This window comes from Marmota monax, unplaced genomic scaffold, assembly GCF_021218885.2.
Source record: "Marmota monax isolate L192 unplaced genomic scaffold, Marmota_monax_Labrador192_F-V1.1 WCK01_AAM20220418_F8-fsc00153, whole genome shotgun sequence".
Lineage (NCBI taxonomy): Eukaryota > Metazoa > Chordata > Mammalia > Rodentia > Sciuridae > Marmota > Marmota monax.
In genome coordinates, this window is record NW_026692146.1 from 1365180 (window position 1) to 1653537 (window position 288358).

The following is a 288358-nucleotide window of genomic DNA, read 5'->3' on the forward strand; positions in this document are numbered from 1 at the left end:
CGTAACTCTGACACTAACCCTAACACTAACTGGAAAACTAACCCTATCTGAAAAAATAATACTGACACTAACCCTAACTCTAACACTTATTTTAACACTAACACTAACCTTAACCCTAAATCTAACGTGAACCTTAACCGTAACTCTAACCCTAACCGTAACACTAACGGTAACCCTAAACCTAACACTAACCCTAACCATAACCCCAAACCAATACCTAATCCTAAACCTAACACTAACACTACCCCTAACACGAACCGTAACATTAACCAAAACACTAACCCTAACCCTAACCCTAATCCCAAACCTATACCTAAACCTAAACCTAACACTAACACTACCCCTAACCCAAACCCTAACACTAATCCTAACTCTAAATGTAACATGAACCCTAACCCTAACGGCAACCCTAACCCTTATCCTAACCTAACCAAAACACTAACACTAAAACTAATCCTTACCATAAACCTAACATTAACCCTAACCATAACTCTAAACATAACTCTAATCCTAACCCTAACCCTAACCCTAACTCTAAACCTCACCCTAAACCTAACCCTATACCTAACACTATCTCTAACCCTACCCTAACACAAACCCTAAACCTAACTCTATCCCTAAGTGAAACACTAATAATAACCCTAACCCTAAACCTAATGAAAAACTTACACCTAAACCTAACCCTAAACCTAGCCCTAACCCTAACACAAAACCTAACACTAAGCCTAATAATAACCCTAACACAAACCCAAAACCTAACCCTAAACCAAACACAAACCCTAACCCTAACCCCAAACTTAACACAAATCATAACCCAAACCACAACCATAACCCTAACCTAATCTTCACTCTAACCCTTACCTAACCCTAAACTTTACCTTTACCCTAAGCCTAACCCTAACCCTAAACCTAAACCAAACACTAACCTTAATCTTAACTTTAACCCTAACCACAACACTAACCCTAAACCTAAACCTAATACAACCCAAAACCCTAACACTAACCCAAATATTTACCCTAAAACTAACCATAACCCTAACCCTAAACCTAACCCTTAAACTAACACTAACACTTACCCTAACCATAATCCCAAACCTTACCCTAACACTAACCTTAACCCTAAATCTAACTCTAAATCTAACCCTAAAGCTAACAGTAAACCTAACTCGTAAACTAACCCTAACCCTTAACATAACCCAAATATTAACCCTTACCATAACACTAACCCTAACTGTACCCCTAACTCTAACCCTAACCTTAACCCTATCCCTATTTGTTACATGAAAACTAAAATTAACCCTAACCTTAACACTTATCGTAAATTTTTCCTGAACCTAACACTAACCCTAATGCTAAAACTAACCATAACACTAATCATAACACTAACCCTAACCCTAAAACTGATCCTAACCCTAACCCTAACCCTAACACTAACAGTAACATTAACACTAACGAAAACCCTAACCCTAAGATGAACTGGAACCCTAACCCGAACCCTAATCTTAAATGTATCCCTAAACCTAACCCATCAATAACACTAATCCTAACACAAACACTAACCCTAATGCTAAAACTAAACCTAACACTAACCCTAACCCTAACATAAATCCTAATACACACTCTAACACTAACCCTAATCCTAACACTAATCGTAATCCTAACCGTAACCCTAACCCTAACACCAACACAACCTTAACCCTAAATCTAAATCTAAACCTAACCCTAACCCTAACCCTAACACTAATCCTAACCCTAACTCTAAACCTTAATGTAACCCTAACCCTTATACTAACCCTAACCCTAACACAAACCCTAACACTAAACCTATCACTAACCCTAACCCTAACTGTATCACTAACCCTAACCCTAACTTTAACTGAAAGCCTAACCCTAACCATAACCATAACCATAAACCTAGTAGTAAACCTAACCCTAAATCTTACCTAACCCTAAACCTTACCCTAATCCGAACAATAAACCTAACCCTAAGCTTAACAATAACCCTAACACTAATATCAAACCTAACCATAATCATAAACCTAACACAAACACTAACCCTAACCATAAAAATAAACCTAAAAGTAAACTAACCCTAAGCCTAATGCTAATCCTAACTCTAACTTAAACCTAAACCTAACGTTAACCCTAACACTAACCCTATCTTTAATCCTAACCTTAAAGATAACACTAACCCTAACCCTAACACTAATTTTAAACCTAACCATAAAGCTAACACTAACCTAACACAAACCCTAACCCTAACTTTAACACTATCACTAACCCAACCATAACCATAAAAGTAAACCTACACTAATCCTAATGCAAACCCTAATACTAACCCTAACCCTAACCCATATCCTACCCTTAAACCTAACCTAACAAACACGCTAATCCTAACCTAACACTAAGACTAAACCTAATCCTAACCCTAACCCTAAATTTAACCCTAATCTTATCTGTAAACCTAACACTAACCCTAACCCAAAACTTAACTTAAATCTTTACTCTAACCCTAAAATATCCCTATCCCTAACCCTAACACTAAACCTAACACTAACCCTAAACCTAAATATAAACCTAACTTTAAAACTAACCCTAATCCTAACCCTAACCCCAACACTAATCCTAACCCTAACCTTAACCTTAACCCTTAGGCAAACACTAACCATAACCCTAACCCTAACACTAACACTAACCCTAAACCTCACCCTAACCCTAACCATAACACTAACCATAACCATAACCCTAACACTAACTCTAAACCTATAACTAACCCTAACACCATCCTTAACCCTAAACTTATCCCTAACCCAAACACTAACAACTAACCTAAACATAAACCTAACCCTAACACTCATGCTAAACATAACCCTAAAATAAAACCTAACCCTAACCCTAACACTAACCCTAACCGTAAACATAACCCTCAGCCTAACTGTAACACTAACAATAAACTTATCCCTAACCCTAACACTAACACTAACCATAACCATAAACTTACCCCTAACACTAACCCTAACAGTAACTCTAACGCAAAGTTTAACACTCACACTAGCCCCAACCCAAACCCTAATCCTAACCATAACACTAGCCTTAACCCTAACCCAAAGCCTAACTCTAACTCAAACCCTAAACCTAACCCTAATACTTACTCTAACCCTAACCTGTACCCTAAAACTAAACCTAGCATTAACACTAACCCTGACCCTAACCATAACCATAACAGTAATCCTAAACCTAACCCTAACCCTAACACATACCCTAAACATATTACTAAACAAAACACTATACCTAATCCTAACCCTAACCCTAACACTAACTCTAAAACTAACTCTAAACTTAACCCTAAAATTAATCCTAACTAAAACTCTAACCCTAACACTATGATGAACCTTATTATAACCCTAACACTAACCGTAACTTTAACCCAATATTTAACACTAACCCTAACACTAAAATTAACCCTAATTCTAATCCGAACACTAACCCTAACCTTACCATGACACTAACCTTTACACTAACCCTAATAAAAAATTAACACTAACCCTAATCCTAACACTAACCCTAATCCTAATGGTAACCCTAAGAGATACACTAACCCTAAACCTAACCCTAACACAAACACAAACACAAACCCTAACACTAAACTTAAACTAAACATAACCCCTACACTCACCTAACACTAACCCTAAATCTAACCCTAATCCTAACTGTAACCCTAACCGTAACAATAACTCTAACCCTAACAAAAACCCTAACACTCACCCTAACCCTATCCCTAACGTTACCCAAACCCTAATGTTAACTCTGACGCTAACCCTGTTCGTAAAACTAAACCTAACAAAGACCTAACACTAACCCTTAAACTAACCCTAAACCTTACCCTAACCCGAACACTACCCCTAACTTTAACGTTAACCACAACACTAACCCAAAGACAAAAACTAAACCTAACCATAACCCTAAACATAACACTCACCCTAACCCTATCACTAACCCTAAAACTAAACCTAATCCTAAACCTAATGCTAAACCTAACTCTAACCCTAAACCTAACCCTAACGCTAACCCTAACAATAACAGTAACAATAACCCTAGCTCTACACATAACACTAACCCTAACCCTTACACTAACACAAACCTCTCCTGAAACCTAACAATGTTTCTAACCCTAACCCTAACCCTAACACTGACACTAAAACTAAACCTAAACCTAACATGAACCTTAAACCTAACACTAACCCTATTCCTAACACTAAAACTAAACCTAAACCAAATCCTATCACTAATCCTCGATGTAATGCTGACCCTAACACAAACCCTAAACCTAACACTAACCCTAAACCTAATCCTAACCCTAACGCAAATCCTAACACTAACACTAACCCTAACCTTAAACTTAATTCTACCATAAACTTACCCTAACACTTACTCTAAACCTAACCCTAACACAAACCCTAACCCTAACACATCCCTAATCCTAACCCTAACACTAATCCTAACCCTAACACTAAACCTAACCCTAACCTAACCCTAATCCTTAACCTAAACCTAAACCTAACCCTAACCCAAACACTAACCTAACTCTAACCTTAACCATAACACCCTAAGTGAAAACCTAAAAATAACCATAACCCTAAACGTAACCCTAACCCTAACCCTATAACTAACCCTAAAACTAAACATAATCCTAACACTAATGCTAACCCTAACTCTAAACCTAAACCTAACACAAACCCTAAGTCTTACCCTAACCTTAAACTTTACACAAAAAATAACCCTAAACCTAACACTAAACCTAACTCTTATGATAACCCTAACTCTAAACCTAACCCTGACCCTATCCCAAACCCTAATACTAACCCTAACACTAAACCTAACCTTAACCATATCCCTAACCACTAACCCTAAACCTAACCCTAATACTAACTCTAATCCTAACTGTAACCCTAACCCTATCCCTAACCCTAACAAAAAACCTAACCCTAACCCTATCTCTAAACAAACCTAACCCTAACCCTAACCCTTTCCCTAACACTAAACCTAACCCTAACTCTAACCCTAACCGTAACACAAACCATAATGCTAACCATAACCATAACCCCAACCTAACCCTTACCCTAACCCTAACCCTAAAACTAACCCTAATACTAAACTTAACCCTAAATCTAACAATAACCTAAGAATAACCCTACCCAAAACCAACCCTAAATCGAACCGTAAAACTAACTTTAACTCTAACCCTAACCCAAACCTAACCCTAACCCTAACTCTAACCTGAATCCTAAATGTAAATGTAACCTTAAATCTAACCTTAACCCTCACCCTAACAGAAAACCTAACACTAACTCTAACACTAAACCTAACCCTAACCCTAAGCATTTCATCCTTATTGATTTCTTTGGAATCTGTTGCTAGAAAACTGCATTATTTTGGAGATATTATATTACCTGATACCTGACTCTCTTCACTTTTTTGATGGTATCATTTATAACAGCAGAGATTTTGATACACTTTATCTACTTTTCTATTTCATCACTTGTGTTTTTGATATAATATATAAGAAACCATGAAAGCTATGAAGATGTACTTCAATGTTTTCTTTAGAGATTTACAGCTTTCTTCAGTTTAGGTCTATGATTCATTTTGAGCAATTGTTTCATATGATCTAAGGAAGGCATCCAACTTCATTCTCTTGCAATGTTCATAACCAGTTGTTCCAGCATCATTTGTTGAAAAGATTGTTCTTTCTCCATTTCATTATAATGGCTTCCTTGTTCTACTGACTTTTATATACTGTTATTGCTTGTGAAATTTCACTACAGAATTGCTTGGGGTGATTTGTCTGAGAGAATTATAAAAATATAAGTTTCATAGTCTTAAAAATACCTGTAGAATATATATTGTGTTCTATCCTTTGTCACATGTGTTGATTTAATCATGTTTTACATAAGATAAATATGCTGGAGATATAACCAAAGGTAAGACGTGTTTTAATACATTAGAATGTAGCACTTCTATATTTGGGGGCTAATTTTTCTTGCATGAATATCAAATTGTGATGTCATAGTATTTTACAAACCTTACTATCAGAATACAATCCTTCCCTGTAGTAGGTAAACATTTGGTAAAGTCTTGAATAGAGGGAATATTGTCATTTGGAGATGAAAAAGCCTAGTTAATGTGTTATTATAATTCATGAGTAACTAGGTACTTTTCTACATTCCTGATTTTTTTTTCTTACAGCAAAGTATCCAGAGATAAAATCCTTGATGAAACCTGATTCCAACTTGATATGGATTATAATTATAATGGTTCTCACCCAGCTGGTTGCATTTTACTTAGTAAAAGACTTGGATTGGAAATGGGTCATATTTTGGGCCTACGTCTTTGGCAGTGACTCTGGCTATTCATGAGATTTCCCACAATTTTGCCTTTGGCCACCACAAGGCACTGTGGAATCGCTGGTTTGGAATGTTTATCAATCTTCCTGTTGGGGTTCCATATTCGATTTCCTTTAAGAGGTATCACATGGATCATCATCGATATCTTGGAGCTGATGGCATCAATGTGGATATTCCTACTGATTTTGAGGGCTGGTTCTTCTGTACCACTTTCAGAAAGTTTCTATGGGTTATTCTTCAGCCTCTCTTTTATGCTTTTCGACCTCTACTCATCAACCCCAAACCAATTTCTCATCTGGAAATTATCAATACTGTGGCCCAGATCACTTTTGACATTATAGTTTACTACGTTTTTGGAATTAAATCTTTAGTCTACATGTTGGCAGCATCCCTGCTTGGTCTGGGTTTGCACCCAATTTCTGGACATTTCATAGCTTAACATTACATGTTCTTAAAGGGGCATGAAACTTACTTCTATTATGGGCCTCTGAATTCACTCACCTTCAATGTGGGTTACCACAATGAACATCATGACTTCCCCAATGTTCCTGGAAAAATCCTCCCACCGGTAAGTAAAAGATTTGATGCATATTTTGATTTCTGATGGGTATGTAAGAAAATTAGTTTTGACTGACTCATTTTAAAGAATATAGTGTATTTTGTCAGTTTAAACTACTGGTCTACAAAAAAGAAAAAAAGGGGAGTTGGGCTGGTATGTAGCTCATTGGCAAAACACTTCCCTAGCATGTGTGAGACCCTAGGTTCAATCCGCAATACTGCAAAGATAAACAAATAAAAAGTAAAAACATAAATCCTGTGTCTGGGGCTGTGGCTGTGGCTCACTGGCAGAGAGCTTGCCTAGCATGTGTGAGGCACTGGATTCGATCCTCAGCACCACATATAAATAAATAAAATAAAGGTCCACTGACAACTAAAAAGGAAAAATATTAAAAAAATAATCCTGTGTCTGAGCTTGGCATAGTGGCACACACCTGTAATCCCAGCAGCTTGGGAGGCTGAGGCAGGAGGATTACAAGTTCAAAGCCAGCCTCAGCAATGGTGAGGTGCTAAGTAACTCAGTGAGACCCTGTCTCTAAATAAAATACAAAATAAGGCTGGAGATGTGGCTCAGTGGTTGAGTGCCCCTGAGTTCAATCCCTGGTACACCCCCTCCCCCGCAAAAAAAATCCTGGGTCTGCCAGCCTAATTTTTTTTTAACATTTTTTAGTTGGTCCCAATATCTTTGTTTTATTTATCTATTTTTTTATGTGGTGCTAAGGGTCGAACCCAGTGCCTCACGCATGCGAGGCAAGCGCCAACCACTGAGCTACAACCCTAGCCCCGCCAGCCTAATTTTACAAAGGCTTCACTCTCATGGATCCTTAAAATTCATGGTACAAAAATGTTGAAGGATATATAAAATCTATTATCTGGTAAAATAATTCAGAAAACCTCTGCAAAGTAGGCACAGTTCATGGAACCTTCATTGCTATTAATCCTATATGCTTTGCTAAGAGTTATATATTGGTTTATGATAAAGTACAGAAACCTGTCTGGCATGGTTGCACATGCCTATAATCCCAGCAGCTCAGGAGGCCGAGGCAAGAGAATCATGAGTTCAAAGCCAGCCTCAACAACTTAGCGAGGTCCTAAGCAACTCAGGGAGACCCTATCTTAAATAAAATAATAAAAAGGGTTGGTGATGTGGCTCAGTGGTTGAGAGCCCCTGGGTTAAAACCCCAGTACCAAAGGGGAAAAAAAGTACAGCTATTCTGCATAATTGATCTGCAAAATTAATCGACAGCAGTTTCCAATACTATAAATTTCCCCAGGCAGGGACTATCTCTTTACCTTGACAACAGACTTAGTATATTGTACTTTTATTGTAATGGTGTTTGTTGTGCTTTTTTGGAGAATGCTATTAGGGATACATGTTGAAATATTTAGGGGTGAAATATTAGAGGTAAGTTGTCACATAATGTCTGCAATTTACCTTCAAAAGATTTAGAAAGGAGGAAAAAGTGTGTGTGTTTTTATAAATGATATAGTATACATAGAGAGAAAGCATGTCACCAGGTTAATCATTAGTAAAATGGGTGAGGGCATATGAGTTCATTATACTATTCTTTAAACTTTTCAGTAGGTTTTATATTTTCAGAATAAAAATGGAAAAAAACAGCACCCTACTGTCTGAAATGATGATGGCAGCTCCCAGCTCCTGGGTATCATTTTGCTCTGAAGTGAGAATGTAGCCTTTGTTTGCCTCCTCTGTGACTGGAGAAGTGAATTTTTTTTATCATTTTTTCAGGGGATCATGGTTTAAAGAGAAGGCCAGTAACCCTTAAAACAAAACAATTTTTTTCCATTATAAACCACATACTCTTACTTGTAATTTCTGGAACATTCCCAAAAGCAAAAACTTAGTTCCATCCACATCACTTGGCTTAAGTTACATGGTACATCAATGAAGACTTCCCTACCTCTTCCATGGTCTCTTATTCCTTTGTTAGTTTATAACAAACAGTGGTAAAGTTGCTAATTCTGCCTTTCCAGATCTTTCTGTGCAGTGTTTCAAGGAACATCTTGTTTTGTTTCCTCAGTTACTGCCCTGTGTTTATTGCATAGTTAAATTATAGTAGTCACATTGTATATAGCTATTACATCATTAATAGATACACATAATAAAGTGGTTTCTTAACAGGTATACTGAATTATAACTGAGTATTATAACAATCTACCCATTAATAGTATATAATTCAGTGGTTTTTAGCATATGCAAACTTAAGCAAATATTACTTATCAATTGTGGAACATTTTTATCACTGTCTTTCATTTAATATTCTCATTTTTAAAGTTAATTTTTTTGCTTATTTTTACTGAGCATTGCTATTCACAAAACATTCTAAGTGTTTATCTTCCCATTTTCTCACAATTTTGTGAAGTACAGAAACATCAGGAATTTATTATCAATGTTTAAATTCTATACATGGCAGATAAATTCCTTAGGGTTTCTAACTCTTAGTACTAGTATTTATTGATTTTTCACTTCATGTCTTTGAAATACAAACTATCAAATTTTAATTTTCATTATGATCATAGTATTGCAGTATGATTTTAGTGTTCAGGAGTATCTCGACTAGTGTTTATTCAGGGTCTAAACTGTCACTGTCATTTTACATTTTTGGAAAAATGGTATCTTTCTGTTCTAGCAGTTAAACTGATCACTTATGGCTTTGACATAAGTTCACTATGGATTATGATCAAAGTGTTCTTATATGTGTATGGACTGTAGATCATCCTTATTTATAAAAGAATTCTAGGAAGTTTGGAAGGAATAGGATCAAAGTTACCTCCCCTTGGAGGGGGGTTTGATATTTCATCCTTTTCTGTTTGTGTCAGACATTCACCAATCATCCTTGATAGGCCCCAGTGTAATACTTGCTATTATCTGGCTGTATTTTGTCCCTTCCAGGTGAGGAAAATAGCAGCTGAATACTACGACAACCCCCCCCCCCAGTACAATTCCTGGGTGAGAGTACTGTACGATTTTGTGATGGATGATACAATAAGTCTCCACTCAAGAATGAAGAAGCATCCAAAAGGGAAGGAGGTACTGGAGTAAATATCAACACAGCCCAAGGAATTCCTCTCTGAAGCTTTAAAATAGCTGACAGAGTGGAATTTTTTGCTGAAAACTGAAGATCAGTGATGCTTAGAAGCTATCATGACACAATTTCAAACTAGGATCTTCTATTGTTCAGAAACTAATCTGGGGCTGGGGATGTATCTCAGTGATGGAGCACTTGCCTGCAGCATGCCTGAGGCCCTGGGTTCAGACCCTGCCATCAAGAGACAAAAGCAGCAGCAGCAGCAGCAGCAGCAGCTACTCAGGCTTCAACAGGCAGCCTTACCCCTTCATGCTCAGCTTTACTCACTCACTGTATTGTCGTACCTGGAGGGTCTTCACCCATTTCTGTCATTTTGTAAACATATCATAAAGAGTATTTCTAGTATGTTATTTTCACTATAAAGTTTTACTTTATTAAAACAGCGAATGAATTATTAATCACAGTATATTAGTATTTGTTGCATTTTTGTATTTCAGTGTCTTTATAAAATGGTTACCTGGGTATTAGGGGAAACTTTCTTTAAAATTTCACTCCAGAGAAATTATACCTCAATTGATTCAAATGTATGAACCGCCAAGATCATTGTAATGTCATGTGTAGCTAATAAAAAAAAATTTCACTCCAAAAAGAAAAAAGCAATAATTTCAGAAAGGCCCAAGTTAATATAGTATAAAAGATTGAGATGGAAATGTCTTAAGCAATAAGATGAGCTACTTATTTTTTATTGATTTTTTAAAAATGACAGCAGAATGCATTACAATGTATGCAGCACAATTTTCATATCTCTCTATATAAAGTATGTTGAAACTAATTCGTTTTTTCATACATGTACTTTGGATAATGATGTCTATCATATTCCACCATCCTTGCTAATCCCCTTCTCCCTCCCTTTCCCTCCCACCCCTCTGCTCTGTCTAGAATTCATCTATTCCTTTCTGCTCCCCCTCCCCACCCCACTATGAGTCAGCTTCCTTATATCAGAGAAAACATTTGGCATTTGTTTTTTGGGGATTGGCTAACTTCACTTAGCTTTATCTTCTCCAATGCCATCCATTTACCTGAAAATGCCATGATTTTATTCTTTTTTATCGCTGAGTAAAATTCCATTGTGTATTATGCCACACTTTTTTTAATCCATTCATCCACTGAAGGACCTGAACAGACACTTCTCAGAAAAGGATATACAATCAATCAACAAATATATGAAAAAGTGTTCATCATCTCTAGCAATTAGAGAAATGCAAACCAAAACTACTCTAAGATATCATCTCATTCCAGTCAGAATGGCAGCTATTATGAAGACAAACAATAATAAGTGTTGGTGAGGATGCAGGGGGCGGGGGGAAAGGTGCACTCATACATTGCTGGTGGGACTGCAAATTGGTGCCGCCAATATGGAAAGCAGTATGGAGATTCCTTGGAAATCTGGGAATGGAACCACCATTTGACCCAGCTATCCCACTCTTCGGTCTATCCCAAAGGACTTAAAAACAGCATACTACAGGGACACAGTCACATCAATGTTTATAGCAGCACAATTCACAATACCTAAACTATGGAGCCAACCTAGATGAGCTACTTATTTTAAATTTTTCACTGTTGTACATGAGACCTAAGTTAGATTCTGCTGAATTCTGCACAGTCTAACTCATGAATAAAGTACTTACTGAACTTAATCATGGCTAGCATCCAACTTCCTTTCAGATGTACCGACACTCTTACACATTAGTAACGGCTTAACTGATAGAATTCCATGATCTTCATTCCAGAGGAAACTGATTGTAGGCTGATGGCAGGTATTTAGTTTAAGGAGCCAGTATCATGGGCTATTAGACCAGCAGTCCTGGTTTTCTCAGATGGGTCAATTGGGTAAATAGTAAATATGGGAAACTATTGTTAAAGTATATCAGCTAGGGCTGAGATTGTGGCTCATGATAGAGCACTTACCTAGCATGTGCAAGGCCCTGGGTTCAATCCTCAACACCACATAAAAGTAAATAAAATAAAGGTATTTTGTCCAACTACAACTAAAAAGTAAATATTAAGAAAAAAAATATATATATATATCAGCTAATTGTGGTTTCCTGTAGTGGCAGACAACTCCCAGGCAGCTGAGTGTGAAGAGTAGAATCCTCCAGGGACTAGCAAACCTGCTTTACATGACCAGTTTCAGCCCAAGTGCTTTGCTTTCCTTTCCTGACTCCCTAGCCTAGGGAAATTCCTAGCAACATTGAGTCTTAAATAATCATTGATCTAAAGTATAGAAGATTAATAGAACCAACTTTGCAATTCAGATTTACTCTGTCACTAAAAAGGTATCTGTGAAACATATCCATGGATTTACTACTACATTTAAACAGATCGTATTCTCCCCTACCCCTCAATTCCCCTCACCTATAAACTCTAGTCAATGGCAACAACTGCCGTATTTCTGTGTGCTGAAAACTCCCAAATCTCTCTGAATTCCACCACCTGCTAGGTACATAGTGTACGTTAGCATACCTGCTCATAATTTCTTTTCCCCTTACATTATCACTCTTGATGGGTGGAAGTTTCAGAGTTCCTCCCAGGTCTAACTAGTTTGGATCCCATGCCAACTCAAGTCTGCCAGTTGGGGCAGTGAGAAGGCTGGGCCCTGACACCTTTAAGGAACAAGGCTTGAGAAATCATGCAGTGGCTGTACACTAGTGCTCCCTTCTGTCTCAGCTTCATTCCCCATTTCTGGTTTGATTATCTTGTCTCAAGCCTCAAGGCCTTCCCTGGTCCATCTCCACCATACAGCAGGTGCCACTTTTTTGGACCCTGAGGACAATGTTTACATCCCTTTTGTCTTGTCTTCAACCCCACTTTCTGTAAATAGACATTGTTTGTTTTCCCCTGAGGTTGTAACTCCTCAAGGGCAGGAAGGATCTTCTGTTTCTCTATTTCGAACCTCACAAGGTCAGTGCTGGATTTGGAGTAATTGCTTGATAAATGATTGAGACCACCAGAGAGAGTCCTTGAACTTGAGAAGCTCTATCTAAAACAGTCCAAACAGAGGGTATATGTATATATTAAAAACAACAGAGATTTCTGGAGAATCCTTACTTTTCACCTATACCAAGTGATTACCTGCATAATCTTATTGAAGTCTCAACAATTCTATGATGAATTAATATTTTCATTTTGTAGATGTGAAAAACCAAGGCTAAGAGAGATTAATAAGTAACTGGTCCAAGGTCACACTGAGTACATCAGATTCTGCAGAAACAGAATCTGAAAATCACACTGAGACCCAGAATTAAAACTGTTGACCAGGCTCCCCATGGCTTGTCTGGTTAGCCCAGGGAATGGAAAAGAGAATCAAAACCTCATGTTCTGTTACTAAATAGGTGCTCACTCCCACTGCCTTGCTGACCACTGTAATCCCAGCAAGTATGAGATAGGAAGATCAAATTTTCGAGGCCAGCCTCAGTGACTTAGCTATGTTCTCAGCAACTTAATGATACCCTGTCTCAAAATAAAAAAGGCTGAGGATATAGCTCAGTGATAGAGAACCCCTGGGTTCAATTCTAAGCCTCAAACAAAAGAGAAAGACGATCAAACACATTCCCCACTATCAAACAGGTACTCAGTCCACTGACTTCCCATAGAAAAACATTTCTGTATAGATGTCTGTTTTTTTCCCCAATGCTTAACAATGTTGTAAGCAAAAATAACCAAAACAGTTTCGATACCATAATGAAAGCACAAATAACCAAGACAGGAGCAGACTTCATGGATCAGCAATGCCTTTTATTCATCAGCAGAGTCAGACATCAGAGGGGCTCACTTTCTGGGTAGAAAATGGCCCCTGGTTACAGAAGGGGTCTGGGTTTTCATGGGTTACACTGAGAGTTAATCTTAGCAGATTTAGTTACACTAAACAGTGTAACTTAATCATTAGAGACTGCAGACATGCAATTAGGCAGTCAGGAATAGTTGTGCAGATTAAAAATTTAACTCAGGAAAACAACTATAAAGCTTGAAATTTATTGTCCCTGGGGTAAAAATTTAGAGCCCAGAGTTCATTTGTTTGCCTTCCCTTCAGGACTCAATGTTACTGGGAAAGAATAAAAGCCCAGAGCATGAAGCTCATTGCTTATCTTCTTCCTTTGGGATCCATTGTTACCCAGAGCTTCACTATTTGGTTTTCTCCTTCCAGGACTCATCAGCAATGGGAAAGGGTGAGAGTTCAGGGCCCAGTGTTCAATATTCACCTCCTTCCTTCAGGACTCATCGTCAATGGGAAGGGATGAATATTTGCGTTCACCTCCCCCTCTCTCCTCCCAGGCCACAATGTCCTCCTTTCTCTCTGGGAGTTGTCTTTGGGGATGTTATTTTAATATCCTTCAAATATAAAATTCAATTATGAAATAGTCATGTTTGAATCCATAGTAAAAGCACATCCATCCATTCATTCATTTTGTATATTCCTCACCAAATATTGCACTAGAGAATGAGAACATAAAGGGGGTGCCAAACAAAGGAGCTGAGGCTTTAGTGCTGGGAAATGCATGTCCTGTTCAGAATTCAGCAATAAGGGACTTCACGAAAAAGGGAGAGATGACATGTGGCTATGATGGGGTGGAGGGTGCATATCTGGACCTAGTTCTCTGCCAGCCAGTACACATAGATTAACATTCTAACTCCTGTCAGACTAATAAGCTAACTCCACACTTTCCATTTAAAGAAACTGAAGCTCTATGGACAGGTGATTAGCCTGAGGACACAGGATGACAGCCAGGGCCAGAACCCATGTCCGGCAAACCTTACACTCCTCTTCTATGCTACCTGCCCTGCTGACTTGGAAGGACTTTCATTGTACAAGGAAATGTGCTGTTTCTTGTTAGGCAAATCTTCCTGGAGCTTCAATAATTTGTAATGAAGCAAGAACAGTCTGATGACCTAAGGCTGGGAAGAAACCCATAAGTGCTACGATCACCTTAGATCCTTTCTGTATTCAGTTCTGAGACTAAGGACCAGCCTGCAGAAGCCTGTAGAGGGAAGAGAGGGCACTGAACCACCTGGAGGTGAGGCCTGAGGCTGATTAGCTAAGAGCCCTGCAGTGGCTATAGTGTCAGCAGTGAGTGGGGAGCATTAGCAATGGAAAATTAGGACAGCTGGGGATTCCTGACTAGGGAAGAGGTGTAGGACTGGACAATATGTGGATATACAGGTCAGATCAGGGAGGTACTGTTTGCTTGGAAAGCTACTAATAACACAGGAACAAGAATTGGGAGTATCATCCAAAAAGGGACAGCTTTAATTCTGCCAAGTTTCAACTGTTTTGACAGATGGCTCAGGAAGCCAGTAACTGGACTCCACCAACGGGAGGTTTCAGGTGGCAATGAGTGGACACCTCACTGTAGTTTTGAAGGCAGTGGCTCTCACAAACGTGAATTGGCGACAAGACCCAATGCGAAGGCTAAGTACAATTAGGAGATCCTCGGGAACTGTGGCTGGGTGGGGCTGCTAGTATAAACAGCACCTTCTGGGAAGGAAGGTGGAACTCAAGGAAACACAAGGTGCCCTTATATCACAAGCAGACCACTGGTTAGTAGGCACACATCTCTATCCTTGCAGTTCTTGGGGGAAAGGACTGAATGGATGCTGTGTGAAAGATGGAGGAATCCAACTGCCAACAGTGAGATGATAAATCCTTGTGGAGCTGCAATCTCCAATCCAAGCACGGCCTCTGTAATCCCCTCCCCTGTGAGCTTATTCTCAAAGGCTGCCCCAACAGACCTTTGGGGAGAGTTTCATAAGACCCAGAATGACCCTTCATTTGTCCAGGTAGTGGTGTGAGCCTCACATGAGCAGCCGAGAATTCTTTTGGCATAAGAGGGTGTCACCCTCTCCACCCCACCCCCTTTTCCCTTCCCATGATGAACAGTAATCCCCCTCTTGGCCATAACCACACACTGAGAAACCTATTTCCCCTCCAGGCTGGGCATTCCATATGCCAGAAAGTGGGTTCCTTTCTATCTTCTTCAGAAGAAACACACTCATGTGATCTCTCCTATTTTTAAGCTCATGTCTGCTTCAGCACCAACAAGGAGAAGGCCCTGCCTACTCACACAGCTCTATTAGAGGCCTCCCTGTCCACACTCACTGAACTCTGAATCCCCACCTCTCAGGGCTGAGTTCTTCCCTCTGTACCCACCTCTGCTTCCCAGAGTGGAGTCCCTGGGGAATCTTCCTTACACTTCACTATCCAAGGATTCTCCTCAACCCAAGGGGTCAGAGGCCTCAGGGAAGTACCCCAGATCATGAGGGGATTACTTTACAGAGACATGATCATACATCAGTCTGGCATCTCCTCACAATCCCTGCCACAAACACTTTGAGAACTCTTTTCCAGTGAAAAGAACAACTTCAGATTCTAATTCAATTCTAACACCCTTCAATTTTATAATAGCAATTCTTTATTTCCTGTTACCTTCTCAAAAGTACATATGTGAAAACAAGTCAGGTCATCAAAAATCAAGACCAAATGACAAACTCAACCCACATGAACATTGCCCCTCAGGCCTCATATCCCTGCTGCATGATGTTTTCTGTGTGCCCAGGTATGCTTTCCCTCAGAGCACCTGCTTCTGTTCTTCCTCAGCTCCAGCCCAGCCCTGGGACCATCAGGGGAGATTTTGACTGCTTAAAGCAGTCTGCAGCCCTTTGTTTCCATTAGGAGTTGGGGCTGGGCAGAGGAGAGGGTTATAGGAAAATCTCAGAAACCTCAGTCCTTTGGGAAGTGAGTTGGCTCTTAGCAAATCAGCTTGGAGTTACCTGACTATGTGTTTCTGGACACACTCAAGCCATAACCCCCTGGACACTTTGGAAAAGCTCCCTGAGTTGACCATAGGAGAACCATATGGATACATCCCTTTGATTCCTCTGTTGTCTCCTTTTTCACAGATTCAGACAGGTGTAATCATATATAGGAAAATGACCATCCTATTTCAATCCAATTTAGCACCATTATGTCCTTTTAATTTACATAATAGAAAATAAATTATCTTATCCCCTTTTAAAGAAAGAATCCAAGAATTTGTTACTTGCCAAAAGGTGACTAGTTTGATCTGACGCTGGAGGCAGAATCCTAACATGAAGTGAACCACCCTGTTCTAAGCCCAAGCCCTTGCCAATACTCTCTTATATCCCCCTTCAACTGCATCTACAAAGAACCTCTGTCTGTTCATGTATGCAATGAGGAGTTGGGCAATAATGTATCCATGTGGGAATCCATAAGTTTCAGTCAGAAATGGTACAATTGGGAGAATATTCTGTAGTGAGGGCTGGGCCCCTTCACTCCTGTTTGTCTTCCCACAGTCCAGGAGATACAGTGAGCTATTCCCTGTAACCAGCTCAAGCTCATGGCTGCAATGGAGGAAAAACAGTGACATTGCTCCAGGCCTGTTTGGACTTGGCTGCCCTGAAGGTTACCTTGGCTCTGGGAAAGTTTGCTGAGTAAATTCATACATAAACAAGGGTGTAGAGAGAACTTTAGCCTACCTCACAGAATTATATATTAAGGATCCAAACTATTTTAACTAAAGCACTAGGTACAGAAATGTGCAGCTTATCTTCAAAGAACTGGGAACTCAAGTACCTCACTTCTACCCTGTGCCAACCACTGTGTCAGTCTACCTATGGTCTGTTTAACCCTCACACAGGTATTATCCTCATTATGCAGCCGAAGAAAATAATAGGAAAGAATAAGCAACCTGTCTAAAGCAAAACAGCTAAAATTCAAATCCAGGGTCGAAATTTTAACTCCGTTAATTTGCAGAAAGGATCCGACAATGAACATTTTCCTCAAATTCAGAGTATTCTTCCTAAAAACTCCAGCACATGTGAATTTTGTAGTCATAGTATCAGTTCCATCATTCCCAGGAATAAGGGCAGCAGGCCAGCCATGGCTCTCAGCAAGGGTGAGAGTGTATCACGGGTTGTGCAGTCAACTCCCCAAGCTCTTTCCACACTCAACTGCAAGAAAATACAGAATCAGAAGTCAGATCAGGAGCTTGTGGCCTGGAGCTCACATTTAACTAAACATTTTCAGATCTAGCCTAGACACATGGGTTTTCCAAACTCCACAGGTCTGTAAAGCCAAGTTTCCATCATCCAATTGCCATGCTAGGAAAAGAGGCCAAACCAGGGAGGCCCAGGTTGTCAACAAGAAAGAAAGGTGGACATCTGTACATTGTGAGATCCTAAATCAGATGACTCCTTATGACCAGGAGGATGACTAGCTGCTGTTTAACAAGCCTCAGCAGTCAAACCCAGTCACAGGGCACAGGAAGAGCTCTGGTCTGTGAGTGCAGTCGGAGGCAGAGCAGCCATGGGGATGAAAGACAGGATCTGCATGGCCTGTGTGACTGGAGCAGGTAGGTTCTCTGAGTTTATCTGCCAGCCTACTCCCAGGCTGTGTCCTGGCTTGGAGATCACAGGAGAAAGACACAGCTCTTTCTCCCCTGGGTGGGCTTTAATTGTGCTGGTTCTCATTGCCAGGGGATATTGGAGCTGTCATTTGGGACAGTCCAGCAGCAAGTGGTTAGCTCACAATGGTTCCAAACTATAGCAGTTAATGCTTGATGTCCAAACTTTGATCTGAATAATTTTGGAGGTTTTTTTTCTTTTTTTATAATATTGTGGTAGAATACACGAAACATAAATTATACCATTGCTACACTTTACTTATTTTCATTTTTTTAAAGATATAGATGACAGTAGAGTGCATTTTGATACATTATTGATACATGGACTATAACTTGTTCTAATTAGAATCCCATTCTTGTGATTGTACATGATGTGGAGTTTCACTGGTCATGTATTCATATATAAACATATATATGTCCAATCATTCTATTGTCATTCCTATTCTCATTCCCCCTCCTTCCCTTTGACTAATTCAATTAACTTCTATTCTTCCCTCCCCTTTCCCCCATTGTGTGTTAGCATCCACATATCAGAAAGAACATTTGGCATTCAGGTTTTTGGGACTGGCTTATTTCACTTAGCATGATAGTCCCCAGTTCCATCCATTTACAGGCAAATGGCATAATTTCATTCTTCTTTATGGATGAGTAATATTCCATTTGTATATATACCACATTTTCTATACCCATTCATCTGTTGATAGGCATCTAGGTTGGTTTCATAGTTTACCTAATGTGAATTGAGCTATTATAAACATTGATGTGGAAGCAATATTGTAGTATGCTACTTTTAAGTCCCTTGGGTGGGGCTAGGGCTATAGGTCAGCGATAGAGTGCTTACCTAGCACATGTAAGGCCCTGGGTTTGATCCTCAGTACCACATACAAATGAGTAAATAGAATAAAGTTATTTTTTTAAAAAGTCTCTTGGGTATATACCAAAGAGTGCAATAAATGGGTAAAATAGTGGTTCCATTCCAAGTTTTCTGAGGAATTTCCATATTGCTTTCCAGAGTGATTGTACCAATTTGCAGACCCAGCAGCAATATATGAGTGTGCCTTTTCTCTGACATCCTCTCCAACATTTATTGTTACTTGTATTCTTTTTTAAATATGTATATTTTTTAGTTGTGGAAGAACCTTATTTTTAATTTCTTATTTGTATGTGATGCTGAGAATCAAACCCAGTGCCTCACACATGACAGGCAAGCGCTCTACCACTGAGCCACAACCACAGGCCTGTTACTTGTATTCTTGATAACTTCCATTCTGACTGGAGTGTGATGAAATCTCAGTGTAGTTTCCATTTGCATTTCTCTAATTGCTAGAGATATTGAAATTTTTTTCACATATTTCTTGACCATTTGTATCTCTTCTGTGAAGTGTCTGTTCAGTTTCTTTTGCCTATATATTGATTGGGCTATTTGGATTTTTTTGGTATTAAATTTTTTGAGTTTTTTATATATCTTGGAGATTAATGCTCTATGTGAGGTGAAGGCAGCAAAGATTTTCTCCCATTCTGTAGACTTTCTCTTTACGTTCATGATTGTTTCCTTTGCTGTGAAGAAGCTTTTTAGTTTGATACCATCCTATTTATTGAGTCTTGATTTTACTTCTTGCACTTTAGGAGTCTTATTGAAAAAGTCAGTTCCTAAGCCAATATGATGAAGAGTAGGGCCTATATTTTCTTCTAGTAGGCACAGGGTCTCTGGTTTAATGCCTAGATCCTAGACCCACTTTGAGTTTTGTGCAAAGTGAGATATATGGGTTCAATTTCATTCATATGGATTTCCAGTTTTCCCAGCACCATTTGTTAAAGAGGGATCTTTTCTCCAATGTATTTTCACGGCACCTTTGTCTAGTATGATACCTGCGTTTATGTGTTTGTCTCGGTGTCTTCTATTTTGTTCCATTAGTCTTCATGTCTTTTTATACCAATAGCATGCCATTTCTGTTACAATAGCTCTGTAGTATAATTTAAGTGGATGCCTCCTGCTCCACTTTTCTCACTGAGGATTTCTTTAGCTATTCTGGGCCTCTTATTTTTCCAAATGAATTTCATGACTGCTTTTTTATTTCCATGAAGAATGACATCAGAATTCCACTAGAAATTGCATCATATCTGCATAGTGCTTTTGGCAGGATGGCCATTTGGCAATATTAATGCTGCCCACCCAAGAATGGGAGGTCTTTCCATTTTCTAAGATCTTCTTCAATTTCTTTCTTTAGTGTTCTGTAGCTTTTATTATAGAGGTCTTTCACCTCTTTAGTTAGATTGATTCCCAAGTATTTTATTTTTTGAGGCTACCATGAATGGGATAGTTTTCCTAATTTGTTTTTCAGTTGCTTCATCATTGGCATATGGGAACAAAACTGATTTACTGGTGTTAATTTTATATCCTGCTACTCTGCCATTGCTACAGTTTATAGTGTACAGCTTAGTAGTATTAAATGTATTCACACTATTGTACAACCAATCACTGAGTTTTTCATGCTGTAAATCTGAAACTTTGTACCCATTAAATACTTCTCCGTCCCCTCCCCCAGCACCTAGAAACCATTTCACTTTTTTTTTTTTTTTTTACATTTACAGAAATGTATTTCCCATAAATTCGACTAGAGGATTTTTAATACAGTAAAACTCTCTAATTTTTCCTATTAATATACACAACAAACAGTCCATAGAAGGCCTATTTCACACACACACAGTAGCAAAGACAAATATTACTCATGGGTGCAGTCACAGCCTCCCCTGCCTTAGACGGGCTCACGTTCAACACCCTGATTCACTGTCTGCTGGAAGTTGGAGAGACCTGTGGGCTGGCTACAGGTGCTGCTGAGGGGGCTGGCAGGAGGCGCTCAGCTCACAGGGCCCTACTCTGCAGCTACACCCACCCTCCCCATGCCTCCCCTTAGTGGAGCTTCAGGCCATGAGCTTTGGCAATGGGAGCTGGGCTTCCATGATCAGCCAACATGACAGACATTAGAGCTGGATCCAGGCAATTCAACCTGCGCATTTACTGAAGCCCATGTGGACAGGATTTGGTCTTTTCACTGCTTGATCTGCACAGACACTTGTCCAGGACTGGAATGGCCACATGAAATGAGTTTCCAAAACTGAACCTTCTGGGTGGTGAGAAGGAAAGAGGAAGAGAGGCCTTTCCTGCCACCGGATGCACACATCCCACAGGATGGGAAGCCCCAAGGACCTGGCTCCTGCCTGCCTCTCCCATGTGCCTGCCCCTCCCCACACAGTGTTCCAGCAAGGAAGGCTTCTTTTTCTGTTGTGTACACACTCAAGACCACTGAGAGTCAGGAACTCCACAGCTCCCTCCCCACACTCAGCTCTCAACATCTATCTTTGAAAGACGGTTTGAACTTCAGCTTTACCAGAAAGTGTTCACTGAGACAACCACTGGGTACAGTGACTTCTTTGGAAGATATCCCAAGACAAAGGTTAGGGAGTGGGAAGAAGTCAGAAGAGGTGGGTCAGTAAAGGAGCAGGTAACCATGGGGCAACCAGTCATCTAGACACCACGTCCTAGAACAAGACACCCTGTTGGCAAGGGGGGATACTGAGGGGAATGCACCTCACAACAGTCCCACCAATGGTTATGCAAGTGTCACCTTAGAGTACTTCATGGGGCTGCACATTTGCTTTGTGTATTATCGTGTATCAGCACTTTACAAGATTCTTAAAAAAGTCCTGAGGAGTGAGGAAGGCTAGGTGCACACTCACCAACTCCTGTCCATCTTTGTTGAGAGCCACTGTGGGGACACTTCTGGCAGGGAAAGTCCTTAGGCAACAAGACCCAGGAAGGCCTCTGCACAAGGGTCACTATCCTACATGGACAGAAGGCCCTGTAGATCTGCTCTGCCACTCCCTGATGTCACACCCACCTCTCTTGTGCCTTTCTGAGAGTCCTAGGGGCCTAAACTTCAGGGTCCCTCACTGTCCCAGGGACGGAGGTGTCACTAACCTCCTGTTTGCCCACTGACAAAGTGACATGTAAGCAATGAAAGGAACCTGCCCAGAGCTAGAGAGACAGAGTAGGGCTAGTCCTACCACTGAAGCCCTTTCTTTAAGGAAACAGAGCACAATGATGAAAAGGTTAGAGGTTTAAGTCTTACACAATACCCCCTGTGTGGCCCAAGGCAGAAGTGGGTGACCCTTGAAAGGAGAGAGGACTTAAATGCATATATATATATTTTATTTATCTATGTGGTGCTCAGTATTAAACTCAGGGCCTCTCACATTCGAGTCGAGCACTCTACCGCTGAGCCACAACCCCAGCCCCCAGACTTAAATGCGCTTAATGACAGGTTTTGGTTAGTACAGAAAGAAGTGCAAGGAGCCAGGGACAGGTTGCCAATTTAGGTTCCAGAGAACAGTCTGTTAGTCTCCTCAGGAGCAAGGGTTCACTTCATTTTTAAGTTACTAAAGTAACTCATCATATTCACAGAAAGGTAGCAAACAGGTGTACAAGTCATTGAGAATCCCACGGCCACCACTCTGAATGCTTTTGTAACATTTGCCTTGAAGCTTTTCACAGGTCAGATGCTTTGAGTGTTTTTTAAAAATAAAAAACAAAACAAAAAAAAACAACACAGGGCTTCACTCTGCTGCCCAGTCTGGCCCTCTATATCTGGACTCAAGCCATCTTCCGGCCTCAGCCTGCCAGTTAGCTGTGCCCCACTGCACTCTGCTCAGCTGGGGTGACTTTTGTCTGTCATCAAAGTTGGCGGTGAAGGAGGTCTTTCTGGAACCCCTCTCTTGGCCCCCGCTCCCAGGTGCTCACTCTGATTGTAAAATCACCACCTCATGAGGAGAAAGGGCACCAAGGTGGAAAGCTCTGGACAGATGCCAACGGCTGGATCCCCTCCCAGCTGTGCCACTTTCCCTTAGCCTTCCCACCAGCTGCTTCATCAGAACCACATAAAAAATACTGGTACCTGGCCTGCCCCCACCTTGTGCAAGGGTGACGTGCAGCTCCCTGACCTTCCTTTCAAGCCTGTCACAGGCCAGCATGGTGGTCTATAACTGCAGCTCTGTCCTCCTCACTGTACTGGAGACATCTCCCTGGTGGGACCTTGCCACTCACTGCCCAGCATTCAAGTTCTTGGCTCCTGTGGGTCACAGTGAAGGGCAGATGAGGAATGGTGGCTGAATGATACTGCATATGTCAGTCACCTAGGTGATACTGTAAATGAAGGGAAAAAATCAGAAATTCTTAAGCTTCATTTGCTTTTAGTTATTTGCTTTGTTGTCAAGTTTAGAGGTCAGACAGTTATGCAACGTAGTCCCACTGCTTTACTACAGACAATATCTTTCATGGGTCAAGATGGTAACAGTTGTCCAACTTTTTATCAGGAACTTAGAAGTATCTCAAACTGACTGAAACCACCCACCTCTCACACAGGTGTCCAAAGGGTCACTTTTGAAGTTAGAAACTGAATATTCCACCCTGAAAGCACATAAACACACCATTTTCTGTGGATGTGTCCTAGGAAGATGCCCACACTTGATTACTCATATGCAGAACACTGATTACATCACTTTCCCCTATTGCCAATCATTTCTCTCCACAACTCAGACCACCCTGCTGCTTTATATCACAAATACCTGAAACTGTATCCTTGGGAGGTGTTTTGGAAACCTGGGACTACCATCTTCTAACATTTGACCACCTTGTGAATAAATATTCTATTCTTACTGTATCAGGGTAGAGCATACAACATACAAAAGGGATTCCATTCCTTAATAGTATAACAAATACCTAAGATATAGCAATTTGAAAAGAGGAAAGGTAGTTTTTTTGCTTGTTTTGCCCTGTTGCTTTCAGTCTGTGGAGGCTCAGTACATCATAGGTTGAGTTGACATACATCCATTCACTCCATGGCTGATATGAAAGTAAAGAGGAAAGGGTAGGATCCCACAATCCCTTTTAAGGACCTCCCCTATATCTGACTTTTTCCAGGTAGGCCCACATCTTACAAGTTTTACCATTTCCTAATAGCCACACATATGTACATGTGTGTATATATTACATACATATATATAGACTGTACATGCTGAGGCAATTTATGTGACTAACACAGAAGAAATTCTTAGTGTGCTGACTCATCAAACAGCCAGCTAATTGGACTTGATTACAGGGGAAGAAGGAAACATGCAAAGCATGGGGACAAAAGGTATCAGTTTTTAGTTTTTCTTTTGTACTTCTTACATTTACCAAATGTATTTCATATTGAAATTGAGGTGAGCACAAATGCTTGTCTGAACTGCACTTGGGGGTGGGGGCTGGAGTACTGAGGATTGAATCCAGGGGATACATTACCACTGAGCTACATCTTCAGACCTCTTTTTCTTTCTTTCTCTCTCTCTCTTTTTCTTTTAATTAAGACAGGGTCTTGCTAAATTACTGAGGCTGGCCTCAAACTTGTGATCCTCTTGCCTCGGCCTCCAAGGTGTGTGCCATGCCTGACTAAACTGCACATATTCCTGAAGGCAAATTCATTTGCTCAGTGAGTCAACAGTGGCAGAAATCCAAGGCTTACAGGACTGATGATTGCTTTCTGCTAGTTGAGCTGAGCTAAAGCTGTCAGAGGCTCACATGAAACCATCTACAGATCAATTGAATCACTTCTGCCTCAGCCAATTATTTCAGTAGAAATAATTATTTGTATTTATTCTTCCAAAAGCAATATTCAACTTTTAAAAATTGCTTTTATTGTGAGACATAAATACAAAAAAAGAGTACAAAATACAAATGTACAGCTTAGAGAAGTAAACCCCATTTGCCTACCACAGGTTCAGAAAAAGAACATTTCTTTAAATGTTATTGTATTTTTTATACCTTTATTTATCTTTATGTGGTGCTGAGGATCGAACCAGTGCCTCACACATGCTAGGTAAGCACTCTACCACTAGGCTACAACCTCAGCCTCAAGAACAATCATTTTTAAAAAAAAAATCACATGCCTCTTCCTACTCACCACAAGTGACCACTATCCAGATGTTACTTTCTTGCATTTCTTCTTAATTATCTTCCTTATAAGCAAATCTTCAAAAACACTGTTGAGTTTTGAGAAGCTGAGCAGCAATCACAGACCTGGCTTGGTCAAGGAAGGGCAATTATGCTCCCACTAGGTACAAGCTCCCAGAAGACGAGCTGAGCACAGGTGCGGGCTTCAGCTCTTCTCATGTCTCTGGAGACCTTCTGGGAGTGCCAACAGCGAGGGTGTGATGAGGTATTGCTTATCCAGCAAAAATGTGGTCAAAGGGCAGTGGCCACTGTGGATTTTTTGCCTGGAAGGAATATCAATGTCCCCAGGTACTCTTGAGAAGCAGGGTATGTAGTGGACTTGGTACACCTGGGCATTTTGTCTTCAAATACCAAAGCAGTTGGATCCTCCGTGGTCATAATCTTAAATGAGTCTGTCTCCTGAGACAGCACAGACTGGAATGGCGGTCCTCTGGGGAAAATACTGCTATCCTCTGTCAAGCTTCCTTATCATCTCATCTCTCTGGAGATGTCTTTCTTTTCCCTTCACTGACTTTCTCATTTTAGTGGAGGCACTTCCTCCCATAGTTTCCTGGGGATGGTGGAAGGAGGTAGATAGATGAGGCTACCTGTATGCCCTGGATGGAGGGCTTCAACTACTTCAGACCACTTTTCTAAGGGCCTGTTGACTCCACAGAACCCATCAAAATGAATGAATTCTCAGAAAAGAAGGAAGGGCCGAAAATTAGGTGAGTCAAGAGTTAACTTTAGGTTAGCACTTCCCTACTCTTGGGTAAGAGTAGAAAGATAGAAATGGAAAACCTGGGCTTTGCAGTGCAGATGCAAAAAAGGGGAATTTGGTGCAGCAAAAGTTTCTAGGCTAAGGATCTGGACATTAGGCCTGAGTTCCATGAAAATAGAAGGAAAAATTTAATAAGTCCTTCAGTCTCACTTGATTCCAGGTTCTTGCTTCTATTGTCAATTTTACAGATCATACAGCTAAACAACATACTCCCACTAACTTTAGGCATGCTATAGGTTAATACCTCTGATATATGGGTCTCAGTAATAATAGGTGCCTAAGTTCCTTTTCAGGAACTTCAAGGCTGCTTTTGTCTATTTTAAAGTACCTAAAATAACCAAATCCTCACTTAGGCCTGTGTGGGTATCTGGTAGGTTACTCTTAGAATTCAGAGGACCAGAACACCCCATTATCAGAGTACACTAATACTGTCCCCCACCCCTTTTGTTACTGGGGATTGAACCCAGAGGTGCTCTACTATTGAGCTACATCCACACCTTTTTTAATTTTGAAACAGAGTCTCATTAAGTTGCTTAAGGCCTTGCTAAGTTACTGAAGCTGGCCTCCTGGCAATCCTCCTACCTCACCTCCTGAGAGCCACAGCAGGAATCTTGAAAGGTAATGACAGCCTATGTTAGGGTGGTGCTGTGAGAACCAATGGGATGGATTTCAGGAACATTTCTAAATAATCAGTGTCTGAAGACAATAAGAGAAGCACTGAAGCTCTCCACTGGATGGATGTGGGAGGAGGATGTGGGAGAAGAGCCGCTGTGCAGATGAAAGTGGAGAGAAGCTCCTGAAAGTCCACTTACTTTTCCCATCCTGACATTTACCTTGGTCTTGAAAGTCTGTCTGTAACATAACATGGGCATCCACTTCTAGGTCAGTGATGGAGCATGTGCTTAAAATGTATGAAGTCCAAATAAAGAAAATAGGTATGTGGGGGGTGTGTGTGTATGCAAATGTCAAGGTAGAGGAATGCTTCCACATTATAAGACCAGAGAGACTCAACAACTCACTCAGATAGCTAGAGAAACTTGAGTAGGGCCTGAAGATTAGATGGCAGCAAACTGCTAATGCTAATATCCTGATTTTGATGGTTGGTTATGTAAAATATCCTAGTGGTTAGGAAGTCTACATGAATGTACTTGACGAGGAGGGGCATGGGCTGGACACGTACTTTCAGGGATTTCGGGGGAAAAAATGTGTAGCTTTTGGGTATACTGATTCAAAATAAAAATTTCATTTGAATAAAGTTTTATTTTGGCAGTTTTAAAAAAATTTCTTTGTCTTAAAGAGAAAATAGAGAATATTCCCACAAGATTGGAACAGATGAGAAGAATCTTCAGCTCTAGCTTCAGTTCATTAATTTGAAAAATGCTTACATGAGACCACATCTGGGTCAAACTGAAAGTGGGTACTTCAGAGCAGGTATTTTTCTCTGCTAGCTTGATGTCTGGACTCCTCCAAGCAACTGCTTAATATGTCACCGGCTGAGGGAGCGATGAAGAGCTTCATACATCATTTGATCCTGAGAGGAGGAGAGAAACAGAATATAGAGCTGACCACAAATGGTTATATGCTGAATGGTGTACCCCTCAAATTCACAGGTTCAAGCCCTAACACTCAGGACCTCAGAATGTATCTGTATTTAACATGACTCTCATCACTGTCTACTAAGCTTTGCCTTGAAAAATCAATCAAGATTTTGAACAACCCACAATAAAAAATTAAAAAAAAAAAAAAAAATCAATCAAGAGGGGCCGGGGTTGTGGCTGGGTGGTAGAGTGCTTGCCTAGTACTTGTAAGGCACTGGGTTTGATCCTCAGCACCATATAAAAACAAATTAAAAATAAAGCTAAAATAAACAAACAAAGAGATTCTTATGCCCATATCTAATTAGTAAAACAGGTATAATTCTAAAGTATCACAAATCCAGACGGAAACACAAGGCAAAAGTAGAAAATTCTTAAAGTGTAATTTACATTTCCAAGAAAGTACGAATGTTTTTCAATGTGGTTGAACCATTTTATGTTTATAAGTAACAATCTAGTTGCCTAACATCTTGGTACTGTTTGGTGCTGCCAATCTGTAAAATTTTATTTCACTCTGAAAGGTGTGTGATGGAATCTCTTAATCTCTTAAGCTGGGTGGTAATTCTACTCCTATATATTTATCTGAAAGAAACACTTGCTGCATGTTTTTGTTTGTATCCTGGCCCTTTAAAATCTATTTTAAAAGGCAACTGTGTTAAAGTTTTCATCTGGATAAGTATATAATATTTATAAGATTTAAAAATATATAAAAATATGAATGGAAAAAGACTCTCCTATACTTCCCTCCCCTACAACCAATGTAATTTATCTTTTCAGATTCTCCTTCTACATATATAAGCAAATGTTATAATTTATTATTTTACCTTTTTTTTGGTACAAAAAATACTACAGTACTTTCTAAATACAATTCCTAAATTTTTTATTTAATGATATATTTGGGAGATATTCTTTAGGTTTTAGAAAAGTTATATCATAATTCATAACACAAATACTTAAAGTTTTAATCTTTACTATATTTTCTTGAGGATAAATTAACAGAAAGCTGGGTCATGTATTGTTATAATTGTGATTTTGGCAGGCAAGCCAAACTGCTATCCATAAGGGCTGGAATGATGGATAACCCACCAACTGAGTAAGAGTATGTCTATTTCCTTACACCATAGCCAAATGCTTGTTGTTTATAAGCCAACAAGTTTATGGTATTTTTGAGACAGCAGCACTGACAGTCTGAGACAGAGACAGAGTAAATATTTCATTCAAAATAGAAAACCATTTCCTGGAAGAAGTAAATTTTTCAAGTAACTTCCAAATTGTTCCAGAGGGAACTAAGAAAATACTGATTTAACTCTTAAATAGGACTAAAGGGCCTTTGTTTCTCAACATCACCACTAAATAACATAGTAAAGTTATCTTAAGTGTCTTTTGTTTAATCAGACTAAAAAAATTCTTTTTTTACAAGTAACTGTATTACAAAACTATGTCTATACTGGGTGCAGTGGTGCACGTCTATAAATCCCAGCAGCTCGGGAGGCTGAGACAGGAGAATTGTCAGTTCAAAGTCAGCCACAGCAACAGCGAGGTGCTAAGCAACTCAGTGAGACCTGTCTCTAAATAAAATACAAACTAGGGCTGGGGATGTGGCTTAATGGTCAAGTGCCCATGAGTTCAGTTCCTGATTCACCCCAACCCCCCAAATCTATTACAAACATATTAGAAAACACAGAACAACAGAAATAAAAATAATCCTTCCCAGAAATCACTCTCATTACCTTGGTCTCCTTCAACTTACAACTGTGATTTTAAAATATGAAATGTCATCCTCCACTCACTCAGTCTCCCTCCCCATGAGCAACCATTATGACTACTCTGAGAAGGATCTTTAAGATTAGTTAAGTAAGCCAAACAAGGAAAGAAGACTCTTGACCTTGATGATACTTCTTATTTTTAAAGGTTCAAACAATAATAATCCATTTAAGTTATCTTCTTTACATTATTCACTCAAAATTAATACTATGCCTTTTTCAAAATAAATAAATAAATAGTAGATCCTTACTCACTTGATGCTTTCCAAAACAATATGTAAAGTGTAAGACATATTCCCCAAAGATAGCGAAAAAACAACAGAAGCAAGTCACGTTTTACTAGAACATATATATACCCTTCCAGGGGATGTTCCTAAGTTCTTGCAACTGATCTACAGATTCGATAAAATGTCATTCAATATCCCATCAGGTTTTTTTCTATAAAGATTGATAGGCCAATTGTCAACATTATATGGAAATACAAAGGACCTAAAATAGATAAGGAAAAAAGGTGGGAGTACAAACTTGGGGCATGTACTCAACCTACTTTCAAGACTTATTATGAATCTGTAATGACATAGACAATGGCAAAAAGACCTAGTGGTATAGAGATGAAGATCAATGAACAGAAGAAATAGTGCCAAAATAAATTCATACATATACATATGTGATCAATAAATAGAGAGCATGATAGTTCACTGAAGGACAGAATCATCTTTTTACTAGAGCCAGAGTAGATAGCTATGTGGGAAAAAGTAACTACCATCCCTACCTGATATCAAATACAAATACTATATCTCACCCCGCAAAAAAAGGAGTCTGTACGACATATGAACATATAAGTTCCTTAACTATACACTGCAACATCTATTTATATAGCATTTTGTAATATAAATGTTCTAGATTTGATTTACAATATATGGAAGGGTGGTACACAGTTTACAAACAGTCATTTTATATAACAAACTTGATTTTGGTACCTATGGGGGTCTTTCCCCACACATACTGATGGATGAATGTAATTTGAAATGGAAATACATACAAATGTAAAGCTAAAACTATACTATTTCTTTTTTTTTTTTCACAATACCTTTATTTATTTATTTTTATGTGGTGCTGAGGATCAAACCCAGGGCCTCACACCTGTTAGGAGAGCACTCTACCGCTGAGGCACAACCCCAGCCCCTAAAACTATAGTATTTCTAAAGGAAAAAAAAATACAGGATTAAAAATTTTAACCATTTGGGATAGCAGAGATTTCTTATGACATAAGAGATTTCTTAATACATAAGCCATGCAAAACAAATAAAAATTGGACAGCATTCAAACAATAAAAATCCTGTTTTTTCAAAGGTTATCTTTAAAGTATAAAGATAAACCACATGTTAGGAAAAAATGTCCTCAATGTGTATTTGATAAAAGACTTCAACCTGGGAAAAATTAAGAATCTATCTACACTTCAGATAGAGCCCTAATATCCAGAGTATACAAAGAACTCAAAAAATTAAACAATAAGAAAACAAACAACCCAATCAACAAATGGGCCAAGGACCTGAACAGACACTTCTCAAAGGAGGACATACAATCAATCAACAAGTACATGAAAAAATGCTCACCATCTCTAGCAGTCAGAGAAATGCAAATCAAAACCACCCTAAGATACCATCTCACTCCAGTAAGATTGGCAGCCATTATGAAGTCAAACAACAACAAGTGCTGGCGAGGATGTGGGGAAAAGGGTACACTTGTACATTGCTGGTGGGACTGCAAATTGGTGCAGCCAATTTGGAAAGCAGTATGGAGATTCCTGGGAAAGCTGGGAATGGAACCACCATTTGACCCAGCTATTCCCCTTCTCGGTCTATTCCCTAAAGACTTAAAAGAACCTACTATAGGGATACTGCTACATCGATGTTCATAGCAGCGCAATTCACAATAGCTAGACTGTGGAACCAACCTAGATGCCCTTCAATAGATGAACGGATTAAAAAAATGTGGCATTTATACACAATGGATTATTACTCTGCACTTAAAAATGACAAAATCATGGAATTTGCAGGGAAATGGATGGCATTAGAGCAGATTATGCTAAGTGAAGCTAGCCAATCCCTAAAAAACAAATGCCAAATGTCTTCTTTGATATAAGGAGAACAACTAAGAACAGAGCAGGGAGGAAGAGCATGAGAAGAAGATTAACATTAAACAGGGACGAGAGGTGGGAGGGAAAGGGAGAGAGAAGGGAAACTGCATGGAAATGGAAGGAGACCCTCACTGTTATACAAAATTACATATAAGAGGAAGTGAGGGGAAAGGGAAAAAAAACAAGGGGGAGAAATGAATTACAGTAGATGGGGTAGAGAGAGAAGATGGTGGGGGAGGGGAGGGGGGATAGAAGAGGATAGGAAAGGCAACAGAACACAACAGACACTAGTATGGCAGTATGTAAAAACGTGGATGTGTAACCGATGTGATTCTGCAATCTGTATATGGGGTAAAAATGGGAGTTCATAACCCACTTGAATCAAATGTATGAAATATGATATGTCAAGAACTATGTAATGTTTTGAACAACTAATAATAAAAATTTTAAAAAATTTAAAAATAAATAAAACATGTCTGAAACTGGAAAAAAAAGAATCTATTTACAATTCATTAAGAAAAAAAATCTAATTTTTTAAAAAGAGCAAAAGATGAGAATACAAAATAAGATATACAAATGATCAATAAGCATGAAAATATGCTCCACAATTTAAATGAAAATTTAAATCACAATTTGATACTAGATATTTCCATTCAGTAGAATGGCTAATCAGTTAAAATTAAAGATTCACTGTATCTAACTCTTAGTGAGAAAGAAAAGCAAATTGAAAGCTCCAAAAATATAAAATGGAACAGCCACTGTGAAAAACAGGCTGATGTTTACTTTAAAGTGTATGTATAAAAACACACACTTACTACTTGCCCCAGCGATTCCGTCTAGTTTTTTTACTTTAAGGAAATAAAAACACATATTCGTGTAAATAGGTATGTGTGTATGTGTAGGTATGTGTGTGCGCAGAATATCCACAGCTGCTTTATTCATAAAGGCCACATCTGGAAACAACCCAAGCGTCCACTAATAGGTGAAAGGATAGGAAAACTTGTGACATATTTATACAAAGGCATATTGCTCAGCAGCAGAATGGACTCAACTACTGAAAAACAGAACAACAGAGAAGAATCTCAGAACATCACACTGAGTGAAAGAAGCCAGACAGGACTATTGTTTTTACCATTCCATCTAAAAAATGTTCTAAGACAGGCAAAGTGAGAGTATGGTGGCAGAATCAGATCAGTGGTTGGTTATGGAGTTGGTTTTGACAATAAAAGAACACAGAAGTTTCTGAACGGATGAAAATGTTCTGTACTTTGACAGTAGTGCCGGTGACAAAGTCCAAGACTCAAGGAATGGTACAATTAAGCTTGTACAATTTCAATGTAGAAAGTAAGGCTAGAGCTGAAGAGTGACAAATGTGGAGCTAAGTCATATGTTCTAACAATGTGACAACTAAAATGCAGGATCAAAGTAAAAAATAATTTCCATTAAAAGAAAAAAAGTACACCATCAAATCTTTACAAGAAAAATTGTGATCTACTCTCTTGTAGATCAGAATGAAAAGGGCCAACAATATCCCCTATAAAACTGATTCTAATTAGTAAGACTATATTTTACTGAAGGATTTTCAGTAAAAGAAAAACATTTTCTCTAGTACCCAAGATGCTGAGAATTCAAAGCAGACTGTTGTTTTCTAGCCATGGTGAAAGTCTCAGTCCAGGTGAGGTCAGTTCTTACTCCAGCTGAAAAAGTCATATGCCCATAAGATACCACACCAGCGCAAACCCTTAACAGGTTACTCGCTTCAGTTAAAGCTATAAGATGGTCAACTAAGATAACACGTAGAACATGGGGCATGAAACATAGCACCTCAATTCATACAATTGCTTTGAACCCTGATGTAAAAAGAGTTTCAATCAACAATCATAATGAGAATTGCTGAATCTGGGGTGATAAATGGCCAATGATTTAAGGGGAGTTTTAATACAGTCAAAAAACAGGTCCTCATGACTAAAGCAGATTCTGGAAACTTATGAATCCCAAGTGAACAAATAAAACATCACAACTGTGTCCAATTCAGACATTTCTTAGGGTTAGACATTTTCATTCCAACCTTCTATAATCACCACAATAACCTAATTTCACTTATAGCAACCATTTTAGTTTACTGCAGATAGAAAACCTGAATATAGGACGAAACATGTAAAACCTGGCACTTTATGGAAGAAGTCAGAGTGATTTTTTTTTAACACTTTTTCTCCTTGTGGTGAATGTATTTCCACCTCCCTGAAATATAAGGGTAATCTCTATGGGTTACTTTGGGTACCGTCCATCTCCAAGAAGATAAAAAACTATTTGTCGAAAATGGTGGGGTAACTGGGCATGGTGGCATATGCCTGTAATCCCAGTGACTCCCGAGGCTGAGGAAGGAGGCTCTTGAGTCCAAAGCCACCCTCAGCAATTTAGTGAGGTCCTAAGCAACTCAGGGAGACCCTAATAAAACATTTTTTAAAAAAAGGACTGAGGATGTGGATCAGTGGTTAAGTGCCCCTGGGTTTTTTTTTTAAAAAGGGGGAAGGTGGGTAGATCAAATAATATTTGAATATCAATGAGTAAGAATTATGAAACTGTGGGAGCATACATGAGTACTCATTATCTCTGAAATAAACAGGGGCTGGACATCTAATGTGCAGAACTATGATTCAGTAAAAATTAAAATTTCCCCAAACATAAAGGTCATTATTTAGCTTGTTTCCAGGTCAAAATTTAATATGCAATTTCTTTCAGAAGAAATGATCTATAAAATACTTTATGAATCACGAGTTCAGGTCTACTGCTTTGACCTCAAATCTTTTTTTAAGATACAGAAGAATGTTTCTTACCTTTACTGATATAGATGGTTTCACTTTCTTGAAAGCTTCTTCAAAGTGTGTATGATTAATCTTGAGCTCACCTGTGAAGCAAATGCACAAATATATACTTCTCAGTAGAGAATACTAACTGTGAGTTAAAACTTAGTTTCTCTTGGAAAATGTCAGCTTTCAAAGAAAACTGACGACACTGAATGAGGAGATGGGTTCTATTCTTTACCCAAAGAGTATTCAAGCAAAAAATATTCTACTCATCAGTTTATAATGCAGTGCCAACCAAAGAGACTAATTACTCATAAATAATCCTTTGTTGGCCATCCTTGCTCTGCTTAACTCAACTCAATGTTGACATTTATAAAGAAGGAGCAAAACTATTCTCGATTCAGGATGATTCAAATATATTTGACTAGAAAAGGAAAGTAGAATGTCATAATATTTAAGAGTGCAGGGCTGGGGATGTGGCTCAAGCGGTAACACGCTCGCCTGGCATGTGCGGAGCACTAGGTTCGATCCTCAGCACCACATAAAATAAAATAAAGATGCTGTGTCCACCAAAAACTGAAAAATAAATATTTAAAAATCTCTCTCCTCTCTCTCTCTCTTTAAAAAAAAAAAAGAGTGCACAACATAGTATGATGTGACTTGGAAAATCATTTATATTTAAATACATATACCAAAGTATCAAAATACTGAATTACACACATTAAATAAGGAAATGAAATAAAATACATAATGTTAAAATACAGTTTTGTTTCTAATGTTAATATGATAACTCGTGTGACAATTTATAATTAAAAATAACAAGTTTTCTCCATAGAATTAGAATAGAATTATTACCTAAACAAAAAGTAAAATGTGTTGCTGAGGGGCTGGGGTTGTGGCTCAGTGGTAGAGCTCTTGCCTAGCGCATGCGAGGTCCTGGGTTCGATTCTCAGCACCATATAAAAATAAATAAATAAAATAAAGGTATTGTGTCTGACTACAACTAAAAAAATTTAAAAAAATTTTCATAAACATACATAAAATAAGATACAAACAAAATTAATACTAGCAGCACCAATATATGTGCTAGGGTCTGTTAGTCTTTAGTGACCAAATACACACCAAGAAAATGATGAGATTCATTTTTCAGATAGAATACTGATTTTTCATGCTAGAAAATATTCTAATTATCTGGGTGTGGTGGTTCATAGCTGTAATCCTACCAGCTCAGGAGGCTAAGGCTGGAGAATCACAAATTCTGCTAAGCAATTCAGTGAGACCCTGTCTCTAAATAAAATAACAAACAGGGCTGGGATGTGGCTCAGTTCAATCCCTGGAAACTCCCCCATCCCCTCCCAAAATTCTAATTTTGCTCATTGATATATTACCTATTTCCAAAATGAAATTTTAAAAATTCAGGGGCTGGGATTGTGGCTCAGCGGTAGAGCGCTCGCCTCACATGTGCGAGGCCCCGGGTCCGATCATCAGCACCACATAAAAATAAATAAATAAATAAAAGTATTGTGTCCAACTAAACTAAAAAATAAACACTTTAAAAAAAGAAATTCAGATAAATCGTTTCCTTTTCTTTTTTGGGGGGGGCGGGGAGGTGGTACACTGGGTAATGAACACCGAGATGCTCTACCACAAAGCTGCACCCTCAGTCCTTATTTATTTTTAATTTTGAGACAGGGTGTTGGTATGTTGTTAAGGCTGGTCTTGAACTTGTGGTCCTCCTGCCTCAGCCCTCTGAGTACCTGGGTATACAGGTGTGTGCCACTACACATGACTAGATAATTTCATCTTAATGAAGATATGTGTGTTGTCAAATCTAATCTAAGTATGTGCTGCTTTAGCCATAAAAAGAACTCAGCTTTGAGATTCTTGCAATGCAAGAAAAAAAGAAAAATCAATATAAATGCATAAAGACATTTTTTAAAAATCTACAGGCAGGCATGCAATACACACTGGACATTCCCATGAAAGTACAAGTACAGAGGACAAAATACCTCTTGTGAACAAAGGTATTCTGCAAAATTGCAGAAACACTCATAAACTGCAACTGGCCAAACTACTGTTCACAGCAGACAAGCAAAGTAAAGAGTACATGGCATGGTTGGAATGAAGGTCACAAAACTTTTCATCCATAACACACTTTTGTCAAAAGTGAAGGATGCTGCAAAGCTGTTGAAATGTTCCCAAATGAATGCATAGTGGACTACATGGATTGATTAGTAACAGTAGGTTTTCATTTTGTTTGTTTGTTTGATGCTGGGATATAGTGCTGGATGAAATGTAGGGTCTATGTGCAAGCTAGACAAGGGCTCTGCCCTGAGCTATACGCCCAGCCCATCTTGTATTTTGAAAGGAAAGTCCCAATATGGAAAGGTCTCTAATTTCCACAACTCACATATATTTCTAACCTTTGCAATTTAGGCTGCATTTTTTTTCTTTCCTACATTGTATTTTAACAGGAAAGGAGATGATACTTCAGCAAAAGGATGAGGGCTTCCAGAATTGATATGTGGAACATTCATAATGGAGACAGTGAATAGACTTGCTTCTACTTAATCACTTGTGTATGATGATAAAATATAATTCTACTGATTTTAGAGAGACAATGATTAATTTGTTATTATTACATTATCAAAAACAGAGGTTATATAATATTACAGAATAGCTTCTAAAGGTTCATTAGAGAATATAAGCATTATTGTAACAGAAAATAGATACTAAAAGCTGGTCATTTTCCAGGGCAACAGTGGTTTTAACTATTCAGTGATAAATTGAAATATTGTGGTGAGAATCATACATTTTCCATTTCCACTCTTCTGTCTTGCCATTTCCTGTCTCAGGGCACACAGAGAAGCTTCTCGTACCAAAGCAGAGAGATCTGCACCCCTGTAATAAAAGAAGTGTTCTTATTTATTTATTCTTAGATACTCCAAAAACCCCTAAAGGAGAAGGTGACAATTTTCTAAGGCCACATATTAAGCAATTAGGAAAGACACTGTTTTTATAACTGTATGGAGTAAGCAATCCAATGAGAAATAAACATTCCTAAGAGCCACAAGCAAATATTAATATAAAAGACCTTGTCAGAAGAAATTCACATATATTTACCATAGTACTTTTACTTATAAGGGCTATGTAACTAGCCCTTATAAACTCATATATTATATAATATCTAAAGTAAGCTTATATAAAAAGTCAATTATGAGCCAGGAATAGTAGTGCAACCCTATAATCCCAACTACTTGGAAAGCAAAGACAGAAGGATCCCAAATTGAAGGCCAGCTTGAATAACTTAACCAAACCCTATCTCAACAATAAAAAATAAAGGGGCTGGGGATGTGGCTCAAGAGGTAGCGCGCTTGCTTGGCATGCGTGCGGCCCGGGTTCGATCCTCAGCACCACATACAAACAAAGATGTCGTGTCCGCCGAAAACTAAAAATAAATATTTAAAAATTCTCTTTCTCTTTAAAAAATAAAATAAAAAGGACTCTAGATACAGCTCAATGGTAGAGCAACCTCAGAGTTCAGTCCCTAGTAGTGCAAAAAAATAAAGAAAGAAAAAAGAAAAAAAAATCCATGATTCCAAGTTGAAAAGGGGGAAACACAAAGCCTAGTCTTTCACGTGATTCAATGTCAAGCTGAGTGAAAACATCATAACAATACCTCATTTATGTGATTATTCCGTGGAATAATATGCTTACTTAGCACATTTACAGGATAAAAAGCATTGGTGTTAGGATTTTACCACATTCAAAGCTTCCTTTCTTTGTGTTTTGTTTTGGTACTGAACATTGAACTCAGAGGCACTTTATCACAGAGCTACATCCTCAGTCCTTTTTGAGACAGAATTTCACTAAATTGCCAAGGTTGGTCTGAAACTTACAATTGTCCTGCATCAGATTCCTGAGTCACTGGGATGACAGGCATATACCATGGTCCATGGCCCATTATAGCATTAAAATAATTTATTAAGAATCTTTGAGAAAAAGCATAAATTTCATAATTTAAAACCTCATTTCCAGACACAATCTTTATTTATTATATGATACACAGAACACATGAACCTAAAGACCACCAGAGGTTAAATTACTAACCATATACAATGTGTTTCTTGGCTAAGTGTGAGGTTTTAACATTATTTGAGAATAATATATATCCTGGGGTATACATTCTTGTCCTCTAATGTTAAATCTACATTGGTCAACTGATGCAAACAGATAACTGGAGGCAACAGTAGTAAAGTCTCTTTCAAAAAGTGATAAATATTATAATACCAGATGTGGTGGCACATGCCTGTAATCAAAGAAGCTCAAGAGGCTGAAGCAGGAGGATTGTAAATTAAAAAAAAACAAAAAACTCAGTAGTTATGCAGCCCTACGTTTAATCTCCAGTATCAAAAAACAAAACTAAACTAACTAAATAAATTAATAGATAAGTAAGCAAATAAATAAGTAACAAAGAAAAAGTGATGCTAGGGGGCTGGGGTTGTGACTCAGCGGTACAGCGCTTGCCTACCACTTGCGAGGTCCTGGGTTCAATCCTCAGCACCACATAAAAACAAACAAACAAAATAAAGGTATTGTGTACAACTAAAAAATAAATTTAAAAAATATTTTAAAAAATAGAAAAAAGAAAAAGTGATGATAGTACCACTAAAATCCAAAATGTTAACTCATGAAAACCAGCCTCTTTATAACCCGATATCCTATTTGATGTAATCCACAAGAACTTTCTGGGGTAAATTCTGCCATGAAAACTGTGTTTATCATTCACTACTTGTTTAAATCTTTTCTCCTCTCAAAGAAGCAACATCATGTACTAAAACAACATTATAGGTATGATTGTAATTAGACGGTGAGATGCATCCTACCTCAGTGGAGGGAGACCATTTATAACCCCACACAACCCCTGCCTGAGACTCTTACCATTTCCCTTCACTGTGAATCATTGTCTTTCACTCTATGAGACATGATTGCTGGCCACCATGTATTATGTCTCTTAGGATCACTGGGTTGGCAGAATCACTGAGATTCCCTGTCCTAGATGACCATACATGAAAAGACTGGAGATTAAACTGTGTATCCTGACCACACTCCCCAAAATCATCAGCATAATCTCAAGTAGAAATATCTGAATAAGAGAAGATTACATGAAATTCCACAATTAGAACTAGAACAACTGGGCACAATAATCACTACCAGTGGATATGCTATTAGACATAAATTTACACTGCTGAATAACAGATCCCAGAAATCTTCGAAGATGAAGACACAGCTTGCCTTACATGGCTGGGAAAACCCCACATTTTGGCCATGCCTTAGAGATATGTCCTAAAACCAAGCATATCAGGGACAATCAACGGGCTAACAGGTGGAGGCAATGTCTCTGTTAAAACATGTGTGCCATTTCCTTCCCTGTGTCCCCAATTGGGAAAGTTAACAAATTTACTTTAAACATATGAAGATCAGGCTGGGCACAGTGGTGCACACTAGCAACATCAGCAGCTCAGGAGGCTGAGGCAGATGGATCAGAAGTTCAAAGCCAGACTTAGCAACTTAGTGAGGCCCCAGGCAACTTAGCAAGATCCTGTCTCAAAATAAAACAAAAAAGAGATAGGGATGTGACTCACTGCTAGACCCTCTGGGTTCAATCACTGGTACCAAAAGAAAATGAAAAGAAAAACCTCAAAATTACCAAAACCATAAGCATATGAAAGCTGAGGCAGAAATGTCATGATTTTCTGATGGTATGGCAGGCTATGTAGCTATGAAGAGGTAAGCTGACAAAATGCTTTCTGTGGTTCTGCAGCATGAAGAATGTGGCACTTGTATATTAGTAACTTCCAAAGGCACCTGGATAATTTGGCAGCCAGTCATGAGTATAATATCTGCTCAAACAGTCTTAAAGCACAATGTGTGACGGACAGCAATATGGTTGGCACTGAAACTTGCCAAAAGGCAACATATGACCTGATTCCCCATTCCCAGAAATTCTATGAAGAAGAAGCAAGGACCAGCCAGACCCTACATTAGAAGCTTCATAGGACATCTCATTAACCTTCCCAATAACTGGGAGATGGGCATCATTCCCCTCCTTCTGCAGGTGAAGAAACTGAGCCCCACAGAGTCTACTGACTTGTGATTTAAATACTTACGTATAGCAATCACAGCGAAGATCACCAGCAATTGCTTCCAAATTTACATCTGCATCCAGGGGAGGTTTGGTGCCATTCTGAAGAAGACAGAAACATGAGCTTTCATTGGGGCTTTAAAGACCCTTATGCATCCACATCACAGGCTCTTATGGAAGAGGAGTAGCTGCTGAACTCAATGAAGAGAATCAACTCCCAAACCAATTTTACTCCCAAACCAGTGTGCCACAAGTTTCAATTCTGAGAAATGAAGGTAAGGAGCAGACTCCAAATGTGGGAAAGCTAGAGGAAAGCCATTTATGCTTATGAAGTTTCAAGAGTTCATATGCACTCCTAGGAAAACCACCTCCCAAACAAGAACAACAAAACCCAGCAACTCAACCTCTCCACAGGTAAAGCAACACTTCCATCCCCTGATTAAACACCCATTTCACAGGTGAAGCAGTACGTCCACTTCCAGTCACTGGAGAAGTGCTGACTTCCGGTCTGAGGCTGGCTGTAATGGGAGAATAATACTGAACCCAGGCAGGTGGGAATGATCACTAACCCACCTGCTCTCCACTGAAAGCCCCAAGGCCTCTGTGCACAATATGTTCTCTCTTGATCCTGTATGGAAAACAACCCTGACTTTGGAACCAATTCCCATTCAGCTCATATCAAGAGATGCTAGAAATGACAAGGATTAGAATACCTCAGCATTAACACTTAGCAAAGTACCATGTACACAATAGTACATATTCAAAAATATTTTTGTAGGTTACATGACAAAGTAAACAAAACACAATTTTAAATGATTTATAATGTATGGCAGCTAGATAGTATGCTCCTCAGTGTTGGCTCATTGTTCTGATTCATAACTAACATCTATATTGTACACATTCTTTCCTTTGTAGCATATATCAACTTGTGAAATAATTATTGTGAGAAGAATCAAGAATACATTTAAGTGCATAAAACATGCCATTAAGGTTATTTTAGTGTGAAGTATGAAATATCAGCCCTGCAGATGCTCCCAACGTGGCTCAGATTCTATCAGAGCCAGGAGTCCAGGTGTGGAGGCATCACCTTGTGCATTCACCAGTCACTCTGCCCACTCACACACAGGCCTCTCGGGGTTTCTGAGCAGGGCCTGTTCATGACTTGCAAAATCCATAGCTCTGGTAGTTGCTGTGATCTGATAAAACATGAAGCTTCTTGTATATCTACAATGGTGGGCAATCAACATTCTCCATTTCCAGAACTTTTTCATGTCTTCCCAAAACGAAACTTTGCCTCCATTAGACATTAGTTCACCATCCCTCCTGCTCTGGCCCCTGTCAACTACCATTCTAATGTCTCCCTCCATGAACACGAAGGGCAATATTCTTTCTTGATATGAAGGCTTTCTTTGTAACAATTCGTGGAGCTATACACTTAATGATATATCCACTTTTCCATATTTCCATTGTGCCTCAATAGAGAAGATCAAAACCACAGAGATAGCATTGGACCAGGCATCAGAAACCTGAGTTACAAGGTTCAAATTTGCAACTGAATGCATCCTTGGGAAGTTCCTTAATCTCTATTATTTTTCAAATGTTTTGATCATCTTATTTCATGCTACACATGGGAAGGGAGGGGGGAAATGGTTTAAATAGTGATGGTGAACATATCACAGGGGAACTGCAATGGAGAAGAACTGGGACTTTCCCAACAGTTACTGCACTAGAAAGGTCTTGCTAGAACACACCTCATTGAGCATCTCTAGCCACCACTGGAGGAGGTATGGGGTGAAGGGTGGGTGCTATCAAGGAAGACATGAGCTATTATGAAGGATTTAATGTTCAAAGAACCTCTCAGCCTTTCCTAGACTATCACATAGCACATGGTTCATGGTTCTTCTAATGTATATGCCATGTGCTGTTGGAGATATTTCCCTCAAACTATCTACTGCCTTGTTTAATCAAAAGGCCAATCAAAAGAAATAAATTCACCAAGGATTACCTGAGCACAATTCACTTATTCTTCTCAGCATCTAAATGAACTGTCACATCCTCATAGCTTACATAAGAGAATGATCTGGTTCATTCTGGCTCAATCTGAAAGGATTCTGTGTTTACTTCAGGGATTCTGTTGAAGACATAGTCATCATATGTTTGTGAGCTCTCCATGAGAACTCAGAGAAGGAATTTTCTACCATCTGTATATTGAGAACAGCTATAAGCTTTCAATAATTAGGGTCTCTTTTAAGTAAACTCTTTTTATGAAAGAAAGCTCAATAGACAATGAGTCATAATAACTAAATGAGATGGTTTATGAAATTTTTAGAAAACCAACTATTATCTATTTAAACAAACACAAGCTTTCTAATTCTTAGCAAATTAACCTTTAAAAAAGTATCCTCACAAAGTAATCAACTGCCTTTTTCTAGGACCATGAGATGTGGTCTACACAGTATACCTCCAAAAGTTTCCGAACTAACATTATTTTCCCATTATTAGAAAAAAGGGCTGATGAATCATGTTTTCTAATGACTTATATGAGCTATTTAGAGTAGGCAAATTCAGAAAAACAAAGTAGAATGGTGGTTGCCATGAATTGCCATGGGGAGTCCAGTTTCAGTTTGGGAGGATGAGATGGTCCATGGATGGTAGTGATGGTTGCACAACAACGTGGATGTGTTCAATGCCACAGAACCACATATTAGAAAACAGTAAATTTTATGTATATTGTACCACAATTTAGAGAAAAAGAATTAGTTACTTTCCACTAATACTTTCTATAATTCTGAATAAAGCAATGTGTTATGGAATCACATGTACAAAAAGTAATTAAAGATATAATACTACTTTTATTATTTTTAATTTGGTTACACAAATCTACTCTTAGTTACAGAGAATCTAGAATCAGTGATTAATTTTATTTACATAGCAGACTAAAAAACTGAAGAAGAAAAAATTAACAGGTCACATCTTCATAACATAATAATAGTAATTTTGCATTTTCTTCAGCCTTTGAACATACACATAAAACACAATTTTGTATCCTATTTTTTTGGCTATAGTTTGCCTATCAGTAAAATATTTAAGTATTCAAACACTTCAAAGGGTACAAAGTGTAAGCATATTCATAGATTAAAGTAAAAACAATACCAAAAGAAGAATAAATACTTAATAAATGCTAGTTAATATTACATCAGGTTTTTAATAAGAAACTATTACACCAGTCATAAGAATTTAATAGATAACATTTAGGTGAAATGTTAATACATGTTTTAGTTTTGAGATGATGGAGTTTTTTCTGTTCATTGAGACAGGGTGTCCCCAAAGGCTGGCCTTCAACTCCTTAGCTCAAGGAATTTTCCTCCCTCAACTTTCAGAGTAGTTGTAACTATAAAAGAATGCCACTACCTAGCAGAAGTATGTTTAAAAAAATACATCATTTTGTGAATACAGCTTTTTAGTGATATTTTTATCATGACTTTAAAGCCTATATGCTTTCTCTCAAAGTATTTGTAGACATTAAATAACCTTTGTGGTTTTCTGAAATAAGAGTAAGTTTTAGGGGCTGGGGTTGTAGCTCAGTGGTATGAGCGCTTGCCTCATATGCATGAGACCCTAGGTTCAATCCCTAGCACCACATAAAAATAAACAAATAAAAATAAAGGTATTGTGTCCATCTACAACTAAAAAAATGTTTTTAAAAAAAGAATAAGTTTTAATGACACTTAAAATGAAAAAATAAAAGTTGTGGAAAAATCTACTTGTCTAGAGTTGGGGTTGTGACCCAGAGGTAGAGTGCTTGCCTAGCATGTGTAAGGCACTGGGTTCAATCCTTACCACCACATAAATATAAAATAAAGATACTGTTTCCACCTATAGCTAATATATATGTGTGTGTGTGTGTGTGTGTGTGTGTATAAAATCTACTTGTCCAAGGTGGTTTTGAGCAACATGCCTCTTATTAAACATATCATCATTGGGGCTGGGGATGTGGCTCAAACGGTGGTGCGCTCGCCTGGCATGCATGCAGCCCGGGTTCGATCCTCAGCACCACATACAAACAAAGATGTTGTGTCTGCCGAAAATTTAAAAATAAATATTAAAAATTCTCTCTCTCTCTCTTTTTTTAATTTAATTTTATTTTTTTACTTTTTATTTTATTTTATTTTTTTACTGGTTCTTATTGGTTGTTCAAAACATTACAAAGCTCTTGACATATCATATTTCATACAATAGATTCAAGTTGGTTATGAACTCCCATTTTTACCCCAAATACAGATTGCAGAATCACATCGCTTACACATCTACATTTTTACATAATGCCCTATTAGTAACTGTTGTATTCTACTACCTTTCCTATCCTCTACTATCCCCCCTCCCCTCCCCTCCCATCTTCTCTCTCTACCCCATCTACTGTAATTCATTTCTCTCCTTGTTTTTTTTTTTTTCCCATTCCCCTCATAACCTCTTCTATGTAATTTTGTATAACAATGAGGGTCTCCTTCCATTTCCATGCAATTTCCCTTTTCTCTACCTTTCCCTCCCACCTCATGTCTCTGTTTAATGTTAATCTTTTCCTCCTGCTCTTCCTCCCTGCTGTTCTTAGTTGCTCTCATTATATCAAATAAGACATTTGGCATTTGTTTTTTAGGGATTGGCTAGCTTCACTTAGCATAATCTGCTCTAGTACCATCCATTTCCCTGCAAATTCCATGATTTTGTCATTTTTTAGTGCTGCGTAATACTCCATTGTGTATAAATGCCACTTTTTTTTTTTATCCATTCATCTATTGAAGGGCATCTGGGTTGGTTCCACAGTCTAGCTATTGTGAATTGCGCTGCTATGAACATCGATGTGGCAGTATCCCTGTAGTACGCTCTTTTAAGGTCTTCAGGGAATAGTCAGAGAAGGGCAATAACTGGGTCAAATGGTGTTTCCATTCCCAGCTTTCCCAGGAATCTCCATACTGCTTTCCAAATTGGCCGCACCAATTTGCAGTCCCACCAGCAATGTACAAGAGTACCCTTTTCCCCACATCCTCGCCAGCACTTGTTGTTTGACTTCATAATGGCTGCCAATCTTACTGGAGTGAGATGGTGCTTTTGATTTGCATTTCTCTGACTGCTAGAGATGGTGAGCATTTTTTCATGTACTTGTTGAATGATTGTATGTCCTCCTCTGAGAAGTGTCTGTTCAGGTCCTTGGCCCATTTGTTGATTGGGTTATTTGTTATCTTACTGTTTAATTTTTTGAGTTCTTTGTATACTCTGGATATTAGGGCTCTATCTGAGTGTGAGGAGCAAAAATTTGTTCCCATGATGTAGGCTCCCTATTTACCTCTCTTATTGTTTCTTTTGCTGAGAAAAAACTTTTTAGTTTAAGTAAGTCCCATTTGTTGATTCTTGTTATTAACTCTTGTGCTATGGGTGTCCTATTAAGGAATGTGGAGCCCGACCCCACAATATGTAGATCGGAGCCAACTTTTTCTTCTATCAGACAGCGCGTCTCTGATTTGATATCAAGCTCCTTGATCCATTTTGAGTTAACTTTTGTGCATGGCGAGAGGAGGGGATTCAGTTTCATTTTGTTGTATATAGATTTCCAGTTTTCCCAGCACCATTTGTTGAAGATGCTATCCTTCCTCCATTTCATGCTTTTAGCCCCTTTATCAAATATAAGATAGTTTTAACTTTGTGGATTAGTCTCTGTGTCCTCTATTCTGTACCATTGGTCCACCCGCCTGTTTTGGTACCAGTACCATGCTGTTTTTGTTACTATTGCTCTGTAATATAGTTTGAAATCTGGTATCGCTATACCGCCTGATTCACACTTCCTGCTTAGAGTTGCTTTTGCTATTCTGGGTCTTTTATTTTTCCATATGAATTTCGTGATTGCTTTATCTATTTCTACAAGAAATGCCGTTGGGATTTTGATTGGCATTGCATTAAACCTATAGAGAACTTTTGGTAATATCGCCATTTTGATGATGTTAGTTCTGCCTATCCATGAACAGGGTACATTTTTCCATCTTCTAAGATCTTCTATTTCTCTCTTTAGGGTTCTTAGTTTTCATTGTATAAATCTTACACCTGTTTCGTTAGGTTGATTCCCAAGTATTTTATTTTTTTTTTGAGAATATTGTGAATGGGGTGTTTTTCCTCATTTCCGTTTCAGAAGTTTTGTCGCTGATATACAGAAATGCCTTTGATTTATGCGTGTTGATTTTATATCCTGCCACTTTGCTGAATTCATTTATTAGTTCTAGTAGTTTTTTTGTAGACCCTTTTGGGTCTTCTAGGTATAGAATCATGTCTTCTGCAAATAGTGATAATTCTTTTCCTATTTTTATGCCTTTAATTTCTTTCGTCTAATTGCTCTGGCCAGTGTTTCGAGAACAATATTGAATAGAAGTGGTGATAGAGGGCATCCCTGTCTTGTTCCAGATTTTAGAGGGAATGCCTTCAATTTTTCTCCATTCAGAATGATGCAAGCCTGAGGCTTAGCATAGATAGCTTTTACAATGTTGAGGTAAGTTCCTGTTATCCCTAGTTTTTCTAATGTTTTGAACATAAAGGGATGCTGTACTTTGTCGAATGCTTTTTCCGCATCTATCGAGATGATCATATGGTTCTTATCTTTAAGTCTATTGATGTGGTGAATAACATTTATTGATTTCCGTATATTGAACCAGCCTTGCATCCCAGGGATGAATCCTACTTGATCATGGTGCACAATTTTTTTGATGTGTTTTTGTATCCGATTCGCCAGAATTTTACTGAGGATTTTTGCATCTAGGTTCATTAGAGATATTGGTCTGTAGTTTTCTTTCTTTGAGGTGTCTTTGTCTGGTTTCGGAATCAGGGTGATGTTGGCCTCATAGAATGAATTTGGAAGAGCTCCCTCTTTTTCTATTTCCTGAAATAACTTGAAAAGTATTGGTATTAATTCTTCTTTAAAGGTTTTGTAAAACTCTGCTGTATACCCATCCAGTCCTGGGCTTTTCTTGGTTGGTAGTCTTTTGATTGCTTCTTCGATCCTCAGCACCACATACAAACAAAGATGTTGTGTCCACCGAAAATTTAAAAATAAATATTAAAAATTCTCTCTCTCTTTCTCTTTAAAAAAAAAAATCATCATGGCCAAAAAAATGACTGTGAATTAGGGAGAAATGAAAATTGAACTACCTTGAACATATATTATTTTACACTTGAGGTAAAATTGCATATGTATATGGTCTTCTTTAAGAATTAAAATAACCCACATAATTCACTTCTCTAGTGGAATCTATGAAGCTATGGTGAAATACATAAAAATTTTATAATTCTTTAATTTCAATATGGAGGAAACAAGTGATTCTTATTTTTATGAATAGTCTTTACTTTTTAACACTTTCCATTTAAAAATATGTTCAAACTTCCCTTTACTGTATGTCCAATACAAATCTTATGTGGAAAAAAACCGAAAATCATCACCAGAAAATATCTACAAAGACTAGAATGTCATCCTTGTCCTTCCTAAAGAAACTCAAGATTCTAAAAGATACCAAGAAGTTGATCCAATCCACAAATCATTTCATATTTTTAAGACTACACAATTTTAGTCCACTCTCTCAGATATTAATAGAGAAAAAACTATATAAGACAATCTAGAGAATTAAAGTCAAAAGTCAGCAACTTTAAAACAGATTAAGCACTGAAAGAGGTTTTTAAAAATGATATTGCTTTTTCTCTCACTCTCACACACAAACATGCACATACACACATTTATTTATTTTGTGATGCTGGTGATCAAACCTGCAGCCTTGCACATACAAGGCTAGTGTGTTAACTAAGCTATATGTTCAGTCCATGAAAAACCAATCTGTATCACTATCTGTTGATATACCGAGAATATATGTGGACCTCTGTCCACATATGAATTATCCCTCTGGATGAGATATCTTCCTTCCTCTACTTGTGCCCTGCTTTTAGATATCATCACATTCTTTTTTAGGTGGAGTGGGGAGTACTGGGAATTGAACTGAGGGGCACTCAACCACTAAGGCACATCCCCAGCCTTTTTTTGTATTTTATTTAGAGACAAGGACTCACTGAGTTGCTTAGCACCTCACCATTGCTGAGTCTGGCTTGAACTCGCGATTCTCCTGCCTCAGCCTCAGCCTCCTGAGCTGCTAAGTCAACATATTCTTTAAATAAACTCAATCATGAATTCTGGAGGAAGGAAGGAAGATGGGAATGTGGAGCCATTCTCCTTAGAGGCACCAGGAAGATGGGGGCCAGCAGGGCAAAAAGGATGGCTGGATGAGGCTTCTGCTCCTCCTGAGCAGGTCTGTTCAGCAAGGTTCCAAGGCTGAGAACAGGGCACACCCAGGAAGTAAGTAAAAATACACTCTAAAGTAAAAGAGAATAAACTCCAAGAACCCAGCCTATGTTTAGCACACATATATGCTGAGACTGAGAAGGGCCTAAGCCACAATGCTATAAAAGTTGCTTTCAAATTCAAATTGTTTTTCTATAAAAATGTCTCTTTTGGATTTTTCCTTCCTTCCATATTCATAACTCTGTGCTCAGAGGCTATAGGCCTTTTCCATCTAATTCTCAGCTCCTCTCTAACCTCCACATTTATACCAGATGATTCTTCTTGCAAACAGACAGAATATACAATACAGGGTCAAGATAGAAAAATCTACAAATGTAAAGCAGGTGAGAAAAAGAAAAGGAGACCCTAACATGTAGCATGTGGCCTGAGATAATTAAGTGGACCCTGATGGTGCTCTAGGCTGGCTGGGCCCTCACAGGAAAGCTGTGGCATTCCTTACAGGGAAGCTGCTGCTAAACAAAAATAATCTCTTAGAATGCGGACTTCAGACAAGGACACTATGTGACCGTGATGGATCAAGACAAAAAGGCTACTCTGTAATGTCCGAGCACGGATAGAGCATGAACACTGTCCAAGAGAGGAATGACCAAACAATCCCCCAACCTAAGCAACAGAAAAAACTGCTGTTTCTTTAACAATCACAGGTCTTTCTCCCTTCTAGGTAATTTAAGAGGATACCAACCCACAGAATGACAGCTGCTTTCTAACAACAATTGAGAGCAAGGCTCCATAATAAACCTTTCCCAAATCTAACATAAACCCCAAACATTTAGTCCTTTCTTACACCCTCTTACTTAAATGCCCCCTTCCCCAGTTATCTTGGAGTGCATTCTCCCTAACAACAGGCCTCACCTGCTTAACTGTATTCCTGGGGCTCATTGGCTGGACTACACTAACATAGCCAAAAAATTCTATAATCCCACCTCCACAGCAAGCACAATTAATATTTTAGTGTATTTTCTTCATTTTTTTGAGAGCGGGAATTTTAATATTTATTTTTTTAGTTTTCGGCAGACACAACATCTTTTTTGTATGTGGTGCTGAGGATTGAACCCGGGCCGCACGCATGCCAGGAGAGCACGCTACCGCTTGAGCCACATCCCCAGCCCTTCTTTTTTCTTTATACTTCTATGATAGAATTGGAATTGCTAAGGTACTCACTTTCCTTTTTTTCCCCTCCTCAGGAGTGGATTAATATGTCTGTTGTTTCATAAACATTCATATATCTGAAGGCAAGCTCCTTACTGCTAAAGACTGGGTCTTACGTTTCTTGGTCTGCTCAATAGTACCCACAGAATCCCAAGGATAGAATTAATTTTTAGTGAGTACTTGTTGACTAAGTAAAAGAGTGCTGGGGGCTGAGGCTGTAGCTCAGTGGAAGAGCACATGTGAGTCACTCAGTTCGATTCTCAGCACATGAGTTCGATTCTCAGCACCACATAAAAATAAACAAATAAAATAAAGGCATGCTGTCCATCTACAACCAAAGACACAAATTTTAAAAAAAGAGTACTAATTTTAGGTAAATATTGAATTACATTATTTCCTTTATCATTTTATTCTTGAAGCAGATATGTAGAAACATTCAAACCTTAGTATGAGGGTTCATAATTTTTGGAATGGTGATGAAATTCTAGAAAAAGAAAGTGTAAAGTTGCTCCAAGTTGTGGGTATCATTGTGGGAATGAACCAGTATCTGAAATGATGAGGTGATCATTCTTTTGGATCCAAATTTGTAAGGCTCCAAACAAATTTGTAAGTCTCTCATCTAGAAATGGACAGCACTCTATTCATTTCCTTTTGTTGGTGATATCCCACATGCAAGTGTGTTATTTTCATTTGTCACCATGACTATAGGAAATTCATATGAAGAAACTAGGAGAGTGTGTGTATAGACCTACTTATATACACATGTATCTAAATACATACTAACCAAAATGAACAAAATCTCATTACTGAAGTTCTTAATGATGGAGCCAAGGAAATGGAAGGAAAATGCTTGGTACAGATAACAAGTATATACGAATAAAGCAAGCTTTGTTAGCCTTGGGATATTGGCATTTTGTGTTAGATAAATCTTTGGGTAGTGTGTTTGGTTTTCCTGTTTGCTGTAGGATATTTGACAGCAGCAACACTCCCTTTCCTAGAGACAAACATCTCACAGACAATTAAAAAATGTGGAGTGGGGTGGCGGTAAAACTGTCTTGACAAACAGTGAGCTAAGCAATACGTTTTCACAGCTTTCACCAGTAATATGACGATGACAGACAAAGCTATAACTCAACCAGAGGACTCTTCTGAACTCCCAGCCATGAATCCAACTTCCTGTTAGACATCATCACTTGGGTAATGCTCATGCAGAGAATTTACCTGCCTTCATGTTCTCCCTCAACTCTACAGTAATCCAATGTCCCATTAATTAAAAACTTTAAACAATTTCCATCTGAGTCCCTTTTGTTATTCTCTGATATTGCCTTAGTTCTGGTATGCTGAATTTCAGTTTTTGGTTGAACCATCTTGTCTTCCACCACGTCCTTCATTAGTGGGAGCTTTTTAACCCACAAAGCCCCATCAGCCTTCTTTTCTCATCTGTTCCTCCCACCTTTTGGAGTCAGTTATGAATATTACCCAATGCAGTTTTAAGTTATGATGGCCTGTGAAAGTTGGATCATGATCTTCCTTTGTTATCATCCAAAGAATCTATTTTAAAAAGTTAAAAGTTTAAAAATCTACTCAAAGCAACCAAATAAAGAAAGGAGAAAACCTATACTACAGAGCAATAGTAACAAAAACAGCATGGTACTGGTACCAAAACAGGCGGGTGGACCAATGGTACAGAAAATAGGACACAGAAACCAATCCACAAAACTACAACTATCTTATATTTGATAAAGGGGCTAAAAGCATGCAATGGAGGAAGGATAGCATCTTCAACAAATGGTGCTGGGAAAACTGGAAATCCATATGCAACAAATTGAAACTGAATCCCTTTCTCTCGCCATGCACAAAAGTTAACTCAAAATGGATCAAGGAGCTTGATATCAAATCAGAGACACGGCATCTGATACAAGAAAAAGTTGGCTATGATCTACATACTGTGGGGTCAGGCTCCAAATTCCTCAATAGGACACCCATAGAACAAGAGTTAATAACTAGAATCAACAAATGGGACTTACTCAAACTAAAAAGTTTTTTCTCAGCAAAAGAAACAATAAGAGAGGTAAATAGGGAGCCTACATCCTGGGAACAAATCTTTACTCCTCACACTTCAGATAGAGCCCTAATATCCAGAGTATACAAAGAACTCAAAAAATTAGACAATAAGAGAACAAACAACCCAATCAACAAATGGGCCAAGGACCTGAACAGACACTTCTCAGAGGAGGACATACAATCAATCAACAAGTACATGAAAAAATGCTCACCATCTCTAGCAGTCAGAGAAATGCAAATCAAAACCACCCTAAGATACCATCTCACTCCAGTTAGATTGGCAGCCATTAGGAAGTCAAACAACAACAAGTGCTGGCGAGGATGTGGGGAAAAGGGTACACTTGTACATTGCTGGTGGGACTGCAAATTGGTGCAGCCAATTTGGAAAGCAGTATGGAGATTTCTTGGAAAGCTGGGAATGGAGCCACCATTTGACCCAGCTATTCCCCTTCTCGGTCTATTCCCTAAAGACCTAAAAAGAGCATGCTACAGGGACACTGCTACATCGATGTTCATAGCAGCACAATTCACAATAGCTAGACTGTGGAACCAACCTAGATGCCCTTCAATGGATGAATGGATAAAAAAAAATGTGGCATTTATACACAATGGAGTATTACTCTGCATTAAAAAATGACAAAATCATAGAATTTACAGGGAAATGGATGGCATTAGAGCAGATTATGCTAAGTGAAGCTAGCCAATCCCTAAAAAACAAATGCCAAATGTCTTCTTTGATATAAGGAGAGTAACTAAGAACAGAGTAGGGTCGAAGAGCATGAGAAGAAGATTAACATTAAACAGGGATGAGAGGTGGGAGGGAAAGGGAGAGAGAAGGGAAATTGCATGGAAATGGAAGGAGACCCTCAGAGTTATACAAAAGTACATACAAGAGGAAGTGAGGGGAAGGGGAAAAATAATACAAGGGGGACAAACGAATGTCAGTAGAGGGGGCAGAGAGAGAAGAGGGGAGGGGAGGGGAGGGGAGGGGGGATAGTAGAGGATAGGAAAGGCAGCAGAACACAACAGACACGAGTATGGCAATATGTAAATCAATGGATGTGTAACTGATGTGATTCTGCAATCTGTATATGGGGTAAAAATGGGAGCTCATAACCCACTTGAATCAAATTGTGAAATGTGATATATCAAGAACTATGTAATGTTTTGAACAGCCAACAATAAAAAATTTAAAAAAAATAATAATAAAATAAAATAAAATAAAAAAAAGAAAGGAGAAAACCTGCATGTTGCAAATGTTGAAAGTGGAGGGGAATGGAAAGAGAAACTTTTGGGGTGGCTCATAATCAAGCCTACATTGCCAGGAAGGAGCACTGAGGAAAGGTAAGGTGACAAAATCTTATGATGTCCACTGATACTCAAATATTAAGAGAAGTAGCCTGTGGAGAGGATATCCTTAGAGAATGTTAAAGAAAGTCCTCAGACACACTAATCAAGGGATTTCAGCAGAATCAGGAGGGATTACAAAGTTACACCATTTCTCATGGTGCTTTGTATTCCTGGAACATGGCACCAGGTGAATGAGATCAACGGACAGGCCTCAAACATCTTTATAGACACATTCAGAATTAAAAAAAAAAAAAAAATTACACTGCAATATTTACAAAGGCAATAGGGAAAACTGTGACCAATCAAAAATTATTTCCAGCTAACCTGTTATCCAGATATAAAGACAACAGACAGATATATTTAATCATGGAAAGAATTCAAGGAATAAAGTAGAATATACTTAATAAACAGAATAAAAGAATAAAGTTAATAAGGAAATACAGATAAAAAGATGAATCAAATTAAATAGAAAAAACTTGTGAAATTGCTGTTGTGAGTACTAGATTTATTTAAATATTAAGCTAAGATTATGACTCCTGGACATAATGTAAGTGTTATAAAACTGGCCACAGACATATACACACGCAACAAAAACTGTGCAGTGGTGGAAGGGAAGATAAGAATGTTGTTAATTACCTTGTTAACTGATTTTTCTAAAATGAAATCTGTACTTAAAAAATAATAACTTGGGCTGGGGTTGTGGCTCAGTGGCAGAGCGCTTGCCTCACACATGTGTGGTGCTGGGTTCGATCTTCAGCACCACATAAAAAAAATAAATAAACAAAATAAAGATATTGTGTCCATCTGTAACAATAATAATAATAATAATAATAATAATAATAATAATGACTTCCTCTGCTTTCTAATCTTTTTTTCCTTTTAACTCTCAGAGCAATGTTAGGAAAGAAAACCTTTTATAACAAAGAAACATTATAAGAAGTTAATCTCTTTCAATTTGTTCTTTTAATTCTCAAATAAAATTAACTTTCTTTAAATAATGTATTACGTTTATTCCCCCTTTTTCATTCACTCTATCACTTATCAACCCTACTGCATAGAGAGGTTTGCAATGTCTGCACTAAATGTCAATATACATCATTTGGCCATAGTACAATCTGGGATGACTTGCCTAGTCCTTTTTATTTTGTGTCCAATTCTTATTAGTTTTTTTTTTTTTTTTTTAAACAGAAAAATCAATTCTGTATAGGCATCTTTTTTCTTTTTTGGGATCCTGAGGATGGAACTCAGGGGCACTCAATCACTGAGCCACGACCCTAGCCCTACTTTGTATTTTATTTAGAGACAGGGTCTCACTAGTTGCTTAGCGCCTCGTTTCTGTTGAGGCATTCTGAACTTGCAATCCTCCTGCCTCAGTCTCCCCAGGCACTGGTGTGTGCCACCTTGCCTACCTCTGTACAGGCATCTTAAAAGCTGGAAAACATATATAGCAACAGTTTTTTACTGGATGTGTTTATACTTACATTTGGGTCAAAAGTCAAGCCACTGTAATTTATGATTAAAATAATTCTTAAATATTGTACAGAGAAAATATTGTACAGAGAAAAACTTCGGAGGATATTGCTCCCCACTTACTGAAAAATATTATATTCTGCTAAAAATATTGAGTAAAAATGCATGTTATTTAATTTGAAAATCACTGAGGAAATAGGATATGGTAGGTCCAAATAAGTCATTCATACCTATTATTCTTGGGGAGGATGTGGGAAAATTGTACTCTCATTCATTGTTGGTGAGTCTGCAAATTAGTAAAACCGCTTTGGGAATCAGTATGGAGTCTTCTTAAAATACTAGGAATGGAACTACCATGTGACCCAGCTATCGCATTTATTGGTATTTATCCAAAAGAACTATAATCAGCATTCTATAGGGATACATGCAGGGCTGGGGATGTGGCTCAAGCGGTATCGAGCTCGCCTGGCATGCGTGTGGCCGGGGTTCGATCCTCAACACCACATACAAATAAAGATGCTGTGTTTGCCGAAAACTAAAAAATAAATATTAAAATTCTCTCTCTCTCTCTCTCTCTCTCTCTCTCTCTCTCTCTCTCTCTTTAAAAAAAAAAAAAAAATTCCTCATAATAGGGATACATGCAGACCAATGTTTATAACAGCACATTTCACAATAGCCAAGTTATGGAACAAGTCTAGGAGCCTGTCAACAGATGAATAGATGAAGAAATTATGGTATTTACTCAGCAATAAAGAAGAATGAAATATATAATTTGCAGGTGAATGGGTAGAACTGGTACAGCACATCTTGCTAAGGAAAATAAGCCAGACTCAAAAGGCAAAGACCCAAAAGTTTTCTCCCCTATGCAGAAAGTGGAGAGAAGTAAGGATTTTAAAAATCAAAAAAACTCATGAAACTGGGAGAACAGTGGAACAGAGGAAGGGGACTGAGGAAGGGGGTAAAGATGGGAAAGGAAAGAAACTGTAGAATAAAATTATAGTATGTGCAGGTATGAATAACAGTTACAATGAATTTAACTTTTACATAACTATAATACACAAATTAATAAAATGATAAATACATAGAAGACAGAGCAGAGGAAGGGGATCTAGGGGAGGGGAAAGGGGAAGAACAAGGGATTGAATTGGAACAAACTAAGTTATATGTGGTTATAAATATGTCAAAATGAACCTGCTATTTTGTATAACTATAATACATTAATACAATTTTTTTAAGTTGAAATACATAAACGTGGAGGACAAAATTCAATATGGTGTTATCAAAACTGAATTTTTCTCTGGATGTTTACGTTGGACCTACATCTATTTACTTTTCATCTCCAAATGTTTCTATTCCATTTCAAACATGAACTAATGTTAATTCTTCTAAAAGTAACAATCACACATCTAAAAGAATGGAAAATGTGATGTCAGTGATATGTCTAATATATTAATTGAACAACATCTCCAAATATCCCTCTGCTTTTTCAGTTTTCTAATCTATTTAAGTTGCCTTCACTTTAAGCAACTAAAAATAAAAATGGAGAGGATTTTCAATGATAAAATAAAAGTTCATCTTCCTTTTTGGGAGATCTAGACTGGACAAATATTTAGAGTAAAGAAAGTATTCAGTCATCCTGAATTAATACCCGTTGTAACTATAGTTATTGAGAGAAACACATCCAAAAATATTCCATTTCCTTTACTCACTTTTGTGATAGTTTTTAAGATGGCAAGACGGTCTGCTGGGGGTGGCATACCCACAAAGAGTGTTTTGTCCAGCCGACCTGGGCGCAGAATGGCAGGGTCGATGATATCTGGAGAAGGGAGAACAAGTCTTAAATAAATGAAACAGAATAGATTTTTTTTAAAATTGAAAAATCCATCCCACCTTCTAGCCCCAAACCTGCTCTTTCTCCAGGATTCCCAATCACACATAATGAACCCCCACCCCAAAACACCAGACAGGTTTCTCCCCTTCCCTCTAAACAGGTACAAGTTCCATCAAGTCTGTCTCTGATTACCTTAACCATCAGTTCAAGAAAACATAAGTCCTTAACTGGTCTAGCTTGTAAACCTCCCCTTATAATGCTGCCAAGGTTATCTGCCTAAAACACAAGTCCATTGTTTCAACTCCTGCTCCTTCCTGCACAATGGACGCTACATTTCTAACCAGGGCAGGAAAGCCCTTAGGACCTCACCATCTTCCTTTCTAGTTTGATTTCTCCCCAAAACACTAGTTATCAGATGTCTTGCTGTTCCCTAAAAGATCCAGAAGCTTCAAGCTTCCTTCTCTGTGCTCTCAGTGCTGTCTTCCTCTGAAATGCCCTCCCCCCTTCATATCTATTGCAGTTCTCAAAGGACACTGCCTTCTTTCCTGAGGCTCCTCAAAGAAAGTCTCCTGCCTTCTTTTGTGCTTGGTCTCTGGGTGCCAGCAGCACTGCAAGCCTCACACCATGCCTGACAGGAGGCTCCTTATGAACATTCCTGACTTCTCTACAGAGACTCCATTTTTTAGCTAAATCATTTCCAACAGTTAATTTAAGCGTGAAATTGAGAGCTCTTATAAGACACAAAGGTAAGACCACTGCATATACAAACCTAACTAGAAATAATGAAATTCATGTTTCTAATAAATATATTGCAACTTAAACAATATTTTCCTCCTCCACAAAGACGCACAATTAGTCCTCTTTGCAGCTGACATTCCATCTGTTAGTATTACTGCTGAACCACCAAATGGAAACTATATCTTTATTCAATGCTTTTATGAATATTCAACTACTGTTGGAATTTCTCTTGGGATGGCAAAATGCACCATTTGAAAACGAGTTAAAATATGTATGTGTGTGTGTGTGTGTGTGTGTGTGTACACAAACCTGCCTAGTGGTCATCTTGTCTATAGTATAGAAGTTCTTAAACATTTTGCTCTCAGCATCCCTTTGCATTCTTAAAAATTACTGAGTTTCTCCTTCCTAAGTTTTCTTAGCTACCCTTCCCACTCCTAAGTATATATCTCCAAGAGAAATTAAACCAAATTAAAGCAAAAACTTGCACGTGAATATTCATAGCAGCATTATTCATAATGTCCATCAATTGGTAAATAAAAAAACTTGTATAACTATAAAATGAATTATTATCTGGAAATAAAAAGGGATGACGTACTGAGACATTGTATAGCATGGATGAACCTTGAGAATCTTATATTAAGTAAAAGAACAGACAAAAAAGCCCTCATTATATGACTTCTTTTATGTAAAATATATAGAATAGGCAAATTTATAGATACAGTAAGTTAGTGGTTACCTAGAACTGAACATGAGGTAAGGAGAATGAATGCTGAAAAGTATAAGATTTCTTTTTAAGAATGGAAATATTCTAAAATTAAATTGTGATGGCTGCATAACTCTGCAAATATACTAAAAATCACTAGAATGCAGGCCTAAAATGGATAAAATTTTTAAAAACCTAAACAAAGATGGAAAACAGAATGAGGTATCTTCTTATGATTGATTAAACAATTATGAGTCTACTACATACCAGCTTATCTACAAATCAGGGCCCGAGTTAATTTTTTAAAAAAGTAGTGCTCTGTCAAAGGGCAAGGTATACAGGCCTGACCACAGCATGTGTTCGACTGCCTCCAAGAAGCATTCAACCTTGATACAAGACCAGTCAGACTAGAAGTGAGGGAACAGGTCTGTTTAACTTAGACCTTTAGTGTCTAAATATCTTACTGTAAGAAAATAAACAGCTTCTTTTTAGTCCTCTATTCTTTTATCTGCTAAATAATTATTTAGGGCTTAGAATGAACAAAAGACTTTGAACCAGAAAGTCTCAAATATAAAAGTGCAGACCTAATTCTTGTCCAGATGGAAGCTTATTTGCTTATTTTTTCAGCTGTGCCATATCTAGAGGGCAGAAACTTTTTTCTGCTACAGGTAGGAAACAGACACCATCAAGTAGAAGAGAATGTTAAGAAGCTGGTTTGGCTATATGGGTTTCAAAGTCTACATACTCTACGCACGAGTATCTTTTTTATTTTTTTAAACAAGTTACACAGTGCACTGAGTGCGAACAGGTAATTCTCCTACTGAGAATTAGGAGGGCTGGCATTTGAAGAAAGAAATGCAAGTGTGCAGAACAGACTCAAACTAGGGTATCAGTGGCCTAGCAGTACAAGGAGCTGCATCTTCTCTAGCTAAGTACAGGCAGCTGGTTTAACTGCAGCTATACCACACATGCGAAGAGGGTTCAGAATAATCTGAGATGGAATAGTGGATAGTACTTTCAAAAAAGTAATAGCTGAGGAGTTGGGATTGTGGATCAGTGGTAGAGTACTTGCCTAGCATGTGTGAGGCTCTGGGTTCAATTCTCAGCACGATATAACAATAAATAAATATAGATCCAAGATGGTGGGCCAAGAGAGGCAGCATTCCGTGTCACTCCATGACCTAGGACTCAAGTAGTGAGAATACTGCTTCTCTGTAGTGATATTCCTGCTCCTAGGCAGGAATCACGATTACTGTGCCCGTCCAGGGCTCCAGGCCTCAGTGTCAGGATGCCGCTCCCACGCATGACACCTGGCAGCTTCCCACATGCAGGAACTCTAGCTGCCACTCCCATGTGGACCCCCATCTACCCCCATGGGGCTCCCCTGGTTGCTGCCATCTTGGGACGCTGCAGCAGCAGATAGTCCCCTACACATAGTAGCTGCCTACACCAGGGAACTTCACACAGGCTCTGAATAAGCTGACAGCCACATACTGCAAGCCAGAGCTGTCTCTGAACTCCTTGTCCAATGCCATCACTCGGCTCCCCCCACTGACCCGACACCCAAACAATGAAAGCAGGCGCCTCCATCTTGGGTCACCTTCATCACTTTCAGTGGGAGCAAATCCCAATTTGGAACTCTGGCTGGCCAGGTACTCAGTTTCTAACTACCCCCTCTCCCCAGCATCTGCCACCCTGGCACAGTGACACCCTGGTTACCTTCACCATCCTGAGGGCAGAGATACTATCTAACAACAGATGACCCCACCTATTAGATAAAAAGGAAAGCAGGAAAGATACTGATCTCCAACTAAAACAATCCCTGTTTCTTCTTTCAAGTTCTTTTTTTCCTCTCCCTCTCTATTCTCCCGCACTCACATCCATATGTGAAACCAAGTATTTTGCATGAATTAGGATTTTGAAGACTGGGACTTTTTAAAAAATTTTTTTCCCACCAATTTCTACTATTTTAACATTTTTTATTTTTCTAAATATATATTTATATTTGTTTTATGTACTCTACTGTCTTCCCACTTACTTGTCTACTCAAAATTACTTTCTCTCCCTTCTCCTGCTACTAACCTTCCTTGTTAGATTTCTCTTTCACACTTCCTAAGAAGTGTGAAATACAGATCCAAGATGGTGGGCCTCCTACCTCCTCCTTAGCATATCATCCTACTCCTCACCTCTGGTTCTTTATCCACCATTAGAAACTGTAAACACTTTTATAAACCTACTGAGTATATTGTAGCTAATAAATGAATTCACCATTTCTGTACATTTTGACCAAACTATAAACATCTTAACAGCAAACATTTGTTTTTAGGGTGTATATTGGTTATATTGGAATCTGTTACCATTGTCCTTCACCTCAAAGGAGAGGTATTAGATCCCTACAGGGGCACTATAAGCCTCGGATCCACAGTGCTAGAAGGGAAGACACATAAGCAATATGAAAAGACAAGGGAAGAAAGTGCCCCAAACATATCAAGATATCACATTATTAGAATCCATGGCCAGCACAGCAGAAGAAATGACAGAGACGGAGTTCAGGATGTACATGATAAAAATGTTCTGTGAATTAAAGAATGATATAAGAGAGCAAATACAGGCAGCAAAAGATCATTTTGACAGAGTTACATAAACAAATAAAGGAAGCAAAAGATTACTTCAACAGAGAGACAGAGGTTCTAAAAAAAAAAACAGAAATCCTTGAAATGAAAGAAACAATAAACCAAATTAAAAGTTCAATTGAAAGCATTACAAACAGATTAAACCACTTGGAAGAAAGGACCTCAGACAATGAAGACAAAATATATAATCTTGAAAAGAATGTAGCCCACACAGTGAAGATGGTAAGAAACCATGAGCAAAACATTCAAGAAATATGGGATAGCATAAAAACACTAAATTTAAGAGTTATTGGGATAAAGGAAAGCATAGAATTCCAAACTAAAGGAATGAGCAATCTACTCAATGAAATAATATCAGAAAAGTTTCCAAACATGAAGAATGAATTGGAAAACCAAATTCTGGAGGGTGACAGGGTGCCAAATGTACAAAATCACAACAGATCCACACCAAGACACATAATAAAAATGGCTAACATACAGAATAAGGAGAGAATATTAAAAGCCATGAGAGAAAGGAATAAGATTACATGTAGAGGAAAATCAATTAGATGTGCAGATTTTTCAACGCAGACCCTGAAAGCTGGAAGATACTGGAACAATATATATCAAGCTCTGAAAGAAAACAGATGCCAACCAAGTGTCTTATGTCCAGCAAAATTAAACTTTAGATTTGATGATGAAATAAAAAACCTTCCACAAATTTGATCATGAAGTAAAAAAACCTTCCATGATAAGCAAAAGTTAAAAGAATTTATAACTCGAAAGCTTGCACTACCCAACAGCCTTAGCAAAATATTCCATAAAGAGGAATTGAAAAACAACAATGAAAATTAGCAAAGGGAGGTATTACAGTAAAGGAAAAACTACTAATGAAAGGAGAAACCAAGTTAGTTTAATACTAAAAATAAACAAAAATGCTGGGAATAAAAATCATTTTTCAATAATAACCCTGAATGTTAATGGCCTAAACTCACCAATCAAAAGATACACACAGGCAGATTGGATAAAAACAAAAACAAACAAAAAAACCAGACCCAACAATATGCTGCCTCCAAGAGACTCATCTCATAGAAAAAGACATCCACAGACTGAAGGTGAAAGGTTGGAAAAAATCAAAACACTCATATGGACTGCGGAAGCAAGCCAGGGTTTCTATCCTCACATCAAATAAAGTAGACTTCAAGCCAAAGTTAATCAAAAGGGATAAAGAAGGCTATTTCATACTGCTTAAGGGAACCATTCATCAATAAGACATATCAATGAAAAATTTATATGCCCCAAACAATGGAGCATCTACGTTCATCAAACTCTTCTCAAGTTCAAGAGTCAAATAGACTACAACACAATAATTCTGGGTGACTTTAACACACTTCTATCACCACTGGATAGATCATCCAAACAAAAGCTGAACAAAGAAATTACAGAACTCAATAATACAATCAACAGGGCTGGGGTTGTGGCTCAGTGGTAGAGCACTTACCTTGCATGTGTGAAGGTCTGGGTTCGATGCCCAGCAACACATAAAAGTAAATAAATTAAATAAAGGTATCGTGTCCATCTACAACTAAAAAAAATTTAAGAAAAAAAACCTAATACGATCGATAACATAGACTTAACTGACATATATAGAATATTTCATCCTTCAATTAATGAATCCACTTTCTTCTCACAGCACGTGGATCCTTCTCTAAAATAGACCATATATTATGCCACAAAGCAACTCTTAGCAAATATAAAAAAGTAGAGATACTACCCTGCATTCTATCAGATCACAATGGAATAAAATTAGAAATCAATGATAAAATAAAAAATAAAAGCTACTCCAAAACCTGGAGACTAAACAATATGGTACTGAATGAACAATGGGTTGCAAAAGACATCAAGGAGGAGATTAAAAATTCTTAGAGGTGAATGAGAACACAGATAGTATGTATTGAAATCTCTGGGGCACTACGAAGGCCATACTACCAGGAAACTTCACTGCATGGAGTTCATTCCTTAAAAGAAGAAAAAGTTAACAAATAAATGACTTAACATTATATCTAAAAGCCCTAGAAAAAAAAAAGAACAAATTAACACCAAAAGCAGAAGACAAGAAATAATTGAAATCAATGAAATTGAAACAAAAGAAATAACTGAAAAAATTGACAGAACAAAAAGTTGGTTCTTTGAAAAAATAAATAAAATTGACAAACCCTTTGTCATGCTAACGTAGAGGAGAAGAAAACCCAAACTACTAACATATGTGATGAAAAAGGAAATATCACAACAGACCCTATAGAAATACAGAAGATAATTAGAAATTATTTTGAAAACTGTACTCCAATAAAATGGAAAATATCGAAGGCATTGACAAATTTCTAGAGTCATAAGACTTGCCCAAATTGAATCCAGATGATATACACAATTTAAACAGATCAATTTCAAGCAATGAAATAGAAGACGCCATCAGAAGCCTACCAACCAAGAAAATCCCAGGACCAGATGGATACATAGCCAAGTTCGACAAGACCTTTAAAGAACTAATACTAATACTCTACAATTTATTTCAGGAAATGGAAAAAGAGGAAGCACTTCCAAACTCATTCTATGAGGCCAATATCACCCTGATTCCAAAACCAGGAAGAAGAGACCACATCAAAGAAAGAAAACTTCAGACCAATATCTCTAATGAACACAGATGCAAAACTTCTCAATAAAATTCTGGCAAATCAAATACAATCAGATTAGGCCCCTACTTCCTTAATAAGACTCCTAAAGCACAGAATTAATAAATGCGATGGGTTCAAACTAAAAGCTTCTTCTCAGTGAGGTGAATAGAGAGCCTACAGCTTGGGAGCAAATTTTTACAACTTGCACTTCAGATAAAGCACTAATCTCTAGGGTATATAAAGAACTCAAAAAGCTGTAACACCAAAAAATCAAATAATCCAATCAATAAATGGTTTAAGAAACTGAACACTTCTCAAAAGAGGGTATACAATCAATCAACAAATATATTAAAAAAAAATGTTCAACATCTCTAGCAATTAGAGAAATGCAAATCAAAACTACTCTAAGATATCATCTCACTCCAGTCAGAATGGCAGCTATTAACAATACAAACAACAATAAGTGATGGCGAGAATGTTGGGAAAAAGGCAGTCCTACACTGCAATTTGGCACAGCCAATAAGGAAAGGAGTATGGAGATTCCTTGGAAAACTGAGAATGGAACCACCTTTACCCACTTATCCTATCCCACTCCTCAGTCTATACCCAAAGGACTTAAAAACAGCATACTACAGGAACACAGCCACATCAATTCACAATTGCTGAACTGTAGAACCAATCCAAATGTCCTTCAGTAGATGAATTGATAAAGACAATGTAGTATATATACACAATAAAATACTACTCAGCAATAAAAGAGAGTAAACTCATGGCATTTGCCAGTAAATGGATGGAGTTAGAGAAGATAATGCTAGGGGCCAGGGTTATTGCTCAGTGGTAGACCACTTGCCTAGCATGCGTGAGGCACTGGGTTCGATCCCTAGCACCACATGAAAATAAACAAATAAAATGAAGGTTTTGTGTCCATCTACAACTAAAAAAAAAAAGAGAAGATAATGCTAAATGAAGTTAGCCAATCCCAAAAATCCAAATGCCAAATGTTTTCTCTGATATAAGGAGGCTGATTCATAGTGGGGTTGGGAGTATGAGAGGATTAGATGAACTCTAGATACGGCAAAGGGGTGGGAAGGGAAGGGGCATGGGGGTAGAAAAGATGGTGCAATGAGATGGCTATCATTACCCTAAGTATATGTATGAAGACATAAATGGTGTGAATATACTTGGTATACAACCAGAGATATGAATAATTATGTTCTATATGTGTAATATAAATTGTAATGCAGTCTGGTGTCTACAAATTAGAATTAAAAAATTAAAATAAATAAATAAAAATAATAATTCATCCACAACCAAAAAAGTAATAGCTGAAAAATTAGGGGGGAAAATGAAGAGAAAAGGTGAGAAATGGGAGAAAAAATTCTGAGGTAAGCACATCAATAAACCAAAAATCCACATAAAAAAGATCAGATGTGACTCAGTGGATTGCCTGAGTGCACTCTCTGGTAAAAAAAAAAAAAAAAAAAAAAAAGCTTTAAAAATAAGTGAGTAAATGTGGGATGGTGGGGGGCATAAGATTAGTAACAAGAGGGTAAACAGTAAAAGAAAGCCCTGAAATAAGAACTGTTTATAACACAGGCCTAGACCAAGAAATCCAGTTTGGAGTAGGCTGGAAAGCCCCAGAAGGAATGTCCCAAGATACAATCAATAGCTGGGTGAGATGTAACCCCGCCTACTTGGCAGGCTGAGACAGGAGGCTCAAAAGTAAAGATTCAAATCTCTGAGATTATTCTGGGCAACTTGGTGAGACCCTGTCTCAAAAATAATTTAAAAAAAAATTATATTGTGTATTTTGAGCATGTAATAAAAAATCCAATCAATAATGTAAAACTATAATGCATCAATTTAAAAAAGTGGGAAAAAATAAAAAGGGTTGGGGATGTAACTCATTGGTAGAATGCACTTGGGCTCAAATAGAAGGATAAAGAAAGGACAGAAAGAAAGAGAAAAGGACAGAAGGAGAAAGAAAGAGAGTGAGAATAAGAGAGAAAGAGATAAAGAAAAATACAACCAAACAAATAACCAAAAGGAATGAATACATCATCTGGATAAATAATATTGACAGTTCTACAGCATATGTGAGAACATGAGCATGGAAAACAAAGAAACAAAGAAAAAGTTACTGAATTCAAGTCTAAAAAGTTATATGAAAAAGGAAACCTAATCAGTGTCATGCTTAGGTATCCAGAGAGAAATACTTATAGTCATAGTAATGTGGACACTTGACTAGTGGCTTTATCAAAAGTTCTGATAAAACTACAATATTGGAAGGATGGAGAAGAGGACAGACAGTGTGGGTGAGACAGTGGGGGTGAATGTGGAGTCAGGGTGCATGTGAGACACCAAATCTTCATCTTCCTTCAAAGGAAGTCAGCTAAAACTGATAAGAAATATCAGTATGAATATATATTACTTGAAAATGTAGAGGAGACAAAGGGCAAAATAGTTCAGGAATTGATCGTGGTTGTCTCTGGGGCAGAAGATGAAAAACTACAGTTTTTGTTATAAGCTTTTCATGCTCTCTCATTTTTAAAATGATGTCTCCCTCTATGGGTTTCCCTTTTTCATACCATTTACTAATCAGATCTACAAACATGGAGACTTGATTCTGACCACTCTCTTTTGCAGTTTGTCAATTTATAGAACCCAAGCAATAAAAAACAGATTCTGCTCACAAGTGAACACATAACAAATTCCATTATGTGAAGGAGACTATGGTACAGAATATAAAGGAAATGAACACATGCCTTTAAGCAAGTTCAATTCAGTAGATTCCTGGGGCCACCTGATAATGACAAATTACTTAACTCCTCTGGGGGGAAAAGCAATTAGAACCTATTTCAGAATTTTTCTGTGAGGATTAAATAACATAACATGGGAAGTACTTATTGTAGTAGTTAGAACACTGGAGTCAGACAGACTGAGATTCAAATCTCTGCTCCACCACTTATCAGTTATGTACCTTTCCTTGGCAAATTATTTAATCTAACTGATCTTTAATTTCTGCAACACTAATGTTTACATGAACCTTTCTCACAGAATTACTGTGAGGTTAACATGGTAAAGTACTTAACAAAACATAACATTTGGTAGGTGCTCTAGGAACCTTGTTCTCACTATTGATGAGTTTTTAATATGAGTTTTCAAAAAAAACTGAATAGCATCTCCTTGAAGTTATTTTTATAGCTAAAAATAAACTTATCCCTCGTCCAGCCTTTCCTATCTCAGTGACAAAACTTTTTACCCAGTTTTGTTGGCCAAAAATCTAACTGTAAGTACTACTTATTTACTTCCTTTTCATATCCCACATCTAATTCCAGCAACTGTTATTAATTTAGCCTTCAAAATATATGCAAATTTTACCACTTCTGACCTTTTTTTTTTTTTTAGTATTGGGGATCGAACCCACGGACATTTTACCACTGAACTACATCTCCAGTCCTTTTGTTTTCTATTTTGAGACCAGGTCTCACTAAGTTGCTCAGGGCCTCGCTAAGTTGCTGAGGCTGGCCTCGAACTTGTGATCCTCTTGACTCAGCCTCCCAAGGTGCTGGGATTATAAGTGAGGGCCAGCACCACCTCTTACTTCTTCCACCAAGCCCCCACCAATTCTTCTCTGGACCATTTTTCTTCTAATTCAGGATCTTTTTAAAAGGACTTCTTTTAAAATAGTAAAGTTTATGAAATATTTTTCAAATATTTTTAAACACATAAAAGGAAAATATGTACAAATGGTATAATATCTACTGTATCCAAAGAAAAGCTACAAAGACATATACTTAAACATACAGATACATCAAAATAGTATTCTAAAAAATGTTCCAATAATCCACATTAAAACAGATAAAAGAAAAATGAGGATGAAAAACTGAACAGGAAACAAAATGACAATCTAAAGCCCTAATATATCATATGTACAATAAATGTACTGGTATAAACAAACCAGTTAAAAGAGAGAAATTGGTACAGTGGATTAAAATAAATGACCAAAAAAAAAAAAAAAAAATTCTTATTTACAAAGAAAATCAATTCTATATAATTTTGTAAGTGTAGGTTGAAAGTAAAAGAATGAAAAAAGATATACCATATAAACATTTATCAAAAGAAAGCAGGTGTGGCTATATTAAAAGCAGATAAAATGTACTTCAGAGGAATGAAGACATTCAGGAACAAAAAGAGATATGAATAATCAATCCACAAGGAAGGCAACAATTCTAAACAGGTATGTACAACAGAACAGAAAATGTGTGAAGCAAAACTGACCTAAATGAAAAAAGGAACTGAAAAATTCACAATTATAGTTGGAAACTATATGATAAAAATTTGTTTAGTTTTGTTTAAAAAATCTGACACACTGTCTTCCAAAGTAGCTGAAACATTTTGCATGTCTACCAGCAACAAAAGGGAAGTTCCTGTTGCTCCATATTCTTGCATTCTGAGTCATTTGTATTTTAGAAATTGAGCCATTCTAATAGTTATGTAATGCTATCTCTTGTTTTAATTTGCAATTTCCTAATGACATATAATATTGATCATTAGCATAAGCTTATTTACTATCCATCTTCTTGGGTGAGGTTAGAATTTTGGCCCATTTTTAAAATGGTTTTAGAGATCTTTGTATATTTTGACTTTTTAAAAAAATATTTTTAGATGGACACAGTATCTTTATTTTTTTATGTGGTGTGAGAATGGAAACCCAGAGCCTCACACATGCTAGGCAAGAGCTCTACCACTGAACCACAACTGCAGTCCTATTTTGACGTTTACAGATGCTTTGCAAATATTTCCTCCTAGTTGGTGGCTTTTTTTGTTTTTTTAATTCTCCTAATCATGCCTTTTGTAGAGCATAAGTTAACCAACTGTAATGAAGTACAATGTATCAATATTTTCATTCACAAACTTCATTTCTGGTGTTGCATCTAAAAGTTATTAACAAAGCCAATGTCACTTAGCCCACGTTACCTTCTAAGAGTATTGTTTTTCATTGCACACTTAGGTCTGTGATCCATTTGGAGTTAGTTTTTGTGAAAGGTGTAAGGTCTGTGTGTAGATTATTACTTTTCTTTTGCATGTGGGTGTGCAGTTGCTCCAGCACCATAAAACTATCTTTTCTCCACTGAATTGCTTTTGTTCCTTCGCCAAAGATCAGTTGACTATATTTGTGTGGGTCTATATCTGGCCTCTATTCTTTTCTTGATCTATTTTTCCAAACTATCTTGATTACAGTACCTTATGTACTAAGTCTTAAAGTTGGGTAACATCAATCTTCCAACTTTGTATTACTTAAACAATGTGTTGGCTATCCTAGGTCTCTTACCTTTCCACATAAACTTTAGAATGTTTGTCAATACCACAAAATAACTTGTTGGAACTTTGGTTAGGATTGTTTTCAATCTATAGATTAAGTTGGGAAGTATTGATATCTTGACATTACTGAGTCTTCCCACCCAAGAACACTGAATATCTTATCATTTATTTGTCTCCTCTGATCTCTTTCATCAGTTTTATAGATTTTCATCAGTTTTATAGATTTATAGAAAATCTATAAAACTGATGGGTATATATTTTGCTAGATACAGGCCTAAATTTTTCTCTTTCCCTCCTTCTCTAGCCTTCACTCCCACTACTGCTACTGCAAATGGTATTGTACCTTGAACTTCAATTATTCATTCTGGTATATACCAAGTGCTTTTTGACAAAGGTATAAAAATAGTATGTTGAAGGACGAATAGTCTTTTTAACAAATGATGATGGAATAGTTGAATAAAAATTGGCCCCAAAATAAACTTTAATCTAAACCTCACATAAGTCAACTAAAGTACAACCACAGATTTAAAAATATTAAGATGTAAAAACCAGGGGCTGGGCTTGTGGCTCAGTGGTAGAACGCTTGCCTAGCACATGTGAGGCACTGAGTCTGAACCTCAGCACCACATAAATAAATAAATGAATAAATAAAATAAAGGTGTTGTGTTCATCTATAACTAAAAATATATTTTTTTAAAAATGCAAACCATGAAATTTGTAGAAGAAAACACTGGAGAAAAACCACTGAGACATAAGGTTTGGTGAATCATTCCTCAACATGAAACTAAAAGCATAATATATAAAAGAAAAACCTCAAAAATTGGATCTCTTCGGTCAAGAGGATGAAAAGATGAACTATATACTGGGATAAAATACTGCAAATCACATATATGACATAGGAGTTATATCTAAAATATATATAAAAAACTCTCAAGGGGCTGGGGTGGTAGCTCAGTGGTAGAGAGCTCACCTAGCAGTGTGAGGCATGGGGTTTGATCCTCAGTACCACATAAAAATAAAGGTACTGCGTCCACCTACAACTAGAAAATATTAAAATTAAAGAACTCTCAAAACTCAGTGACTCCAGCATACAGCCACAGCAACAACTTTCTCAACAGGACCCTTTAAAGTTCCGGAAATAATGCCAGGAATTAATAAATGGAATGACACCAAATTAAATAGCTTTTGCACAGTGAATGAAACAATGAAGAATGTAAGGAGAGAACATACAGAATGGGAGGAAATTTTGCTAGCTACTCTTCTGACAGAATTGATATCTAAAATATATAAAGAACTCAAAAACCTTACAAAAAAATTTAAAATCCCACTTAATAAATGGGCAAATGGACAAAACAGATATTTTCTCAAAAGAAATAATACAAATGGCCAGCAAATAAATGAAAAATGTTCAACATCACTAGCAATTAGGGAGATGCAAATCAAAACTACACTGAGGGCTGGGGTTGTGGCTCAGTGGTAGAGCGCTCACCTAGCGCTTATGAGGCCCCGGGTTTGATCCTCAGCACCACATAAATATACAGGTATTGTGTCCAACTACAAAACTAAAAAATAAATATTAAAAAAAAAAAAAAAACTACACTGAAATTTCATCTCATAACTAGTCAGAATGGCATTCATCAAGAATACAATAATAATAAATGCTGGAGAGGACATGGAGAAAAAGGAACATTTTTACACTGTTCATAGGATTATAAATGAGTACAAAATAGGGCTGAGGATGTGACTCAGTGGTCAACTGTCCCTGAGTTTAATCCCTAGTACCAAAAAAACCAAACAAACAAACAAAAAAAAAATGTGGGGTAAAAAACCAAAACAACAGTAAAGGGTTGGTGGCACCCACCTATGATCCCAGCAACTCAGGAGACTAAGGCAGGAGGATTCCAAGTTCATGAAGTTCAAGGCCAGAATCAGCAACTTAGCAAAGCCTTGTCTCAAAAAATAAAAAGAGGTGGGAATGTAGATCAGTTATAAAGCATTCCTGGGTTCAATACCCAGTACCAAAACAAAAACACAACAACAAAAAACCTCAACAGTGAAAAATATATGCAGCTTAATTTTAGAAAGCAAGTAAAGGACATTAAGTGACATTTCACCAAAGAGAACATAAGGATGGCAAATAAATACATGAAAGAAGTTCAATCTCATTAGCCACTAGAGAGATATAAATTAAAACCAGGATGTTTTTATTCACTATACAGCTTTTAAAACAGCTAAGGTAAAATACAGTGATGACATAAAACACTGGTGAAGATGCAAAGAAATTGGAGCTCTTCTACCATTACTAATAGGAAATATAAAATGGCACAGCCACTTTGCTAACCTCTTTTTAAAATTAAACATAATTACCATACAATCTAGTAATTATGCTCTTGAGTATTTACCTCAGAGAAATGAATTGCAGGTCTACATAAGAAACTATCCACGGATGTTCCTAGTAGCTTTATTTGTAAGTCAAAAACTGAAGTTTTGTTGCCAATGAGTTAATCAAATCCACATCCAGAAGCAAATCCACATTCCTTACTGTGGCCTATACATCCCTTGCATCTGTCTCTTCATAACTTTTCCCCTCACCTACTTCACTTTGGGCACACTGGTTTACTTCCTGGTAAGAAACCCACAAGCAAAGATAAAATATATATGTATTTTGAAGGAGAGGTTTTAGGGAAAATCTAGTGACAACCAAAAATCTATTCTCTAATCTACTGAGATTAAATTAAAAGACAAAATTCTTTACAATAAACAAACATACATAACAAACCCCCCCAAAAACACTCGGGTCACCAAATCTTGATTACACTTCCCAGTAGGTGAATATACTGATTTACGGGAAGGGTGACACACATTCTGATGCCATAGGGTAGAACATGGAAATTCAATGCTCCTTTCAGACAACACCCTATGTATATGCTTTATAATAAAACTATAACTGTAAATATAGCTCTTTCGTGAGATCTATAAATTGTCCTAGTGAATTATTGAAACTGCGAGAGTCATGGGAATCTCCAAACTTGGAGCAGGCTGATAAGAATTGCAGGTATCCCGAGAAGACCACTGGCACGTAAAGTCTTCCAAAGGATTCTCATTAACTGATGAAACTGACACAACTCCACTAGTGACAGAATTCAACTGTAGCCTTCCTAGTTGGTGTTAGACCAGTTGGGGTTGAAACACAACAGTTAATAAGATATAAAATGGGGGACTGGGGTTGTGGTTCAGGGGTAGAGTGCTTGCCTTGCATGTATGAGGCACTGGGTTCCATCCTCAGCACCAAATACATACATACATACATACATACATACATACATACATACATACATAAAGGTACTGTGTTATGTACAATTTAAAAAAAAGATATAAAATGCTACAGCCAGGACGAAAACCCTGTTCTGTCAGATCCAAAGACAGCTTTTCATTATTACCAAGGTCAAACTATTCCAACTCTCAATTTTTCATCATAAAATGGTAGCAAATTCATGAGTTTCTATAGTAACTTACAGGAGAGGAAAATATTACACCAGCTTAACAACTGGTATTGTTTAAATCCATTTAAACAACTAATGTACCTTATCATTACTAACAGACACGGTTACTACAAACATCATAGTAGGAACAGCTATGAAAGAGTGGCTTATACCAAGGGCAAAGCATTAAGAAACTTGAAGAGTATTTAGGATAAAAATAAAAGATATATTTGGAACTTTTGAAGTCTTGAGCATTGTTCTATTTCCCTCATAGAATGCTAAAGATTGGAAACAATTTTAAATCATAATGCAGGATAAGTATAGAAACATGACTTCAGTTTAAAATCTTTTTTTTTTTCAATTTTTTTCAGTTTAAAATCTTAAAAACCTATTTTCAACTTTATAGTGAGTGTGTAGTTCTGATTTTCTATAAGCTTGAGAGAAACCACAGGACAAACTTTTAGAATGCTTTTGGGGTCAAAAATGTGTTTCAAGAAACAATAATAAATGCTGGAGAGGATATGAGAAAAAAGTACACTCATAAATTGTTGGGAGGTCTGCAAATTAGTATAACCACTATGGCAAGCAGTGTGGAGATCCCTCAAAAAACTAGGACTGGAACCCAGCTATCCCACTCCTCGGTATTTATCCAAAAGAACTAAAATCGTCATATAATACATATGAAGCCACTTCAATATTTATAGCAGCACAATTCACAATAACCAAATTATGAGATAAACCCAGATGCCCATCAATAGATGAATGGCTCAAGAAAACGTGCTGTGTGCATACACAAACACACACACACACACACACACACACATAACAGAGTTTTACTCAGCCCTAAAGAAGAATGAAATAATGGTATTTGCTAGTAAATGGATGGAGATGGAGAAAATCATTCTAAGTGAATTAAGCCAGACTGAGAAAATCAAAAGCCAAATGTTTTCTCTCATGTGTGGAAGCTATAGCAAAATGAGGAAAGATGAATACATGAAATGAAGAAGACTGAATACATAAAGATATAAGGCAGATCAGTAGAGTAGAAGAACAACAAGAGGTAGGGAGGAAGAAGGGAAAGGGATTGAAATATGGAATGAATTTAACAACAGCATGTCATATACATATATAAATGTACCAAAAAGAATTTCACCTGTTTATATATACATAGAAAATATCAATAAAAAATAAATAAATAGTTGGGCATGGTGGCACACACCTATAACCCCAGTGACTCAAGAGGCTGAGGCAGAAGGACTGCAAGTTCAAAGCCAGCATGAGCAATTTATTGAGGCCCTTAGCAACATAGTGAGACCCCATCTCAAAACTGAAAAATAAGACTGGGGAGATATAGCTCAGTGGTTAAGCACCCCTGGATTCAATCTCTGGCACCAAAAATGAATGAATGAATGAATGAATGAATGAATGAATAAATAAATAAATAAATAAATAAATAAATAAATAAAATATTAATAGAGGAGAGAGAATACGGGGAGGGAGGAGGGATGCAAAGGGGAAGATGGGAATTAAAATCAAATTCCTGGCGGTGGAATGTGATGGACATCATTATCCAAAGTACATGTATAAAGAACTGAACTGTGTGTCAACATACTTTATATATAAACAGAGATATGAAAAATTGTGGTGTATTTGTGTAATAAGAATTGTAATGCAAAAAAAAGTACATGTATAAAGGCATGAATTGGCATGAACATATTCTATACAAAGATATGAAAAACTGAACTCTATGTGTAGTAAGAATTGTAATGCATTCCGCTGTCGTGTATTTAAAAAAAATAAAATCAATAAAACTAAAAAAAAAAAAATCAAATTCCTTCCTTGCATGTATTTTGTCAAATGAACTCAAATACTATGTATAACTATAAAGCTCTAATTTTAAAAAACAATGTGTATTTCAAGTGTTCTGCCAGCAAAACAACTTTCTGAGCACTAACAGAGAAAAACAATCTCATAGAATCTAGGCAATAATACTGTGGTTTACTGTAGCTTATAAAAAAGCTTTCTAAGGTTTTATTTCAACCTATGAACCAAAAGGGAATTGCTAAAATTTAAATATTCCTTTACTAAGATGTACATAAAGTAAACTGTAAACAAATGCTGTGAGTTTTGAGACTCATCTGTGTGATGTTCTTCTTTCTTACCTGGCCTATTAGTGGCTGCCATAATAAAAACCTGCTGACGTGCTTCCAGACCATCCATCTCTGTAAGCAGCTGATTCACCACCCGAACACTTGCACCTGTCTAAAAAATAAATAAATAAATCAAGTCGCTCTGCTTCCTGATTATCATATCATGAGCTGCTTTCCTCCAATACACCTCTTGTGTCATGATGTTCTGCCTCACCTGGGGCCCAGAGCAATGGAATTGGCCTTCTACAGACTGAGATCTCTGAAACCCTGCCCTAGGGCACACCTCTCATACACTGATGAATAATGTCAGAGATTGTGAACATTTGGCTGTGTTCCTGATCTTATTGAAAATGCCTCTATTGTTTCCTCATGGAATAAAACACTGGCTTTAGAACTAAGATGAATAGTGTGATTTACTTACTACTGACACTCTCATACTGAGTCCCATCAGAGAGGCCAAGGCTTTATGACCTTGGAAATAACACGAGCCATCACTGTAGCACTTCTAGCCTCAAACCAAGGAATGTACATTTTGGAGTATATCAGCAGCACAAGACAGAATTGTTCTTAGATGTATTTCTAAGCATATCTCTTTTCATAACCCTCAAAATTCTCACTGCAAAGAGCACAGAAATATACAAATAGAAGGAAAAAAATTTAAATAGCCAACCAACCAATTAAACATTGTGAAATATGAATTCTCATAATATAAAAGAATAACTTTGTTGGGAAGCTTATAGAAGAAGATTCATAAGACTTCATCATAAAATTATTTCTATTTTCCTGTGCCTTTGCTCTGTCTCTAGGGAGGATAGACCATTTTCTGCATGGAGGTAAGATGGTGGGAGAACAATGGATGGTGGGAAATCCTAGAACATCCTAACTTCTGAGATGTACATCATACAGCTGATACAATTCCAGAGATCATTCCTACCATACAGATATTGTTTGCAAAATCTCTACTAATTACAAAAGCCATGCTTTCTATCCAAAAACTATACCAATAAAAGTGTAGCTGTGGGGCTGGGGATGTGGCTCAAGCGGTAGCGCGCTCGCCTGGCATTCGTGCGGCCCGGGTTCGATCCTCAGCACCACATACAAACAAAGATGTTGTGTCCGCCAAATACTAAAAAATAAATATTAAAAAAAAAAAAAACTCTTTGTTAAAAAAAAAAAAAGTGTAGCTGTAAGTAAAGTTAGTTTTCAACTTTAAGAAAGAAAGAATAGTTCCATTGGCCCTCAATACAAAGAAAGGACAATTTTTCTGTACAAAATAATACATTTGCTAATCTGAATGAAGGCTTTTGATGACATATAATAATGGCTGGGCACAGTGGCATGTGCCTATAGTCCCAGCTACGCTGGGGGCAGGGCTGAGGCAGGAAGACCACTTGAGACCAAGAGTTGAGGCCAGCCTGGGCAATATATTGAGACTTTTTCTCCTTAACTGGAGGCAGTAGTTTATGCTCATCTGGAATACCAGCTGTAATCCCAGACACTAGGGAAGCTAAAGCAGGAAGATGGCAACTTCAGAGCCAGCTTGGGCAATTTAGTGAGACCCTGTCTCACAATGAAAAATAAAAAGGGCTGGGATGTAGCTCAACCCTCAGTTTCAAGAGAGAAAAAGAGAAAGAGAACAATGACCACTTCAATATATGGCAACATGGTATAAAACGGGTTGTAATCAGTGGACTCCCTAGCAATCCTGTTATTATTCACAAGCTAGATGAGGAAACAGAAGCTTAGAGAATTTGTCCAAAGTCTCATCACTAGAAAAGGGGAGACATAAAACTTATTCAAAGATCTAACAGGCACAATAAATGTGTTTGGGCAAAAGTAAACTCAGCTTCTAAACTCCAGATTCCCCAGTACATCACATGTTCTAAATCTTTCAACACAATACAGAGAAGAGCATATAGGGCACTAAAGTTTTTTCCTCTTTTTCTTGAAGCAAACAGCAGTAAGGCTATTCAGGGCAATAATCCAAGAGAAAGGTTAAGGGAAAAATCACCTAAACATAGAAACAAATAAACAACAACAACAAAAAAAAAAACCATGTATGATGGTGGAAATGAGAAAAAATGGTGCTGTTTCATTTTGTCAGTACTGCTTTTTTTCAATATAACTTATGCACACAGGTGGTAGCTGGTTTAACCACTGATTATTCTAGAAGGAAATATTTGGTAAGCCTGCTTTTCATTCATTCCTTGGTGACATAATAATTAAAATATGAATAGAGTCATAGTCCAGACTCAAAAATATTAAGTGGTACTAGGTAAGAATAAAACCTAACATTGTCCTTTTTAAAAAATTTTCTCTATTTTTTTATTGGTGCATTATGACTATAAATAATGGTGAGATTTGTTGTTACATATTCATAGGTACACACAATATAACTTGGCTAGTATCATTCCCTAGTATTTCCCTTTTCCCTCTCTTCTTCCCTCCCAACATTGTTCTTCTTAAGCAAGAGAAAAATATCAGAATCAATATACAATGGGGCTGGGGTTGTAACTCGGTGGTAGAGCACTTGTCTAGCACACGTGAAGCACTGAGTTCTATCCTCAGCACCACATAAATTTTTAAAAAATAAAGGTATTGTGTCCATCTACAAGTAAAAAAAAAAAAAATCCTTAAAAAAAAGAATCAATATAAGAATGGTTGATAGTTTATTAAAATTATTATATTCTATAGAAAAAAATTAAGATAAATGAAAAGACTGGGGTAAATGGTATCAGTACACATAACTGGACAAAGGACTAACACCATTATACATAAAAAGCTCTAATAAATTGCCAGGTACCAGTGGCAAATATCTATAATCCTAGCGACACAAGAGGTTACGGCAAGAGGATCACAAGTTTGAGGCCAGCCCAGCTTCAGCAATTTAATGAGACCCTAAGCAAATTACCAAGACCATCTCAAAATAAAAAGTAGAAAGGGCTGAGGATGTAACTCAGTGGTAAAGTGCCCTTGGGTTCAATCTTTAATACCAAAACAAAAAGCTCTAATAAATCAATTTTAAAAATTCCAGGGCTGGGGTAGTAGCTCAGTGGTAGAGCGCTTGCCTACCACTAGGTATGTGAGGTACTGGGTTCAATTCTCAGCACCACATATAAATAAGTAAAAATAAATAAATAAAATTCCATCAACAACTAAAAAATAATTTCAACAGCGAAAGGGTCAAAAGATATATAATAAGATTAATGTATAAAAGATGAAATGCAAATTTATTGAAAATTATTAACCTCCCTGGTAATCAGGGACATGCATACTAAAGTTTAGTGTTTTGCCAGTAAAACTGACAAAAAATAAAGATCCTTTGTTGAAAAAAGTATGGGAAATGGTTATTTTCATGCAACAGTTGGTTGGCATATGTGACTGTAGTTTTGTGAAAGATGACAAAATATTTGTTATATTTTAAAATTTAACTCATATACATCTTCAACCATGATTTACACTTCTCAAACTCCATCACACATATTCATACATGTATACACAAATATATAATACAAACATTTAATAGTTCTGTCTGTAAAAGAAACAACCAGACACCCATGTAAATGTCTAAAATAATTAAGTAAATTCTATAATAAAGTTATTAAGTACATAGGAAAATAATCAAGATAGAATAACTACATTTACACAAAAAGTGAATTTATGGAAAAGGTTCTAGTTAAGGATATGTTTACCCTTAACACTGAATAATTAGCAGTAGCAACCTCCAAGAAAAGCAATAAGGAGAACAGAAAGGAAGGACTTCTTCCCTGTGTGTTCTTAGATTGTGAAACATTAAATACCTCATTAAATACCTCATGTCCAGTACCCCACTTCTGTTTTTGGTACTGGGGATCAAACCATGGGGCACTTTACCATGGAGCTACCTCTCCAGCCCTTTTTATTTTATTTTGAGACAGGGTCTTGCTAAGTTGTTTAGGGTCTTGCTAAATTGTTAAGCTGGCCTCAAACTTGCCCTCCTCATGCCTTAGCCCCCTGAGTTGCTGACATGACAGGCATGCACCACTGGCATCTATCTGACTTTTACTCTTCAGACAAAGTTGTTACAAGTATGTATTCATGTATAATTAATAAAATTTAAAAGGAATACATTCAAACTTGAAATGTTTTTAGAATCCCTTCAGGGGAAAATGGTGAAAAAGCAACCATTTACACATCAGAGTACAGAAATGTATGACAGCAGATATACAAGAGATAACCTAGAAATTAGAAATCCTAATTTACACTTTATGTGGCTACAGAATTCTTTTGAGAATAGTAATTGCCAATAAACCTTTCCAAATTTAGATTTACCAGCTGGTAATAGCTGCAAACCATTGAAAGGCAATGGACAAATGAAATATTTATTTACACGAAAAGAGCAAAGAATAAACAGGAGCAAAATCCAGAGCAAATCAAGCCCTAACGAGCTGGACATATAACAGGGAACCATGAAAAAACTATAAGATGACCTGTTATGGTACTGATGATTATTGAATGAGGAGAAAAAATTGTTACATGAGTCAAAATCATATTAGTCAACTTTTGTTTTTCCAACTTTTGAATGCTTTTGAAGATTTTTAGTGATTTTTAGTGAAATGAGGTATTTAATGTTTCACAATCTAAGAACACACAGAATAACTATTTGAAATTAAATCACAAAGATGTCCCAGGTTTTAGAAGGGCAGTCACTTCCTCAGTGATCATGAAATAAATGTATTTATTAATAATTGTTTGCTTGTTTCAAAAGGTTATATATTCTTATTCTATGTTTTACTAAGCTTCAAATTCTTAAATTATAGTACTCCTGATAACAAGTGCTTCCTCTACTCTCTGTAGCGAAGTGTGAAAGAACTGTGATTCAGTGTGGTTTACACAAGTAGTATTCAATGCAGGTCACTTAACTTCCCCAGATGGTAATGGTGTTCAGTCTTAAAAATTAATAATGAGACACTATTTTAAGTGTATGACGTCTTAAATTATATGTTGTCTCAAGAACCAATATAACTGAAGAGTACCATAATTACAAGATTCAAGGAAAAGTATCCAAGGCTACTATCACTTCCATTCCCAACTACTCATTTGTGTGAATTGGGATTACTATACACTGTGCAACCAAAAGAATATACATCATAGGGAAAAAAATTATTATGGAATATAACTGTTATCTCTAAACTCTGATTTCAAATTATTAAGTTTCTTCATTTAAAGAATTGCAATGTTCCCAAGCAATGACTTCATAAAAAGTACCTGACTTGGAAACTAAAAAATATTTATGGTATGTAAAAGAAAAAATCTGCAAACCAACAATCTATGATACTTACCTCTTGGTCTGATCTTCGAGGACATAAAGCATCTACTTCATCAAAGAATATCACACAGGGTGCTGAGTTCTTAGCACGCTGAAAAACCTGTCGTACAGCACGTTCACTCTCACCAACATACTAAACATACACAAAAAGAAAATAAAATGCAGCACTGTTCAACTTGGGGTTTGGGCCAAATGATAGTAAAAGTAGTTACAAATGACACTGCTCCAAAAAAATTGTCCAAAAAAATTATTAGACTAAACATATGCAAATGTTGATATTAAACCACTGTTGACCTATAAAAATAACCAAATTCATAAAGTTCAACTTCTTACTAAAATTAACTGTTATTTAAGTTTATTAGGAATTTCCTCATTCATAAAATGAAGACTAAGTAGGATGCAAGGTTTTCTCTAGCTCAAAAAATCCTTTGTATTCTACTGTATTTTAGAACTGATCTCCTATGCTTTGCGCATATAAAATACCTAGCAATAATTTTCATTAATTCAACAGTATTTTAAATACCCAAGTCAATTACTGTTCTATTCTTTAATATATTTTAGTTGGACACAATATCTTTATTTATTTATTTTTATGTGGTGCTGAGGATCGAACCCAGGGACTCGCATGTGCAAGGCGAGCGCTCTACCGCTGAGCCACGACCCCAGCCCTCTATTCTTATTTCTATACATCTTGCTAAAAAAAGGGAAAAGATGTCCTATAGCAACAGAGAAGTCAAAGTGAATCAGTTAGGCTTCTCACAGGTTTCACAATGTCTTAGTGTATGTTAAAACTAAATCAAAATATAAAGGTCAAGAAATAAGGCTGGGGATGTGGCTCAAGCAGTAGCGCACTCGCCTGGCATGCGTGTGGCCCGGGTTCGATCCTCAGCACCACATACAAACAAAGATGTTGTGTCCGCTGAAAAAACTAAAAAATAAATATTAAAATTCTCTCTCTAAAAAAAAAGAAATAGAGCAATTCACAAGTAGCAATAATATTTGGACTAATTAATATACAAGTTATACATAAGTATATGGTTTCAGTTTTTAGTTAGACATAAGAACTTGTTCTTGTACAACCACAAGAATGGGAAGTTATACTCCAATCTATGTATGATATGTCAAAATACACTCTATGTTATGTATAACTAAAAAGACAAATAAAAAAAGTAAGAGGAAAAAAAAGAACTTGTTCTCATAGGGCTATGAGTGTAGCTCAGTGGTAGAGTAATTGGGTTCAGTCCCCAGGATCATTATTAAAAAAAAGCAGCAGCAGCAGCCTATAAGTCAAATACCATTAATTTCTTCTTTGTCTGTATATATTACAAACATTGAATGAGAGTTTTATACTTACATAGGAATGGACTAGAAATAACAAATTCAAAATCTCTTAAATTTGAGGCATAAACTGCTTAAATGTAGAAAGAAGATGTCACTTTAGTGACTTCTTTCCCCTGAAGTACTTTTATTTACTAATACTTAACTTATTTGAGTCACACAAGAATAGGATAGGGAAGCATATCAGGAACCAGACAACCTGGGTTCAAATCTCACTTCTACTATCGTCCTTCCTAGCTGCCACCCTTTGGCAAGATACATCAGCATTCCGAGGTTTCCTTATTCAGAACAAAGAATACGTCATCTCACAGGATTTTTCAAGAATGATAAATGTGAAGCATATGACAAATACTTGGTGCTAGGTAAACACATGAAAATGTCAATAACTGTAATAAATTATTTCTCTCTGTAGGTATGAGGATTCAGGGTCAGAGAGGTTATCAGATTCAATCAAGGAAGCATTTATGGGTTGGGGTTGTGGCTCAGTGGTAGGGTGCTCACCTAGCACATGCAAGGCATTGAGTTCGAGTTTTAGTACCACATAAAGAATAAATAAGTAAAATAAAGATATTTTTTTAAAAATCATTTTAAAAAAAAGCATTTATACACTCCTAGTAGTGAGCAAAGCTAAATCACCTCATTCCTATAGCAGTGATTAAGATCTGAGGGGGTTTCATACTGTAATTTTCCCAATTAAAATAATGGCTAATGCCAATGACTTACCATATTTAGTAATTCAGGGCCTTTGACTGATATAAAATTCAGTCCAGACTCATTTGCCACAGCCTAGAAGAAGAAACAAAAAGACATCACCAAAAAGACAAATACTCAAAAGAGTAATAATAATTTGGCTTTAACTGTATTTCTTCCTTTTTATAGTTGCTTATTTCTCATCAGAAGGAAAAGAGAAAAATGGGAAAAGGAAAAATACAAAAGGAAAACCAAAGAAAGTAAATGTTAGCCTACAACTTTCTAAGAATTGCTAAGACAACTACAAATCAAATGGGAATAACAAAAATATTTATGTATATATTGTTTGTATAAACATGCTTTACGACACTGTAAATAAAAGTATTTAGAGTCCTAGCTTAGAATGTCAGTGAGATATCAAGCTTTGCACTTAAGAAATGCCTTGTGCAATGAAAGCAATCACCCATGAATCTACAAACCAAAATATAGAAAAACCTCAGTATGATCAAGGGACTGAGAAAGTAACATCACAAAGCTCTGTCAGATTGGGCAACTTGGCAAGACCCTATCTCAAAATAAAAATAAAAGAGTTGGGGGGCATAGCAGAGTGGTACATCCCTGAGTTCAATCCCCTGTATCATGATTAAAAACAAAAACAAAAACAAACAAACAAAAAAACCCTTAGAATCAGTCTTTACTGAGAAACACATATGTGTAGAAGAATCTAAGAATAAATAAGATAAAACTAGAATAAATCACTCACTGCAACTTCAAAATGACCACGAAACAGTTCTTTTTTATTCCTAGATCCTGGAATCTAAAATCTGAGCTCCAGATCTATATTCAGCATCTCTACTCCAATTACACAAGTATTCAAACCTATCATTTACACAACAGAAATCCTGTTTTTTTCTCTCCCAATTTCCTCCAAAACTCACCTGTAAACTCTTATACCTCATCTCAGTAAATATAATTTTGGGGCCAAACCCTTGGTATTCCCCTGGTCTCATGTCTTGCTTGTCATGTTACCCCAACCATCTGTTAGTTCTATTAGCTATAATGCTAAAATATACGTGGGTCTGATACATTTTCTACATCTCTACATCACCACCCTCATCTAGACCACCCACCATCCTTTCTTGCTGGAACAGATTAGAAAACCCTTAACTGGTTTTCTTTCATTCTTGCTTTCCTCCAATCTATTTACTACACAGCAGTTAAGAGTACTCCGCTAAAGAGCTGGGCTTGATGGTGCATGCCTGTAATCCCAGTAGCTCACGAGACTGGGGCAGGAAGATCCTGAGTTCAAAGCCAGCCTCAGCAACTCAGCAAGGCCCTAAGCAACTCAGTGAGACTCTGTCTCTAAATAAAATATAAAAAAGGGCTGGAGATGTGGCTCAGTGCCCCTGGGTTCAATTTCTGGTACCAAAAAAAAAAAAAAAGAAAGAAAGAAAAGAAAAAAAGAGTACTCTAGTAAAAATGCACATGAGATCATATTATTTTACTACATGTCCCATTCATCTTCAATTACAATTTGAAATATTTACCATGGCTCCTGAGCTTGCATCTTGGGACATGACATCTCCTTAGTCTAACTACTTATTCCTTCCCTGTTTCCAAACTCATCAAGTCCTTAACCACCTTACGGCTTCTATAACTGTTCTTCCTTCTATCTGAAAAACTATTCCCCTACTTTGCCTGCCTCTTCATGCTGGTTCTTTCACACTGTTAAATGTTACCATTTATTGAACACCATTATCTAAAGTAGCTACCAATCATTAATCACAACACTATTTCCATAATAACTTAGTGAACCTGAAATTTTATTGTTCTACTTGTTTACTGTTATTCTCTTCCAAGTAGACAGCAAATTTCATTAGAAAAGTCATCTTAACTAGTTTATCCCTAGTACCTCAAACAATTTCTGACAAAGAACAGGATTAACAGATTCCTGGTGAACCAATGACATGCATGAATGCTCTGCTATAACAAAGGCTGTTCAATACATGGATTATCTACATCTCTCAATCCTTCTCTTGTCTTCTGCCAGTTTCATAACTTTCCTATCTCTTGCTCAAAACTATAAGTAAAACAGGATACACATCTAGCAACTCATGCATAGTAGGTTTTCAACACCTATATGCCAGCTAACTTGGGTTAAAACCATTGAAACCCCAAATAATTCCTGATATTGGTGGAAATCTGTTCTAAATGAAATATAGTGAACAAAAATGTTATTCACTATGATGAATTCTGCACATAATGAATCCTGCACTATGGTGTCAGCAGGTCTCTGCTTCCATGTTATATATCTCCAGACAACTAAATGGTTCCTACTATTTATTCTCTTTTCTATTTCCCTTTCATCACTCATTAATTTCCAGGGTGCTGGCTCCAGCAATTGCATGCCTTTACTTTATGCTATTTACTTACTTATACATGCTGATGCTTTGGAAAATTATATCATTTTATTGTTAAGACTATACAAAACAACCAAGATCAGCCAACAACGTAATTTCATATTCAACACTTAAGTTACCAAGTAATGACTCATAGATGGTTCCATAATTTTACTATAGGTAACATTTTGTCTCTCCCATTCAAGAAAATTTTCTATTATTCGTTGACTTTCTGGCATATGGTTATTCACTCCTTGGAGAATCTAATGAATGTTGTAACCATTCTTTCCCAGAAATAACACACATACATACTGACTGGGCTTATGGACAAACTGAAGCTTTGAGTCTATCCATGGAATCCTAGGTAAAATTCACTGCTCTGTAAAGTCAGGTATTAAGAATATGACTAAACAAAGTGGTATCAAATTGTTGGTCATTTGGTATAGGGAAAAGAGAGGAAAATTTGGATCTCTGATATTTTCTGTGACTTTCAAATTATACACACCTCTCCAGTCTTGCTGTGAACAAGACTAATTAAAGAGATGTAACCATGACATGAATGACTTCCTTTCTAGCTGTTATTCTGAAATTGTGAAAAATGTAAATACTGAATTGCTTTCTTTTTTTCTCCTCTGCCCCTACCTCCTGACAGGAATACTGTAAGAGTAATGAGAATATTAGGCAAGGAAATTTAGTAATATAAGTAAAAACAAGTTTTGTACATGGGACAATGGGTATTTGATATATAATAAAGAATCAAAAAAATTATTGAGCTGCTGTGGTACTTGCTTAAAATGTTATTAATCCCTAAGATGCTTAGGGCCTTGCTAAATTGCTGAGGCTAGCTTTGAATTTGCAATTCTCCTACCTCAGCCTACTGAGCCACTGGGATTACAGGCATGCACTACTGCACCCAGCAAAACTGTTATTATTTTTTATGTCGTTTGTGATCCTGAAAGAAAAAAAAAATCACATAAATTTGCTCACACAGGGGCTGGAGTTGTGGCTCAGTGGTAGAGCACTCTCCTAGCACATGTGAGGCACTGGGTTCGATCTTCAGCACCATGTAACAATAAATAAGTAAAGATATTGTGTCCAACTACAACTAAAAAATAAATCTTTTTTTAAAAATCTGGCCAAATAAAAATGAAATAGGGGATGCAGATCAGTTGTGGAGTACTTGGCTAGTATGCACAAGACCCTAGGTTTGATCTTTAGTGCTGGAAAGGAAGGAAGGAAGGAAAAAAAGAAGGAAGGAAAGAAGAAAGGGAGAGAGGGAGGAGGAGAGGGAGGGGGAGAGGAGGAGGGGGGAGAGAGAGAGAAAGAAAGAAAAGTGAAATAAACAAGAAAAACCAATGTGTCAAAACATGACTAATAAAGTTAAAAAAGTAAAAATGAACTGAAAAACATATTTACAAATACAACAGATCTTAAAATATAGTGCTTCTAGAAGAATCATAGCCATCATAAGAATTATACCAGTAGAAGAATAGGTAAATGGTATTAATAGACCATTCAGGAAAAAAAATAAACCAATAAATATAATTTTTGAAATGCAATTTAAAAACTCTACGATATCACTTTTATACATCAGATTGTCAAATACTAAAAGCAATTTTCATGACTGTTGCATATTTAGAATATGGGGAAAAGAGTACTCATACCTTATTGACATATGGATCTGGTACAAACTTTTAGGAAGACTACACTATTTGTCTGTACCTTGATAATAGAGTTCAGCTAGGCAAGCAGCACATGGTTATAATCCCAGCTATTCTGAAGGCTGTAGGAGGGCTGCAAGTTGAGAGCAACCCTAGGTAATTTATCAAGATCCTGTCTCAAAACTTTTAAGAAAAGGGCCTGGGGACACTGTTCAGTAGTAAAGCACTTGTGTAGCTTGACCAAGGAACTGGATTCAAACCCTGTAAACACACATACACACGAAGCTTTTAAAACGTGCATTCTAAGCTGGGCATGGTGGCACACACCTGTAATCCCAGCAGTTTGGGAGGCTGAGGCAGGAAGATCATGAGTTCAAAGCCAGTCTCAGCTACTTAGCAAGGCACTTAGCAACTCTGCAAGACCCTGTCTCGTGGCTCAGTGGCTAAGTGGTTAAGCACTCCTGGTTCAAACCCCATACCAAAAAAAGAAAAAAAAGTGCATTTTAGCCAGGTGCAGTGGTGCATACCTGTAGTCCCAGCGCTTGGGAGCTGAGCTAGGAGGATCACGGGTTCAAAGTCAGCTTCAGCAATTTAGTGAGGCTGAGACTCTGAGACAGAGTGAGACTCAAAATTTTAAAAAAATATAAAAAGGGGGCTGGGGATGTGGCTCAGTGATTAAGTGTCCCTGGGTTAAATCCTTGGTACCAAAAAAAAAAAAAAATTGTGCATTTTGCTGGGTGTGGGAGCACATGCCTGTAGTCCTAGCTACTCAGGAGGCTGAGGCAAGAGGATCAAAACTTGAGGACCAACCTGGACAACACAGTAAGACCCTGTATCAAAATAAAAACTAAAAGAAGGACTGTAGAATGCTTCTGGGTTCCATTCCCAGTCCTGGAAAAAGAAAAAAAATTCATTTTTCTTAACTGAAAAATATTTAGAAATGCATTATTTTTTCTTAAATATTTATTTTTTAGTTATAGGTAGACACAATATCTTTATTTTATTTTTATGTGGTGCTGAGGATCGAACCCAGTGCCTCAAACATGCTGGGTGAACACTCTGCCTCTGAGCCACAACTCCAACCTAGGAATGCATTCTAATAAAATTATTAGCCTGGGGTACAAAAATGTAGGCAAAGATTATATAAGGTAGTGTTCTAATGCAGAATCATTATCATAAATTATAAAACATCTTTTATGGTAGAATATTATCCAAGCACTAAAAATGTAGAACAGGCTTGGTGGCACATACCTATACTCCCAGTGGCTTGGGTGGGTGAGGCAGGAGGATTGCGAATTCAAAGCCAGCCTCAGCAAATTAGTGAGGCCCTAGGCAACTCAGCAAGACCCTATCTCTAAATAAAATTTTAAAAAGGGCTGGGGACGTGGCTCAGTGATTAAGCACCCCTGGATTCAATCCCTGGTACCAAAAAAAAAAAATTGATGTGTAACTATATTGACATGGGAAGATGTTCAGAAAATATTGCTAAATGAGAAAAGCATATCTAAAAACCTTCTATTTGTAAAAACCAATATATATTATCTTTTATACACTATTTAGATATGTATGTATAAAAAAATATGTGGAAGGACTGACACCAAAAGGAAACAGTAGTTGGTAGTAGGTATTAGTGGAAGAACTATAAACAATGCTTTTCCCGTTTGTTTATTTATATTTCCTTCTATGAATAAAAATTTTAAAAATAACTTGTAAGATACATACAGGATTATAGTAAAATACTTACCTACACCATAGTAGAAAACAAAGTTGGCTATAAAGTACAGTTATGTAAAAATACTTACTAAAAAGCTAGAATAGATGAGGTACAATGGCACACACCTATAATTCTGCCATTGGGGAGGCTGAACAGGAGGATTGCAAGTTAGAGGCTAGCCTAGACAACGTGGTGAGACTGTCTCAAAACACACGATAAGGATATAGTACACTCAATATCCCCCTGCAAAATACTAGAATATTATACACAGAAATATGATAAATGATGTGTGAAAACTGGTGAGGTTATAATTGATTTAAACATTTTTCTTTCTTTTTTTTTTAAAATATTTATATTTTAGTTTTAGGTGGACACAATATCTTTATTTTATTTTTATGTGGTGCTGAATTCAAACCTGAGTTACAAGTAACTTTTTTAAAATTATTTATTTTTTAGTTTTAGGTGGACACAATATATTTTTATGTGGTGCTGAGAATCGAACCTAGTGCCTCATGCATGCTAGGCAAGCGCACTACCACTTGAGCCACATCCCCAGCCCCCAACATTTTTCATTGATTTAACTTTTGTAAAACTTCCCTGAGAAAAGTTACCGTCTTTGCTAAAATGAATTTCTAACAGAAATTATGCAAAAGGTTTATCTCATGGTAACATTTAAAGTTAAATTCATACCATACCTTTGCCAGCAGAGTTTTCCCACAGCCAGGAGGACCAGCAAGAAGGACTCCTGCTGGAGTCACCAATCCAAGAGCTTTGAACTGGTCTGGGTTACGTACTGGTGCCTGGAAAGAGTAATGCAGAGACCCATGATGGCTTTCTCTTTTATACTATATGTTCAAATTCACCTCCAGACATGTATTTTCAACACTATGAGGCCTGAAGATAAGAGCAGTATCTGGCTTAACTGTTTCAAACATGAGTTTCATGATGATAAACAGAAGTTATTACTCTTGAGAAATTTTCACTTAAGTGTTACATTCTAAGAACATTTTATAAATAAAGATACAATATTTCAACTGGCTCACGCCTATAATCATAGCTACTCAGAAGGCCAACACAGAAGGATCTTAAGCTCAAAGCCAGCCTGGGCAACTTAGTGAGATCCTATCTCAAATTAAAAAGAAAAAGTGCTGGGGATATAGATTAGTGGTAGAGTGCCCGTCTAGAGTGTGCCAAGGGCAGAGCACCGTGGCAGAAGACATCAAGAATGTGCCTTTTTACGCATAAAGTTGAACATCTTTTTATGTTACCAGTCACTGTTTTTTCCTCTTCTATGAAATGTATATTCATTTTGCTATTGGTTCATGTGTCTTTTTATTATTGTTTTAAAATTATACAAAATACTAACTTTTTTTTGTTTTAACCAATGTGTTAGAAATCTATATTCTTCTAGTTTGTAAATGCTCCTTCTGACCTAGGCACAGTGGTACACACCTGTAATCCCAGGTACTCGGAGGAGGCTAAGGCCGGAAGATCATAAGTTTGAGGTCAGTCTCAACAGCTTAGCAAGATTTCTCTCATAAAAAGTGTTGAGGATGTAGCTCACAAATAGAATACTATTGGGTTCAATCCCAATACTCAGAAAACACAGAAAATGAATACCCCTTGTGACAGCCACTTCCCCGCACAGAACCTCACCAGGAACTGCTGGCAGAACTACCTGAATTTCTACTGCCGTGATAAGGGAGTGATAGCATGATCTCTGTATGAGTGGTACCAAAACTTGTGCAAGTCCCTCTGCCCTCCTGGGGTCTCAACCTGAGATAACTGCCAGACACAAAGTTGGTTCCTGGGAAAATATGAACTGGCTCCATCCCACTGCCCCCATCCTCTTACCTTTACAGGTGGTAAAGGTGTTCATGGTGATCCCTATGCTGGGACTATGAATCAGAATTTAACTAATAATAAAACTCATTGGAAAAGTAGGAAAAAAGAAAGAGAACATATAATCCAAGTCACTTTAGACATACAACCTGGTCAACATGCATGTAGCTTTATGTCCCTCAACTTATCAAACATACCAATAGCATTTAGCAGCTGATATACCTACCAATATTGCCATCGTGAGCTCTTCTCTAATATCTTCTAGGGCACCAATATCTGCCCATGTCACATTTGGGACAGTGACAAAGCCTTCTCTTTTGGCAGAGGGTTGGACTGAAGCTAGAGCCACAATGAAATCATTCAATTCAATGCACAGTCCTTGCATCTGCTCCTTTGAAAGGGGATCTTGGTCTCTTAATAACCCCAGAAGCCTTTGCAAGTCATCCTTAAAAAGAACAACAGGGGTTGAGGGTGGAGGGGATATGTTATAAGGTTTTGTCACAGTTTGTTAAAAAGTTACAAATTATACTTTTAAAAATTATTACTCCAATATTCTGTAAGTTACAGTGAACTTCATAAATAACTTTCTCGCTTTGACAGAAGACATGTTCATTTATCCTAAACAGATCAAGTAAAGGTAAATCAACTATAATCAAATATAAGAATAATTTCCATGTACTATACTAGGGTTAGATATAGCAATCACAAGCAGTTGGCAAATATCCATTTCACCAATCATGATATTTCCCATTTCATTTATAAATATTCATGAAGCAACTAAATTTTGATGAAATTAAAGCAAAGTTATTTACTCTGGTGACAGTATAATTTCATTATATATTTCCCTGATGTTTTATCAACTAAATATAGAGCAGACTATTTTCCTAGTATTATGAATCTTGAACTTCAATGGCAGGATTCTTGATTTGGAAAAGTACATGAAAGGATAAATGTAAAAAAATGAGTAAATCTAGGGAATTCAATTTTTAAAATTCTAACTTTGAGTGGGGTGCAGTGGTGCACACCTGTAATCCCAGTGGCTTAGGAAGCTGAGGCAAGAGGATCATGAATTTGAAGCCAGCCTCAGCAACTTAATGATGCCTTAAGCAACTTAGAGAGACCCTGTCTCAAAACAAACAAACAAATAAACAAAAAAGAGCTGGAGATGTGGTTCACTCGTGAGTTCAATCCAGGGTACAAAAAAAAAAAAAATTCTAACTTTGAGATAAAAAATCCTAACATGCAATATTATAAAAAAAATGAACTTGTTGTGATTTTTAACAAAAACAATGTTAATTTAAAATATGCAAGGGAAAAAACAAATGATTTAAATAGGAAAGGCCTGGATTTAAGTCTCTGCTTTATAAAGCAGAGGCTATGTAGCCTGGGGCAAGTCATAACATATTAAGCTTAGTGTCTTGGATGATAAAATGAGGAAAATAATATTTTCTTCACAAGATTATACAGATCAAATTATATCTAGAAGTCATCTGTGCAAAGTATAAAAATGATATATATATTACACTAAGATTTTACTCAAAAGTGTAACACTGATCTTGGACTCATAAATATTCCTCTCATATTCACAAAATTGGTCTCCAGAGCTGAGAGCAGCTAGAAACAAGGATTTGGTTATGTCAGAAAATTATCATTAGTTCACCTACCGAAAAGTTAACTAGGAAATATATGTCAATGTCCTAACATAAGCTGGCAAACTTTTTCTGCAAAGAACTAAATCTCATCTATACTAACACGTACTTGAATTTAATATAACACAAACATTTATAAGTACCTGAGTTTCAGATATGGGTTCAGTTCCCAATCTTTCTTCTTGGCCTCCTTCAGATGACAAACATTCAATCTCAGGATCTTTCTTCTGCTGTTCATGTAGCTTCATCAAGACCCTGTTGACTGCACACATAGCTGCCTCTCGGCAGAGTGCCATCAGATCAGCACCAACAAAGCCTGGCGTTAAGTGTGCTAAGTGACAAAAGTTAAAAGTCTCAGGAAGTCTTAGTTTTCGGCACAAAGTTTGAAGTATCCTATAGAAAGGACAAAGAACAAATTTCAGATTCATAACCTAACAGAAAAAAAAGTAATCAAATGTATTTATTTGAAGTCCTTTATCATGTTAAATTCGGTAAACAGTATCATAACAAGTAGTAATATCAAGTAATTCCTTCATTTAACAAATGCTAAATCACTACTACATGTCTGATATTATTCCAGAAAGAATTATGGTAATATCTACTTGCTAAGAACTATCCTAAGTGTTTTGAGGAATACAAAGACTTTTAGAATATTTTTCTTTTAGAATTTTACAGTATAACAGAGGGAATAAGATAAATAACTTCTGGGGATACTTATAGAGTAGACTAAATGGGCATCTACCAGATATCAGATATAAAAGCCTCCACACACTCCAATAAAACATTACTTCTATTTATCAATAAAAGTTATCTCTTTTTTTAAATTATTTTTTTTAGTTGTAGATGAAAACAATACCTTTCTTTATTTTATTTATTTATATGTGGTGCTGAGGATCTAACCCAGGGCCTCACATGTACTAGGCAAGCTCTCTACCACTAAGCCACAACCCCAAACTATAAAATGATATATATATTACAACTAAAAGTTATCTTTTTTTTTTAAGTTATAGGTGGAAATAATGTCTTCATTTTACTTTATGTGGTGCTGAGGATCGAACCAGAGCCTCACGCGTGCCAGGCAAGCACTCTACCTCTGAAACACAACCCCAGCCCCTAAAAGTTATCTTTTTTTTTTTTTTAATATTTATTTTTTTAGGTGTAGATGGACATAACACAATGCCTTTATTTTTATGTGGTGCTGAGGATTGAACCCAGGTCCCACCCATGCTAGGCGAGCGCTCTACCGCTGAGCCACAATCCCAGCCCCTTTAAAAGTTATCTTAACATATACTTTAACATCCAATTTTACATTAAAACAGTTACTTTTCCAATTTTACCTTCATCAACTGTTCATTTCTTGTATTCATGTGTTAAAATTTTTGTTCAACCCAAGTGGCAAGATGGTATGTGTCAAATAATATCTGGACTCCTAGATAATTATTATTAAAGGAATATCTTAAAACTTCTGATAAGACATACTAGATAAGAATTTAAAACCAGTAAAGACACTCAGGATGACAGATCTAAAGCCAACTGCATGAACTTGATACCAGTTCTGTCACTCTTTATAACCTGGGTCACTTTTTGCCTCTGTGCCTTGATTTTCTCATTTGTTAAATATGCACTAATCATAGCACTTTCTCATAAGATTATTGTTATAAATGCATACATGCAAAATACTTAGAAGAATGGTTGATTAACATTGTCCAATGTTAATTATTAATTATACACTGTGATGTTATATATTAAGTGGGATAAGTAAATGTAATGAAAAATTTTGAAACTTGTATGGGAGACTATTATTTTCAAATGTTAAGCTAATACAGAAGAAATTATGAAACATTATTTGGGATCATGCAAATAAACAGAATAGAAGCAGAAAAACATTACTGACAAATGAAAAATAATTTACTTAGATACTCTAAGAGACGGGAACCAAAAAGATTCCATTATATACCTATTTCCAAAAGACATAAACCCAATTTGCTATTGGATAGGAGTACAAAGAAAATTTTACATGATATAAAAAAATGGCTAACAATATAAATAGCATCCTTTCTTAGTTATAATCTAAAGAGACAAGAACAAGGAAAGAAGCATAAACTCCACAGATAATCTATAGCCTTTACTTCCCCTAGTCTATTCTGGAAATACTACAGAAAATGTACGTCAAGAAGAGTGAAGCAGGTAACATCACTATACCAGACCTTAAACTATACTACAGAATAATAGTAACAAAAACAGCATGGTATTGGCACCAAAACAGACTGGTAGACCAATGGTACAGAATAGAGGACACAGTACAAAATTACATTATATTAGACAAAGGTGCCAAAAACATGCACTGGAGAAAAGATAGCATTTTCAACAAGTGGTGCTGGGAAAACTGGAAATCCATATGCAACAAAATGAAATTAAACCCGTATCTCTCGTCATACACAAAACTTAACTCAAAATGGATCAAGGACCTAGGAATTAAACCAGAGACTCTGCATCTAATAGAAGAAAAAGTAGGCCCTAATCTTCATCATGTGGGATTAGGCCCCAACTTCCTTAATAAGACTCCTATAGCACAAGAATTAAAACCAACAATCAATAAATGGGATGACATCAAACTGAAAAGTTTCTTCTCAGCAAAAGAAACAATCTGTGAGGTGAACAGAGAGCCTACATCCTGGGAACAAATCTTTACCCTTCACACATCATATAGAGCATTAATCTCTGGGGTATATAAAGAACTCAAAAAGCTAAGCACTGAAAAAAAATAAATAACCCAATCAACAAATGGGCCAAGGACCTGAAACAGACACTTCTCAGAAGAGGATATACAATCAATCAACAAATATATGAAAAAATGTTCATCATCTCTAGCAATTAGAGAAATGCAAATCAAAACCACTCTAAGATATCATCTCACTCCAGTCAGAATGGCAGCTATCAGGAAGACAAACAACAATAAGTGTTGGCGAGGATGTGGGGGAAAAGGTACACTCATACATTGCTGGTGGCACTGCAAATTGGTGCAGTCAATATGGAAAGCAGTATGGAGATTCCTTGGAAAGCTGGGAATGGAACCACCATTTGACACAGCTATCCCTCTCCTCAGTCTATACCCAAAAGACTTAAAAAGAGCATACTACAGGGACACAGCCACATTAATGTTTATAGCAGCATAATTCACAATAGCTAAACTGTGGAGCCAACTTAGATGCCCCTCAGTGGATGAATGGATTAAAAAATGTGGCATATATACACAATGGAATTTTACTCAGCAATAAAAGAGAATAAAATCATGTCATTTGTAGGTAAATAGATGGCGTTGGAGAAGATAATGCTAAGTGAAATTATTCAATCCCAAAAAACCAAATGCCAAATGTTTTCTCTGATATAATGAGGCTGACTCATAGTGGGGGTGGCGTGGGGGGGAAATGGGAGGAATAGATGTATTCTAGATAGGGCAGAGGGGTAGGAGGTAAAGGGAGGGGGCAGGGGATTAGCAAGGATGGTGGAATGTGATGGACATCATTATCCAAAATACATGTATGAAGACACGAATTGTGTGTCAACCTACTGTATATACAGAGATATGAAAAATTGTGGTATATATGTGTAATAAGAATTGTAATGCAAAAAAAACCCCAAGTACATGTATAAAGACATGAATTGGCGTGAACATACTTTATATAAAGATATGAAAAACTACTCTATATGTGTATAAGAATTGTAATACATTCCGTTGTCGTGTATTTTTAAAAAAATTAATTAAAAAAAGGATATGTATATATGCATTATTTGTAAAGATATAGATATATATGTCTTGCTAAGTCACCCAGGTTGTTCCCTAATTCCTGGACTCAAGCAATCCTCTAGCCTTAACCTCCTGAGTAGTTGAGACAACAAGTTGGCACCACTGTGCCAAGCTTCTAATCTTTAGTTTTTGAGACAGGCTCTTGCTATTTTGTCCCAGGCTGGCTAGTCCATAATATTAAGAGGTCTTTAAGCTACTAACATTATCTCAGATGGCACTAAATAGAAAGGTGTTTTATACTGATATCAGATACTCCAGGAAACACATATTATGAGGGTCCTCACATATGCACATTTTACTTTGACCTTCAGTCTTTTCATGTCATCTCTAGCTGATGTGCTAAATACTAGAAACACCAAGAAAAGTTCAAAATACACGGATTTCTAAGCCTAGATGTCTATTAACAATAAATGAGGAAGTTAAAGGTTAGAGTCTGAGGCGCGCGCTGGGAAACGAGGAGATAGCGACGCAGGGATACAGCGCTGCAGTTTCTGCCAGCCGTGCAAGCACCGTACTCAGTGCTGAATTCTGGGCTCGAGATGGGGGAAGGAAGCGGTCCAATTCGGTTCTCCACGCCGGTCAGACCATAGAGGAGGCCAGCGGCCACCATGTTGGAGAGCTGACGTCACCATCCCTGTTTTTGACTGATCGCAGCTCATTCAGCCATAGAACAGGTAATTTCAGGCTGCCATTCGCCTGCGGCTTGCTGACAAATTACTCAGGCTCAGTGCTAAATAACCCGCGGAAACTGCTTCTTGGAGCCTGCTCTTATCAGAGCATACACCGAGCACGGAGCGGCCGAGTTCCGGCTCCCAGAACTGCTCTGGCCCAGGGCTAAGGAGCCCGCGGAAACTGCTTCTCGGTCCGGGTCCTGAGTACTGTGGAGGTAAATACCAACCCAGCCTTCGTGGGCAGTGGCAACAGGACTGAGATGGAGTCTGTGAGGGCCAGTCAGGACTCACCAGTTGCTTTTGGTCACCCAGCAAAGGGAACGAAATGCTGCCATTCGCATAGGATACCAACATGGCAGAGATCTGATGTCATCAGAAAGCGGTGGAGGAGAGAACTTCATCAATACCAGCGGCGACAGAAACAGTTGGTCTCCTGGTAGGGAGGGTGAGTCACAGACACCCGAGTCTCTCTCGCTTTGTCGTCGAGCCAGAGGGGAGGAGCCAGGCCGCCACCCGCGCCCGGAGCAGGCCCAGTGGCTCGCCGGCGTGGTGGTCATGTGACCCCAATTGGAGAGGGGGCGGAGCGGAGCCACCACCCGCGCCCGCAAGGTGGGCAGACCTGCGACCTACCGGCAGAAAAGGCCCAGTGGTCTGCGGGCATGGTAGGAGGAGGAGGGCAAAGACGCCGCCTGCGCCTGCAAGGTAGGCAGACCTGCGACAGACTGGCGGATCAGGCCCAGCGGCCTGCCAGCGTGGTACACACAACACCCCAACTGGAGTAGGGGCAGAGCAGAGCCTTTGCCCGCGCCCGGATCAGGCCCAGCAGCCCGCCGGTGTGGTGGTCACGTAACCGCAATTGGAGTGGGGGCGGAGCGGAACCGCCACCCATGACCGCAGGGTGGGCAGACCTGCGACCAACCTGCAGATCAGGCCCAGCGGTCCACGGGCGTGGTAGGAGGGGCAGGGCAGAGCCACCGCCCGCGCCTGCAAGATAGGCAGAACTGCGACAGACCGGCGGATCAGACCCAGCGGCCTGACGGCGTGGTACACACGTCACCCCAATTGGTGTAGGGGCAGAGCAGAGCCGCCGCCCACGCCAGGAACAGGCCCAGCGACCTGCCGGCGTGGTAGTCATGACACCCCAATTGGAGTAGGGGCGGAGCAGAGCTGCCACCCCTGCCCGACAGGTGGGCAGACCTGCGACCAACCAGCGAGACAGGCCCACTGGCCTGCCGGAGCGACAGACACGTCACCCCATTTGGATTAGGGGCAGAGCAGAGCCGCCGCCCGTGCCCGCAAGGTAGGCAGACCTGCGACCGACCGGTGGAACAGGCCCAGCGACCGGCCGGGGTGGTAGGCACGTCGCCCCAATTGGAGTGGAAGCAGAGCAGAGCCTTAGCCCGCGCCCGGAACAGGCCCAGCGGTCCGCGGGTGTGGTAGACAAGTCACACCAATTGGAGGGGGGGCAGAGCAGAGCCGCCGCCTGCGCCTGCAGGGTAGGCAGACCTGCAACCGACCGGCAGACCAGGCCCGGTGGCCTGCCGGCGTGGTACACACGTCACCCCAATTGGAGTAGGGGCAGAGCAGAGCCGCCGCCCGCGCCCAGAACAGGCCCAGTGACCTGCCGGCGTGGTAGTCACATCACCCCAATTGGAGTAAGAGCAGAGAAGAGCCGCCGCCTGCGCCTGCAAGGTAGGCAGACCTGAGACTGATCAGCAGAACAGGCCCAGGGGTCCGCGGGCGTGGTAAACAACTCACACCAATTGGAGGAGGGGCAGAGCAGAGCCGCCGCCCACGCCTCCAAGGTAGGCAGACCGCCACCCGACCCTGCAAGAGAGACTTTTCAACTATACAAGAGTAATATAAATATATAGGGGGAAAAAATTTCAAAAACACAACAGTTTCACCAAGCAGAAAGAAACGCAAGCAGTATGAAAAGACAAGGAAAGAAAGGACCACAAGCAATGCAGGTCAACTCAACTTTAGAAGAGGTAACAGCTGCAGCAGATGGAATGTCAGATAAAGAATTCAGGATATACATGCTTCAGATGATCTGGAGTATCAAGGAAGACATTAGACAGCAAAATCAGACAATGAAAGATCACTTCGACAATGAATTACACAAACAAATCCAGGAAGCAAAAGATCAACTATACAGGGAGATAGAGGTTATAAAAAACAAACAAACAGAAATCCTAGAAATGCAGGAAGCAATAAACCAACTTAAAAACTCAATGGAGAATACTACCAGCAGAGTAGAACACTTAGAAGATAGAACATCAGACAATGAAGACAAAGTATTTCAACTTGAAAAGAACATAGACAGCTCAGCAAGACTGTTAAGAAACCATGAGCAGAACATCCAAGAAATATGGGATAACATAAAGAGACCAAACTTAAGAGTCATTGGGATACAGGAAGGTATAGAGCTCCAAACCAAAGGAATGACCAATCTATTCAATGAAATAATACGAGAAAACACCCCAGACTTGAAGAATGATACAGAATCCCAAATCCTAGAAGCCTACAGGATGCCGAATGTGCAAAAACATAAGAGATCCACACCTAGACACATTATAATGAAGATGCCCAACATACAGAATAAGGAGAGAATTTTAAAAGCTACAAGAGAAAGGAAGCAGATTACATTTAGGGGTAAGCCAATCAGGATAACAGCTGATCTTTCAACACAGACTCTGAAAGCTAGAAGATCCTGGAATAACATATTTCAAACACTGAAAGAAAATGGGTTCCAACCAAGAATTGTGTATCCAGCGAAATTAAGCTTCAGGATGGAAGATGCAATTAAAACCTTCCATGATAAACAAAAGTTAAAAGAATTTGCAGCTAGAAAACCATCTCTTCAAAACATCCTCGCCAAAACATTACAGGAAGAGGAAATGGAAAATAACAATGAAAACCAACAGTGGGAGGTAGGACAGTAAAGGGGGGGAAAATAATCAAAGAGGAAAACAAACCATGTTTAGTAACAGAAATAAACAAATATGGCTGGAAGAACAACCCATATCTCAATAATAACCCTAAATGTTAATGGCTTAAACTCACCAATTAAGAGACACAGGCTAGTAGAATGGATCACAAAACAAGACCCAACAATATGCTGCCTACAGGAGACGCATTTGATAGGAAAAGACATACACAGGCTGAAGGTGAAAGGTTGGGAAAAATCATATCACTCATATGGACTTCGGAAACAAGCAGGAGTGTCCATACTCATATCAAATAAAATAGATTTCAAGCCAAAGATAATCAAAAGGGATAAAGAGGGTCACTACATACTGCTTAAGGGAACCATACACCAACAAGACATAACAATCATAAATATATATGCCCCAATCAATGATGCAGGTATGTTCATCAAACAAACTCTTCTCAAGTTCAAGAGTCTAATAGACCACCATACAATAATCATGGGAGACTTCAACACACCTCTCTCGCCACTGGACAGATCTTCCAAACAAAAGTTGAATAAGGAAACTATAGAACTCAATAACACAATTAATAACCTAGACTTAATTGACATATATAGAATATACCACCCAACATCAAGCAGTTACACTTTTTTCTCAGCAGCACATGGATCCTTCTCAAAAATAGATCATATATTATGTCACAGGGAAACTCTTAGACAATATAAAGAAGTAGAGATAATACCATGCATCTTATCTGATCATAGTGGAATGAAACTGAAAATCAACGATAAAAGAAGGAAGGAAAAAGCATACATCACTTGGAGAATGAAAAATAGGTTACTGAATGATCAATGGGTTATAGAAGACATCAAGGAGGAAATTAAAAAATTATTAGAGATAAATGAAAACACAGACACAACATATCGGAATCTATGGGACACAGTGAAAGCAGTTCTAAGAGGAAAATTCATTGCTTGGAGTTCATTCCTTAAAAAAAGAAAAAACCAACAAATAAATGATCTCATACTTCATCTCAAAATCCTAGAAAAAGAAGAGCAAAACAACAGCAAAAGAAGTAGAAGGCAAGAAATAATGAAAATCAGACCCGAAATTAATGAAATCGAAACAAAAGAAACAATTGAAAAAATTGACAAAACTAAAAGTTGGTTCTTTGAAAAAATAAACAAAATCGACAGACCCTTAGCCATGCTAGCGAAGAGAAGAAGAGAGAGAACTCAAATTACTAGCATACGGGATAAAAAAGGCAATATCACAACAGACACTTCAGAAATACAGAAGATAATCAAAAATTATTTTGAATCCTTATACTCCAATAAATTAGAAGATAGTGAAGGCATAGATAAATTTCTTAAGTCATATGATCTGCCCAGATTGAGTCAGGAGGATATAGACAACCTAACAGACCAATATCAACTGAGGAAATAGAAGAAACCATCAAAAGACTACCAACTAAGAAAAGCCCAGGACCGGATGGGTATACAGCAGAGTTTTACAAAACCTTTAAAGAGGAACTAATACCAATACTTTTCAAGCTACTTCAGGAAATAGAAAAAGAGGGAGAACTTCCAAATTCATTCTACGAGGCCAATATCACCCTGATACCTAAACCAGACAAAGACACTTCAAAGAAAGAAAACTACAGACCAATATCTCTAATGAACCTAGATGCAAAAATCCTCAATAAAATTCTGGCGAATCGGATACAAAAACATATCAAAAAAATTGTACACCATGATCAAGTAGGATTCATCCCTGGGATGCAAGCTGGTTCAATATACGGAAATCAATAAATGTTATTCACCACATCAATAGACTTAAAAATAAGAACCATATGATCATCTCGATAGATGCGGAAAAAGCATTCGACAAAGTACAGCATCCCTTTATGTTCAAAACTCTAGAAAAACTAGGGATAACAGGAACATACCTCAATATTGTAAAAGCAATCTATGCTAAGCCTCAGGCTAGCATCATTCTGAATGGAGAAAAACTGAAGGCATTCCCTCTAAAATCTGGAACAAGACAGGGATGCCCTCTCTCACCACTTCTGTTCAACATAGTTCTCGAAACACTGGCCAGAGCAATTAGACAGACGAAAGAAATTAAAGGCATAAAAATAGGAAAAGAAGAACTTAAATTATCACTATTTGCAGAAGACATGATTATATACCTAGCAGACCCAAAAGGGTCTACAAAGAAACTATTAGAGCTAATAAATGAATTCAGCAAAGTGGCAGGATATAAAATCAACACGCATAAATCAAAGGCATTCCTGCATATCAGCGACAAATCTTCTGAAATGGAAATGAGGACAACCACTCCATTCACAATATCTTCAAAAAAAAATAAAATACTTGGGAATCAACCTAACAAAAGAGGTGAAAGACTTATACAATGAAAACTACAGAACCCTAAAGAGAGAAATAGAAGAAGATCTTAGAAGATGGAAAAATATACCCTGCTCATGGATAGGCAGAACTAACATCATCAAAATGGCGATATTACCAAAAGTTCTCTATAGGTTTAATGCAATGCCAATCAAAATCCCAACGGCATTTCTTGCAAAAATAGAGAAAGCAATCATGAAATTCATATGGAAAAATAAAAGACCCAGAATAGCAAAAACAATGCTAAGCAGGAAGTGTGAATCAGGTGGTATAGCAATACCAGACTTCAAACTATACTACAGAGCAATAGTAACAAAAACAGCATGGTACTGGTACCAAAACAGGCAGGTAGACCAATGGTACAGAATAGAGGACACAGAAACCAATCCACAATATTAAAGCTATCTTATATTTGATAAAGGGGCTAAAAGCATGCAATGGAGGAAGGATAGCATCTTCAACATATGGTGCTGGGAAAACTGGAAATCCATATGCTACAAAATGAAACTGAATCCCTTTCTCTCGCCATGCACAAAAGTGAATTCAAAATGGATCAAGGAGCTTGATATCAAATCAGAGACACGCCGTCTGATAGAAGAAAAAGTTGGCTACGATCTACATACTGTGGGGTTGGGCTACAAATTCCTCAATAGGACACCCATAGAACAAGAGTTAATAATTAGAATCAACAAATGGGACTTACTCAAACTAAAAAGTTTTTTCTCAGCAAAAGAAACAATAAGAGAGGTAAATAGGGAGCCTACATCCTGGGAACAAATCTTTACTCCTCACACTTCAGATAGAGCCCTAATATCCAGAGTATACAAAGAACTCAAAAAATTAAACAATAAGAAAACGAATAACCCAGTCAACAAATGGGCCAAGGACCTGAACAGACACTTCTCAGAGGAGGACATACAATCAATCAACAAGTACATGAAAAAATGCTCACCATCTCTAGCAGTCAGAGAAATGCAAATCAAAACCACCCTAAGATACCATCTCACTCCAGTAAGATTGGCAGCCATTATGAAGTCAAACAACAACAAGTGCTGGCGAGGATGTGGGGAAAAGGGTACACTTGTACATTGCTGGTGGGACTGCAAATTGGTGCAGCCAATTTGGAAAGCAGTATGGAGATTTCTTGGAAAGCTGGGAATGGAACCACCATTTGACCCAGCTATTCCCCTTCTCGGTCTATTCCCTAAAGACCTAAAAAGAGCATGCTACAGGGACACTGCTACATCGATGTTCATAGCAGCACAATTTACAATAGCAAGACTGTGGAACCAACCTAGATGCCCTTCAATAGACGAATGGATAAAAAAAAATGTGGCATTTATACACAATGGAGTATTACTCTGCATTAAAAAATGACAAAATCATAGAATTTGCAGGGAAATGGATGGCATTAGAGCAGATTATGCTAAGTGAAGCTAACCAATCCCTAAAAAACAAATGCCAAATGTGTTCTTTGATATAAGGAGAGTAACTAAGAACAGAGTAGGGACGAAGAGCATGAGAAGAAGATTAACATTAAACAGGAATGAGAGGTGGGAGGGAAAGGGAGAGAGAAGGGAAATTGCATGGAAATGGAAGGAGACCCTCAGGGTTATACAAAAGTACATACAAGAGGAAGTGAGGGGAAAGGGAAAAATAATACAATGGGGAGAAATGAATGACAGTAGAGGGGGTAGAGAGAGAAGAGGGGAGGGGAGGGGAGGAGAGGGGGGATAGCAGAGGGTAAGAAAGGCAGCAGAACACAACAGACACTAGTATGGCAATATGTAAATCAATGGATGTGTAACTGATGTGATTCTGCAATCTGTATATGGGGTAAAAATGGGAGTTCACAACCCACTTGAATCAAAGTGTGAAATACGATATATCAAGAACTATGTAATGTTTTGAACAACCAACAATAAAAAATTAAAAAAAAAAAAAGAAAGAAGTTAAACCATTTGAGGTTTAAACCATTTGAGCATATTTCTTTTATTTGAAGATGATGATATTTAAACTTGCCTCATTTGTGATGTTCTGCTAAAGCTGGGAAAGATTTCAGTACAATGGCTGATTATTTTATTTTAGAGTTATATTTTTTCAAACACAGTACTGATGTCTGATACTAAGAGTCATTTTATATATAATACTTTGTACTCTTATGCTGACTGACATGTTTTATGTTTTCAGGTTTTATTTTGTTAATTCTTAAAGATAATTTTTCATGAATAAATGTAAATATTCTCGTTGAAAATTAACAAAATTGAAATTCTTCAGGAAATATATATCCATATATAATATACATGTGAAATGACATATATTTTATTGGTAAACATAAGAAAATATTCCTTTTGATGACAAAACAAAAATGTAAACCAAAAATGGGATTTGAATTATTATTTATTAGCAGACATAAAAAAAATAGAATACTGGAGATATTGTATTACTAGTGGGAGAAATTTTATAGCTTCTTTGGAAAATAATCTGACAATATAGAGAAAGGATCTTTTAAATTTCCAAGTTTGAGACAGGTAATTCTAAATCTGGGAATCTATCCAAGGAAAATCATCTTAAAGACAGAGAAATTTTGCATACAAATGTACTTATTGTAGTAGTTTTTAGAATAGAAAGGAAAAGGGAAAACAAATTGTTGAACAATAAAAGAAATTCAAGTAAATAATTGCATATCCACGGTAGGACTATGAATGTAGATATTAAATATGCTAATGATTAATTGTAGTAATAGGGTATAATACTTAGTAAAAGAAGCACTGCATAAAATTTATATATATATATATATATATATATATGCGCATCATGTATGCATATATACATATGTGGCATAAAACTATGTAAAAGCAATGCTTAGGAAAAACACTAAAATACAGTAAAATATTAATTTAAAAAACCAATAAATGAATAAAGAAAATGTTCTATATGGAATAATGGAGTTGTATTCAGCCTTTAAGTATGAAATTATGTCATTTATAGAAAAATAGAACTAGAGAATATCATATTAAGTAAAATAAGCAAGACTCAGAAAGTCAAAGGTCTTGTGTTTTCTCTCAGATGTGGAAGCTAAAGAGAAAAAGGGGAAAAGAACACCTCAAAAAAAAAAAAAAAAAAAAACAGAAGATCAGTACAGTACAGAAGAGAAAAAGAAGAAAAATGGGGACATATTGTAGAATGAAATTGACCACATTATGCTATGTACATTTATGAATATATCACAATAAAACCCACTATTATGTATATTTATAATAAATCAAAAATTTTTAATTAGGTTTCCCAAATTAAATAATTGTTTTTTAATTTATTTAACAAGATGAATTTTAACTACATTTTTTAATAAACTTTTAGTTTACAAACTTATTGTAAAGACAGTACAGAAAATTCTGTATACCCCAAACTCCTCTTTTATTATTAAGGATAGTTTTTAGGATTATTGGTCCAATATTTTATAGAATGTCCTTCAACTGGGATTTGTCTGATATTTTTCTCATGACTGGACTAGGCTAAGGTATTTTGGGAAGAAGACCACAGAGGTAAAGTGGCATTCTTATATCACATTAAGAACACATACTGATTTATCATTGTGGATGTAACTGCCTGGTTTGAGATAATGTTTGAAAGGTTTTCTGACTGCTGGGCCTGGCAGCACATGCCAATAACCCCAGCAACTCCAGAGGTTGAGGCAGGAGGATCACAAGTTTAAGGGCAACCTCAGCCACTTAGTAAGACCTTGTCTCAAAATAAAAAGGGCTGTGATATAGCTCAGTAGTAGAGTGCTCCTAGGTTCAATCCTCAGTTGGAGGAGTGGGGAGGATGAGAAGAGAAGAGGTAAGGAGAGGCAAAGAAAGTCAAGGCAAAACAAGGCGAAAGGAAGCAAAGCAAAGGCAGGCCACTATAAAGTTACTCTTCCCTCCCAACCTTCCCAAACTATATACTCTTTAAAAAGAAGTCACTATGAATAGCTTATAGTTAATAAGTAAGGAGTTATAAACCACATACTCCAAAGAGATGAATCTACAAAATTTATTTTAAATTCTTCTTCTTTTTTTTTTTTTTGAGAGAGAGAGAGAGAGAGAGAGAGAGAGAGAGAATTTTAATATTCATTTTTTAGTTTTCGGTAGTCACAACATCTTTCTTTGTATGTGGTGCTGAGGATCAAACTCAAGCACGCTTGAGCCACGTCCCCAGCCCCTATTTTAAATTCTTCTGAACCAGATATTCTCAATCACTTATTTATTTACTTATATCACTATAAACTAACAGACATTTGATTAACTGTAATCCTGAACCACAGATTATAAAGAGTATGGAGAATGGTAAATGACCTAGCAGAGGGAACCAAGTGAAAATTAACCTTCCACAAACAGATGCACTAATAAGACACAGATATTTGCTTGATGTAACTCCAAAGACTCAGAACTAGAGAAATCAATGTTAAACTACAGAAAGAAAAACCAAGGAAAGGAAACAAAAACACAAAAATTATCTGAAAATTGCAAAAGAAGTACCAAGGTGGCTGGGGATATAGCACAGTTGGAAAAGTGCTTGCCTTGCATGCGCAAGGCTATGGGTTCAATCCCCAGCACCACAAATAGATATCTTTCAAATAGAGTAGACAGACGGATAGATAAATTGTAGAAAAATTCATTAAGAAAAAAAATTAAGATCCCACATGCTCTGCACACTTTCAACCAACAGAACACCAGAAATTTGCTCTTGTATATAACTTAACCAGTTAAGGGATGCTCCAGGTTTGTGGACCATAAAATCAACTCCATCAGGAAAATAGGTCTAAGTCTAATGTATCATGTATATAACTCTTTAGCCTCCTTCCCTTGCACATATCAGAAGACCAGTAGTTAGATTTATAGTCCCATAGTATTGTCTGAAGATACTTTTCTGAAAATTCTGAACTGACCTAACACAAAATGTCTACAGAAACTGATATTTTAAGTTTTCCATCTAAAAGTTAGCTGGTTATCAGACTGCTTTATAATAACATTCACCCTACAACAAAGCAGCTTGTATTACAGATGTCTAATCAGCCTTTTACAATATGGAGAGCAAGGACTGCCAACACGAGAAAAGCCACCAAAAAGATGTAACAATAATCATAACAGTGGTTAATTATCAAGACTTATTACACACCAAGTAATGCAGTTTGACTTTACATTTTGTCTCTCACTGCTTCTCAATAGAATGAAATATACAAGACAGACCAAAACAAACATACACACATGCAGTGGGGAAAAAAGAAACTCAGGAAATTAAGAGAATGCAGAAAACAAAAAGCAACAGAAATACAAATTTATAAACATGGAAAAGACAAAAAAACTAGAGAATACAAAGTCCAGAACTGGAATAAGAGGAATTTCCAAAAGAGCAAATAGAAAAAAGAGTATGGAGAAAATTATTAAGACACTGTGTTTGATCCCCAGGACTGTAAAAAACAAACCAAAATAATAGTAATTAAAAGAAAAAATTAGGATTAAAAACAATCTGAAAAACTCCCAGAAAGGAAATCACATTATTACACAGTAGGACACTGGACTTTTCAATATTGACAATGAAGCAATGAAACTTTGCTGTCAAAATGATTAAAGAAAATTATTTTTGACAGTTTTTCTAGGCAGGGAATTCTACATTAAGCAAGTGAAAATAAAGGGAGAAAGAAAGGAGAGAAGGAAAGAAGGGGGAAAAAAAGAAAGAACAGAACTTTTTGCACACAAAAGGTCCCACAATTTGGGCTGGGGCTGTAGCTCAGTGGTAGAGCACTTGCCTAGCTTGTGAGAGGCACTGGGTTTGATCCTCAGCACCACAAATAAATAAGTAAAGGTATTATGGAAAAAAATTATTAAGAAAAGTCCCACATTTTATCTTCACACATCATATCGCATTAATAAAGATGTACTCTGGCAAAAAAAAAAATGGAATAAACTAGAAAAAGAAAAAAAGACTAATATGGGTTGTAGGAAATAAGTAAACCAAGATAGAAAACAGACCAGTGGAATTCCTTGAATGACAGTCAGATATCAGGACAATTACTGAGGTCCAGTGAGCTATCACTCCAGACTAAACACAAAAACAAAAGCATTCTCCTAGGGATGTCTCCAAGAGGGAAAAATGGAACCTGTAGTGGGTTAGTCAGCTTTCTGTCACTAAAACAAACACTTGAGATAATTAGCTGATAAAAGAGAAAAGGTTATTTTAGTTCACAGTTTCAGTCTATGATGAGGTGGACAAAGTGCTTTCAGGCCTTTGATGTGTGGCAGAGCACATCATGGCAAGAGCATGTAGTACAGGAAAACTGCTTCCCTAGGGCCATGAAACAAAAACTAGGAAGGAGGACGGGAAAAGACCAGGATCCCACATTCCCATGTGAGGGCACTCCCTAAATGACCTGAAGACCTCAAACTAGCCCCCACCTCTTAAAGTTTCTACAACCTCCCAAAAGCACCAAGCTAGGGATCAAGCATTTAACAAATGGGCCTCTTGGGAACATTCCATATCCAAATTGTACCACTGAAAATTATGATAAGTTTGACCAGGCAAAAAATAAAATGAATTGATATTTAATAGCAGAACAAGAACATCAGAGAATAAAATAAACAAAGGACAATCATGAATTCTAGAAAAAAGGTGAAGAGAGGGAATGCAGTCAGAATATTTTACTTGAATCTTTAGTAAACAATTACATAGATGAGAAATGAAAATGCAAAATGTGGGTATAGTCAAAATTCATAAAATATTTGAAAAAGGGGGGAAAAAAGGCTATATTTTGAAAAGGTAAGCTGTTCACGTAACTTAACGGAAAACCAATGGAAAACAGCTAATGTTACTGGACAACAAGAAAAATGACCAGAAGGTATAACTTTGAAGTGATTAATTCTGTGGTACAATATTAGAAGAAGGAAGCAGGTAGGGAACTACTGTGTTTTGTTAAAAGTTTATTTTCACTGTTTGGCTTTTGACTAAGTAAAATAAGTACCTTCATTTTCCAAACAGTAAGTGTTGGCGAGGATGTGGGGGAAAAGGCACACTCATACATTGCTGGTGGGACTACAAATTGGTACAGCTTATCTTGAACCACTGTTGGTCTAGGGTCTCAAAATATCCAGATCCAGAAATGAGAATTTCTCAGATTTCCAAAATGTGGCTTGAAATAAGATTCACCAAAAAGGAATTCCAAGACTTCTTTACATTTTACTTTACATTTACTATACAAAAGACTGGTTAACGAAAAAGAAACCAAAGGACTCAAATATTTAAAACCATAATCCGAACTAAGGTCACTAAATGCATGAGAACAGACTACTTCTGACATGATTCACAGGAAATACCAGTAGCACCTAAGGAAGATTGTTGCTAAAAGAACAAAGCTTCATCTAACCAAACCCTTGTATTTAACGTCCAGTTTGTAGGAAAAACAAGAATAGAAGAACAGGTTAAATGGCATATTAACGATACAATGAAGGGCTGGCTGGCATTGTGGCTCCACGGTAAAGCACTGGCCTAGCACATTCAAGGCCCTGTGTTTGATCCTCAGAACCACATAAAAATAAATAAGTAAAATAAAGGTATAAAAAAATATTTAAAAAAAAAAGGATACAATAAGCCAAATCCAGAAAGTAGGAAATTCTATAGAATAAGGACCTGTTTCTTCTATAAATAAAATGGTAAGTAAAATAGAAAGGGAGAAAGTACTAATTCTATTGTAAAAACAAAACCAGGCATAGTGGCACACACCAGCAGCTCTGGAGGCTGAGATAGAAGGATTCTAAGTTCAAGGCCAGGTCAGCAATTTAGTGAGGTCCTAGATAATTAAATGAGACCCTTTCTCAAAATTTTTAAAAAATAGCTGAGGATGCAGCTCAGTGAAAAATTGCCCTGTGTTAAATATCCAGTCCAAAAATAAAAGAAAGAAAGAAAACAATTAAAGATCAAACAGTATACTATAAGACTGGAAAAACAGACAATCCTGTTCAGTAATAGTCAATAATAGTGGAAATGTAAAGATGGCCAGGTTCATAGTGCACACCTATAATCCCAACAACTAGGGAGGCTGAAACCAGAGGTTGACAAGTCCAAGACCAACCTCAGCAACTTGGTGATTCTTTCACAAAATTAAAAATTAAAAGAGCTGGAGATGTTGTTCTGTGGTAAAGCGCCCCGGCTTCAATACCCAGTACCACTTAAAAAAATAAATAAATAAAAATGGCACAAACCTATTGGGAAATAAAGTGCTATCTACCAAAATTACATATACATCTGTCTTTGACTCATTAATTTTGCTTTAAGAATCTATTCCAAAAATATACTCACAAAACTACAAAAAGATGCATCAGAAGATCAATGAATTAAATAAAAATCTGGAAGTCCTGAACAAGAATTGAAAGAATCAGTATAAACTCCTCTTGTATTTTATTAAATATATACACATTTCACACATATTTTTTAACACTTCTATGAATGTGTGTTTCCTACCTCATTCACTGAATGGTGTACAAAAAATGACTAAGTTCAAAGTAACAAGCATCCCTAGTGCCCAGATTATGATTACAAAGTACCACTTCAAACACAAAACAAAACATACACCCCCCCCCTCCAAAGTACCACTTCCTATTAAAAGGAACCAATACCCTTAAGAACTATGTCTAATACCAAGTCTGGCACAGAAAATACTTAAGTCTGGATCTTCTTGTTCATTTTGATTCTTCTTATAGTTCATAAAGACTGTAAAAATGTTAATTGTTGAAATTGGATAGTAAATACATGGGGGTTTCATTATTGTAATGGTTTTTTAAAGCATGTCCACTAATAAAAAAAATGTTGATCCACATTTTATTATGACAGAGGGTCTGTGTATCTTCCCCTTGAATTTGGGCTGACTTTAGTGACTAATCAACCATCTAATATGGTGGAAGTGATGGTATATGATTTCTAAGGCTAGGTTTAAAAAAGCAATGCCACTTTGGCCTAGTCAATGAAACCCTCAAACTATAGCCCCAAGCTGTCATGTAATCACCCTACCACACTGAGAATACCTGGCTGTTAGGAAGCCCAAATTAGGCATGAGAAGCCCTAAATTGACAAGAAAAAAAAAGGAGAGAATCACAGTCTCTGGGACAGGAGTTCCCTATTTTTCTCCTTTACTAGAAGAGCAATAAGCCTTCTTTTTCTAAAAAAGAAGAAGAAGGGGGTAGGGGGAGCAATTAGATAGGTACACAGATAAAAAATGGGTTGAATAAATAGGTAGATAGATCAATGAATATAAAACCATGGCTCTGATACCCCAATATTCTATCTCTAACTACCAGAACCATATAATACCAAAGACAGAATAAGCCTCTGACTGAGGCTTTTTAAAATTCTTGACATACAGAAATTATGAAATACAATGAAATGACTATTATTTTAAGCCATTAAGTTTTGGAATAGTTTATTTTGGAACAATAACAACTAGGCTGGGTATGTGGCACACACCTATAATCCCAGAGGCACAAGAAACTGAGGCAGGAGAATAATGAATTCAAAGCCAGCCTCAGCAACTTAGTAAGGCATTAAGCAACTCAGTGTCTCTAAGTAAAATACAAAAAAAGGACTGGGGATGTGGCTCAGTGGTTAAGCAGCCCTGGGTTCAATCCTGGGTACCAAAAAAAAAAGAAACTAGAACAATTATATGAATCTCCTTTTATGTGCACTGAAAATTTTCCATAATAAAAATGCTTTTAAAGTTCAGAAGAAAAAGCCAGATGTGGTGGCACAGGCCTATAATCCAAGCAACTCTGAAGGCTGAGGCAGGAAGATCACAAGTTTGAGGCCAGGCTCAGCAAAACCCTAAGCAACACAGTGAGAACCTGTTTTAAAATAAAATTAAGGGGGGGAAAAAGTGGGGGGAGGGGGGCTGGGGATGCAGCATAGTGGTAAAGTGCCTCTTTCGTACCCGTTCCCCACACTAAAGAAAGTTCAGAAAAATATTAACAGCGCCCTTAAACATTTTTTCTAGGCCTGAAGGTGAAGTTCAGTGGTAAAGTGCTTGCTTACTATATGTGAGGGCCTGAGTTCAATTCCCAGGATCTGCCAAAAAAAAAAAGATGTGCGAGGTTACATTAATTCTATACTCATAAGAAACCTTTAAGCTAAGGTATTATTACCATCTTACAGATAAATTATTATTACTGTAATACAAATAAATAAACTAAAGCTTAGAAATGTTTAATAGCTAGACCAAAGATACCATGAGGCAGAGCTGGGATAACTTCCAGCACTGACTCAAAGTCCTGGCACCTACTCACCGACACTCCACTCAGTTATGCCCAGACCACTATTTCCCACTTCATTTACTCTCAGTTACACCTCAACCTTATCATCACCTGGATCTGGCTAACCCCTACAATCACTATTTAAAATACCTTAGTCTGTCCAGAGTAGTCCCTACCCTCTAGCTTATGTGCTCCATTACTCCCACTCACCTGTTCTTGGACCTCACAAGGTTCTTTGGTTTACAGCCTCATCAAATACTATTTTTACAGTTTGGAGTCCACAATCTTTTCTTTTCTTCTTCTTCTTCTTCTTTTTTTTAATCTAAACCCTAAATCTCTATTTCTCCTTGCCTGGACCTAGATTGTTCAGCATCACAGGTAAAGAAAAATCATAAATCTGCCTACTGGTACCATTCTATACTTCAATCCTGAACAAGGCCAGGCAATCTTATCATTATTCTAGTCAACTAATCTCAATTTTCCAAAAATAATTTCAGATCTTTTTTTTTGGTACCAGGGATTGAATTCAGGGGCGCTTAATCATTGAGCTACACGCAATTATTTTTATTTTTATTTTGAGACAGGGTCTCACTAAGTTGCTTGGGGCCTCTCTAAATTACCGAGATTGGCTTTGAATTTACAATCCTCCTGCCTCAGACTACCGAGATGCTAGGATTATAGGCATGCGCCACCATGCCTGGCTACTCAGATCTTTATACTCTGCAAACTTCTAACTCATCCACTATGTATCTTTCCTTCATCAGACAATATCACTCTTTTAACTCAGAGGAAACACCCTCAGTTTTCCAGTACAATATTGATAAACCTACGTATTTCATATCCTTCCTTCTTCCCTTTTGTAAGGCCAATAGAATGTACAAGCACTGAATCCCCAAGCCTCCCATCTGCTCCTTCCAATCAACATTTCAATATACTCAAGTTTTTACTACTCTAAAAAGAAATTCCTCTTTATACATCCCATTGTCTACAAGGAATTGTTTTTCCTAGGAACTGGAATTGAATGTTGATAGAGCAAATATCAAACAGACATCCACCGATAAACAAAAGGCTTCTTACAAGCTCCTTATTTCTCTCACTGTGTTGTAAGCACCTTGAAAGCAAGGACTTAAAACTCTTTATATACGCACAATACTTGCCAAGGTAGTATATAGACTTACTATACCTTTATACATGTTTACTGAATAAATATGAGCAACTTAAATATTAAATATTATTTTGCCTCAGATATAATAAACATGTTAGTAAACAAAGCCAAGTGGCTGATTAACTGTTTAAACAGTGTATGTGTGTACAAGAGGGTGGCCGAATGCAATTAGCATATGTAGATATAACAGCTTAAGAAGAAAGTGCCAAAAAAATCCTTGGCGAACAAGTACTGGGAAGAAGTGGAGGATGGCAGGGCCCCCTCCAAGCCTTTCTCCTACCCACAGTGCTTTCTGATCACTTCTTCCATCCTTCCCCTTCTTCACTGTTCCTATGACCATTTTCTTTCACTATTTACCACTTTTTCCTAAAAGAGCCTAGTAACACGTACACCAATTTTTAGTGTCATTAACTTAAGGCAAAGCGATTATAAATGTGACACTTCAGAACATTTCTTCACTAGACTCCAAATGTACTTCTTGAGATATTTTTGTTTATTGATGGACATTTATCTATTTGCTCTGTGGACATTCCACCCCAACTAGTGGGAAAGGCTGACCCTGCAGCAAACACAGACAACATTCAACTCTCTGGCTGCCATTTCATTTTTTTGTCATGGGACCATGGTCTAAGTCAGGTTACTATTAAGGGTTAAAGCACTATACTCAATGTGAACTAGATGGCACTGCTCTATTCCATAGCTCAAGACACTGTCCCTAAGCTGGTCAGCAAAAGACACAAGCCATCGTTAACAAGACTAGACAAATGAATATGAATATGTAAATTCATCATTACTACTGAAAAACAACCTGAAACAATATCCTACTGATTAATCAGTACGTTGTATTCTTAACCATAATTTGATGTGGGTTTTTTTTTTCTTTTTTCTTTTCTTTTGTGGTGCTGGGGATTGAACCCAGGGCCTTGTGCATGTAAGGCAAGCACTTTACCAACTTAGCTATAACCTCAACCCGAGATTTTTTTCTTAACAAATCAATTTCACTGACAGAGAGAGAGAGAGAGAGATAAGGCTACATAGTATTTCTCACCCCTTACTTTCAAAGAATTTAATATGTAGATGACATAGTGGCATACAAACATCATTCTATAAGAATATACCTTTCTCTGGATGCTTCATCAGGGATACCTAAGCATATTTCTCGGTCGAACCTTCCTGCACGTCTCAAAGCAGGGTCTAACGAATCTGGTCGATTAGTAGCTCCAATAACCAGGACTTGAGCTGTAGCAGCCACGTTATTCAAATCTAATAAGAACCAGACACAAAATAGTGGTGACAAAGACATCTATCACATTACACAAATCATTTAATGGTTAGAGATGAAGTATTACACACTTAAATGTGTAATGTCTCATAGAGACAGACATTATTACCCTATATACATGTATGATTACATTACTGGAATGACTCTGCATCATGTACAGCCAGAGGAATGAGAAGTTGTGCTCTATTTGTGTACAATATGTCAAAATGCATTCTACTGTCATGTATAATAATTAAAAAACTTTTTTAAATTAAAAAAAAGTTTAGAGATAAAAAATGTCTTATATCTAAAAAGTATCTTAGCAATTCATAATGTATTCAGAAATATTAAGTGTATAATTAAGAATACAGGCTGTAAGCCAAGTTTTATGAAATATAATTATTGGTAGTATAAATGAAACACCACAGTAAAACAAAAAAGATATTGTGAATTCCAACTGAGGAATAAGGGAGGGTTTGTGAAAGAGGTAATATTTCAGGAAACACCAAAGGTGAATATGATGTTAAATTTAAAAGCAGAGATAGATGCTAATTAAATTCTATGGAGAAGAAAAAGCTTGAGTGACAACACAGAGTTGGAAATTGCATGGTACATTTAGGCAAGGTCATCAATCTAACCACAGGGAGTCTGGGGAGGACAGTAACATGGATTTCCGGGGATGAACAGAATGTAGGCCTTAAAGTTTATCATTCCTAAGTTTATTTCTCTTAATTGAACCAGGATTGAACAGCAAGGAGTCAGGTTATTCTCCCTCACAAGAAATAAGAAGGTAGTAAGATACTAATTAAATCATGAGTTTATGCAGTATATTCTTTAGCTAGCAGAAAAGTAATGAAGGACTTTTCTCAGAACACAAACCTCAAAAACACAGCAGAAAAATTTTAGATATATATAAAATAGAATAATAAGCAACTTGCAACCTAGAATGGCAAGGAACACAAAACGTACTACTTCAAATTTTCTTGTGTACACAAAACATGTGCTGTTTCAAAGTAGGCAGACTCTACTTTCAAAAGCTCTAGTTGATTCTTATGTAATGCTAGTGGAAATAAAAATTGCAAAGTCTTATGGAATGTAATGTGCATGAAAAACTAAAAATATATAATTTTCAATTACCAATTCTACTTCTAGTATTTATCATGGAAATCTACATGTGCACCAAAAAGACTCTTTTAATGATATTCTCCCTAACTTACTGCAAAAAATTGAAAACAAACATTCATTAATGTGGGAATGTTTAAGTACAATATAGTAAATCTATCTTAAGAATATCATGGCATCAGTTAAAAAAAGATTAAAATGGGAACATTTCTTAAGATGAACTGTTAAGGAACAAATGGTAAGTTGAAGAATGTCTATGGTGCAATCTCAGAATTATAAAAAGCAAAATATGCTAGCATATATATGTAAACACATTAAAAATAACGATAATATATACTTTAAGTTAAATTAACGCTATAATCTTTTGTGATAAAGATTTATTAATTTACACTATGAGATTTATGGTTTAAATATTTTATCTTTGTGTATGACTTAAACTATTTTAAGAAATTTATTATCTTAAAATGAATTCATTATTTCAAACTGACCATCCATGCAGGTTAGGAGCTGGGCTACAATTCTTCGTTCCATATCTTTTGAAGCAACTTCTCTTTTGGGAGTAATAGCATCAATTTCATCGATGAAAACAATACAGGGTGCATTTGACTAGAAATAAAAATATCACAAAAAGATGACTATGAATACATTTCCCATATTGATGCATAGTTAAATACATACATCTTTTCTTTCTTTTTTGAAGTACTGGGGATTGAATTCAGAGGCATTCTACCACTAAGCTATATTCCCAAGGCTTATTTGTTTTGTAGTACTAGGGATTAAACTCAGGGGTGCTCTACCACTGAGTTACATTCCAGTTCTTTTTTGTTTGTTTTTTAATTTAGAGACAGGGTTTCACTAGACTAGGCTAGCCTAAAACTTGTGATCCTTCTACTTTAGCCCCCAAATAGGCAGGATTATAGGCATGAATCTATATATAATTTTTAAAATCTTAGAGTTCAAGGACCATTCACCAAATGAATAATCACCCCTCAAGAAGGCAGTTCACAGTGTTATTTCTGACTTATCTATCTGAAGATAACCACAATATTTAAAAGAGGACAATAAATGACTACAGATCTGGAAGCACATTTATAGTCTTCATCAATTCATGTTTTGTGCTAAATTTACTGAAATTCTTTTATAAATCAGACATGTGTGCTATGCTATGAAACATAAACAGTAAGTCTAAAAGGTTTAAATTAGAAAACCCAACTTTATTAAGTGTTTTATGTTTCTACCAACATAAAAATGTCCAAGCTTTTCTTTCAAATCTGCTATAAGAGGAAGTTGAGAAGCAGCAGAGCCAGGTGGCACATGCCTGAAATCCCAGCTATTTGGGAGGCTAAAGTAGTAGAAGAATCAAATTCAAGGCCAACTTAGGTAACTTAGTGAGACCCTGTCTCTAAATTAAGGAGTTAAAAAAAAAAAAAAAAAGGCTGGGGATGCAGCTCAGTGGTAAAGTGCCCCCAGGTTGAATCCCCAGTACCACCAAAATCTAAAATCAAACAAACATACAAAACACCCAGATAGGGTTCGGACTGAATAAGTTAGGAAATAAGCTAGTTACCGAATGTCAAATTCATTAAGGCCTAAGTTAGAATGTTTGTAGAATTGCAGGTAACAGGGGAATAGGGAATTATTGTTTATCAGATACAGCGTTTCAGTTTGGAAAGAAGAAAAAGTTCTGGAGGTAGATACTAGTGACGATTTACACAAAAATGTAAATGTACTTCATGCTACTGAATTGTACACTTAAGAACGGCTAAAATGATAAATTTTATTATGTATATCTTAACACAAAAAAGGAGACATAAACATTAGTTAAAATGAAAAATTTAAATAAAAATATCTAGATGTTCAATCTAAATCATTCTCAATTATTTAATCCTGAAGGGTAACATTGACTATGCTCAATCAGACTGTCAGTCTGGCTAAAACATCTCAAAACCACATGATAGAGTCATTCCTAGCTGGCTCTCTTCCCCAATCCTTGTCATGACAATGTCTGCAAAACATCATCTAAGACAACTGGAAACGTTACTCAGTTACAAAAGAGTAAAGTTACAGAGAGCAAACTTCTCAGAAAATAAACACATACGTATTTGCCAGTGACCTAGAAAATTGGGAGAAAAGGAAGAATATGAGAAGGTCATCAGAATTAGCCTTTAAAGCAGCATATAGTTTTCTGCAAAGAACCACCTGATGTGATTTGAATCTGTTCTATAAACCACATACTTTATTGTACTCACTTTCACTACGAAAGAGGAGACCAGGGAAAGGTGGTATGTATAGTGTTACACCATACATTCTCTGAACACATACTGTCAGACATCATACTGGTTCAATACTGGTTTACAAAGAAACTTTTAACACAACAATCTACATGCAATTTACTACTGTCCTTTGGCTCTACATGCCAAATCAAAAACTGAATCAGGCAGGTTTTGGAAAGCAGGTGACATCTGAAAGAATTAGCTGTGCAGACTGCCTTTCTATCCTTTCTTTGCATCTTCCTTGTGCTGCCCATACCTTTTTCATTGTCAGTTAACAAACCAAGCAAACAGCCTCTGCATTCTTGCCATTTTAAAATACTTTTCTCAATGACTATTGAAATACAATTTTTCTTCTAATTTCACATCAGCATCTAGTAGTTGTATTGGTCATGTTCAGCCATCATATACTTTGAATATAAATAAAGACATAAAATTAAACCTTTCATCACTTTTTAGTTTTAGCTACAGTGACTTATGTTTGCTCCAGTGTACATAATAGATGTCTAATATTTACAGGGCTCTTGTGTATGTGCACAAAGCATTACATTAAAGGTTTTAAAAGAATTTTCAAGTGGACAGTGGTGGCTTATATCTATAATCCCTGTGACTCAGGAGGCTGGAGCAGGAGGATCACAAGTTCAAAGCCAGCCTCAGCAATTTAGCAAAGTTATGAGCAATTTAGAAAGACCCTGTCTCAAAATAAAAAGGGCTGGGGATGTGGTAAAACACTCCTGGGCTCAATCTTTAGTACCAAAAAAAAGAGGGAGTGGCAAAGAAGAATTCTCTCATTTAATACTCTCAACAACTCCATGAAATTAAGGTATTATTATTACCCTATTTTACTAGTAAATAAATAGATGGTAGAGTGGTTAAATCTCTAGTTCAATATCACATATAATAGCTAATAGCACAGGACTTGAAGTCATCTTCCTCACTGAAAGAACAGACATATAACTACTATCCCATCTGAAAATAAAGCTTTAATAGGATGTAAATATCATCATCCAAATTTTAACAACACAAATTACACTTCGGAAAAATCAAATCTGAAATTTCTCTCTCTGGTAAAAGAATTTTCTTTTCAGAGCTTTCATATACAAATAGAGAGGAGTTTATCCTGCCATGTTTATGGCTGCTTTTATAATATAGTAATTCTAAATATAACAATTTTCATATTTCTTAGTAATTGTTTGGTATAACCAAAGTTGGGAAAAGTATGTTAATGAAAATATCATAAGGATAATATATTTTCAATATATGACTACTGGGTATGAAAGCCCAAAACTTCCCATCAATTATCTTTATTTAATTTCAGATGAAATAGATTTTTTATCCAATAGTCTATATCATTAAATCCATTTCAAATATTTAGCCAACACGCATAACAAATTTCTAAGCTTATAAAATAAGAGTCAGTGAATGAGTAACAAGTACCAGCATCAGAAAAGCAGGATCTTTAAATATAAGTTTATAAGATCTGACAATGATGTTAGTCATTAGCTGACTCACCACAGCTTGCTCAAATAAATCTCTGAGCTTCTGCTCGGACTCCCCAGAAACTCCCGACACAATCTCTGGAGCAGCTACTTTCAAAATTGGCAGGTCAAGTTCCTGTGCACAAACACATAAAAGAATAACCAAAGGCAAAGGGCTGGAGATGTGGTTCAGTGGTCAAGTGCCCCTGAGTTCAATCCCTGATACCAAAAAAACAGAATAACCAAATATTCACATTGTAACCTCCCAACTTTTTCCTCATGTTCTCTACTTCATCAAAATCACATTTTCAAAAAGGCCATTTTCCTGAGGAACTTCATCTTTGTGTGTGAGCCTTATAAAAACACTATTGAAAAATCTATGGATTTATGCAAGCACATTAAGCAGATATTTTCTACTTGTTTTCACTTTACAGATGTCAGTATAAAACTCTTTTCTCTCTTGAATCTCAAGCCCTCCACCTTAGGGCTGAATCAAAACAATTGTATCTATCATTTACCTACTGGACAGGAAATAGCAAGAGCTGTAACACAGTTGCTTTCCATATATTCAGCTAGCATTCCTCTACTTGCTAACCCAGAGAACCACTTACTACTAGTCAGAAGAGGCAGACTTTTTAAGAAACAGAAGAAAAACTATTGTTGTTCCATCAGTATGATTGACAACAAATCTGGCTAACTTGTACTCTTTCTTCTGGCTATGAAAATTTCACTTCTTCAACAATATATTCTTTGACTCCAGTTATAACTTAGGTATCCCAATGGTCTACACAACATTCTGCACTTCTTTCTACCACTTTATAGAATTGTAACTATGTACAACATTTATTCATCTGAATAACTTTAATGTCTCTCTCATATTAAAACTAGATTTGTGATACTTATCACTATATAACAAAGTCTGCCATGCAGGAATTATACAAAAGAAATATTCAACAAAAATGAGGCAAACAATCAAGTTCCCCTTTAAAAATGATTTTGTTTCACAAAGTATAAATTTGTTAATGATTAACAAATTTATGTAATAGAATAGTATGCTATTCTATTAACTGAAGTTACCTGGATATTTTGCATTTTACTACCCAATATAGTTTCTGAAATGTCTGACAGGACTAAAATAAGATTGCTAACTTTTATTTTGCAAAGCAAGTGTCTTTCATGACCATCAGAAAGAATATTTTAATACTACAAATCATATAAGAACATGACTCAATGGAAATTTTGAATTAAATGTACCTCTATTAAAAAAAATCAATACTATGCTTAGCTGGTTTGTTTTGTTTTGTTTTGTTTTTGTTATTGGAGATTGAACTCAGAGGCACGCAAACACTGAACCACATCCTCAGCCCTATTTTTTTTTAATATTGATTTTTTTAGTTGTTGATAGACCTTTATTTATTTATATGTGGTGCTGAGAATCAAACCCAGTGCCTCACACATGTCAGGCAAGTACACTATGGCTAAGCCACAGATCCAGACTGGGCCCTATTTTTGTACATTCTATTTAGAAACAGGGTCTCACTGAGGTGCTTAGTGCCTCATCATTGCTGGGGCTGGCTTTGAACTCTGGATCCTCCTGCCTCAGCCTCCTGAGCCACTGGGATTACAGGCATGTATCACCGTACCTGGCTATTTTACTGTTCTTAAGAACTATCAAGTTAAAGTGAAGGAGAAATAACTAAAGCCTAAATTACATATTTAAAAAAGGGGTTTATTTGCTTCCGACCCAACTTTTATCACATATACAATAAATGTATTCACCTGTCTTACATTTTAGTTTTAGTTGTAGATGGACACAATACCTTTATTTGTGTTATTATTTGGGTTCAATACGCAGTACCACCAAAAAAAAAGTGGGGGGTATCATTTTTCATTGATCATATTCTCTTTCAAAGAGATACCAGGCCTGGCTGAAGTTTATCAAAGAGGAAAAAACAAATAATAACAAAAACAGCAAAAGCAAACGAGTGTCAGAAACCTCACCCCAGCAATTGCATGTGCAAGCAATGTCTTCCCACAGCCTGGTGGTCCATGAAGAAGAACTCCACGTGGGGGCACAACACCCAAGTGCTGGTACACTTCTGGATGACGCATGTGAATGAGCATCTTGCAGACCTCCTAGCAGGGAAAAAGAACAAAAGATGTCTTCTTTTGCCCAAGACAGAAAGAATCAAAGTGCAATGAAATGTCATAGTCTTAAGACCAGCAAAATACAGTAGATAAGAGAACAAGTTTTAGGTCTTTACATTTGAATCCTGGCTCTGATACATACTGCATGACTTTAGCAATGGCCTCTTGGGCCACTATTTCCTAAGCTTTAAAAATACCTACCTCTAAGATATAACAAAAAGAAATTAGCATAGTAACTGGAAAAGAGAAGACACTAAAACAGTAAACCTAATTATTAGTACTATTAAAGAATATTATTTATAAAACATGACTCTTATGTACAATCTAATTTTAAAAGGTGAGAAGATAAAGGATAGTATGCTTCTTTTCTCTCTCAATACCCTAAAAGGTGTAAGCCATGTCTGCCATTCTTACCTTCCCAATCTCCTTTTCTATTCCCAGTTCATATCAGAAACAAAGAGGCAGGCTTTGTTTGTACAAGTGATTAGTAATATACCCACTTGAGGTAAAATTCTGAATTTGACCTAACTTTTAATGTAGTATCATTGCCTCCAACATCTTCAAACTTCACACTGGATATCTGCAGTTCTAGTGCCCTGGCTTTGGCTGGTAAACAAAAAGAGAGGAGATGAAAAGATTAATGATTGTATATAAACTAATAATTAAAGGTCAATTAGACAAATATTTTCCCATAAGTGTTTCTGCACACAGAAGGTCTCCTAAGCAAAACAGCTTGGGGAGAAGAGTGATGACTCTCTCAAAGCAAACATAACTTCTGCTACCCACAGGATACGCATTTCACCTTTCTTTTGCAGGACAGCTTCTATTTCTCCATCCGCTTCCTGAAGATCTTCCTTCTTTCTTTTGTTTCCTTTGCCTTTTAGCCTACCCTTCCTTTTATTATCACTCTCCAGAAAAGAAGACTCTTTTGAATCCTAGAGAGAAAATAAATTTAAATATGCCATACTTTCAATCACAATGCATATTGAGAAGGGATTTAAGGCTAGTGGTAGCTTGGTGGTACAACACTTGCCTAGCATGAGCAGGGCTCTGTGTTTGATTCCCAGGACCACAAAAAAGTCCATTCCTGCCTTCATGATGTAGTATTTTTCTGTTAATGATTCCCAATCTCACTGCTTAAGGATGCTATCTGCTGGTGATGGCCTTCTTTCCCATAACCTTACAGATAGGTTTAAATCCTAACATTGGAAAACCTTCTTTCCATATTCTTTTAATTACATTTAATCTCTTCCTTACACTCCCAGAATATGGTGTTTGTAACTATATTACAGGCTACCATAATCAGTTTTGTATTTGAGTGATTAATTTGTCTATGACTTGTTCCTGAATTGTGAGCTCCTTGTTTTGACACTAAAATCATCTTTTATTCTCACTGAGTCTCCTTATACTTGTAAGCCATGTTTGCCATTCTTACCTTCCCCAAAAATTCCATTCCTGCCTTCATGATGTAGCACTGATTCATCCATGAATGAATAAAGTGAAGACATTTGGAAAAGGCACATTAATAAGTCAAAGTGAAATGTTTTCCCCAAATCAGTGGCTGTGTGTTTGGAAACCAATTAATGCAACACAGTCCAAGAGAAATATAAAGCAAGCCACATACATAATTTTGTATAATTTAGTAGCCACATTGAAAATGGAGCTAGGTGGGGCAGTGCATGCCTGTAATCCCAGTGACTCACAAGGCTGAGGCAAGACAACTGATTGCAAGTTTGAAGCCATCCCCGGCAACTTAGTGAGACCCTGTCTCAAAATTATATAAAGGAAAATAGAACTATGTCAAATTCACTTAATAATCTTTTTTTTCTTTTTTTTTTTTTTTTTTTTTTTGGTGCTAAGGATGGAACCCAAGGCCTTGTACATAAAGCACTGGCTCTATCACTGAGCTATACCCCCAGACAATAATCTATTTTATTTAACTCAGTATATACCAAACAATCTCATTTCAACACAGACTTAACATAAAAAATTATTAATGAGATGTTTTACATTCTGTTTTATAGTAAGCAACAAAATATAATGTGTACTTTTATGGCACATCTCAACTTTTTTGACACTAAATTTTCAAAGGAAACACTTGATTTGTACTTTATAAAATTTACCCCTAAAATAGATTGAAATACCTACATTGTTTCAAAAATATTTAGAGACTTCCCAAAAACCAAATTAACTATAATTTTAACTTTAAATTTACATTTAAATTAAAAATTCACTTCCTCATTTGCACTAGTCATGCCTCAAGGGCTCAATAGCCACATGTGGCTACTAGTACTACTTATACACCCAGTCACTATATCATGGGATAGTTACTTTAAACCCTCTCTCATTCTACTATGCATTAAAATAATCATTAAGAAAGGAAGAAAGGGAGCTGGGGTTGTAGCTCAGTGGTAGAGCACCTGCATCACATAAGTGAGACACTGGATTCAATCCTCAGAACCACATAAAAAATAAATAAAAAAGAAAGGAAGAAAGGTACCCAATGTGTTCATTTTGTGATAATTATGCATTTTTTAAGTTTCATTTCAAAACTTTTTTTAAAAAGATATCTGCCTACCAGATGCAGTGGCACATGCTTCTAATCCCAGCCACTGAAAAGGTTAAGGCAGCAGGATCTCAAGTTCAAGACCAGCCTGGGCAACTTAGCATGACCCTGCCTCAAAATAAAAAATAAAAAGGGCTAGACATGTAGTTCAGTGGTAGAGTGCCTATGGATTAAGACAGAAATAAAAATGAACAAACAAAAAAACCAAAAACAAAATAAAGGCACTTGCCTAGTCTACATATTTTCACATACATCTATTTATTAGGATTTAAGGTGTTATCCTGAACTGAACTGAACATAAACCACATTGCTCTTTCAGCAGTAATCATCCCTTCTTCCTAAATTTATCACCTGTGCAACATATAACCAAAGCACTTATTTTTAAACTCTCACTAGTAAATGTATGTTGGGAAGTTCATTTGGCACTATTAATTCAATAAACTGAATGGCTATCATATGATAGACATAATTTAGCCAGGGACACAGTACTAAATAAAACAAAGTCCTTGCTCTCCAGGAACTTACATTCTAGTGAAGGAAAACAAAAGGGTGAGTTTAAAAAAATAAAAATCACACAAGCTAAAATGACTTTGACTTTAGGTAGTTAGTAAGTAAGTAAGTAAATAAAATAAGGAAACAGTACCTAACAATGAGCTATCTCCTGTGTGAAAAAAGACCTCTCTACAAAGATTACATGAGAGGGGCTGGGGATGTGGCTCAAGCGGTAATGCGCTCGCCTGGCATGCGTGCGGCCCGGGTTCGATCCTCAGCACCACATACAAACAAATGTTGTGTCCGCCGAAAAACTAAAAAATAAATATTAAAATTCTCTCTTTAAAAAAAAAAAAAAAAGATTACATGAGAAAAGAGATGTGAAGAAGTGATGAAGTGAACCATAGAAACCTGAAAGTTTTTGATAGAAAGTGCAAATGCTAATGCCCAAACAGAAGATGACTTAGTGTGCTCTAGAAACAACAAGAGGCCACTGTTGCCAAAGTAAAGCAGGGAAGTGAGGGAAGACAATGGTAGAAGATGAGATTAAGAGACAGCAGGACACCCCAATAATACAGAGCTTTATTTTTGGGTTTGAAAGAAGCAACTGAAGGGTTGTAAAAGAAGAGTGGCAATGACCTGACTTAACTCAAAGAAGGTATCTCTGCGTGAAGAATAAACCAAGGGGAACAAGAATGGATGGATTTCAGTTGCCTGTGCAATATATAACCAAAGAATTTATTTCAATAATTAAGGCTAGAAAGATGCTCAGGCTAAGAGGGCAATGACAGCAGGAGTGCAAAGTATACTCCGTGCATTACAAAGTTCCTAAGACCCATAAAACACAAGTGTCTCCTTAATAATTCAATGAAAAGACTGAAACATATTCCAACTACATAGGGCTAAAAAGTTCACTGTGAAAATACCTGGATATCAGATACTGGCTTCTTATGGTTACTTTTATTATCTGATAGGTCCAAGAAAAAACTGTCTCTTTTTCCATATGGGGTTGTATCAATAAACCATCCTCCCTCAGATTCTCTTGCAGGAGTCTTCAAAGGAATGGAACTTGTTTTAGTTAGTCGTGGTGCTGAAGCAGTAGTTTCTCTTTGCTCCACCTCCAGAGTATTTGAGACAGAATCAGGATTTCCTTTCCGATATAAAGAGAGCAGCGAACTGTTCATGTGATTTGCTGACTGGCAGAAACATGATTTTACCATTATTTACTCAGGTATTCATGAAAAGTTCCATTAACCATACTAATAAGGTTTCTACATTTTGCTTTCACCAACTTCTGACATTTATAGTCAGAACAAATGGGTGTTCACAATAAGATGATTCACAAACAAGCATTTAATATTCAAAAATATGCACACCCACCACCACTCCAAGTTAATGGAGGGCCAGTTCATAATTGATGATTAAATAAAATAAGCATGGTTACTTTTCAAAATATAACAGAACCAAGTATGGAAATGAACAGGTGGTCACTGGGAGTCACTACTATTCCATCAATTCAAAGAAGGATCAAATATAATTGTGTGTCATCATTTCTTGGTTAATATATCCAAAAACTGATTTATCAAGGGAAAAAACAGAAGGCAAATTATGACTAATTTGATGTATTACCTTCATATCTCCTTAGTCAAGCCCATTCACTGGTAAATCCTAGACAGAAAATATATTCTTTGCTCCAATTTTATGATTAATTCTCTTTCTATTTGTTTGCCCTTATTTCTGGCTACTCCCTTCTTTTTCTCTTTATAACTAACTATAAACACAAACACTGGTAGGATGGGTTAATCCATCATCAACAGAATATGTAACACGTATTTTATTATTTATTGATAAAGATGTCCAAAATCTCTTTTTCCACTTTTTTAATCATTTTTTTTCCCTTAAAAAGTCTCATAATTTTAAGGAAAAAGAATCACAGTGAACCTGTTAAATGTCTGGCTTACCTGTGGATCTGGGTAATCTTCCACAATTGAATCATCTTCAGAATAGCTTTCAGTATACCTCAGCAAAAAGAGGGAAAATGTTTTAAATGCTTTTCTCCTAAAAAATTACTACCCAAAGCAAGTTAAATATACTATGATAACATATTATGGTGGTAAAGAGTTCAAGTTTTTGGGCTGGGTTGCGGCTCAGTGGTAGAGCACTTGCCTAGCATGCATGAGACACTGGGTTCAATCCTCAGCATCACATTAAAAAAAAAAAAAAGGGGGGCTGGGATGTGGCTCAAGCGGTAACGCATTCGCCTGGCATGCGCGGGGCGCTGGGTTCGATCCTCAGCACCACATAAAAATAAAATAAAGTTGTTGTGTCTGCCAAAAACTGAAAAATAAATATTAAAGAAAAAAACAACCTAAAAAAACAAAATAAAGGTATTGTGTCCATCTACAATTTAAAAAAAAATTTAAAAAAAGAGTTCAAGTTTTAAAATCAGAGAAACTGGGATACAAAAATCTAGAATAACCAGTTAGTAGACTATATGTACTAATGTCTCTAAGGATCAGATTATCTATAAAATAATAAATAACATCCATCTCAAAGTTCTTAGTACATAGTAAAGGCTAAATAAATTGCAGTTATCTTTATTCCAGCAACAAATAAAAGTGAAATACAAATTCCCATCAGACCCAAGGGCCTCTTTTTAAGAATCTCAAACTCAGCAAGCTAATTAAGCACTTCGAATAACAAATTCACAATTCAAGCCATGTAACCAATTGCAACTTTGTGTTTGTTCAGAAGGGAAGTCATGAAGAAATTTTTCATACAATATATCAAACTAGTTTAGCTCCTAATAACTACAAACTGAGAATATAGTCTCAGTTCATTATAACTGAAAATTGATATCTAATAGTTTCTGCTTCTATTTAATGGTTTCTCTTTTTAAAAATATTTTTAGTTGTAGATGGACATAATACCTTTATTTTATTCATTTATTTTAATGTGGTGCTGAGGATCGAACCCAGTGCCTCACATATGCTAGGCAAGCGCTCTACCATTGAGCTACAACCCCAGAATGGTTGGTTTCTTTCTTTCTTCTTTCTTTCTTTCTTTCCTTTCTTTCTTTCTTTCTCTCTCTCTCTCTTTCTTTCTTTCTTTTAATTTTTTTTTTAGTTGTAGTTGGACACAATACCTCTATTTTGTTTATTTTTATGTGGTGCTGAGGATGGAATCCAGGCCCTGCACGTGGGAGGCAAGTGCTCTATTGCTGAGCCACAACCCCAGCCTCCTCAGCATGGTTTCTCTAGATGCTATTTAAATTAACAAAAAGACTATTCCTACTTGGCATGGTGGCCACATCTGTAATTCCAGTGACTATGAAGGCTGAAATGTGAGGATCTCAAGTTTAAAGCCAAGCTCAGTAACTCAGGAAGACCCTCAGCAACTTAGAGAGACCCTAATAAAAACAAAAAGGACTGGGGATGTACTCCAGTGGTAAAGCGCCCCTGGATTCAGTCCCTAGTACCAAAGGAGTTCAGAGCCAGCCTCAGCAACTTGGCAAGGCCCTAATCAACTCAATGAAATCCTGTCCTTAAATAAATACAAAAAAGGGCTGGGAATGTGGCTCAGTGGTTGAGTGCATCTGGGTTCAATTCCTGGTACCAAAAAAATAAGGCTGAGTGGTAAAGTGTTTGCCTAGCATGCACAAGGTTGTAGGTAGTATTTCCAGCACCAAGAAAAGAGAGAGAATAAGAATAAACTGCAAAGCATTATACCAATAAATTCTACACTTCAGATGAAAGGACAAATTTATTTAAAAACACAACTTACAGGGTATGGTAGTGCCTGCCATTATCCCAGCTACTTGGGAGGTTGAGATGAGAGGACTGCAAGTGTTAGGTTAGCCTCAGCAATTTAGTGAGACCCCGTCTCACAATAAAAAATAAAAAGGCCTGGGGATATAGCTCAGTGGTAGAACATTTCTGGGTTCAATTCCCAATACCACTCAAAAAAAAAAAAAAAAAAAAATCACCAAAATTGACATTTAAGAAGAAAAAGGGGGCTGGGGTTGTGGCTCAGCAGTAGAGCACTCAGAAAGCACATGCGAGGCACTGGGTTTGATCCTTAGCACCACATAAAAATAAATAAATAAAATAAAGGTATTGTGTCCAACCACAACTAAGAAAAAAATTTTTTTTAATTTTTTTAATGTAAATTTTTTAAAATTTATATGACAGCAGAATGCATTACAATTCTTATCACATATATAGAGCACAATTTTTCATATCTCTGGTTGTATACATAGTATACTCACACCAATTCGTGTCTTCATACCTGTACTTTGGGTAATAATGTCCATCACATTCCACCATCATTTCTAATCCCCCACCACCTCCCTTTCCCTCCAACCTCTCTGCCCCATCTAGAGTTGTCTCCCATGCTCCCCCTCCCCATCCCACTATGAATCAGCCTCCTTATATCAGAAAAAACATTCAGCATTTGGTTTTTGGGGATTGGCTAACTTCACTTAGCATTATCTTCTCTAACTCCATCCATTTACCTGCAAATGCCATGATTTTATTCTCTTTTATTGCTGAGTAATATTCCATTGTGTGTGTGTGTATGTATGTGTGTGTGTGTGTATATATATATATATATATATATATATATACCACATTTTAATCTATCATCTGTTGAAGGACATTTAGGTTGGTCCCACAGTTTAGCTATTGTGAATTGTGCTGCTATAAACACTGATGTGGCTGTGTCCCTGTAGTATGTTGTTTTTAAGTCCTTTGGGAATAGACCGAGGAGGGGGATAGTTGGGTCAAATGGTGGTTCCATTCCCAATTTTCCAAGAAAACTCCATAATGCTTTCCATATTGGCTGTACCAATTTGCAGTCCCACCATCAGTGTATGAGTGTACCTTTTTCCGCACATCCTCACCAACACTTATTGTTGTTTGTATGCATAATAGCTGCCATTCTGACTAGAGTGAGTGATTAGAGTGGTTTTGATCTGCATTTCTCTAATTATTAGTGGTGATGAAAAAAAGTCACCAAAATTGACATTTAAGAGGAAAAGGGGTCTGGGGTTGTGGCTCAGCAATAGGGCATTCACCTAGCACGTGCGAGGCACTGGGTTTGATCCTTAACACCACATAAAAATAAATAAGTAAAATAAAGGTATTGTGTCCAAACACAACTAAGAAAAAAAAAATTTAATAAAAAAAAGAAGAAAAAGATTTGAGAAACCATATCTATTAAAATTTATAAAAATTCTTCATAAAAGGAAAACTCTAAGCCTAGATGAATTCTAACATTCAAGAAAATAATTTTCATAGTTCTTTTTCATAAAACCGAGACCAACAGAACAGTTTCCAATTAATATCATGACAGACAGGAAACAAATCAGTGGCTGCTTGGAAACAGGAATGGAAGGAAAAGTGAATTATAAATGAGGAGCCAGAAAACTTTTGAAGTTGATGGGCAATTTTGGCATCTTGCTTATGGTGATGGTTTAGTGAGACAAACATATGTCAAAACAAAACAAACACTTTTAAAATATACAACTTATTCTATCTCAATGATAACTTAAATTACTTTAAAGCGCTCAACATTATTTCTTCCTTCTTTTTATTTATTTATTGATTGATTGCATTAAAGGGGTTTGAACTCAGGGACCACACTAAAACTGAGCAACAAGCTGAGCATGATGGTGCACATCTATAATCCCAACAGCATGGGAAGCTGAGGCAGGAGGATTGTAAAAGCCAGGATCTAAGCAACTCAGTGAGACCCTGTCTCTAAATAAAATACAAAATAAGGCTGGGGATGTGGCTCAGTGATCAAGTGCCCCTAAGTTCAATCCCAGGTACCCAAAAAAATACAAAACAAACAAACAAACAACAACAACAAAAAAAAATTGGGCAACATCCCCAGACCTTTTCTTACTTTATTTTGAGACAGGGTCTGGCTAAACTGCCCAGGTTGACCTTGAACTAGGCAATCCTCCTACTTCTGCCTTCTAAGTCACTGGAATCATAAGCATGCCCACATGCATGGCCTTGACATTATTTCTTAAGCGATAAAATTAACTGACAACTTTTAATATATCTGGCATTATATTTGGGCAGAGAAAAGCAAAAGTAACAAAAGACAGCTCTGTTGATAATGCTAAAAGGTACTCAAATAATTTGAATGCAATACGATATACTAATGATTATAATAAGTATCTATAACCAGGAGATAAGGAAACATTAAAGAGTGTTTAAGAATGCCAGGCATGGTGGCACACAACTGTAATCCCAGAAACTTGGGAGGCCAAGACAGAAAAATCACAAGGATAGCCTGGGCAACTTAATAAGACCCTATCACAGAATTTAAAAAATAAATAAAAAGGGCTATGGGTGTAGATCAGTGATAAAGTACCCCTGTGTTCAATCTCTAGAACCCTCCCAAAAAAGATTGTTTTAAGAACATCTTGCTGGGTATGGTGGCACACACCTATAATCCCAGCAGCCTGGGAGGCTGAGCAGGAGAATCATGAGTTCCAAGCCAGCAAAAGCGAGGCGCTAAGCAACTCTCTGTCTCTAAATAAAAATACAAAATAGGGCTGGGAATGTGGCTCAGTGGTCAAGTGCCCCTGAGTTCAATCCCTGTGCCACCCCCCCCCCAAAAAAAGAAACAAAAAATCGTTTCAACCGCTCCCCTCCCCCCTCCTTTTTTACAATACTGGGGATCAAAGCCAGGATTTCACATATATTAGGCAAGTGCTCTACCACAAAGCTACATCCCCAGTCTCCCTTATAAAGATTATAAAACAGACTTGACAAATTGCCATGGCTAGCCTCAAACTTGTGATCCTCCTTCTCAACCTTCAGAATAGCTGGGATTACAGTTGTGTACCATTGCACCTAGCTTCAACTGACTCTTCAAGCTGAGTAGGAACTTATAAAAGGAAAATGAATACCACACAGAAAATCACCCTAAAAAAGCACAAAAAAGATATGTGAAGTCTTTGGGGAGCTGTAAGCATCCAATAAAACTAGAAGATAAGGTATGGAGAGATAAGTTAAGTATTATGCAGGGCCAGACTGGCAATGAAGTGCCAATAAAAGTTTTACAAGTATGGATATGACAATTCAAGGGGAAAAAAATCCTCCATTTTATAATACATACTCATTATCCTCTTCACCTTGCCTTGCTCTTTTTGCCAGATGTTCATCTTCTAATTCTGCCAGATTCTTCACTTCTTTCTCATTACTGATTATGCTGAATACTGAAAGAAAAAACAAAATGCCATGAGCCAAAACAGTTCTAATAACTATTGATTTAGCTCTAACAAGAAAAGACTCACCTTTTTCTACCTGAATCCTAAAAGCATTTCTTTTTCTTCGACCATAGTCTATACTAAAAAAAAAAAAAAAAAAAAAAGTTTAGTACAGTGGTCTCCATCAATATTTTTTTCATTGAGCTCAATCTAAATGGTCACATGATTTTGCATATTTAATCATGCCACTCTTCACATTGCCATGAACCAATTTTTAAAGAATTTTTAAGTTCATATTTTTACACTGCATTCTCTCAGTATTATTCTGTACTTACTAGTTGATTTTCTTTGAATATTTTTAGTTTGCGATTTCAAACATCCCAAAATTTTGAAAGAATGTAATGAATATCCATATAATCTTTACCTAAAGTAAATCTTCACTTTGCTACATTTACTTTATTTCTCTCTGCACTGACAGAATTTTTTTGGCAGAATCATTTGAAAATTAGTTACCGGCATTACACCTCAAAAATCAGTATGCCTCTTTGTAAAAAAGGACATTTAACTACATAACCATAGTAAAATTAGCACACACAAGAAATTTAATATTGGGACTGGTTGTAGCTCAGTGGTATATCGCTTGCCTTGCATGCGTGAGGCACTGGGTTCAAATCTCAGCACTACAAAAAATAAATAAATAAAAATACTGTGTCCATCTACAACTAAAAAAATATTTTAAAATGAAATTTAATACTAATAAAATATTATTTAATAAAGTCTATATTAAAATTTTTCAAACTGCTCCCCCAAGATGTTCTTAGATGGCTGGGCGCAGTGGTGCACGCCTGTAATCCCAGAGGCTCAGGAGGTTGAGGCAGGAGGACTGCAAGTTCAAAGCCAGCCTCAGCAAAGATGAGGCACTAAGCAACTCAGTAAGACCCTGTCTCTAAATAAAAGTAGGGCTGGAGATGTGCCCTGAGTTCAATCCCTGGTACCAAAACCAAAAACAAGCGGTTCTTGGATTTTTATTTTCTTTTAATTAGGGTCTAATCAAGGTTCATACATTCACTTTGTTCTCTTTAGACTCATTTAAATTATAATCATCTTTTCTTTGACAGATGTTTTTATTTTTTTTTTTCTCTTTCACCTTTTTTATTGGTACATTATACTTGTATATACAATGAAATTGTTACATGTCCATACATGCACACAATATAACAATGTTATTTGGAATCACTCACTCCTCAGCACTTCCCCCACTTCTTCCCTACCTCCCACCCCCTATCTTTTTTCCCTACTGATGCCCCTTTTTATCTTCATGAGATCACCTTTCTTTTTCTTTTTCCTCTCTAGCTTCCACATACGAAAGAAAACATATGTCCCCTGATCTTCTGAGTTTGACTTATTATGCTTAACATAATGGTCTCCAGTTCCATTCATTTTCCTGCAAATGACATAATTTCATTTTTCTTTATGGCTAAATAAAACTCTATTATCTATATATATACACCACATTTTCTTTATCCATTATCCACTGATGAATACCCAGGCTGGTTACATAGTTTGGCTATCATGAATTGTGCTGCTATAAACATGGGTAAGCATGTATCACTGTAGTATGACCGCTTTAATTCTTCAGGATAAATATTGAGGAGTAGGAAAACTAGGTCATGTGGTGGTTCCACGCGTAGTCTTTTGAGGAATCTCTGAACTAATTTCCAATAGTGGTTATACTCAATTTCAATCCAACCTATAGTGTAAAGTTGGATTTTTTTTTCAACATTTTTTTCTCCAACATTTATTATTATTTGAATTCTTAATGACTGCCATTCTGATAGGTGTGAGATGAAATCTCTAAAGTTTTGATTTGCAATTCCCTAATTGCTAATGATGTTCAACATTTTCTCATATATTTGTTGGACATTTGTATTTTTTCTTTTGAAAAGTGTGTGTTTAATTCATTTGCCCATTCATTAATTGGGTTATTTAATTTTTTGGTGAAAAAAAATTGAGTTCTTCATATGTTCTAGATATTAATCCTCTGCCAGAAGAGTAGCTAGATTTTCTTCCATTCTGTAGGCTTTCTCTTCACATTCTTAATTGTTTCCTTTGCTGTGCCGAAGCTATTTAATTGGATGCCATCCCATTTATTAACTCTTGGCATTATTTCCTGAGCTTTAGGGATTCTTGAGAAAGTTGTTGACTGTGCATATATGCTGCAGTGTTGACCCTACACTTTCTTTGATCCATTTTGAGTTGACTTTTGTGCAGGATGAGAGATAGGGGTCACGTTTCATTCTTCTACATATGGATAACCAGTTTTCCCAGCACCATTTGTTAAAAGGGTTAAAAGGGTTGTCTTTTCTCCAAAGTGTTTTTAGCACCTTTCTCAACAGATCAGATGACTTTAGATGTGTAGGGTTTTTATCTCTGTGTCTTCTATTCTTTACCACTGGTCTATATGTCTGTTTTTATGCCAGTTCATGCAGTTTTTATTACCATAGCCCTGAAATATAATTTGAAGTCTGGTATTACGATGCCTCTAGTATTGCTATTTTGGCTTAGAATTGCTTTATCTATTCTGGGTATTCTTCCAAATTAATTTCAGGATTGTTTTCTAGTTCTGTGAAGAATGTCATTGATATTTTGATGGGGACTACATTGAATCTGTATGTTGCTTTTGGTAGTATGGTCATTTTAATAATATTAATTCTGTCTATCCATGAACATGGGAGGTCTTTCTATCTTCTGAGGTCTTCAATTTCTTTCTTCAGGATTTTATAGTTTTCACTATAGAAGTCTTTCACCTCCTTGGTTAGATTCATTCCTAGGGTTTTTTTGTTTGTTTGTTTGTCTGTTTTGTTTTTGTTTTGAGGCTATTATCAATGAAATGGTTTCTTGATTTATTTTTTAGCAGATTCATTGTTGCTATATAGGAAATATGTTGCCTACTACCTTGCCAAATTTGTTTATTAGCTCTAGCAGTTTTTTGGTGGAGTTTTTTTGATCTTCTGCAAACAGACGCTGACATTTTTGAAAGGCTCAGACCAGTTAATTCATAAAATTTCCTGTAATCTAGATTTATTTTGTATTTCTTCACTATTAAATTCAAGCTAAGCATTTCTAGCAAGATCATATAGTAAAGATGACCGATGAAAGCTTGATAAGGAAAAGAATATTTATATAACTTCAGAGTAAATTCTTAAAAATTATATATATATGCATGCGCTGGGGGAAAGGGAAATGCAGAAAAATCCAAATGTAGGGATTTAAAATATAAAAACTATGTTGTAATCTTCAAGTGTCAAAATCATGAAAAACAAGGAAAAGCTGAGCAACCAGTACAGATTAAAGGAGACTAAAAAGACAAAACAACCAAGTATGATCTTGGATTGTATTTTGGTGTAGGGAAAAAACCCACAAAACAATAAAAGACATTAATGGGACAATAGGCAAAATATAAATACAAATTAGATAATATTATCATATAACCATTATTTTTTCTAGTTTTAATTAATGAACTACAGTTATGTAATAGAAAGTCTTTATACTGTGGTAGTAGAAGCAAATGTGACTCCATTTTGTTTTATGACTTCATCCTGTAAAACAACCATGCGAAGCAAAAGAGTCATGACTAGGGCAAGATGTTCTTTTCCTTTTGCTATAGAAACCTTTAAGAACCCAGAACTACCTAATGGGGTATTGTTTCTGTAACTAGAGTAATGGGGCTCTGTTTCTGTAACTGGGGTGACTGTGATAACTGTGATTGGTTAGGCTTCCCTACGCTTGACTGCACTGTCCCGCTTCTGTAACCTGGCTTGCTTGCATTGACTAGACCCCCAGCCCCCAAACATCCCTTTTGCGGTTTTCAGGCTTATAAGGAGTGCCCTTGCAAATGTTCGGGGCTGATCAGGGGAACAGCTTTATGTTCTGGTCAGCCGCCACCGGTGTGCTTCAATAAAGGCTTGATTCGATTATACATGAGTGGTCTGGAAGTCAGTTTATGAAACCCTGGGATGAAGCTTTGATTATAACAGTTCTACTAGAGGCACAGACCAGCTACTTTGCTGGTTGAAGCAGGAGGATCCACATTTGAGGCTAGCAACTTAGCGAGACTACGTCTCAAAAAATTTTAAAAAGGCTACAAAGTGTAGGTCATTAACGTGTTTGCCTAGCAAACTGGAGGTCCTGGATTCAATTCCATATTACCCCCCCACACACACATACACAAATCTTTGTTCTTTTGAAAACAGACAATAGGTAAGGAATACATGGGTTTTCTTTGTATAAGCTATTCTTTCAACTTTTCTTTAAGTTTACTATTCTTTCAATTTTTTTTTAAGTTTGAAAATATATCAAAATAAAAAGCTTTAAATAAAGCAAATATTGTACTAAATCATGGCCATTTAAAAAAGCAATTTTTGGCAGGGAGCAGTGGTGTACACCTTTATTCCCAGAAGCTGGGAAGGCTGAGGCAGGAGGTTTGCAAGTTCAAGACCAGCCTCAGCAACTTACAGGGCCCTAAGCAACTTGGACCGTCAAAAAAATATATAAATAAAAAGGATTGGGGATGTGATTCAATGGTTAAGGGATCCTGAGTTCAATACCTGATGTAAAAAAAAAAAAAAAAAAGGCAATTTATCGGTTGGATTGTAACTCAGCAGTACAGCACCTGCCTACCATGTATGAGCATGTATGAAGCCCTAGGCTCAATCTGGAGTAATGCAAAAATAAATAAATTAATTTAAAAAGCAACTTAATTGGGAGGCTGAAGCAGAAAAATCACAAATCTGAAAGCCTGGATAACTCAGTGAGACCATATCTCAGAAAATAAAAAACTCAATGGAAAAGGAACTTGAGCAAAATATGTTAAAGTAATACGAATATATCAATACAAAGCTTTTCCTTCCAAACAGGTTTATACTTTTAAAAATCAATTAACTAATTTAAATGGGGAATGGGCTATAAACCATTAAGTTGAAATACTTCTATTAGCAGCAAATCATATGAAAATTTGAGAAAACTGAAAACACAAACCTTAAGACAATAAAAAAGACTAATAATAGTCACCTACTAAACCTTATATTAAGGAAAAAACACCTACCAAGTGACAGTCAATATTCAGAACACTAATCCTTACCTCTTTCAACAGAATTACTCTTCTGAACTGAACTTAATAAAACTCAATCAAAAGCATCTAGCAATCAACATATACCTAACACTAAAAAGAGAACTGGAAAATGATTGTAACTAAAAACACAAGGTACAACCATGAATCTAAAACAAAAGATCTAAAACAAAACCATTTTACTAACCTAATTTAAAAAAACAACTAAGAATATATATAGATAGCATAATTTATAGTACTGCTTATGTGATATTCAAATATCAAAAACTAAGGATTACATATTGATACACAAAGTTTTCTTTCCCTTCAATCCCCAAGACCAAAAAAAAAAAAAAAAAGTCTCCTCCATGCTGTCATAGAACTTAATCCATGGGCCTAACCTTTGTTTTATAGTTACTGGTGACTGTTTATCTTCCTCCACTTCTGGACTGTGAATTTCTGATTTACATTTATTTTCATATCTACTATAGCATATGAAACTGCCCTTATATAAAATAGGCACTTAATAAGTATCTGTTATAATATGAAAAATCAAAAGCTCCTGATATCTGATAGGAATGCTACAGTATAAAATGGAAAAATCTGCATGACTCACAATCTGGTATAAATCATATATTATTCTGCTATATCTCACTAAATATAATCACTAACATGAGACAAAGCAATTTCAATGTCTCTGAAAATGAGCTAGATTATTCTGCTTCTAAATGAAGATCCAAGAATCTACTTCTATTTTTGGCACACATTTTTCAACCTATCAGAATAAAATCTTGGTATGATTTGAATGACAAAGACGAAAGAAAAAGCACTTTCCATACTGAAATTAGCAATAATGGCTCTAATTTCTTTGAGATCCCATTTTTGAAAAGCCATAAATCAAGCATGTAATTCTACACCCTACTGGCTCAGCAAATTTTTACTTATAAATTATTCATAGTAGGTGGGCATAATTTGAGAACTATGTAAATATATTATCTGGTAATAAAAAAAGGAAAGAAATGAAAGTACTAAAGAAAAACTTAAATGACTAAGTAAGGGCACAAGAATTCCTTACAAATGAGCACTTCAAATGCTCTCTCCAAAGCCACTGTGCTATCTTACAATATTAACATGAAGTTCCTCAATAAACCCCTCCATCAGACCCCTTACCGTTCCCTGAAAAGAACTAATCTTGTCCCCTCTTTTGATAATTTCACTTTGATAATTAAGCTGTCTAGGAACTGACAGTTATTTATTCACTCAGTCACTTATTCATTCAACTCCTCTGATTTTATTAACAAACAGAGTGCTGACCTCCCTTGGAGAACTAGCCAAGAGCCTGGAACCCAAAGAAGATACTATTCAGGCACTATAAAAACTCTGCCTTTATGCAGGGCACTGTGGTGTGCAACCTGTCAACATATCCTAGCAACTCCACAGGCTGAGGCAAGAAGATCTCAATCTGGCAACTTTGTAAGACCTTATCGCAAAACACAAAATTTAAAAAAGAAAGGACTAGGGATGTAGCTAAGTGGTAAAGCACCAAAAATAAAAATAACTCTTCCTAGTTGGACAAACATATTACACACACATATTATGGTGACATGCAATAACAGAAAGCAATCATGACAATTATGGGGTATGTATATATAAGAAAGAGAGGAGAGACAGAGAGAATGTGTATGTGTGTGTGAGAGAGAAAAAGAGAGAGATTACAAATTGTTATTAGATATTACTGGCACATGTAATACAAGGCAGGCAAACAGGAAGAACTAGATCATGAGACCTTTTGTTTTTTTCTTTCTCTTTTTTGGTACCGGGGATTGAACTCAGGGGCACTCGACAACTGAGCACATCCCCACCCCTATTTTGTATTTTATTTAGAGACAGGGTCTCATTGAGTTACTTAGTGCCTCAGTGTTGCTCAGACTAGCTCTGAACCCCCGATTCTCCTGTCTCAGCCTCCCCAGCTGCTGGGATTACAGCCAGGCCAGATCATGAGACCTTTAAGCAGTTGGAAAAAAAAAAAAAAAATCACTGGTACATACAAAAGACAAGTGAAGGCTCTGAAGGCTTATAAAATAGGGGCATAACAAGGTTGAATAAGCACTCTAAAGAGATTACTTTGAGACCAATGTGATTCTGCAACCTGTACACTCAGAAAAATGAGAAATTATATCCCATCTGATTTAAATGTATGATATGTCAAGGTCATTGTACTGTCATGTGTAACTAATTAAAACACATAAAATTTTTTTTAAAAAATTAAAAAATTTTTAAAAAGAGATTACTTTGATAGCTGTGGTGTGGCTGGTTTAGAAGAGTAGTTTTCAGTGGAGGTGGTAACACATCTAGAAGACATTTTGAAAATTAGAGGGGTGACTTAAGGTGTCACATGTTGGGGAATAGTATGGCAATTTAGTGAGTGTGGTCATTAATTGCTGGATACTCTATGTGCTAAACAATCCCACCCTTCTTCATGACTTTCAGTTGTTCTACCAAATATTTGTGATGGTGCAAAACTTGTTTATATAGTGCACTGAGACCACCAAGAACATTGTGGTCAAGGTATCTGAGATGCCCACGGAACACATTTATATCAGTCTGCACTTGTTGTTATCATAGTCATACTTATTCTATCAATAAACTCAATCTTCTGACTGCCATTATATTTTCTATTGTCGCAATAGGCCTGAGCACCTATGGATTTGAGAACCAGTGTATTAAAGCAGGGGCCAGCAAACTCTGTAAAAGGGCCAGATGGCAAATATTTAGGCTTTAACGGCCATATTGTCACTGATGAAACTACTGAATTCTACCTTTATAGCACAAAAGCAAAAACATAAAAAATAAACAAAACCACTTAATTAATGGACACAATTTTCATGTATCCTAAAATATTCTGAAACATTTTTTCAACCATTTAAAAATGTAAAACCGGGCTGGGGATGTGGCTCAAGCGGTAACGCGCTCACCTGGCATGCGTGTGGCCTGGATTTGATCCTCAGCACCACATACAAACAAAGATGTTGTGTCTGCTGAATACTAAAAAATAAATATTAAAAAAAATATATTCTCTCTCTCTCTCTCTAATAAATAAATAAATAAAAACGTAAAACCAAATCCAAATGCAGTTACACATGCCTATAATACCAATTACTCAGAAGCTGAGGCAGGAGGGTCACAGTTACAAGGCCAAACTCAGCAACTTAGCAGGACCCTATCTCAAAATACGAAATGAAAAGGGGTAAGGATGTGGTTCAGTTGTAAAGAGCCCCTGAGTTCAATCTCTAGTACAATAAAAAAAATTTTAAAATAAATACAGTAAAACCATTCTTAGTGCATTAAAAACATGGCAGGCTGGTCTGGCATAAAGGGCCATAGTTTGGTAACAATGAATTAGAGAGGAAGGCAAGCTAAATGTATAAGAAGTTGAAGCCAGGCACATGCTGGTAATCCCAGCAACTCGGGAGGCTAAGGCAGGTGGATCACAAATTCAAAGTCAGCTTCAGCAACTTAGCAAGGCCCTAAGCAACTTAGAGACACACTGTCTCAAAATGAAACACAAAAAGGGCTGGGGATGTGGATCAGTGGTTAAGTGCCCCTGGGTTCAATCCCTGGCATTAAAAAAAAAAAAAAAAAAGCATGAGAGGTTGAAACGAAGTCTAAACAAGAAATATAGAGGCTCTGAATTAAACCAATAATGGGTGGAGAAGAGGGAGAAAAGCCACCATCAAATATTTAAAAGATAATAGCAAGGCTTGGTGACTTACTGTAGATGTGCATGTAAGAGAGGATGGCTAGATAGAAACAGGAAGACAAAACAAGGTATTTAACCTGAGTGATTAAGTGAGTGACTGTACTATCAACTAAGGAAAAAGAAAAAAAAAAAAAAAAAGAGTTACCTGGGAGCGAAGGTAACATTCATGATCTGCTCTCTTTTGCTGATACCCCAAACTCTGCCCCTTTATGCCCTCTCCCAGTGACACCACCTGCTTTTTTAGATCCACTCCCTCACTCCCATCTCTAGTTAAAAAAAAAAGTCTTTATTAAAAAAAAAAAAAACAAGTGGCAAGGCAATTCATACATTTCATTGAATGAATGGTGGAAACAGCAGCAAGCTTAAACCACTCATGAAATAAATTTTGATGAAAAAAAGAAGAGATATTGAGCAAAATCAAAAGTGGAGTATATAAATTTTTTAAAAAGTCTTTTTAGTTATCTTCTTTTCATACTTCTTAAAACAAGAGTTGGTACTGGGAAGCCTGCCTTCCTCTCTAATTCACAGTTACCAAACTATGGCCCTTATGCCAAACCAGCCTATCACATTTGTAATGCACTAAGAATGGTTTTACTGTATTTATTTTTTAATTTTTTTTATTATACTAGGGATTGAATTCAGGGGCACTTTACTACTGAGCCACATCCTCACCTCTTTTCATTTTGGACTTTGAGATAGGGTCCTGCTAAGTTGCTACTGTTAACAAATATCTAAAAACGTAGAAATGGCTTTGGGACTGGGCAAAGGGTAGACGCTACAAGAATTTTGAGGCATATGTTAGGAAAAAAACCTAGAATGCTGACCAGGCACAGTGGCACATGCCTGTAATCCCAGCTACTCAGGAGGCTGAGGCAGAAGGATCACAAATTCAAGGCCAGCATGGGCAACTTAGTGAGACCCCATATCAAAATAAAATTGCAAAAGAGCTGGGGATGTAGCTCAGTGATAAAGCAGCCCTGGGGTCAATCCATAGTATCAAAAGAAAGCCCAGAAGAACAGAATTTGAGGAATAACATGAAGAACTTGTGCAATGAGTTGAACGGGTATCTCCCACAAACTCATACGTTGAAGTTCTAATCCCCAGTACTTGAGAACATAAATGTACTGGAGACAGAGCATTTAGAAGTGATTAAGATAACATGAGGTCACATGGATGGGCTACAATTCATTGTGATTGGTGTGCTTATAAGAAAAGATTAGGACACAGATAGGTATTCACAGAGGAAAGTCCATGTGAAGACAAAGAAACAAACCCTACTGATGTCTTCATCTTGGACTTCTAGCCTCCAGAACTGTGAGCAATTAAACTTATTATTTAAGTCATCCAGTCAATATACTTTGTTACAGCAGCCTATAGCAAACAAATTCATAGACTAAGGAGGAAAAGAAAATAAAGACACTGAAAACAAAGCAGAGTCAATGAAAAATAAGACAGAGAAGATGTGGGATTAAAAACAAAAAAGAATTTAATCTTCAGTGGAAAGTCTAAGTGAGTGATATATTTCTAGATTAAAACACTGAAGGAGGGCTGGGGTTGTGGCTCAGAGGTACAGTGCTTTCCTAGAACACTTGAGGCACTGGCTTCGATCCCCAGCACCACTTAAAAAAACTAACTAAATAAAGATATTGTGAACATTTGCAACTAAAAATATTTTTAAAAACCACCACCACCAACAACAACAACAACAACAACAAAAAAAAAAACTGAAGGAGATAATTACTGATAGTTTTGCTTTTCTAATGAAGCCGGAAAGAAAGTAATATCTCTGTCTCCTGACCAGACAGTGTCAGAGGCTGAAAGGTAAAAAGTAGCCATCACCCCTAGTGAAAAGGACAGCTCACTGCATATAATAGATGCTTACAGACTTCATATAACATGAATTGAATTCCAGAGCATATGGATTGAAGAGGTAATGCTAGCAGTCATTGATGTCAACTGGAAATTTAAGCGGGATGGAAACTTTTACAATGGTAGAAGTGGGGAAGAAAGGATCTAGAAACTACATTTTTTTACCTGTATATTCTTTGCAAATCAGATGCTAAGATTCCAGTGTCCACATATTTGCCACATCTATTACTGGTGAGGTACTAAAACAGAAAATATGAAAAACATAAAACACTCAATATTTCAAGAAACAAGAGACCAAGCTATTAAAACATTATACTTTAAATTCTTCATTAATAAAGTATACCAAAATAATTTTTTAAAAATCACCAAATAATTGTCAATTTGAAATCAGAATTTAATCAACAATATTAATCACCATTACAACACAAGAATATTAATAACTAGATAGCTTTATAGTAGTGAGTGTGGGCTTACTATAACCAATGTTCCCAAATACAACAGAATACAGCAGTAAACTGTTGAGAATGAGAAAGACAGTAGAATGAATCAGACATAACTTTCCTATGTTCATATATGAATACACAACCATTGTAACTCCATATTATGAACAAACAACAAGAATGGGAAGTTATACTCCATGTATATATGATATGCCAAATACATTCTACTGTAAAGTATAACTTAAAAGAACAAATTTTAAAAAAAATTTTTTTTAAAGCCAGCCTCAGCAACATAGCAAGGCTCTAGGCAACTCAGCAAGACCTTGTTTCTAAATAAAATATCAAAAAGGGCTGGGAATATGGCTTAGTGGTTAAGTGCTCCTGGGTTCAATCCCAAGGCTACTCTCTCCCCCCCAAAAATAACTGATTATTTAAGAATGAAATATAAATATATTAATTTTCATTTGATTTTTGTATATTGTTTTTCAAAAAGTTAATAAAGTTATTTGGACTAACTTCTTACTAAGTTACTTGAACATCACTACTTAACAGACAGATTTCCTATTATTGGTGTCCGAGGGGTACTATGAAAAAACTTTTGAGACCCTAAAGTCCATGTGAACCAAAAGAGTTTGGGAACCTCTAACTTAGGCACTGTTCTCAGGCCTTTTAGTTTCTCTTAAAACACTCTTATGAGGTAGATATTAGCCTCCACATTTTATAGGTAAAAAAGTTTAAATGAGGCTTAAAAAGTTTAATTACTTGTCAAGCAGCATATAATATATTGAAGGGGCAGAATTTAAGTTAGACTGTCTATCAGCCTATGTATTTCAATATTTGCTAATATCCAGTCTGACTTTCTCACTTCATACAACTTTTTTTCCAAGCACATGGCAACAGATTCAGTACCCCAAACTGGATCATTCTAGCTCATCTTCCCCTTTTCTGGCCTCCTACAGCATGTTGCCATTTGCTACAGTTATTTTAAATTATACTTAATTATGTGTATCTCATAGCTGCTGTAAAAAAAAAAAAAAAAAAAAAAAGTAGCTGGGATGTAGCTCAGTGTATAGCATTTACCTACAATGTGAGAGGACCTGGATTTGATCCCCAGCACCACAAAATATAAGTCTAATTTCCATTAAAAAAAAAAAAAAAGAGAGAGAAAGAAAGAAACAGAGGGGCTGGGGTTGTGGCTCAGCGGTAGAGTGCTCGCTCACCTAGCACGAGCAGGGCACTGGGTTTGATCCTCATCAGCACATAAAAATAAATAAATAAATAAAATAAAGGTATTGTGTCCAACTAAAACTAAAACTTAAAAACATTTTTTTAAAAAAGGAAAGAAACAGAATAGAAAGATGTCTAAAATACACCACTAAGTGGAAAAAAAAATCAAGCAGAAGAAAATGTCTTATTAAAAAAAAGAATAAATATATAAGTATGTATAGGCATACAAAATCTTTAGAAAATACAATAGAAACTCTCCATGGTCACCACTAGAAAGAACACAGATGATAGGACTTCTTTTCATTTTAAGTCCATCTGTCCCTTTTTTGTTTTGTTTGAAAGATGGAATCTCACTACATTGCCCAGTCTGGCCCAAAACTCCTAGGTTCAAATGATCTTCCTGCCTCAATATGGTGAGTAGCTGCTACAACAGGCCTGGACCACTACACCCAGCTTTGCACCTTTCATTTTAAGCCATAAGACCTATTATTTTTACAGTGAATCAAAGTGAAAACTATAAAGTTGATAATGTCAAGAGTTGAAAAGCAGTCAACTGTGGGCAGGACTGAGAAAAGACCACTTGATTCAACAGTGTTCAGTGACCTGAATACAGTGAAGTAGTCTAAGTAGTGGGACTATCTATAGGAAGAGTAATTCAAGAGTGAGTAAACAGCAAGAACAAAGGTCTTGTGCTTGGCATCTATAAGAAAGTCAATGTGGTTACGACTGAGTAAATAAGGTAGAGAGCAAATGGAAACTATTGGGACAGAAAAATAGAGGCACTTTTTTAGATTGGATTTTACTCCAGGTGTCCCAAACCCCATTAAAGCATTTTGTTTTGTTTTGTTTTTGGTACCAGGGATTGAACCCAGGGGCACTTAACCACTGAGCTATATCCCCAGTCCTTTTTTATATTTTATTTAGAGACAGGGTCTCTCTAAGTTGCTTAGGCCCTTGCTAAATTGCTGAGGCTGGCTTTGAACTCACAATCCTCATGCCTCAGCCTCCTGAGCTGCTGGGATTACAGACATACACCATTGCACATGGCTTATTGAATGGTTTTCAGCAGAGCTCTGACAAGCTCCAATTTAGCCTTTAAAACAATCTCTGGCTGCTCTGTGGGGAATAGATTTTAGGTAAAAGAAGAATCAAAGACATCAGTTAGATGGCTATTGCAATTATATAACAAGGAGATTGGTGGTTTGGAATTGCATGGTTGGAAGAAGAGATTGTAAGTGCTTGGATTTGGAATATACACTAATTTAAAGGTAAAGCCAACCAAATTGTTGATGAATTGGATATGGGAGTGAAAGAAAGGAGTTAGAATGATCCTTAAGGTTTTTGTTAACAAATGGGATGGAGGGTGCAGTCATTTCCTGAAATCCAGAACACTTACATACATTTGGAGGAAAAATCAAAAGATTGGTTCAGACATGTTAAGTTGGAGATAGCTATTGGACAGACATTCAAGAAAAGAATCAACTAGGCAACTGGATATATCAATCTGGAATCCAAGATTAAAACCTGGACTGTAGATACAAATTTAAGAATCATGAATATGTAGATAATATTTGAAGGTATAAAACTGGATGAGATAACCACGAAGTAGAGAAGTAGAGAAAGATAAGTGAGGAGAATGTGGAAAGAGGAGGAAAGAGAGGTAAGAAACCAGAGTGCAATGAGAAGCTGAGGAAGGAGGCCGGAGGTTCAAGGAACCAGAGGCTGGGGCCACTTCCAACATTTCGAGGCGGGTAGAAAAGGATCCAAAAAGGAGATTGCAGAATGACTGACAAGGTAAAGGCAAAACAAATTAAGTATATAGATCACAAACTCTGATGTGAAAGAATATATCTCCCTTCTTTTAACTCAGATTGTTTGCTGACCATACCATTTGCCACATATTGCTTTCTACTAATGGTAATAAAAATGAAAAAAAAAGTGGGAAGGGAAGAGAGGCGGCATGGGGTTTGAAATGATAGTGGAATGTGATGGACATTATTATCCAAAGTACACGTATGAAGACACGAATTGGTGTGAATATACTTTGTAACAACCAGAGATGTGAAAAATTGTGCTCTATATGTGTAATAAGAATTGCAATGCATTCCGCTGTCACATATGAAAAAAAATATTTTTAAAAGTAAATAAAAATAAAAAAGCCAAGTAAGGAACCTATTATAATCGTCTAACCCGTGCTTCCTTTTTTACTGTTTCACAATTTGACAGCTACCTCTCTGAGAACCGCTCATTAACGTTTTCTTTATGACCCTCTGAGGGCGTCAGAAGAAAAGTTTGTGTACAAGACGTGGTGGTATCACTGTCAGGCGAATTCCACTCTTCCCCCCACCGTAGTGAGAGAAAGCCATGTCTCACCCTCAAAGGAGTAGAGCTGTCGACAGACTCCATGCCCGAACCCAAACTAGGAGGGAATAAGGCAGGAAGCTAGTCGAGTTCGCCCTTAAAAAGAAAAGCAACGCCCTGGGGTGGAGACTAGAGACCGCTGCCAGGCACAAACAAGCAAAATACACACCTGGATGATTCGCTGCTTCAGTTTATTATCCACGAACGCTGCGGGTCTGGGCTTCATTACGTCTATCTGGAGGCCTCGGTTCCGGCCGCCAGTACCACATGAACCGGGGGCCTTCTCAAGGCTGTCCGCAGCAATCGCCGTCCTCGCCGCACCCGAAATGTTCCCCGCCTGGCCTAAACTGCGTCGTTTTCCTCAAGACAAGAGTACTACGAGTGAGGTGGGTGAGGACTACTATGGAAAAGAAAACGAAAACCTCAGGGAGTTCGTAATATTATTTTTTTCAGGCTTATCCAACACGCCTTGGATGATTAGGCCCCCTTTGAATATGCTCAACTTTATTGGTTCCCACCTAGGTGGACAAAGACCCGCGGCTGCGGAGGAGTGATTCCATCCTAGGCCCACCGAGATTCTCGCAGCTGGTGGTTAATTTGGTTTCTTTTGTCATGTCCAGCCTTCCCAGCCACACCCTTTTCGAATACAGAATTAGTCTTAGGGGAGAACTTGAACAAAACCAAAGATACCATGGATGGTTAAGTTAGGATAAAAGAGTCTGGGTGTAAAAAGGAAAGGAGCTGGGGCGCGGTGGTGTACGCCTGTAATCCCAAATGTTTCAGGTCTTATTTGATTTAAGCAATATTAAGTGCTGCCTATTATGTTTGTCACTAGGAAAGCTGAGACAGGAGTATCGAAAGTTTGCGGGACCTCTCCGAGTTCGAGACTAGCCTCAGCAATTAACGAGATCCTGCCTCAAAATCTAAAAAATAAAAAGAGATTGGGATGTATCTCCATTGGTAAAGCTCCTCTGAGATAAATCTCCACTACCAAAAAAGGAAAGGACTAGTTTACCAAGATAATTAGGGATTTGGCTTTGGTGGTTTTTAAATTAGGTAGATTTATAGATAGATATAGAGATATATTTTGTAGTTGAACACAATACCTTTATTTTACTTATGTTTATGTGGTGCTGAGGATCGAACCCAGGGCATGCACGTGCTAGGCGAGCATTCTACCGCTGAGCCATAAGAGTGCATAAGAATTCCAATTACTCAATATCCTTGCCAACACTGATTATTTTCTGTTTTTTTTTTTTAAATACTAGTCAACCTAAGTGGTATAAAATGTTATCTCATAGATTTTATTTTCATTTCCCTAATGATTATCAATTTTGAACAACTTTTCATGTGCTTATGGGCCATTTGTATATCTTTGGAGAAAAGTCTATTGAAGTTTTTGTCTATGTTTGAATTAGCTGTTTTCATTATTGTTGAGTTTGGGAGTTCACTGTATGTTGAAAGGACTGTCTTTCCCCCACTGAATGGTCTTGGCATTCTTGTCAAAAATCATTTGACTAACTAGACATAGTGGTGCACACCTGTAATCCCAGCTACTCAGGAGACTGAGGCAGGGAGTCCAATTAAGTTCAAGGGCAGCCTCAGCAACTTAGCTTTGTCACAAGAGCATATCTCCAAAGAAGTGTCCAAGGAGTTTCCAGAGAGGGGTGGGGAACTTGACTCAGGATGGACCAGCTTATGTGACTGAAAGAACTTCAGCAAGTGTCCGTCAAAGACATTATTAGAAGTTTATTTAGGAAGTAAATACCTGTTTAAAGAAGAAAGGGGACAATCTCAAGAGAGAGGCCTTTGGGGTTAAAAGAAGAATGTGAGGCTGAGGCTGTAGCTCAGTGGTAGAGCACTCGCTTTGCATGTGTGAGGTGCTGGGTTTGATCCTCAGTACCACATAAAAATAAAGTAAAGGTATTATTTCCATCTACAACTAAAAAAAATTGAAGAAGGAGAAGGAGAAAGAGAAGAAGGAGAATAATAATAATAATAACAATAATAATAATAATGGTTATCTCCAGAGGAAGAGACAGCAACCCCTCTGGTGTGGGGTGTTAATGCTTACTGGGCTAGAGGTGGAGGCAGTGTGAAGCTACACACTTCATGCCAGTTTCCTTGTGCTTGCACTTTGCCCACAAGGGCATGGGTCAAGGGAACTGGCCTAGGTCCTGTAACTCAGGAGTTATAATTATTTGTGGATGCTTTCTACATTTCAGTCACTTATGGGCACTTCCTTTGAGACTTAGTATCTTTCCCTTTATTCTCAAATTCCTATCTCAACCCTGTCTCAAAAAATAAAATATCACTGTGTGTAGCTTGGGTAGAACCAAGTTCAATCCCCGTTATCACAAAAACAAACAATCATTTGACTATATAGGTAAGGGAACTTTTCTAGGCTCTTTATTCTTTTCCATTGGTCTATATATTTTTATTTATATAGACCAATATAAATAAATGTTTTAATTATTGTAGCTTTGTAGTAAGCTAAAAATCAACAACTGAATCCTCCAGGTTTTTTTCTATTTCAAGATTGGTTTGACTATTTTATAAAAAAAAAAAAAAAAAAAAAAAAACTTTGCGATTTTTGATAAGTTATGCATTGAATCTATAGAACACTTTAGGTAATATTGATATCCTATAACAACATAAAGGCTTCCAATCCAAGAACATAGGATTTGTTTCCATTTAGTTATATCTTTCAACGATATTTTGTAGTTTTCATAGTATAGATTTTGGCCTCCTTGGCTAATTCCTGAGTATTTTTATGCTATTCTAAATAGAATTCTTTTGTTAATTTCTTTTTTAGACTGTTCATTGTTGGTGTATAGAAATGCAATTAATTTTCATGTGTTGGCTTTAAATCCTGCAATTTTGATGAATTCTTTTATGAGGTCTAATGTTTGTTATGGAATCTTTAGAGTTTTCTTTATATAGTCAGGCACAGTGGTACATGTATGTGATTCCAGCAACTCTGGATGCTAAGGCAGGCATATTGCAAGTTTGAGGCCAGCCTCAACCACATAGTGAGACCCTGTCTAAAATTTAAAAAAGAAAAGGGATGGGGATATAGTTCAGAGGCAGAGTGCCTCTGGATTCAATCCCCAGTAACTGAAAAAAAAAAATCATACATGAACAGAGATAGTTTTATTTCTTCTTTTCTAATTTTAATGCCTTTTACTTATTTTTCCTTGCCAACCACTGCAGCTAAAACTTCCACTCTTATATTGAATAAAAGTGGTGAAAGTGGGAATAGTTGGCTTGTTCCTGATTTTAGAGAAGTTAACTTTTCCTCATTGAATTTGATAGTTGCTGTGATTTTTTTCATATCTAACTTTTTGTTATTGTTGTTTCGCAGATTGAACCCAGGAGCACTTAACCACTGAGCCACATCCCCATGCTTTTTATTTTGTTTTGTTTTTGTTTTTGGTACTGGAGATTGAACTCGGGCACTCAACCACTGAACCACATCCCCAGCCCTATTTTGTATTTTATTTAGAGACAGGGTCTCACTGAGTTGCTTAGCACCTCACCGTTGCTGAGGCTGGCTTTGAACTTGCAATCTTCCTACCTTAACTTCCTGAGCTGCTGGGATTATAGGCCTGAGCCACTGCACCTGGCTTTATTTTGTATTTTGAGACCTTGTCTTGATAAGTTACTTAGGGCCTTGCTAAATTGCTGAGGCTGGCTTTAAACTTGCGATCCTCCTTTCTTAACCTCCCCAGTTGCAGGGATTACAGTCATGCACTACCACACTTGGCTCATATCTGACTTTTATTATGTTGATGCAATTTCTTTCTGGTCCTAATTTGTTGAATATCTTTATTGTGAAAGGATGTTGAATTTGTCAAATGCTTTTCTCCATTAATTGAGATGATAATGAAATTTTCCTCCATTCATCCTATCATATGGTATATTACATTGGTCAAGTTTTATATCTCAAACCATCCTTGCATTCCAGGAATAAGTTCCATTGCTGTGTAATTTTTTTCCAATATCCCTTTTAGTTGTAGTTGGACAAATATCTTTATTTATTTGTTTATTTTTTACGTGGTGCTGAGGATCAAACCCAGCACCCTGCATGTGCTAGGCGAGCTATATATGCTGAGCCACAACACCAGTCCCTTTTGTTTGTTTTTTTTTTTTTTAGTTGTAGTTGTACACAATACATTTATTTTTATTTATTTATTTATTGTGATGCTAAGGATCCAACCTAGTCCCTCACACGTGCTAAGTGAGTGCTCTACCACTGAGCCACAACCCAAGCCCTGTATAATCTTTTTAATATGCTGCTAAATTCATTTTGCTAATTTTTTAAAGAATTTTTTTTACCAGAGAGATTGAACTCAAGGGTGTTACTGAGCCACATCACCAGCCCTTTTTATACACACACACACACACACACACACACACACAAAGAATATATATATTCCTTTTTTTTAAGTTGTCAATGGACTTTATTTATTTGTACGTGGTGCTGAGAATCAAACCCAGTGCCTCACACATACTAAGGCAAGCACTCTACCACTGAGCCAGCCCTTTATTTTTTATTTTGAGACAGGGTCTTGTTAAGTTGCTAAAGGCCTCACTAAGTTGCTGAGCCTGGCTTTGAACTTGTGATCCTCCTTCCTTAGCCTACTGAGCCACTAGATTACAGGCATGCTCCACTGCTCCAGGCTAAATATAGTATTCTAGATTGAAAGGTTTTTTAAAAAAATTTTTTTTAGTTGTTGATGTTTATTTATTTTATTTTTTTGTTTGTGGTGCTGAGAATTGAACCCAATGCCTCATACATGCCAGGCAAATGTGCTACCACTGAGCCCCAGCCCCCGCCCTAGATAGAAAGTTTTTGTTTGTATACGTTTGTGGTTCTAGAGATTGAACCCAGGGATGTGCTACCACTGAGCTATATCCTCAACCCTTTTTATTTTCTTTTTTTAAATATTAAGATAAGAGCTTGCCACATTACTAAGACTGCTCTTGAACTTGCAGTCCTCCTGCCTCAACCCCCTGAGTTGCTGATGTTTACTTCTACCCTTAACTAGGCTATTTTTCCCCCAACACTTTGAATATATAAACCTAGTATCTTCTGACTTCCATAGTTTCTGATAAGAAATTTGTTAAATATTTTTAAAAATATTTTTGTTGGAGATTGACACAATACCTTTATTTTATTTATTTATATGTGGTGCTGAGGATTGAACCCAATACTAGGCAAGCTCTCTACCACTGAGCCAAAACCTCAGCCAGAAATCTGCTAAATATCTTATTGAGGATCCCTTGTGTGTGATGAGTCTCTTCTCTATTGCCACTCTTTTTCTTTAGAAAGTTTGACTACGATGTTTTTTGGTGTGGGTCTCATTGGAATTCCTTGAGCTTCTTGGTTGTGTGTATTCATGTGTTTAATCATATATGGAAAAATTTCAGCCATTATTTTTTAAAATATTTCCTCTGCACCTTTCTCCTCTGCCCCTCTTTTTCCTCAAGGATTCCCACAAAGAATATGGTGATTTGTTCAGTGCTGTTACATGGATGGGTCCCTTAGGCTTTTTCACTTGTTTCAATCTTTTTTTCTTTCTATTCCTCACACTCAGCAACTTCCATTGTCTTAGTTTCAACTTCTCTGATTCTTTTTTCTGCTTGCATGAATCCACCTTTGTATTCCTTAAGTGAATTTTCATTCGGTGGTTGTACTTTTTAGCTCCTTTTTGGAGTCTTTTGAGTATTTATATCTGTTGATATTTTCATTTTGCTCATACATAATTTTGACTTTCTCTAATCCTTTGAACATGTTTAACACAGTTGTAGGTCTATTCCTGATAGATAAGCTATGAGGTCTTATTCAGGGACAGTTTCTGTTCATTTACTTTGTTTCCTTTGAATGGGTCATACTTTCCTATTTCTTTGTGACTTTGATAAAAACTGGATGTTTTAACCTAATAATGTGGTAACTGTGGAAATCAAAATTTTTTGCTCCCCAGTTTGCTGGTATTTGTTTTTTGTTTGCTTTTTTATTTTGTTTATAATTGTTGTAGGCTGTCTACATGCCCAGAATCATTTGAGATGTACAATTAAGGTCTTCTCAAGTCTATTCTGAGGTTACAGCATGTGTAATCACTTTCTACTTTTCTCCATATATATAATTGCTTTTAGATGTCCTACTTTAATTTCTGGCTCCCAAAAGGGGAGAAAAAGAAATAGGGGGAACAAAAAGGGACACTGGACCTTTAAATTTCCTGGAAGTCACTTGATAATGAGTAGTGGTTATTGTACTAAGAACTGAAATTGACATAAATTTCAAAATTTATTGCTCAAGTCTTCCCCTGGAAGTGCAATCCTTCAATAGACTTCAGTATTCCAAAATACTGGTAGTGTGAGTGTGGTCTAGGTGGGGAGACAGTCCTGGTACTTCCTATTCTTTCATCTTCCCCGAATCCTCCTCCATATGTCCTCTGCTTTTAGCTTAGAAGCATTACCTGCATTTAGTCAACAGGTATTTATTAAAGGCCTACTGTGCCATAGGCACTAGGAAGAGCTATGAAGAAAGAGAACAGACTCCTGTACTCATTGGGCTTATGGTTTTATTGGAAGATAATAATAGTAAATAATTTTTTAAAGAATACACAACACTTTAATTTACTGATATTTCTTTTTGACTATAGTGCCCTTCCTGATCATCCTATGACATTCAGAATCTTAGCTAGCCATATCCCTTTCAACATTTCCTGATGTTTTCCTTTGATAAAAATCTCCATCTATTGAACACTTCTTATACTCATTTGAAGAGTATCTATTGAGTACTTACCAATTCCATTTCCTGCCTTGCCCTTTAGTCTTGTGAGGAAAAGCAGAATAATTGAGAATAACTATAATTGTGCCTTGTGTGTGTGTGTGTGTATGTGGCACCGGAAATTGATCCCAAGGCCTTGCACATGCTAGGCATATGCTCTACCACTGAGAAATATCTCTAGCTTCTCTAATTGTAACTTAGTAAAACATCATTTTTATTAGCTTATATATTATGTTCTTAACTATATTATACATTAGAAAAGATTCCCTTCAGCAAAAAGCACAAATATAACAAATACCTAGTAATTTTTTAAAATGTAATTTAATTTTGTGCATTTCAAGGTACCATATAGATAAAAACACAAGTAAGAGGCTGATACCATCACAGTATATGCCAAGCAATAGTTTCTACAATTTTTAATTGGCTACTATCCTACACTTAGAATTGACTTCATGGATATGTGACCTAGGCATTCACACTGGGTCATATGCCCAGAAAGGCATACACTTGGTTTAAGACTATCAACATCTTAAAATACTTAATACTTTTTGAACAAGAGGCCGCCTCTTAATTTCATTTTTCACTTGTAAATTTTGTAATGACTCCTTCCCGCATGGACTTGAAATTCTCTGGAGTGCCTGCTTCTCAAAGGCAGGAGAGTGGGATTTTTGTTTGTTTTTATCTTGTAACTCCATTAAGAGCAGTAGGAAACAATTGAGAGTGATTTAAAAATAGATACCAAAAAGCTGGGTGCAGTGGTGTAGTATGCCTATAATCCCAGTGACATGAAAGGCTGTCAGACTGAGGGTAAGGCTTAAGCCTGGGAAGCAAGGATCAGGGATCCAGAATTTGAAAGACTATGCAAGGCACAGGTTAGAATATTGGTCATCCTTTATTCAGAGGCAGCAATAGCCCATAGCCAATCCCCAGCCATTTCCACAGGTCTTTTTTATATGCAGGCCAAACAAAGGAGGCACAGTGCCAACAGGTTACGTAAGTGGGCATATGCTCGAAAGCAAACATTTATAACCTTGAGTACATATGTGGAATCCTGGTGTTCATTACATTACTACACACTGACCATAACATGGCGAATTCATGGCTTCAATCACACGTTAAAAACATAACACAATCTCAGCAAAGGAACTTAGCTGTGGACATTTGGGACCTGCCCCAACAGAGGCTGAAGCAGGAGGCGCACAAGTTCAAAGCCAGCCTCAGCAACTTAGTGAGACTCTATCTCAAAAAATAGAAAGGATTAGCTGGGTGCAGTGGCTCATGCCTATAATCCCAGCAGCTCAGGAGGCTGAGGCAGGAAAATCGCAAGTTCAAAGCCAGCTTCAGCAAAGGCTTAGCAACTGAGTGAGACCCTGTCTCTAAGTAAGATACAAAATAAGGCTCTTGTCAAGCGTCCCTGAGTTCAATCCCCAGTACCTACCCCACCAAAAAAATACAAAGGACTGGGATGTGGCTGTATAGTTTAAGTGCTCCTGGGTTCAATCCCTGGTATCAATAAATAATAAGAGATACCAACAATAAAATGCTTTAACATTTAATATTGAAATTATTTCTAGCAATTATTGCCCTGAAGATAATTTCACATTATTTTCAATGTTCAGATTTACAGTACCATACATCTAAACCAGAAAGGTGATTGAATTGTAACCTATACACCTCACTTACTACAATTATTGAAATGGTGTTGGTTCTTTAATAGTGCAACCCCACCTAGTGGTAGTGGCACATTTCACCTTCTATTCATACTTCTAAACTTTGTAATTACTAGCAAACTGACTTTTGTTTACTTGTATTTTATAATTAGGATGATCTATGTCCCAATTTTCTCAGTAAAGTCCTGATTTTTGCCTTATTTTACTCCCAGCATAATTATTAGTAGTATACTCTGTAGAAATAAATGAAAAACAACCTGATGGGAACAGGCACAGATAGAAAAGTTAAAATTATAATTGTTCTGCTTTCCCCCATAAGACTATTTTCTATAGTAATAAAGTCAGTTATCATCACTTGGATTTTGGCAGTGACTCAAAAGCAGGCAGAGAAGTGGGAATGCTTTATAGGGAGAAAATGAACGTTTTCAGGTGTCTGTAGTTGAAGAATATTGGCTAGATATGGTTAACTAGAAGCAAGACACCCTAGATTTTTGGTTAGAGATAAATACTTGCTCATATGTTTGGAACAGGGACAAAAATTAAGGAAACTATCAGTTATTAATGGAGTCTAGGCCCTTTTGGGCCAATGGATATAAGGGATACCGTTTGGCCTGTTACCAGTGATAGTGGTCTGACTTCAACATGTCTGATAGTAGTTTGGCTTTGCGGGCTGGTTACTATAGATAACAGGTTGGTTTGCTGGGATGGCTACTGCAGATTGTGAGTCTGAATTCTGTTTTTACATATGGTCTGGCTTTTATTCACTTATATATTCAGTATCTTGCCTTTCTTTCTCAAGAGTTTCCAGTTTGGGCAAATAAATTATATGGCCACCCTATGTATAAAATGAATCTGAGAAAAAAAAAAAAAAGAGGAGAGTGTACATGCCAGAGGTTCCTTACTGAAGTTTAAAAACAAGGTTGCCTCCTTGCTGGAAGGTAGATACAGAGTCATTGTCATCTTCTCCTTCTTCCTGTTAATTCTATTCAGGGATCCTCTCTCACTTAGGTATATTCCCAATCCTTTCAATTTTTTGTTTGAGATAGGATCTTGCTAATTGCCCAAGTGATATTCCTGTCTCAGCCTCTTGAATAGCTGGGATTATAGGCATGTGCCATCTCACCCAGCTAGAGATATGAGTTTTCTTTTTTAAAAAAAAACAAAACATTTTTTTAGTTGTAGATGGACACACAATATCTTTGTTTATTAATTTATTTTTTATATGGTGCTGAGGCTTGAACCCAGTGCCTCATACCTGCAAAGAAAGAGCTCTACCACCAATCCATATTCCCATATATGAGTTTTCTAAGGTTAAAAAAAGAATCTTTGAGGGCTGGAGTTGTGGCTCAGTGGTAGAGAGCTTGCCTTGAATACGTGAGTCACTGGGTTCAATTCTCAACACCACATATAAATAAAAAATAAAGGTCCATCAACAACTAAAAATAAATAATTTTTTTAAAAAATCTTTGATTTATTTAACTTGTTAAAGGGCACCAATTTCTTTTTTTATCAAATTTGTTGTTATTTGTGAGGGTTGCCTTATTCACATCCCTTTCCTAAATAGAATTAAAATTATACTTCTATCTTAGCATGTTATACATTCATTCTACAAATATTTATTGTCTGTCATGTGCCAGTTACTATGCTGAAGTCAGGAAACAGAAAGTGATCAAAACATATGGTCTTTGAATTTATATTCTAGTGACAGGAATAGGACTGATGAGGCAATAAACATTTATTATAATTATGAGAATACATGGGCTGGGGGTGTAGCCCAGTGGTAGAACCCAGTGGGGTTCTGAATTCTGTCCCAAGCACCACAGTAACCAGAAGAAGGAATTAAGATTTCATTGCCCATAGAATAGAATCTTTCACATAGAAGATTTTCAGTAGGTAATTATTGTGAAAATTATGAAGTGAATTATCTGGGTACTCTGTTTGAAAATAACAAAGGGAACCTACCTCAGCCCAAATGGACAGGGGAGGTCTGTCTGAGAATGTGATGGTAAGGACCATTAGGACAGCAGAAGCCAGTTGTAAGAGAGAAAGGAAGAGGGTTTCAGGTATAGAAAGAAGCACATGTGCAAAGATCATAATGCAAGGGGAAAAACTGACCTATTCTAGGAACAGAAAAAGATAAAAAGGAATTCTTTGTTTTTATTTTGTTTTTGCTGTGCTGGGGATTAAACCCAGGACTTTACACGTTCTAGGCAAGCACTCTATCATGAGCTACATCCCAAATGTTTTTATTTTATTTCGAGACCTGATCTCACCAAGTTACCTAGACTACCTTGAATTTGAATCCTCCTTCCTTAGCCTTCTGAGTAGCTGGCCATACAGACATGAGCCACCATGCCAGCTTATTTGTTGTTTAAAACATTATTTGAGGCCAGGTGCGGTGTTGCATACCTGTAATTCAAACAGCTCGGGAGGCTGAGAGAGGAGGATGGCAAGTTCAAAGCCAGCCTCAGCAAGGCAAGGTGCTAAGCAACCCAGTGAGACCCTGTCTCTAAATAAAATACAAAATAGGGCTGGGGTTGTGGTCAAGTGCCCTAACTTCAATCCCCCATACCCCCAAAATAAAACAAAAACATTATTTGAGATCTCTGTCACTAAAACAATATAAATTTTAACAAATTTAGGTTATTTGGAAGAATTTCAATATGTGAGCCTGAGAAAGGAAAGGGACAAGAAGAGCCCAAGTATTTGTAAATAAGAACCTTATGTTTTCACTATTTTTTTAAACTATGGAGGTGTAATTTATCTCTATTAAAAGGCATCCTTTTTAAGCGTATAATTAAAATTATAATTTTATTTATTTATTTATATATTCATTTTTGGTACCGGACATTGAACCCAGGGGTGCTTAATCACTGAGCCACATCCACAGTGCTTTTTATTTACTTTTAAAATTTTGAGACAGGGTCTCACTAAATTGCTTAAGCCTTGCTAAATTGCTGAGGCTAGCTTTGAGCTTGTAGTCCTTTTGCCACAGCCTCCCAAGCCACTGGGATTATAGGTGTGCACCACCCTGCCTGGCAATTATTATTTTAAATTGATGAAAAGTTTATATATAAAATTCTCCATTTTAATCATTTTAAAATATAAAGTTCAGTGACTTTCAGTACACTTACAGTGTTGTATAAGCATTACCACTATATAGCTCCAGGACATTTCACTTGTATCTGTGGTCTTAAGATCGGGAGTGCCATGGGGCTGGGATTGTGGCTCAGTGGCAGAACGCTTGCCTCAAATGTGTGAGGCACTGGGTTCGATCCTCAGCACCACATAAAAATAAGTAAATAAATAATAAAGGTAAAAAAAAAAAGAGCGGGAGTGCCACTACAAATTCCCAAATACCAGATCTACCACCTCACTAGCTTCAGTGCTGAACAGGTCCTCACACATTTCATGGGTGGCTTCCAGAGTGGCTTCCTGCCGCCTTGCTAAGGTTATTAAATTGCTGAAGCTGGCCTCAAACTTGAGATCCTCTAATTTTTCTAAAAGTCTATATTTTTTGTCTTGTTTGGCCACTGCCTCCATCTCTGTCTTGCTGGAATTACAGGCATGTGCCACCACATCTGGCCTTTCTAACCCTTTCTTTCTTCTCCTTTTTTTCTTAGATTCCTATTGTACACATGTGGCTACTTTGTGTCCCAAAAGCCTCATATACTCTTGATTTTTTTTTTTTTTTTTGGTACTGGAAATTACCCAGATATTTACCACTGTACCATATCCCAATCCTTTTTTTTTTTTTTTTTTTTTTTTGAGACAGATTTTGCTAAATTGCTTAGGGCATTACCAAATTCTTGAGGTTGAAATTAACTTGCAATTCTCCATCTTAGCCTCTTAAGTCACTGGAATTACAGGCCTGTAATTCTGCAATTCCAGGACCTGTCTCTCGACATTTTTATTCATTCTTTTTTCTTTCTGCTTGTTAGACTAGAAAATTGATCTATTTTCAGGTTTGCAGATTCTTTTGCCAGATCTCATCTACGGTTGAAATCCTCTAGTGAATTTTTCATCTTAGTCATGCTTTTTACATCCTGCATTTCTATCGGATTCCTTCTTATAATTTCTCTTTATTAATTTATCTGTTTGGTGGGCATTATTCTCACAATGTCCTTTATTTCTTTGCACATGGTCTTCTTTAGCTCTTTGAGCATATTTAAAATAATTTATTTAGATTTTTTTGTCCAACAAATCCATTATCTGGGATTCCTTAGGGACAATTTATATTACTTTCTTTTCATCCTGTGAATGAGCCATGCTTTCTTATTTCTTTGCAGTTTTTTTATTGTTGTGGAAAACTGGACATTTTGAATATTGTAATATGATAACTCCCTCCACAGTTTCTAATGTCAATGCTGGTTATAGTTATCAATTCTTTTTGGTTACTTTTCTGAACTAATTTTCAAGAAGTCTACAGTTTTTGTCTTGTTTGGCCACTGAAGTCTCTGTTCCTTTAACTGGGCAGCTAGTGTTTCTAGATTCCCTTGAATGTTGAGATTCAGCTGTTTTTCTCCATTAAACAAATTTGCCTTGGTGCTGTAATCTTTTGATTCATTTCCAAAGCTCTGATAAAGTTGATTCTGATGGTTGTTCCTAGCTTGTTGTAAAGAAAAGACTCTTGGAATTCTTTACTCCACCATCTTCAATGATATCAGTTCAATCTCATTAGTTTTTATAATACATATAATCCTGCAAAAGCAACAACAAGATGTAGAACATTTCCATTAACTCTGAAATATTGTCTTGTGCCATTTCCCGGTCTATCTACCATCCTCTATGCTTAGGCAACAATTGACAAACTTTCACTTACTATATATATGATTTTAAATTGTCAGCTTTCGTGTAATAGAATCAGATAATATGTTCTCTTTTATTTCTAGTTTCCTTTGTTCAATATAATATCTTTCGGATATATCCTTGTTTTGCACATATCAGAAGTTTATTTTTCTATTGCCAGGTAGTATTTCATTGCATGGTTATATCATAATGTGTTTACTCTATTTGCCTGTTCGTAATTGTTGGGTAAATTCCAGTTGAGATTTTCTCCACTGTTTATATTTTATTATTTATGGTGCTGGGAAATGAAACCAGGTATATAGAATGCTAGGCAAGTGCTCTACCACTGAACTACATCACTAACCCTTTTTATTTTACTTTGAGACAGGTCTCACTAAGTTGCCTAGTATAACCTCAAATTTGTAGTCCTGACTATACTGGGATTATAGTCGTGCACTACCATACCCTGCCTGATTATTGTAGCTTTTAGTACATCGTGAAATCAGGGAATGTGAGTCTTTCAACTTTTGTTTTTTATTTTTAAAATTGTCTTGTTTTAATTCCTTTGCATTTTCTATAAATTTTATCTTACTTTATTTATTTTTTTGTGTGTGTTTGGGATTGAATTCTTAGCCTTGCCTATTCTAAGTACATGCTTTATCATTGTAATATACTCTCAGCGATGGGGGGGTCCATGCCAGCGTCTCATGGGGGGGTTCTTCTTCCTGCCCAGGGGAATCTAAGCCATCCTAAAACTTAAGATCTTAAATCATTAGTGAATAACAAAACATAAATACTTGGAAACATATTTACAAAAAGCAAAGCCCCTGATCTAGTCTACTTGGGTTCTGGAACTAGACAGAGATGACTCCAGTTGTTTATTTAAAAGAGTACATCAAAGGCAGGGGATAAAGTTTCAAGGGTAGAGTGTTGCTTTGTGTTGATTTGCAGTCAGCAGATTGATTGACATCTGGTCAGGTCACACCCACATCAGGTGCTGTGTGGGATCTTTGGCAGAGCTTGAGAGGGATGTTCACCTGCATCAGGCAGTTAATCCCTGTGGGGGGTGCCATGGGAAGTTCCCAATGCCAGACTTATTCCCTCATGAGGTTACTATGTACAACAGTCCACACACAGCCCATGGACAGCTTGTGACACTCAGACTCCATATAAAATTTAGAATAAACTTCAGAGTTCTTAAAAAAAAAAAGATGCTACTATGGTAGCATAGTAAGATGCTACTATGGATTTGGATTGCATGAAACCTAAAGATCAGTTTGGGAAGAATTGATATTTTAACAATATCGAGGAGCGCGCTACCGCTTGAGCCACATCCCCAGCCCTGAAAGATCATATCTAATTAACTAGGGGCTGGGGATGTGGCTCAAGTGGTAGCGCGCTCGCCTGGCATGCGTGCAGCCCGTGTTCGATCCTCAGCACCACTTACAAAGAAAGATGTTGTGTCCACGAAAAATAAATAAATAAATATTAAAAAAAAAAAAAAACTAATTAACCAATTCATTCATTTCCCTTTTTTCTTTTCTTTTTTCCCCCTGATATGGGCCTGAACCCAGGGAAACTCTACCACTAAGCTACATCCCCAGTCCCTTTTATTCTTTAAGACAGGATCTCTCTAAATTGCCAAGGCTGGCCATGAACTTGTGATAGCCTTGCTGACAAACTTGCTCCTAATTTAATCCACCAAACCATCAAAATGATATTTTCAAGATGTAAATCAACTACGTATAATGGCACATGTCTGTAATCCAAGTGACTCTCAAGGCTAAGGCAGGAGGGTTGCAAGTTCAAGGGCAGCCTCAGCAATTTAGTCTCAGCAAAGTACTTTAAAAAGTAAATCAGATCAAGGTCTTTTCTTGCTTAAAATTCTCCAGTAGTTCCTCATCATATTAGAAGAAAATTTAAACTCTTTGCTAAGGGTCTATATGCCCCCACCTTATTTCTCAAAATTCTCTTATCACTGATTCATTGTGTAATAGCCACAATAACTTTTTTTTTTTAAGGATATCAAACTTCTACTGTAATTGGGCCTTTGCAATCAGTGTCACTGCATGCAAATCTTCAAATTGCTGTTATTCAGATTTCTTTTTCCCTCCTCCTCCTCCTCCTCCTCCTCCTCCTCCCTCTCTCGGTACCAGGTCTGAACCCTGGCACTTAACCACTGAGTCATATCCCTAGTCTTTTTTATTTTTTTGAGACGGGGTCTCCCTAAATTGTTTAGGGCCTTGCTAAGTTGCTGAGACTGGTCTTGAACTTGCAGTCCCTGCTTCAGCTGAAATTACAGGCTGTGCCACTGTGGATGGCCTTATAACTGCTTTTTTATTAAATATATTTTTAATTGTAAATGGATCTTTTATTTTTTTTTATTTATATGTGGTGCTGAGGATCGAACCCAGGGCCTCACACATAACAGGCAAGTGCTTTACTACTGAGCTACAACTCTAGCCCCAGAACTGCTTTTTTTTTTTTTAAAGAGAGAGTGTGAGAGAGAGAGGGAGAAGAGAGAGAATTTTTCAATATTTATTTTCTAGTTTTCGGCGGACACAACATCTTTGTATGTGGTGCTGAGGATCGAACCTGGGCCGCACGCATGCCAGGTGAGCGCGCTACCGCTTGAGCCACATCCCCAGCCCCATAACTGCTTTTAATTAATAGATTTGTTTTGTCTTCTGCCTCCCCCACTGTTATGCAAGATATAGACTTGTAGAGATTTTTCTTCTGTTGTTCATTTGTATTCCTAAGGTTTAAAACATATAAGAGCTGTTCAGAAAATATGGTTGAGACTCAGGAGTCTGAGGCAGGATCACAAGTTCAAAGTCAGCCTCAGCAATTTAGGGAGACCCTGTCTGAAAATAAAAAATCAAAAGAGCTGTAGGTGTAGCTCAGTGGTAAAGCATCCCTGGATTCTGATACCAAAAAGAAAGAAAAAAAAAGGAAAGAAAGAAAAAGAAAATACTGGTTGAATGAATGAGTGGAGGAGTGAATTTATTTATTTATTTATTTGATTCTGTGAATTGAACCCAGGTGCTATACCACTGAGCTACACCCCTATGTCTCTCCCTTTTCATACCTGGGGATTAAATATAGGGATGCTTAACCACTAAGCTACATCCCCAGTCCTTTTGATTTTTTATTTTCAGACAGGGTCTCGCTAATTTGTTTAGGGCCTTGCTAAATTGCTGAGGCTGGCTTTGAATTTTCTATCCTCCTTGCCTCATCCTGCCGAGTGGCTGGGATTACAGGTGTGTACCACTGTGCCCAGCCTGATTCCTTTTTAAAATTTCATTTTGAGACAGGGTCTCACTTAGTTGCCCAGGCTGGCCTCAAACTTGTGATCTTGAGCACATGCCTGTAAACTCAGGGACTCTGGAAACCGAGTCGGGAGCTTCGCAAATTCCAGGCTAACCTCAGGAAATTAGCGAGGCCCTAAGCAATTTAGGGTGACCCTGTCACAAAATAAAATAAAAAGGGGCTGGGGATGGAACTCAGTGGTAAAGCACTTTTGGGTTCAATCTCCAATACAAAGAAAAAAAAAAACACACACACAGAACAAAACAAACTTTGTGATCCTTTTGCCTCATCCTCATAAGTAGCTGGGATTACAGGTTGGGCTAGCACTATCTCTCTATAAAGAATGACTGACTTTTCTGTAATTAGCTCATGGAGTTTATCACTGGCGATCTACCCCCGCCCCCATTTAGTTGCTATTGTATATCCAACTCAATTCTACTACAGAGGCATCTTGTTTGCCCTACTAATTTCTATATCTCTGGAGCCTAGATCTATTCTTGGCCTATAGTTAAGGTGCTGTCAGTAACTATTTGTTAAATAAATGAAAGGCTGAGACAACGAATTCAGTTTTTAAAGATCTTAACATCTAGAGAGGAGAGAAACACTACTATAAAGAGAATAAGCAAGCAACTGTGAAAGTTCCGGAGAAATTGAGATCAGGAACTGACTGATGGGTCTCAATTTTTAAGCCAGGCACTTTAAGGTTGGAACTGTGCTTTGAGGCATGCAAGTGGGTTGAGAGCAGACACTAAAGAAAATTTCACACATGGCACATAACTTCTACTGAGTATCCAGCAGTTTACAGGCATTCGGTAAATTCTCAAAGACTAATTGCTTGGCATTATTTCTGGAAATAATCAGATTGATGCTAGAGTTTACGCTCACCTCTTCGGTTGTATACGTACCACTGGACTACATTTCCCAGCATGCATTAACACCACCGCGATTGCTTTGAAAAATGGACTACAACTCCCGGCATGCCGTGCAGGCGAGGACTACACGCCCCAGCATGCCGGGAAAAGGGCCTATCAGGGGCGGGAGGGGCTCGGGAGCCGGTTTGACGGAAGGAGCGGCGGCGACCGAGGAGGAGGAGGAGGAGGAGGAGGATGGAGGCAGTAGTGTTCGTCTTCTCGCTCCTCGATTGTTGCGCGCTCATTTTCCTCTCAGTCTACTTCGTATCCTTGCCTGAGGCGGGCAGAGGGGGACCTGGGGCCCGCTGCCTGAGGGACGGGGCTGAGGGTGGGCCCGGTGGGCACCAGGGCAGGTTTGTGAGGGAGGTGCCCGGCGGCGGTCTGGGGTTCTCGGGGCACTGGCCTGGCCAGACCGAGGCGTGGGCTCCCAGGACCGGGAAGGGAGCCCCGCTGCCGTTCGGTGCCCTGACCCCACCGCCTGCCCTCCCTGGGGGGTCCGAGCGGACCTTGCTCCTGGCGCACCCCGGCCTGGCCATCGCGCCCTCCCACTGCAATACCCGCGACGCCCGTACCGGCCCTGCCCTGAGCGACGGCTGGCTCTTGGCCTCCCTTTCGGCTCTCGGGAGGAAAAGGTTACCTCTTTCTTGGGGACCCCCGGCGCCATTCCCTTTTTTAGTATGTTGGAGGCCCAGGGCGGTCTCTCGCGGACAGTCGGGCTCTGGGACTATCCGCGGCGATTTGCCGCCTCTTGTTCCCCACGGCAACAGCCGCGCTGCCCGCCCCTTTGTTCTTGCTGTCTTGAGTGCTTGTGGGGACCTTGTACTTCCAGGAGTTAACTCATTCTGAAACTGGCGACGTGTGTCCTTCACTATGCCGTTTTTTATTGAGTGTTGGGAAGGAGTATTTAAAAAACCATCTGTAGGGTGCCCCTGTGACTCTGGTAGAGCGCTCGCCTAGCCTAGCATGAGTGAGGCATTGGGTTCCATTCTCAGCACCACATAAAAATAAAATGAAGATATCGTGTTGACTCACAACTTAAAAAAAAAAAGAAAGAAAGAAATCTCCAGTGCATATTTTGGTTGACCCTGACAGTTGAAGATTGTAAATTCAGTGACTACATGTGTTGTAGTTTCCAGTCGTTTCTCAACTTTACATTTTTTCTGTCAGTCCATGTTAAACTCCAGTATGTTACACTACTTAAACTGTGCATTCCAACCAGTAAATGGTTGTTCAGCAGCATAGCACTGTACTATTTGTGTAGGGTACAGTGCTTCCCTGTTCTTAAAGAAAACTTTTTATTTTCACTTTTTAAATAATAATAATTATTATTATTATGGTGATTGAACCCAGGGGTGCCTTACCACGGAGCTACATCCCCAGTCCTTTTTATTTTTTTTAAGAAGGGCTCACCAAGTTGCTGAGAGTTAATTTTCAATTCTTCTGCCTCAGCCTGGGATTACAGGTGTGTGCCACCATGCCAGACATAATGCTTCCATTATTTTTGGGGGGGATGGGGTGGGGGGAGGATTGAACCCAGGGACTTGTGCATGTAAGGCAAGCATGCTACCAACTGAGCTATATCCCCAGTCATTTTTTGAGACAGGTCTTGCTATATTGCCAAGGGCTAGCCTTGAATTTGTGATCCTTCTGCCTCAGCCTCCTGAGTAACTGAGATTAAAATGTGGGTCACTGCTCCTGGCTGTAATACAAAATTTTTTTGTTTTTAATACTTAAAAAAATTAAAAAAAATTTTTAGTTGTAGTTGAACACAATACCTTTATTTATTTTTGTGTGGTGCTAAGGATCAAACCCAGGGCCTCGCATGTGCTAGGTGAGCGTTCTACTTCTGGGCCACAACCCCAGCCCCTAAAAAAAATTTTTTTTAAGATATATTTATTTTTTAGTTGTAGATGGACACAATACTTGTATTTTTATTTACCTTTATATGGTGCTGAGGATCAAAACCAGTGCCTCGTATGTGTTAGGCAAGCTGTCTACCACTGAGCTACAACCCCAGCCCTGTAATCCAATTTTTGGTACATATTCATTGCCAGCATGTGACCATGGGGTGTTTATAGTTTTTGTATCTTGTTTTCTTTATTTACATTTTAAGTCATCAAAGACATTTTCTTGATATATCATAAATAAACACTACTTTTCTAGTGGAAATTAGTATTTTAACTTTTTTTTTTAAGCTTAGACTCAAACTCAGGGCCATGTGCAGCTGTACCACTGAGATACATCCTCTTCCTTGCAACTGGGATGCTTTCTGAAACTAAATGCATAATTTTTATAAAAAAGTATAATTCCTTATCTTGATCATCAGATAATTACATTGTCTGATTTAGAATGTGATTACATTAATGCTAGATCATGTTGCTCAAAATTAAACAAGGTAAGACATTTCCTTGCTCACTTTTTGCTATTGAAGTCAGTTCTTCATTTTCCATTTTAAAGATTATTATAATCAACATGCATTTTTTATTTTAGAATGCATGTTGGTTTTAGAGTTCATTTTAGAGTGTATATTCATTAGACTGTTGGTAGAACTGCTGCTTTGCAATATTTTAGATCATAAAATTATGCTATAAGATTTGACTTGAAATTTCATTTCTTTATTCTGTGTATTCCTGTCTACAGTAGGCAGCTTCATTATTCAGTCTGGGCTCAGGTTCATTATGAAGATAATTATTTTTTTTTTCTGTGTCTAAACCTCTTCCTCCCACTTATGGGTAAAATTCTCAGTTTGTCTTTTTTGGGATGAAAGGAGACCTTCCTTGTGTGGCTTGCACAGAAGTAAATTGATTAGATTTGTTTTAAGGCCATTTACTTTTAGTATAGTCAGAACTTTATATTGGCACAATACTCTGAACTGCAGAACTCATCTAGATATAGGGAAACCAGTTGTCCCTAATTCATTTCACAATAAGCAGACAAACACTTTCTGGATGAGAGTTCAAATAAAAATAGGATACTTGAGAGGTGTTTTTGGCTTGACCTAAAAACAATTTTCATGGGTCTTCACATTTTCAGTATACTTTAGTTTCTCTGACCCATGAAGAAAATAAAGTTATATGTATTTTTTGAAAAGTGTATCTCTGAAAAGTTAAAATTAACATGTATTAATTTTACAGATTAATGGGTTTCACTGTGACATTTCCAAACATGGATGTGTTGTATGTTGATCATATCTACCTTTCCATCTGCCCTCTCCTGCCCTCCCCTTCCTCCAACCCTCTTCCCAGCCCTCTTTCTAATGGTTCCTCTTCTACTTTTAAGATTACTATATTCTTCTACTGACAAAGTTGCTCCTTGGATTTGAAGTTTAAGTAGTTTTTTAGTGTTAATTTTTATGAAAGTTATACATATACACGACTAAGTCGGTGGTATTGCAAAGTTTATAGTGAAAAATAGTGGTCTCTTCCTGACCCATTTAAGTCCTGTCTTGCTAAAGGGGTAACTGATTTTAATACTTGGACAGTTTATTTTTTTCTGGTATTTATATCTCTGTTTCTTTTTCATTTGTTTGCACTATTTCTGGATTTGTCAGTTTTAAATATTTGACTTCACAATATGGAAGAAAAAATTTAATTGTTCTGTACTCCTTTACTTAAACATCTATTTTCCCATTATTTCATTTTCCTTTTTGGAAATATTCCATGTTTACATCATAATGCACTATTATAAAAAATATAGGTTTTTTTTTTATTGCTGAACCTCAGTTGATAGTGATAGTATTTTTCTTTCTTTTTTTTCTGGGTATCTTTTCCAGAAAAATTACTTTTCTTTTATTTACCTGTTACTTAGTGTTCAGATACATCTCCAAAGCCCTTCAGTACTATTTTCAATATGGTAAAATGTATTAAAATAACCTATGAGTTAAATTTTTCCCATGGGACCTGTCTGTTCGAGGCTTCCAGACTCTTACTGTCCCCTGGACTGATTGCTCTCTAGGTGTGTTTCGCAGTTTCATTCTGAGACTCCTGTTTTGTATTCCCTGATTCTTGTTATCTTATGTATTCCTTTTTCTTGGCCCTTCTACCACATTTTGCTAGAATAGCTTCTTGACACACAATACGTGGGATATTTTTGAAATATCCATGTTTGAAAATATCTTACCCGTACCCTTGATAGTTTATCTGAGTATAGGGTTCTAGGTTAGAGAAGACTTTAATTTCAGAATTTTAAAGACATTGCTGGTGGTTTTCTAGTGTTGTTCAAGTTGGAAAATCTAAAGCCATTGAAGCCATTTGCTTTCTTTCCTTTTTTTTTTTTTTGATTCCCTAGGATTGAACCCAGAGCTCTTAACTACTGAGCCACACCCCAGCCCTTTTTATGTTTTATTATTTAAAAAAAAAAAAATTTTTTTTGTAGTTGTATATAGACAGCATGCCTTTATTTGTTTCATTTTTATGTGGCGCTCAGGATTTAACCCAGGGCCTCACACACGCTTGGCAAATGCTCTGCAACTGAGCTTAGTCTCAACCCCTTATGTTTTATTTTGAGACAGTATCTCACTAAGTTGCTTAGGGCCTCAATAAATTGCTGAGGCTGGCTTTGATCTTGCTATCCTCCTACCTTAACCTTCTGAACTGCTGGGATTACACCATTTGATTTCTTATTTATTTATTTTTTTCTTTTCATTTTTTTTGCTATGCTATGGACTGAACTCAGGGCCTCATACATGGTAGGCAAGTGTTTCACCATTGAAATGCATTCTCAGCCCTTTTAGTCTTTTAATATGATCACTTTTTTTACCCACTGTCCTCTCCACAGAAGTTTTAGAATCTTTATCCTTAGTGTTTTCAAAGTTTGCAGTGGTATGTCTTTAGATATCTTTGTTTAGTCCCTTTTCATAGTTTTGGACATGTAATAGACTTTTTCAACAGGGAAATTTTTCTGTAGTCTTTTCTTTTTCCTTTGGTGCTGGGTATTGAATACAGGGCTTTGTGCACACTGAGTTTGTGTTCTACTACTGAGTTAGCCTCTCTTGTATTTTTTCTTTGATGCTATCGCTTTTTATTTATTTATTTATTTATTTATATTAGGGATTGAACCCAGGGGTACTCTACCCCTGAGCTACATTTTTATTTTTTATTATGATGCAAGGCCTCACTAAGTGACTGACTTTGAACTTGTCACTGGGATTAGAGGCATGTACTGCTGCTCTAAGGTGTTTTTTTCCTTGATCTATTAAATTACTCCAGAGAAGAATCTTCCAAGCTCCTACCTGGAGAATATAATCCTGGTATTGGTCTTTTCTTATTCTTAGAACAAGTCAGGTGTAAGGCATACTCTTTTTTTTTTCTTTTTAGAGAGAGAGAATTTTAAATATTTATTTTTTAGTTTTCGGTGGACACAACATTTTTATTTTATTTGTATGTGGTGCTGAGGATCAAACCCAGAGCTGCGTGCATGCCAGGCGAGTGCACTACCGCTTGAGCCACATCTCCAGCCCCAGTAAGGCATACTCTTGAGGGAAGAGACAAAACAGAGGACTTAGTTAAAAGTCAGTAAATCAAACATAATAAGGTTAAATCTTAGTGCCTAAATCTTGTTTCAGGTAAGTGTTTATGTGTAAAACAAAGATGAGTACAGCCCACTGCAAGAAATTTAGAGTTTAAGCTTGAAGCAGGGGCACATACCTGTAATCCCAGTGACTTGGGAGGCTGAGACAGGCAGATTGCAAGTGTGAGTCCAGCCTGGACAAGTTAGCAAAACCCTATCATTAAAAAATTAAAAAGGGATGGGGATATGGCTCCGTGATAAAGTGCCCCTGGGTTGAATCAAAAATACCACAAAAGTATCCCCAAAATAAATGAATGAATGAAAGAAAGGAAGAAGAGAAAAAGAAATCCAGAGTTTGAAAACTACTTCTGTAGGGGTCTGATATTGTAAGCTTTTAAAGGATTCTGGAGATAGGAAATTGTTTCAAGATTGATATTCTGACTTAGAAGCAACCTGAAAATGCATATTAACCATCCCAAATTAGAATAAGAGGCTTTAACATAGATATTGGAATAGAAAATAAATAATACTCTCTATTTTTGTTCTAGTTAGCATTTAAACCTGTTTAGTGATTGACTTTAAGCCTTTGCTTAGGACAAAACACAATTGAAATTTAAGTGCTTTATATTTAAGCTGCTCCCTGATGCATTTACATGGGGTCAACACTATGCAAATCTGGGACATCTGAGTCTAAAAATAATCTTGAAGCAATAGCTTGTAAACTTTCTTTGAACATTCATTGATTTAGTTTCAAATAACATGTATAGTCAGGAAAGACATGGTGGTGGGCATAATATTGTATTCTTTCCTTGCAGTGGGTAATTCCAGAATTGATTGGCCATACTATTGTCACTGTATTAATGCTTGTTTCATTGCACTGGTTCATATTCCTTCTCAACTTACCTGTTGCTACTTGGAATATATATCGGTAAGTATAATTTGTTTACTATTTTGTCAGGGCAGTTAAACTTTTTCTTTTTTTTCTTTTTTTTTTAAGTAAACAGCCTTCTTTTTTCCATGAAAATGCTTTATTAAGTCAGTATAAATTTTGTTGTTTCACTTTGGAATATTGGGCAAATGGAAATTGCATGTCTCGGTCTTGTGGTTAAAGCACAAATTTACATGTCATGTTTATTTGTAATGTCTAAAGACTTGTGAAATGTTTTTTCATTGCTTTGAGTATAATTTTCTTTTAAGTGTGGCCAAAAGTCTGAAAATGTAAGCCCTTTTTGTTTGTAGATACAGTTTTTTTAAAAATTTTTTTAGTTGTAATACTAAAATACAATACCTTTATCTTATTTATTTATTTTTATGTGGTGCTAAGAATTGAACACAGAACCTCACACGTGCCAGGCAAGCGCTCTACCACTGAGCCATAATCCTAGCCTCTGTAGATACAGTTTTTAATTAGAGTGTACTATTCTTAGAATACTCCAAAGAAAATTACATTTTTAAAACCTTCAAATTAGGTAACTTATCAGAATTTTTGACTTAATAAATTTAGGAAGTTTGTTAAAAAATAATAGAAACAGTGATTGGATATAATTTTATAGTTGTACTATTATGAAGCATATTGTGTTGTGAATAATTGTGGAAAAATCTTGACAAGCTTAGAGTATCACTAAGTTGCTGAAGTTGGCTTTGAACTTGCCATCCTCCTGTCTTACTCTCCCAAATTACTGAGATTACAGGCTTGCACTCTTGTGCCTAGCCTCTATATTTTTAGGTTTTATTTTATTTGTATCTATTTTTTTTTAGTGTAAAACCATTCATTGCCAATTCTTAAGCATGATATAAAGTACAATTATAATAAAAAGGACATAGAAAAGAACAAAGTGTTGGAGAAACATAAGAAGAATGTGAAAAGGTAGTGGAAGGTAGTAGAGGTAAGTAAGGGGTAGATTTGCAGGAATGATCTTAAAAAGATAATGAAACTAGAACCTGAGCTAGGGAAATGTTTCTCAGTCTGTATGGCTTTTCTATTTAGCAACAACATGCCCAACTACATGAAGTTTTAAGGACAAACAAAAAAAGAAAGAAAAAAGAGTGACACTCTTGGGGCTGGAGATGTGGCTCAAGTGGTAGCGCGCTCACCTGGCATGGGCGGGGCATTGGGTTCGATCCTCAGCACCACATAAAAATAAAATAAAGATATTTTGTCCACTTGTACATTGCTGGTGGGACTGCAAATTGGTGCAGCCAATTTGGAAAGCAGTATGGAGATTTCTTGGAAAGCTGGGAATGGAACCACCATTTGACCCAGCTATTCCCCTTCTCGGTCCATTCCCTAAAGACCTAAAAAGAGCATGCTACAGGGACACTGCTACATCGATGTTCATAGCAGCACAATTCACAATAGCAAGACTGTGGAATCAACCTAGATGCCCTTCAATAGACGAATGGATAAAAAAAAATGTGGCATTTATACACAATGGAGTATTACTCTGCATTAAAAAATGACAAAATCATAGAATTTGCAGGGAAATGGATGGCATTAGAGCAGATTATGCTAAGTGAAGCTAGCCAATCCCTAAAAAACAAATGCCAAATGTGTTCTTTGATATAAGGAGAGTAACTAAGAACAGAGTAGGGACGAAGAGCAGGAGAAGAAGATTAACATTAAACAGGGATGAGAGGTGGGAGGGAAAGGGAGAGAGAAGGGAAATTGCATGGAAATGGAAGGAGACCCTCAGGGTTATACAAAAGTACATACAAGAGGAAGTGAGGGGAAAGGGAAAAATAATACAAGGGGGAGAAATGAATGACAGTAGAGAGGGTAGAGAGAGAAGAGGGGAGGGGAGGGAGGGGAGGGGGGATAGTAGAGGATAGGAAAGGCAGCAGAATACAACAGACACTAGTATGGCAATGTGTAAATCAGTGGATGTGTAACTGATGTGATTCTGCAATCTGTATACGGGGTAAAAATGGGAGTTCATAACCCACTTGAATCAGAGTGTGAAATATGATATATCAAGAACTATGTAATGTTTTGAACAACCAACAATAAAAATTAAAAAAAAAAGATATTGTGTCCACCTAAAACTAAAAAATAAATATTAAAAAAAAAAGAGTGACACTCTTCTTAGATAACTTGGAAGTTAGAGAACAATAAGACTCTTTGAGACTTCTCTGGATATATAAGTATAGGTGTGCTGCTAGGATTTGGGAGAGAATTTAAGATTTGCGGAGCTCAGAAGGGCCTTTGCATTTCACAGAGGTGGTGATTCATTGTAGCAAGAATGAGGAAACCAGATTGTCCTAGAAACTTGGACATGAAAGCCAGAAGAGATCATAAACAGTGCTGAGTTAAAACGTGTGTGTTACACAAATAGCACAGTCTGGATGTTGAAACCCAGACATATACAAAGTAATCCAGTTTTCTTAATTTTCCATATCCTATAAAGAAGTTTCTAAGAACTTGATGAGAAATTAGTTTGGTTTTAGAGCCTCCATTAACCTTTGTATACTGGAAAAGAGCTGTAGGAATGGATGACTGGTTTGGTAGTTTTCTACAGGAGATGGATAAAAGGTTCTCAGTGCATAAAACATCCCTTTTTAGAATGTTACTGTATTTGTTTCAGAGGATAAAAAAATTACACTAAAAATTAACAGTATTATAATTTCCAGAGGAAGACTAAGTGGTAGCCCACAACACCATTTCTGTCTATATTTGATTTGAATTAAAAGCTGCACTGATGGGTTCACATTTAAAGGTTGATTATTATTTGTTATTTTTTTTCAATATTTACGCTAACAGTTTGATTTTCTTTTTAATGTGTATATCCTTTAATTTATCAGTTTTATTATGGTGCCAAGTGGCAACATGGGAGTGTTTGATCCAACGGAAATACACAATCGAGGGCAACTGAAGTCACACATGAAAGAAGCCATGATCAAGCTTGGTTTCCACTTGCTCTGTTTCTTCATGTATCTTTATAGGTGAGTTTAAAGTTCTCTTTAAACTCTAAAAAGATGCCATGTCATCTAAAAAGATGCCATGTCTGCTTTTGATGGATAAGTTATTACTATAGTAGATTTTGCATTGATATTGCATAACTTTGGGGGTTTTATGTGAATTTCTTAGTCATTGAGGCTATCAACATGCTTAAAACTATCTTGGCTATTTTTTTTTAGATATTAATGGACCTTTATTTTATTTATTTATTTATTTATATGTGGTGCTGAGAATCGAACCCAGTGCCTCACACATGCTAGGCAAGTGCTCTACCACCGAGCCACAACTCTAGCCCCTGTCTTGGCTATTCTTTTCCTGCCCTAGTGTTTAGCTGTGAGGAATTACTTGTAGCAGGTTTCACCTATCACAAGCATTAATATATGTACCCCCAGAGACCATCCCTCTTATGGGTTTCTGGGGAGTTAAACTACTGGCAGCGGATCTCAACAACTTACATCAAATTGGGCTGATCTTTCTTGGCAGTAAGGAATTTAGATGTGATGCTGATTTTCCTTGGTTCTAAATGGTCTAATTGTATGTCTTCTAGTTATAATATATGCAATTAAGAATTAATATGAAGAATTGACTGTCACACACTGGAAGCTTTGTGTAGTCTTGTTTAAAACGTAAATTTATTCCCTTATGTTTTAGAGATGAACATACCACATTTTCCTTTATCTATCATAGATTTATAGAACAGAACAAAGGGGAGGAAAAAAAATGCCACTGTATGATTTGATTAAGCCTGTAGGGAGTTAGAAATCAGGCTTAACTTTAGTATCAAATCTTTAATTAGATCATTTCTACTTTTCTCCTTTTTAAAAAATTTTCATTTTTTTGTGGTGCTGGGCCTTGAACACATGGTCTTATGTGTGCTAAGCAAGTGTTCTACCACTGAGCTACACCTCTAGCCCTTGAAATTTTAATGTTTTGCACAAGCATAAGAACTATTTAGGAAAAATTTATACTAAACTAAGCTTTTACCCTTGTAAGAATCTTAATAGCAATTATATGGAGATAATGCTTTTTTTATCTGAAATAGTTTAAAGTCATAAACTTTGTCAGGCATCTGCCTGACAAAGCTGCCTTATGGACCTCCTTTACTGGGTTAAATCTACCCACTAGCAAAGAATAAATTAAAATTAGAGTTTAGGGCTGCGCATGGTGGTACATGCCTGTAATCCCAGTGATTTGGGAGGTTGAGACAGGAGGATTGAAAGTTTGAGGCCAACCCTGTCTCAGTCTAAAAAAAATCAAAAAGACTGGGGTATACCTCAGAGGGATGGTGCCCTGGGTTCAACTCCTAGCCCCTCTTTCCCCAATTCAAAAAAAGTTTAGGACCGGGATATAGTTCAGTGTTAATGTTTGCATAGCATGCATGAAGCCCTGGGTTTGATCCCCAGTACTGAAGAAAAAGAAAAAAGTTAGAGTTCAGTTCCTTTTCACCATTCATTTTATTTGCTTTTTTCGGAGTTTTATTTTGAAAACTAGGGCAAAAGAAATCACTGCTATCAGTTTCTGGTTCTTGTGCCCTACCTTAGTGCTAGTGGGCTTAATTTTTAATCTAGGTATTAAAGATGAAATTAAAGGTCAAACAATTTTAATATTAAGAACACAAGCTGGGTGTGGTGGTGTGTGCCTGTAGTTCAAACTACTCTAGAAGCTAAGGCAGGAGTTTGAGGCCAGCCTGGGCAACATGTGAGACCCCCATCTCAAAAAAGAAAATAAACAAAAGAATACAATGATGCATATATTTTCATTTTTTAGGTCAAACTATGGGAAGGTATCTTTGTATGTATTTTTGTATGTATCTTTGTATTTGTTTCTGAAGTAACAGAAACAAAAAAACTAGGTGGAATTGGTATAGCTAAGGTTATCCTTTTTCATTCTCCCCTGAAGGGTTCACACTGTTGGAGAGTAAACTTGAGCAGACATTCCCTGCATCTTGGTAGTGTGAGCTTTCTTGGGGTCATGTTATAGACAGGCTTTTTGAGAATAAACATAGAATTGAGGAGCAGTCATATGGCTTAGTAGACCTGAGGTCTTGAGATTTAAAAATGCACAAGAGTTTCTTTGTCTTGGTCACTGAATTTAAAGCAATGGGAAAACAGGCTGGAGGAATTGGGAAGCCATTAGGGGGACTGTAGCTCGGTGATACAACACTCAGTAGAATTGTAGCATGTGAAAGGTCTGGGTTGAATCCCCAGCACCAGGAAAGTAGTAGTAGTTTTAAGATATGGCTTTTTACAACTAAATGAAGGATAAGCAAACTGTATAACTGGTGTACCTCGCAGCTGCTCCTTTCGTTGTTTCTCTCTCTCTCTTTTCTTTCTTTCTTCTTCCCTCTCAGCTTGTCATTTTCAGTCACTTTGCTATTACCCATCCCTTGGTGTCACTCATAGTTACAGGGATCAGGATGAAAGAGAATAGTTTTAGAATATGACCTTGTAGCACTTTTTTTCTTGGTTTTGGTTGCTATTTTTTTTAAGTGATTTTATTATCAAATTACCAGCTTTTATTGCAGAGTTTTTATGCTGCTCCTATTCTGATTCTGTTGTCTGCCACATCTGGCATGTTGTTCAATAGAACTAAAGTTTTGGAAAAAAGAAAAAAAATGTTCATCTTTCTTAGAGAATGGTGAAATTAATGCCTTTGAGTTTCAGTTAGGTGCTAACCAAGTAGAAGCTGGGCTTTACCACTTCCTGTGTGACTTGGGGCAGGTATATTTACTTCTCTGTGCCTCAGTTTCTCATTGGAAAATGGGATCTTATACCTTCCTCATTGAATTGTAGTGTTGACTAAGTGAGATGGTGCTTGTAGAGCGCTTAGATTTATATTGAAGTGTATAGTAAATGCTCAAAAGTCTTTCAAAAATACCAGCTACTACCATTAATCTGTGCTGTTCATTGTGTATATTTAATATGGTTAAATTTAGAGAACTAGTCATTTATACCATTAGTATCATAAGGGTATTTTTGTGCATGTTAGTCATTTGATCTCAGCAGAGCAAGTCTGATCCCTAATAAATAAAAGGAAAGGATTGTTTTTTATCATTGTTCAACTGAGGTGATTTCATAAGATTATTTATTGGATGATTGCTATGTGTCAGACACTGTAAAGCACTGCGAGTGACACAAAGGAGCAATGCAGAATCCCTGCAGTGGAGAGCTCTGAGCTTCACAATTGCTGTCCTAGGGTGTCACATGGGACGTGAAAGTGCAAGTGTTGGGATCGTGCTCTCATTTTGGAGGAGCTCATAGATCAGAGCATGCAAGATGATGAGCTATGGAAGGAGCCATGCAACTGCTCTGGTCTGAGGCTGGCCTCCTCAGGAGGTGCTTCAGAGCACCTTCCTGGTCATGGAAGCCCAAGTGTGTGTGTGGAGGAATGGTGGAGGAGTAGGGCAGAGGGATTCCAGGCATAGCAATAGCTTGTGCAAAGACCTGGTGAGATAATTAAAGGTTGTTCCCCACCCTGCATATAGGCTCCTTTTTTTTTTTTTTTAAACATATACTCCCATATTGTTTTTAGGTTGTACTCCCACCTTCACCCCTAATTACTTATTATTTAGTGAAGAATTAGGCCATCAGAATCCCTAGTATAAATATTCTTCCTTTTGGGTAAAACATGATTGTCTTCTACTCAAATGAATATTCTTTGATGACCCTCAGGGATGGAAGTCTGGACAGACCAGACTGTAGGAACATTTCTAAAAAGGAAACATTAGTAACATTAATTTCTTCTTTTCACAGTATGATTTTAGCTTTGATAAATGACTGAAGCCGAAGAAGCTGTGGTTGGAGTTAACCTACAGTACAGTGCACAGTTGAGGAGCCAGAGACTACTTACATCATCCTTAGAACCGTGACCATAGCAGTATATATTTTCGTCTTTGAATAAGATACTATTTTTGCTGTATTTTTACCATATAAAGTATTTAAAAAACATGAATTGAGTTTTTGTAGATTTCTGGTTCTCAACATTAGCCTGAACCCCAACACATGAAGGTGTTTTTTATCATCTGAGTGTTGAAGAAGGTTATTTGTATGTAGAAGTAGGACTGTCTTGTCAGCCTTGCATGCCAAAGAAATAAAGGACACACCTTAAAAGGGAATACTTGATAAGCCAGATTGTCTTCAAGTCTACTGAAGAGTCAGAATATAAAACAACACTGTTAATCTGGACAAAAGAAAAAAAGAAAGTTACCTACCCTTTTTGCCTATATTGTGGCAACTTCATAATAGTATGTCTTAAAGATTTATGGGGTTGTCAGCTAAAAGTCTTTCTATAAGAATATTAATAGAAAATGACATTTCAAAAATTTATATTTCTTTGCAGAATTTGTGAAATATTATAAGCCATTTGCCCAGATACAATGTAATTCTTGCTTATAGAAAGGGAAAATAAATTTAAAAAACCAAGATTTTTATCAGGAGCTTTCATTTAAAAGCTACTGTCTCCACAATCACCCCCAAACTCATACAATCTCCTTGGTGCTTGCAGGGTCTTATTTTTGTATTGCAATTGATTCAACTGTTTTTGATCTCTTTTTATTTAATGGGGTTGGAGAAGTGATTTGGTAGAAGAATCTTCTATAAGATTATAAGCAGGAAGAATTGTTCTTTGTCAGTGAAATTGAGCCTACTAGTGCTCTGCTTGGTGCCGGGATTAACTGCATTTCTTCTGTTCTTATTGCACTGACTACTTTGTGAACTGAGAACCAATACAAGCCATTTTGTGCTCATAGCAATATCTAACAGAACTCAGTTTCTTGGCGCTGTTTGTAAACCCTGCCACATTGAGATCAGTTGCCCCCAGCTGTCTCTCAGCTCTCATGATGTCAGATGAGCCTGGTGGGTCATTCAGGCCTAGCTTATGCTTTAATATTGCTATCTTAAGCTTTGGCATTTAGGCAAACCATGATTATTCTATGACCAAGTCCAAAGGGATTATTTATTCTGGCATGATACACCTTGTGGTCCCCAAAAGATTTAATGTTGCATAGACTTTTGGCTTTAGCTTTGGTTGAAATAGAAGCAAGGGAGCCACTAAGCTAAATTCCCATGCAAACAGACCATGTTTCAGAGATAGAAGTGGTGCTCTGGCAACAAACACATTTAAGGAAGAGAGAGGTGGAGGCAAAGTAAATTTGATCCTGCTGGCCTCTGAAGAGTCACAGAAATTCTCCTTATGGTAATCTTATTTCTGCAGGGCAAAGGGCCAAGAAGCTGTAACAGAAATTACTTTGCTTGCATCTTTTTCTTAACTTTTTCCCTTGGAAGCACATTCTGTTTAAAACATAATCCTCCCTAACTGCCAGTGCCTCTCAGTGTTCTGCCCAAGTTTTTAAAACAATGAAGCTGTTGGAAAATTTAAATCCTGGAAACTGAGAGAAAATGGTTTACTAAAAGTAGCTCAAAGGAGTGGAGAACTTTTGACCAAAGTCTTTCACCTTTTCATTCAAGTATTCTTAATAGCCCAAACTGAAACCCACATGGCTGAGAACTTTGGGCTGCAATTCCACATGTGGCACAAGGTGCCTGGGCTGAGCAAATAGGTGCCTATTCAAAGAACCAGGAATGATTTACTTCTGAAGCATTAACTAGTTAAAAAAATAAAAACTCTCCCTTTCTTGTATTGCTTGTCTGTATCAAAGTCAAGAAAGGGGTGGAGGAGATCTAGCTTTTATTTTTTCAGGGGCTTTTCTATGAAAGATGAAAAAGAGGGGACAATAGCACTGACTTTAAAATAGCTATGGCTAAGATGCTAAAGGTTAATTTATATTTTTTGATTTGAGAGTTGCAGAGAACCTTGGAGATTATTTGTTTTAATGTCTTAAAACTTGAGGCCTAAAGATTGCCCAATATCTCATTAAGTATGAGCATCTGAAATCCTGATGTTTAGTCCAGTGCTCTCCCTTACCCACTCTACCATGTCCCTCTATAAAGGCAGTACTGAGGACCCAGCCAGTGCATACTACCATGAGGAGTTCCTGTGCGTATTTTAATTCGTGTATTGTCATTTTTCTCTTGGCATTCTTTCAGTGATAGCAGGCACCATTGCTAAATCACTGGAACCTCAGCTGAGAGAACTGGGGAACCAAAATCCAAGATGCAGCTCAGTTCATCAGAACCTAGTACGTACTTTCAGCTGCCTTTTCATGCCTGCCACACAGATGACGGTGGAATTAAGAATCCAAATCAGTTTCCCGTGACCTGGTCTTAACTTTGAAGTTGAGAACTAAGAAAGCTTCCTGCTGTACTTTATCTCCTGTGGTACTTTCTGTCTCTGTCTGGTATTAGTTATTCACCTGCAAATAATCTCACCTACTAGATTGTACGCTCCTGGAGGGCAGAGTCCACTTTTATCTGTAGTTTCATCCTTTCTCTCCTGGCACCTAACACAGTGCCTTGAACACAGAAACAATAAATGATTGTTGAGTAACAAGTAACTGATTGTGTTGTTCTATTGCTTTTCAAGCAAGAAGTCTAACTGATGTCTTTTAAGTCAGGGAAAGTAAGAAGCAATGGAGCAACATAATCAAAGTCCACTGCCCTCTTTGTTTTCAAGGCAATCATTTGCAAACTAGAAAATTCTAAGGCTTGCTGGGCTAGGAAAGAAAACTGCTCTATCTGGTCCACTTGAGACTGTTGAAATCAGTTTTTTCTGACTGTAATACTTTGTCAGAAGTGGTTGTGAAAAGTACATTCACTTGATGCAATTAGTTGTCCCCCAAAATCTAAACTAATTTCAAATGTATAGAACTAGATAGGAAGATAGAGAAGCTTAATTTTAAATTCTGTACTTATCATCTTGATCTCTGCCACCTGAGTTTTTCTACTTTAAACCAAATATACTGTTTTTGCTATGCAGTGTAATAGATTGAAATATTTTGGTATAATGAAGCTTCAGAAGGCCATTCAAAGAATGTCTATTCAGGTTTTCTAAGGGTTTGTAAGTGAAGTCTTGGGTTTAAGCCACACTTTCAATGAATATTTTGAAAGGCAGAACTAGTTTTCTGCTAATGACTGAGGGTCATTCAGAACCTTAGCATTATCATTCTGAACTTCGACTATTGCAATAATGATCACAAAGGTAACTTGGTACTGCACTCAAGTTGCTCTTTAGAAAACACTTTGGTAAAAGCTTATATTTTTAATTGCTTTCCTCTTGAGGATGGGTGGGAAAGTCCGTAGCTAGCTGAGATCTCCAAGGTTTGATTGGCTTCCTTTATATTTGCTTTGCTACATCTGCTGTGGAACAATCTTGGTTTCATATATATCAATTCCCATTAAACATTACAATCAGGGTTGGGGTTGTGGCTAAGCAGTAGAATGCTCGCCTAGCACGTGTGAGGCCCTGGGTTCTATCCTCAGTACCACATAAAAATAAATTAATAAAAAATAGGTACTGTGTCCAACTACAAAAAAAAATTACAATCTAGTCAAAATGTTGAATTCCTATTTTCTGATGGAACACCTTGTGTGTCAAATACAGAAAGTAAGTAAGATGTACTCCACCACTGTGCTATACTCCCCCAGGCCTGGCACGGTTAAGATTCTGAGTTACACACTAGTAAACCATCACTCTCCAGTCATCTTTTATTTCAGGTTTATGTTTCAGGACCCTATGCTTGATCAGAATCTCCATTTTGTTGCTGACTCCGGATTTAATCTCACCTAACATCCATTATTGTGAGAACCATGCACTCTTGATGTAAGAAACTGGCATGAAAACAGGAGCTTGAATCCTTGGTTCATTCCCACAGCTCAGTTCACTCAAATTGATAATCTTGGAAGGAGAGGAGGATATAACATGGAATTAAATTAGATGAAGTTTCTCTTTAGAGCCAAATGTCTTATCTTGATTTGATCAGCAACTTGTTTCAGAGACTAGACGCATAATGAGTAGGAGCTGAACTTAATATACAACTGAAGGCTGCACGTTTGGCTACACTATTATCTCCAACAAAGAGACCAGTGGGGCAAGGCTAGTAATCCTTTGGTTTTACAGTAGCACTAAATAAATTTACTAACTTTTGGGAAGAGAGAAACGGGTCTAAACCATGTTAATTGGTAATTTTGTATTTACCAGTTGCAATAATAAACTCATTTTATGCATAACTTATTACGTTCTCTGCCCCATCCTGCTTTGAAGTAAATTCCAGACATTACACCTGTAATATTTTCATATGTATCTAAGATATAGGTTCTTAAAACACATAACCAAGACAGTAGAATAAATTGGATGTAACTTTCCTATGTTTATATGAATACATGACCAGTGTAACTCCACATCATGTATAAACCCCAAAACAGGAAGTTGTACTCCATTTTATGTATGTCAAAATACATTCTACTGTCATGTATAACTAAAAACAAAATACATTCTACTGTCATGTATAACTAAAAACAACAATGAAAAAACATAACCATAGTACCAATGTCATACATAACCAATTTCTTTTTTTTAATATTTATTTTTTAGTTGGATACCATAAATTTATTTATTTTTATGTGATGCTGAGGATCGAACCCAGGGCCTCGCACGTGCTAGGTGAGCGCTGTACCGCTGAGCCACACCCCAGTGCCCCCATAAACAATTTCTTAGTATCAAATATCCAATCGGTGCTCAGGTTTCCCCAGTGGCTCAAAAATTCTACAGTTGTTGTTTACACTTAAATCCCAACAAAGTCTGTTCATTTGGTTAATGTTGCAAGTCTTAACCTTTTTAGATTCCTTTTTAGATTTGCAATTTGTTTAAGGAACTGGGTTACCCAACATAAGTAATCAAATTATTTGTTGTGTAGAACCTGTAACATTCCAGATTTTGCTAACTGCATCCCCACTGGTACTTTTAAGCCACTCTTACAAAAACCATAGTTTGACTAGGTGCATTCTCACACAATACAATGCTGTTTGGTAGATACTGTTAGGCTTTTTTATAGATGAGGGAACTAACCTTTGACATGTTAACTTGTCTAAAGATACACATTAAGTGATAGGATTTATATTCAGGTCTGATGACTACAAAACCTATGATTTCAATATGTAAAGATATTCAATGTAAAGATATTCAAGTTTCTTTTGGAGGTTTTCCTCTATAAAAATCTATTGTTTTAATAATGTGGAGAAAAGTCCCTTGAATTTCAAGTGCCATTGAAATGAGCAGTTAACTAGAATCAGTAAAGGGGGGCCTTAAATTTTCCAACTATCATTGACAAGTTTTAAGTCAAAATTTCCAGGCATCTCGTTTCTGCTCTCACAACTATTGTGGTACACTGAGCTCCATAGAGACAGTGCCAGGGCAAATGAGACCCTGATGGTCACTGGGTGACTCTGTGCCTTGCTGAGGAAAATCGACTTAACATGGGCAAAGGAGATGCTAAGAAACCAAGAGGCAAAAGGTCATCATATGCATTCCTTGTGCAAACTTGCTGGGAGGAGCACAGAAGCACCCAGATGCTTCACTCAACTTCTCAGAGTTTTCTAAGAAGTACTCAGAGAGGTAGAAGAACATATCTGCTAAAAAGAAAGGAAATTTGAAGACATGACAAAGACCGACAAAGCCCATTATGAAAGAGAAATGAAAACCTATCTATCTCCCTCCTAAAGGGGAAACAAAAAAGTTCAAGGATGCCAATGCACCCAAAAGGCCTCCACAGCCTTCTTGTTCTCTTCCTTGTATTGCCCCCAAATCAAAGGAGAACATCCTGGCCTAACCATTGGTAATGTTGCAAAGAAACTGGGAGAGATGTGGACTAACATTGCTGCAGATGACAAGAAGCCTTATGAAAAATAAGCTGCTAAGCTGAAGGAAAAATATGAAAAGAATATTGCTGCCTACTGAGTTAAAGGAAAACCTGATGCAGCAAAAAAGGGAGTTGTCAAGGCTGAAAAAAGCAAGAAAAAGAGGGAAGAAGAGGAAGATGAAGAGGATGATAATGAATAAGTTGGTTCTAGTGCAGTTTATTTGTATTGTCTATAAAGCACTTAAACCCCACCACTCACTCCTTTTAAAGAAAAAAAATTGCAATGTAAGATTTGCTTTTAAACTATACAGTGTCTTTTTTTTTTTTTTTTTGTATAATTAACACACTACCAAATTGTGTCTTTAGAGAGCCCTCTCCTGGTGGTATTTTCAATAGCTCCAACCTTGCCTGATACAGTATGGGGTTGTGAATTGGCATGGAAATTTAAAGCAGGTTCTTGGTGCACAGCCAAATAAGTTATATATGGGGACAGTAGTTTTTCATCTTCAGTTGCTTCTGATGAAAGTTATACAAAATAATTGTTGTTCTGTTAACTGAATACCACTCTGTAATTGCAAAAAAAAAAAAAGAAAGAAAGAAAAAAGTTGCAGCTGTTGACATTATGAATGCTTCTAAGTAAATACAAATTTTTTTTTTGTTAAAAAAAATGCCAAGTGGCGATCTCTAGACCAAGGAAACAATGGATGGTGTAGTATTAAAAACATGAGCTCAGAGGCAATTCATTTTGAATCCCAGCTTCTTCATACCAGTTAGTTTTTTTAATCCAATTTCCCTCATTTGTTAAAATGGGAATTAGAGTATCTGCCCCCAAAGCTTCTCTGTTATTCATATGACGGAACATATAAAGTGGCTTGTTCATTGTGACTGAACTACAGGTAAGTACCCAGCATATCAGCTCAAATGAATACCTGTCACGTATTCACATTGTACAATATGTGTATGTATGAAATTAATGTGGGTGAGTCCCTTTCAATATATTTTTTGCTACTGCTATTAATTTGTGGCCTCATCACCAAAGTAATATAGCATAGTGTTATGGTGTTTAAACAACAATAAGTGGACTGGTGCCAGGATGATAGCATAAAATTACCTGAGGTATTAAAACAATTCCTTATCTCCCTTTAGACTCAAGATCTGAAAGGTGGCCAGGTGTGGTGATGCATGCTTGTAGTCCCAGTGACTTGGGAAGCTGAGGCAGGAGGACTGCAGGTTGGAGGCCAAAGAACTCAGCAAGACCCTGTTTCAAAAAAAAAAAAAAAAAGATGGAAATGTGGTTCAGTGGTTAAATGCTCCAGGGTTCATTCCCTGGCACTCCTCCCCACCCCACCCCACCCCAAAAAATCTGAAATGTGGCTTAGAAATCTGAAACTTAAAAGCCCTCAGTTGAGTTAGATGTACTTGGATTTAGGGGTTAAAAGCACAGGTTTTGGCATCAAATAGGGGTTATTTCTTTAAGCTTGAGTTTATCATCTGAAAAAAAGTAGGTAATAAGCTTACAGAGGCACTCTACCACTGAGTTATATCCCCAATCCTTTTTGAGTCAGGGTCTGACTAAGTTGCCCAGGCTGGGACTCCTGCCACAGCCTCCCAAGTAGCTGGGATTATAGGTGTGTACCACAGTGACTGGCCTAAGGTAACAGTTTACATTAAATACTGTATATAAAATGCTTAGCACTGTGCCTGGCACTAGTAAGTCCCCTAACTGAATACTTTTACTAAAATATTAGTAAGTAGCAGGGCATGAAGCTCAGGGGAGAGAACTTGCCTAGCTTGTATGAGGCCCTGGGTTCGATCCCCAGCACTTCAAAAATAAATAAATTAAAACCAAGTTAGTTGCTCTCTATCTTCTTTGTGGATAAGTTAACAGACACTTATTGAAAAGGTCTTTTTATGTAAGTCCATTACTGGGGCAAGAGTCCAATTAAACATACTTATCACGGAAATTTTCAGGCATATTAAGTCCCCTCCCTACTTTTCAAGCCATAGCATTAAGAACCAATATATTTTGTTTTCTATTAGAAGTGCATCTGTTTCTGATATGCAGATGCTAATTTACAATAAAGTGGGGGCAGTAGGGAAGAATAGTGTTACCTTAAATTAGGTAGAGGGGAGTGAAGGTAGGGGAGGGGAGAGGATTTGTTGATAGGAAGGATAGTAGAATGAAACAGACATTACTACCTTATGTACATATATGACTGTGTGACTGATGTGATTCTACAACGTGTACAATCAGAAAAATGAGATATCATACCTCATCTACGTATGACATCAAAGTGCATAAATGCATTCTACTGTCATGTATAACTAATTAAACACATTAAAAAATAGAAGTGCATCTGTTCTGTTCTCGTAAAAGGGCTTTCAGAGTTTTAAAAGCTGTTGATGACTAGGGATCATTGGTATTTTTCAGCTATAAGGGAAATTATTCAATATTTGGAAATCGTGTAGAATACAACTTTCAATTCAATGTATAGTTCCATTTTATTTTTTATTACCATCGTGCTGGGGATCAAACCCAAGGCCTTCTTGCACATTCTAGGCAAGTGTTCTATCCGAGTCACATACCTGCTCAATTCATTTCTTAACTATATTCAAAACAGGCAGGAAAGGACTTAAATGAAGAACATTTTGCTTATTTGTTAATTTGAATTCGGAACACAGTCTATCACCACACACCATAGCCAACTATGTTTTTTTTTAATATTTTTTAATTGTAGTTGGACACAAGGCCCTTATTTATTTTTATGTGGTTCTGAGAATGGAACCCAGGGCGTCGCATGTGCTAGGTAAGCGCTCTACCACTGAGCCACAATCCCAGCCCACCAACTATGTTTTGAGGAAGATTTTTCTTAAGGCTGCAGAAAGTCTTATGTTGTATGTGAGGAACTCATGTACAGAGTTGTATCTTTTGTGTGTGTGTGTGTGTGTGTGTGTGTGTGTGTGTGGTGGGGATCAAAGCCAGGGCCTTATGCATGCAAGGCAGGCACTCTACCAACTGAGCTATATCCCCAGGTCCAATAAATTTTTCATAGTGATGAAAGAAGCTACTAATCCTCTCATAGGAAATTAAAACTTGTCCTTTTCTGTTTCCCACATCAAGCTCTCATTACATACTGATTTAATAATTTAAACTACAGGATTAGAATACAGTTTCATATATTGCAAGTTCACTTTAGGTTAATTCAAGTTTGAGGGAAAAGAAACAGATAAGATAAAATCAACAGACAAGACTACTGGAAGTAGTGATTAGATGATGGAATCATTTGGTTTCACTGAATCTTCCTCAACATTTTTTTCTGATGAAAAAAAATTCTTCCTGGAACCCCAACCCCCGCCCCCACCGGGGATGGATCTTGTTCATATTTTGATGTTTTAAACTTGCTTGGAATTCCTACTGGTGCCTTGAACTCACCCACACCTGGCTTACCCTGACCAGATAACAACCCTTTCTAAAAATTTAGTGGCACCTCATAAATTCTGATGTTGGGAGCTTATTTTCTATCTTGAAATGTTAAGCCAGGTAGATCATTAATCTGTTATCTGCCATTGTATTATGCTTGTCAAAATCTTGTTAGCTGTAAGTCCCCAAGATACCCCCCTTTTGTAACTTTTTGTGCTATAAAAATTTTTTCCTGGAGAGCAGGGGATCTGATCTCTAGCCCGAGGTTTTTGGGAGAGACAGTCCTGGGCAGCTCCAGTGTACACAAATACAAGCTTGTTTTAATTTAATTTAAAATTGGAGTCCGTGGCCTTTTCTTTGTGTCATGGTTCAACACTTACTAGGAAAGGATCAGTGTTTGCCCTCTTCCCAGGGACTGCCACTTTAGGATTGATGTTTGCCTCCTTCCTAGGAATTGTCTTGTCATTTGCTTTAACTGGGCCACAAACGAGAAATGTTAACACTACCTATTTCTACAAGAGTTGTTAGTGATTTAATTGTGAACATAATAAAAAATGGGAAAGGATTTAAAAAAAATTCTTCAAGTATAAATCATTACATGTGACTGTACATTTTTAATTACATACTTAGAAGGGAATCAGTTTGTTGTTGTTGGTGTTTGTACCTGGGATTGAACCCAGGGGTGCTTAATAACTGAACCACATCCCCCATCCTTTTAAATATTTTTTGAGACAATTTTTCACCAAGTTGCTTAGGGGCTTGCTAAATTGCTGAGGCTAGCTTTGAACTTGCAATTCTCCTACCACAGTGTGTCACTGCACCCTGCTAGATTGTTTTTTTTTTTTTTTTTTTTTAAATTGTAGATAGACCTTTTATTTTGATGTGGTGCTGAGGATCGAACCCAGTGCCTCACACATGCCAGGCAAGCATGCTACAACTCTAGCCCCTAGATTATGCTTTTAGTAGAAGTCTGCTCAGGTTTGTTAAGGCAGGGACAATTTCTATACCTGGTGCAGGGACCTGACATTAAACTTTAAATGTTGGTGAATAATTCGACTAAACTAGCTAAATCTGTCATTGAAGTAGATATATTTGAAGAAAAAAGCAGAAAACTTCCTTCTCTTGCCTGTTCAGGAGAAGCTGCAAACTATGATTTCCCCAGCAGTGAGCAGGACTAAAGAGGCACTACTGCTCACTGCTCCATCAGTGGATCTGCTATCCTTAGCAAACTCACCATTACTTGACTGCCAAATACTGTTTTTTAAAAATTTGTTCTAATTAGTTATACATGACAGTATAATACAATTTGACACATTGTGCACAAATGGAGCATAACTTCTCATTCCTCTGTACATGGTGCTGAGCCACACCAGTAGTGTAACATACATGTATAAAGGGTAATAATGTCTGTCTCATTCTACCGTCCTCCCCATCCCCACAGTCCCACCCCCTCCCCTCTGCAAATTTCCTTCATTCTTCCCTAACCCCTGGGCCCCATATGGATCAGCATCTGCTTATCAGAGAAAACATTTGGCCTTTGTTTTTTGGGGATTGGATTATTTCACTTAGCATGATATTCTCAAGTTCTATCCATTTACCTGCAAATGACATAATTTCATTCTTTTAAGGCTGAGTAATATTCCACTGTATATATATGTACCACATTTTCTTTATCATCTGTTGAAGGGCATCTAGGTTGGTTCCATAGCTTAGCTATTGTGAATCGAGCTGTATAAATATTGATGTGGCTGCATCACTACAGTATGCTTTTAAGTCCTTTGGGTATAAACTGAGTTGGGATGGCTGGGTCAAATGGTGGTTCCATTCCAAGTTTTCTGAAGAATCTCCATCCTGCTTTCCAGAGTGGTTGCACCAATTTGTAGTCCCACCAGCAATGTATGAGTGCCTTTTCCCCCACATCCTTGCCAACACTTATTGCTTGTATTCTTGACAATTGCCATTCTGACTGGAGTGAAATGAAATCTTAGTTGAATTTCTAATTGCTAGACATGAACATTTTTTAATTTGTTGATCGATTGTATTTCTTCTGTTAAGCATCTGTTCAGTACCTTAGCCCATTTATTTATTTATTTGGTGTTTTTCTTTTGAGTTCTTTGTATATCTTGGAGGTTAGTGCTCTGAAGTGCATGCAGTAAAGATATTTTTTCCCATTCAGTAGCCTCTCTTCACATTGTTTCCTTTGCTGAGAATCAGCTTTTTAGTTTGAATCCATCCTATTTATTAATTCTTAATTTTTCTTCTTGCGCCTTAGGAGTCTTATTAAGGAAGTCGGGTCCTAAGCTGACATGATGAAGATTTGGGCCTACTTTTTCTTTTGTTAGGCACAGGGTATCTGTTCTAGTGCCTAAGTCTTTGATCCACTTTGAGTTGATTTTTGTGCAGGGTGATAGAGGTTTAATTTCAGTTTGCTACACGTGGATTTCCAGTTTCCCCAGCACCATTTGTTGACTAGGCTATCTTTTCTCCAATGTATGTTTTTGGCACCTTTGTCTAGTATGTGATAACTGTATGTGAGTTTGTCTCTGCCTTCTATTTTGTATCATTGGTCTACATTTCTATTTTGGTGCCAATACCATGCTGTTTTTGTTACTATAGCTCTATAGTATAGTTTAAGTTCTGTATTGTGATGTCTCCTGCACTCTTCTTGCTAAAGATTGCTTTGGCTACTCTGGGTCTCTTATTTTTCCAAATGAATTTCATGTTTGCTTTTGCTAGTTCTGCAAATAATGTAATTGGGATTTTAATAGGCCAAAGTACTAATTCTTACATTTGAACTTCCTTTTATTATATAGAACTCTCTGCCCTTAGCTATAAAAAACCTGAAATCTCTTCTGTAATAATTCACCCTGATGGTGGAACTGGTTTTTCCTTTTTTCATATATACAAATCTACCATGTTTCTACACATTGAATGCTTTCTCCAAGAAAGTCTTTGGGAGAACATTTCCAAGGAAATCTTTAGAAAACTATATAATTCTATTAATTAGGAAATTAGTTTTCAAATAGAACTAATCAACATATTCACTGCTTAAATGCAGAAATTCAGATGTAGGTTTTTTTTTTTAATAAGGCATATAATTCCTTTAAGATGCAATGCTTCTAAAATTCTTCTATATTTATCCATAATTGCACAATGGCCTTAAAAAGATACCCCAGCGCAGCTGTGTATGTGATGGTGGACACCTATAATCCCAGTGATTTAGGAAGCTGAAGGAAAGTTTGAGGCAGCCTCAGGAACTTAGCAAAACCTTGTCAATAAATAGATAGATAGATAGGGTTGGAGATGTGGCTCAGTGGTAAAGTCTGGGTTTAATCCCCAGTTCCAAAAATAACAACAACAAACCATCCCTGCAGACCCATTCATAAACCCTAGTTAAACACATGGAAGTCAAGTTCTGCAAACCAGTTATTTCAATTAGGAGATTACACCAAGAATTAGTTACTCATTCTGTTTATTAGATTGAAAGAAAGGAATACAAATGACTGGTTAAGTGCTGTGCACTGACATGAAAAAAGTGTATTAAAAAAAAAAAAAAAAAGAAGAAGTCCCAGTAAGGCAAATCAAAGTTAATGTAGTTTCAATGGAACAGAAATTCTGAAGACGTTTAATATACCACACATTTATAAAATGAAAGTCAACAAAAGGGTGTTTTGTAAATAATTAGTAGAACAAGTGAAAATAAATATCAGAGGCCTGAAGTTTTTATACTTTAATGAAATAATAAAGCAAAGAAATTGAAACTACTAAATATAATCTGAGGCAGTTAAAAAAAAAAAAAAACACCCCTCCCCCTAAATTTAAGAACACAATCCTTTGAAACATTTTATCAGTCCATAGCAAATAGTTATTACATACCAAAATCTCTAAGTGTTAACTAATTCCACCACAATGCCATGTAAATCTTGACAATTTAGAAATCTTGAGATCAACACTAAAGTTCTTCTCTTGATCTCTACAGCTTGGTTTGTAAGTACATACATGCTTTTGTGGATCTATTCCCCTCGCCACACACACACATTTTCAAGGAGCCAAAAACATTTCTTTCCATCTGTGCCTAAAAATGTTAGGATTCACTTCTAATACATTGACCCTGATAATGAAAATGGGGGCACAATTTCAATCTTATAAAAATATACCAGTATTAACCAAACATTAAACTTATTGAGAGAGCACTTCACATGTGCATGTGACTTCTAGTAAAATTGACAAGAACCTAGAATGGCAGTTTTCCGGACTTTTTATGAATTAAGTACTCTCTCTCCCACACATACATACCACACACACATACACACACATTTTTATACTATTAGCTTTATTAAATCCAGGTTATCTGGATTAAGTAAATATAAGGATGGGTTTTTATAGTTTTTGCTTTTGCAACTATAGGGCAGCTACTATAACAATAGCTTAACAACACTGAAATTTTCAATTAAGTTCACCCTGTTTTTAGAAAGTGTCTAAGTGTAAATGCAAATTTACCTCTTCTTAAAGTTAGCAGTTTGTATTAAATTAGATATGGTTTCCGAAATGGAAGTAATGTTTTGGGCAGCAACTCAAGAGGAGAGTTGTTAAAGTTGAGAAATTAAAACTAAATTAAAATATTTTTACATTTTAGAGATGGGACAAAAAGGATATTAAGACAAATGTCTTCTTTCCTCCCCATTCAAAAGCAGCCATTCTTCTGCTGTGAAAGAAAACTGACATGGATATTTTCCCTTTCAAGAGATGTACGATACAGTTACCCACTGTGAGGCAGAGGTGATAGGGTCAGTTCTTGTTTGCAGGAACCAACATCCTAAAAAAGAAAATTTCAAGATGGGGAGGGTGGGAAACAAGGATTTTCTATTAATTTCATGGAATGCCACTCTAGAGGCAGAACACTCCTAATAAAACTCACCATATTACTACTTGTGTCTTTGCAGATTAAGAAAATATTGACAAAATTGATTTCTTTTTCCCTCTCAACTAGCAGGTTATTTTAATTACTTAAAGTTAGGGAATCCCTTTTTGTTTTCCCACCCAGTAAAATTGGCCAATTTGTGGGGATATTTGCAAATAAAATTTCCTCTGCTTCAACTACTTACCTGGATTAATATAACATATTTATCTGGCCAATTGAGCAACAGAAATGTAGCTGTCATGAATACTAATACAGAAACCAAAACTGAAGCTGTCATCCCTCCCAACTAACTCCCAATCTCTTTATCACCACCCACACCAATCTCAGTAACTCCCAAATCCAACATTTTACCATTAATAACCACTTATTTGGAGGAAAAAGACATTTAATTTCATTCTTGCTCTAGCCCTTAATCAATGCATAACAAAAACATTTTTAAGCACGTGGAAATGAGCCTACTAACCTGATTTTAGGAGTCAAAATTCTCCACTCTATTTTGATCTATGTGCAAAAAGTATTGGTACTTTTCAATTTGTTTTTACCTTGTGGCTGGCTTGATAGTATTCTCATTCTTAAGTGTATTAGAGTCTATAGTATTATCAGAAATTTTCAGTTAACAGCTATAGATTAGAAAATCCTGTCATCAGTTATTTAAACCATAAAATCCTAGGTTTCTTTACCTTTCTAGCAGTCACTGCATGGCATATGTATGAAACAGATGTTTACAGCAAATTGGCACAGCAAAGTACCAGTATGTATAGGAAGCCGCCAGTTACGACACATCTGGAAAACAAACTCACCTAGGTGCTAGAGAAACCTTTGCATAGTTGTTACTCCGTTTTAATAGGAGTTATGTTCTTGTAAAATGTGCCTCACTTTACTCCACTTTTTAAAAGTGTTTTGAAACTGCACTTCAGAAGTACTCTGAAGACTCAGATCTGGGGTGGCTGGGTGCAGTAGTAGAATCTGAGTGCTAAATTGCTCCTGAATGGGGACAAATCTCAGCAAGTGTTACAGACATACCACAGTACACTGTAACCAAATTTGTAAACAGCTGTGGAGTTTCCATGCCCACATTTTGTTAGTAATGTTTCTGTGGAGACTGGGGTGTATTAATGGCTTCAGGGTATACATGAATCACTTAAAATATGATTTTAACTGTTCTGAGGTAAAGAGAAGTTGCCACTTAATTATATACAGTTACCAATGAAGATTTTTATTCAAGCTTGAAGTAAAAATTAATTTTAGTCAAGAAAAATGAAGTACCAGATAAACTGTAACATAGTTATTTTAACTTAGAAGTATCAAAACAGGAATTCTTTGATTTCCTAAGTGGTGATCTCTGCAAAACGGAGCTTAAAGAAATCTTTTACATACCAATTTGATAAAATAATCTGCTGACCACAATCTGTCATTTTCTCTTACTATGGGCTTTTGGGAGAATGCATGCTATTTTTAAGGCCAAATGTGTTTTTTCTTCTTCTCCCCTTTCCTTTCTCCTTTCTGTCTGCTGCCATCTCTTCCTTGCCACCCCAATTAAAGAATTCCTGAATCCAAGCCTTTCTCTTTTTTTGTGGGTCCTGAAGGAATAGTCATGGTAATAATATATTATAGACTTGACTAGGCCTTAAAGGGAAACTTGAGTACAAGTTGTTTCTTTCTTCACCAGAATCTTTTTTTGGGGGTTTCCCCACTCCTCTTCGCAACATAACAGCTGTGGTCACCCTATTTATCCTCTAATGAAAAACAGGGAATTTTAAGGGATACTAAGCATGTTGTATTCAGCTGTTATGAGGTGTAAAAACACAATGTGAACATCAGGCTTTTGGCTTATTTTAAATGAGAAAGTCTCAAAAATTAGAAGTCCTTTTCCATGAAGGAAACCTTTCCTTAAACTAAAAGGGGAGGGAAGAGGGAAAGACTATCCACAGCACCAATTTAGAATGAGGTTCAGTATGGCAATATCTGAAAAACTGTGAAGGAATATTCTTTTAAATTTATGTCTCCCTATATGTCAAAATATCAAGGGCAATTGAGAGAAGTAACTATGAGGTTTTAATCCCATTTATGTTTGTAATGGGTTGAATTCTTCTTATGGTCTCAATTATACTTAACACTTCCAAAGTGGTTATATCTGCCGATTTTTACTCTTTTGCTAGATGACACCAAAGTGACTTCTGAAGTTGAAAACAACTTGGAACAAGCTTTGTTGAAAACCTAGACTGACCTAACTGATCTCTCATGTTGGTATATTTAAAGTTCTTTTGAATCTTGAATTTCTTCAACATCAGGTACAGATATTCCTTCAGGAATAAAGCAAATGTGTGTGTGGGGGGGACACTTCAAAGTATTACTCTGAATTTCCTGTGTAAAATGTCCTTCCAAGCACTGTTTCTGACCATGTCTCATGTGGTATTCCAGAAGAGCATCAGTTATACTGCGAATCTAAGTCACAGAGGAAACTGTTTTTAAGCTGGTTTAGATTCCAAATGTATACAAATGAAGTCACTTTAATCCTATAAATACTTCTTAATTTATTTTTAAAAAATTGTGCTGTTAACCCTTTTACGGGGCAACAAGCTATGTGAAAAGTACAAAACTTTTTGTCAAATGTAATATTGAGAGTGCTTTTGACATAGTTCACTGGTTTATCATCTGGATCAGTATATACTGCGCAACGGGCAAGGCTAGAATCCATGAACCAAGCTGCAAAGATCTCAAGCTAAATAAGGCGGAAAGATTTGGAGAAACAAAAGAAGGAAATTCTTTCCTATCCAATGTATACTCTTCAGACTAATGCACTCTTTCTATCAAGCCTTCTAAACTGTTAAATAAAGTTTTCCAAACAAGCATTTAAACTTCATTACACAGAAGAGCAACAAGAATGGTATCCTGCCAAACAAAAGGCAGGAGGGAAAAAAATATATATACTGAGTTCAATGGGTAAGCCTGAATGTAGCACAGTTCTTCACAACCGATGGGGGAATAATTCAACATGGTGTCCAACAACGTTCTAACGACGTGCTTCATCTCAACTGGTTACTATGAAGCAAGGTGTAAATGTTTGGCCCCAATCGGGCTTCAGAAATGGTTCGTTTTTTCATGACGAGCATGTCTGTCCAGCTATCAATCATGTTTGTTTGCACCAAATCCCAAGCCATTAAAATACGACTAATTTTAAGTTAAACAGAAGTCGTCTGCTCCAAATTCGCCATCAACTATCCATGCTACTGCATTCCTCTGAATGAAGAAAAGATGAAATGTATAAGGAAGAAAGAGAAAGAAGAAGGGAGGGAGAGAAAAAAGTGACTGGTTAGAAAGTTTAAAAATTAGCATCATGACAGAACATAATATAGTAACAATATAAAATTCTTGATACTTTAATTACCATAATCATTAAAACAATATGTCTAACTCATTTCTTAGGCTATACATTTCTAATATAAAGTCATAATTACTTTGAATACTGGAGAAACTCAAGTGAATTAATTTTGTTGGAATTTCGTACTTTAATTTAGACCATTGTGTCTGGCATCTTTCACTTTAATGTTTTCAACATTTTGTTCATACTGGACAGCATATTAGTACTTCATATCCCATTTCATTTAAACATTCCTCAAAACACAGAACAAAACCAAAATAAAACAAATCAGTCTTATAACTGTTATAAAATGTCAACAAATTATCTTTTGAAATAGAGTTGTCAAGTGACATATTTTAATTCTTATAATACCTTACTCTGGTTTCTGAATATTATCTTCTTTAACTTCATCTATTTTTCAAAATTTTTATTACAAACAGGTATTACTTTAATAGGAAAAAAGTGTTTTCAAGGTGAGAGGAAAAGACCCCCGGACATCAGCAAAAAAGGCATATAACCAATTATCTGGTTAAAGAACTGGGGGAGTAGCTTAATGGTAGAGCATTTGCCTAGTATACTCAAAGGCCCCAGGTTCAATCCCCAGCACAATTAGAACAAACAGCAAACAAAAATCACCCCCCCAGATATCTGGTTATATAGAGGTTGTTTTTTCACTTCAGGTGACAACAAAAATATTTTTTAGAGCCATGCTGGAAAGTGCTGAATTGGCTCACCCATCACATTAATCAGATTTCCCAAACAGAAATGAAATTTTTATTTTACTGGAGTGAAGACACACATGTCCTTGTCTGGGGTAAATCTGCTACTACTACACAGTTAAATATTTCCTACTTCTTCAAATCAAATCTGTTTATTTGAAGAAATAGCTTCTGAATGACTAATAAAATTAGAAAAGCCAGATAATCACAAATGTAAATCTATCCAGACTATATCTTAGAAAGCAGGTCTTGAAATCTAAATAGGACAACAAAAGAAGATAAGGCCTTTTGGTCCTAGCTGACTTTTCCAGAGGATTGTTATTCTATTACATAGTGACCTCCAAATATAAAAAGGCCCTTCAAGGTTCCGAGCAACTCAACAGTAGTTCTCCATCCCCACTGCTGCCTGCCCTTTTGGTGGTACTGCAGATTGAATCCACTGCACTTTACCAATAAGCTACTTCCCAAACCCCTTTTCTTTTTATACTGAGACAGGGTCTCACTAAGTGTCCAGGATGGCCTTGAACTTGTGATCTTACTACCTCACTTCCCAAGTCACTGAGCTTGCAAGTGTATGCCACTGCATCCAGCTCTCAAACTGTATGATCCAAGGACTTTTAATACTTTTTACTATGACTGCATATCCTCATACCCCCATCTGGCAGTAAATGTGGCCAAGCCTTCTGCAGTTTGTACAACAAGATCAAAAGAAGAGATCATACTTTTTCAAACCATCAGCGCTACCTTGATAATCCTCCTCTAAGAATCACTTAATTGAGAGCAGTCAGTTACCTTTCTTAGTATAACATTTGAACATATTGACCAAAAAAGCTCTGTTCATCTGTTTTTAGGTAAATTACTTCTAAGTAAATTAAACACTTGTTCCATTTGGACAAAAAAGATCAGTCATTTACATAAAGTTTCTCATTACCTCTCTTTTCTAGTACTGATATTATGTTCATTTAAGCTTTTGTCGCTTTATACTGTGGGCTTTCTTTATCTCCAAGCATCTCCAAGTGGTGAGTAAAAACTTTTCAGACCTAAATCTGAAGACCCAGAAGCACTCAACAAGTCAATTAGCCTGCTGTGCTTCAGTTTCCTTACCTATACAAATTAGGATAAAAATTCTTTTCTGATAGGACTATGAAAGTGTTATGCAAGATAGTGTATATAATAAAGGGCTTATTAGCATGCCATTGTTACATAGGTGCATGCTGAATTTTAGTTCCTTTCTCTTTTCCCATGCTTCTTATGTAGTATTAAATTACTATATTTATTTTTGTATTTTTTAAATATTTATTTTTTAGTTATAGGTGGGCACAATATCTTTATTTTATTATTTTTATGTGGTGCCGAGGATGGAACCCAGTGCCTCACGCATGCTAGGCGAGCGCTCTACCACTAAGCCCTAGTCCCAGCCCACTACATTTATTTTTACTAGTAAAATGCACAATCAAGATCACTTAAGGGGCGGGATTGTGGCTCAGTGGTAGAGTGCTCGCCTAGCATGGGTGGGATCCGGGTTCGATCCTCAGCACCACATAAAAATAAAGGCATTGTATTGTGTCCATATACACCTAAAAAATAAAAAATAAAAATTAAAAAAAAAAAGATAATTTAAACCAGGGCTGGGATTGTGGCTCAGTGGTAGAGCGCTTATCTAGCATGTGTGATGCACTGGATTTTATCCTCAGCACCACATAAAAATAAATAAAGAAACTGTATCCATCTAAAAAAAAAAAAAATGTAAAAATATGTTTTAAAGAAAGATCATTTAAACCATCTGAAGTTTTTCAAATTTTGTATACTGGCTAGTTCTCAAGTTCATAAAATACTTCCTGCAGTCAAACAACAAAAAGTGCTGGCGAGGATGTGGGGAAAAGGGTACACTTGTACATTGCTGGTGGGACTGCAAATTGTTGCAGCCAATTTGGAAAGCAGTATGGAGATTCCTGGGAAAGCTGGGAATGGAACCATTTGACCCAGCTATTGCCCTTCTCGGACTATTCCCTGAAGACCTTAAAAGAGCATACTATAGGGATACTGCTACATTGCTGTTCATAGCAGCACAATTCACAATAGCTAGACTGTGGAACCAACTTAGATGCCCTTCAATAGATGAATGGATTAAAAAATGTGGCATTTATACACAATGGAGTATTACTCAGCACTAAAAAATGACAAAACCATGGAATTTGCAGGGAAATGGATGGCATTAGAGCAGATTATGCTAAGTGAAGCTAGCCAATCCCTAAAAAACAAATGCCAAATGTCTTCTTTGATATAAGGAGAGCAACTAAAAACAGAGCAGGGAGGAAGAGCATGAGAAAAAGATTAACATTAAACAGGGACAAGAGGTGGGAGGGAAAGGGAAAGAGAAGGGAAATTGCATGGAAATGGAAGGAGACCCTCATTGTTATACAAAATTACATAAGAGGATGTGAGGGGAAAGGGGAAAAAAAATCAAGGGAGAGAAATGAATTACAGTAGATGGGGTAGAGAGAGAAGATGGGAGGGGGGGAGGGGGGATAGTAGACGATAGGAAAGACAGCAAAATACAACAGTCACTAGTATGGCAATATGTAAAAACGTGGATGTGTAACCGATGTGATTCTGCAATCTGTATACGGGGTAAAAATGGGAGTTCATAACCCACTTGAATCAAATGTATGAAATATGATATGTCAAGAGCTTTGTAATGTTTTGAACAACCAATTAAAAAAAATAAAATACTTCCTGCAATATTATATTTAGGCAGCATAATAAAGCCAGATTTTCAATAAGGTTTTTACAGTGACAATACTGATTAGATAACTGAATATGAGGTCACATATTCCACCTTATTCTCTTCCCAGTGTCCCCCTCTCTGAGACAAAAATCACCACCGAATCTTAGATTTCTTATGAGACAGGGTATAATAAAAGAAAAATCAGGTTTTCCTTTTTTTTTTTTTTTAACTTTTCAGTACTGGGAAATAAACCTAGGGTCTTGTGCATGGAGAGAGAAATTAAAGCATATTCCACATTTTAAATTACTGCTTCAAAGTGCTGCATTTTTACAGTAATCAGGAAAATGTTTCATTTGGAGAAAACACAGGAACACTGTACAATGATATTACCTTCAATATTCTGGTGGTCTATAAAAGGTGCTGGTCCCCATATTCTAACAGTGCCATCATCTGAGGCGCTGGCCATCATGGATGGAATCTGTGGGTTCCAGCTCACACAGTTTACTGTACGCGTGTGCCCTGTCAGCTCCGCAATTGGCAGTTCACTACGTTTGTGCCAGATGTAAACCTTGTGATCTGAATGTACAGTAATTCGGAGGAAGAGTTAGGGAGTTGCTTAACATCAACAACATCACTGTTAAATTTATTAATTCACTACACATAGAACATGACTCTTCATTGCTAGAATTTAAAAGGGAGAACAAATACAACATGAACAGTTTAACAAGTTACCTTACGAAAAGCCACGTTAATAAAAAATACACATTTTCCCTATTAAAGGTGATCAGTTCTCATTAAGCTACAAAAACAAAATTATCTGCAATATTCTGTGAATATATGATTAATAAATAATTATAATCAATGTCTTTGAACATAAACAAGTCCTGGAGAGAGAATTTCTGTGGAAATGTGAGATGACAAAAAAAATCAATGTATTCATATACAAAAATAGTAACAATGAAGATGACAGCTATACCTTTACTGAGTGCTTACAAAATACTTAGGGACCAAATACTTTATATATATAAAATTTAATATTCACTACCATCTTATGACATGGGTACTATGCTTATCCTATATGCTTTTATGAATAATGATTGAAGTATTGAGAGGATAAGTGACCTGATCATGGTTAACAGCTAGTAAATGGTGAAGTTGGGATTCAAATTCAGGCAGTCAAGAGCTTCCTAACAAGTTCAGACAATATCTCCTCTCTGTACCATCTGCACGGCTATGTAAAAAACTATAATCTTGTGAACTGACCACAAAAAACAAAACCCCCTATAGCTTTGTTTCGTTGTGATAAACTATTCTTGACACAAAAACAACCAAACTGTATAGAGTGGAAGTTTAAAGTATGGACTCTGGAATCAAGACTACCCAAGATCAGATCCTTCCTCCATCACCGACTAGCTGTGTAACTCTGGGCAAGTTACTCACTCTTTGCAACTCTTCATCTGTAAATGGGGATACTTACCTCCTCTTGTTGTTATGAGGACTGAATACATTTGTATATGAAAAAGTTTTCTGAACAGAATTGAACACCTTATATTACTGTGAAGAGATTAAGTTTAGGTGATGGTTCTAAATAGAAACAGAATCCCAGGGTAAATGAGAAAGGTGTTTAATCTGATAATCAATATGTGGTCAATGTGGAAACTCTCATAAATGTGCTGAGAGCAGAGGAAACTTTAGGGAATGTGTCCTGGTTTCAAAACTTTAGACATAAAGGCAAGAAGTCATCATGGTATTTGATCTTTTTTTCTCTAAGTCACTCAGGCTAGTCTTAAACTGTGATCTTCCTGTCTCAGTCTCCCAAGTCGCTGGTATTACAGGTGTGCGTCACCACACAAGGCATAAATGATTGATATCCCTAGTGATATCAAGCATTTTTAAGACCAACTGAAACCTAAGCCTAAAGAATAATAAAATTAAGTCATTATATTCTGGTTAGGACTAAAAAGGAGAACTGTAAAGTAAAGAAATTGGTTTTCTTTCTCATTACTCAAGTGATTCACAAGATTCTAAAAATGTTTTGAACACGAATTGAATATAGTGAATATATTGTCTCACAAGATGACCACAGTAATCCATTAGCCATTTATTTGCCAGGAACATATTTTAAAGACCCACCAAAACTCCAAATATATATAAATCAGGAAAAAAGAGCAATGAGTAGACCTTTCCTCCCAAAATTGCATCAATACTCAAGCTTTTTCACTGTACTGGCAATATATAGAAAAACTACAATTATTTTTTACTGTTGTATAAGTAGTGGATTTCTAAGACTGATAGAGCAAGCAGAACTTAATCATAAAGCTTGTCATTCTGACCTTACCCACTTGAAATCCCATTTTCCCTATGTCTTCAGTAAATATTTTCTTGCACGTACGTTTACAAAAAGATTTTTTTCTTCCAAATACAGGAATATTTCAGATAAGTTCATATTTTTCAAGCCTATTCTCATTCTATTTTGTGGGTTTTTTAAGTTCAGGAGGAACATAGCTAAACTTTTTTTTTTTTCCTTTTCCTAATTTCCTTTTATACAAGGGGAAAAAAAAAATAATGTTTTCAAGGCCAGGCATGGTGGTGCATGACTGACTGACTTGGGAGATTAAGGTGGAAAGATCATAAGTTCAAGGCCAGTCTCAGCAATTTAGCAAGATGCTGTTTCAACAAAACAAAACAAAAAAAGGATTGGGGATGTACCTCAGTGGTTTGAAGCCCCCGAGTTCAATTCCTAGTACCGACCACCCCCAAATAAATTGTTTTATAAAATTATTGAACAACAAAATCATCTTAAGATAAATTTAGTGGTTCAATTAGTATCTTTTAGCTTTTGCTTCATAAATAATTGCTCAAAACAAAAATAAAAAGGACTGGAGATGTAGTTCAGTGGTAAAGCATCCCGGGGTTCAATCTGTACTACAAAAACGTAGCCATTCTTATCTTTAAGCACCTCTAGGTTACATGTTTTCAGAAAAGGCATGGAAAATTCTGAGGCATAATTATTAGGGGAAAAACAAAACAAAAACCCAAAACACAAAAACCATCATAAACAGGATTGAATGGACCATGGTGGGGGGAGGGGGTATGGGAAGAGATCTTAGAAAAGGAGGAACTAAAAGGTAAGTAAAGGGGCTGGGGCTCAGTGGTAATACACTTGCCTGTCATGTGTGAGACACTGCGTTCAATTCTCAGAACCACATACAAATAAAAAGAATAATAAAAAAAGTCTATCAACAACTAAAAATATTAAAAAAAAAAAAGTAAGTAAAGACTTCATGTATTAGACCATAGAAAAAGTCAATTGAAACCAATGAAGAATCCGGAAGACTATAACATAATTAAACACAGTAAGAAAGAATATGTATTACTGAAGAAAAAAACCTCATGTGTCACTTTATGATTTTTTTAATCTACTGAGATCATGTTTTTATGTTGTCAAAATAGGGAAACATAAAATTATAATAAATGAAATATAATCAAATATTCATAGGGCTATCTCATATAGCTTGAATATTTAAGAAAGTGATTTGAATAAGTTACTGCTGCAGTACTTAGAATAGTATGGTGGGCATTAAAGAAAAACATGTTGAATTAAAATTTGCAATAATATGCCACTAGTTATAATGTTATCTATCACCTTTAAAAGTACATTCAATTTTAATTGTGCTTACATATTTTAAACAATTCTATTTTATATTAGTCTGCGTTTAGGCACAAGCTTGCCTAGAATACAGATACTTATATGGGAGAACAAGTTCATTCAAAAGAACAGTAGGGACAATTCTGTTAATTTCAGCTTTTTGGAAGTCACAAGAATTAAAAATCATTATTATTTAAAAAAATTTTTTTAGTTGTAGAAGAACAACAAAAACATTTATTTATTTTTATGTGGTGCTAAGGATTGAACACAGTGCCTTACATGTGCTAAGCAAGCACTCTACCACTGAGCCACAACCCCAGGCCTAAAAATTATTTTTGATGGCCATGTAAGATACACAGATCTAATAACAATTAATTCTGTTCAAGTAGTAGGTAAGACATCATAATTAACCTTGACTTTTTAGATACTATCAACCTTTGAAAACTATCAGTCTCATGAAAAAAACAAGTCAACATTTGAAAGTATAACGATCTAACTAAGTCTTGATTTGATTCATGCATGGGCCAAAAATGTTTCTGCAAGGTCAGAATAGGTACTACTGACTTGTGACAATAAGGAGGGCTTGGAACCAGGAGTGTGGTGCACATCTATAATCCCAGAAACTCGGGAGGCAGGAGAATCACAAGTTCAAGGTCAGCCATGGTGGGCTGGGGTTGTAGCTCAGTGGTAAAGCACTTGCCTTGCATGAGTGAGGTACTGGGTTCAATCCTCAGCACCACAAAAAAATAAAGTTATTAAAAAAAAAAAAAAAAAGTCAGCCTTGGCAACTTAGTGGGACTGTGTCTCAAAATAAAAAATAAAATAAAAATAAAAATAAAAATAAAAAGAGAATTGGGGATACAGCTCAGCTGGTTGAGTGCTGGCCTTGCACGCAATACCTGGGTTCAATCCCCAGCACCACAAAAAACAAACAAATAAAAATAGGAGATTTAAAAAAAATTAATAAAAAGGGCTGGCAATGTAGCAGCAGAAGAACATTTGCTTAGCATGTGAAGGCCCTAGGTTTCATGCCCAGAACTGGGGCAGGGGAGGGAAGGAATTAACAGTGTATTAAATAAATAGCTCCAGATATATGACTACTTTCATAAATTGAGACAGAATTACAGAACTTTAAACTCATCAATATATGCAAATTGACAATAACACAAACAATTTACCTTCACTGCCACTAGCGATGAAGTCTTCATTATGGCCTCCAAAACATGAATGAATTGTATAAAACCCTTGTGTAACACCTTGATACTTTCTTACTAAAACTCTGTCTTGCAAGTCCCATAAATGAACTCCCTGTAGGCAGAAGAGAATATAGGTGTGTTCATTCCATCTCAATTCAAAGCAATTTTTAAAAGTAAACTTTGCCTGGTGGAATATTTTCATTTTCTATTTATGCAGAATGCTACCATTCTTAGAAGTTTATGATTGATTTTGCACATTTTAAGGATCAAACATATGCACTCCAATTTAAGAATAAGTAAAAAATGTTAACATTCATACAAAAAAAATCAATTAAAATTTTTACTGAGCTAAATTTTTCTGAAAGTTTTAGTAACATACCTGAGTTGCTACATTTAACAAAGCTAATCGGCCATTTTTTGAAATAGTAAAAGACATAATAGGATGATCTTCTTGTACTCTGTAATCAGAAAATGTTGGAAACAACAAATTAAGTCAAGACATTCAAATTATCAGAATATAAAATGTTCTAGCTTAAATACAACAACTTTGTCTACAATCACTTTTTTGGTGGTGCTGGGAATTGAACACAGGGCCTTGTGCAGCCAGACAAGCACTCTACCGACTGAGCTATACCCCCAGCCCTACAATCACTCTTATACACTAATTTCAGTTAAGAATTTGAGTTAAGATTAAGTACCACCAAACCATCAATCCAAATTACCAATGAAATGAAAAGCAAAAAAAGTAATAAAAACAAAAAAATAAAAATTGTTCTTTTGAAAAAGCCTTATCACATACACATTTTAATATCAACTAATTATTACTTAATGGAAAAAAAAAATAGTTACATGTTCCTATCCGTAAGGTCCTCGAAGTTATATCCCCGAATTCGCTGGTGTGTATCTGATGCCAGAACAGTCTTCCCGTCACTCAAGCACCAAAGGCATTGCACTCTCACTCCTTCCCAAGAGTCAAGGAGATTACCATCTAAATCCTGGGCAGGAGAAAACCATTATTAACTCCATGACTGAACAGCACTCAGAAAGCAAAGAGCTGAAAGAATCTCTTGGTAGTATTTCTCTTAGAAATATATGTCCCTCCCCCCACCCCCAGACTGACTTCAATCTAGTTATTCTGTGTTTTAACCATAAGAACTGGAATATAAATCAAATTTCAAAACAATATTTAAAAGAGGGTGGGAAGCCTATCTTCTTTTCAATAACCCACCATGCATAAATACTATTAAAATAAGCAAAGTAACAATCTCTAAGCTCTATGTAAGAATTTTAGTTTTAGTAAAAAAGAATTCAAACATGCCTTTAAAAAACTCACTTTACAGTCAGCCCTCCTAATCCTGCACTCAAAGGATTAAAAATATTTGAAGAAAAGAAAAACCCAACAAACCCCAAACTGCGCCTGTACTAAAGATGTATAGACTTTTCTTCCTGTCATTAGTCCTAAACAATATAGTACAAGTATTTAGGTAGCATTTATATTGTATTAGGTATTACAAGTAAACTAAAGAAGATTTATAACGTATGGGAATGGGAGTATGTGTGTAGGTTATAATGCAAATATCAGGCCATTTTATGTAAGGGGCCTGAGCAACCAAAGAGTCTGGTATCTGTAGGGATTGCTTGAACCAAAAACCCCTACAGATACCGAGGGATGACTATATTGGGATTTGTTTTATAATATTCAGAAATTGTGATTGGAAAAAGATTACTAAAACATCTTATAGCTTTATATAGAACTCAGGAATCTTTTATGACATTTTTCTTCTTCTTTCCCACATTTTTTAATAGGTGCATAAAATGTTACTTATAATAATGGGACTTGTTGTTACATATTTGTACATACACATGATGTAATGATATAATTTGGCCACTTTCACTACCTTGTTTTCATGACATTTTCCAAAATGTTACCAAATTTGTAATGAGCTTTACAGATCAAAGCTCTTACAGACATTATCTCACTGACTAGTCACAGCTCTAAGAATTATCATTTCCATTTTTCAGATTAGAGAACCAGGAAGTTTATATCCTGAAGATTTAAACATCATATGGGGTAGCAAAATCAGTGAAACTTACATGGTCATCCTGTGCCTAGAGAACTAAGAACTAATGATTAACAGCCATATGTAGATAATACTATATCCTATTAGTTTCAAGCCATCTCTGTGTTTGTGTGCTTACACATACATGTTGCTGGGGATTAAATCCAGGGCCTCCCACATACAGGGCAAGTGTTCTATCACTGAGCTATCAAGCAACTTTAATAACTTGTCATGGTACATAAAAATCTTTGTAATAATTTATCTTGAGGTACATTAAGTACATTTACTATCTTGTTTGGCAATTCTATCACAGGTTACTGTGTCATAGAACTTTTAACCTGTTACTTATTTTCATCATCCTAATAATTCAAGAAATCATCAGAATATACCTCAAATACTGACAAATTCTCCAGTAGTACTTATCACCCCTTTTACTCTTCAAATGTTTACGATTGTTATAATTTGGATTTGGAATGTCCAAAGGCTATGTTTTGAAGGCTTGATCCTCAAAGCAACAATATTTAGAGGTAGGGATTTTTGGAAGTGATTGATCATGAGGGCTATGACTTTTCAATGAGTTAACCCAATTAACAGGGATTCATAGCTAGTTTATCAGGAGATGGTGGAAAATGTAGTGGGTGGAATCTAGTTGAAGAAAGAACGGTCTTAAAAGGCATGCCCAAGGGGACTGACTACATCATGTTCCTGGCTCCTTTTACTGCCCTCCTCTCTCTGCTTCCTGGCTGCCATGATATGAGAAGCTTTCCCCTGCCATGCCCTTCCACCATGATCTTCTGTCTTCCCTTAGACCCAAAGCAAGAGAGCCAGCTGATTATGGAATAACATCTCTGAAAATATGAGCCAAATAAGTCTTTCCTCCTCTAAGGTTTTTCTTCTCAGGTATTTTACCCTGGCAATGGAAAAGTGACTAACAAGTGACTAACACACATGAAATTCAGCAAATTTTTATTACAAAATTTCAAAAGACTGAAAAGCTCAAAAGAAATTAAATCCTAAATCTTTCATTCCAAAAAATTAGAAACTTTGTTCTTAAAACTAAAATGTTTAGCAACTTTTTTTTTTTTTTAAATATATTTTGCTAAACTCAAGGTCTACACTTTTACAAAACTGGCATGGTAATGCATGCCTATAATCTCAGATACTGGGGAGGCCAAAGCAGGAGGATCGCAAGATTGAGGCCACTCATACCAACTCAGTGAAACCCTGTCTCAAAAACCAAAAAGGGTTGGGGATTAATGAGTGGTAAAGCACCCTTGGGGGTTCAATCCCCAGTACTGAATAAACAAACAAAACTCAACAACAACAAAAGAATGAAAGAGCAATAATATACATATATTTTTAATTGTTGATGGACCTTTATTTTATTTTATATGCAGTGCTGTAAATCAAATCCAGTGTCTCACATATGCTAGGCAAGTGCTCTACCACTGAGCCAGAACCTCAGCCCAATAAATTCTATTGGATAGTGCATTTAAACAGAACTAAATTAGCTTTTAAACAAGTAGACACTGGAAAGGGGGCACTGAATACTCACACACTGATAGAACTGCCCGCGCTGACCTCCAGTCACAAAGCGTTTTCCATCTGGATTCCAAGCCACACTTGTTAAACTGTCCTCATGAGACTGGCTCATTTTTGTCCTTAGTTCTCCTGTCTACAAGGAAATAAAACTGTGGATAAGACCTTCAAGATACCTCTCTAAACAGAAATGTAAAGAAAAGAAAAAGAATGTTTAAAAAAAAGGAAGAAAAATAATAACTGGGATAGCTGGTTACTTTGGGATTCCTAATCAGAGAAATGAATTAACTGGCCTTACCACAAAAAGACCATAGCACTCAGAAGACCAATCAAGGACTTGAGTAGATATGATGAAATACATTAATTTCTCATTTTAAACCAACTGTATTAATAACTAAAACATATTTTTCCCCAAGTGAGATAATGAAAAGTTCAAAGCTACACACCTAATCCTTCTGAACTTCCATTCTTCTCCATCCAAAATTCTTTAAAAATTTTATTCTAAAAACTGCAGTTAATGTAATTAGTAATTCCTTAAGAACATGATTAATGGGTAGTAAAACTATGCCCTTAAACTATATATCATAGTCAAATGCTTACAATACAGTAAGGAAACAGAAATGAAAATTATTTTTCTGATATGTAACATTATTCCAATTAAAAGTTGCAGAAATAAAGAGGAATCTCTGTTCTTTTAGGCATAGTCATGCTACATTTGTTTCCAACTAAGTAAACATATTTAGTGATTGTAACCTTCAGATATTCTCCTGCTATAATTTTATAAATTATTCAACTTAGAAGGTATTCACATACCATTTAATCTAGTCCTGGTTCCGTTTTGTTCAGGGATTAGAAACAGGATCTGAGAGATAATAGCTGCCCTTGGTATAATAAAAGTACATGGGCATAAATTTCCTGTGAGAAATGGGCAATCAAAAGTAAAAATAAAAGGGTGAAAACAAAGGGTAAGATTAGGAACTGGGGCCAACTAATAAAGGCAGAGGGCACAGAAACAAGAAAACCAGATGTTTTCCTTACACTAAGGGGAAAAAAAAGTTCAGCAATCTTAAATCCTTTCCCCCAAATTGTTCAGCTGTTCTCTTTATTTGATTATGCTCAAAACAGTTAAGTATTATGAGGTTATCAGATAATTAGAAACCCACCTAAAAACACAAAAGAATAATCGAGAAAGAGATTAAAAGACTACTCTTTTAGAACAAAAGTAAAAAGTATAAAGTAGTGCACACAGTAAAACAGGCTAGAACACAGTTTGTCCAGAATTCAAAATTGACTCCAAGGAATACTATATAGTTGCTATAAATGATGTTCCTATTATAGAATTAAAGTTACATATTTCCTATCTTTGAAGAGGAAAAAAAAGAAATTTTAATGGGAAAAAATTTCTTTCTTTTGTCTAATCAGATTTACTTACAGCTCTGTTTTACGGGGAGAAAATCATCTATTTTCTTCTATGTTTTGCCAACTTCCCTGAACTCAATCACAAATATATCACTGATTAATTGCTACCTTGCTAAAAATGACACGAAACACATTTAGGGAACAACTGGAGATTTTGATGAAATGAATATTAGATATAGTTAATGTTAGCTATCACAGTGTTTAATTATGTAGGATAATGCTAGTTTTTAGGAGATACATACTTCCATATTTAGGAGTAAAATATATCTGCATTTTCAAATGCTTTCTACATGGACATATTTGAAGGTATTTATTTATATATATATATATATACACACACACACACATACATACATACATATAAAACAAAAAACTGAGAACTATCAAACCTATGATGGTGGGCATACGGGTCATCATTATATTATTCTTTCAACTTTTATTAACATTTTCGAATTCTCTGAATGAGCATAAGGAAACCTTACTATTAAAACAACAGAATTAGAATTATGTCATTTCATCTAAGATGCAGGTGCATCTTAGTATTCATTCTGTTCTCTATACCATCTTCATTATTTGAATTATCTGTGTGGTTTTATTTTCACACTCCTTATTAAAAGTTCCTGCATTCAAAATCCTGTCCCACCAAGTTATACTTTTTTTTTTTTTGATACTGGGGATTGAACCCATGAACCCATTGAACTCATGGTTGCTTTACCACAGAGCTACACCTCCATACATTTTGGTTTTTATTTGACAGAATCTTGCTAAGTTGGCTGAGGCTGGCCTGAAAATCCAGCCTCCCAAGTTGCTGGGATTACAGGCATGTGCCATCAGGCCCGGCCAGGTTATTCTTTTATACTCAAACCATATTCTGGACCATTCATTTCCTGAGATGTTGAACAAACAAAAATCACCTTATCAGTCAGCTTATATAAAAAAAAGTTTTAAAAAATTTTAAACTATTACCACAGGTATTCTAAAACACATAAATAATGGAGCAAATCTTATGCTGAGTTTTTCTAAAATGGGACCCTGGATAAAGTTCAAGTTTTTAATTTAGAAATAATAAAGCCTTAATAAAAATAAGTACTGAAAATATTATTCAGTTTTGCTAAACCAGCTCAGAATATTAAGTGTAGGTATGGAGATGAGGTAAATGCCATTAAAATGGGAAATTTTATTTAATGCTGATATTTTACACTTAGAAGTTAAGTTTTGTGTACAACTGTGAAAATATGCAACAAATGTAAAATCTTTTCTGAGGCACCACAGTAAGTAGTGGTCCATGGAACAAAAAGAAAAATGTACTGAAAGTGCTTACTGATCCATTCTTCCCAAAACTCTATTATTCAGCATATTTAAATTTATAAATCGGACACTTAAGTTTCACTTTCAGAACTACCCTTTGTAAGATACATTATAGTAATTTAGGTTGAATGGCTCTGTTCTATAAATCAAGAATGAAGTTTTTTCAAGAATATGTTTATAAGGAGTATTCTGTACTTAAGCTAAATAAAGAAAGAATGGAGCTTGCTCACTTGTACATTCCAAAGCCAAAGCTCAGAGCAGTCATCAGGGCCACAGGCAACAAGATAGTTGTCATCTGGACTCCATGCGATATAAGAAACACCATAAGCATGTCCTTCTAATGTTTTAAGCAGTTTTAGCAGGTGTGTATCCTAGAATGGAAGACATACAACTCAGTTAAATCCCACCCCTATAAGAACTTAAACAGCTATAAAGATGTGCTTTGAAAATATTAATTAATCTAAAGAACTTTTTATATCAATACCTCCTCATCAAATAGCTTGCTTCCTAAAAAACTGTTCAAATTTCCACATCCCACTATATATAGTGGGTATATAAGACACTGTGTACTAGATGAGAAATATGAAGATGACACAGAATTTGTCCAAGGAAACTAAAAACATATGGGCAGAACAAGAACTCACTCTTAATTTAATAGCTTGAGATATAATTTAGCACAAATTAATCTTTAGAAAGTGAGCAATTTATGGGCTTAATATATTCACAGAGTTGTGCAATCATTACTATAATTCATAATACTTTTACCACCCAAAAAGAAGTCCCTTAACCATTAGCAGTTACTCATTTCCCTTCTTAAAGGTTTCTGAAAACTACTATATCCCTATTTCTATGGATTTGCCTATTCCGGACATTTCATATAAATGAAATAATATGTAATCCAGTCTCTTGCAATTGGCTTCTTTCATTTTCAGGGTTTATCCATGGTATAGAATGTATTATCATTTTTACTGCTGAATAACATTCCATTTTACAGATACAGTACACTTTGTTTAACCATTCATCAGTTGATGAACATTTAATTTATATTTTTTGACTACTATGAATAATATGACCAAGAAGATATATGAGTTTTCATATGCATCTGTTTTTCTTTCTCTTTGTTATATACAGAGCAGTGAAATACCTGGGTTATATGATAACTCTATGCTTATCATTTTGAGAAACTGCCCAGCTATTTTCCAAGTGACTATACCATATTTTATTTCCATCAGCAAGTTACCACTTATTTAGCATTAATAAATATTAACATTTAATACTAACCCATAAACAATATTTCATTTAATCCTCACAAGTATAGGAGATGGGTCTTGCCCCTCCCTCATAACATTAAAATAAGAAATTTTATTTAATGCCATTAAAATGGGAAATTTTATTTTTGGGAAGGAAATGAGGCTTTATAAAGGTTAGAAACTTGCCTGTTTATAGCATACAGGAAGAATTTGAATCTGGGCTGCCCAACTTTAAGACCCATACTCTAAAGCTCTGTAGGCTGCATGGACATGAAAGTGGCAAATAACAAGGCTGGAAGAGTTGATATGTTCATTTTAGAAAAAGGTTCAATTTTATCCAGTGGGTGAAGAATCACTTAAAAATGTCAAGGTAGAGAATATATAATAAGATATTAGGTTTTAAGGAAAGGACTGGGACAACAATATGGAAGGTAAATTGGAATGAAGAGACAGGATAAAGAAACCTATAAAGAGCCAACACAACAGTAACAGTTCCCTAAAAATGAGGCTCTCATAAGGTAATCAGGGCTATATGTCAGATGAAAAGATACTTTCGAGATAAAAATGACATGACAGAATGTAACAAGAAAGTTCAAAGACAACCTCCAGATGTCTGGTTTAGGGAATGTGGATGAATATTGGCAGGGGGAGGGAAGGAAGGAAGGAAGGAAGGAAGGAAGGAAGGAAGGAAGGATGGATTTGGCTAAAGGTGAAAAGAAATGAGTTAAGTTTTAGACTTTGATGTAAAGACTGATTGAGCTTATTTTTGAGCCTGGTAGCCAGAATGGGTGGGGGTGGAAGTGGTATTGCAATACCAATGACATCCAAGCAGTTACAAATGGGTCTGGAACAGTCTGATAAAGTTAGGTGGTTCCCTTGTTTAAATGTCACTGAGAAGTGGTTATGTTTACTACGTTCTGTTTCTTCACCGGTGGGACTCTAATTTTATCATTCATATAATTGTCTAGTCCAAATATCCATTATTTTGACAGAATTAAATAATTAATAATGCAACTACTTCTGATTCTTTGGGAAGGAGGCAATGGGCACGAGGTATTTCTATTAGATGGACAGTATTAGGTCAAAGTGATATGCAACATTTACTATTTCTGACTAGCTTAACATCTTCCAGGAATAAACTCTGAGTTATAGTAATGGTTTGGAGCAATAAAAAAATTTGCTTCTAAATTGACTTAACTACTTTAGAAATATTTAACTCAAAGCCTTTTTTTCAGGGCTGGGGCTGTAGCTCAGTGGCAGAACGCCTGCCTAGCATACGTGAGGCTCTGGGTTCAATCCTTAGAACCACATAAAAATAAACAAATAAAAAATAAAGGTATTCTGTCCATCTATGACTACGAAAAACAAAAAACAAACCCCCAAAAGCCCACCTTATTTATTTCATGTACCTTAATGAAAAAAAAAAATCATCCTATTAAAGATGAAGTGGAAAACAAGAATATACCTTCACAAGTACGATGTCTTTATACAAATTTATTCACATGGAGTTTATATGATTTTGCTTGAATTTTGTGGGGAATGGGGAAATTCATTTTTTTTTTTTGGTACCAGGGATTGAACTCAGGAGCAATCAACCACTGAGCCACATCCCCAATCCTATTTTGTATTTTATATAGAGACAGGGTCTCACTGAGTTGCTTAGCCCTTCACCATTGCTGAGGCTGGTTTTGAACTCACAATTCTCCTATCTCAGCCTCCCAACCTGCTGGGATTACAGGTGTGCACCAACATAACCAGCTGGGAAATTCATTTTTTGGACAAAATTAAGAAAAACCGTTAGAAGAAACTAGGCACTGGAATCACATAAGATTAAATCTCACGGTTCTCTTTTTTTTCTATCCATTAAAAAAATAAAACACCAGCCAGGCATACTGGCATATATCTGTAAACCTAGCTATTAAGGAGACAAAGGCAAGAGTATTATAAGTTTGAGGCCAGTCTAGGCAACTGAGAGAGACCCTCAGCAACTTAGCAAGATTCTATCTCAAAACAAAAAACAAAAAGGACTGGGGATGTAGCTTAGCAGTAGAGTGCCTCTGGGTTCAATCCCCAGTAACACAACAAAGCAAAAACAATAACAAAAAAACTCCTTAGGAATGATACATGAGAGATCTTTCTTGATCTGCTGCTACTTGCTTCATTAATCTCAGTCTACACAAAACTCCTCCACCAAGCTGCCCAAATGCTAAGCCATATTTTCTTTCACCCAAGGGCCACTCCTAACTACCTTTGCTTAAACAGTTCTTTATCCCGTACTTCATTTAAGATTTAGTTTTCTTACTTTCCTCAGCTGTCCAGTTTCTAGAGAATTAATTCTATGAGCACTCACTATTAAACAATTATGGTTTATCACATATACTTAGTCTGTCTAAAGCAAAAGTACAATAGGCACTTATTTTATGATGCTAAATGAAGGGGGACTTTCATATATAGCCACCAGGAAAAAAGTTAATAAAGCACCCTTTTGATATTGTTGCCTTCCTTTTCAGATACCTTGTAAACAACTAAGTGAAAACAGAACTCCTTAGAACAGAATTCCAAGGCCATGATTTGATCCCACTTCTCAGTTTTATTTCCCACTTTTTGACATTATTGATTCTACTCTTTTTTGGAGTGGGAGAAAATAAGAGATGTTCCTTCTCTTCCTAGAACGTTTTCTTTTTTTCTCTACCTATGTGATATACTGTCAGGCTTTAATGAGGTACTACCACCTATGAAGCTCCTTTTGTTTTTCATAATACTTCATATGTATTTAGTATGATGCTTACTTCATTGCATTTTATTTTCCTTTCTAAACTTATATCCCCTTTACTGGGGTTCTTATGCTAGGATGTATGAGGAAGAGTCTAGGGATATACTCAGGGGTCTTTGAACACTTAAATGGGAAAAAGACAAATCTCTATTTTCATTTAACACCCTGAAATTCACCATTTTCTTCAATCTTAATGAGGGCAATTAACAAAATAGTGTTAGTATATTATATTAGGTAGCAGAGGGAGTACTAGGTAGCATATTAGGTAATATGGTAAATTAGTAATATTATGTGGTTCTTTTTTTATAATACTTATTTTTTTAGAAGTAGTTGGACACAATACCTTTATTTTGTTTATTTATTTTTATGTGGTGGTGAGGATCGAACCCAGGGCCTTGCATGTGGCTAGATGATTGCTCTACTGCTGAGCCACAATCCCAGCCCCTATGTGGTTCTTATCATTAAAGAAAACTCAAATACTTTCATATAATAGTTACAAATATTTACAATATTATTTTCATATAATATTATAGTTATATATATTTATGATATTATTTATGCCCATCACTAATTTAAAATTCTGGCAGTTTTTAGATTTGCTGCTCTTATTGTGTTATTATATTGCTTCTTTCTCTACATGATAACTATCTTTCAGCATAATTGGGTTTCCTAAGAAATCAGAGTCTGTAGGCTTGCTGGACTGCCAAAGGGGTATATGGTAACAACAAAAAAACCCTACCAAACCAACAAACAAAAAAATCCCCCCCCTCCCAATTCCTGCTTCATATTAAAGAATGTACCTTACCTCCCATCATTCATTGCATATCACAGGTATAAGAATTGCCGTATGCTCTCGAATTTGATTCTTTTAAAAATTATTTCCCTTATGGCTTTTATCCAGTTTTTCAACATAGGAGTGATCCCAAAACTTAATCCTGAGCTAATATCATATTTTAATTCTAAACTTTAAAATGAGTTTATTTACTTCATGATTTTAGAAGAACAGTTCCTAAATCAAGTATAGCTCCTCAATCATGTACTTCTCTGATTACTCAGTAAATGTTCAGGTTGAAAGAAAAGAAAATCTGTATGTCACCTGGTTATAAACAAAGATAAATCTGATATTTATTTATTTATTTATTTTTAAGTACCGGGGGATTGACTCCAGTGGTGCTTTACTACAAAGCTACATTCCCAGCCCATTTTATTTTGAGACAGGGTCCTGGCTAACTCACCAAGGCTAGCTTTAAACCTATTATCCTCCTTCTACCTTAGCCTCTCCATTTTGTACAGGAGTACAGGTGTGCACACTGTGCTTGGCTGTAGATCTAATGTTAGCGAGAACTCAGAATTTTAAATTCAGTGTCCAATATTTTCATATATACCACTGGGAAAAGGGGGAAAAGGTTTTACACAACAAGATCCATGAATTCTGCAAGATAACGAAGGATTTTAAAAGGCAAAGCAGTAATTAAGTCTTTTCTAACTTATAACAGAACGGACACTGTATTAATCTATAAAAAGTACTGCTAACACACAAATTAGCAGATATTCTCAGTTTCCTGAAAACAGGAGATATTAGCACCTCAGAGTTATTCAGGGAATTAAATTAAATAATGCATACAGATTTACCTATCACTAGTACCTAACACTCAACAATTTAAAGAATATTAATTTACACATTATCTAAACAACACAGGAAGAGGTAAGAAGTAATAAATATGATAAAAAATGCACTTGGAAAAGAATATTACTTATACCTGCACACTTTAAAATAGGTAACCAATGAGTTATATTCAAAATTATCTCCTTTTATAATCTAACCATTCATACTGGAATACATACCGGATCAACTTGCCATATGATAACTGTTGTATCTTTTGATCCTGTTGCTAGTTTAGTGCCATCATTAGAGAATTTACAGAACCATACTTCATTACAATGCTCCGTAAGTATCTGCTGAGTATAACAGGGGAACTGTCTCCTAAAACAAAGAAGTCCACACACAATCATTATTTCAAAACATTTCTGGAGATCACATCATAAACTTTAGAAATATAATATGAATGCACTTGCACATCTTAAGAATCAAGTTTACACTGGCACGTTAAAATACAGAAACCTTTTAGTCAAGGAAACCTTAGTGGGAGTCAGTAATCTAAATCTGCTTCAACTTAAAATTTAGTTCTTCCCACCTCTTTTGATATTATTTGATCTGATTTAAGTCAGTTCATAAAAGCAACAATAAGGGATCATGTAACTTGAATGGCATTAGCTGTTGTTCCAGAAAAGGAATAACATAACATCTTCAACTATAAAATCCCAGTTAAACTTAATTAGAAAAGCAACTTGGTATCATGAAAAGAGAACAGGCATGACAAAGAGTTTGGGTCCCTTCTTAGTCACAAGCTTTAATATCTTTAGCAAGTCATGTAACTCCTTCCTCTGAGCCTCAGTTCTCTCATTTATGAAAGGAGATTAATATCCATCTGACAAGGTTCTTAGGATTCTTTTAAGAATTAGAAAAAACACCTAAAATTCCTGGAATACATTGGATACTAAAGTAAGATAAATGGTATTATTTTTGGAGGAGCACAGAAGTACAATATATGCAGGGGCTGCCATAGTTTAAATAAAACATTAAGAATGGGGAAGGAATCTGACATATGCTCAAAACTAGCTCAGCCACTTACTGGCTATGATTCTTTAATTTTTATTTAATTTCTCAACCCAATTTTCCAACAATAAAGATAATGGTGCCTGCCTTTCAGAATTCCTTATATAAAGAGGATATAAGAGGATGAGATAATGAATATAAAGCATGGAGATGGAGTCTGATACTTAGCTAGTACTTCATAAATGGCAGCTATTATTATATGGTAAGAGCAAAGAATTCCTGACTTATGATTAAGTCTAACAAGTTAAAAAGGCAAAGTTTAAGAATGACTATTCCCATTAACTACTCACTTTAAAAAATCATTTCATCCTTTTTCAATCTGCCCATTAGCAATGTCCAATAGAACTTTCTGTGACAGTGAAAATGCTATATACTTGTGCTGCCCAACAAAGCTACATATAGATATTAAACAACTTGAAATATGGGTAGTAACTTCAAAGAACTTAATTTGAATTATTTTACACTTAAAGTTAAATGGTCACATACAATTAGTGGCTACTGTTTGGATAGCATAACTCCCTATATAATCTATAAACCTGAAATGTTCCAAAATCTGAAACTTTTTGAACATTAACATGACAACACAAGTGGAAACTTCCATCCCTGACCTCAATATTGTACAGAATTACCTTTAGGATAGATATATGAAAAATTCAAATCCAAAACACTCTTGGGTTCCAAGTATTTTGGATAAGGGACATTCAAACTACATTATAAATTCTCTGTATTATTAAAAAATTACTTAAATATTAGTATCTAAAATTTTAAGTTTATCTTAAAAAATGTTCTTCCCTATTTTTTCTCCAACTACTAAATCATTTAGAGGCCTCATATGGTGATATGCACTTAGAGTCCCAGAATTTAGGAGGAGGTTGAGGCTGGAGGATTGCTTGAATCCACAAGTTTGAGCCTGGCAACATAGCAAGACCCTATCTCAAAATAAACAACAAACTCCCACAAAACACACACACATATTTAAAAAATATATTTATTTATGTTGATATATTTAGACAATTCATCAACCTGATAGGTAATAAATATATTTTAAAATATATTACTATTCTTTACCTGGCACATATGACAATGGCAATCTGCCTCAATGTCTGCCTATTTGGAAGCTGATTTAACCTTTCAGATTAACTACAAATTGCTTCAATATTAAATGAACTATTATTCTACTCTAACCTTAATCAATATTAAGTGAACTATTATTCTACTCTAACCTGAATTATAAGCAATACAAGCTGGCATTATTAAGCACATACTAGGTGCCAAACACTGTGTATGACGCTCTACATACAACATTTCTAGTTCTCAAAACTACCTTGTAAGAGAAATTCTATCATCCTGGTTTTTGTGAGGCTCAAAGAAGCAAAAAGTTCAGCAGATACCATAAAAATGATAAAGAAATGAAACAGTTTTTCGGGGGGGGGGGCACAATTGGGGATTGAACTCAGGGGTGCTTTACCACTGAGCTATATACCAGGTCCTTTTTATTTTGAGATGGTCTCACCAAATTGCTGAGGTTGGTCTTGAACTTGTGATCCTCCAGCCTCAGCCACCCGAGTTGCTGTGATTACAGGTATGCACTACCATATTTGACCTGAAATAGGGTTTGAACCTATGGCAAGGCCAGTTTTCTTTGCATTTGTTACTTTCAAATAATATTTTTCAGACTGGATAAAATTCCAATCAAGTAATTCAAATGGCTTAAATTGATCATGAGTAAAAAGTATCTGAATCAGGGTAGTAAAATATCTTTAAGGAAGGACTGATTCATAATCAAAATTATAGGCACAAGTCATCTAATCTGACAATCAGTTATACCTGAGTATCACTAAAGTGGCATTTAAATCATCATTATTATCATTATTTAAACAATCTTTTAAAAAGACTAATAACAGCCCACTTTACTACAAGCCTATTTTTAGGTATATACAAGTGATAGTTAATATTCTGTTGCTATCAAATATACTTAAGATGATGTTAAAAGCAGTACCTTCTGATATAAGACTGATTAAAATGTAGCATTTTAACCAAATGAATCTTCAAAATGTACCTATATTTTATAACAATCCTTTACTAAAAAATTAATACTTATAAAAACTACCTATAGACATCCTTCCATTGGTTGTTGGTAAAAAAAAAAAAAAAAAATCCACAGAATTATTTTTTTAAGTAAATGACTGTTTACTGGTCAAATTCAGCCTCAAGTATGTGTATACTAACAATGTGAAGAACAGAAATTATATGCAATATCTAAAGAAAACTTTTTAATGTTGATCAGGATTTTTAAAAACATCCTAACTTGGTTATTCATAATCAATTCTTTACACACCAGAGAGAAGAGACAAAAGCTGGGGTTAGGTTTCAGTACTAAAATTTAACTTCAGAAAATAGTTTTCTAATTTCAATGCTAAAATCTAGTTTCTAGAAGAAAGTAAAGCAGATAAATATTATCAGCTCTTCTTTTGAAGATCTCTAACTGAATACTAAGAATTAAATCAAATTCAGGTTCTATTTTCCTAGTTCAGCAATGAAGGGTATAATTCATTCTCAAGACTGCAGATACTGACTTAATGCCTTAGGTCACCCCCTTAGCATCTTGAAAAATTGAACTTGAGTGAACAGTTAAGGCTGACTCCTGCATTTCAGGTATGGGGAAACTGGGTAGATCCTCACAGAGAATTCAAGAAAGGAAGTTCGATTTTGAAAATGCTGTGCTTAAAATACTTGAGCAACAAATATTTGTTATTACAAATTGTTGTATTAGGTCTAAAACTTAGGAGGATTCTGTAGCTCTAGTTTATTTCTATGAGTCACTGGATCCACACAAGTATAACTTAAGTAATAGAGAAAGATGAGAAAAGAAACAACTCTGGAATACACACTAACTAAAGGGAGAGGTAAAGAGGAGGAACCTGAGGAGGAGTCAGGAGTACAACCAAGAGTCTGGAATATGAATCAAAGAAGAAAAAGGTTCAAAGCAAAATGGTCAAATGCTATAGAAAGCTCAAGATACAGCTTAGAAGTATCCAATGAATTTGATAAAGAGGTTGTTTTACATCAACATCAGCATCTGTTCTGATGTTGTGTTAGCTGCGTTACAGAAATCTGGAGTGAAGAAAAAGTAAAGAAGTGAACTCTGTAAATGCACAGTTGGGCAATGATTTCAAGACTTTAGCTCTGAAGGAGGGAGATATGGTGGTAGTAACTATGAGGAGCAAAAAGTTTTTGTTTGTTTTAAGATTACAAAAAAAGACTGTCCAGGGGCTGTAGCTTAGTGGTGGAGCACTTGCCTAGCATGTGTGAGGCACTGGGTTCAATTCTCAGCACTGCATATAAATAAATAAGTCCATCAACAACTAAAAAAAAAAGAGACTGTCCTACCAATGTTTTTTTCTTTCTTTCTTTTTTTCCATTTTAGATGGACACAATACTTCATTTATTTTTTTAATACCAGGGATTGAACTCAGGGGCACTCAATCACTGAGCCAGCCCTATTTTGCATTTTATTAGAGACAGGGTCTCACTGAGTTGCTTAGCACCTCACAGTTGCTGAGGCTGGCTTTGAACTCACAATTCTCCTATCTCAGCCTCCCAAGTGGCTGGGATTACAGGCATGCATCACCAAGCCCCGCTACCAATGGTTATTTCTGAAGAACAACTCTTTCAGTTCTATGTAAAACCTTGGAATGCTTTCTACATTGGATTATGAGAACCTGACCCAATTTGGAAGACAGAAAAAAATTAAGGTAAGTATTCACTATCATTTAGTTTCACAGGTACTGATAGAAAAATTAAAGCAATTGGGAAAAATGCATACCACATTCCCATACATTTCAGTCTCCAAACAGGAAGGTGAGCTCTTAACCTTCTGATGCCTCTAGTTATCACAGCAATACATTTATGAACCACGAAAATGATGTGAGGCCACAACCGCTTTCATTTTATGTTGTTCTCAAAACCCTTAAAAGAACTATGAAACATGAAACTATAGCTTTTTAATCAATTATCTTCTTATTTTTCAATTTAAATGGAAAGATTTAAAAATTCTCAAACAAGTCAAAGAATAATATTTAAAAAGAGTGAAAAGGATCTCTAGTCACTTTGTTAGAATACTTAAGAGATGTACCAAGTAATAATCTAATACTTTGAGATGACTAATACTTCTAATTTAAGACCAACAGTTCAGATAATTTTATTTTTTAAATTTTAAGTGGGGAGACTAGGGTCAAAATGACATCCCCAACTGGGTTGTGGGGCTTAGGTTTAGCTTAATGGGAGAGTCCTTACCTAGCATTCATGAGGTCTTGGGTTTCACCCCTATACCAATCACCCTCCAAAAACAGTAGTTTATGCTTACCTAAAATATTATTTTATACAAAAGTACAGATGTATTTTATGTTTATTCAGAAGTTCTTTGTTTATTCAAAGCTGTCACACATGCCTTTTTTTTTTTTAAATTAGTTTTGGAGATTGAAACTCAGGGTTACTCTACCAGTGAGCTACCCCTCCAACCCTCTTCATTTAAAATTTTTAACACAAGGTCTATATTGTCCAGGCTGGCCTTAAACTTGCCATCCTCCTGCCTCAGCCTCTGGAGTAGTCAGAATTACCTGTGTTTGCTACCACATGTGGCACATGAACACCTTTGTCCTTTTTAGTCATGCTACTTTCTCTAGGTCTTTGATTGAGCTTTACTAAAAGCAATGTAGCATGTGTACTACAGCTGTTCCCCTTTCTGTTTGGTTTCATCAGAACCAAAGTAATTTCCTTCCTAGTTTGATAGACTACCAATTTGTTTTTCAGTATTTTAAAATTAAAGCTCTGCTTTAATTTTGGAGATCATTATTAAAATACAAGGAGACTTTTATCAAAATACTCCTGATGTTGGAAGACAAGCCTGCATTCTTATAAATTTGGTTATATATGTAGGTAAGTATAATACCAAAATGCACACTAGAAAGTTAATAACCATTATTCTAATTATTTTGAGAATATCTCTTGTCTAAACAGAACTTTATAGCCAGAAAATAATGGGCCAAAGTTAAACTATGTTAGATACAGAAAATGACTAACCAAACCCAAAGAAAAGAAAGAGGAGAAAAAATTGGCTTTCCAATTTCTGATCTTGAATATAGTTTACTATATAGGCATGTACAAATTTTTCTTAATTTTCAATTTTAGTAGTTTTAGCTTTACTTATGAACAAATGCTAAATCAGACAATTTGTTATATAGCTACAGGGTAAAATTCTAAAAAAGAATACGTTCTATTGAAAAGTTCAAAACTGTGTTTGTAAAAATGTTAGCATTTTCCAGAATATAGGAAGTTTTTCTCTTACCTACTACAAACATGATCTATAAGTAGAGACACAGAATCTAGATTATTATCAAGTTTGGTATTGTGATATAGGCACCGATCCCTTTGTAGTTCCACCGCCTGCCGCAGAAGAGTCTGTAAACGCCGTGGGGGAAGCATCACTGATGGTGGTAAATAGGCTTTAATAAAAGATATTTTAAAAAAGAGAAATAAAAATAATAATAAACCGTAAACTTTAATTTAGACATTTACTCATCATCTGCTGTACTTGTCCCTATCTCAATAATATTGTGTTTCTTAAACAGACAAGTTCTAGAGGGTGTGATATAATGTGAATTCTAAGAATATTTATCAAAAGTTACAGTGATGATGCCACTAGATGGGCATATACTTGGGTAGGAGGGCTTTATTTTGTAGGTGAATCTTCTGAAAACCCCAACAAAAACAAAGAAAAGTATAAGATGATCAAAAGAAAATCTAATGATGATTGTGTATTAGTGGGAAGTCAGTCATATAAAAACACTCCAATTAGCAAGTCAAACTGCAGGAACAGGTTAAGTTCTAGTTCCCATCAAATGGCTCCTAATGCCAAGGATACTGTGGTAATTCAGATAATAACTGGTAATACTTTTTTTCCCCCCTTTTTGGTACTGGGGATTGAACCTGGTGGTGGTGCTTTATATTCTTATCCCTTTTTATTTCGAGAAAGGGTTTCCTGGATTGCCCCACTAACTTCAAACACAGTCCTCCCGTCTCAGCCACTGGGATTACAGGCATGCACCACCAAGCCCAGCTGAGGTGTTTTGAAATCAATAACAACCTATTCCTTCAATACCTATTCCTTTCCAAACTCATGGTTTTCTGATTCTCAGGATTTCTACCCCTACTTCAACATAAAAACTACATAATAATACATAATAATTTAAGAAAAGAGAAGGTCTTTTACACAAAGATATGGCAAAAATGAAGTGCCTACTACAAAGTTATGTAACACAGTGGGGTAAGAATAAAACAATGTACCTAAAAAAATTCCCGACCTCAGTATTGAAATCAACAAAACTTGAAAATGCTTGTGGCTTAAGGCTGTGGTTTACATACTTTTCTCTAACCATAGTACTTTTCCTCCAAAGAAACTTAAGAAAAGCATCACTATATAATACAAATAAAAGGAAAACTGTTCTGGGACAAGCACCCTCTCACTGACTCCTGAGGTTAAATACGATAATTTGAAAATCTTTGGTTTAAAGGACTTCTCAATGGATTCTCATCATCTTCTATAAGCACTCAAAAAAAGTATGTCTAGATATAGATCTTCCTAATTGATCTATAATATCTATTTCTAATCTTAGAGAAAACAAAAAAGCAGCGAATATTAAGATTCTTACTCTGGAGTTTGTCCAACAGTTTGGATCGGGAAGCTGTCCCTTTGCCTTCCCATTCTGCTTTTGCACGTAGGTCTTCTGCATGACTACACATCAGATACCTAAAAATCAAAAGAGAAAGCAACAAACATCAAACCCTTTTCTTTGGAATATAATTTAAAAATACTGACTATATTTTGGTTATCCAGTTTTTACTAATACATATCAAGAATGAATTTCTACAGTGGACCCAACTCATTCATATAATCTGGAATCTATATATAATTACTAAAATGTAATGCAATAATTACAGCTAAATATACAATACTACTGTTATCCATTAGATTTTACTCTTATAAATTGTGTATATGTAGCTCTTATTGTGTGCCAGGCTCTATTCTGAGCCCTTGACACGTTTCACTGAATGTTCAAAACAATCCTGTATGAAATAAGCACCATTATTATTCTACTTCTATAAATGAAGTAATCTACGTACAAAACTAGCCTGGGGGGAGGTTGGGTAAAGAGACAAACTGTAATGTAGAAACCTAGGCATTCTCATGGCAGGCCTTACTTTTAACCACTGCTAACTTCATGGCTTCTGAACAATAAACCAAAACATTAACTACAACAAAAAAAACCCTTAAATGATATTTACACTAATTAAACAAAAAACAACATACCTTCAAGAGTTTATAACAAATAATCACTTAAGAAATGGTATAAATAGACAACATCCTTGTCATCCTGTGAAAGGCACTGAAATCCTAGAGCACAAAATCTGGGATTTTTGAACTCACTCTACGTACAAAGTGGCATAACCACTGAAGTTCATGGATTCTGGAGAATACATAAGAGTCCCCTGCTGTGTGGCTCTAACTTGGTTCTGGGTCTTCTAAGAATGGAATTTAAGAATAAAAGCAGTGAAGGCACTCGATTCAAACATGGAAATTAGACCTGGCAACTAACTCTCTTGCTGTTTTGTCTGGTATTCTGCCAAACAAATCTGACTTGTAAAAAGGTTATTCCACAGGGCTGTTAGGATTAAGATGAAGTATATGAAATACTTGCTCTATTACCTGCTGTATGGGCAAAGCTCAATAAATGATAGGTATCAGAAACCTCTCAGTTAATATGAGCACTGTCACTTCCTTTACTTTCTGTATTCCTCCCCCACCCTGATAATGGAAATTGAACCCAGGGATGTTCTACCACTCAACTACATCCCAGCTCTTCTAAATTTTTATTTTGAGACAGGGTCTTGCTAAATTGTCAAGGCTGGCCTAGAATTTGTGACCTTCTTGCCTTAGCCTCTTGAGTAACTGGGATTACAAACACGAGCCACGATGCCAGGCGTGCCCCCTTCTCAACTGCAAAACACTTATCTCACTTAAGAGTACAAATAATTTAATGGCTTCTTACCCAACAGAATTATCTGTTCTCTTGCTATATAGTATACAATAGTGACTCAGATGATGAAAAGATCTTACTTTAAACAAAACAAAAAAAAGTGCGAATAATTGTACAAAAAAAAAAAAAAAAAGCCCAAAACAAAACAAAAAAACACCCAATCAGAAGTTTTATAAGTGAAAATTTTGTTTCTAAAATAACTTTCTGGGCTAATTTACTATCCACTATCAGTAATTGTATGGGGTGGGGTGAGGTGAGAGCTGGCTGGGGTTGTAGCTCAGTGGTAGAGAGCTTACCTAGCATGTGAGAGGCACTGGGTTCAATCATCAGCACCACATTTAAAAAAAAAATTATATATATATATATATACACACACATATATATACATACATACATACACACACACACATATATGCACACACACACACATATATAATTTTTTAAAAAATTTTTTAGTTATACATGGACACAATATCTTTATTTTGTTTATTTATTTTTACGTGGTTCTGAGGATTTGAACCCAGTGCCTCACATGTGAGAGGCAAGCTCTCTGACACTGAGCCACAACCCCAGCCCTATATAATTTTTTAAAGGTATAAAAAAATAAGTAACATTAAAAAAAAATTGCATGGGAAAATCACAAACTTTTTAAACTTTGCAAAAGTGACCTGTGGTTGCTTCTGTGCCCTTTGGAAAACATAAATTAAACCTGAGGTTTTAAATGAATGTCTGTTTATGTAAAGTCACAAAGTATAAATGAAAAGACAAAAAGAAATCAAGAATTCTGATCCCAGTTCCACATCTCGTCATCCCTTGGTCAAAAATTCAGGGAATAAACTTGACACTGATGTCTACTTTAGAATAAAAGCTAAATACTAAATTATAAATTCTGTTATCAGAGCAGACAAAATAAATCCATCATGTGAATGATATTTAGGTGACAAAGATATCAGATACCTTATAAAAAAGATAATCAGAACAAAGTAATTTGTCAACCACAATACCAAAATATCTAGCAGAATTTTATTGTTTCAAGACTTATGACTTTGGAATAAGTCAAACCAGGTTTTGAGAATTGGCTCTTTGATTTATTAGTTTTATTTTGGGCTGATACTTCTTTAAGACTTGGCTTTCTTATTTGTAAAATAACGATCTGCTTCCTTGGCCCATTTTTTGGTCCAAAAATTTGTTATGTATTAGATATTCTCTAGATGCTGGGGCCAGACAGCATAGTGAAATATGCTATAAAGAAAAATATTCCCAGCTAATTGGGAGAATGAGGCAGGAGGATCACAAACTGGAGGGCAGACTCAGCAACTTAGCAAGACCAAAGGGTTGGGGCTGGAGCTGTGGCTCAGTAGTAGCACACTTGCCTGGCATGCATGGGGCCCTGGGTTCAATTCTTAGCACCACATATAAATAAATAAAATAAATGAATAAAGGTTACCAACTTAAAAAAAAATATATATGTATATATAAAATACAAAGGACTAGAGGTACAGGCTCAGTGACAGAATGCCCCTGGGTTCAATCCCTAATATTGCAAAACAACAACAAACAGTGGACAGTTGCAAGAGAGGACATTTGGGCTGGGACCTGAGGAACTAGTAGCCAAAGCTTAGGAGAAATGCATTTAAGACAGGCTGTGCAAATGACTTAAGGTTTGGCAAGTTAAGGAAAATAATTAGTGTCACTAGAAAGTAATGAATAAAGAAAAAGCAAGAAAGGATGGGGGTGTGGATTTTGTGTGCTTAAATAGAGATTCTGGGTTTTATTTTAAATGTTCCAGAAAGCTAGGGAAAGGTTTTAACCAAGGGAGCAAAATGGCTTAATTTATGTTTTATTATGTATTTTTCTGGCTGCTATGTGAAATATGTATGGTTAAGGGCTTAAGGAATTCAATAAGGTAGGAAGTTACTATAATATTTTAAGAGACTTGAATCTTAAGGATTAACCAGGATAGAAATTGTGGAGCTGAAGAGAAATGGACATATTTGGAATGTTTTTGAAATTAGGCCATATGTGTCAAAGTTAAAAGACAAAGAAAAAGCAAAGATAAGGCTTAAGTTTTTTGTTTGAGCAACTGGGTCTTCCATTTACTAGAGGCAACATGAACTAGGTCTGTAGGGGCATGGGTGGAAAGTAAAACTGCAATCAAGAATTCTGTTTTGAATATATAACTTTGAGATACATATTAAAATCCAAGTGGAGACTGTTAAGTAGGCTATTAAGAGTTCAGATGACAGGGTATACTTAAGAGCCGTTAGCATTTAGATGGAACATGAAAGCATATTATAGAAAGATTACTTTTTCTAAGTTTATAGAACAAGAAAAGAAGAGGGACCCAGAACCAAGACTTTGGGTATTCTAACATTTAAAGGATTATCCAGGCATGGTGGTATACACCTGTAATACTAGAGGCTTAGGAGGCTGAGGCTGGAGGATTGCAAGTTCAAAGCCAGCCTCAGCAACTTAGCAAGACCCTGTCTCAAAATAAAAAGTAAAAAAAAAAGGGCTGGGGATGTAGCTCAGAGGTAGGATGATCCTGGGTTCAATACCAAAAAATGTTGTATGCACTTCATTGTTTACTGTGATCCAAGCCACAGAGTTTGTAAAAATTTTGAAATAGCATTTCACAGGCATTACTTATTGCTTTTATTCTTTCACCTATTTATATATCTTCCTTTCTAGGATGATAAAAATAGGTTGTACACACATCAATGAATTTATCCACCAAATTTCCAGATGTTCACATGAAAAAATGTTACTACTTTGGCCAATGGTAACTTTTGTAAAAATAGCCTCTTCATCAACCTGGAGTCTTAAACTCAGCTTCCTTACCCACTAAGAACATGAATGCGTTCTGTATTGTATTTCAGTGGCGTCAATTCACAGCGTAGAACTTGAAGTGCCTCCAGGACCTTGCCATCCTCCAGGTATTCCAGGTACTTCTGCTGCAGCAGCAAAAACTTCATCCTCTGACATGACAGAAAGCAGCAGTCAGGGGAAAAAAGTTGATGGAAGTTTCAGAAAATGTTTGTGCCTAAACAGAACAGTAGAAACCATTCTACTATGCCCTTTGAAAGTATTTTTATAAAGCTTCAAGATGACTCAAAATATGTAGCTTAATAGAGTCATAGTAGATTAAATCTGATTTTGCTCAATTTTACATCTTAGGAAAATTGCCTTGACTCTTAAACCAGACAAGACCATTAGTGACCAAGGCTTCATCAACGCAGGAAAAAAATGAATTCTATCCTACATGTTCCTCCAGAATTTTATTTCTTGTATTAAAATTTTTAACTATTCCAAGAATTCCAAATTTGCTTTTTAAAAACGTCTGACTTTTATAATAAGGTACTGAAGGGTTTTATGCAACAAGCTTCGAAAACACTGGAGAGAAACCAATTAACAGAAGAATGATTTAAAAGCCATGACGTGGTAAGCTAAAGGTGTAGCTTAGTGTAGAGCACTTGCCTAGTATGCCTGAAGCCCTCAGTTTGATTCCTCATACCACGAAAACAAAAATTATTAACACAACAACAACAAAAAACCCAAAACAATGTAAAAGATGAATTAAGCAGTTCAGAAAGTAAGAAACAATATCTAACAAATGAACTAGAGGTTGATATATGAAATACTGAGCTTCCTATGACTAAAGCAGGCAAGTACAAAAGCTCATTCTTACTCTCTTTGTAGGCAGCTATAAAAGGATGCCTACCTTGAACTTAAAGGTTTTAAAAAATGTTCAATATTTAATCACTTTTTTTTTTTTAGCTTGCTGTGAGGCACTTTCACATTTAGTTTTTTTCTGAAATGTGTTTTAGTTTTAACACCCTCCCCCCAGAACCAATCATGTCTTTTTTTTTGGGGGGGGGGGGTTGTTTACTTGTGATTGAACTCAGTGGCGATTTATCACACTGAGTTACACCCCTAGCCCTTTTTATTTTTAGACAGGGTCTCGCTAAGTTAGTTAGGGCCTCCCTAAGTTGCTGAGGCTGGTCTAGAACTTGCAATCCTCCTACACTCAGTCTTCCAAGTCACTGAGATTACAGTCATGTACCACCATGCCCAGCTATTTTTTTTGTTTTAATTTCTTTTAATGTTATTTTATCATTTAATGTTTTACTTGAAAGTGATTATCATCACAATTTTAGCAGCTTTTAACTAGAGAGGAAAAATATTTGTGAATATCATATCTGTGAATTCCACATTAAAACTTCTTTTAAACTTCATAATTAGAGACTACTGCTAGGAGGGACCCTTTCATCATATTTGTTACTTGTGATACTTGAGCAAGCCAATCAATGTAAATAGAAAAGTCAGAAAGTAGACAATGTTCATTGTTTAGAGACTCCAAAGGGTATAGTTCTAAAGATCTTAAGTCCATTTAAAATAAAAACCTAAGTTAGAGTTTTTTTTCTTAAGATGTTTACTTCAAACTCATTTTTAAAAAAATGCTGTCACAAAATAGTATAGAGAAATTACCATATATTTACAGAATTAAGAGTATAATAAATTGGTTTTATAAGATTTTCTATTAAAAAGTATTTAAAGGCATAAACTATAAGCTTATAAAATTGTTTTAGAGAAAGCAAACAAAAATAAAACCTTTTATATATGTTAGGTAAACATTTAAATACATCCTTCATAAGACAAGTTGCTTATGTTTGATAATGATCTAATCTTACATCTATAGTTAAAGTACAGAAAAAATTTCAAACTGAGACAAGATCCTATAGCCCCAGGAAAATTACACATAAAATTTACACATAAAGATAGATTAATGAATCTGACTAATTACCAAGGTGCCTTGAAAAGTATGATGCTGTACATGTACTCTGAACTTAACCTTTATATGTTAAACAAAAAATACTCTGAAGTTCATCAGGTGAGGAAAAACAAAAAACTAGACAAAAAACAAAAACAAAAAACAATAAAAAAGGATTTTATATTTGAAGTTATTGTGGATATTCTCACCATTTTATCTTCTGGAAAAAAAATTCAACTTTTTATAAATGAAGAGCTCATATATTTCCATATATCAATACAATGTCAAAAGTTTAGTGTATTTCTGATTTAAACATGAGAACCATATCTATTTGCAAAATTTTTTCATTCAAATGTCATGTGGAACTGGCCAGATAGATTGAATTTCTTCACTAAATTTTCTTAGTAACTGAGAATTTGAGGGGACTTCTTTCTTTCTTTTAATTCAGGACAAATCCTTCCCCCTTTCCAATGTGTGTAGGGGAAGTACTCCAAATGCTATTTCCCCCTTACTTTCCCACTAAGAGCTTGACTGAACATGTTATTTTCATTCTATGGGGCAGAAGAGAAGCAAACGGCAGACTAAAACTTTGACAGAAGCTGACATAAACACCTATTTCTGTATGTACAGGGAATGCTATAAAAGTAGTAGTGCAAGAGCATTTGAGTCATTTTTCCAGATTAGATAAAGAATACCCTCAAATAGACATCAGATTTTGGTACTATGCAATTGACATGTTGCTAGCAAAATATAGCTGGAGATCTGATTGAAAGAGGAAATGATTTTTCTCTTAAAAATCAGTTCAACTTAAGTATTTGATACATGATAAGCATGGGGAGCAAATCTGTATTTTATCTCCCCAAACTTAAAGCATAAAAACATAAGTATAATCAAGAAAATAAGGGAGCTGGAGTTGTGGCTCAGTGGTAGAGCTGGCATTTGTGAGGCACTGGGTTCACTCCTCAGCACCACACAAAAATAAGTAAAATAAAGATACTGTGTCCATCTACAACAAAAAATTATTTAAAAAACAAGAAAGTAAAGACCTTTTAGTTCAAAAATAATATTAATTATTTACTTAATTAAAATGAGGTAAAATAAAAGCTTGCTTAGATGAAGACAGGACCCTACTAACTTATAAACTTTATTTTTAAGATCACTAGCTTCTTGAAGAATAAAAGAACAAATGAGAAAAAGAGGGTTAAATAAGTCTTTTTTATATCTTTTCTAACTTCAAATTAGACCTCTTAAGAGATTATTTCTGTTCTTAAATGATTTTTCAACACCTTTGGGCCTGGCAATATTTCCTTCTCTTAACATCTAATAAAATCCAGAAATTGATAAATGACTAGGATATAGATTGACAGCTTCAAATTGCAAATTCTGCTGTTGCCTCATACATTTCATACCCCATGCTTGGACTCTTCATTCTTTTTTCTCCTATTGTCAGAATGAATTTTAATGTGGAAGAACAGCTCAGGAAATTATATACAAAAAGTCAAGTTATGGAGGGCAGTTTCCTAAATTTGTAATGGTCCTAATTCTGGGATAAAGTTCTAAGCAAGTTATATCAATTAAATCATGACTCTGAGGAAATGAGAAATGAATTATATTTAAGTCATGGCTCTTAAAACTCCTCTTTTTTGACTTTAAATTATACTAGTTAATTTTTGTACGTCAAGTCAACATTTAAACATTTTTGTTAGACATATTCCTGTCATATTAAAAAATTTAAAAAAATCAACCTTTTTAAATATACAGAATTTTTCTGTTATTGGTCTCAAATATCCATTCAAATTCCTCAGACATGGCTATGCATATTTGAATCCAAACTAAAAACTTGATTCATAACGTCAGCTTCCAGAAAATCTGGAGCAACTTCTGCTATTCCTAGTATATCACATGACTGAAAACCATTTAAAAATGAGGATGAGGTGAATAGTTTGGGTCAATAAAAACATTCAGGTTTAAAAAATAAAGTGCAAACTTGGTCTAGACTGTCATCAAATGTGTCTGAGTATACAATTAAAATAATTATATTAAAAAATCCAAATAGTTATCTTCTAAGGTATTATTACAAATTTAAGCTTACATTAGATTATCTTCTGGAGATGAGGTGGGGGAGAGGAGTAAGTGTGAATACAATTAGAAGGGTGAAGAGCAACTTCAAAAACTGCTGAATTGAATTTTTAAAAGCAATTGATTCATCAATGCCGAAAGTGAGATAAAAGTTGGAACCCCTTTCTTTGTATAAATACCTAAACAGTTTGATGGTGTGAGGCTCAGCCAGAGATTTAATCTTCATCTTTTATTAGATCCTAGAATGTTCTACAGACTGAACAGGCTGTAAAAAGAAAGGATTCCTCCTTATTATCTACAACTATCTTTCCTCAGTTTACATGTTGCTTCTAATGAAGGTTTCCAATGAGAGTCATAATCTAAATCCAATATAGAAGTCTCAAATTACTATAAACAAATTTAAAAAAAAACAGGAAGTGAGTCCATTAAAATTTTAACTACTAAATTACAAGTATAATTTGGGTAAGGAAAACAACCTCTAAGAAATCATATACACTTATTTTTAAAACAGTCCACAGGCAAGTTCTTTATGGATCATCAAGTAAGTAGTGCTAACTTGCCCAATGGGAAGGGAACCCCAAATCTTATTTTGGCCCTTTTACTGTTTGAGTTTAGCTTATTCAGTTAGAACCAAAAATGTATGAAAAACTGCTCAATTAAAATATCATTAAGTTTCAAATCACAAAAACACTGGTTGGGAAAACTAATTTGGTTACTAAAAAAACTGTAATCCTTTTGAATATAGATATTTAACTATTTTAACTTCTATTTTTAAATACTATTGCAGAATTGATTATTCCCTAAGTTATAAATCATCTGACTTGATAGGTGGTTTAAATTTTTTAATCTTTGGATATTTTGCAAGAATAGAATGTACTGATCAATTTAAATGAATCCATGTTTGTTCATATGTGTTTGCATCTTTAATTCACCTGAAGCCTATTTTCTAGGATCATATTATTGTAAAGAATGATATTAAGAATTTGAAAACTCTTTTGTAATAAGGTTTTTGAAAAAGGAAAACAACAACAACAAAAAAAAACAACCCATCAGGTTCTATTAAGTTTATAGAAAAAGGTTAATGTTTGACCCAATTTAAAAAAAAAAAAAAACACCCAAATGTTAACAGTCATTTACTAATATTTAACAAACAGCTGGTTTCCCTACTTCACTTCCTATTCCCCTTATTTCCCTCCCCCACCGGACAGGAAACTGCTTTTGACAACAAATGAATCAGCTAGAAGTTAAAAAGCCAGCAGCCACCAGCTAGCAGCTGATTCTTCAGGGTTTCTAATCACCAGTACTTAGAAAAAACTTCTTCCCTCCTCTCTCTCACCAACATCTACTAAAGAATTAAAGCCCATTAGTATAAAAAATTTGTTAAAATTTATGGAAGAGGCGAACAGGGTAAACTACTAAATTGATCTTGTCAGGGAAATAAGGCCAGTAAGCAAGGCCCAATGGTCAAATCTGCATACAAACCCTCTCCCAGAGTGATACATATTATATAAACTTTGACACTGTCAATTCACATCACTCAGAATGGAAGGACAGAAAATGCTGAGTACACCAATGGTGTTGATTTAAATTAACTATAATTCCCAAAAATTAAAAAAAAAAAAAAGACAGTACCAGCTTTATAAGGCTGTTATGGATATATACACTCCCAAACACATTTTCTCTTTAACCAGCACATTCAATATTTTGAGTAGTTATAAACTTATACATTATCCTTAACTCTATAAATGTAAAATTCCTACTAATAGCACTGAAAGCATGAAGGTCTTTCAATATAATTTTTGTAAACCTTAACTAATAAACTAGGTTCAAATGACACATTTATTCATACTTAAAACATCATAGTCAACTCATCCTATTTACAAATTTAATTATATGAAATTTAATTACTTTCAAGCCTTATCTTTTATAAGAGGCAGATGCCTAGAGTTATCAATAACCTACTAAAATAAGCATAAATGTGAAACTAAGAACAAAAGTGTATTTACCACAATTATTCCCAACAACGTTTGAGAGATTTCAAGTGCGCCTCTTACCACAATAGCATGAGGAGAATGCACTAAAGGCTTTAGTTCATTCAGGTCATTTTCTGCCTGCAAAAATTGGTATAAAAGAAAAACAGAAATGTCATAAAATGTACATCAAATATGTAATTTTAGCAGCAGTCACACAGCTCTATATGCCCTACTTTACCTTATCCCAGTCTCCTTCCATGACATGATTTCGGAATTTGGTAGCAGAAGGATGTTCTAAACGACATCCTGACTCTTGCATGAGGAGATCAACAGTCTGGCTGCAGGAGAGATACAGTGTAAAAAAGACCTGACCAACTTCAGGGTTTTACTCTTCCAAATAAGCTAATGTCTATGAAAACAGTTGCAAAGTTTTTAAGCTAACCTCACCGTGAAGGGGAGAAAAAAAAAAAAAAGGTTTGATGTGCTTGGTTGAACAAACTTGATTTTAAAACTGCAACCTACATTTATTTCTAGTAAAGTTAAAAATCTTGAAGCCAGAATTAAGTTCTTTCTACTTTTGCTATTTAATGTAATATATCAGAATTTTAATGAAGTATATAAACTTTCTAAAAATGTATTCTAACCAACTGGTCAAATAAATGAAGCAAAACAAACCAACAAAATCCCAGGAGCGAGATACTACAGATGGTTCTACATTTTGAAAGATAAAATCTTTAGTACCATACAGGTAATAGATGACCTGTCAGGCAGAGTCTTCCGCCCAGATATTATGTTCACACAGAAATTCTACTAGGTCAATCTCTAAAATTAAAATAAATCCAGCATCAAAAAACATTTCCTTTCTCTCTATACTAAAAATAGCAAATTTACTATGGTGTAGGTTCCAAACAGTCACGAGTTATTTCCTCCTGCTGCTGTCAGCTTGCTTCTTGTCTCAGTAATATGTTCTGTTAGCATTTACAAAATCTGTTTTCATACTAATCCTTTTCCTTGGGGAATAAAGTGAAATCTTCCTACAATATAGTTCTCTTTGAGAGCTTAAAAGATTTATCAAATGTAATTTCTCCTATCACATACTTTGAAATCTAAGAACTCCATTTATCCGTCTTATACATTTTGTTTCAATGCAATGCTTTCTTCAGTTCTACTTATTTTTCAACCCAATAGTGCAATGATCTGCCTGAGAATCAAAATACTTGAATCATTTTCAGAAAGTGTGGTCCTTCTCCCACTCGCCAACAAATCCATAAGTACAAAACTACATATTGGCTAACCTAAGAGTTTATTTTAATCTATGCTTTGAAGCTAGGAAACTGTTGCATGGTTTCCCCCTTCATATCATTCCGATTCTGGCTCCTCCATTAGGCTTCAGGGCACTCCCACCAATCCTACCTTCCACCCTCTTAATTTTTCTTTGTGTGTATACAGAATGGTGGGATTTGGTAAAACCTCTTGTCTATCTTCATCCTATGTTAGTTACACAAGGCCCCTTAAACTGTATTTGGAAACAAATAATTCACCAGTTCAGATGTTCCTTTTTCAGAGGCAATCATCTTGATTTTTACACTGGGATTTCAGCCTAGTGCTAGGCCTCTTGTACACACACATATGGGCCTTTAAATGACATCAACACAATATCTTACTTCATTATTCCCATCAGATTTATTCAACTTCTTTCCAAATTATTCCAGCCCCCCAGTTTCCATAAACACTTGTAGGTGATTGTCTTTCCTGATTGGTAGTTTGCCTGGGTTGTTGTCATGGTTGGGGGTGGGGAGGTGTCCCACAAAGATGCCTCTGAGATATACTTGAAAAACAAATCCTCCAAGGTTCATTATTTCCACCAGCTCTAATCCACCCCTCCCCCAACACATACAGAGACACACTCCCGCATCTGTCTTTATTGACAGACAATTAAGCTCTGAAGGTGCGTGGGGAGGGATCATTATTTGGTTGCTACTACGGCTCCCCAACCCCTCAACTGCCCGGTTAGTACCACAATTTGTCAGACTGACTGATATTCCCCGATTTCCCTTCAGTTCTGCTCCTCCTCCCCGGGTGGGCCTGTCTGGGCCGTGTCCTCCTCTGTACTGGGCTCTGCGTGTCCAGCGGCATTCTCTTTGAGCAAGCTCTTTCCAGCCTTCCTCTCCCACTCCCCCCCTCCCCTGTGGCCTCAGTCCCTCGGTCTGTCCATCATCAGCTGCCGGCAAGAGATACTTACTTGAGCCCTAAGCCATTCAAGTGCTGTCCTATTAGCCTAATGACATCCTCATCTGACTGGGAGAGCCGCTTCTTCTTCTTGAGGCTGCTGCCCAGTTCTGGGGTGGCCAGGGAAGAGGAGGCGGCGGTGGTGGCGGAGGCAGCTGCGACGGTGGCGGAGGCTGCGGCGGCCGCCCCGCCGGGAACCCCGTTATTGACATTCAGGCTGTTGCTATTGTTGCTGGCGGCGGAGGGGGCGGAAGGCAGGAGCCCATTGGCGTGGGCCAGGTCCCCCGCGGACGACGACGACGAGGGGGACGACTCTCCGTTCTGGGCCGACAAGCAGGCGAGTTCCTGGGTCTGTCCCTGGCCCCCGCCGCCCCCTCCTCCTCCACCGCCGCTGCCACCACCTCCTCCTCCTCCTCCTGCCCCGTTGGCCTGCATGATGCTGCCGCTGACCAGGCTGTGGCCGCTACTTCGGTGGGAGACGGCGGCGGCGGAAGGGGCAGCAGCCGGGGGGAGTCCCACCACTACCACCACGGAGGAGGAGGAGGAGGAGGACGACGACGACGAAGACGAGGACGACGAGGACGGAGGAGAGAGGCCTGCTCTGCCTGCCGAAGCCCCGGGCTCTCCTGCTCCCTCCGCCGCCGAGGCTCGGGGTTTCTTCCGCGGGGGCGGGGAGGCTCCGCCGGTGTCCGAGTCGGAGGAGGAGGAAGCGGAGGCCAGAGTTTCCTCGCCGAGAGAGGCCGTGGTGGGAAGCCGGTGGGGCGAGGCGGGGGAGGGGAGACGGGGGCCGGGGCGAGGGTCGGGGTGAGGGGGGGCCGGGGAGGCGGGGAGGGGGTCAGGACAGGAGGGTGGGGGTGAGTGGAGGGGAGGAGGAGGGGGAGAAGGAGGATCCGGGCCCTTTCCCCCCCCCCTCCCAGAGGCAGCTCAGGGTGCGCGGCCCGGGGGTCGCGCCGGGGGGCGCCGCGGGGCAGCTGCGGGGGCGTGGGGCCCGCCGCTGGGCTGAGCCCCGACGGTGGCGGCGGTGGCGGCGGGCGGCAGTGGAGGCAGCTGCCGCCTCTGTCCTCGGGTCCGCTCCGCTCTGCTCCCTGGTGTGTTGATTCTTCCCCCAGCTGCTGCCTAATGGAGTCCAGGCGCTCGCGTCACAGGAAATGCCTATACTGCCCTCCTCACTCACTTCCGGTGGCAGGTATGGAACCTATAGGGGGCCTGTCACCCGGCACGTGTGCCGGGGGCAGGCCCGGGGGTGAGGAGAGGGATACCTGCGGGTCGCCGGGGTCCGACCCGACCCCGACCCCCACCTCGGCTTGCTGCTGGTTTCGGCCCCGGCCCCGCTCGGCCCTCTCCTCCGGCGCCCTGGCGGGGCCGGCTCGGCGAGCAGTAAGTTCGTGGCCGCCCTCCGAGGCCGGGCGTGCACAGGATGGCAGAGTTCGCGTGCGTGCGTGCTTGTGTACACCAGTGTGACCTAGAAATGTAAGATGTGCGGTGGGACTGCAGTTTCACTGTCACAGGCCGAAGGTGTGGGTCGATTTGGTAGCAGAAACTTCCAGGCACCGGGATGTGGTAGGCCCCTGCCGACTGGCTTAATGCATTATATCCAGGACTGAAACCAGGATTAACCAAATTTTTCATAAGAGGATGGAAAAACTTGAATTTACACAGCCAAGTGCTACTACACACAGTTGCTTTCCCCGGGGCCATGCCAGGAGGTTTGAGATGTTGAGCAAAGTAGACTCTGCTCCACCGTTGGAAGATAAAATCTTTAGGAGCATAACTGATGGCAGAAAAAGTCACAGAAAGGCAGAGAGTGAATGGAGTAGGGGAAGGACTTTGCTTTAGTTCTCCACTCTTTGTTAGCATTTTCCCAAGCACCACCTTCTCCCTTTTAGCTACCTCTGAGTCACTGCCCAGTTCAGGGAGCAGTATCACAGACCAAGCAGGTACCTCCAAAATATGCATTTAGATCCAAGCTTGAAATTTTCAAGTGACCGGTGAGGCTTATTTGCCCCTGTGACTTACTAACATGGAATGTAGAAATGAAGTAACATAGGGCTGAATCTTAATCATTGGTGAATAGATGGTCTATATGACCCCCAGTTTACATGTATGTTGTTATACATTGTATAAAATTTCTCGGAAGTTTGAAAAATCTTTCTCTAAAGTAGTTTCCCTGTGGAAAAGGCTGACTGAAGTAATACATCTTAAATCCCAAAATTTACAATATCAACTTTAATTTGGAGGTCTTTGGAAGTAGTTCTTTTTAAATTTAGAGGTATAATTCAAATGATGCTGATGAGAAATTAGTAAAGAATCCTGAGCTCTCTCCACCTTTAGATTGAAAGAAGGGAGAAGACAACCAAGGCAGGATCTTACAGAGATTTAGCTTTGCAGTTCTCATCTCTTAAATATGCTTCCAGGTGGCAACTTTAATTGCAAGGTGACTCACATACAATATTTATATTCACCTGAGACAGACCTGAGTTCTAGTCAAGGTTCACAGGGCACTGTCACTGTATCCAGCAAAGCCAGAATTACTAGACAGTTAACACCTTTAGAGATCTCTGTTTGTATATTAACTGTAGAGGCCTTATTATTAAAAGGTTGTTATTGTTTAGGCAAAATATACTTTTTGCAGAATGGTTTGTAGTAATTTATTAGATCCCTAGCAACATTGAGAATGAATAAAGTCTGTAGGTTTATTCTGAATAGTCTATAGCTTTCCTATAAAGGAAATAATCACTTAGCTACAGACCAGGCTAACACTTCATTAGCAAAAGAAGAAAGAAGAAAGGAAGAAGAAACTGGATTCTGTTGCTATCTAAACTCAATATGTATATCCCGCTTTTCTTACTTTTAGATAACAAGATTGCTTTTATTAGAATTCTGAATTTCTCAAGTCCATGTGTGCTTATATTTTTCTTTAGACAAAAATAGACTGGGAACTTTTTGTCTGAATTCTAGGTCTTTTCAGAGCCAGATTTCAGGTCTACTTGCAAATGGATAATTTTGAAATACTCAGAAACTTTCAGTAATACTGTATTCCTGCAAGATAAAATCCAAATTCTGTCTTGCTCTCCACAGATTGATTTCAACTTTAGTCTTTTTGACTTTCTCACTCTTTAAAGACTTCCATTATTTTTTTCTTTTTAATTAACACATAATGATGGTACATATTTATGGAGAAGTTTTATCTCTTATTGATCCTCTTTATGAACCTTTCACTACTGTTCCCCAAATATGCCGGGCTTATTCTTCTGAATCTTTGGTTCCACCTTCCCATCTTTTCTCCACTATCTGATTCCAGTTAATCTTTCAAAACTCAGCTCGTTTCAGACCTCTTCCGGGGAGCCTTTCCTGACTTCCAGCCTCCATCCGTCATTGAGAGTATCATATATTAGGACCCAAAATCATGAAGACTGCTTGTAATGTAACTTGCTGAGACCTATTCTCCAAGCCATCAGACCCTTTGGAGACCTTTGTTCCCCTGATTTGCTTTTCCCTTTTCATTCTCATCCTGGAAAAGATTAAGTTGGGTTTAGGAATAAAGGTAAAATTGTCTTGTAGGAAAAAGAAATTGAAGATATATTTAGATATTTGATTAAATTCATTTCTGTACTGTTTTAACAGAACTCTATCTGACCAACCCTATGCTGGGTTCCAAATAAGAACCTAAATGTCCAAAAATATTTAGGCAAAGGCTTTCAGGTGTATCACCCTCCTCCAGGGATGCAGTATCCAACTGACTTCTGTTGCCTTTCCACCTCTAAAATATCTGTGAACTATGTGTATATGAGATTCCCAAGTAGTGTATAAATTCCGTGAATGCAGGATCTGTTTACTCATCCAAGCCAGTATTTTTCAGACTGTGGGTCATGACCCATTTGTGAGTCATAAAATCAATTTTTATTTTAAGAAGTAAAGTGAAAAAGTACAAAAACATAGAAAATATTCAAATAAACCACCCGTAGGAGGGATGATTATTATTTTGTGAAACTTTTGTTTCAATGACAGATATATATGTCTATGCTTTACAAGGTAAAATATGTTTCTTTTGTAGGTCATACTCAAAGTTTGGAAAACACTCATCTACAGTCATTCCTGATTGACTCAAAGACAGCTCAAGAAATAAGTGTTAGATATACAAATGACACTTCATTGGACTGTTCATTGTAAAAAGTGAAGGCTATTAGATTTTAAAAAGTGAAAATAGTGTGGGTGTTTATAATAAAATGTGAAGCCAAATTTTCACAAACCTTTGTAAAACTTATAGAGAGTTCTTTTTCTGTTAAGATATAAGTTTAAAGCCTGGGGGTATATACCTTAGTGGGTAGAGCACTTGCCTAGCATGGGGGAGTCCCTGGGTTTAATCCCCAGCACTGCAAAATAAATAAATTAATTAAAAATAAATATAATTATATATAAAATATTTAAGTGTATACCTCAGCCTAGCATTTAATACCAATTTATTTAATTTCTGTTAGGAAGAGATATTTTTCAGAAACTCAGGTATCCTGAGAAGGGATATATTTATATATAGTTTCATTTCTAGTTTTTCTTTAAGGTAAAATTGGCAAGCTAGACATGTTGGACTTGGTGGGTTTGGAAGTATTAGGGAATGGATTTGAGAGCATTCTTAGAGTCAGAATACTTAGTCAGCTGATTGTCCTTTGGCAAGTCATTTAACTTTGTTGCTCCTCCGACACATCATGTTTTACATAGGGACAATGACATCGGTTAGTCTGATAGAGTTGATGTGGGGGTCAAGTGAAATCACAAATAGAACAAATACTTGTAATATTTCACTATGTTGAATTGTTTCAAGATAAATTTAAGTCCTTAAAAATTTAAAAAGAATTTGAGAGGGCTGAGGATGTAACTCAGTGGTAGAGTGCTTGCCTGCATGCTTAAGGCCCTGGGTTCAAGCCCAACTCTGCAGTCAACCAGTCAATCAATACATGATTCAACCAGCTAAGTGCAAAGGTATGAGATAGTTTTAATATTATCAGTATTTCTGAGTTGTGGACTGTAGTCACTTTCCTACTCTGCCACTTAGCTGTGTTCTTATGTAGCTTTAGGCAGACAACTCTGAATGTCATGCTTCATATTGGTCTTCCATGAGGGGATAAAGGCACAGTAACCTGGCAATTTTACCTACTGTTCCATGCATCTCTCCAGCTCTTTCTTACCTCCCAAAAACATTTGATTCATGCCTTGAGCATTCAGTGTACTCCTGTACTTAGTAGTTGGGGTGGCAAACCAAGTATATCTCTGTGCAAACTCAGGACGAATCTCTGCTTTACAGTCAGAAGTGAACAGGTATTCACCTCCCTCTTAGCTGAAAATGGTCCTTTTCTCAATAGCCATCTCAAGCTGTTCCTGAGATCCACTTGGCATAAATAACAATGTCTTGGGAAGTTTTTTGAAGGAATCAAAATGGACCATAAAAATAAGATTCATTTTTTCCTACAATACTGCTGGTATAGACTGCTTGGAGTAGTTTGTAATTGCTAGACTGACTTTGTGGTAGGGTTACACTAAAAAAACACATGTAACATTAACCTCTGGGTACAAAGATATTCACTGAAGCGTTGTTTGTTTGTAAGAGCAAAAAGAAAATGGTAATCACCATGTGCTGATAAGTACATAGTGGCAAGATATGTTATTAAGTAAAAAAATGCATGTTACAAAACATTGTGTATAATATGATGCATTTTGGTGAATGAATAAATACATATGCCCATATTTTTTCCTGGTAGGACAGAAAAGCATAAACAGTGGTTTACCTTTGGGTAAAGGACTGGGATAGCAAAGTTCTTATTTTTCATTTTATACTTTTCCTCAGTGTTTGTATTTTCCACTATATAAATGTATTTTTAAAAATTGTCAACAGAGTTTATTTGAGTTATGAAGATTACAGATAATTTTACTTTCTTTTTTGTATTAATGTTATGCTTTTAAAGCCCTCACCTTTTTAAAAGAACACTCAAAAAACCATCCAAATATTCATGAAAACTTAGTCATAATAAAAACACGTCAGATAAAGCAATGCTGTGCATATTTTATTGACATTAAGTGTATTTGTTTTTTTAGAAAATCTCCTTTTTATCACCTGTACCTCCTGTATTCTCAGACTGCTGTCTCTATACATATATAACCCATCTCTCATTTGGTTAAATTCATCTGGGGAATAAAGGGCAAAAAGACATTCCTATTTATTAACTTTGAAAAGTAGGTAAATAATTAATAGCCCTGGGAGTCTCTGCATAGACTGTAGACAACAGGCCCTTTGGGCAGTCATCCTCATTCTTAATTTCAAATGTACTATTTATCCTTCTGGAATTATGATAATCATAAATAATAATGGAAAAATGCAAATATGACTGTTAAGTTCTAATTATTATGAAGAAAATATGTATACACAGGCCATATAGAGACAACAGACCAATGATTAGACACTTAAAACTGAAAAAAATTTAAAGACTGTAGTAGATAGTTACATATAAAAAATTATTGAAAGGATATCTGGATTTCTTCAGTTTAGTCTTTTTATCTTGTTAGGGGTGTAACTCAATGGTAGAGTGCATGCATAGCATTCTAAAAGTTCTGGAGTTCAAGCCCCAGCACCTAAATAAATTAATCAATTTAAATTGTGCTCTTTAGTAAGTAATAGTAAATATATAGGCAAGTGTGAAGTATATATAATAGCCTAAATTTGAAAAAAAAAATTGTTGAATGAACGGCCATGAATGCCAATATTAACAACATAAAAGTAAAACAATACTGTGCTTCCTGAGGCAGGTAGAACAGTGTTGGGCTAAATCAGACTAGTGGAATTTTAGCGACTTTTAATACTAATGGAGTTTGCCTCTTCACATGTAAAAGCCAGCTTTGTCCATACATTTCTGAAAGATGAGGATGTCCATTTTTTGTTATCTCTTTGACCTCTTATCTCAGAATGTCTTTTTCTCATATCCCCAACTTATCAACAAATGCTATGGCATAGAAATAGTTGTGTTCATAAGGTTTAGCCAGAGTTTCTACGCTGTGCTTGTCACTTTGTTTTTTAGTGGCCATTTGTACCATTCTTATCCTTTCCTGTGATGATAGATATCCACAGTGGAGCTTCTTAGTATAAAATAATACCAAGAGCTAACACTCTGGGGCAGGCATTATTCTACGTGTTTTATACATATTGTACTATTTTAATTTTCCATCAATCTTGAGGGTTCTACATTATATTAACCTCTACAGATAATAAGTTGAAGCACAGAAAATTTGAGGTCATGTAACTGGTTGTGTGGCAAAATTGGGTGCACAGGCTTCAAAACAGGTGCTCAACCCCTCCAATACATTACTTTTCAGAGATGGCTGGTGGTAGACTCTGAAAGGAAGCCGTTATTTAGTTCTGTAGGTGTTAAAAGAAGAAATGGAACAAATTTTGTAAGTTAAATTTTGAACTTAGCCCTTTTGTGAGCATGAAGCCTTATCCCCTTACCTTTGAAGCCTGCATCATTTCATCAGCCTAATTAGTAGTAGATAAGTGAACCCCTAAGGGATACTAAAAGGTTTTCTTTCCTTCAGAAGCTATCACATGGGGGTGCCTTATCAAAGATATAGTTTATTTCTCCAAGAAGTCCTTGTTGAAATGCAGACATTCTGCCTAACAGGGGTAGTAGAGCAAGCTAGGTATAACCTGGAGATTTGTTGATTTAGGACACTACATCTAGATGTGGCAAATGACGGCAAGAAGGAATAAGTGAATTTTCTTTCCTTGTGAGTTAGGAAAGCACCCAAAACTGGAGTTCCTGTGAGACACATTACATCCCAAGGCCCTAGCCAGGTTTATTTTTTGCAACCACTTTCATCTATCTAATGAGGATTTCTAAACTATAATAGTCGAGGATCCTGGAATAAGAGCCAGACTTGATTTATTCAGGGATTTCATACTTGGTTATTTTACTCTGTTAGCAGTTTTAGCCAGGTCCATTGTCAGGGGAAGCCACCGATACCTAACTGAGATGAGGCTAGATAGTATGAGCTTGATATATAGGGACATGACAGAAAAGGTCAGCTTAGGGAGGCTGTAGGAGTCTACTGCTTGCTGTGGGGAGGGCGTGAAAACTAGACTACAAGGTATTATTTTAATTATACTTCTATTTCAATATGCAGCTCTAAAAGATAACAACTCTTTGAAAACATTGTTGCAATACCCTTGTAACCCCTAAAAAATTAATAATCCCTTAATTATCAAATATGCAGTTAGTGCTCAAATTTCTCCAACTGTCTCACAATTTTTTTTTTTTAACAGTTGGCTTGTATGAAGTAGGAGCCAAACAAGGCCCACACATTTCATTTAGTTGAAGTGTTTAAGTCTCTTTCTTTTTTAAGTTAAAGTAACATACATAGAGAGGAGTATATAAATTTGTAAGTGTACAACTCAGTTTCCTGTGAAATCAGCACTCAGGTCATGAAATAGAATGCTGCCAGGATTCAGGGGCATCTTATTGTAGTTTTAATTTGCATTTATCTGATGACTAATGATGTTGAACATGTGTGTGTGTGTGTGTGTGTGTGTAGACACACATATACTTAATTTTTTCCATTTGTATGCTCTCTTTTATGAAGTTCTTTTTCAAGTCTTTAGTCTCTCATCATTTTTTTGGTATCAGTGATTGAACTCAGGGGCGCTTAACCACTGAGCCACATCCTCAACCCTTTTTTTATATTTTATTTAGAGACAGGGTCTCACTGAGTGGCTTAGCGCCTCGCCATTGCTGAGGCTGGTTTTAAACTGGCCATTCTCCTGCCTCAGCCTCCTGAGCCACTGGGATTACAGGTGTGTGCCACCACACCCAGCTCCACTCATCCACTTTTAAGATTTCATTGATTTGTGGAATTCAGTGGGGATATGAGTCCTTGGTTAGATGTGTATACTGAAAATTTATTCTCCCACTGTGTGGTTTGCTTTCATTCTTAATGGTATCTTGATGAGCAGAAGTTCTCTAATGAAATCCAATTTATCAATTGTTCCCTTTATGGTTTGTGCTTTTTGTATCTTACTTTAGAAGTCATTCCTTGTCCTCAAGGGCATGAAGATATTCTCCTATGTTATCCTCTAGAAGTTTCAGTGTTTTGCCTTTTACTTTATGTCTGCAGTCCTGAGTTTTGTGACCAATGTAAGGTTGGGGTCACGCTGCATTGTTTATCCATAATGGATATCCAGTTGATACACATCACAGTAAAAAACAAAACAAAACAAAACAAAAACACTCATTCTGTCTCTGTTCTGTAGTGAGGGCATTAGAGGACTGTACAGTATACTTTTATTTCTAACCTCTCTGCTTTATTCCATGGGTCTATTCAAGAATCTATATGCATAAGTAAGGGAAAATTTGTGCTAATTCCATGCTGACCTCATTGCTGTAATTTTGTAACTTTTACTATCTGATAGTGTAAGTAACTTTTTCGTTAAGATTGTCTTGGCCCTTTCTTTGTGTTTCTTTAAAATGTAGAATCATCTTATTGATTTCCACAAAAAAAAAATTGCTGTGAATTTGATTGGAATCGCAATAAATTTGTAGCTCAATTTGGGAAGAATAAACATCTTTGTTTTTTATCTGGGAATTTTTGTATCTGGGAGTAAGGTATATTTCTCTACTTTGATAGGTCTCCTTTAATGTCATATTTAATTTTTCTCAGTGATGTTTCATGGTTTTCTGTGTAGAAATCTCACACAATATTCTAGATTTAATCCTAGGTATTGGGATTTTTTTTGATACTAATGTAAATGTTATCATGTTTGAAATTTTATTTTCCTCTTCCTGTTCTAATGCTAAGACTATTGACAAGTAATTTCATCATCAAAGGAAAACTAAAAGCTCATAGCAGGGCTATTCTTTAGTTTTGAATTTAGTATGTTTTGACAAATTATATTTGCTTTTCACCTCCAAATAACAATACAGCTGGTATCTCATTCTTTGTAAGTATTAGACTTAAACTCTCTCTTTGGCAGAATTGGGAAGAGGGGGCTCCAGAAATCCATTTAGAAGGAATGAAGGAGTCTCCTGGGCAGAGCTCATCCTCTGGGAGCTAGAGCCAAGCTGGACCCACTTGACCTTGTAACAAAGCCCTAAGGGAGAGAGCTCTGGAGACCGTGTGGTGTCTGTCACTCATTTGTCTTCCAGTCTGGGTATCTATGGACTCATGTCTCATTGCAGTCCTTGGAGGCTGATCTTATAAGAAGCAGGGGGGCTTTGAGTAGAAATGTAAAGAACTACTTGAGCAGTAATTTCAGAAAACACTGGATATAAGCTTTACTGCTTTATTACCCTTTGATATCATATCACAGAAGGAGGGAAGACATTGTCCTTTACTTTGTACAGAACTCTTATAGCTTTGATACCTTATTGCAGGACCTACCAAAGGCATCGCCAGGGCCAACAGCAATAGTGGTTATGGGAATCTATTTATTGAGTGATTGCTAGGTACCAGTCACTATTCTAACTGCTCTATAAATATTAACTCGTTTAATCATCGTAACTACCCCCATGATGAGGTTAGATAATGTTATTTAGAAAAAATAATAGCAGAAACTGAGGCACAGAGAGGCTAAATAGCTTGCCCAAGGTTACAGAGCCCATACGTGGAAAAGCTGGGATTCGAACCTAAACTGGCAGGTTACAGAGTCTGTGCTTTTTACATTATATAGCCTTTTAGATGATCACAGCAAGTGAGGGCCACAGGGGAAGAAAGGGATAAAGTGGGGGGTCCTTGCAGAATGCTTTGCTAGGTAGCCAGTTGTATTTGATCTTCAGCACCTTTGAGATATCCCTTGAGGACAGAAATATCTTGAGATAGGGATGGGGCTACTTTAGAAGGGGCTGGGGGCTAAATTAGCAGTTAAGATCCAGAGAAGTGAAACACAGGTGAGATAATCGTAACTTGATCTTAGAGCAGATTTACAGACTTAAGAAATGTAACATCCATTGATTTTTCAATTTTATCACCTTAAAATTTCCTTAGAGTAAGTGGAGTCATGACTTCTTGTCTGTTCTTTCTCTGAGGCGACAGGCACATCTATATTTAGACGGATAGTCATGCTTCTGTGGCGATGGACCAGTGTGTGCCTCCAAAAATGGCCGTGCGTTGAAACAACGAGTATCTCCATGGACAGAAAAATTATCAACATTGTAGATTGGATGTACACACAGCAGAAGGATTTCTACACAAATTTACTTATGAAGCAGATAAACTAGCATTTGTGCTAGGAACATAGATGACCACTTAGGCCACTGTCTATGAGTTTATGGAAGCAAACAAGCTCAGATTTGGCTGCATCACAAATAGAATGAATCTAGGGCTTCAGAGGCCTGATGCACCAGAACCATTCGTTCTGATGAAGAACATCAAAATTTTCCCCACTGACATGAACCAGAAACTTGGATTTTTTTTAACCCCATCTTTTCTTTCCCTCCCACATCTCATGTGTCACCAAGCTCTATTGATTCTATCCTTTAAATAGCTTTTAAATCTGGCTCCTCTTTTCTACCTCTGTTGCTACTAATAGTTTGTATCCTTTACATTTTTTTTCACCTGCATTAGACAACAGCCTCCTAAATTCTTTGTTCTTTTCTATAATTAGTTACCTTTACTGCCACCAAGATTATCTTCATAAGGCATAAATCCATTATGTCACTTCCCTACTTAAAACTGTTTTGATGGCTCTCATTGCTGAGAGGATAAAAACAAATGTCCAGGGGTTTAAGAGCTATCCATGCCTCACTTTCATCGCCCCCATCTTTTCCACTTCCTCTAACCAGTTATACTAGACCTCTGGGGCTCTGGGAACCCAGGGACCACTTTCAGACTTGGTGCCTCTGTTGTGATTTTCCTCAGTGCCTTGTCTGCCATCCCTGCCTCACTCTTGTCCTTTTGGCCAACTCTGCCTTTCCTTGGAGATTGTCCTCACACTCTCTTGGGGAGAAGTCTCGATACCCTTCCACAAGCATTCTCACCCTTTGTACCCTGAGAAGGTCTGGCTTCCCTCGTAGACTGTGGGGCTCTTGAGGAATATCTTACTCCTTGTCATATTCTCAGTTTGCTGTGGGCACTTTGTGGATATTTGCTGAATGGTTTCTCCATCCATCCAACCCTCCAACCATTATTTCAACTAATATTTTTGAGTACTTCCTGTATTCAAGGCACTGTTCTAGTAAGTGCTGCAAATATGTGGTGGACAAGAAACATTCTTAATTCCATGGAGCTTATATTCTTAGAAATTCATCCAAGTTTATATTCTAATCTTATATTTTGTCTTCTAGGGAACACAGGCAATAAAGAAAGAAATAGGAACTATTTCAGGTGGTGTGGGGTAATAGGCAGAGGATTAAGGTAGGGTCATAGGACATAGTGTGTGGATAGGCACTTTATTTTAGAAAGTCAGGGATAACCTCTCTAAGGGGGATTTTTGAGACTGAGATCTGAATGAATTGTTCTTGTGAAGATCAGGATGATCTGCATTTCAGGCAGAAGAAACAGACAATGCAAAGGCCTTATGATAAGGACAAGCTGACTTTTGGAATAAGCACTCTAGGTAACTAAAGTTAGGACAGGAATAGAGCACAGTGAAGAAAATGCCTGTAAGGGAGATGGAACCAAACAGATAGATAGTAGCTGGTTTGGGGGCCAAAGGTAATTTACTGTTTAAAACATACTAGATATTTATTGGCAGCTGTCAGTAGCAAAATAAAAAGGCCCTGTTGTTCATAACTGATACACAAAAACACTTAGGAATGTAGGTGCCAAATACCTTTCTCAGTGTCACTTGGAGCCAAGCTCTCTGTGTCAAGATGGCCTGTGTGAAGAAACCACCTGCTTTTAATTCGCTTGGGTTTCCATTGTTCTTTGGGCCTTCACTTTGTTTAAGCCACAGGGTTGATAAAGCCACAAGAATGTGAATACTTTCATTTTTTTTGAAATGTGCTCACTTTAACCTTTACAGTGGGAAAAGCTTTTAATTTACCCATCCTTCAGTATTTGCCTGCTTAATATTTTTATTTCCTTTCTTTGCTTCCTGAAGCACATGTGCCAATCAGAAATCCTGGGTACTCTTGTGCAGGGCAAGCCATGTGCTCGTGTACACACAGGCCATGGTGGGGCATCATATCAGAAAAGCTGTTCCTAGTATAGTTGGCTCAAGTGGGAGGCCACTATGTGGCAACTACAAAGCTCATCACAGGTAGGCTGAACATTGAACTTGCCAAGCAGGAGTTGTGGCTTGGGACAACCTGTTGATCAACTTTGTTCTGACCCACAATGTTCCCTTGAAACCCTGGGGTTGGGTTCAGAAGACCCAAAAGAGTTCTGTTTCATAGAGAGGTTCTCCTTGCTACAGAGGTAATGTATGGGAGATACACAATTTTTATTTCCCCCAGTGGAAGCGTGGGTGTCATACGGGAAAGCTGGTCTGATAAAAATGTTCACATTATTGTGGTTATATTAATCAAGTAGCTTGGCCATACCAAGACCATGTCTAGACAGCATAATAGAACCCACCATGGCTCAACTGTCTGTTTTTTTAAAAAATTTATTTTCCATTGTATTATATTCTTGGTTATTTTTGTGGGAATTGACCATCTAGAAAAGTTATTTAGTCATATGTTATAGTAATTTAGGATTAAAAGGAATTTTGAACCTCTAAACTTTCTTTTTTTTTTTCTTTTAATTTTTTATTGTGGGTTGTTCAAAACATTACAAATTTCTTGACATATTCCACACTTTGATTCAAGTGGGTTATGAACTCCCACCTTCACCCCATACACAGATTGCAGAATCACATCAGTTACACATCCATTGATTTACATATTGCCATACTAGTGTCTGTTTCTAAACTTTCATACAAGGTAAATGAGGCCCAGAATGATTAAGTATCTTGCTCAAGGGAAGAGATTGGGTTGCTGTCACAGCTGGCTCTACTAGTCTGGGGTTCCTGACTTCCAGGATGGTTTGTCTATCCCTAGTCATGTTGCCTCTAATTAATACATGGAGGTAGAAAAGTGGACCAGATGAAAAAATATTTAAAGCTCATAGTCCATGTTTAAAAATTCAGAGATTAAGGGCTCGGGTTGTGTGGCTCAGCGGTGGAGCACTTGCCTTTCATGTGCAAGGCGCTGGGTTTGATCCTCAGCACTACATAAAAATAAATTAATAAAATAAAGATTTTGTGTCCAACTACAACTAAAAAAGAAATATTTTTTTTTAAATCTAGAGATTACACATAATAATCTGAATTTCTAGTTTTTCCTTTTCAAAGATTTGGGTCCAGACTTTCGCAAGACAAACTGTTTATATTGACAGTAGCTTCTGATTTTAGGCAGAATGTGCACACTCCAGTTTATCATAGTATCCACTACTCCGTATTGCTTCCTAGATATGGAGGTTGACTGCCAGTTACTATTTATGGTCAAACGTGCACTGTTTCTGATAGAATTAAGAAAAAAGTGAAGTATTTCTCATACCCATGTAGGCTGTATTTCAAGAAGAATTGAATGTTTTAAAAAGTAAAGTATTTCAGGGCCAAAGGATACAGCTCAAGACAATATTATGAAACAAATCTATTTAGCACCTGTAGGCATTAAAAGTTGCAGCTTTTGTCAAAATCTTAACAACATAATCAGAAGAAATTTGGGTACATCTTTTTACTGTGAGATTGTGGAACACCTTTGACAAAATTTGAAAGTACATTTTTCATGGTGTGGAGAGGAAACAGTGGAAGAAACAGAAGAAATAGGACTCTGTTTTTCCCCTTATTCTAGAACTATTAAGACATGTGATCAGTTTGCTTAGACACTGAATCAAGTTACCCAAAAGATTGTGTAGTAAGAATCTTTTCATGTTGACTACTTTCAATGGGGTCATCTTGAAATGTTCTGATAATCATGGAAGCACAGCTACTAGCAAAGTGAGAACTGAGAGCTAGCTCTGTGCCGTTTGCTGAAGTAACAGTGAAATAGCTTGAAGGAAATGCACCATATTACTCTAGAAATAAAGTACAAATAACATCCCACAAACAGCTCCTTGAATAAAAGGTGCCATTCTTTCCCCACCCCACTATTGTGAAAAATATACCATTTATAGGCCCATTTCTATTCATGAGTTTTGGGTTTTTTTTTTGTCTCCAATTCTGCCTATACTTAACCCCCACCAACTAATATTTCTGTTGCAAAGCCAGAAGTCTCTGTAAGGTTAAAAATAATTTTGCTATATTGTGTTGAACATAATTGAAATGTCATGAGCCATCTAGAGAGCAGAAGAACCAGTTCTCTCTTGTTGCCATTGGTGTAGTCTGTTTGCTTTTCTCGGCCCTCACTGAAGCTTGAGCTGAGAAACCTGGTGAGGAATGTTTCCTCTGGCGTTTCGACAGGCACAGCTATTTGTCACTGCCTCAGAAGCTGCTTGGCTGCAGGTGAGGAAGGCTGCCCTTATGGGAGGGATAATTATGGTCAAGGACCTGTCTGAACTTTCAGCTGGCTTTGCTCTGTGCCCAGACTGATATCTGATGCAGGAAGTCTTCTCTTAAATTCATATTCATGTTCATATTCATGATTTTCTTACTCTCTAGAAGGGACACTACCTCAGGTCCTGGTGAAGAGACTGGATATTCTGAAGCAGGCCTTTGGCTTGGCTTAATGCAGGGTTGGGAGGTGGTGTCTCTTGTGGAAGAAGGATTAAGTAGAGGGAGGAGTCATTGTCATTAGGATACCCATACACAAAACTGAACATGACTGCTCACCTCACTGACTCACTATCTGAAGCATGATTAACCTGGAAGGGGAGGGGCAGGCAGATATTTGATTCAGTGGAGTGGGTACCAGAATTCCTTCCCTTTCCACCCCCACACCCTATTGATTACTCCTTTTCCAGAGGACCTGGAGGCCTAGAAATCCTGTCTGGTAAAGTCTGTCTTGGCCTGGTGAAACCCTTTTCATTTGGCCCCACAGAGTAGAACTTGTGGTTGAGAACAAGAGGTCTGGATGCTCTTTGACTCAGCAGGAACCTGGTAAACAGTGACTAAACAATGACTTCAGTGCCCAGAGGGGAGGCCTGTCATTAACTTGGCCTCTTTGAGAAACTCAAAGATGGATTAGGGTGCTATTGGATTGGCTTAGTGTAACTTTCATCAAGGAGAGCATGTCCAAGGATAGAATTGGTCAGGAATAGAATATGGATAGCATTATGAGAGATTATTTTTTTTTGTTCTATACTTTGTATATCATAAATAATTGGATAATGGGGAAAAAAATCTCAGTTGCCATATCTGTATTGGCCACATCGAAGCAACAGTTATTATTCCAGTCATGGTAAATTAATGTAGATCCCAATATAAACATTGTTTTACCCCCTTTTTATTTTTATATGAGGCATTTGGCTTGTACATTATGTTTGAAACATCAAACATCGTGTGTAGTCATTTGAATATGAATACCACTTATGTTTTAATAATAATTGGCATTTTTAATATGTGTATGGCAGCACCACAGGTGTGTCATTTTAAATTATGGTATAGCATTTAAAGCGTGTAGTGACTAAAATAATTACTGTTGCTTTATGTGGCCTATATAGGATATACCAGTTTAGCAGATGTGGTCATTTAGCATACATAAAAAGGTTACCTTAATTTGCCTGTCAAAAACCATGGAGATCACAAGTCTCAAGTAGAATTAAAATTTCCTTAACATTGTCCATAAAGTCCTTTCTTATCTCCTCCTGTCTCCTTACACCACATCCTGCTCTTTTATACAGGGGTGGTGTTTCTACACAGTAAAGTTCCATCCATGAAAAGCCCCAACACATAGTGGGTCTGAATCCTGTCTAATCCTTTCCCCAGCCCTGTGGCCCAGAAGTGGGATATTGTCCAGGGAACAGCCTAGATAAGTGCCAGCTGTGACATGGTGCAAGAATTCTCTTTTCTTTTTGATATTCTTCTGTTATGCCATCCCAAGGAAGAAGTTTGCTCATTCTTGAGCCCCTCCTTGCAAGAGGTTGTGTTGTAACCACTTCCCATCCCCCTCTCTCCTGGGATGGATGTTGGTGATCCTAGAAGATACAGGATGAGGCTTGCCCCAGGAGTCTCCTGGCGTCCTCCACAGTGTGTTGACTCCAGAGGAGTTGGGTGCAGGGAGTCAGCCAGGGTGAGCAGCAAGGGAAGAAAGCAATGTAACTCACCCTGGGCAACAGCCTGTGAAGGGAACATCTCTTCCCTGTGCTGTAGTGTAGAGATTGGATGCTTCTAGATCAGCAGCTTGTCAGGCCTAGTAAAGAAAGTATGTGAGGAGTCAATAGGAAGTGAGCACGAGGCATGGCGTTTCAGGTTAAATAGGAAGAGCTTCTACACATAGAATTGGATTTTTAAAACAAGGATGGCTGTAGCTGAATCTCCTATTGTTTGTGTCCCACTCATCTGATCTCCCAGCTTGGTATAAGAGAAATGGCTCTGGCTTCCATAAGTTGCCTTGCAGCTAGCTGTAGGAGGACCAACCATGCATAGCCATTTTTATATTTCCCATGTAAAATTTAACAGTGTTTTAACAAAGCTTTTCTTAAGATCAAAGAGTACCTGACTGAATAAGATTCCGTGCGTGGTCTGAGAATTTAATATTTGTTTCCTGTGGCTCCTTTTATTCCCTCCCCACAGTTCCAAGTAAGTGAAATATTGGGCCAAAGGGCCAAAGAATCCTGTTTAGGGAGGAATCTTGCCTTCCTCTCCAGCCACGCACTTTTCCCTTCTTGTAACTTTCCAGTCGTCATTTGGGGAATACTGTTGGTAATTCTGACACCTGGTGGTCGTTTAAAAAACTGCTCTCTGGAAGAGCTGAATGTTCACTTTTATTGTTTTTAGTTGTTTTAGTTTTCTGCTTCCAAATTCAATGTAAGACACATTTTATAAATTAGAGATTATTATTATTAATTAAATTGCTTATAAGTAAACAAATACATTCTATCATTATATAGTATATATTTGGATAGAAAGAAATTTTAAATATTTTTAGTTGTAGATGGACACAATACCTTTGTTTAATTTATTTATTTTTATGTGGTGCTGAGGATTGAACCCAGTGCGAAGCAAGTGATCCACCACTGAACTACAACCTCAGCCCGTGGATAGAAAATTTTTAGATAGATAGAAACTATATATGGTGGTCTCTGGAGAGTGCAGCTAGGTGTGGAGGCAAGGAAAACTTATTTCACTTTGTACCTTGTAGTTCTCTCTGAAATATGTTTTAAGCAAAAATAATGTATTGTTCTAATAATTATAATTAAGTACCACACTTGACGAGGAGGCCTAGAAGTCTAGTATGTTCCTCTCCAAGCTCCTAGACTCTCCTTCCTTTATATCCAAGGACCTGTAGTATACTTGTGTATTTCAAGGGAGTGGAATGTGGCTGGAGTCACTCTGCTCATTCACTGATGGTGGCAGAGGGGGCCCAGAGCTGAGTTGGAATGATCTTTGGGGAGTAGTGTGGCCAGAGTGCCAACGCCCAGACAAGCTCCTTGGGTGGTCAGTAGCAAAGGCATCCATGCTCCTCTCTGTGTTGACTCCTCAGGATTGGGCTGCCTGCTCTGCAAAGGGCTCCCATCCCTCCAAGTCCTTGATGCCTCCCAGGTGTAAGGCCATCAGGAGCTAGTCTCACCAGGCCTGGCAAGGTAGATGCTTCTGGCTCTTGACACCAGGGTTAAAGGCGGATGTGGCCTGTGGTTGGCTGGCAGGAAAGCCATGTCTGATGAAAGCAACCATCCTTTGACTCCCCTGTGTGCTCTGTTTGATTCCAACAGTACTGGACAAACTTTCCACTACCATTTCCTTACCAATGATAATACTTTGATTTTGTTGAAAAATTACCACTTTTTTCCCCCCAGTACTGGGGGTTGAATCCAAGGTAGTTCTATCCCTGGGCTACATCCCTGTCCCTGAGACATTACCACTTTGTAAGTGTGTGCTCAGGGACAGCATGCCTTCTTCTTGTCCCCCCACCCCTAAATTCTCTGGCTCACTCCAGGTATCCCTCAAACACTGGAGAGTGAGAGGCTGAGTATACTCAGAGGAAGCTGAAGGTATTCTCAGGCAGAGCATTAATAGGGTCTCCCAGGACTTTTCTGGGGCCACAGTGAGGAGAGGCCCTGCCTGTGCTTGCAATGTTCTGGCTGGGGCCAGAACATAGGAGGGGTGCTCTTTTGTAGCAGCTTTTCAGGGAAAGGAAAATCTCAGCACCAGGCTCAATAATGGGGTCCTCATATCCACATTTCAGCTGCAGGAATCAGCTCTTTTCATGTTATGGGAAAGGGTCCCAGTTTCCATCATCTCTGACTCCAAACGGCCATGTTCTTGTTGAGGTGACCTACCTCTCCATCTCTCACAGCCTGGCTTTTATCTTCCAGGATGATCAGGGCAGCTCCTTGCCTCCCTCCTACTATTCAGATCCAAGAGCTTTAGCAGATATCATGTGACCTTGAGGATGGAAGTCACATGCTAGAGGAGACAAGAAGGTTGAGATCCTGATGACTTCATAGACCTGCTAAAACAGTTCCTGACTGTTCACTCCTGGCCTTTATACAGTGAAGAGAATGAGTCCTTGCATGTAAACAACTGGGTTTTCTATTCCATGCAGCTGAATTTGATTAAAACAGATAATGTGACCCTTAGTGACATCCAAGTGTTCTTCTGTTCTCATTAATACTATGAAAAAAGGAGCAAATATTTCTTACTAAAGAATAGAAATAACATGATTTGAATCTCTGGTGAGGCATTTCTTCTGATAGAATTCTACACAGTATACAGTAGGTCTGTTTGTGCTATCTTTCTTAGAATTTTCGAATTTGAAGTCTTTTCCAGGGTGGGAGTAGGGTGAAGTTGGATTTTCATATAACTTCGGTTTATGAAAATAGTGTAATAAGAGGAAATAAGGACTCAGAGGGAAGAGTTGGATTCTCTGATTCCTTTTGTAAAATGCATATTTGGAGCTTGTGCAGAGCACTGATCCTGAGTTCAGAAAAAGCAGCTGGAGTAGGGGACCCTAGGTTCAGTTCCTCTGAGCATCCTGAATGGCAAGGCAGAGGGTGCCTGGAGAGTTAGTCATGTGACCCACACTTATTGTAGTCTTCTTTTCTTTCTTTCTTTTTTTTTTTTGGTGGTATTGGGGATTGAACCCAGAGGCCCACTAACACTGAGCTACATCCTGAGCCCTTTTTGGGCTTAAATTTTTAAGAAGCATCTTGATAGTTTTGGCAAAGTGGTTATACCATTTTAAATTCCTATCAACTGTGTAGGATGGTTCCAGTTTCTCCACATCCTTGTCAATGCTTAGGATAATCAGTCTTCTTAATTTTAACCACTATAATAGGTTTGTAGTGAGACTTCAATTTTTATTTTCATAATGCATCTTGTGCATATTTGCCATATAAATATCATCTTCAATCAAGTATCCATATTGTATGGTGAAAAGATTTTTGTTAAAATCCTTTGCCTACTTTTACAATTGAATTCTTCTTGATAGTTTTTGAATTATTTTTTGGTACTGGGGATTGAACTCAGGGACACTCGACCACTGAGCCATATATCCCTGCCCTTTTTATATTTTATTTTCAGGCAGCATCTGACTAAGTTGCGTAGGGCCTTGGTAAGTTGCTGAGGTTGACTTTGAACTTGCAGTCCTCCTGCCTTAACCTCCCAAGCCTGGGATTACAGGCTTGCACCACTGTACCAGGCTTGATAAGAATAAAAAATATATTTCATGTGTTAACTTCTTGAACATACATAATACAGTTATAATAACGATTTTTATGTCTTTGGCTATTAATTCTAACATCTGGGTCAGTTCTGGGACAGTTTTTCTTGATTGATCATTCTCATAAAGGGTCAGCTTCTTCTATTTCTTTGTATGCCTGGCAATCTTTGATTGGATGTTATACATTGTTAATTTCACCATGTTGAGTGCCAGATATTTTTATATTCCTATTAATACTTTTGAGATTTGTACTGGGATGAACTTAAGTTTATTGGAAACAGTCTTTTGTTATATACCCATCCTTGGTTCATAAGCTTTGTATGAAGCCACTCTCAGCTTCTCCATATTGGGCCAGGCTAGTGCATCTTTAAGATAGTGGCTTTTCTTTATCATTCAGAACCCCTCAGTTTGAGCAAGAATGCTCTTAGGTTGTAACAGGAGGATCTTTCTCTTTTTTTCCTTGAGCCTTCTTGGAATCTTATAGCTACTGATCAACAGCAGAAAAGAAGCTCCTTCATAGATGATTTATTTAAAAATTATTTTTCTTTGTATTTAGGCATTACCCTTATTCCATCCCAGGTAGACTACCATATTTCATTTTATTTCTCTTTTTCCTCTTCTTTCTTTTCAAACTTTTAATGAAAACATGAGTGGGGATGGTGGTAAGGATTGAATCTAGGAGCACTTTACCACTGAGTCACACCCCCAGTCCTTTTTATTTCTTATTTCTAGGCAGGGTTTTGCTCAGGCTAGTCTTGAACTTGAAATCCTCCTGCTTCAGCCTCCTGAGTTGCTGATTATAAGTATGACACCATGACTAGCTATTATGGAAAGTTTTAAGTGTGCAAAAAATAGACTGGTAAGATGAACTCCCACATACCTGTCAACAATCATCAACTTGTGAAGCTGCATTTTTATGATGCTTCTGTTTTGCAAACATTAGAGACTTGTTTTCAGGTTACATCAAGGATCGTGCTGTAGGAAATGCACAGTCCTTTTTGGTTTGTGGGCACTTTATTGTCTAGGTCAGACTCCATACAATCCAAAAACCAAGTTTCGCCAGTGTTTTTCAGGGGTTACCACAAGCATCTCAAATATTCTGTTACTTTATGTTTTATATGTAATCCTTAAGTTTCACTCTATAGAGCCAGTTTTCACTCTTTGCTTTGTTAATAGTTCCTGTTTGATTTGGGCCGTGTCTTATCATTCCTCTGAGTTTATATTCCTTGAATGCAGTTCCCAAGTTTTCTGTGTGTGTGTGTATTATATATAACATATATATTACACATTTAATATATATATCTGTATGTATACATATGAATATACATACCAACCTAGAGTACTCTATATATCAACTATGCTTAAAGCAAACTAGTGGGCTGGGGTTGTGGCTCAGTGGTAGAAAGCTTGCCTAGCACGTGAGAGGCCCTGGGTTCAATCCTCAGCACCACATAAAAATAAATAAATAAAATAAAGGTATTATGTCCAACTACAACTAAAAAATAAATATATTTTTTTTAAAAAAAGCAAACTAGCATAATGTAGTGAGAGGCAATTGATAGAATCATGGAACTACTACTTACTAGTTGGTATAGCTTTTAAAGGTTGCTAAAACTCCCTGAGATTCAGTATCATTATCTGTAAATTGAATAACACCCACCTTCAGGATGATTGTTAGGATTAGAAATAATGTAACTGAAGTGCTTATTCTGGAGCCTGATGCACAGTAGTAACTCAATAAATGATAGCTCTTATGATTATGACAGATGTAGCCCTGCTGTGGAATGGAAAGCAAAGAGTATTATCCCCAGTTTGACTGACTAAACAGGCACCAGAGAGACTCCAGTACTGACTGAAGTCACTTAAAGAGCCAGTGACAGATTCAGAACCAAATTCACAAGTGCCACTTCCCGGACTCGGAGGCTCCTGTAAACATACCAAAATCTAATTTTTGCTTATATCTTTATAAGTGAATTCTGTTTTATGACAGAAACAAGACATTCGTATAAGCTCATTTCAGGGGGATTTACTAAAATTTATGGTTTTGGGCATCTAGTTTCAGGCTTTGTGTCTGAAAACGTCCTCACACCTACAGTAATACCTGCAATGAGCCTGTCAGACCAGCACACCTCTGTTGGGTGTTGTGTTGGGTTTATTTGTAGACAGATAGGTTTTCAGAATCACAGACTATTAGTAGATAGTTTACAAAGACAGAATGAGGGCATCCTTTAAGGGTTCACACACAGAGGTGGTTTCTCTCTCTCTCTCTGTCATACACAGAGCCCTTTTGATCTTACACTCCCTAGGTTTTGAAGTTTGCACATCTCTATGTATTCTTCCCAAAGTGGAGAAATAGTCTTTCTTTGCTTTTCCTCATATTTTACTGACATAAAAATGTGCCATTGTTTGTGATCTGTAGATGTCTGGAAGATGCAAGTTCTACCTAGAAGACAAAAGTAACTTCAAACAAAAGTAGTGACAGTTGTATAGAACAGTCTTCCCCTTCTGTCCTGAACACAGTTGGGTGAGAAAAGTGCTATTTGAAGGGGGCTCTAGGAAGATATACTTGTAATGGGGACCTACTCATAGAAAATCTCTTCTTGCTCTGGATTCACAGTTTATATTTTCCTTTCAGCAGTGATCACTGTAAGCAGTTTAAGTCAAATAATGAGGAATTTCCTAGGAAAGAATGAAAAATAGAGACTATTGGAAATACTTATCTTCTTAAACAAACAAAACCTAGTAACTCTTCTAAATTTTTTTTTCAAAATCCTGTTCATTTATTAAGTGTATCTTTGTGTCTCCACCACCATCTGTAGTGCTTTAACGTATTAGGTATTCAATAAATAATGATTTTTGGTGCTAAATGTATGATAGATATTAGTTGAGAGTCTACTGTGTGGCCCAATTTTGTTAGGTGGTATGTGGGTTCCTAAAGATGTATAAGGTTTAAGTCAGGATTACTGGTCTTCCTTGAGTTTACAGTGTAGATGGGGACAGAGCAATTTTCAGAAATATTTGGCCATTATGTCCTTAAATATTTTGGCTGCCTCAATATATGGAGATTCCAATTGTACTTAGGTTAAATCTTTTTATTAAGTACTACATCCCTAAAGCACTATTATTTTTTTCCTTTCTGCTCTTCAGCTAGGTTAATTAATTTATTAATCTGTCTTCAATTCACTGACTTTTTCTTCTGCTGCCTTTTTTATTCTGTCAGGTTCAGCTAGTAATTTTAAAATCTCAGATGTGTACTTTTCAGTTTTAGAATTCCTTCCTTCCTTGCTTTCTCTTTCTATACTGGGGATTGAACCCAGGGCTTCATATGTGCTAGGCAAGCACTCTACCACTGAGCTATATATCCCCAGCCCTTCTTAGTTTTTGTTCTGAGACAGAGACTTGCTAAGTTGCCCGGGACCACAAACTTGTCCTGCTTTAGCCTCTGGAATAGCTGGGTTTGCAAGTATGCACCACTGTGCCCTTCAGTTTTAGGATTTCTTCTTAGTTCTTTTTTATGGTTTCTACTTACCTACTGACATTATTTTTTCATTTATTACAAGTATTTTTTTTACTTGAATGTCATTGACCTTAGTTTATAAAAATTGTTTTATAACCCTTGTCTGCAAATTCAGTATATGAATCATTTATAACCCTTCTCTACACATTTTAGTATATGAATCATATGATCCTCATTGATTTTATTTTTTTTCTTGATATGGGTATATCTTCCCGTTTCTTTGAATGTTGAATAATTTTGATTTGTATCTTGGGCATTATGAATAATATGTTATTGAGATTCTGAATTCTTCATGTTTCTCTGGAGAGTATTTTTCTTTTTTTAATGTTAGGAGGTTATCTTGGCTGAATTCAAAAGAAAATTTTGTTTTCCTTGCTGTGTATAGTAGCTTACATTTCTGCTCAGTTGTTTTAGTCTTTACTGGATTGCTTGAAGTTTGCCTCATGTATGTGTGGTTCTGACTTTAGCCACACATTTGGTTAGAATTTTATACAAGGTTTGTGCTTCTCCTCTTTAGCTTTCTTGGGTCTTCCCCTGGGTTTTCCAGCAGCTGCATTTCCCTCAAACTCTATCTTCTGTTTATTCAGTCAGTAAGACTTTGGGTTTTCTTTCTGACTTTAAACTGCCCTGCATAGTATAATTTAGGGCCACCCCTCAGGATAAAAGCTATGAAAAGTGTGAAACTCCCTCAGGGCCTTTCCTTTCTTCCAAATATTACTTTCAGTATCTGCATGCTTCTGGTTGTTCTCCTGCATCTTCAAATAGTTATTTTTATATTTTGTCCAGGGTTTGTAGTTGTTATTTGTGAGAGGCTTGGTCTAATAGGAACTACATGGCCATGATTTGGAACAGAATCTAGATATGTGTTAATCCATTTGTGCTGCTGTAACATGGCACTAGAGACCATATAGCTTATAAACAGCCAACATCTATTTCTCACAGTCCTGGAGACTGGAAAGACCAAGGTCAAGGTGCCAGCAGATTTGATGCTTGGCGATGGCTTTCTTCCTTAGAATTAGTGTCTTCTTGCTGTGTCCTCACATGGTGGAAGGGGCAAGGCAGTTCTCTGGGAACTCTTTCACAAGAGTCCTAATTCCATTTATAAGGACTCCACTCTCATGACCTCACTACCTTCCCAAAGCTCCACCACTTAATATCATGACACTGGGGACTAGGTTTCAGTATGTATTTTAGAGGGATACTGACATTCAGACCATAACCATAAGTATGTAGGACCAAAAATAAAAAAATTGGGACAAATAGGTTGCATGATAGGAAGACTCAGAGACAAGAACATTTAGAAAAGAAAATAACTTCATTTGTAGAGAGGTTTGCCAAGGGGTTCTATGCTTGAGAAAGACAGATTCACCTAATGAAAAAAATGAAGTAGTTATATAAAGGAAAAAAAAAATTACTAAATAAGTGGTTTAATGTTCGTTCGTTTGTGGTAGAAAAACAAAAATTTTCTTGATGATTTTAATATTTATAAATTATGTATTGTCAGATATTAGCATTCTTGAGATTGGGGTTTGTTAGGGTCATTATCCTACAGGAACCAAAGTTTCATATGCTGGGGACTAGAAATATACAAAATCCTGTTTTTTTGGTTTTTTTTTTTTTGTACTGGGGATTAAACCCAAGGGCATTTAACCACAGAGCCACCTCTCCAACCCTTTTTTATATTTTATTTACAGACAGGGTCTCACTAAGTTGCTTAGGGCCTTGCTAAGTTGCTGAGGCTGGCTTTGATTCTCCTGCTTCAGCCTCCCTAGCTGCTGGGATTACAGGTGTAAGCCACTGCACTTGCATAATTCTGGTTTTTATGGTTTATTTTGTCCATGGGTATAAAGTGGTCCCCTGTGCTCCACTGTGGGATGGATGAGGTTCAGCAGATTATTAGTTATGTTTTCAGTTTCTCTTTATGGTCAGTCCTCCTCTATCATGCAGATTTGACTGCATATATTTTGATATTTTTCTGACTGAATATAACTTGCTTGAGATTTTGTTTATTTAATTGGTTACATAGTGTATAAGAGATATCAATACACAAAAACATCTTTGTTAGAGATTAATAAAACAAGAGTCTTCCAGTTGGAGACTTGACTTGTAAATCCTCTACAGTTATAATTTACTTTTATGTATTGGAATTGTTTTATGAACCTTATTAGCTCAACTTTTGAGCTAAAGAACAAGAAACATTGCATTTGCTTCTGTGAGGTTTTGTCTGTAGTACCTACCACTATAAGTGTATCCTGTTTGTTGAAGACCCCCAACTTTGTTCCTGAATTGCTAGGAAATTCTTTGCCACTTATAAAGCTGATATTCTCTGTAAGCCACAGGACAGGTTCCAGAGCAATGTTCTCGGAGTGGCATGCTGGAACTGATTCATGATGGCTTGAAAGCTCCAATTGTTAAATTTGCAGGATTTGTAAGCTGCTTGTTAAATATGGTCATTATTAGAAATTCAATTTTATAACTTATGATTAAATAAATTGTATTTAAAACAACGGGCGGTGAATACTCAAAACCTATCCTTTACCAAACATTGTACTTTTATTTTATTTTATTTTACTTTTACTATTCTTTTGAGGTTATTTATATCTACTGTATTTTTGTGGTATGAAAACTTCATAATGATGTGTGATTGTACATCTTTTCCCAACTCTACTTACAGTCAACTCACGTTGAAACTGGCCGTGATGTATGTGTTTACACCATACAAATTGGCAAATGGTAGAAAGCAATGCTTTTGTTTTCTTTGCAGAGCCAGTTAAACACTTGCCAATTCATTACTGTTTTTAGGCATCCCACACCTGCAAAGCACTGTTCTTGTTCCCTCAGAGTGATCATATTCAATTAAATGAGGTTTGTGTCTTGGTTATTGTTGCAAATTTGATTTATCCAGTTCAGTCTTATAGTAATGAGGGTGGAGTTTTATTGAGCCTAAGTAAATAGCTACATGATCATGAAAGATAAAACAATTACGTAAAAGGACTTTGAATGATATTTGATCATTTTTACCATTGTTTTTGGTAGTTTGTAGTCCTTTTTATTCTACAAAAAATATTTTAAAGTTTTTCTTTTAATTTTCTAGTTTGAAATATATACCAATAATTTTCATAAGAAGTTTCCCCTAACTGAAATTCTGAGAAAGGATGATGGAATAATATATCATTTAGAGATTGTTTCATTCCCATTTGTACAAGCAAGTCCTGTTAAATTGATGGTTAGCAATAAAGAAGAAAGAAAAGATTTTTCGTCATATACCTACTGAACAGAGAACATTAACCACAATTAAATCAGTTCATTTATCCCAGGAAATTAATTTTTTATTTTGCTGGTCTTGTGTAAGAAGTCTGTGTTCATGAAATCGTGTTCCTGTGCTAGGAGTCCTGGGGTCCTTAGTTCCCCATACAGACTGGCAAGTGTCTGTGGTAGTGACAGCAGCCCCTTCTGGCAAACCTGCACTAAGTCTATTCACTGAAACATCAACAGTTATGGGTGCCTACTACAGATTTTATTACATCTCTTTTTGAGGTTTCTTTTAAAAAGTTTCTATTTCTTTTCTGAGTTTATAGCAGAGGCCTTTAGTCAAGCATAAGGAAAAGCAGAGCCCATCTGTTGATGGTAAACTGAATGGTTTTGGCTACTTTGTTTTAATAACGAACAATATGGGAATGGAGGAGAGTGAGTCATCTAATCAGTGTAATAAGAATTTCATCAATGATTTCCCTGGAGAGTAAGGGCATTGACTCCAGGCTCTTTAATCATACCTTAAAATCTTGTTTTATTTGTCACCAATTGACAAGGATATTTTTTGCTTAGAAACAAAAATCTTCCTTGTTTCCTTTTTTTATTATTTTTTAAAAAGGAATCAATTTTTTGAAAGTTATTTGGTTAGTCTTGGTGCATAAATTTGATATGGTGGGTAATAAAGAGGTTGTTGGGTAGGTGACTGATTTATGTAATAGACACACAGAAGCATTTTATTTACAGAACATAAAGGAGGTTTGCAAGCCATTTTTTGACTTTAAAATTTGTACTTATGGGCTGGGGTTGTAGCTCAGTGGTACAGCACTTGACTAGCATGTGTGAGGCATTGGGTTTGATTCTCAGCACCACTAAATAAATTAATAAATAAAATAAAGATTCATCCACAGAGGTGGGGTTGTGGCTCAGTGGTAGAGTGCTCGCCTAGCACGTGCAAGGCCCTGGGTTTGATCCCTAGCACCACATAAAAATAAATAAATAAAAATAAAGGTATTGTGTACAACTAAAAGAAAGAAAGATTTTAAAAAATCCATCAACAATTTAAAAAATATTAAAAAAAAGTTGTTCTTAGGAAACCAAAAGTTCAAGGAAACCAGGGCAGTGCATATTGTGTATATGTGTATGTGTGTGTGTGTGTGTGTGTGTGTGTATCTTGAGGTGGGATAGGGAGAGTTGGGATGCTTCTTTACATGTACTTTCAGTACTTGAAGGAAAGAGATATGATTGCTGTTAGGAAAAACAATGAAAAGTAAACAACAGGGAGTGGTGGAGAGAAGAGTGATGGTTTCCAGTGTAGAACATAGCACGATGGTGAGAGATTTCTTGTTTAGCTTGTGCAACAAACCATCTATGCACAAAAATGACTTCAGGATTTGTACCCAGACAAAAGTCCTTTTCTAGTTTACCAGGACTTTTCTTCTTCACATCTTAATTTTGGTTGATTTTAGGGTTGTTCTATTTGTTAGTATTTAAAATTTACTTAAATGGGAAATAATAAAGGCTTTAAATTCTTTGAAATACAGTTTTGGACCAACTTCAGTGAAGTTCAGCGTACAAAGACTCAGACTGAGGGCATATTTTAATAATTGTCCAACTTTTAAAAAAAGAATTTATTCCAGAATTCTTTTTTTTTTAATATTTATTTTTTAGTTTTCGGCAGATACAACATCTTTGTATGTGGTATTGAGGATCGAACCCCGGTCGCATGCATGCCAGGTGAGCGCGCTACCACTTGAGCCACATCCCCAGCCCCAGAATTCTTTTAATTTACATTTTTTAGTTTTAAAGATTAAGATAGAATATAACATTCTATAAAGTTTGAAATGTAGGATGAGAAATAAATTATTCTATTACTGTAGTGTAACTTTTGTGATTTTTATTAAAATCTATTTTAAAATCTTATATACATGCCTATGTTATTTGAAAATTTTAACCACAATTATGTACAATTTTGATTATGATTTTTTCCTCTTCATATCAAGCCATAAGCATTTTTCATGTTGCCATATCTTTGTAGTCATTCTTTTCTATATTTGCTTAATGCAGAATTCCTTTAAAGCTCTCTAAGTGCTTTTCAAATATGGTACTGTTAACAAAAATCAAAATGCACACAAGTTTTCAGGAACACATCTATTGTGTTAAGTGAGAAAGAGCCACAAAGAGGTTGAAAGTAAGCCAGATCATCCCTTTGTTAGGGAGTGATAAGGTGTAAACATGGGCTAGAAAACAGGAAAGCAGTCAACCTTAGTTTCTCCATCAGGTGTCCAGACAAGATGCAAGGAATATCACAAGTGATTTGTTTCAGTTATAGTAAAAATATTGGAATTTTGGGTTTGATCCTGAGGACCACATAAAAATAAATAAATAAAAATAAAGGTATGTGTACAACTAAAAGAAAGAAATATTTTTAAAAATCCATCAACAATTTAAAAAAATATTTAAAAAAGTTGTTCTTTGATGGTAAACTGGAGATAATTCAAGTCACTCTCATTCACTGGTATTCCTGTGTGCTTTCAGGAGCTCAGTAACAAAGGTAGGACTAAAACGGGGTGTGTAGGTTAGAGGTGAGGAGATCAGGGAGGGGAGAATACAGTTCTTTCCTCTTCTCCTGTGCTGTGAGGAATCACAAGATTTCCTTTCAATCTGCAGAGGTCAGGCTTGGGTACCCTCATTAACAATACTTTGTGCTTATCTCTGCCACAGAACCAATAGGGTATGTAAGTTTCCTATAGCACTGCAGCATTTTAACAAACTTGAACATATTGATCTGTTGAGAAAGGACAATACAAGAACAGATGTGGTTCTTTAAATGAACTGTAAAATCAGTAATTATGTATTTCAGTCTTTTCATCATAAAAGCCACCAAGGTTGATTTTTAAATATGTTTTATCATAGGTGTCAGGTAAAAAGCTGTGGTAATATCATTTCTGAATGTTCTATTGGCTATTTTGTTGTTTCACATCCCTTATTGACAAATCAACCCAAGAACCTTGAAATTTAAATCTTGTATCATTTTCATACAGAATTTCAAAAATCACCAATACCCTCAAAGTATTATCTAGTCCAAGTGATTAAAATTCACTGATTGTGTTCACATCTTCCTTAGCATGCCAAATCCTCCCAATTTATTCCGGTGTCCTACTAACGTAGGACTGATGTAATCCAATGTTATGTACTTGGATTCTCCTTTAGTCTATGTCTTGAAAGCAAGGAGAGAGACTGATAGAGTAGACCAAGGGGAGTAATGTTTTATCAAGCTCATTCATTACCTGACAATCCCTATTCTTGAATCCATGTTCCTGATAGATCTTTGCTTGTGGTGGAAGCAATGCGGTGACCAGCTTGATGGTTTGAAATACTGGTTTCCGCAGTTTTACTCCTGTGATTCATCTAGGTCTTTGTTTTGTTTTATTTATGTATGTATTGTTTTATAAGACACAAAGTCTCACTATATTGCCCAAGCTGACTTCAAACACCTGGGCTCAAGTGATCTTCCTGCCTCAGCCTCCCTGGTAACTGCAGGCATGTGCCACCATGCTTGGATTTGGGGCTTTTTGTTTTTATTTGCAGCTACTTTATGCTAGAGAACCCTTAAGGATTCTGTTCTAATCAAAATTGAATTCCATCTTCCATTGACTGCAATAACAGATGGCACAGGCTGGAGCCCTGTGTGAAGAGTATTTCTGAGCCCTCAGGTACACTCTGTATTGGTTCTCAACTGGATTCATGCTACCATTCTCTGGATGTTTATCACACAAAGTCAGATTGTTACACTAACCTCTTTCAGAGTTTTTTTTTTTTTTTGTGTGTGTGTGTGTGTTATTGTGTTAGTCAGCTTTCCACAACTATGACAAAATATCTGTGATAAACAACTGAAAAGGAGGAAAGATTTATTTTGGCTTGTGGTTTTAGACATTTCAGTCCATGGTCAGCTGACTCCATTGATTTTGGGCCTATGATGAAACAGAACATCATGACAGGGAGCACTTGGTGGATCAAAGTTGCTCACCTCCTGAAAGTTGGGAAGCAAAAGAGAGAAGGGGCTGGAGACCCGTAGTCTTCTTTAATGGCACACCCCCAGTGACCTGCCTTACTCCCACTAGGACCTATCTCCTAAAGGTTCCAGTACCTCCCAACAGTGCTAGGCTAGTGTGCTGTGGGAGGTGCCTTGAGTTTTCAGCCCACTCTGACTTTTTTTTTTTTATTACAAGGTCAATGTCAGGGGCCTCTATCCTTAATTAAAACCTGACTTATTTTTCTTTCTGGAAAAAAAATCAGAATTCATTTGCTCATCAAATAATTATTGCCCTGCTAGATATCAACTAGTGTTGGAGATACAAAGGTGAGCCGAAATAGATAGGGTCTCTGCCCTGATGGAGTTGTAGTCTAGTTGGGTGTAGACATTAATGAAGTAATCACACTATATATGCAAAAGTACAGCAGGGATGTTCCAAAAAAGCCGTGTGTGATGCATCTGGGAAAGCACAGAAGAGGCATATTCTGTTCCAAGGGGTCCTTTCCAGGGGAGTGATACGGTGCTGAGGTCCCAGGAGCAGAGAGATTTTAGCCGGGTGAAGAGCAACTGGAATTGAGTGTGGAGGTGGGAGAAACGGGCAGTGGCAGCATTCCATGTGCAATCTCTCTGGGCAAGAGGAGCAGAGAGAGTTACAGGAAACAAAAGGATGAAAAGATGATGAATTTGAAGGACAAAGACAGAATGGGAGGTACAGGGAGAAAGGAGCAGACCCTGAAGAGAAGAATGGAGAACTTTAGTTTACATTTGGTCAAATTCAAGATGTTTATGATATCCGTGGGGAAACAGAACACCTAAGCAGTAAGATAGGCTTTTTTTCATGCACAGTGGAACAAAATGTGGGAAATGAAAAATATTTGAGATCTCATATAATTCTAGAGACTCAGCCCCTTGTCTTTCTAGCTGCAGGGATTTATTTCTGATCTTCCTGGCCAACACAGTGGCTACCAAACAACTACCTGCCTTTCTTGGTACTTCAGAACTTCTGGTTCCTGAGGACTGCTAATTATTCCTCCTCTCATATGTCTTTTGGTTTCTATCATCTACCATCTACCTGAGAAGGAAGGTCTGATCAAGTCCTTTCAGCCCTCTTGAGCCTCTGGGGAGTACTTTCAAGTCTGAGCACTTCATGTATTGCTGGATGTTTTGAGGTCACATGTTTAGCCACAGGCCATTCAGCTCTGATAGGGCACACATAAACATGGTGACTTATATGTTAGAAATTATTCAGAGTGATCATGGGTATGCTCTGTCTTAATCTATTATGTGCGGCTGTAACAGAACACTTGAAGCTTGGTGCTTTATAAAGAAAAGAGGTTTAATTAGCTCACGTTTTGAAGGTAGAAAGTCTAAGATTAGTGACTCCATCTGTTTGGCTTCTGGTGAGGAACTTCTGTCATATCATGGTGAGGGTGCATGCAAGAGAGAGAGAGAATAGTCGCATGGTGAGACAGGAAGCAAGAGGAATTCAGGGGCCAGGCTTGCTTTTTTTAATAACAGCTCACTCTCATGTGAACTTAGGGCAGTACTACAAGTACTACATTAATCCCTCTGGGTGCAGCACCTCCAGTGATCCACCAACCTTCCGTTAAGTCCCACCTCTTAAAGGATCTATCAGCTTTCAGTACCTCCACACTGGGAACTAAACTTCCAGCATGTGAACCTTTGGGGGAAAACCATATCTAAACCATGGTAGTCCCATCCTTTAAAGAATGCACAGTGTATTTGTGGAAGCAGTATGACAGATGTTGCAGTACAGGTAGTTACAAGATATATTGGCGGAGGAAATACCATAAATCTTTGTGAAAGCAGACATATTGTATTATAAATACATTGTAATGAATACAGTACCTTAACTGACACTCATTTATTTAGCTGTATCTCAAATACCCCAAAACTCTAGGAATCCCCAAGGGAATTGCCAACAAATGTTCACATGAGTGTTCTTAGCAGGACTCACAATAGTCAAAAGGTAGAAGCAACCCAAGGTCCATAGTACTGCTAATAGATACAGGGTTTATCTCTGGCATAATGGGAATATTCTGGAATTAGTGGTGATGGTTGCACAATATAGCAAATGTACTAAAAACCACTTTAAAATGGTGAATTTTATGTTATGTGAATTCTCAATTTTTACAAGGCCTAGGAATTAATTAATTATGCTGTGATGTAATATGGTATTTTAAGTTAGAAAAACTGGGTCAAATTTACAGTGAGAGTCATCTTTAACCCTCCATGTGTAGAATCAGGAGAAGCCATATTTTCTAGGTTGTTGTGAAGGTTAAATGAGATAATGCGTAAGGCTTAGCAGTAAAGACATTGGAATAGAAGCTGGGCATGGTGGCACAAGCCTATAATCCCAGCAGTTCAGGAGGCTGAAACAGGAGAATCGTGAGTTCAACGCCAGCCTCAGTAATGCAAGGTGCTAAGCAACTCAGTGAGAACCTGTTTCTAAATAAAATTTTAAAAAAAGGACTAGGGATGTGCTTCAGTAGTCAAATGCCTTGGAGTTCAATCCCTGGTCCGCCCCCCTACCCCTCCCCAGCAAAAAAAAAGACATTGGAATAATCTTTCTTGTAATAATTATGACATGGTTTAGAACCCTTTTGTAATTATTGATGCATCTATAAAGTAGCTCTTATGTATGTTGTTTTTGTCAAAGCCCACCAAGAAGTTCTTGGAATTGGGAAAAATCCTTAACTAGAGTTGGCAAAAAGGTGAAGGATTTTCCTAGGATCCATTCTGCAGTCATGCCTGATCCTGGGCAAAACTGAGAAGTTGTGGGAACATTTATTTCTTTCCTACCTCTTTTTTTTTTTTTCCTGTTCTGGTAGTCTTTGGGGCTATTGTTTTAGCACCTCTTCCTTCTGCTTCTCTCAAGTGATTAATATTTTCCCAAATGAATTCACATTAGTCATTCTTTTTTTTTTATTTTTTATTGTTGGTTGTTCAAAACATTACAAATTTCTTGACATATCATATTCCACACTTTGATTCAAGTGGGTTATGAACTCCCACCTTCACCCCATACACAGATTGCAGAATCACATCAGTTACACATCCATTGATTTACATATTGCCATACTAGTGTCTGTTGTGCTCCGCTGCCTTTTCACATTAGTCATTCATAGGGTTTGAGTGGCCCTTTTAAACTATATTTGTATCTTACAGGAAGACTAGAAAAAACAGAGGGAGGAATCTTCAGGCCCTATCAAAAAGCAGGGTGGGGAGAGAGTAAGTTACCCTGTAGTAGTGCACTTTCCTGGGCATCTCCAAGGTCACCGAGATTCAAGGCCTCCCTAGCTAGACTGTGCTCACTGCTGGTGCTGATTCCTTATGAGAAAACCAGGACAGTGACATCCTCGCTCTCCCAGGCTTAGGCTATCTTGGAAGTCAGGGCACCTCCAGCAAAGGGAGCAGTGGTGGTGGTGGAAAGTGGTGATGGTGGTGTTGGTGGCAGGGAGTCATTAGAAACACTAATGAATCACCGCTGGGTCTGGTTCTCTTCTCTGACTCAGCTCGAAACTTCTTTCAGTTAACAGGAAGCCAGTAACCAGTGAAGTCAAAAGCACATATGAAACTCTCTGGATTGGAAACCACTGGGTGTGTCTTAAGCTACTATTTCTAAAATAAGAAGGGGAACCACTGGACAGATACTTCCCTGTCATTTTCGATGCGGAGAGACTAGGTTGATAGAGGGTGATTGTGAGCTGGAGCTCTTGTTTCTTAGGAAACTAAAAGACTGTACAGGAGTTTACAAAAACAGGAACCTGGCAAAGAAAGCTATTGGAATTATGTAAATGAAACAGGTGATTTGAAATGCAGGTGGGAGTCCACCTGTGGGAAAGACTAGGGAATGAGTCAGAATGGGAATAGCTATAGTACAGAGAAGATGTGGGGTGTGGTGTGTGTGTGTGTGTGTGTGTGTGTGTGTGTGTGTGAAATCTTTGCTGCCCTGGCATTATCAACCCAAGGGAATGCTGAAACAGTATGCCGCAAGGGCAGAAGGAAGGCAGTGAGAGAAAACAAGATGCTTATATTGTTCTGGCGTGGGGCTGGGGGATTTTATATCTTCTGGCAGATCTAAGGGATGGAGTGTGTGAGCTCTAGAGGTCCCTGACTGTCCACAGGTTTTAAAAGGCTATTGCCACTGGCAGCTGCTGAGAGGCTGGGAACTCACGCAATGACTGGCACCCCACCAGGAAAAGGTACTGGGACACCATGATTTAACCAACCTTCACAAACTTTTAGAAGTGGAGACACTTTTTATAGCTTGTGGTTTTGTAGTGTATTCTCCCATCCTTTAAAAGTGTTGTTAAAATAACATACATTAAAATTGTCTTTGTCCTAAAGTTTAAAATGAGTCAGGTGCTATGGTGAACACCTCTAATCCCAGCTACTCAGGAAGCTGAGGCAAGAAGATCACAAGTTTGAAGTCAACTTAGTGAGACCCTGACTCAAAATAAAAAAATAAAAGGCTGGGGAATGTAGCTCAGTGTTGGGATAGCCCTGAGTTCAATCTCTGGTATGGCAAAAAATTAAAAAAATTAAAAATTCCTATCCTTTGATATGTCTAAGACATTTGGTAGCCTTCTGAGGTTCTGCAGTATTAGGATTTGGACTCCGCTGTGTACTGTAAACTCTTAGGGGCAAAGGGAAGGCCTTGGTACTGATAAGTAGTTGCCAGAGGAGTAGCTCTGCCTGCTTATTCCAGGCTATGTTGACATGTGGGGTTATTTGATAAAATGACCTTTCCCCAAACACACTGCTAATCAAAAAAAAAAAAAAAAAAAAATCCTCTTCCCTCCAGTCTATCATTCATTCTGCTTTCAGAGTTAATTTCCTAAAACATGTTCAAACATGCTATCCCTTTCTCAACAATTTCCAGTGGGACTTCCCACTGTCTACATAAAGTCCAGTGCCTTAGCATGGGGCAAAGAGAACCTTTCATGATTTAACCCTCTAATCCCTTGCCAGTTTCAACATCTTTTACATCTCTCCACAACTCCCGCTATACCTGATTTTGGGTCATTTTATAAATATGAAGAAATTGGAAAGCAGAGTTCTTACTGGCTTATATAATTCAGGGATTTATTTATTCCTAGATTAAAGAAAGTTCAGGGCTAGAGTTGTGGCTCAGTGAAAAGAGTGCTTGCCTAGCATGCGTGAGGCACTGAGTTCAATTCCAGGTACCACATAAAAGTAAACAAATAAAATAAAGGTATTGTGTCCATCTACAACTAAAAAAAAAAGTCCAGTGTCAGGTGGGCTTTAGGCAAAGCTTAATCTAGCAGCTGAAAATTTCCCGAAGGACCCATTTTTTCTTTTCTGATTCACATAGTCCCAAAATGGTTGCAATGCAGCTCTTGGGCTTTGCACTACTTTTTTGTGCCTCTAAAGAAAAAATGACTTTCCTTAGCATTCCTTACTGATCTTTAGTGTGATTACATGTATGTGTGTCTACCCCTGCATCAACAATCCCCATGGTCGTTGTGAAAGGAGGTGCTGACTGGTGGCCTGCTGCAAGCTTTCCCTTTACCTTAGGTTTCACCAGAACTGAATAGACACCTAAATGGACACTGGGGTTGACAGCAAAGAGGAAGGAGGGCTGGGACCTGGGAAAGCATCTAGTATTTGTTCACTCCATGCTCTGCAACTTCACATTTCCTCCTCCTACTTCTGGGGATGTACCACCTGCTTCCGCTGATCACAATCCTACACAGGCTTCAAAGCTTAGTTCCTGGGCTACTTTTACTGCTAATACCTCTTCTGTTCTTCTGGTAGTATTAATCCTCCTTCCATCTCTCTACTCCCTAAAGCACACCAAGATTCTTTCTCATGTGTTGCTAAACATTATAATTCTGCTAAACATTATCCCTGGTTGTTCATATGTTTACCTCCTCCATTGAACAGAAAAACTCTTTGAGGTAGGGGAATTCATACTTTGTTTATTGTAGGGCCTTGAGAGTATTGCATAAATGGTCATGAGTAATCATTATTGAGAGTTTACTGTGTGAAAGGCACTTTGTTAAAAATTTCTCTCAAGGGCTGGGAATGTGGCTCAGTGGTGGAGCACTTGCCTAGCATGTGATACCTTCAGTTCCATCCCCAGCATTGAAAAAAACAAAAAACAAAACACCAGTTCCTACATAATTTTATTTTATCTCTTTTAATCTTGGCAAGAGCACTATAAGGTAGATATTATGATTACATCCAATTTTCAGATGAGGGAACCTGGAGTTTGGAGTGATGTGACTTGCCCAAAGTCACATAGATAGCAGATGTAGCATGGAGGCTTGAACCTAGGTTTTTTTTTTTTTTAACTCCAAAGTTCATATTCTTAAATATTATAATGTTTAATCCAGAGCCTTTTCTGTGATTACATACTCTTCTGGGAATTGAGTCCCTGTTTGAGGTGATTCTCTACACAAGAGATTGGAGGAAGTGTGGGGACTTTGGGCCTTCCTTGTTCAGGATGGTTTGCAGTAAAAGGCTTCCCTTAGGATAGCAATTGCAGAATCCTGGAGAGCTGCCAAGAATGGTGCTCGGGATTGAGGGCTTTGGTTTCTTGGAGTCCTCAGAAAATGAGGGAATCAAAAAATGAAAACAAGTATACATCTGCTAGGATAAAATAAGTGGTGTAAGACAGCGGGCAGAAATTACCCCTGAGAATGTAGCTGGTTGTGGAGAGTGTCCTTATAGAATCTGCAGTTGGACCACATGGAGGAAAGAAAAGAGGGCAGCTTGCAGAGCAGGAAGCCTGAGTCTCCTGAGAGGCACAGCTGTGAAGCAGGGTTTGAGAGCCTCTTATATGGAGGCTAGCCCATTTCTTCATAGCCAAACCTCACTTTGGTTGCTCCAAGGCCTCTCCTGGCTTAGGGGAACAGAAGGAAAAGCTTTCCTGCTGGTCTCCTTAACCTTGCCCTGGCCTAACTTGCCCAGCTTGAGGGAGGTGGGTTGACATTCCAATGGAAAGAGCTAGTGGTGGGGCTGGGCTGGAGTGAGGCAGGTGTATGGAGCCCATAAATACTGAGCCATCCTGTTTACTTTCCCTACTAACTCTACATAAACAATTCCTTGGAAAAGACTGTCCCCTTTTCATAGTCTTTACCACTGGGTTTTTCAGAAGCAACTGAAACACTAGCAAACATAAAGGAAAGCTTTTTATCCCTTCTCTAACCACTGAAAGGAAGTGGTGCATTTAAAACATACCAATGGCAGGAACAGAGCCAGGGAGACATAAAAGGTGGAGGGAAGGGTAAGATGTATGATGAAAATATGTGGTTTTACAGGGGGTGGAATACAGGCTCAGGTACTGGAATAGGGACCGCGGCTGGGGGAGGGAGGAGAGAAGGCACAGCTGGGTGCCAGCCTCACAGTCAGGGGAGGGCAAACAGCTCTGCCTGGGGGAGAGGGGGGCGGGGAACCTGGGAGACTGCAAGGATGAGGTCACCACCCTTTTGGGAGGAGGGTAGGAAAAGACGTTTCCTTCATTCCGTATTAAAATCCAATACACTACTTAGAACACAATGTACTAAAATGTGCGTCTAATTTTGGGTCATTAAAATCCATATTTGTTAAGCAGACTGTGAGGCATGGGTTTCACACTTGCTTGAAATCCAGGACCTGGAGCATCTTCAGCCTCTTCCTCCCGTGTTGATCTTTTGGCCCTCGATTCCTCTGCCTTTCCCTTCCTGTTTCTTTCATCATTCCCTTTGTGTCTTGTCAGCGTCCTCCTTTTCATTTCCTTCCTCCTTCTATTTTAACCCCAATGTGGCCAGGACTCTGCAGCCTGTCTCAGGCCCCACCCCCCACACCCAGGCAGCCCTGCGTGCCCTGCAAGGCAAGGCTATTGCTGCTGCCCCCGGGCTCTCCCAGAGTCGAGGTGACGCCCTCAGGAAGCCCGAGTCACACGGGAGGTTGCCCAGCACACAACCCCGCGCAGGGGCGGGTCTCCCTCTAATCTTATCCTCACACAACCCTGGCGACCGCACTGGACCGCCTGGTGTTTAGTAAGGGGAGTTGGCTTGCGGTCCTCCCCCAGGAGAGGCGGGCAGGCAACTCTCCCTATTGAAAACACAGCTGCAGCGAGGTAGATAGACAGGAAGCCCGACCCAGCCCGCTGGCAAGGCGGCTGCGGGCGTGCCAGCCACCGAGCAGCCACAGGCCTCTCCCTGCAGCAACCTTTAGGGCTGAGTCCGAGACCCCTCAGGTCTGGGAAGACACCCAGCGGTTGGGGTGGGGGGGGACGAGGTGTCACAAAGCCTGGTTGAGTGGGGGGGGGGCGAGTGTGGGGGGGAGGACACCAAGTTCCCTTGTTCTCTTTGAGACTCCATTCTTCATTTGAAAATGGAATAATACTTGCCCTGCTTACTTACATAGGTTGTTTTGAGGATTGTATGGTTAAGATAGATACCCTCCCAATTTATTTCTGGGCTCATATCCTACTGTTGCCACATGTTAGCTGACCTTGGCCTCTGTTTTCTCATCTGGGCGGGACAGTAATAGAACCTTCCTCATTGGCCCTGTTGAGGCTGCAGTGAACTCTCTGCAGTGCCCCCTTTATTATAAATTGCTCAACAAATGTTACCTGTTATCATCAAATGGGACAATTTTGTGCAAGCATTTTGTAAACTATGGTGTTTGTGATTTTTTTTTTTTTCAAACATATAACGTCACTTGAATGCAGACCTGTTGAAATTCTGGGCTTCAAGCAACAGTTTGTAAGAGGATTTCTCCCCAGTTTCCTCTCCCCACTGAGAGAAAGTGCCCCTTTCTTCTGCTGTCCTTTGCAAGCTGCAACAGGAGGCTGCTCTTTGATTTACTCACTGTTTCCTCTCCCTTCCCCTTTGCCGGTATAAATACCATTTTTTCTTTAGAGCCCAGTTCTCCAGGAAGTACAGGCTGTGTCACTAGTCAAACCCCAACTTATCCTTTCTCTGAGTTCTCCTATGACAGTTGCAATTAGGCCTCAAATGCCAATGGATGCATTCAGACTATTTGAGTCTAAAGCTCAAATATGGGCTCTCTGACATTAGGTAAGTAACTTAACCTCAGTTTGTTCTTAAAATGGGAAATAAGTACCTCTCTGGGTTGCTAGGAGGATCTGGTGAGACCCTGTTTAGAAAGAGGGTCAACATGATGCTAGGCACATTGTAAGTGCACCGTGAAGGTTCAGTATGGTCTTTGTGCCACCAAGTGTCTAATATGAACATTGGTCTCTGTCTTGAGTGTAAACTCTTTAGAGATGGGTTATGCAGCTAGGTGCCTGTAATCCTAGCAACTCTGGAGGCTGAGGCAGGAGGACCACAAGTTTGAGACCAGTCTTAGCAACTTAGGGAGACCCTGTCTCAAAATAGGGTTGTAGCTCAAGAGTAGAGCACCCCTGGGTTCAATCCTTAGCATGTCTTCTCTTACCACATCATGAATTGTGGTGTAGAGGTATTGAATACTCAGTAAATATCTTGAGTACACCCATCTCTCCATTTTTGTTGTCTGAAAATTTGCAGGTTCTTTCTTCACAGTAATGGCATATTGCTTCCCTTTATTTTCACAGGGAAGAGAACTAATATTTATAGATTATTTGCTGTACATGGTGCTGGCCACTTTTATATGTTATCTCTTTTAACATTCACAAGAAAATTAAATCCCTGTGGCAGGTATTATTATCCTCATTTTATCAATGAGAAAACTCAGACTTAAAGATATTAACTTGACCAGGATTACCCAGCTGCCAGAGTTGGGATTCTAACTCATCTTGATTTGACTCTAAGATTTTATTATCTTATTTACATTGTTTGTGCCTTTCAGTCACACTGTCTTTGCAGAACAGATTCTGAACTTCAACTTTATTTACTATATATATTGAAACTATATAAATCCTTGGTAAATATAAAATTGATGATGACAAAAAAAAATCTGGAGGTGCAAAGTACTTTGAACATGCCAAAGCTTTAACTCAAAGTAGTTCTTTGATCCCTATGATCTATTGCACTCAAAGTTGGTTATTTCTCTTGAAAGGATTGGTTTAAAGGCTTAATCTCATTTGCCACTTTGAAAGTACACTCCTTCCCTCTCCCCCAGTTGGAAAATTTGAGCCTAAGATCTACAGGCAGTTTCTTTATTTTAAGGAATCTCTACTTCAAGAATTTTGAACTATAATGATCTTTTGGAAATGAATCTTTTGGGACTAATGAATTTCTTGAGAATGAAATTTCTTTGTAATAAAGGCAGCTGATGTTAAAAGAAGCCAAAAAATTTGCTGTGAAGTGGTGTTGGTGTGAGTCACCAGATAGGGACCACATTCCCACTCGCCACACGCTATGTGCTCACTAGTCACTCCTCTTTGTCCAAGAACAGTGGAATGTAAAAGACTTCAGGCAAAGTGATGAAGCTAGCACATTCTGTCTTTACTGTCTTCCCTCCTTCCCCCATCAGTCCTGGCCTCTACTCTGTCAGGCAGCAGAGCTCTGTTCTGTAATACCCTCCTCTTGGCCCCAGTAACAGAGGACCTGCTGACAGCTGTCTACTGCGCTGCTCAGCGGACCAGGGTACAGTCTACATTTTACCAGGCCTTTGCAAGTCGGGGGGACAAATGAGATGGAGATCACATTGTCCCTAGTTAAACCTGATTTAGCCTTTTTGGGTAACTGAGATTAGAAGGGGAGCAAGCAAGCCCGTGTCTAGCAGCTATACTTGGGAAATGAAATTTGCTATTTTTACATTAGATCCTTTTCTAAACTGGAATTTTACAGGAATTAAGCATCAGACTATGCCCAGCATTGAACTAGGGAGAAATGAGAAGTACTCTTACTCATAAAAGAAGGAAAACACCAGTTCTTGGAAACATATCAAGCATATATCCTTTCAGATAGAACAAACCAAATAAAGAATTGTTATAGGACCCAGAAAACAGGTATGTGTAAAACCAGGTGTTGTTGAGAAGATGCATTTGGAGCCAGATAGATCAGGTTCAAATCTTCACTCTGTCACTTAATAGCAATGTGATCCTGGGCAGAACAACTATCCGCATTGTGGCTCAATCTTCTGTGGAGGACGATATTAGTACCTATCTTGTTTGTTATGAGCATTACATTAAATGAGTTAATATTTTTAGGGTGACTAATATAGTGCATAGACTATAATAAGTTCTATTTAAGTGTTTGTCAAATACATATGTGATCTTTCTGATATATACTGTAGCCTGAGTTGTCAACTCTGGTCCATGGTTTAACTAAAAGATATTTTGAGTATAATGTAGTCTGAACTCCCAAACTCATCCTGTCCCTGCTCTGTCAACAGGGTATCAGCAAAGGGGTTCCTGGTGTTTTTTTTCCATGGTTGAATTCTTATAGAAATGCCCTAGGCTTACCATTGTGAGAAACTAGTTTATGTTTATATCTCAAGAGTTGAGATTCTCATTAATCTGGTCATACATATGTTCACATTTAGATGCAGTTACTCTCCATGCACTGTGGAATCTGAAGACGAAGAAGACAGGTCTCTATTTAGGAATGCTGTTTATAGTTCATAAACACATTTGATGCCTGCCTGTGAGGGGTTAAGCCTTTCTGTATATCCTGGACAATTCCTCATGGCTTTCTTCTCCAAAAGCAAACTTCATTTTCCTGAATATCAGGAGAAGGCCATATGCCATACCCAAGCAATGAATGAAAGGCATTTTCATTTAGGGACCTATTTTCTGGTATATGTAAGCTTTGTGAGAATCTGGGCCTGTAATGTGTTTGGCCATGGAGAAATTTATATAATAGAAGCTAAATAGTTTGAGATAAAACATATCCCTTTTCTCTTTCCCCTTAAACACAAACCTTCCTTTCTCTCCAGTTTTCCAGATACATTTTTTTTTTTTTTTTTTTTGGACAGCAGTCATTAAAGCCACATGTGGGCCTCTTCAAATTCACAATATGGCAGAGGCTCAATCTTGGGAGAGTTGTAAATACTCCTGGCATTTGTGAGAGTAGGCTTTTCCAGCAAAGACAGAAACATTTGAACTAGCAAAGTTGGAGTTTATATTGTATTTGTATCTGTCTTGATTGGAATTCCTGAGATGTATTTTTAACTTAATGGTCAGAGGCTTAGCTATAGTCTACAGAATGGGGCCATCCACTATTAGTTATGTTCTGTGTAGGAATTCTCATGATAAAACATCTATAGTTTTCTGCTGATCTTGTTTCTAGTTCTTTTCTGCTTTAATCCAGTCTTTTTTAAAAAAATATTTATTTTTTGTTCACAATATCTTTATTTATTTATTTTTATGTGGTGCTGAGGATCAAATCCAGGGCCTTGCATGTGCTAGGCAAGCGCTCTACCACTGAGCCACAACCCCAGCCCCTAATCCAATCTTTTTTAAATCCAATCTTTTTTATAACTTTTTTTTTTTTTAGTTGTAGATGGACACATACCTTTATTTTATTTATTTATTTTTATGTGATGCTGAGGATCGAATCCAGTGCCTCACATGTGCTAGGCAAGTGCTCTACTACAGAGCTAAAACCCCAGCCCTACTCATTATTTAATCTTGGCCGGTTTAGTTTTCCTAAGCATACCTCTCAGATTACCCTCCTTCCTATAAAACTTTGAGTGACTCCTCGTTACTTATCCTTAATTCAACATCTTCCAAAATATGGTTTAAATTCTCCCACTAATCATATATGCTTAGTTATAATTATATATGTATTTATATTCCTGAATTCTAGCCAATGAGACCTTATTTATTAAACACCTGTTATATGTGAGGTACAGTGTTAGACCCTGGGGGGTTGGAAGATGATATAGTAATGTACAGCTAGTAATGGAACTAGTCATTTGAGCAAAAGTTGGAGGTAAGATGTGTTAGATACTCAAAGACGAAAAATAGTCCATATTGTCTACTCCTGGGCTAACCTTATAGTAAATGAAAGCCCCAGTGAATATTTATGGGCTATTTTTCCCTGTTTCCTGTCTGTTTCAGCTCCACATTTCCTTCCACTTCACATATGGTCAGTCCTCATCAGGAACACTCAAAAACTCCACACAGCACTGCCCCCCACCATCACTCAGCCTTCCCTTCCCCAGTTCAAGCTCTTGCCACTTTTTCCTCTGGTGCTTGTTTTTCTCTCCCAAGTAATCCTGACCCCAAATAGCTGCCAGTGTGGTCTTTTCATAACCCCCAGTGTGATCAAGATCCTTCCCAGGGGAGATCCATGGATGAATCCTCAAATCCTCTTGCCACAAGATGGATCCAGACTCATAAGTGTGCAGTGCCAGGTCTGTCACATTGAGACTTGTGCTCAGGCTCTGGTCCTTCCTGTGCTGCCCTCCCCTGAAAGTCTCAGAGTGCTTGAGGCATGACAGGGCCTCAGCCTGGTCTGCTGGGGATGGTGATGGGCCTAACAGCAGTCCTGAAAAGTGCTTCCATCCTCAGCTTCCATAAGCTGTGTTGGTGTCTTCCAATGGCAACCCCAGGGAAGTCCTGGCCACCCCACCTGGGAAAGGGACCTGAGAAGGAGGTGGCATCTCTCCTGTCTGCCACAGGAACCATTGAGGAAGTCACTTCTGCCGCTTTAGTCCTTGCTTCTGGGCTTTAGTCCTTGCTTTTCTAGTTCCATTCACACGAGTTCCTTGTGGTTTGGAACTTTCTTGGTGTTGCTACTTGCCCATGCTTCTCATCCTGCCTTGTAAACCTGAAAACAGAACTCTAGACACCGCTCTTGACTGACTCTGGATGCCCTGCTAGTAACTGCCCTCATGCCATGGTTTCAGTATGGTTTGTTCCCTATGAAACTCAAGTTGAAATTTAATTTCTATTATGAGATATTAAGAGATGGGACTACGTAGAACCTTTCAGAGATGCTTTACCTCATGAATGGATTGAAATGCTCATGCAGATTAATGAGTTGATGGATTATCTCCAGAGGGTCTACCATAAAAACCAGTTTTGTTAGGTCTCTTGAGTGCTCCCTGTGACTTTCTCTGTGATGCCCTGTGCTGCCTTTGGACTCTGCCAGCAAGCCACCAGATGCAGCTCTTCCACTTTGGACTAGAACCATGTGCCAAAATAAACCTCTTTTCTTTATAACTTACCAAGTCTATCTTATTGTATTATTAGTAGCAGAAAATGGACTAAGGCAGAGTGAGGGAGGAGAGACTGGAGGGGAAGCAACTGGGAGCCAAGATGCAAGCAAAGGAGCTTGGATTTCATTCTCAGTCAGTGGCATGGCACAGGGTTTCAGTGGGGGCAAAGTAGTCAGATTTGTGTTTTAGAATGACAATTGTCAATAGTCAGGAGTCATGAAAGATAATTGAAAGACTAAGAATTGAGGTGAGAGACGCCAAGAACCAAAACTTATTAATGTTGCGGCCAGTCCTTGACCTTGATGCCATGGAGATCAGGTCGGCAAGTAAGAGAATTGGAAGAGGAACTTGGTCCTACGATCTCACAATCAGAGTTTACTGACACTCCCAAAGGGGATTCTGGAACAAGTGGTCTCTGTCTGCGTGGACTTGGCCTCCCCTGAAGTGGAGGCCTCATACTCACAGGGTGTCCTGTTCCTTCCTGGCTTTGTTTCCTGAGAGAAGGGAAAGGAGGAAAAGGAAAGGATGGTTGTTTCACTTTACCTTAGGCCCAGCACTTTAAAAAGTTTGGTTGGATATGTACAATAAAAAGCCAGAGGATGTGGTTTGGGTTGTCCCTGAAAAATATGCCTATTTATGTATGGAAGGATATTTTCAGATGAAGTTTAATGTGAGGAAAGAGAGGCTGGCCTCTCTATGAGGGCTGCTCCTTAAAATCCTGGAACATTACAGAGCATGGGAAAATGCACGTGAATTGCGCATGGTGAAGATTTCCTCTGTATCAAGACGGAGTCTGTCACAGTGTGGTTAGGCCAGAGGCTGCTTGTCAGGTTTCTAAAGCTCCAGTCCCAATTCAGTCTAAAACTTGTGGTGTGATGTGTTTCACAAGACACTTCATTTTCCCCATACTCTACTTACAACAATTTATAAAATACTCCTCCATCTTTTCGGAGGTGACAGGAGGTGCAATTAATTTGTGCTCTTGAAGTGCTCAGAAGTCCCCAGATGAAAGCCCCTATGTAAATAGCTGCATATTCTGATGGCTTGAACCTGTGTTCAGAGTCAGATTCCTATGTAATCACCAAGTGGGTAGACTGTTTTTCATGATTTCATATTTGGATCCTTGGAAGATACTCATTTCCTTCTTTAAAATATGATCTAGGAAAAAAATTTTAAAATATGTAGCGATCCAGAGAATAAAATAATGAAGATCCATGTACCCATCAATTTAAATGAACAATATTATATTTCCCACAAATAATGGTTTTTATTAGCCTTAATTTGTGTCTGTGTGTGTGTGGAGGGAGGGGGTGGGGATCAAACCCAGGGCCTTATACATGCTAGGCAAGCACTCTGAGCACTCTACCACTGAGCTACACCCCTATCCCTTAAAATATTTTTATCTACAACATACCAGCAATAGAAGGTATATGTGGGCTTTTAAACCTTGTTAGTTTTGTTTTTAAAGAATTGTTTTTTTAAATATCTTTATTTATTGCATTTATTTTTATGTGGTACTGAGGGTGGAACAAAGTGCCTCACATGTGCAAGGCAAGAACGCTGCTACTGCTGAGCTATAACCCAACCCCAAACCTTGTTAGTTAAAAAAAAAAAAATTATTGCAAATGGACCGTATGCCTGTATTTATTTAGTTTTTTATGTGGTGCTAAGGATCAAACCCAGTGCCTCACACATGCTAGGCAAGAGCTCTGCCACTGAGTTATGGCCCCAGTCTAAACCTTGTTAGTTTTTAAAAGGAAAGAGACAAAACATTTGTTTATCCCCCATTCCATCCTACTTTTCAACCTCCAGACCCATTTATCTTCCTGTATCAACTGAGGTGACCACTGCGATAGGCATATGTTCTTCCTCTCCAGTTGTGTGTCTCAATGTGTCCCCCATCCCCCACCATGTATAATAGAAGCAAGCCATGGAATGATGTGAGTAAACACAGCATGGAGTTCAGAGCCAAGCTGACCAGTTTTGGAGACCTACCTCTCCCACTTTTGGCCTCTTTGAACATCTGTCTCCCCATCTGTAATATGACAGTTTTTAGCTGACAACACTGTTGTTTACCAGTAAAGTGGGTGGGCTCAATAATGGGAATGGATATTATTGACTATTATATTTTATCTCTTTTTTACTATATGGAAAGCCCCAGAGAGCAGGGATCCTGCCCCTAACCTATATACCTTTGTGTCATTCGCCATGCCTCCTAGTTCTGTGTAGTGGTTTGCTACTTATTTCTTAAGGAATGCTTAAAATGACTTAACCCTACTTTCTAGCCTCAGTTTGGATGCACATGGGGCCTGTAGAAAAGCTAATTCTATTCTCAGTGAACCCAGAGAACACAGGAGGTGGTCTAGCTAAGGAGAGTGCCACTGATGAGTTTGAGTTTCCCTTCCAGGTTCTGCTGTCTTTTCAAGTTGCTGGAACCACTCCATAAGATTTGCTTTCTTGATAATCATGGATTATACACTATTGATGTTATAGGTATGTTTTTGCAAGATGTGTTCTCACCCAACTGTTATAAAGCTCAATTGCAGTGGCCTTTCCTGGACCTCCAGGGTTGGATTGTCTGTCTCTGGCAGGGAAGGGACAGCAGGGGGCACCAAATCTTCATGGTTCTGCCAGGAATAGGCGCCTGGGTGAACTGCTGGGCCTGAGGCTCCTGTTCTTAGTCGGCTCAACACCTCTCTTTCCTGGCATTTGGACTTTTCTTTCTATAGTAGTTCTAAATCCCCACAGTGGTACAGCAGAGAGCATTCTTTAGGAAAACAGTAAACAACACTTGTGTCCCCTAATCTTTGCCTGCAGAAACCTTCACAAAAAGTTATCTTGTTTACCTTTGTACATGTGTTCATCTTTAACCAGGGGCCAGAGACCAAGATAGGCCAAATGAAACTGAACTGAAACATTTTTGTCTAAAAGACACATTATTTGCTGTAAGTAGTTTATTTGCATATGAGTGAATAATAACGATGGAATTTCAGACCTGGGTATTACATAAAGATCATCTAGTCCAGGGTTTCCTAAACCAAGGTCATTTACATTCTCCCTTCCCAGGTATTAGCATATAAGTCTACTCTCCAGCTATATTATATTTGCTTAGTATTTTAACATCCACTCTTGTAAAACTTATATAAATTGATTTTAAAAAGACCACTACAAAAATGGACAATTAGTATTTTTGAATACATATTAAAATAAATAATTACATTAAATCAAAGTTCTCCCCTAGGTACTACTTCCTATCATTCCTTTATTTTGCACATGTGGGACCCATGCCAGATAATTGATGTGAGTTCAGTTCTTTCAAGTCGTGGGGAGTTGCAGAGGTGTATGTTCCTCTTTGACACATGACCTGAGCTGGGATAAATAGTTTGGATAAGCCAGTAGGCCTTTGGGATATTTCTTTGACAGTGAAGTGATCAATACATAGACTTCCTCTTCCCCCCACCTTTTTTTTCAGTGTTTGCAGTAACTTTTATTTTTGGACAGGTAAGAAACGTGCATCTTTACAGAGCACATTGTGATGTGTCATTATATTTGTACCTTGTGCATTGATGAACTCAGGATATCTACTTTACCCAGCATTTCAAGCACTTATCATTTCTTTTTGATAACACTCAAAAGCCTCTCTTGTAGCTATTTTGAATTAAACAATACAATATTGTTAATTATTTCAAATATTGTTCTGTATAATAGAACACCAGAAGGTATTCATCCTATCTGGCTGAAACTTTTTATCCATTAATCAACATTTCTCCATCACCCTGTCCCTGCCCTTCCCTCCCCAGGCTCTGATAATCACTTCTGTTCTCTACTTCTATGAGCTCAGCCTTTTTAGCCTTTCCACATATAAGTGAAATCATGCAGTGTTTATTTTTCTGGGCCTGGCTTATTTTACTTAACATTATATTTCCAGGTCCATCCATGTTGCCATAAATGACAGAATTTCATCCTTTTAGTGGCTGAATAGTATTCCATTGTGGTATGTGTTCCATTTGAATACTATTCCATTGTGTTCTGTGTGAATAGTATTCCGTTGTGGTATGTGGAATGCCACTTTTCTTTATTCATTCACCTCAGTTGATTTCATATCATGGCTATTGCGAATAGTCCCACAGTAAACATTGGAGTACAGGTATCTTCTTGATATACTGATTTCATTTCCTTTGGTTATATATCTGTAGTGGGATTGCTATATCATATAGTGGTTCTATTTTTAATTTTTTGAGGAAGCTCCACACTGTTTTCCATAGTGCCTGTAATACTTTACATCCTTACTAACAGTGTGTAAGTGTTCTGCTATCTCTACATCCTTACCAGTGTTTGTCTTTTTTTTTTTGGTACTGGGGATTGAACCCAGGGTTGCTTTACCGTTGAGCTACTCCCAGTTCTTTAATTTTTAAAAAATTTGTTTTAATTAGTTATACATGACAGTAGAATGTACTTTTTTTTTAAAATTGTTCTCCCTTTATTCTCTTCTACATGTAAGTGAAAGTATCACACCCACTTTCACTTATGTGTGTAGGCAGCTTCTGTTATTTGCGAACCTCACTGCTTAGTAGCGCAGCAGTGGGCTTGATAAACATTCAACACCAAGGAGAGGAGCCTTGGTTCTGTGGTTGACAACCAACTGTTCCAGACTGGAATCGAGTGCTTCAAGGGGAATCAAACTTTCCTTTGCCTGAGGCAAGCCTTGGGCTCCAGTATTCCACTTTCCTTGGGCTAGTGACCCCACCCCTGGCGTACAAAGGTCACTCTAAGTCCACCTCTGCCTTCTCACACAGGGCCAATAGATAGTTTAGGGGTGGAAGACCTTCCAGGAATCAGACAAAAGGCATAGAAAAAGCCTGTCCCAACGAACTCACTATGCTGCACCCAATTTCAGAGTGGGTCCCAGACACACCCTTGGTAGCCCCACCAGGACCCAAGGGAACCAGCTGCGAGCCCCGCTGGGAGAAGGACTGGAGGAAAGGAAGGGGTGCAGGCCCGAGCAGGTGTTGGAAGCCCATCCCACCATGTCCCAGCAGTGTGACTTTGGGCAGGGCGCTGCACCTCTCTGTGCAGTTCGAGCATGAAAGTGCACAAGTTAAGTACATGGCACACAGCAAAGTGGAGCTGCCATGGCCAGCAGCACAACTCCGCCAACCTGGGAAACTGAGGCGGGACTTGGGGTCGCTCCGAGGGCAAGGTCTGAATGGCTAGGGGGACTGGCCCGCAGCCTTGGCCGCTCCGATGGGCACAGGTCCAGGGATAGCGGGAATCAGGTGGTTCAGCTACAGCTGCGGGGCATGTTGGGCTGCCTACGAAGACATGGGCCACCTGCCGCCCCGCTCCCCTCGCCCAGGGCCTCGGTTTCTGCCCCTCTCACCCTCCTCAGCCCCAAATGGCCAACACCACAGCCCACTGCTCACCAGCCACGCTGCCTCTGCTGCCACTGCTACCGCTGCCACCAGTAGAATGTACTTTGACATATATAATGGAGTATACTTTCTCATTCTTCTGGTTGTACATGATATAGAATCAAACCAGTTGTATAGTTGTATATGTACATAGAGTAATAATGTCTGATTGATTCTACTCTCCTTCCTACCCCCATACCTCCTCCCCTCCATTCACTCCCTTCTGCCTAATCTAATGTAACTCTATTCTTCCCTTGCCACCCCTCCATTGTGAATCATATCAGAGAAAACATTCTGCATATCAGAGAAAACATTCATTTTGGTTTTTTGGGATTGGCTTATTTTGCTTAGCATGATGTCCTCCAGCTCCATTCATTTACCGGCAAATGCCATAATTTCATTCTTCTTTAAGACTGAATAATATTCTATCATATGTATGTATACCACATTTTTAATCCATTCATCTGTTAAAGGGCATCTAGGATGGTTCCATAATTTAGCTATTGTGAATTGAGCTGCTATAATCATTGATGTGGCTGTGTCACTGTAGTATGCTGATTTTAAACTGAGAAGTGGGATAGCTGGGTCAAATGGTATTCCATTCCAAGTTTTCTAAGGAATCTCCATAGCACTTTCCATAATGGTTGCACCAATTTGCATGTATGAGTGTACCTTTTCTCCCACATCCTCATCAACATTTATTGTTGTTTGTATTCTTGATAATTGCCATTCTGACTGGGTGAGATGAAATCTTAGAGTAGTTTTGATTTGCATTTCTCTAATTCCTAAAGATGTTGAACTGTTAAAAATATATTTGTTGTGTTGAGAGCCACAGCCAAAGGGGCCCCAGCAAACTTCCAGCTGCCAGCAAACTTCCAGCTGCTGGCTGATGATTGGCTCACAGCGGCCCCAGCAACATCTAGCTGATTGGCTCCTCGGCCCCAGCAACATCTAGCTGATTGGCTCCTCTGCGGTGATGCTCATTGGACTGTTTCCCTGCCCTTTCAGACCACGGAGCTGCTCATTGGGGGACTTTTTTGGCTCCGCCCACGTGACCCAGCCAATCGGCCTCAAGAGCAGGAGGATTGTGGGAGGTGGAGAGAAGCTTGTGTGGGAGAGAGAGGCTTGGGGAAAGCCGGTGGTGGCAGTTGAGGCTCTGAGGGTTTTTCCTGAGAGACTATTTTGTTTGTCGTGTGTGGTTCTAAAAATAAAGTTAGTTATTTGACCCATCAGTGAATATATTTGGAGCATTCATGATAGGTGTTTTTCTTGTCATTTTTGGAAAAATTACAGGATGCAATGACCAAAAAGACAATAAAGGATTAGATGGTAAGTGGTTATCAAATGAAACATTAGATTTGCACATGATTATTGCCCAAGTATTTAACTCATTAGCTAACTCATCAATTTGATTCATAGTATATGGAGTAATCATTTTATTGGGAGAAATTCCAAACACTCCCTTTGCTGCTTTTATTCCTTTGAGTATTAATTGTCCTACAGCCTCAGGATACCTAGTAAGAATAGTGTTAGGAGAATAAGATAAATGTATCCATAATAATGGACCTTCTTGCCAAAATACTCCTGTAGGAATATTTTTTGTTGGTAGTACAATAAATAATAAAGGCAAACTTATATCAATTCTATCCAAATGCATATTTTCCATATATGTTTCAATGATTTTTAATGACTTTCTTGCTTCAGGCGTTAACATGCGGGGTGAATTTGGATCTGATGGACCTTTTAGGATATCAAATAAAGGTCCCAACTCTCCTGTTGGTAAACCTAAATAAGGCCTTATCCAATTTATGTCTCCTAATAACTTTTGAAAGTCATTAAGTGATTTGAGTTGATCTACTCGTATTTGAATTTTTGGTGGACGGACCATGGTTGAGGATAATAGAACTCCTAAATAATTAATTGGAAAATTTAATTGTACTTTATCTATTGCTATCTCTAGATTATAATTTTTTAATAAGTTTGTAAGTGTGGCATAACATTCTAGCAATGTGTTTTTATCTTTGTGTGCTAATAATACATCATCCATATAGTGAAATATTTGTAGTTCAGGATTTTGATTTCTAAGTGGCTGGATTACTTTGTTAACATAAATTTGACACATAGTTGGGCTGTTAGCCATCCCTTGAGGGAGTACTTTCCATTCATATCTCTGATCAGGACCTTCATGATTCAGTGCAGGGATAGTAAATGCAAAACGTGGACTATCCTCAGGATGAATTGGAATTGAAAAAAAACAATCTTTAATATCTATAACTAAAACATACCAGGTTTTTGGCAAAGCAGACAACTGAGGAATCCCTGATTGAGCAGGTCCCATAATAACCATCTCATTATTAATGGCTCTTAAATCTTGCAATAATCTCCATTTACCAAATTTCTTTTTGATGACAAAAATGGGAGTATTATGGGGAGATACAGAAGGTTGTATATGTCCTTCTGCTAATTGTTGTTTGACCAGGTCATGGGCTGCTTGTATCTTTTCTTTAGTCAGGGGCCACTGAGGAACCCATACTGGTCTTTCTGATTTCCAAGTAATTTT

The 288358-nt window shown here is 37.2% G+C and overlaps 3 protein-coding genes and 2 pseudogenes across 13 annotated transcripts; 3 read left to right on the forward strand and 2 right to left on the reverse strand.

Moving 5' to 3' along the window:
- The first annotated feature begins 6252 nt into the window (after positions 1 to 6252).
- On the forward strand, positions 6253 to 10051 carry LOC124075667 (sphingolipid delta(4)-desaturase DES1-like; annotated as a pseudogene).
- Positions 10052 to 13786: 3735 nt separating this feature from the next.
- Positions 13787 to 146176, reverse strand: Nvl (nuclear VCP like). 10 transcript variants are annotated; one of them, XM_058571753.1, is made up of 25 exons: positions 146030 to 146176; positions 141998 to 142071; positions 131183 to 131235; positions 131005 to 131104; positions 125832 to 125889; positions 124797 to 125066; positions 121615 to 121747; positions 121342 to 121418; positions 120666 to 120800; positions 118699 to 118800; positions 115405 to 115522; positions 113652 to 113796; positions 91418 to 91667; positions 89852 to 90070; positions 88479 to 88583; positions 82043 to 82105; positions 79995 to 80114; positions 74686 to 74785; positions 56870 to 56976; positions 40770 to 40846; positions 37412 to 37500; positions 34630 to 34700; positions 27680 to 27825; positions 23457 to 23615; positions 13787 to 18037 (listed from the first exon to the last, which is right to left on the reverse strand). In XM_058571753.1, exons 1-23 carry the CDS (start codon positions 146084 to 146086, stop codon positions 27781 to 27783), a joined length of 2568 nt encoding a protein of 855 aa, XP_058427736.1. In that variant the 5' UTR covers positions 146087 to 146176; the 3' UTR covers positions 13787 to 18037; positions 23457 to 23615; positions 27680 to 27780. The 10 variants fall into 10 exon arrangements, with proteins under 10 accessions (XP_058427736.1, XP_058427735.1, XP_058427727.1 ...); XM_058571752.1 differs by having other exon boundaries at positions 23457 to 23689; XM_058571744.1 differs by having other exon boundaries at positions 25485 to 27825.
- A 17281-nt stretch (positions 146177 to 163457) lies between these two features.
- Cnih4 (cornichon family AMPA receptor auxiliary protein 4) lies at positions 163458 to 179248 on the forward strand. The gene is made up of 5 exons (XM_046419211.2): positions 163458 to 163598; positions 165661 to 165729; positions 169658 to 169770; positions 172641 to 172781; positions 176550 to 179248. The coding sequence occupies exons 1-5, from the start codon at positions 163530 to 163532 to the stop codon at positions 176575 to 176577; spliced, it is 420 nt and encodes a 139-aa protein (XP_046275167.1). The 5' UTR covers positions 163458 to 163529; the 3' UTR covers positions 176578 to 179248.
- Positions 179249 to 179390: 142 nt separating this feature from the next.
- Positions 179391 to 183562, forward strand: LOC131423277 (high mobility group protein B1-like; annotated as a pseudogene).
- An 8518-nt stretch (positions 183563 to 192080) lies between these two features.
- Wdr26 (WD repeat domain 26) lies at positions 192081 to 235515 on the reverse strand. Of its 2 annotated transcripts, none has more exons than XM_046419239.2 (14): positions 234731 to 235515; positions 232727 to 232826; positions 232522 to 232626; positions 226507 to 226643; positions 222280 to 222377; positions 220917 to 221073; positions 214738 to 214876; positions 209100 to 209240; positions 206159 to 206278; positions 203393 to 203538; positions 202923 to 203001; positions 202526 to 202655; positions 198089 to 198274; positions 192081 to 194130 (listed from the first exon to the last, which is right to left on the reverse strand). In XM_046419239.2, exons 1-14 carry the CDS (start codon positions 235150 to 235152, stop codon positions 194105 to 194107), a joined length of 1986 nt encoding a protein of 661 aa, XP_046275195.1. In that variant the 5' UTR covers positions 235153 to 235515; the 3' UTR covers positions 192081 to 194104. The 2 variants fall into 2 exon arrangements, with proteins under 2 accessions (XP_046275195.1, XP_046275191.1); XM_046419235.2 differs by having other exon boundaries at positions 232570 to 232626; positions 234731 to 235283.
- Positions 235516 to 288358: the final 52843 nt, after the last annotated feature.

Bases quoted from the DNA above. Each gene is read 5' to 3' on its own strand.
- Cnih4 (XM_046419211.2), top strand. From the start codon at position 163,530: ATGGAGGCAGTAGTGTTCGTCTTCTCGCTCCTCGATTGTTGCGCGCTC. The intron at 165,730-169,657 runs GTAAGACATTTC...CTTTCCTTGCAG, and splicing joins GTTGCTCAAAATTAAACAAG to TGGGTAATTCCAGAATTGAT. The intron at 172,782-176,549 runs GTGAGTTTAAAG...TTCTTTTCACAG, and splicing joins TTCTTCATGTATCTTTATAG to TATGATTTTAGCTTTGATAA.
- Nvl (XM_058571759.1), bottom strand. From the start codon at position 146,086: ATGAAGCCCAGACCCGCAGCGTTCGTGGATAATAAACTGAAGCAGCGA. The intron at 120,801-121,341 runs GTTAGGTCAAAT...TTTCCCTGCTAG, and splicing joins GCAATGATACTACATTAAAA to GAGGTCTGCAAGATGCTCAT. The intron at 40,847-56,869 runs GTGAGTAAAGGA...TGTCTTCTTCAG, and splicing joins TCTTAAAAACTATCACAAAA to AATGGCACCAAACCTCCCCT.
- Wdr26 (XM_046419239.2), bottom strand. From the start codon at position 235,152: ATGCAGGCCAACGGGGCAGGAGGAGGAGGAGGAGGTGGTGGCAGCGGC. The intron at 232,827-234,730 runs GTAAGTATCTCT...TCTCTCCTGCAG, and splicing joins TTGAATGGCTTAGGGCTCAA to CCAGACTGTTGATCTCCTCA. The intron at 194,131-198,088 runs GTAATATCATTG...TTCTTCATTCAG, and splicing joins AGACCACCAGAATATTGAAG to AGGAATGCAGTAGCATGGAT.